General features: G+C 35.9%; 18 protein-coding genes and 2 long non-coding RNA genes across 38 annotated transcripts in view; 11 read left to right on the top strand and 9 right to left on the bottom strand.

Annotated features, from left to right (window-relative positions):
- Positions 1-3,447: 3,447 nt before the first annotated feature.
- On the bottom strand, positions 3,448-11,581 carry LOC127811404 (imidazoleglycerol-phosphate dehydratase 1, chloroplastic). 15 transcript variants are annotated; one of them, XM_052351229.1, is made up of 10 exons: positions 11,292-11,578; positions 11,078-11,199; positions 8,644-8,748; positions 8,194-8,286; positions 7,206-7,280; positions 6,866-6,995; positions 5,819-5,881; positions 4,809-4,877; positions 4,604-4,713; positions 4,101-4,182 (listed from the first exon to the last, which is right to left on the bottom strand). In XM_052351229.1, exons 1-9 carry the CDS (start codon positions 11,515-11,517, stop codon positions 4,682-4,684), a joined length of 915 nt encoding a protein of 304 aa, XP_052207189.1. In that variant the 5' UTR covers positions 11,518-11,578; the 3' UTR covers positions 4,101-4,182; positions 4,604-4,681. The 15 variants fall into 15 exon arrangements, with proteins under 15 accessions (XP_052207199.1, XP_052207200.1, XP_052207189.1 ...); XM_052351233.1 differs by lacking the exon at positions 4,809-4,877 and adding an exon at positions 6,272-6,356 and having other exon boundaries at positions 4,143-4,182; XM_052351231.1 differs by lacking the exon at positions 4,809-4,877 and adding an exon at positions 6,272-6,356 and having other exon boundaries at positions 4,151-4,182; positions 4,604-4,719.
- Positions 11,582-17,681: 6,100 nt separating this feature from the next.
- LOC127812167 (protein CURVATURE THYLAKOID 1B, chloroplastic) lies at positions 17,682-19,531 on the bottom strand. The gene is made up of 6 exons (XM_052352513.1): positions 18,988-19,531; positions 18,786-18,889; positions 18,583-18,669; positions 18,387-18,449; positions 18,088-18,125; positions 17,682-18,000 (listed from the first exon to the last, which is right to left on the bottom strand). The coding sequence occupies exons 1-6, from the start codon at positions 19,166-19,168 to the stop codon at positions 17,943-17,945; spliced, it is 531 nt and encodes a 176-aa protein (XP_052208473.1). The 5' UTR covers positions 19,169-19,531; the 3' UTR covers positions 17,682-17,942.
- Positions 19,532-21,609: 2,078 nt separating this feature from the next.
- LOC127811532 (uncharacterized) lies at positions 21,610-32,387 on the bottom strand. Of its 2 annotated transcripts, none has more exons than XM_052351481.1 (8): positions 29,895-32,387; positions 28,730-28,862; positions 28,530-28,618; positions 25,975-26,213; positions 25,260-25,346; positions 24,540-24,639; positions 23,818-24,028; positions 21,610-23,718 (listed from the first exon to the last, which is right to left on the bottom strand). In XM_052351481.1, exons 1-8 carry the CDS (start codon positions 32,007-32,009, stop codon positions 22,490-22,492), a joined length of 4,203 nt encoding a protein of 1,400 aa, XP_052207441.1. In that variant the 5' UTR covers positions 32,010-32,387; the 3' UTR covers positions 21,610-22,489. The 2 variants fall into 2 exon arrangements, with proteins under 2 accessions (XP_052207441.1, XP_052207442.1); XM_052351482.1 differs by having other exon boundaries at positions 21,610-23,631.
- Positions 32,388-36,608: 4,221 nt separating this feature from the next.
- Positions 36,609-40,318, bottom strand: LOC127811958 (probable serine/threonine-protein kinase WNK9). Of its 2 annotated transcripts, XM_052352179.1 has the most exons (7): positions 39,830-40,318; positions 39,691-39,728; positions 39,351-39,578; positions 38,929-39,149; positions 38,561-38,718; positions 38,036-38,474; positions 36,609-37,949 (listed from the first exon to the last, which is right to left on the bottom strand). In XM_052352179.1, exons 1-7 carry the CDS (start codon positions 39,902-39,904, stop codon positions 36,958-36,960), a joined length of 2,151 nt encoding a protein of 716 aa, XP_052208139.1. In that variant the 5' UTR covers positions 39,905-40,318; the 3' UTR covers positions 36,609-36,957. The 2 variants fall into 2 exon arrangements, with proteins under 2 accessions (XP_052208139.1, XP_052208140.1); XM_052352180.1 differs by lacking the exon at positions 39,691-39,728.
- Positions 40,319-54,170: 13,852 nt separating this feature from the next.
- LOC127811306 (uncharacterized) lies at positions 54,171-55,650 on the top strand. Its single transcript, XR_008025639.1, has 2 exons — positions 54,171-54,311; positions 54,396-55,650. It is a non-coding gene; the product is annotated as an uncharacterized LOC127811306 (long non-coding RNA).
- A 3,826-nt stretch (positions 55,651-59,476) lies between these two features.
- Positions 59,477-62,432, top strand: LOC127811305 (uncharacterized). Its single transcript, XM_052351045.1, has 7 exons — positions 59,477-59,667; positions 59,819-59,936; positions 60,185-60,273; positions 60,380-60,426; positions 60,522-60,610; positions 61,080-61,213; positions 61,792-62,432. Exons 1-7 carry the CDS (start codon positions 59,563-59,565, stop codon positions 62,428-62,430), a joined length of 1,221 nt encoding a protein of 406 aa, XP_052207005.1. The 5' UTR covers positions 59,477-59,562; the 3' UTR covers positions 62,431-62,432.
- Positions 62,433-62,620: 188 nt separating this feature from the next.
- LOC127811304 (heat shock 70 kDa protein 8) lies at positions 62,621-65,728 on the bottom strand. Its single transcript, XM_052351044.1, has 2 exons — positions 65,553-65,728; positions 62,621-64,634 (listed from the first exon to the last, which is right to left on the bottom strand). Exon 2 carries the CDS (start codon positions 64,586-64,588, stop codon positions 62,861-62,863), a length of 1,728 nt encoding a protein of 575 aa, XP_052207004.1. The 5' UTR covers positions 64,589-64,634; positions 65,553-65,728; the 3' UTR covers positions 62,621-62,860.
- A 1,422-nt stretch (positions 65,729-67,150) lies between these two features.
- Positions 67,151-69,922, top strand: LOC127811303 (primary amine oxidase 1-like). Its single transcript, XM_052351043.1, has 3 exons — positions 67,151-68,739; positions 68,839-68,952; positions 69,100-69,922. The coding sequence occupies exons 1-3, from the start codon at positions 67,603-67,605 to the stop codon at positions 69,802-69,804; spliced, it is 1,956 nt and encodes a 651-aa protein (XP_052207003.1). The 5' UTR covers positions 67,151-67,602; the 3' UTR covers positions 69,805-69,922.
- A 1,090-nt stretch (positions 69,923-71,012) lies between these two features.
- On the top strand, positions 71,013-72,185 carry LOC127811302 (uncharacterized). Its single transcript, XR_008025638.1, has 3 exons — positions 71,013-71,140; positions 71,244-71,366; positions 71,643-72,185. It is a non-coding gene; the product is annotated as an uncharacterized LOC127811302 (long non-coding RNA).
- A 1,471-nt stretch (positions 72,186-73,656) lies between these two features.
- LOC127811301 (photosystem I reaction center subunit II, chloroplastic) lies at positions 73,657-74,558 on the bottom strand. The gene has a single exon (XM_052351042.1). It carries the CDS (start codon positions 74,456-74,458, stop codon positions 73,823-73,825), a length of 636 nt encoding a protein of 211 aa, XP_052207002.1. The 5' UTR covers positions 74,459-74,558; the 3' UTR covers positions 73,657-73,822.
- A 7,535-nt stretch (positions 74,559-82,093) lies between these two features.
- LOC127812098 (linoleate 9S-lipoxygenase 5) lies at positions 82,094-87,020 on the bottom strand. The gene is made up of 9 exons (XM_052352424.1): positions 86,559-87,020; positions 85,402-85,691; positions 84,843-85,083; positions 84,323-84,661; positions 84,124-84,209; positions 83,936-84,043; positions 83,525-83,820; positions 83,168-83,431; positions 82,094-83,076 (listed from the first exon to the last, which is right to left on the bottom strand). Exons 1-9 carry the CDS (start codon positions 86,803-86,805, stop codon positions 82,296-82,298), a joined length of 2,652 nt encoding a protein of 883 aa, XP_052208384.1. The 5' UTR covers positions 86,806-87,020; the 3' UTR covers positions 82,094-82,295.
- Positions 87,021-93,929: 6,909 nt separating this feature from the next.
- Positions 93,930-96,360, top strand: LOC127812102 (mavicyanin-like). Its single transcript, XM_052352427.1, has 2 exons — positions 93,930-94,273; positions 95,830-96,360. Exons 1-2 carry the CDS (start codon positions 94,090-94,092, stop codon positions 96,198-96,200), a joined length of 555 nt encoding a protein of 184 aa, XP_052208387.1. The 5' UTR covers positions 93,930-94,089; the 3' UTR covers positions 96,201-96,360.
- A 2,246-nt stretch (positions 96,361-98,606) lies between these two features.
- LOC127812101 (40S ribosomal protein S6-like) lies at positions 98,607-103,434 on the top strand. The gene is made up of 6 exons (XM_052352426.1): positions 98,607-98,773; positions 98,888-98,952; positions 102,013-102,070; positions 102,182-102,290; positions 102,415-102,687; positions 102,875-103,434. The coding sequence occupies exons 1-6, from the start codon at positions 98,768-98,770 to the stop codon at positions 103,111-103,113; spliced, it is 750 nt and encodes a 249-aa protein (XP_052208386.1). The 5' UTR covers positions 98,607-98,767; the 3' UTR covers positions 103,114-103,434.
- A 7,117-nt stretch (positions 103,435-110,551) lies between these two features.
- Positions 110,552-131,634, top strand: LOC127812100 (chloride channel protein CLC-d). The gene is given in 24 exon segments (XM_052352425.1): positions 110,552-111,118; positions 111,237-111,309; positions 115,001-115,017; positions 115,019-115,223; positions 115,326-115,372; positions 115,474-115,572; positions 116,365-116,439; positions 123,949-124,037; positions 124,410-124,550; positions 124,620-124,690; positions 124,796-124,875; positions 124,981-125,130; positions 126,151-126,210; positions 126,304-126,378; positions 127,155-127,306; positions 127,707-127,842; positions 127,913-128,044; positions 129,379-129,456; positions 129,543-129,598; positions 129,718-129,804; positions 129,883-130,039; positions 130,154-130,255; positions 130,367-130,413; positions 131,253-131,634. Coding segments are annotated over 24 exon segments (2,418 nt in total). The 5' UTR covers positions 110,552-110,938; the 3' UTR covers positions 131,362-131,634.
- A 1,877-nt stretch (positions 131,635-133,511) lies between these two features.
- On the bottom strand, positions 133,512-146,130 carry LOC127811307 (cyclin-T1-4-like). 3 transcript variants are annotated; one of them, XR_008025641.1, is made up of 8 exons: positions 145,832-146,130; positions 143,815-144,362; positions 143,602-143,683; positions 142,997-143,131; positions 142,300-142,475; positions 141,795-141,861; positions 141,550-141,712; positions 134,577-134,722 (listed from the first exon to the last, which is right to left on the bottom strand). XR_008025641.1 is itself a non-coding variant. In XM_052351046.1 (7 exons), exons 2-7 carry the CDS (start codon positions 144,342-144,344, stop codon positions 133,817-133,819), a joined length of 1,101 nt encoding a protein of 366 aa, XP_052207006.1. In that variant the 5' UTR covers positions 144,345-144,362; positions 145,832-146,130; the 3' UTR covers positions 133,512-133,816. The 3 variants fall into 3 exon arrangements, 1 of the variants encoding a protein (XP_052207006.1); XM_052351046.1 differs by lacking the exons at positions 141,550-141,712; positions 141,795-141,861 and adding an exon at positions 133,512-133,848; XR_008025640.1 differs by having other exon boundaries at positions 141,550-141,861.
- Positions 146,131-159,654: 13,524 nt separating this feature from the next.
- LOC127812224 (probable membrane-associated kinase regulator 1) lies at positions 159,655-161,082 on the top strand. Its single transcript, XM_052352605.1, has one exon. It carries the CDS (start codon positions 159,772-159,774, stop codon positions 160,672-160,674), a length of 903 nt encoding a protein of 300 aa, XP_052208565.1. The 5' UTR covers positions 159,655-159,771; the 3' UTR covers positions 160,675-161,082.
- A 10,088-nt stretch (positions 161,083-171,170) lies between these two features.
- On the top strand, positions 171,171-172,079 carry LOC127811522 (uncharacterized). Its single transcript, XM_052351453.1, has one exon. The coding sequence runs from the start codon at positions 171,206-171,208 to the stop codon at positions 171,902-171,904; it is 699 nt and encodes a 232-aa protein (XP_052207413.1). The 5' UTR covers positions 171,171-171,205; the 3' UTR covers positions 171,905-172,079.
- Positions 172,080-175,137: 3,058 nt separating this feature from the next.
- LOC127811521 (2-hydroxyisoflavanone dehydratase-like) lies at positions 175,138-176,690 on the top strand. The gene has a single exon (XM_052351452.1). The coding sequence runs from the start codon at positions 175,380-175,382 to the stop codon at positions 176,436-176,438; it is 1,059 nt and encodes a 352-aa protein (XP_052207412.1). The 5' UTR covers positions 175,138-175,379; the 3' UTR covers positions 176,439-176,690.
- Positions 176,691-177,203: 513 nt separating this feature from the next.
- On the bottom strand, positions 177,204-201,140 carry LOC127811520 (probable ATP-dependent DNA helicase CHR12). The gene is made up of 12 exons (XM_052351451.1): positions 200,690-201,140; positions 189,952-190,108; positions 187,298-187,362; positions 186,620-186,808; positions 185,793-185,942; positions 184,271-184,669; positions 183,492-183,751; positions 183,146-183,364; positions 180,314-180,521; positions 180,087-180,240; positions 178,834-179,436; positions 177,204-178,356 (listed from the first exon to the last, which is right to left on the bottom strand). Exons 1-12 carry the CDS (start codon positions 200,924-200,926, stop codon positions 177,710-177,712), a joined length of 3,288 nt encoding a protein of 1,095 aa, XP_052207411.1. The 5' UTR covers positions 200,927-201,140; the 3' UTR covers positions 177,204-177,709.
- An 8,588-nt stretch (positions 201,141-209,728) lies between these two features.
- The window catches only part of LOC127811849 (protein FANTASTIC FOUR 3), a 1,234-nt gene continuing 177 nt past the window's right edge, over positions 209,729-210,785 (top strand). Inside the window, exon 1 of the mRNA XM_052352035.1 lies at positions 209,729-210,785. This exon is cut by the window's right edge and continues 177 nt beyond it. Within this exon, the coding sequence (XP_052207995.1) occupies positions 209,919-210,785 (867 nt within the window). The 5' untranslated portion in view covers positions 209,729-209,918.

Raw genomic sequence — 210,785 nt, 5'->3', positions numbered from 1 at the left:
ATACCATATGATCGTATTTAAAATAATATTATGGAGAATAACACTTGCAACCCTTTTGATAAGGAAAATATCCAAGAAAAAGACATTTGATGGATTTAGAATCAAGTTTTCCTCATAATTGTTGATGAACATGGAGAAAAACAAAACAGCCAAGGACCTTTAGAGGAATGTTTGAGTGAACCTGATTGTGTGGGAAAGATTGGAGGAATATCTGACCTGGCGTTTGATGTTTGAGAATTCGTGAAAGCATTCTATTGATTAGGTAGGTTACTGTAAGTATTATTTATCCCTAGAAGTATTTAGGAATATTTAAGGAGTATAGAAGTGATCTATCAACCTCCAAAAGATGCATTTTGTTCGTTCAACAACCCATTTTGTTGACGATGTAAACACATGAACTTTGATGAATAATGTCATAACTTAAAAGATAGTTAACAAGTATAGACTTAAAATACTCTTTTGCATTATCAGATCTCAATATTTGAATTTTGGTGTGAAATTGATTTTGGAAGATTTGACTTGTCTCTGATTTTTCTTTCATAAGAAAAATCCAAATGAGTATGAAAGAAAAATCCAAGTGAGTCGTGTATGATCATTAATAAAGGATATTAACCACAATAACTAATGACATTTTTTACTCTAGGAGGCCTCCACACATCACTATGGATCATAAAAAATGGATGAAATGTTTTGTAAGGTTGAAATAGAGAACTATTTTGAATATATTTAGAATATTCACAAATTTCACATTGAAATCAATTTGGGTCTTTATTCTTGAATAATGAAGGAAACAGTTTGTTAAGATAAACAAAATTTGAATGACCTATCTTTTAATGCCATAACATATTGAACTATTATTATCAGAAAAAAAAATAGAGAAATAAAGTAAACTTTCATATGTCAAACAGTTGGTGTGATGAACTTTTATGCTCTGGAAGTCATTTTTCTTGAGGAGATATAGTCCAGAGCATACCTCAACATTATCTGTCGTCCTTCCCAAATCTAAGACTTGAAATTCACACAAATTTTTTGAGAACTTAACACCACAATTTTGGTCATGGGTAAGTTTACTAATTAATAATAGATTGCAATATAAATTAAGAACAAAGAGAATAGAGTTTAGAGTGAGATCATTTGAGAGAACCATAGAACTTGTCCCTATTACCCGTGATAGGGAACCATCAACAATTTTGACTATCCAATTCTCATAACAAAGGTCAAACTTCATCAATAACTTAATGTCTCCAATCATGTGATCGAATGCTCTTGAGTTAACAATCAACGCATTTACTTGTTTACGTTTTGCATTGAAAGTACTAATGAAATTACCTTTGTGGGCTATTGATTCAAAGATAACCAGGGGCGGAGCCACCTCAGGCCCAGTGGGGCAATTGCCCCTATTGGGCCAAGATTTTTTTTAAAAAAATTATTGTAAACAATAATTTATTATTAAAATAAAAATATTATATTATATTTTATTACTAGAAATAAAAAAAAAGGTAAGTATATAATGGCCTAGTAGTAACCATCACAACATTTTTTATAATTTGCTCATAATTTTATTTTTTTACAATGATGATGTAAATAAAATTAAGTATTAAAAAAATTGTGAAGCAAAAAAATCAAGTATAGAGGAAATTTATACTAAAGAAAATAAATAAATTAACAAAGCAAGAATTGAACAAATTAATGTTGCACAAATTCTTATAGATACCAGGTTAAGAACTACAATAATGGATTACAATGTTAATTTTTAAAATCAAATTAGAAAAACCTACTTGTAAAAAGGTCTGTGCCAGCCTCAAAATCAAGACGATTCATTCCTGTTTTGTTCAATGAATTTGGTGATTGATTGGAATATAATATAAGCAAAGATATCGCATTTTGTTTATATTGTTATCTTTTTAAAACAAATAATGAGGAACAAGGAGATGACGATTCTTTCATGAAAGAATGGTTCAATAATTTTTTTTTTTAAAAAGAAAGACTTTAAGTTCATGTTGGAGATGTTAATAGTGCACACAATTAAACTTGAAACAATTGTGAAACTTTAATGAATCAAGAGTAAAATATTGAGATAATTATCTTTAAACAGTTATAACAAACACTGTGTGATTATTGAATTCGTTTAAATACATCAAGTGATTGTGTTTGATTTCTTCTAGGGCAAGAACTAGCCTTTCGTGGTCATGATAAGTCTAAAGATTCAAATAATCAATATAATTTTTTTGAACAATTACAATTTATGGTACGAAAAGTTGTAAGGAGTAATTATAAAAAAAAAAATATTATTATTATTATTTTAATTTTTAAATTATATTTTTTGTTTTTAAGTTCGTCCCTACTAAACCAAAATTCTAGCTTGACCCCTGAAGATAACAATAGCAAGTTGAGTTATATGTGACTATCCAAACATTTTTTATAGTAGTTTCAGTTGTTTTTTATCACAGAGACTTGGTTCCAACGCTGTAGAAGTCTTCTATATAAAAGCTACATTACCACGACTTCTTCTCTCATGGACAAGTTCTCAATTAGCTAGCTTACCATATATCTCTCGTTACGTTTCTTTTATACGATTTCTTTTGCAACAATGATCACAAGCGCTCTTTTTTTTGGTTTATTGTTAGAATTGGGTTGTTGATTCTCCCAAGTAGTTAGGACTAAGTTTTCCAAATTTGGAGTTATTGGAGTCTTGTGCATAATTTTTCTCTTGCTCTCTTCTTGATGGATTTCCAATAATGCCTCCCTAATACTCAGTAAAGGTCTTGTGTCCATAATTCTTTCTCGTACTAGGTCTAGATTTTTTTTTTAAAACAAAATATATATTAGAAACTTATAAAGTCTCTTTTTCTCAATGATCTACTTATATTTGGCTGCATCTCTTAAACAATCCCACTTGATTGTATCATACTTATCTAATTGAAGCCAATATTGATTCAGTGCATTCAGTATTGGATAGCATCGAAATCCCTTTGCCTCAAATCATCTAAGATGCTCTCAATTTCAAACAGTTCAAACGTATTATCCACATATCAATAGACTTCCCATATCTCATATGTCTTTTCATAAAACAAGAAACTTTCACCAATTTCATTGGTTTGAAATTTATGAGCCAAAACATGACCATATCGTTCTCGTATTTCCATGTCCAAATCTTTGGGTCCTCCTTCTTTGGTTAACTTGTAACTCCTGTGAGATAGTTGTCTTTTCCTTTTTCGTAGATGAACATCATCATGGATTAGAACCATTGTAGATAATTCTGGTTGTGGCCAATGATGGTGAACACCTGTGTTGTTGGCAGGACATGGATGATCTCCAAAGATAAATTCCTCTTTTCAGCCATGGTGTGGTTCGTGAGAGTTTAAGGTTTTGTTTAGATTGACTCTAATACCATATAGAAAGTTGTAGGGAGAAGAGATAATTTTATTTATCTGTCCAATAGAAATATACATATAAAAGACTAAACCTTCTAAGTTCTTATTATGAGATTTATATACATTTAATTAGAAAGTTACAACTACACTAAATTAAGAAACTTACCCCTAGTTTTGAGAGGGATTTATTCTCCACTCAAACTAGGAAACAAATTACTAGACTCTACGAAATAAGGAAATTAAGAAACAGGTTAATGAGACAGCTAATGCTGAGATTCTCCACAAGATTGGATACGAGAATCGTCCTAATAACACATCAAATCTGTAAATTGAAACACTGAATATTAAATGTGGCACTACTCGGTATTAACTTGCTCGTGCATAGCAACATACATGCATAGTCACGAAGACTTCTTCTTGTCGAATGTGACCGTGCCCATGGCTTACCAAGTACCTGCTGTAGTACATGCATATAATGTAGTTCCAGTTCACTCTACCAAGTTCCGAAATGCCCCTTAAATCAAACTACAAAATCGTTCAGCTTATTCCAACACCTTGAAATGCCCATTGCACCAGTTATTGTTGGCTGTTGGCTTGCTGCTTCAGCATTTAAAACTGGACTGGTGTAATAGAAGATGACAACTGCAAATATAATAGGCAAACGAAACTTAAAAGAGTTGTAAACAGGTGGAAAGGAGAGGAGAGGAGGTGATGATATCATCGTACCTCACTGTAATAATCAGCCATCCAACTTCTACTTCTGCCCTGGTGATCGCAATGTCAGGTTCGTGATAGAATCCCTTTTGAGCTGCATGGCAGGGAGGGGGGTTGGGAAAACGAAGGTAAAAAAAGGTTTCTACATCAAGTTTCCTATCTGTGCGTATTTGCAGGAAAAAGTCAGCCTAAATAATATCAACTGGTCTAAGGAACATAGTAAGTTCTACTGCTGTTTTCACGATCCGGGAAAATCTACAATAGCTCCATGACTTGTAGCATAGCAGAAAGGTTCGTCTTTATGTCAACAATTTCAAAATAATTTCACACTTAAATTCTTTTCAACTTTCAGAAATTATTGTATAGCTTCTGAACCAAATTAAGATAAAAGGGCAGAGAAATAAACCAAGCATTCATAGTAAATCTGTTGCAAAATAAAACAATAAGATTAATGGTCTCTTTTTTGGGACTATGGCGCTTGAAATTCATGCAATTACTCCAAGAAAATATCAAACCTTGGCACAGTCCCAAGACGACGTGGATCATATTCTGTTGCTTGCCTTAATGCTCTTGCAAAAGCCTTAAAAGTTGCCTCAATTATGTGGTGAGAATTTTTTCCAGCTAGCTGTTTCTGGCAAAAATGAATACATTATTACATGGCACAGCCGATAAAAATAAAGAACTGGAAGAAGTAATCACGTCAAAGCAGAAGCAACCCACAAAAAGATCTGTAAGATTTCAGATGATGTGCAGCACTGAAGTTAAAAGATTTCTCCACCACCACCGCATCTTTTACCAGCACCAAAAAAAAAAAAAAAGTGAACCAAATGCACAAGGCTCTCGGAACATAAAGATATATATAATGTCCAGGAAACTGGAAATTTCCGGCCCTTTGTTCAATTTAGAATTTCACAAATTCAGGAAAAATACTGCAACAATTAACTCTCTCCAGACAATTTAGTTACTGTAGTTGTCTCTCTCCCTCAGTGCCTGTCTATAGATTTCCCTTCACATATATGATAAGTATTCTACTTAAATTGAAGGCTCAACTTGTTAGGAAGTAAAATAATTTTTTTCTATTTTTCGGTGTTTCGTTGTAGATAAATATGAAAAATATTTTTCTTATCAAATTTGGAAAGTCCTGATCCCGAATGCTCATGGTCCATGAGTCATGGAGGCTCTTTGGAGGAAATAGAAGGAGAGAGATGACTAAGCAGAAAAACATTGCTTTTCTGGAAATATTTTTTATGCTAATCCGAACACTGAAAAATAAAAATATTTTACATGTAAACAAACACAGCCTTAGTCTTTCACCAACCCAAACAATAGCCACACAGACATGCATATCATACACAAGAAGTGCCCAGACACAACCAAATATATTGTTCATATCTTCTTTCAAGAGATAATCAGGAGGCAATATTAGTACAAATCAGTCCAAAGCATTTAGTTATGTAATAAGAATTTACTTGACCATGTTGACATCCATGACACAGGAAATAGTGGTGTGGCTTCTATTATCTATTTTCCTGGACAAAATTTTCCAAATTCAAAAATTATTTTTTAATCCAAAATTTTTCTCTAAAAAAAGCATTTCTAGGTAAATTTTGTTTCCAAGAAGGCAGGCCTTCATGCCTTCCTCAAAATTCTGCAAATAAAGCCACCAAGGTGGAAAGGTCTCTGAAATATCATCACCCATTGAAATAACAAGAAAGCTTTATCATTGTTACCTGCCGGATGTGGAGTGTCATACCAGAAGTATTGACCAGAGACTGGAAAAAGTGCTCCACCAGCTGGGCATAACAAAAGAGATTTATTAAAAGAAAACAGTAGAAAGCAATCAAATGACAAAGCCATCAAAATGCATGCTGGATTGCCACAAATTCATTTACAACATCATTGAAGCTGTAAATGAATAGTTCTTACTATATAACCAGTTCAACAAAAATCTTTGATATGGACGAACAAAACCAAGACTGTCAAGTTACATAACTACCACATTGGGGGAAAAAAAGTTGCGTAACTACCAAACTTATCACTTGTACATTAGACCCTTAAATGAAAAATAAAAATGGAAAGAAGATCAAAAATTGCATCAAGAAGCACAATTGCTAGTATGGACAAAAGTGTCATCGGTTCAAACCTCTCTGGTGGCAAGACCACACACAGATTTGTGTGCTTACCTGTTGCATGTGGTTTGTGTGCTATTCTGTTTCCCCAATGAGTTTACCCAATGCAAACCTAATAGGCAGTGGCTTGGGTTCTCATCTACCAAAAAAAGAAAGTGCCCAAAGTTATTCTCTCCAGATCAATTAACATGATGTAACTTTAAGTTCTTCATTTGTCATTATTCTGATCAGCTGTTATCTGAGTGAGCTGCACTCTTTCTGCAGCAAGATTTGTATTAGTTAGTGGACTGCAATGCAATTGTGTGGTCAATTTAAGAATTTTAGTCAATCAAGGATGCAAATTTGGATGTGGTATGCCCTTTAAAATTTGTTAGATGTGAAGAGGCTAGAGGCTTATTTAAATAACATGGAAATTGAAAAACAAGATTTTGGTATGGCTTTCCTGACATTTTCTTTAGCATTACAACTCTATGTTGAAGGCATTCCCCCCATTCACAGCTGGCCCCAAGCCAAATAGAGGAGAGTTGCATTAAGTAGCAGACAACAAGCATTAAACATGTTAGATATTTTATTATGAACTCTAGGCAAAATAGTTAGCCATGGATACAGATAATTGCAGAGTGGGAGAATTTATGTAGGCAACTCCACCTAGTGCGATTAACTCCCGTGATTTGATTATGACAGGAAAAAGATTGTAGAACGCAAGGAAACAACTCGAGAGGCAATAATACTCATTTTCACATGCAGCGTTCAAGAATGATGTGCAGCATTTCTTTCCCTGGGCCACGAAAAGGGTTAAGATGACATAAGATAAATAGTAAATCTGAGCTTGGTGGGAAGCCTGGCATATGATTTTGTTAAAAGCAAGTTGCTGGGCATAAATATGATTTTGTTATTACTCATTCAAGTATATTGTATTCAACTCCAAAGAGGCAGAAGCAAATGAAAGAATGAATTGTAGATGAGAAATAAAAAAGAAACAGGCTACCTGTGTATCATATGTTCCAACTCTTTGAGTAGGTATCTGTAAACCATAACTTAAATGTGGCCGTCCAGATAAATCCTAAAACAGAAATACAAATAAACAAGCATATCAAGAAGTTTGCAAAAACTTAGATCACATAATAAACCCTTAGAATAAGGTAATAAAATCTATACAAAATATTTTTTATAAGATTTTCTTTCTCCCAATAATTTTCCTTTCCTTTGGTGTGTGTGGGTTTTTTTTTTTTTTTTTTTTTTTTTTGGGGGGGGGGGGGTGTGGTTATGGAATCCAATGAATTGAAGTACAACTCTAAATTTGTTAGGATAACATCGCAGTGAAGGGCTCCAGCAGATGAGATGAGATATATCTTTGTTATACATATAGAGAAAAAAAATCCTGAAAACTAAAAGAAAATGCCTGAGAAGAACAACATGCAAGGCTGCTGATGTTTTCTGGATAGTAATTAAGTAGTTTTCATTATACGGCTCCTGTATAAAAAAAGACTCTACTCAATCAATCCCAGATTATTGAATGAATGTCAATTGCCAAGCAGATAACAAAAAAAGGAGGAGAGGAGAAAGAAGAAGGTGGCAAGATTAACATTATTGGTTGTCCGAATGAAGTCATTCAATGATGACATATTACTGTAAAGTGAACAAGATTTTCTACAACACAAAGCATAAACCTGTAGTCATAAGTTTTCCCAGTAGAAAAGATTAACCGGATAAATTGTTGATGTCCATTTTTCTGTATCACACAAGCCTGATACATATTTTCAGTGGCAGATATATAAGACTGGTCTTTGGTTTCTGATAAAAGAGATTTTAGCATCCATCCCTTGTCATCTGAAGTGCTTCAAGATTGCAACCAAGCACACATTGAGGCACTATGCAGCCAAGAATTAAATACAAGCCCGCACTGCTCTTAGGGTAATATCTCAAATTATTGAAAAAGTTCCCTTCATTAAGTCCCATATAAACTGGTGGCATACCAGTGAAACATGTATTAGTGCTTCGTCAAGTGGAGCAGAGAAGTCACCAAATCGGTTAATTCCTCTTCTATCACCAAGCGCCTGCAGTAAAGCCTGCATGAACCAGTAAAATCTTAAGATCTAAGCTTATATATGTTCATGTAATATCAGGAGCTACAATAGCATGGTGACATAGTTTAGATCACTATATTAACTTGACACATACATTGAATTCAACAAGTAAAAAGAGAAAGATGTTTAGTTAGCAACAACAACAATATATAAAGCCTTAATCCCACCATGAAGGGTAGGCTACATGAATTCTAGCACACCAATAATTTCCATCTACGGTCTAATCTAAAGGAACATGGTACAAAATAGCATGGGAAAACAGTATTGACTTCGACTTACATCCTAAGATATAGAAGGAATAAGCAGTGCAAGATTGAATGGAAGCCTTTAGGAAATTACCGTTCCAATGGCAAGGGCAACATCTTCGTTTGTGTGATGATCATCAATATGAGTGTCACCAGTAGCCTTCACATGCACGTCGAATAACCCATGTGAAGCAAGTTGCTGACACACCACCAAGAAGGGGGGGGGGGGGGGGGGGGACAAAATATAATAGTAAATTTGAGTATATAAATATCTTATAGTGGCAGTATAAAAAGCAGAAAAAATGGATCCAAGAAAAAAACATCAAACCATCTTTCTTGACCTAAGGAAAAGAAGAGAAATATTTAACAGAATAAGTCTGGGTTTAGATAACAGGAAATAAGATTTGGAACAAAAATCTCATTCTAAGTCTCCTTAATTCTAACATTTGGGTACTCCAGCTGCAAGTGTGGACCATGACTATAGATAGGGTCAGCATGTGATGCTTAAAGTTGTGAGGAGGCATTTTGTGTAGTGAGATGTGCATGCCTTAGAAGTGCTGACAAGCATCCACAAGAAGTGGTTCCAGATATGAAGGATTAAACAGGTATGATATACGCAATTGACATACAACAAAATACGTGTTGGACATAGAGTCCAATGGTGATAACTTGCCACATACATCAAAACATGTGCAATACCCATTAATGATAATTCAATCAAAATTGTGTAGTATGCACTTTGAAATGAGTGTCATATCCACTTTCAACACATGTCGAACACACACTTATTGGACAAGCTAAAAATATATGTGGCACATCTCTCAATGTGTGAAATTCTGATAACTTGTCAAATGCATTAAAATATGTGTCAAACATGGATTCCATAGTGGTGGTTACTGTACAAGGTTCACCCCTTAAGGCACATTTCTTTCTTTATATACATTCACAGTTACCCTTCAAAAAGACAAAAGAAATGTGTCTATTTGAAGTTGTAATGCTTACATTTTGTTCTTTTTTTGGGTATGTTTTTAGGTAATTTGGATGTTGATTGGTATCTTTGGCTTGTATTTTTATCTACTCTTGATGGATAATGAACCTAGGTTTTCCTTGCAGTCAAGGAATCTATCAATTGTGTTACATGCATTTTATGTAAATTGGATAGTAATTGGTATCGGTGATGTGCTCATGATGGATAATTTATTGATTATTGAACCTAAGTATTCTTTGAAGGCAATTGTGGAATATATGAATTGTGTTGCTTTAATATGTTAAATAATGTTTAAATTGAAAATTTGAAATAAATTGCTGTTATATCAAGTACTCCTTGTGATTTGGATATTATTTTTATAGCAATAACAGAAAAATGATAAAAAGAACAACTTCAACCATATTATTGTATATATATTCTTATTTACTCCAAATCATAATATCTCGTGATTCTATGTAAGTCTATATCTGTCTTCACTTTCATATGTGGGGTATTTACATTTAGCTATGTTTGGTGCTCATGTAGAGAGTGGAAGCATCATTTTTGGAAGGAGTTGAAGTGTACACAATGCATAGCTTGAAAGTTTTGAATGGGGGGATCTCCTTTTTCTCAATTGACAAGGCCGTTCCCTAGTAAATTTGCAATCAAATTTTTATAATGTGTTAAGAAGACCTGTGTGTCCTGGTTGACTTACTAGAGCTTCTTTTTCCTTTGGCTTTTCATATTTTCTAGAACAAGGAGCTTCATGCATTGGGAATGCCTTTTATATTTTCTACAGGATCTGCCCAGCATAGAACTTTTTATAACATTACTTAGTAAAAGAATGGAAAACATGAACACACTAAACATCTCGTTTCCTTCCCTTGTTCATTCTAAAAAAAAAAAAGGCATCCTCAATGCATGAGGGCTCCTGCTTTGCGCAAGGGTCTGGGGGAGGACAAAGTTCATACTAAGCTTTCCAATAAAGAATCCCTAACTAAACCCAAAGCTTGAATTGCATTGTCACGTGTCTTACTAACAACAAGAGATTGTTCAGAATGGGGATCTTTATTTGATTCCCAATCCGGCCAAATAAATGCAGCCCAATTTATGTTTTTGGACACGCAAAGTGGAAAAATGATTTTAAAAAAAATCCTTATACACGTCTCAGCTGAGTGGAAGTTCAGCATTACTCAGTTGCTGTACTAAGAATTTCAATCTAGTTAAATTGAATGCTAAATAATTTATAACTTCATCTACACACTTAGTGGGTTGTGCTATTTTGAAGTTCGCTAGAAATTGAATATGCGCTCACCCAATATTGGCACAACACATAAATTTCTACTGAAATAGAGTGAGTTTCAACCATTTTTCCTAAACCTTCTCCTTCGTCCTAACAAACAGAACCACCAATACCAAATCGAAGCATCTACGTGTCTTAAACCAATTTCTCACTGCTCACTGCCTCAAATTACATATTTCCGCATAAATCCAGTGAAGTTGGTCGAAACAAAAGAATCACAGAAGCTGAAAGTTGAAGATATCGAAAAGAGAGACTAACGTCCAACATATGGTCGAGAAATGGAATCCCAGTACTGCTATCAGCTTCACCAGAACCATCCAAGTTTATCCTCACCGACACATCCGTCTCCTTCGTAACCCTCTTCACCTCTCCGACTCGACCTCCAACAAAGGAAAAAGGAAACAACTAAAAAGCAGCCTCAATTTTGAAAATCGGCACAGAATAGAATAGAGAATGAATTTAGAGAGTTTACCAATGTTGGCTGGTGGCGACGTCGTTGGAGAGGCATGACAGGTTGTTCGCTGAGAGTTCATCGGACCGAGGCTGTGGCGGAGATGTCCGAAGGAAAGCGGGGAACGCCGTTGAAAGCGAAGTGCGATGAGAGTCTCCCGTGGAACCGTAGATTTCGGTAGCTGAGAATAAGAAGTAGAGGAAGAAGAAGGAGAGGTCAGAGGATGAGAAGAGATGGAAAGGGCCATGTGCACGGCGACCCAAATTGGGTGTGTTCGGTAGAGAAAATACAGAGACTGTAAAACCCAAATGTTTTTGTGATTTTATTTAATAGTTTTCATTTTAGCAAGAAGGATTTAATTTCTGAAATTAATTATAATCTTAACCCACGCTCTAACTCGAATCCCCGAGATATGCCTTTGCACATGTGGCACATCACGTGTCAATTTTAAATGGGACTCATGCTGACTAAAAAAAAAATAAAAATCATATGAGTTTAGTTAAATTCACGTGGAATCGAAAATTGAAACTCTAGTTTCAAATCAAGAAGAGTTGAAGCGAAAGGCGAAAATGGGAAGAGAATGACATGAAGAGCAATCGAAGGCCAATGACGACATTGAAGACGAAGCAATCGAAGGACGAATAAGACAAAGTATAAGTGATCTATTGTCAATGTTTAAGTTTGAACAAGAACTTATGGGTACATAAATGAATCAGACTCTTTGCCCTACGAGTCTGATCGGACTTATCTGCTTTATTTTTGTATTTTTTTCCTTTGCTTATGATGACATTTTCAACTTTTGTTGAAGTGTTTTTAAACATTTGTGAATGTAACTAATGAAACCCAAAATATGGAAATGAATCATACTCTTCATTGCGATTGGTTTGAGTCCGAAAAAGAGTCCAATTGAACTTGTCGTCAAGTTATTTTTTGTTGGAGTGTTATTAAGAATTTGTGAATGAACATAAAAGCCAAAAATAAAAAAATGAATTGGACTCTTCAACGCGATCGGTCTCTTGAAGATCCAAACAATAACATTTCAATCAAACTCTCGATTGGACTCTTCAATCATTTTGATCTTCAAGAGTCCGATGATAAAATTGTTTGGATCTGAAAGAGTTCGATCGATCTGAAAGAGTCCAATCGGACTCTTTTTAGTATTTTTTTTTTCTCTTCCAATTAGTTTGTTAAATTTTGTATTGTTATTTTTATTTTATTTTATTTTTTTTAAAAGAATCCGAACAAGAGTCCAATCGGACTAATTAAGAGTTCGATCGGACTTTTCGTGAAATTATTTGTTAGTGATTTTTTTTTTTTAAAGTGAGAATTTAACCTTTTGTTTGAGTATTTTTAAGAATTCGTGGATGAGACTCATGTAACACAATACCCTTTTTTAAGAATCGAATCGGACTCTTGATTAGATTTTTCAATCATCTATCATCAAGAGTCCGAATAACAATACTGTTTGAATCTTAAAGAATTCGATGAAAAGGTTGATCAGACTATTGATTAGACTTTTCAATCATCTATCATTAAGAGTTTGAATGACAATACCATTTGAATCTGAAAAGAGTCCGATGAAAAAGGTGATCGAACTCTTTATCAGTCCGATTGGACTCTTGTTCGGACTCTTTCAAATCCAAACAGTATTATCATTTGAAAATCTTATATCGAAATGAACGATCGAGTGGCTGAAATGACTAATCTCATAAATTATCAAAGGGTCCTTCTGTAATTAGTATTGGGAGAATTCTCGTTTAGTTACGATGGAAAGTTTAAATTTGAATTCCCTATTTTTTTTTATGATCAAAAAATAAAAGGATAAAAAGATAAGTAGATAAGGTAATAAAGATAACGCCAACAATTTTAATAATTTAAAATTTTTAATTTAAATTTGTAAATTAGTACCTATAATTTAAGATATATATTCTTATTTTTCATAACATATTTTGTATAATGGTGTGTATATATATCCCAAAACAAATCTTGTCTTGTCTTTCTTCATTTCTCTTTTGTCAATTTTGAAAGTTTTTGTTGTCATTTTATGTCTCAAGTTTTTATATTGGCTCAATATTTTTAACATTGTTCCTGTGATCTTTTTTATTAGTACAAGTATAAAAGAAGAGTTTGTTAAAACTTGAGAGAATAACCGTATAAACACCATTTTCAACTTAAATGGAAATGAGATATATATTCTTTTAAGTCAATGCTTGTTTTAAAGGGTAAAATTAAAAAACTGTCATTGAATTTTAAAGTTATAATTATTTATTCACTGAACTTTACTCAACATCAATCATCCATCACTTGTTATAACTCTGTTAGCTATTACAAACGAAAAATACTAACAGAATCTAATGTGGCTAACGAAATCTGACGTAACAAAAATTAATTTAACATACACTCATTGAACTTTAAAAATGTAACTACTTACTCACTAAATTTTGATCAACGTCAACCATCCATCATCTCGTTACATCACAGTCTAATCTTGAAACATATTAAAAGATTTTTGTATGCATTTGAGATCATTTATTTCTAAAATCAAAAGTCAAAAACTAAACTAATGATTCAAATTAAAAAAACTATTGATGCAAACCAAAAGTAAAAAAAAATATCTATTTAGATTTTTTTTATCTCTATTACAAACAACAAAATTCAACATATTCAATAATGAGACCAAAAGCCAAAAACTAAATGTATGTCAGTCATCGAATATGACCAATTTGGTCATCCACTGAAGGTATGTCGATCATCGGATATGACCAATTTGGTCTCATTATTAAATATATTTTTTGTGAATTTTGTTGTTCGTAATGAAGGTAAAAAATTAAATACATTTTTTATGAATTTCGTTGTTCATAATGGAGGTAAAAAAATCTAAGCAAATTTTTGTTGTTTACTTTTAGTTTGCATCAATAGTTTTTTTAATTTGAATCATTAGTTTAGTTTTTGACTTTTGGTTTGAGAAGTAAGTGATTTCAAATGCATACAAAAATGATGATACTGGACCGATCACCGAATTCTGCCTCAAAACAAGTACCTGCAAGGGCGGAGCCTTTAATCCCCCGGGAAAACTCCGACGCTTAAGTTAGTAGAAAAAAATACCTGAAATGGAAAGTCACACAGTAGTCAAATAATCCATACCTGTAGAAGTTGACTTCTATTTAAAGATGGCGTAGAACATACTCTGAAAAGATAAGATAACTTCTGAACAAGTCGTTGGAGATAATCTCGGTTGATCAAGTCAGTTTCGTTCAAAATCAAATATGAGATGGAGATCTAGATGACACGTGGCGCTTCATGAGACAGGCACGTGGCGGTACCAGGTTAGTAGTCTCCGAGGGTAATATAGTAATTTTGTCATTAGTAAAATATCCCCTCATCACTTGCCCCCAACTCCTTGAGTTGTGAGGGTGAGGAGCTCAGGCAACTGAAGGTGTAGTCTTCTGAGCTTTTCTACTTTCCTGTAAAAAAAAAAAAAATTTGCAAAAAATAAATAAGATTAACGATCTCCATTATTGTCCCATCACCCTTCTCATGGCCCTCCAAGGACTCTATAAAAAGGGATGTGGGTATGATCCCCTCTTCCTAAGAATTATTGGAGTGAGAGCATGCTTGGAGTAGAGTAAAAAGGTAAGAGGTCTCCCATCTTTTCTTTCTTTTTTTTTATTCCATTTTATTTTATTATTATTATTTTTTTGTTTTTTTTATTTTATTTTGGCGTGGCTGAGACCACTAGTCTCGGCCATGCTAGTGGAGGCCTCGGCCTCGGCTGCACGGCCGAGGTCGTGCGGCTCGGCCACGCGTGGGTCCTGCTGCCCCCCCTTTTTTTTTTCAGTATCATCAAAAAATCTTTTAATATGTTTCAAGATCAGACGGTGATGTAACGGATATTTCAAGATTAGATGGAGATGTACTGGGGTGATGGATAGTTGACGTTGAGCAAAGTTCAGTGAGTAAGTAGTTACATTTTTAAAATTCAATGAGTATATGTTAAATTAATTTTTGCCACGTCAGATTCCGTTAACATTTTCTGTTTGTAATAGTTAACGAAGTTATAACAAGTGATGGATGGTTGACGTTGAGTAAAGTTCAATGAATAACTGGTTATAATTTAAAGTTCAATGAGTAAATAATTACAACCTTAAAGTTTAATGACTGTTTATTAAAATTTGAGAGAATAACCGTATAAATACTATTTTCACCTTAAATAGAGAGGAGGTATATATTCTATTAAGTCAATGCTCGCATGTTTTAAACTATCAATTGAACTTTCTATTTTATAACATTTTTAATAATTAAAGTATTAAATTATCATATTGATTTTTTTTTATTTTATATGGTGCAAATCTTAATTTAATGGTGAACAATATGTTACAAAGATTGTTTGTATTATGTAGCCACAATTTAAATTGTATTGCGTTGGCCAAACAAGAGAAAGAAAAAGCATAAAAACAAACTAGAATAGAGACCACAATAGTTAATGGTCACTATGGTGTTAGGAATTACTTGCAAAACATATAGCTGAATGTAGTCTATGATTTATTATTATGTAGGTAAAGACAAAAAAATAGGTATATCCATGGAATGCACGTATGTGGCTGCATTGGCAAAGACATTGAGTTATGCACTAGATTGTACTAAAACGAAATTGGAGAAATAATATTTTAAAAAAATTTAGAAAAAAATATGGGTTAGAAATGTAAGTAAAAAAAAAATATTTTTTATAAATATAATTTTTAATATAAAAAAATAGTTATTCAATCGCATTAAACAACCGAACAATATTGACGACGAGTGGAAATGGAGCAATCACACTCAACAAGCTAGCAAGCGAGTAAAGCATTGACCAGTGATTATTGAGCAATTGAGTCGATGACAACATAAGCACTGAGTACCGAGTAATCAATGGCGAGAGGAAAGCAAGCACTGAGCAATTGATCTGAGCAACCTAGCAGACGAGCAAAGCATCGATCATTGAGCAATCGACGATAAGAAGGAACTGAGCACTAAGCAACTGAGCAGGCAATCGCACGAAGCAACAACTCCATCGATGGTAGCACCGAACAACTAGCTAGCAGGAGAACGACGTCAATGACAAAAGGATGGTCAGAGACGAGAGGAATGATTCACTGATTTAGTGGAACTGGATTTGGACTTCATAGAAAAAGGATTTAGGGTTAGGGCATGCACGAGGATGAGTGATCAGGTGAGAAAGATAATCAAATATATTTGTTGGTTTGAGACGGAAGAAATTTCGTCTATAACCAACCTCTCACATTGAAAACGTATTTTTGAAAGTATATTTTATTATGAATGTTCTTCGAAACGTGTGAAATTATAGAAATTGCCCAGAAAATATTTTTGGTCATTTTTAATGTTTTCGAAAGGGTGAACGTCTCAAAAAAATAGAAATATCGTCTCCAAATCGTTTTTATAGCTTATGCCTTTAATAAGGTAAATGTCCAACTTAGCAACATATACATGTAGTAATTCATAGCTTACATTGTCACGAGTTTTCCAATGGTTTCCAATTACCTTATGCTCTCAATAAAGCAGTTGATCAACCATGCAGTATATACATGGATGGCAATGAGTTTGCCAATGAGTTCTCAATTATCTATTTGAATATTTAAATATTTATTAAAATAAATATATAAATAGATAAATAGACAACTCACCGTCATCCTTACAACACGTTACAATAACGATAAAAGAAATTATCGGGTCTTAGAAAGGATTTGGAGTCACTTCCATTACGGTAACGTTCAAATACACCCATATTCAAAGGTATTAGCTTTAACAATCACATGTTTGATACAAAAATATTATATATAGAATTTTGACATTTTATGTGACTGATTTTAGTGATCAATTAATCATCGATGAGTATCTAATTACAGAGATCAAATATTATAATGGTATATACAGCTACCACTGTAGTAAGCTTGTTGGTACAGGATGGCTTGAAATGGAATTTTTAATTAAAAATAACACCTATTAATTGTACATCTAGGTACAAAATATAGATGCACAACCCAATGCCATCTTCAAGTTGCATAATAAAAATATACATTTCCCTATTGGCACCGCATGATGAGATCATATCATATACTAATCATGTTGTTATATATATAAATTGTAAATATATAATAGGAGTGAAGACTATTCTTTTTATTTTTAAATTTACTAAAAATCACTTCTATCACGATCCATGTGTATAATAAAATATAATTAACTTGTAATATCACGTCAACATGATAACATGTATACAATTACATGGAATAATTTGGTGTATATATATGCATCTTACATATATATGAATTAAAGGCAACCAGAAGAGGAATGGACTGGTATGCATGAGCATGACTGTTGTAACAAAATTTAATTGTTCTCCACAATGGCAAAAGCTTGGATAATTAGCATGGTAAATTAATATATAGTAGATGACTGTAACCAAGGGGGAAATAGTATATATTATACAAAGCAATATATATATATATGTTCAACAAATAGTAGAGAGTAGGGGTTCAGTGTTGCTAGAGGATAATTCGAAGAAGAAGAAGAAGAAGAAGAAGAAGAAGAAGATCCATTATTAATGCTCTAACAGGCATGCTTCAGCATCTGAATGTTCATCTCATCTCAACAACATTCCCTGCAATTGTTGGCCTTTCAGCTGCTCCCGATTATGTCTTTGTACGTATCCTTAATTTTTTGTATCAAAGCTTCCCTACAGTTTCATCAACGCACGACAAAATAAGAAGACGACAATGAGAAAAAATCATTCTCAAGTGTGAAGAAATGGAGAGGGTGCTACCTCTCGGGCTTAAAGATCAGATTTTGATATACAAACCACTGCAAAAGGAACAAGAAACTCTATCAGCATGTATAAACCAACAGTGTAATTGGCTTCCGATAGTAGGACTCCGCTTATCTATATATATTAGAGTTATCGTTGATAGTTAACCAGTCATGTCATAGATAATTAAGTTGAAATCTCAATCTGTCTTGTTGTATGGCTCTGTTAACAAAGTCCAACTGACCAAATTAGTGTAATTGGTTTGATGTTAGGGTGGGAATAAGTAGGCAATTCAGTTTAAGCAGAAGCCAGCTTACTCCAGTGTATCCAATTCCAACAAGCTCAAGAAGACCGGGAACTAGAGGAAGCCTGTCGATTGCCTGTGATATAAGAGAGGTACCCAGAATCAATCTTTTTCTATCTAGTATCAATTCTACTAAAGGTGCACGCTTTTACTTAAGGTTGTAGGATAATAATGTTAAGATGAAGCATTTAGATAGATAGGTTCCTGACCAAGAGCATTCCAGTCGAGCCCCAAAGCGCCAAAACGCCAGCTGCAGCCAGAGAGGACACTGCATACTTATCTTCAACTTTATCCCACTGCTCAATCATCAAAATTAACAACCGTACTTGGGTCAAACTAAAATCAGAGGATACATAATGAGGAAATTGATGACAAAAAAGAAAAGGCGCAGGTTGTAAGGGATTAAGGTTACAGCTTCTTGGGCTGTCTTGACAATATCTGGCAGCTCTGTCCCAGCAACTTCCGCGGGTGCCTCTCCAGTCGCCATGGCAGCCACATTGCGGGCTATCTTTCTACCTGAAATTAAGTAGGAATACCAAGAGGATCAGTAATGGGAATGGAACCGCGAAAACATAATTATGAAAGAGTGTTGAAAGAGAGAGGCGAGTTCATACAATAATAAGCGGTGGTCTTGGGGGCGCGGGTCTGAGAGTGGACAGGAGGGGGAGGGAGGGTGGGGGAGAGGGTCACGCATTGCGAAGATGGGACGGCCGATTGGCGATGGGGAGGAGAAGCTTTGGTGTCAACCACGGCGGTGGAGGAGGAAAGTGGCCGGGCAGATGCGGTTGAGGCCATGACAAACAAGTACTTCTCAACCTCTACCCCCTTCCCTTACTTAATTGGCCTAGTTCCTGAAGCTAGCTGGCTCGCTGTTACTTCTCTTCCCCAGTGAGCAATGGATGAGAAAATGGTTGGTTGTGCTTATTGTGTGTCCTAGCTATAACAAGCTAGCTAATGTTTTCCTCTTTTCTGATCCCTTTATTGTTGTTGTTTTTTCTTGGTGGTGGATTGAATTGGTTTGATTTGTTTCGGTTTGGTTTCTCCTTGGAAGAAGTGAGGCCTATAGCCACTCATTCCTTGGTTCTCAACCCATCTGGATAGTGCTGACAACCCATCTGGATAGTGCTGACATGGCACCTGGATAGGCATTTTATGGTGTTCCATTGGCTAGCATGGATAGCTCCCAAATTAAAACTATGCCTTGTTGGTCGAAAATATTTTACTTACTTCTATTAATAAGTACAAAAACTATCCAACACAATGGAATCTGCACTCTTCCTCTTCCTCTTCCACCTCATAAACAAGTGTGTGTGTGTGTGTGCAAGTACAGTGCCCAACAATCACAAGAAATGAATAATATCTCATGATTGCAAGTCTCAAAATAAAGTTCAATCCATAAAAGAACATCTTCCCTTAATGAACAAGAAGAATAAGAATTAACATGAAGGAACAAAATGAAAACTGAAAATCCAAAATATTGCAAAACCTCTAAATGTGAAACAGGAATGTATTCATGTCAGAGAATTATCTGATTACAGAAATAAGAAACAAAGCAGTATCCTTGATTTTCATATTATTGACAGACAGAATGAGTAAATGACTTAAGAGTGAAAGAAGACGTACCATTTTGCTTCAAGTTTTCTCTTCTGCTCGCAAGATAATTACCAGAATGATGTAAGAACCGTATTTTTGTGATTAAACGCCATCTTGACAAGTGGTTTGCTTGATGAGAAGAAGAAGAAAGGGCGTAATTGCTCAAAGCAACATAAAAAAAGAAGAAAGAAAGCCCTAGCTGATGTCGTTCTCTTCCTCGCTCGTGAGCCGACAAATCCTCCATTCTTGCGAGATCTAAGCACCCAGCCCATGCTAGGTCGCTCTGAGCATACACTTGGTGAATATCTCCTTCCTTGGCGGTGATCTCCTTTGATCTCTCTCACTCTCTGTCTCCGTCGCTGGTGGCCGGCGATCAGTGCCGGCTTAAATAGATATGGCTGTTTTTTTGTTAGAAATTTTATTTATAATATATTTAGTATATAAAGCTTATATTAAAAGAGTCGCTCTACAGGGCCCGACAGATCTACAGAGCGGCTCACAGAAGAGGGCAAAAAAGACGATTTTGCCCCGTCCGCTTTGCAAATTTACAAAGCGGGCCGTTGCACCCCCCTCTCTGTGCGTCCGCCTGCCATGGCCGCTGCGCCTCACGGCTGTCGTCTCGCCTTACCTCGGTCACCTCTCAGCCATGGCCACCTCGCTCTCGTCGATAGTCAATGCAGCGATTGTCGACGAGGGCAAGGCGACGGAGACGGTCGTGAGGCGTGGCAACGAGGCGAGACAGCGGAGACGCACAGAACAGGGGGATCCATGGGAGGGGGAAGAAGAAAGTGGGGGCAAAATCAACTTTTTATCCCCTTTCAGTAAGCTTGTCGATAAAGTCGTCGGGTTTTCTAACATTTCTCATATTAAAATAGTTTCAACTCATATAGATTTTTTTTAATTTTAAAAGATTAGAAAATATATATTTAGTAATTAAAAAATATATGCTTAAGTCTTTACTAATTTAAAAAAAATATATATTCTTGCTGACTCTAGTCAGAGTTTTTACTAGGTACCAAGTATTGGAAAGCGAGAGATGACTTTTATATTAAGAGTAAGATAATTTATAATAATAAAAAAATTAATCTCACTAAAATATAATTAAATTATTTCATAAAAAAATAAAAATTATTTGATCTTGTTTTAGTGGGATTAACTAGGCGATGGCTTAGGTAATCCCAGCTCACATAAAATTTTGAATAAACTATTTTCATATCAGATAATAATATTTTTTATTAAGGTAAGGTTTCTTAAAATAAATAAGATAAAATTATATTAAAATAAAATTTAAAATATTTTTAAATTAAAATCTAAAATAATTAAAATTATTTATTAAAACTTTTAAAATACACTAAAAGACACGCTTCGATCTTTGGTAACTTCTCAAGTCCACCTTAGGCAGAGCTACACAAATTGTTGAGACTATAATAACTTCTTTTGCACCCGAGATTTAACAACCTTTTGGGTAATATACTTGGCGCACATAATTTACAAGCTATCGAGCACCTCCGGGAATCTTACCTAAGTGCGAGTTCCACATATATGGCAATGATCCTGTCATCACAAAGCAGCTAACTAGTAACTACAATCAAGCACACGAAGATACTGGGGAAGCTGCAAATGGTAAAGAGTGGGAATCCTCATTGGATGCATGGTTTAAATCTATTTCATTCACCATTAAGCTGTAAGTGCTGTGGCAGATACACAAAGTAAACTTGTAAAAAGTAAGGAGCAGAATAGGACTTAGAGATGATCCTCTATGCATTGTACAGGGACAAGAACAACTTATTCTTGTTGCAATAAGAAATCTGCAACTACAATGAGTTACAATGAATGGAGGAGGAAGTTACAGGACCTACGATGGAAGGACCTGTACAAGAATGCCCTGCTTGTGTTACCATATTACCATCATATCAATTGGTAACAACAATGCATTGAAACTCAAATCAAAATGATAACTCAAAATCTAAATATGTACACAAGAAAGCTAATTTGGAGTCTTTATCTACCAAACTAAGCATATATCATGAAAAGTTACCAGCCAACCTCCAGGTACACGTTGAGGCAGCCAATTTTATATTTGATTTTATGGTATCCAAAACCTACACCAATAAAGTGCAGCACAGATTCATTTTCTAACCTCTTCAAAACTTCTGAAAACAGAATCTTTGAGCATGATCTTGGACCATAACCCTGGATTTCATCGCTTGGCATTTTCCTCTGAATTATGACAGTTTACAAGTATCGTCCAATGTTGCAAGACATTCATCAATGGAAGGTGTCTACAGAAACATCAACACCCCGTATCAAGACCATGTCAGTTCAAAGTAGAGCCCCAGAATTTATTAACTTTGATGAGTGTTAAATATTTGTTTCATTGCATCAGATTGAACTTCTGAATCCATGTCTAGTTCAGTTTCCACGTCCACTGCACTGGAACCATGAAAAGTTGAAATCGCAGCCTCTTCTTGAATTTCCTCTATTGCATCCTCTGTAGAAGTTTCTTTAATTTCCTCAGATGCATCAGATGTCTTCTGAATCCATATGTAATTCAGCTTCCATCTCAAATGCACTATGATGATCCTGATCAGATTCAAAATGAACAGTTGTTCTGTTAGAACCTTGCAAAGTTGAAATTGCAATGCTTTCTTTAATGTCTTCTCTTGCATTTTCTGTGGCGGTTTCTTTAATTTCCTTAGTAGCGTTCTCTATAGCAGTTTCAACAGAAGAATTGCAAATGGGTCTAACAGGTGCATGCATGACATTTTCCTCATAAGCATCTTTACCCATGTCATCATCTGCAGCAGAACAAATGCTTCTCCCGACCACAGCAACTTCTTCATCAGAAGCAACTACTGGAGCTGCACACGAGTTGCTTTCCACCTCAATAGCACTCTGCTTATTCAAATCACGTATGGTACTCTTATCCAAACCCTTAACTGTAGAACCAGCAATAGGATCTTCATCTTCTTCACAGAAGTCTTCATTCTGAGCAGGAGAAGATACAAAAACTGGATTCTGGTTTTCGTTTATTCCTTCTGTAGCATATTCTGCAGAAGTCTCAACTAAAGTATCATCAATGGGCCCACCAAAAGAACCTTTCATCTTTACACAACGTGCATCATCATCATAACCCTCTGCAGAGCACTGGATATTGACAGCAGGCTCAGTGTTGGCTTCAGGAGCCTCTAAAACCACAGGCAACTTGCATTCCACGCCAAATGCACTTTGAGAACTCAAATCAGGGTTCTCTTGCCTTGTAGTCACACCAGTTTGATTCATAGTGGAAATAGGAAGAGGATTCTTGTCCATCTTGATCTCCTCAATAATATTTACAGTCAAAGTTTCACCTACTGAGTCAAAAACGGGTCCATGAACATCGTCCACAGTCTCTTCTGTGGAAGAACTTTTGACAGAAGGATCTGATACATTTTCCATCTCAAGACAGACCTGATCCTCATCAGAGGAAGAGGGACACTTTGAGTTGGCATAAGCTTCAGTTGACTTTTTTGCCGGTGTAGTTTTCTCCTTACTAAAGACTTTGAGTTTAGGTTCAGAAGGAACATCCAAAGAATAATTCAATCGTGTATTATCACTAGATGTGACTTGTGGACCAGAGTCTAAGGCAACAGATTTGTTAGCCATCCCATCATCATTGTGCAGACCTGCAACGTCACAATTATTGAAATCATGTGCAGCTGAAGAACCCACATCAGACTTTTTCAAGAAATTGGGCATAAGATGATCATCCTCTGTGATAGAATAGACTTTGCACCTTTAGTAAAGAAGATTAACTAATAAAAAATAAACACCCTTCAAGGAATGAAAACATAAATGCAATGAACACCAACCTGAGTTAGCAGATATTCCCTCATTGGTTTTATTTTCCACTAGTAGTTTCTGTAACATATCAATGCCGGGAAACACCAACATATTAATGGACCTCAGTTCCTGCTTGTATGACTCCTCAAGTGGATTGAAACCAAAAACTGTAGTCCATGTTTGCATGTGCTCAGCAATGGCAGGAATAATTAATTTCTCAACTTTGAGAGAGCAGAGTGCCTGAGAATAGGAATATAACAACAAAAATCATCAGCACAAAATCACTGAAGGGAAGAAAAATTATTCAAATACAAGTCAACCATTCCCCACGCTCAACATGTTCAAGAAACAGGAAAAGTTCTCAGGGTATGACTAGAAAACACGGCTAAGATTACACCAACTAACAGAGTTTCCAAATGTCGGCAACTTGAAACGTGCATGTGACTAGCAGAAAGTTACACATATTACCACCGGTGCTACATTCCACCAAGCAATGCCCTTTCCCCAAGGGTGTGGAAAAACAGAAGAAAGAGGAAGTTTGAAGAGGATAATGGAGGTCAACTTCATTAGCATAAAAGTGCTCACACAAAAGAGCATATTTGATAGCACAGGTGATGCCGGAGAGGGAAGTATAGCCGCACTGAGAGTGGCACAGACATCAAGTTGATGACTCTCTTTGAGGAAATTTCTGTATGGTGTGTCATACAACAGTGCAAGGATAACCAATAGAAAAATCTTAACATGGCATTACCGATTCAATGGCGTAAAAGAGCCGTCGGCACATCCCTTGCCGTCTATATATGTGCCTTGTCCCAATGAATGGCATCTCAGCTAGTTGGTTCCCATGGATCCTGTTCAGAAAATAAATAATATAATTCTTAAATTATTTGCAAATATTGGTGAGTGCAGCAAATAAAGCATAAATAACAAAATGTCTTCGGAGGGCCATAAAATCTGTCCTCAGAGAACCATTATACGTAAAAATTGCCAATTTGGATAGTCCAAAGAGAGAGAGAGAGAGAACAATTCAACCGAGATTTGCAAGAAAAATGATCAACGTCCTTTTCTGATAAACAAAAAAGATAACATTGTTTGGAGCATGCTCAAATGTGAAAAAAATAGATGAGTGAGGATACTTGTTTTCATTTTCCTTCCAGAACTGTAGTCCAAATTTAAAAAATCAATGCCCCCCCCCCCCCGGCGCGGCGGGAAAAAAAGCATAGAAAGAGTAAACTGGTTGCCAGGGAAAAAACATGGATGGTAACCTGGATCTCAAATATCCTCATATTGATGTATGACTCCTTCAGACTCAGGAAGTAGCTTACTCAGAAATGTGATTGCCAATACATGTTATCAGTAATTTAGTTTTCCCAAGACAGGAGTGTATCATATAGCATTTAATTTTTACTGTTGAAGACAGCCACATGAAATGGTTATTCACATATGCAGGACAAGCAACAAGGGCATATACCTGATGGATGCTGCAGAAACAATCTCATCACCCCTCTCCAAAATGGCAGTATAGAAGCCACTATAGTTCAGCCTACTGAAGTTTGATCTGCAAAAGAAATAAACAAATCATAGACTAGTCAAAGACAAGAACAATGACAACACAAGCCTTGAATCCCACTTGGTGGATTGGCCAAATGCAAATGGAAGAGAGAGAACTATTTTTCAGGTAAATAAGAAAAAAAAAGGTGTCAACTGTAAAGATCAAAAAGCAGGATAAAAGTGAAGACAATTCATGCTTAAAACATAATATCACGTCTCTAATCTAGAATAACCGGTAAACTAAAGCAAACAAATAACAGAGATGGAAAAGCCTCAACAAAATCATAGATATTAATCCTCAGAACAGCTGTTCAATTAACTGAACATTGTGGCCCAGCAGGTAGTAAGCTGCATGCACTGACTCTAAAATGGTTAGAATAAAAAAGAGGTTTTTTCCTTTATCCATATGCACAACATCCAGAAGTGATTAATAACAAATGCATGCCTCAACTGCTTCAAGGTTAAAAAAAAAAAATGCTTAGCAATGAATACCACATAACCAACAGCAAGGTTGCATGAATAATGGTGCAGTTTTTTTTTTTTTTTTTTTTTTTTGGGGGGGGGGGGGGGAAGCAATGTTGCATGTGGTGCATAAAATCTGAGTTTCCAATCATCTACACTTCTTGTCTGCTTACCCACAATTATAGAGAACATTATGGATCAAATTGATCCCACTCCTCCTGTCAACAATAGGCAAAAAACACTCATCCATAACAGAAAGGGCAACAGCTAGCTTAGAATTGGACTCCACTCTCTGTGGAAAACCACGGTTTGATGCATCTGTCTCCAGATCTGTTCGATGAATGAGAGACCAAGAGAATCCTCCTTCCAGTTCGTGCTTGATGCCAATAAGCTTCTGTAAATGGTCGAAGAGCTGCAGAAGTAGATGGATTCAAATTCAACTCAAGTCCTTATATGGAGATAGAACACAGGCAATAGGAGTAAAACAATATAAAATAGCAACCAAAAAGTTACCAAACAGATTCAGGAACTAAATCAACTCAATGAATTTTTTTTGAATTTGATTAAAAAAGTATACTTGTGTTTCCAGTATTATAACTTGTCTGATAATCAAGCCTGTTTGATATTTTTATAGCAACCTCAAGTGCAAAAGTGCTGGAAGAGTGACCTCGAGTTAAGACAAAGTTGCTACTTCACAAAATTATGCTATGATGATGCCACTAAATCACATGTACATGGATGACAACCCCATATCCTTTCCCTTAGTTGAAAGGTAGGGAAATTATTTTATCCATCAATCAACACCAGCTAAATAACGTCTTCACATTTGTGAAATATGATTTATTTGGAAGCATTTTAATTGCGTCTCACGCATCTTAATGTGAAATATGATTTATCTAGAAGCATCTTAATTGTGTCTCACGCATCAAAGTAAGATGCATGAGACACAATTAGGAAGGTTTGGTCATGGGAGAAGAAGATCAATAGAGGCATTTGTGAGGATGGTGGATGACTGGATGGAATGGAACAAGTCCTTAGCAAAATAGGTAGAGGAAGACCAAGAAAAATTTAGTGGAAGACTTGTGTATGATATGAATTCTAAGAGCCTTACAAAAGATAAGATCTAGGATAGAAATTATTGGCAAGCTAAAATTCATGCAATTTACCCACATCTTGGGATTAAGGCTTGATATGCCTTCTTGTTTTCAAAATAATGAAAATGAAAACTAGAAACTGATAGCAAAAAGCCAGCTAAACAGGGGGTTGCACATTTGGCATCCTAAAAAGCTCTAGGGTTTTCTTATTATATGTTAGATGATGTAACAACTATGTCCAATGGAGCACATGAAGTAAAATAATAGAAATTTCAATGTGTTTAAATTCCAATCCCCTTCCTCTGCTAATCCGTACACCAAATAGTTTTAACTATAACCATATGCTAGAATTGCAACTTACAAATTATGCTACTTATCCACAACATAATTTCCATTATAATCTTAAATAGTAAATGACAAAGTCAATTAAATTTTTTAACAGTAAAAAAATACCTACTTCCCACTATTTTTGCCCTCTCTTTATTTCAATCCTAAATGACAATTCTTTATAATGAATAGAATTATATTTAATAAATATATTTATGCAACAATGATGCTAATAGGCCTCTACTCTAGGATGGATAGAATTATTTAACGGCTAAGGTTCCCTTGTCAATTATTGAAAATACTGCTAAAAAATATATTTTTATATAAATAGAATGGATAGAATTATTTAACGGATATCTACAGATATCTGTTATCCAATGGAGATGGGAATTAACTACATTACTCCATAGGTAATGGTATGGTACACGTATAGGAAGCAAGATGCAGGGACGAGGACAGGGAAGGGGTTACCAGTCAATTGTCGTTCCTATTTAAGTATATACTATATAGGGAAAAGGAGATTTCCATCCCCTATGTGTGTGAGGAGCTCTCCATTTTTCTTCACTATTAAATATTTTCTTCTTCAAACGTCACTAAGAATTAGAAGATCCAAGTGTCCAGTTTGGTTACATCATCAGACTAGTGGACATTGGGAAACGCGCAAAACTATAAAGTTAGTGTACATTGGATTAGGTACAACAAACATTTGATGACCTTTTCCAGTTAAGGAACAAATTCCAGTAGGACCATCACAAAAATGACCAACTCAGATTTCACCATCTGCAAAGAAGACACCCAATTTAATACAATGTACTGCAGGGCTGGTCACACCAGAGATAAAACAGCTACAGCCATGATACTGGATTTTCCTCATCCAAGTTGCGTATGGGTTATTGAATATTTTGCCATCTTTCGACAGACAGAAACTTGGAGTAGAAAGAAAGCGTTCAAAAGGTAAGAATATTGAAAGGCACTGTTGATTTCTGATTTACCATGATTCTGATTGGATAGACATAAGAGCAACAAGTAGAATAAATTTTGCAAGAAAGAAGCTCATGTTCAGACACTTTTCTTCATCACACTTAAGCTCCTACAATTAATCACTTAGTTCCTTACAAATGGATGTAAAAGGAATCATGTTAGCAACCTGTGGAATCATTTAATGTCTATATCCTCAAGCTACTGCAAAAGAAAAAAGTACAGATATTGGTACCAAAATCCTGATTTTTGGATCTCATCAAGTGCAATGAGGCTATATTAGTTGATACAACATTTAACACTTTATGAATAGGACATAGTGCGATTACCACTTGGCACTTCCGCCCACAAAAAGAAGTGGAATCAGGATCTGAGTCAGCAGGTAAAGCATCCATGCCCCTACTGCAGGATTCATGATCTACAAAAAGACAAAAGTTCAGCTTCAGGAGAATTTTGACGTTTTAGAAAGCATGCAAAAGGAACCATCAGAGACAACTAAAAGCTAGTTAAGGGGGAGCAAGATAACTACATTTTTTGTCACACAAGTTGCATGTGAAAAGTGTATTGACCATTGTACAGTTTCTCTGAGCACTATTCCCACCAGCAATCCGACAAAATTTGCATGTGCAGTTTGGGCAGTGCCAATCACCAGGTGGAAGCATCTGAAACAAGCGCAAAGATGTTAAATACCAAATCATAACAAAGGAAGAAATCATAAAGATCTACAAGTCATAACAAAATAAGAAATCATAAAAGATCTAATCATACATGCAGACAAAGAAACAAAGTACAATATGACAGCAAGCTTGTTGCCAGCAACTTTTTTTTTTTGTTTTTGGGAAAAAAACATCTCAACAATTAAATTGTAATGCCAAAAATTGCCCCCGGATACTCTTTCCAGATAAGCCACAAAGCCAGCAAAAATTGAAAATCAACTGAGCAGTATAGGTCAAGTGTCCAACCATGTAATGAAGGCTATTACGTTAAGTGCAACATCCTAATTTAAAACTCAAAGAGTGTTGGTATCAATCAAGAAAACAGTTATAATTTGAATTTCCTTCCGTTTCTTTAGAAGCATGCACATCTGTGAAAACAAGTGATTAACCTCGACCTGTTTCAACGAACAAATAGGATATAAATTCTTCAAAAACTCCTAAGATTCTGCTTATCAGTTGAACATGATCTGCGCATCTGCCCTCAGGAGCCCAGTTATAAGCAAGACCACAATTTAAAGTGAACAATTAAAAGCTAATACAGCATTTTTACAGAAATAACAACCAATCTTTCACTTCTAAATCAACTTCTTTCTTGCTCACTGATATTTTAATCAATACAAATGGTAATTTTCTCTACTTCAGGAAGTTCTTCCTAACTCTCAAATGTTTCATGTGATCTTGTTATTCATAATATACATATATATCTCTACATATATAAAATAAAAATTCGAGTATAATGCATAACAATAATTCTACCACCAAATTGCATAAAATTACTCTACAAGCAGTAGAATACAACAACAGATATGCATGGTAACAAATTTACATGTATAGGAAAACATCACAAGAAGATCCAATGACCCACAATCACAAGATTATAAGAACAGAACCTTACAAATGATTGACTCAACAGTAGCATATATGGCTAATACAAAAGAAAAGAGGTGTGACATTTACACTGTGAGGAAGTTTATATACCTGTATATCCAAGCAACTCAGATGAAAAGTTGAAGGGCAACCGTCACAACAAATCAGATCCCCACCATCGCCACATAGGCCACAAGTATCATCATTAGGATCATCGCCATCAACGTTGACAATGTGAAAACCACAACGCACAAACTCCTCTTGTCTATTCCATGCATCCATTTGACATTGCAAAAGGGAAATCCCAGACTCCAAAAATATATTTTGGAATGGCTGACGCAGTTTGCTACCAGCATGAATCTCAAACTTGGAAACAGTGAGGATTTTGCTACAGCAACCACAATGTATACCATCTCTTGTAATCCAACCCTCTAGCATCACCCGTGTCCGTCTACGGTTCATGTACTGCACTTTTTCACTTAAATGAACCATTCCAGAGTCAATCAGCCATGAAAGCACAGTTCTTTTTCCACTATATGGAACATAACCATCACTTTCTGAATCTAATCCCTTGTCAGTATTGCGAACCAACAATGTACATCTGCCAATTTTTCGAGTTTTTCTTCCCTGAATCATGCGAGAATTCGTGGTGGTCAATGATTTTTCAGCCCTCTCTTTATTGGATGATCCCTTATGCAAGTTGCCAGTTGAATCATCTCCACTGGCATAAGTTGTTTCATGTGATCTCCCTTTTGATGGCCTGCTGTTCTTCATGAAGAAACTCAGTTTCTTGTTGTCCTTACCACCGTCTGTGTCCTCTGCAGACTCTTTGCTGGAACGCTCTTTAACTTTCTTACTCCTACCATGATCTCTTTGCTTCTTCTTCATTTCCTTCTCAATCTTCTTCCGTGTTTGCCTGGTCAACTTACTAAGCATCTCCTCTGGTAATGGAGCAAATTGGGAAGAGTCTCCACTAGGTTTTGCATCAGCATCATCTTCTTCCAACTGCTTTTGAAGTGCATCATAAGCCTTAATAATGGACCAATATGCTGTTCCTGAGGGATTAATGTACACTGCATCTAAGTAGTCTCTGTTCCTTCTAGGCCTATAGTCAATTGTCCATCCGGCACTAACAAGCATATGTCTTATCTTCTCACGCAATAGTTGTTTTTCCGTGCCACTACCACGCTTAACTTTTACTTCATTCTCTCTGGCAGGTGTCATCTTTACAGCTGATAAAGCTTTCCCTTCCCTTTTTACCCTTTTAGGAGAGTTACTAGCTTGAGCACTTCTTGGCCCCGGCCTCAACGATGTATTACTGTTCTCTGTTTCTGAGTCACCAGCATTACCACTTTTAGACGATGGTCTTGGCAGTTTTGGCTCCTTTTTCTCAGCCTTAACAAATGAACTTGGTTTCTCAGGGCGTTTCGAGTCCGGGTAAAACAAAGGACCAGTAGATAAAGTCTTCTTGACAGCGTTTTCAGACTTAGAACCCTTTCTATCCTCAAGTCCCAACTGGTGACCATAGAATTTGGGGGGGACATCCATCTTATTTTTGTTCACCATCACCTTTAAAACGCCATTTTTCCCCTGTAACCTGATTGGCTTGTCAGAAGGCACATGAAACTTGTGTCTCAAAGACGTAAGGGGTAAACCATATTCCTCATCGCCTATCTCAAACCTGCCATTAACAGCACAGTTGAATTTCCTCCCGCCAGAGCCAGACGAATTATTTGTACCATCAAAATAAGAGTTCTTTCTCTTCTCAGCCATGCCATGTCGGCTAGACCCAGTCTCAAATTCCCTTTCCCTGCCACTCTGCCCAGTGAGCTTTAACCTATCGTGCAAATAATCCCTCCTCACCCTCTTTCCATCGACTCCTTCGCGCTCATCAAACTCAAACACATCTAAGCTTCTCTTCCTGTCAATCTCCACATCACCATTCCGACTGGGTCTGCTATCTTCCAAAATGCCCTTACCATACACAACTGAACCATTACGAAATTCATCCCTTCCAGGAACAACCTTCCTTGGAAGCGGCTCGGACGACTCCTCACTCGACCCCGAATCACTGACAACCAAACGCGGCCTCTTCCTCTCCTTGCTCGACTCAAAAGCCTTCCTCGGCCGGGAAGCCCCAACCCCACCAACCCCGTCCGCTCTCTTCTTTATGATCAAACAACCCGAAGAACTCTTCTTCTTCACGAAATTCACCCCCTCCTCCATCTCATGAAAACACCCCCCCCCCCCCCCCTCAAAAAATTCAATCAAATTACCGCGAAATTCACACCCAAACTGAACATCAAAAAACCATTACCCTATATTCCCAGACAAACATTACAGATCTGAACCGGAATTAACAAAAGCCCTAATTTTTCAACAGAAAACAAAAACAGAACCTGTCCAAGCGTTGCAACACCGAACCCTTCCCTCGCCGCCAAAAACGCTCCGCGATCCGTCCACCCTCCGAATCCAAGACCCAACTTTCCGGCCAAAGAATCCAATCACAGGTCGGCGAGAAAGTATAGTCAGAGAGAGAGAGAGAGAATTGGGGTGGGGGGGGGTTTGGATCGCAATGGTCCTCTGTTACGTCTGTGATGTGGCCGTCTGTAGATTTATCTGAGCTGGCCTGCGTTTTATATCTCGCTTCGCTTCGCTTCTTTAGTTCCAATTTCCAAATTAGTATTTGGTTTATTATTTTATTTTTTTTGTACTCATCTACATACATAGATATATATATATATATAATTCTCCATAATTTGGTTTTGTTAATTTTCCCTCCAAATTCTTCTGTGGTGACTATAGGACGCATGGGGATCGCCGATGGGGCCAATCCATGGAATGGAATCAGATATAAGCCTTAGGCTAAAAATGATTAATATAAATTTCAAAGATTTAACAAATTAACAATCACATCATTTTTTTATTACTATTAGTCACTGCTTTTATAAAATGCCAAAAATCACGAGGCCAGCCCAAACTGTTTGGCTTTCAGACAAGACAATTAGGGAGGGATGTACGTGTCAAGATTGGACTCCCAGCGAGCTTCCTTCTATTTGAATTTGCCTAATTTATTATAGCTGTGTTCTGATTCAATTTCTTCCTTCATCTCCCAAATTATGTAAATAGTAGCAGTGTGTAAAGTTTTGTTTGAATTGAAATAATCAAATCGGACTAATTAAAATTATCACTTTGGTTTAATTTTTGCTAAGGATCTGATCGATTTTATTTTCGTGTTGAAAAAAATCAAAATAATCGAACTAACCTAAATTGGGTAATGAAGTCATTTTTTACTTTTATTGAAGAAGAAAATAAGAAAAATAGAATAATTGAACTGATCATTTCATTTTCGACAATTTCTCTGCAATTATGAGACTATAATTCCCAATTTGAGTTTCTCTTCATCATCTTCGACTGATCCCAACCTTTTCTTTTTGCTCTGACCAACGACTTGCGAGTCGCAAATAGAAAAATTGAACCGATTCTTCTACCTTCAACCCTTCATAATTGCAAGACTGCAAACCTCAATTTGAGTCTCTTTTCATCGTCTTTGATCAATCTCAATCCTTCTCTTTGCTCTTATTAACAACCAATAAATTGTGACTTATCCATCATTTTCCTTTTTTGACTGACGACCGCGAGTCACAATTTACCTATTCTTTTCCCTTTCCTCTTTGTCTCGATCAGCAACCCATGACCATCCCTAATCACATAAGTGAGTTTGTTCGGTTTTTTTTCAATTTTTTCGCTCAGTTTGGTACTTTTATATTTGTTCAATTTTTTTAGATTTTCAGTTTGTTCGATTTTTTTGTTTGTTTGATCAATTTTGGTTTGATTTTTTACACAACTTCAATCTATTTGATTTCAACATTACCAAACTAACTAAATGTTCACCCCTAGTAAATAGTATTCACAATTTATTTATTAATTTTTTGTTTAGAGCTTAGTTATTGTTGGTTCATATTATATATTATTGTATAATAATATACATATATCCTTCTTAATTGGACAAAAAACAAAATTTGAATAGAATGTAAATAAGGTGACTCACAAAGATAATGAGTTTTTTCATGGACATAAACAAGGCGAGTCGACTTATGCCTAAGCCCAACTCATTTATTTTCTAAAACGAACTTCAAAAATATATTTATTTTTATTCAATTAAGTACTTAATAAATATAAACAAGACATATCTAAATTTATTTACCAACTATTCATCAAGCCTATTAAAGGGGAAAAACATAAATATCTAACTTGGCAACCAAAATTTAATGAATTTTGTGCATTTTTATCAATATTGTATAATTGCTTTACATTTTAAAAACTCACGCCAGGGATTAGCCTAAAAAAATGATATATATATATATATCTGATTCTATAAATTGGCCTGGGTTTAGGGGTACCATCTGATCCTATAAACTGGTGAAGAAATTTATTTTGATACTAGAATATTAAATTAAAAAATAATAATGTTATTTAAATATTAATTTTTATAGAAAATTAGTGATAAAAACTATACCATCCTTTTATATTTCATTATTCTTTTTGTAATATAAAAGACCTTGTTGCTCAGTTAAATGAAATGGATCAAGTAACTATCTTGAAAGGGTAAAGTAAATTTTGTGATCTAATTTACCCTATGTATCATAATAAAAAACTGATCCAATAAAACCCCAAAAACCCAAAACTAATTAAGGAGTTAAAAATATAAAATTGCCAATAAATTGGAAAACCACTTGAAAGATTGAATACTGACTGGATCACCAAGACGACCTTATAGTCTCCTGGAGATCGGGACATCGACTGAATGTTGTCGCAGGCCCCTACTCGGGGCTAGTGTTGTAATTTTTCCCTTATTTAGGGAGGTCTCGTATAAAACACAAATAAGATAATTTTGACATCCTAAAATTCATCTGAAGATTCTGTAAAAAGAATAAACATTATTCATAAAAATCATTATCCTAGTAGAATTCGAAATATTTGAATGAACATTATCTATAAAAATCATTCATTTAGTGGAACTTGAAAAATTTCACATTCATCTATAAATATAAAAGTCCTAACTCTAAAAAAGGTATCTATATGATACTAATTTTAATACGACCTTCAAATTTTCAGTGTCTTTATTGTCTGACTTAAATATCGAAGTGTTTGCATAAAAAATTTCATCTATCCTCTGATTATTCTATTTCTTGTAGATTTCAAATAACTTGATGACGATATTTTCAGTTAATAAATTTATTATTGTGTTCAAGCAATAACACCCTCTATTTGTGTTAATTAACCCACAATGAGAGGGTGAATTTTCTAATGAACTTTTTTAATTTATTTCATTAAACCCAAGGTATTATCTTAATATAAATTTATTTTATTTTATCAACTCTTTTCGTAGCTTGTCCAATTTGATAGACGGTCCAACATGTACTTGCAAGGCTCAAGTATTGTGAAAATTAAATGGGCGGGCCCGAACTTACTAATTTCTTATTGGGCCATCACTAAAATGAGAAATGAAAAATTGGAAGCAACTGTACATCTCAAACTAGGTCTAATGAAGATTTTGCAGAAACTTCAAACTGATCACAACAGCATAGAATAAGTTAGTTAGGCCCCTTTGATTTTATTTTAAAAATGAAATCAAAATGACTTCTTTGAATTAAAAAAAAAAAAAAAAACCCAAAATGAGATTTTTACGTTTATATATTTATTTCCATTCAACCCACTAATTATCCCTTCGCCAATCTAACTTGGAAAACTAATTCCCTCTTTATATAACAAATGGTATGGGCAATTTTAAACTCTACAATCTTACACTTATAATGAAACATTGATAATGATGATCACTCTGAGTTTTCTTCAAAAACTCTTACATTTGAGTTATCCCTTTAGATTAACTCAAGGGTGAGCAGAGTAATACTCAGTGACTAAGAGATGATTCAATTCCTAAAGTCACAAGGAAACTAGGATTGTCAGTTGTAGGTGGGGATGATGTATCAGTGTGCAGAGAGCAAGCAATGGTTCAAAAAGCAAGAAAGAATTGATGGAAGGTTCAAGGGAAGAGAGGGAGGCGGCCTTTCGGCCATCTGCGTGGAAAGGGAGAGCAATTAAGCAGCGTGCATACGTGTTAGGCCACTTTTGTATGAGCTGAGAAGTTCCATTTCATCACGGAATTTACTACTTTATCTCTGAGCTGAGAATTTGACTGCTTTTACTTCATTTTATCTGTCTGTTTGTATGTAAATCTTACCAGTTAATGTTAAGTATGGTTCTCACATTATTTCATACTTAACATTCAGATATTATCTCACCTACAGCTTTTTATAATGTCTGTAACTCTCGCCCCCAAATATCTCTGTCGAGTAATATATCTTCTTTCCTCAATATGTTCTAAGCCAAGTGTTGCATAAACCAATTAAATCCGACAGGGGCGGATCCAGGCGGGATGGGCTGTGCTGGGCAAAATTGAAGGTGGGCTGGACTAAATTAAGATTAGACTACTACTAAAAATATTAACAAATTTACATTACAAAAATAAATTTTCTTATGAGCAGCTCACTAGTGTATCCACCCCTCAATCCGAGTAATATACTCTGTATTTTCTATGATATGTATGCTTGATTCTCAGTCAAATGTACAACTTTGTAGTGATTTGATTATTTATCCTGAGTTCAGAAAACAAGCAACTCTCAAGAAAATAACTTTATTGATAATCTCTATGGCGAATGGATCCATGCACTCCAACCTGTACAAATGAATACATGTGAGGTCAAATCAAAATTGCCCACCCTAATTGTGGGAGTAGAGATGAGGGGATTCAGAAAACAAGCAACTCTCAAGAAAATAACTTTATTGATAATCTCTATGGCGAATGGATCCATGCACTCCAACCTGTACAAATGAATACATGTGAGGTCAAATCAAAATTGCCCACCCTAATTGTGGGAGTAGAGATGAGGGGATTCAGAGAACTCATTTGTACTATATAGTGTTAGGGGGAGCAATGCAGATACATACATACATATATTTTGCCTCACTAAAAAGGCTATTTTCACCGGACTTTTGAGACTCTACAAGCTGTAAACACTGCACATATATTATATATGAGAGCTTCTACAAGTAATATATAACCATGATCTTCTTCCCATCAAATGCAGAGAGGCAGCTTGCCAGTCAAATCCTAGAAATGTACAGCATCAACAGGAAGAGATGCTGCCCTGTGAAGTGAGCTTGGAAGCAAGGCTCCTGCGTAGAAACCCTTGGCAGTTGCCATTTGCTCCGGGCCAGAAGCAGCCCCAAAATCAGGACTCTTTTGGTGTGAACATTTATTGTCGTCACCGGTGGGAAAATATGAAGTGAAATGCTTCCCGGAAGCAAAAGATATCGGCAAATCTCTGCTGCTCGATTCGTCTAGAGGGGTTGAAACCGATGACATGTCATTATTGTGTTGTCCTTTGCATGAATTGAGAGTTAAGCTCGAAGATTTTGTTGCAACTCCAAATTGGGGGTCTCTAGGCTCTCTCAGCTGTATTTGGTACTTTGCCTTGAGCCACCTCAGTTCTTTCCTTATCTCATTCTCATAATCCTCCTCAAAAGCATGAGCTACTTCATGATTTGAGGGGAGAGACCTGTTCAACTCATTCGATTTACTAGTCTTGTTCATGCTAACTTGCTTGTCCTCCTTTAAGTCAGACTGCTCATCGTGCTCGCTGTCAGAGTCGATATCCCCTGACCCTTCTGAGCTTATTTCAGGTCCTTCATGTTGAGCCCACATGTCAGCGTACTGTATGCCATCAGATTGGCTTGATGCTGCCGGCGCACCTTCTGTAACACACTCTTCTGAACCATCAACCTGGTATGTTATCTCCTCAAAGCGGCCATGCACAGCCGTGCATCCATTTTGAGAACAATGAAGAACTTGCAGGTTCTTCGTGTCAGCGCCATTACAAGCACAATTGTGACAATAGCTCATACCTGTTCCACCAGGAGTTTCTTCTATGCCTAGTCCCCTCTTCCACTCTGGCACCAATGAAGCTATCTCCCTGTCGATCATATCTGCTATCTTGGTCACATCCTGGTCAGTGATATCCAGCTCGGCTACCATTTCAGTCGCGACACTTAATGCCGTGTCAGTTTCAATGTCAAAATGGAAGTAGATGTTTCGAACAGGTCCTGCAACAAGAACAGTGTGTGTTGGTTTCATGCAATACTAATGATTATTTCAGTGCTGAGAGACAGAGAGAGTAATTCCATCAGACCTTCTTTATCCGCAATCCTGAGCCTCAGGAAGACGCCGTCATCTTCTCTCTTCCCCTTGGTGGTAATTTCAACATTTTCCTTCTTTTTATCCTCTACTAGACTCGTGAAGAGATCCATTTCATTTGGTTCAAACTCAACTTGGCAGTAATCCAGATTATTTTGAGGTTCATAACCAGGATAATTCGAGCAAGTATTGATCAATGAGTAGTTGCTATGATGATTTACTAAGAGAGGCTGTCTTAAAAGAGAGCCTACTTCATTGAAATCTCTGCAATAGTCTATTGGCCTCAAATCAGTTCCAAAATTGTCAATTTGTAGAAATGGATCCTTCAGAAGCTCCTCAGCCGAGAGCCTGCAAGACAGCGATGCTAAGCATTTCTCAACAAATTCTCGTACTTCAGGATCCCTAACTTTGTACAAGGCATCCGGTTTTCTCCCCTATGGAAAAATGATGTAAAGGTAATGAATAAGTGGCAAGACAGCTGAACACAAAAAGGTAAAATTAAGAGTTTTTAGGTTCCTACAGAGACAACTTTCTTGTAGATCTGAGCAGGGTGGGTGCATTCACTATAAGGATACTCAAAAGTGATCATTTCCAGTATGCACATCCCAAATGAGTATATGTCGACTAATTCATTGTATTCCTCTGCATAAACCTCCGGTGCCATGAACTCTGGTGTCCCTGAGATCAAACAACCGATACCCAAAACATAAACACTCAACTCAGCAAAACATTCCACAGTCCATTCAAAAGGAATCACCACAAGGCAATCTAAAATCCCTATGCATACACAAAATTTGTAAGCAAATTCGTAACTTTAATAGCTATGCTATGATGATCAGTTGATCATTCCATGAAGAGTATTTGGAATGTGGAGTGGTTCCAACTCACCGACACAGCGAGCAGCGTGTGATTTACGGAGGATTGCAGCGAGGCCGAGGTCCCCAATCTTGACTTCCCCTTGGTTCCCATTGATAAAAATGTTGTCACACTTCAAATCTCTGTGGATTACAGGGGGGTTGTGGCTATGCAGATACAGAAGACCATTCAAGATCTGCCGACACCAGTGCTTTACTGCTCTAATGTTAACTCTCTTGTGTTTTAGCCTATACCTAGCCAAATAATTGAAAATGAGAATTGCCCAAATCAGAACATCACAAATTGCAAATACCCAGATTATCAAAATCATAGAAGTTGAAGAATTAGAATACAAATATATGGAAATGGGAAATACCCAAGTCAGGACGTCAAAAAATTTCAAAAACCCGGATCATCAAAACTATGGAACTTGAAGAGTTAGAAGATTTTCTTACTGTCTGAGAGTGCCAGAGGTGAACATCTCGGTGACAAAATTGATGTTCCTATTTGCAGTATCTACCCAGGAAGTGTAGAACTTCATGATGTTGTTGTGTTTCAAGGTCTTGAGCAAATGAATTTCACAGTACAATCTCTCTAGATCTTCAGGCCTTTGCAGGAAATCATGAAGCTTCACCTGATTCCAGGCTACTTCAATCCCGTCGTACTCATCAAACGCTCTATAACTGCACAGATAGAGAAGGGAAACTACCACTATAACAGAGAAAAGATGAAAGTGCAGGAAAAGCTCATATTCTGCAGAAATTTTTAAAGGGTATTCAGCAAAGAGGGCCATACACTGTCTTTGAAGCTCCTTTGCCAAGAATTTCATTATACTACAAAAGAGAAAAACCCACAAAAAAAAAAAAAAAACATGAAAACCTAAATGAAATGAATTGGGCAAAGAAAGGGGGAAAGAGAACAAGGAATAGAATACCCTTCCATATCTTCCAGTAGGATCAACTTCAACAAACTCAGAGTAACCTGTTTCTTGGCAAGAAACACTATTCATTCCTTGTTTCTACTAATGGTTGGATACTTTTTCCTTGAATTTCCTCACTTTGGAATGCTTCTTGAGAGAGAGAGAGAGAGAGAGAGAGAGAGAGAGAGTATTATGGGTTCATGAAAATCAATCAATTAAGAGAAGAAATGGAGTGAATGTGTGATGTGGTTAAAAAGCTGTTGGCCAGGAGGAGAGGCCTTGGAGAGTCCATCAAAAAGGACAAGGTTTTCCCCAACAACTCAGAGACAACAAGGCAGCAGATTTCTCTGGGCTTTGGACAAGCCTACCCTCCACAGACAAATCAGGACAAAACATCTTTCTCTTTCCTCTTTTTCTACGTCTCCCTCTCTCTTCACGAGCTGTGAGACTCTCTTCTTCTCTTCTCGATCCCCCTTTCTTTTTCCCCTCTTCCTGAACTGAAACAAGCCAGCAAAGCAGGCAGCCACAGCTTGGCATGAGCCTACCTGGCCTCTCTGATTGGACAAATTGTGGGGGTGTGGACCAGGTTTTTAGCAGGATTTTTCCCCATTTTTTTACTAAAAAATCAGGGTTCTTGCTTTTCAGGGAACTTGTTTTTTTAAACAGTGAAGATATTATAGAAAAATTAAAAAGAAAAAGAGATCAAAGTTTTGATTTTTTGCAAGCTCTATCCAAAAGATTTATTGGGTGAATCTCTTGACTGATTATCTTCCCATAAATGCTCAGTGAAAATCTTGGATGCTTAGTACCTAGACTGATTATTGTAGTTACAGTCTCCAAAATCCTAATTTATCTTAAAGCATTTTCAACACTATTGAATTATTTGGAGATTGGAGATAGCAATAAATCTTGCAGTTAATTTGTGTTTCCTTGACTTAAGTGCATGTACTTTCTTGTGAAATATATTTTCTATTTTCAGACAGCTTCAGAAAATATAATTTCTTTCTGTCACATCTGTTCTCAAATTTGTCACTACAAATTTTTTTTTTTTTTTTTGACATGGCTCTCCACATAATATGTGGGTAAATTTTTTAACTAGCTTGAAATTACTATTCCCCTGTTGTGTGTGTATCCATAAGCTCACTTAAAAGGGCTTCCAAATTGCCCTACAGCACGACCAGGGGCAGATGAACTCTGCATGGAGAATAAGTAGACTATTCTTAATAGGGAAGATGACCCCTATCTGCTAAGCAATACTCAATTGCTATGTCCCCTCCATCATCAACAACCCTAAATTTTCAATTTATTTTTTTAATTTCAATCTATGACTATGCTTACTTTTTTTAAAAAAAAATTACTAATGAAAATTAAAATCATTAGTCGCATATAAATAGTCCATAAATCATACAACATTATGACATATATTATTTTTCTAGTAAGTAAAACATTAGAAGTAATGGTTACATATTTTTTAATTATGTATTAATTATACTCATTAAATGCTCACAATATCCATAAATCACGTTCATTAAGTATATGCAAAATTATGCATAAACTTCGTCAAGAAAGACTTGAAACTTGTCCCCAAGGCATAGATCACTTGATAAGAATGAGTGTTATGTTAATGTCAATTTGATAGGATGCAAGTTTAAAATTTTTTTTTATGTAATGAGACAAAGTCTTACGCCTGTAATTTATCTCCTCTGCTTAATTGAGGGTACAAACACGAGGCGTAGCGTAACGACGGCCGGCCATCTCAAAATTCGAAGCTTAATTAATTATAAATAAGATAATATACATTATAATTCACCATTGAAAAGTGGGAAACAGATCAATGAAAAGGGGAAAGCCATTTCTACTGTCTCAACTCAAATGTCTCAACTCAACTCTAATTATTTAATTAATGCCCTCACCAACCCTAAGAAGTTTCCCAGATGGTGAAATGACCATCCGACCCCAACCCTCTCAAGCTCTCTGACTGAGCTTATCAATGGTGGCATTGGCATGAAGCATGCATGTCTCCCCATCCTTATAAAAAGCGTATCAGTAGTATCGACTTCAATGTTAATCCTTTACTAACTCCCATATCCTCCTCACTGACCACTAAAATCTTTGTTAGATTAATATACCCTAATCCACTCCTTATAAGCCTTTTAAATTTTAAAACCAGTCTACTTCAGAAAAGACCATGCTTATCCCCAGTGCAAATCCAGTGGTTTTCTTGTTCAATCATTGAACATTTTTAATTCTGACTAGTAACCCACTTCAAAATTGTGATTTTTTTAAATGTTAGACAATTCGACGGGCGTTTGTCTTATTAAAAGTGTTGGTCTTCACACGTGTTTGGAATATTAAGTATATTTAAGAATAATGTTGCAATTTTATTATACACATAAGCAAAAAAGTAGGGATGGGTGTGTCCAATTCTTCCATCAAGCTCATCAATGCCAAGGGGATATATATATATATATATGTAGCCTTTTTCTAAAATGAATTGGATGCCATTAGACCAAAGTTGCACATGTGAGGGTCCATGCCAACCTCAACTTCATTAGGTGCACCTAACTTCGATTGGCACCAATTTCTGTAGCCCATCTATATATTTATCACGGCCCAATTTTTATGCATTCATATTACGCCACGACACAATTTTAGATCTGTGGTGATGTTGGAGTACTTAGAAAAAAAGACAATTATTAAGTTATTCATAAAGAATAGTAAGCCACAATTAGTCAGTAATCTCTATTATCAAGCAATAGAAAAGTGAATTGTAGACGTTATCTATCTTAAATCAAGATGTGACGTCTTAGTCCCACACCCAAGTGTCACCGTAACCCAATATTATATTAAGAGGTCATTTTCTAGAGGCCAGTTATGTCTTAATAATAGGAAAATAAAATAATGTAGGCACCTTGAGTGGGGTCAAAGTTTTACCATCTTCAACTATCGAGAACTTGAGGTTGAAGAATTATAAGCAGTGGAAGGACACGTGACTCTCGAATCTAACATGTGCCTTATAAACTAATTAATAAATTACAATTTAAATATATTATAATTCACTCACACAAATTATTCATTATTACAAAAAAAAAAAAAGAAAAAACAAGTCTAATTGATAAATACAAACGACGTTTGAGACAACTATTAAATGAAATAATTACAAGCCACTCAACTTGCATTCCCATCATGGATTGCCACTCTCATCCTTCAACTGGTCATCGACATACACCGCATTTTTCTTATCAGATCTCAAGCCATCTGTGTGGTTAGTAGGAATAAATAGGTGAGTCCTGGAATTCAGTAAAGATAATATGCAATGCATTAAATTATTAAGCATGTCATCATAGATAAATATAAAATGTAGCGTGTATGCAAACCCGTCCATTTCACCTATTTCAAGTTCTTTGTGGCCTCTAATAGTTCCTTCAAATACCCTATCTCGAGACTCACGATTAGAAATTCACTGTCTCATGATTAGGCATTATCTCAACATCTTATATAAATCAAGATAAAAGTAATTTACACATAAAACATATTAAATCTTTATCTTTAAATATTCATTGTCTCGTGATTCGCTAGATGTGTCATCAACACATCCAAAATTTTCTTAACAAAATATTTATAACGTTAAGCAACTATTTAGCAAACCTAAAACTAAATCCACTAAATTGGCCAATTTATTAATTAACAAATTCTCTAAATTGACTAATTTAAACATCATCCATTAACTAATTTAGACAAATAATTTCCATACAAGTCACACCCTTGCCTTCAATTCTTTACTGCCGGCCTCCTCCTATTTATATTATTCAATTGTCTTTGGCGGACAAGGCAGTGGGGCTGCCACGTGGCAAGGCCCCCCCCCCCCCGGGGCGGTGCGAATGGGCGCAGCCTGACGCCCTGAAACGGCGCCGTTTGGTGCCCAGATTGGCTGGATTTTTCCTTCAGCAACCCCCCCCCGCACGCCCCCAGGTTCGAACCTGGGGTCTCCCCACCAAGCCTCGCACGCGCGTGCCGCTTGTTTTAACCGCCTCCTTGAGTTAATATTGCACCTATTTTATACTTAAAGTGATTTTACTCCAGTTTACATTATTTCACTTGCTCCAAAACTTTCAAAAACTCCTCCAATACCCCCTCATAATAAAATTATTTTTATCATTATTATTATTTTTTTCACCAACAACTTCACAAATTCACAAGTATATTTAAATATTGAGATTAATTACTATTATTTCAAAATACAAAATATTACATAATATATAAATAATTATTTTAAATCTAACACTTAAATCTTAATCTATAAAAGGACAAAGTCATACCTAATAGATTTATTTAAATTTAAATTCAAATCAAACATCTCGTATTCAACAACAATAAAAATCATGAATATTAACAAATCTCAAAAAAAACTTTAAATATTAGATAATAATCAAAATTAAGAATCTTGAAAAAAAATATCAAAAAATACTAACAAATCCCGTCTTTTTTAGTTTATATAAAGATGATCCTTACAAATAAAATTATTTGATTACAAGTTCATTATTTCTTTTTTACGTGTCATTACTAACTTAAGAATAAGAGATTATACCTAAAAAATAAATCCATCCTAACATTTACCTCAAGATGTAGTTGTTATAATGAATTCCTTATTCTATCATCACATAATATATTAAAAATACTTAAATATATTACTTAATTCTATAAATGAATACTTTAAAGATGTCGTAAATCCTTGCTAAATGTACAATCATAGCTAGCTCACAGGCTCGGACCTATAGCCAATTTCAAGAGCCCATTGTCTCAAGGCCCGTGATTTTGCCATATTTAGGGGCCCATAAATTTGAAATAAAATTACTATTTTACCCTTTTGTCAAAATAACAATTTTGTCCTTGTATAAATCTCTCATCAATCCTCTTTTTCCAAAAAAATCTGTTGAATGCATATACAAAAATCTCTGGCGAACAATTTGATTATGTAAATTTGATTAATATTTTTGCTTTCAAAACTGCAAGGAGAATAATTTTTAATTGATCAGTTATAAAATTTTTAATTTTATTCTGATATGGTATGAATATTTTTTTATATTTTATTATGAAAATTAAAATTTGAATGTACACTATGATTTAGGGTCCCATTTTTTACATTTCGACTCAGGGCTCCGAAATCTCAGGTACGGCACTGCTAGCTCACTAGGGTTGAGTATTATTCAATTAAAATTAAAAATTTGAACTAAACTGCTTAAATTGAGTTTAGATGTGTCGATAACTATAGCCGAATAATGCCTTATCCTACGGGTTGCGAAGCCAGGAGACGGAGACAGATGCACATGGAAGCGTATACCCAAACCAAATTGATTAATAATGATGGAAGCAAAAAAGAAAAGTGGTACTGTGTGTGCACGGACTTTGGTCTTGTTCCCAGGACAAAGCTATGGAGCTACAATACGGACAAGTGGGGATGGAGTTAAGTTATTTATTTATTTACTTGTATATTTAAATAAAATATAATTTTTATTAATATTTTTTAATTTTAAATTTGTAATTAAGACTTATTTAATACATATTTGAATACATTTTTATCTCTTTTTATTTATTTAAATAAATAAAAATTAAAAACGAGCTAAAATAAAAGACTAAAATGTGTGGATTTGATAGATGTGTTTGATTGGGGCCAAGTGTCTCTCTTGCTACTTTTAGTATATGTTAACCACAACATTCAATCATGTCATGCATCCATATGAGCTGTTCATGATTGCACATGCAGGGTCAGTTTAAGAGTTGGTGGGGCTCTAGGCGATAAGATAGTTCCATCTATTTCTCTTGCATAACCACCTAACTAGTGACGGACTGTGTCTGTTATTTGTCGTGATCGATGATTGTTCCTAATCTCTGACAGTGCCATTGCTCTATCCATCATCTTTAAAGACGTCAATTGGATCGTGTGACCGTCTGTTGTGACCAACGACCATGTCTCTCGGTCTCCAATGGTTAGCATCTCTTGACCTTTTCCCGACTCCCATCAATGTCTCATTTCGTTGTCGTCGACGTCTCTTGGTAGTGGTCAGTCTATTTTATTGCCTGCAACGTTTCTCTTTCTCTCTTTTTTTTTAGCTTTTCTTCTCTCATTCTTCAACACTTTTTTTAGCATCTTCTTCGGTGTCTTCCGTTGTTTGAGGGTCCTACGCATAGCCCTTAGTGGCTTATGCCTTGAGCCAACCCTATTTGCATGTGGTGGGGACATGTTCATATATTTTACGGCTGAGCGAGGGTGAACACCAATGACCCAATTGTATGATTTTGTCTTTAAATTTTTAATAAGTTATAATTCATAATATTATTATTTAATTACATGAATGAAGTATTGCCCTTAAATAAAAGTAAACATAGACGTACATAAAAAATATAAGAAAAAATATTACGGAGGTTGATTGGGATGATAGTCTAATTGGGTACTCTCGCTTTAGACTTGTAAAGCAAAGATTAGGGTTATTCATAGTTATTCTTATAAAGATATTCTAATATTTGAATCAAGAAATTAAGGATAGGTTTGGTGAATCAAATGTTTGAAGACACAAGGAATAAAGAGATCCTAGAAGCACGAGAGAAATCATAAGAGATTGAGAAGATAAAGATTAGAAGATGCCTTTATATCTCACGAAAAGTTGATTTTTGTAAGTTTGAAAATTCATGTTCAACTAGGATAATAGATTACGAACCTCAATTATGTAGCAATATCTCTTGATTAGGAAACTTTATTACGATGTTTGAAGAACTATTTGATCCAAACACGTTGAGATCTCAATTGTATGATTTTTTACTTTAGCAAGATAAATGTCTATTATCATTGATTGTAATGTCATAAAACAAAACTATTATATTGCTCCTCAGGCGAGGGGGTTTGGGTGTGTGGGTCCCACCCCATGAGACTTATGTCCCCTTTTAATTTATTCACATCGGATAAATTTTTTACTATTCCCATCTATTTTATGTTACTTAACGCAAAGAACAAAAATTTTTCGTATCACAAAAATCAGTGACACGAGAATATGATTAAGACAAAATTTTGGTCCCATGTCAAACTATAGTGATGTGTCACATAAGTTTGCACTTTATTTATCTAGTTAGCACTGGCTCCCAAGTCAAACCTACAGGTAGCCTTGACTTGGAAACTTAAGACTTAGAATTGGAACCAAGATCTAGGTAAAATACGGTAAAAACCAATGCCCATGGCCTGGAGATAGCATTAAGGTGGCACCCCTAACCCTAAGCATGTATTGTGATTTATGATGTTTTATTTGTATTTTTTATAATAAGAATAATTAATTAAGGAAAACCAATATTTTTATAGCCCAAATTGTATAAGAATTTACTAGAAATTCTTATGTGGGTGGGTGTTAGAATTATAAGCTAATAAATACAATGAGTATTATCATTTAACATCATTTTAATTGCCTTTTTCTTTACAAAATATTTTTATTTGTACAGTAAAAGGTAGTTAAATAAAAAATAAATTCAATTCTACATTTTTTGATATCATTATTAAGGGGGAAAAAAGGGGTAAAAATCAGATGAAAATTGGAAATTCCAAACGGACCTGGTGGTTGTGGGACTGGATATGGCCCAACTCAAGCGGATCTTCAATAATGGGCCTCCTGCGGACTGATCAGCTCTCGGAAAACGGTGAGCGGTGCCATCGCGGAGATGCAGAGCAACGTCTACGCCGGTAATCGGCCGGCGATTGTGGAATCAAACAGGTTTAACAATCCATGGTTTCTTGGTTATAGCGGAATCTGTGAATCAATATTAATGAAAACGAATTTTTTTTTTTTTTGGTTCAGTTTTTTAAAATTTTGACCCAATTTTAACTGGTTTCAGGTCGGTCAGCTTGTCCAAGTAGAAAAAATTCCTATCGGTGCTGTAATTTAGCTTTCTTTTCAATTAATTTTGAGGCATTCTAGCTATCTGTTAGTGATTTATGCTTCATCAGCAACATTTAGGTTAACCAGTGACCGTGAACCTCAAATAATCACATGAAACATCTGAGTATTGCAACTTTAATGGACTAAACCCTAGACCATTGTTAATAGGAAATCTGGGCAAGACATTACTGACCAAACTCTATTTTAGTCTGAGCATATTAAAGCAAAGGGTGTTATTGTGTCATCCCTGTTAGCCATGCTTCAGAAAGACTATGTTGTGGAATTGAACAGGTCTCTCAATCCATGTTTGATTTGTTCTATTGGAATCTGTGGAGCAATATGAACGACAATGACTTCCATTCATTTTTTATCCCTTTTTGACTCGCTTTTGGCAGACTTGCTTGCAGTCAGTCAGTTTGTCTTGTCCAGCAAGAACTTTTCTAGGAGTGTAATTTAGCTTTCTATTCAATTATTTCGAGGTAAACTGTTGATCGTGAGCCCGAGCCTCAAACTAGGCATCAAAGTTATTCGAACTTCTGTTATGAATTATGCCCTAGACTATTCTTGATAGAAAAATCTGGGCAACACACTGTAGAAATATGCTATATAAAAAGCCACTGGTGATAAATTTTTTGACACACAGTGTGGAATAAATTGATGACCCCTGGGGTTTACGTCAAGGAAAGGGGAAGTATGATGTGATAAGTTTTGACTGCAGTGCTCATTTGTGTAACATAGATTAGCCTAGCAATAATATCAGAATTTATATTTCTTGCTAAATCTAGTGGTAATTTTTCATGATTTTGAACTCGGAATTCAGCTTTGGAATGGGGTATGCTTCCAGTTGTATCTTGTACAACTGAAGGAAAATGGTGCTCGGCAAGTTTCTTATTCCAGTATATTCCCATGCTAGTTGAAACCTATCTATTGGTTATGTGACTTCACAATGAAATGCCGGTCACTAGTTGATGTATATACCATGATGAGAGAACTGTCAGCAGTCAGTCAGTTTTCAGTGGAAACAGAAAAAACTCAAATTTGTCCATTTAATTTTCCAATTTACTGAAGCATCCTTGATTGCTATGCTCATGTCTTTCATCTGAACTAATGTTTGGTATGCATTGCCTAATGTTGGTTTTTCACTTGGGAAATTGTTCAAGGCAATAGAAGATGCAGCCAAATAAGAGGGTTGAAGGCCTGCATATTGTGTCTTCTTAAACCTTATTATCTGTAAGTAGACTGTATGCCAATGCTGCACCATTGCCACTTCAGCTAGCTCCTTCTTGAGTACAGATAGGGGTCTAGAGTATCTTCACCTTTGGTGTGGGCCTGATGAGCTGAATGTCTAAAATTCATGTAGGTGTGACACCAGAATGTGGATGGGCTGCTTAATCCGATCTCAGTGAGATTGAAACCCCACTATGAATGAACAATGTTAATGTAGATGAATGGCCAAATCACCATCTTGGTAGGCCACACCAAGGATATAGTTATACTCCAATCCTTAGTGTTGTTGCACGGCTACAACAATAAATTTATGCATGGGAGATTTTCTTATGATGGCAAAAGGATGGCTTGTTCGGATGATGGATGACTCACATGGGGGAGGGTGACACCAATGGGTGACTCACTCGGGGGAGAGTTACAGCGATGGATGACCCCTCCAAGCGATGAGTGACCTGTTTGGAAAGAGAATCGGTTAGGAGCGCGGGTGTAGATCTCCATGCAGACCCTCTGATGCCTAAGTTAGCTTCTCGAAAGTATGGGATAGGATAGTTGAATGCAAGAAGGAAGTGTGAGTGTCAAAGATTCCATACTGAATGGGGGGGGAGGGGGGAGGACTCCCCTATTTATAGCGATGAAAGAGGCAACCTGGTGTTGGTGACTTGATTTCTTTGACGAGTAACTCCGATGTGGTTTTGACCGGGTCTCTCGGGAGTGATGGCCTGCAGATCGTGGGCATGCCCATGGCACCCTTGAGTGGGGGTCACTGGGTGAGGGTCACTTGGGGGTGCATGGCTGCATGGGCTCACGCGCAAGGCTGGGCAATGTTGCGGTGATGTGGGTGTGGGCGCGGGCGTGGGGTTGTTGCAGCGCCTGCATGGTGGGTCACGACCATGCACGTAGGGGCTCCCCACTTGGCCACGTGGCGCTGTCTCCTTCCTCTGATTCTTTCGTTTATTTTCGTTGATCCATTTTGCCCACTTGTTTTGCGGGGCACATCACTTAGGAATCCACCACAAGGAAAAAGAGCAAATAAGAGAATCTTTCTCTAAAAAACACTTATTATTTCATTCAATTTGATTATAAAACTATGACATAGCATCCCTATTTGTAGAAGGTAATCCTAAACTTAAACTAAAGAGGAAAATAGTTATAATAGGAATAGGAATAGGAATAGGAATCCAACTCCAAATAAGAATAAGAATCCAATACCAAAAGGCAATAAGAATCCTAAATCAAAAAGAAAAAATAAAATATATTCTCAAACAATTAGGAGTCCTAAACCGTATCAAGGTGACCTGATGTTGTAAGATTGGGGCTTGTGATTGTTGTTGTTGTAGCGTCAGCCTGATGACAGTTTTAGAGAATATGATGGTTTGGGCCCAGGGATTATAACAGAGATTATTGGAGCTATTAACCGTAGGGGTTACAGGCCCAGAATCCATAGGAGTTGAGTTTTAAATTTTATAAGACCTTATGAAGAGGAACTATGAATTAATAGGGTTATGTCAAACCAGCAGATTCAGCCTTTGGCTACTTCTCAGGACACATGAATTCCACTGAAGCTAAGCTCTACTGTCTAAGCTAAGAGTTTGAAGACATCATGGGATTCACTTATTTTCAAGCTAAGAGTTTGTGGATTAATTTATTTTTGTACTGTCACTGACATATTGCATGTCTTAGGCGGAAACCAAGTGGTGTGGCCTATGATATATGGCGAGTTGAACATTGAGGTATAAATGTATGTTAAGATTGTGAACTTGTGTATGCCCAAATGTTTCCTGCAGCTGTTTTACTGACTGCTACTATCTTTGCCTTAGCATAGCCTTCTACCACATTGAGCCCTTTAGACATAGCTAGTTTAGCCACGTGCACCAATTAGGCTACAAGGTAAAAGGAACAAAATATTTCTTTTATCTTTCTCAAACATTCCCTGAGGAATTTTTCCTAGAATATGCCATGTCAAAGCCATACCTTATGTCTATCACCATTGTGCTATGTCCTAGCATTCAGCAGACATGGGCACATGGGAACAACGCATTTTCTGAAGTGTGTTTTCTAGCAAGGATGAATATGTAGCATTATTTGTTGCCCTAGTGTATAGCCTATTGGCAGATAAACAGTCTTTTATCTCCCACTGTCCTAAGGACAGTTATAGTCTAGTTCCAGCCCTAATCATACATGTTGGATCAATTCTATCTTATGTAAGTAATCATGGTTGATAAATTAAGGGTGTGTTTGATAGCATGGAAAATACATAGAAAATGTCACATCCGAGGAACTGAATTCCATCTTTGGTGTTTGACACACTATATTTTCCATGGTACAACCATTAAAGTATGTTTTTGCCTCTTTTCCATGGAAAATTCCATCTAGGGGGAGATGGTTTTTGTTTTCCATGCAAGTTGGAAAATACTTTCCTTTCTAGCTAAATGCTATCAAACACACCCTAAGATTTTTCGTATCCTTTCACTTCAGTTAATTTTTGGTTCTTTTCTGCAAATTCACTAGTACTTCCTTAGTTGTTAGCAAGCTATCACAGCATTCCTAATTTTCATGCTTACTTTAGTATAATACTGTGAATATCAAAGGTTGCATACAAGAAACTATATTCCCCCCCCCCCCCCCCCCCCCCCCCCCCCCCCCTCTTCTCATTACTCAAATTTCTGATGATCTCAATGTGCTTGGGTAGCTGAAAATGCTATTTTTCTGAGATCTATGCACTGAAGCTGAACATCTTTCCTGATGCTATTTCATCCTCTTGTAAAAGGTGTCAGTGTTACCCTTCATAGATAGTTCTTACTGAATTGTGAGTTTTCATGTTGTTACCCTCATTTTCCTGTAAAGAACACCTAAAAGACATTTACGTTTTACTCCAATTGCTGGAAAACACACATTTTCTGCAATATTTGTGCATTGATTATTTAAACTGAGTGTTTTTGTGTAAATCAATGAATCTGGAGGCAGTTACTTTCAAATCACTCAAATATAAATACTATAAAAAAGTTCCATATATTGTCTATGTTCTTTTGCAAAAGTTGGCAAAGCAGACCAGCTGCTTCAAGGTTCATTTACGTACACGTGTCACAACCCCAAGGATCCCCAAAGATATAATAGTAATTATGTATTATATGTGTTGTAGTAGGTTGTACATTGTTGTTGTACTTTGCTGTTGTAGTGATTGTACTTTGCTGTTGTAGCCTATAAATAGGTTAGAATAGGTAGAGAATGGCATACGGTTGAATGATAATTGATTTCCAGATTTCTCTCTCAAGTCTGATTTTTCTTGTTGCTCTCCAATTTTCTCTCTTGGTTCTATTCTGTCTGCATTCGCCCTCAATTCTGCTGAATATCTCCCTCTGTTCTTCTGATTCTCCCTCTATTTCTGTTTTAATCCCTTGGTTCCTTCCAGATTTCCTATTAAAACCCTAGCTAAACTCTAGGATCCGGACAACACGTTAACTGATGCTAACCCATTCTGCTAGTGTGTCCATTACAGTTGAAAAAGAATTTTTAAGCTGGCAATATAACAATTTGGAAACTCCCAAGAGTGGCAAAATAATTGTGTTGATCTTATTAGTCATAGAGGTTAGCTTAACTCTATCATTTGTACTTCTTTGGTTACAGACAATGACATTTGATTATTTTTGTTATAAATCTTAAGGTCAAGTTTGTTAATTATGCAATACAGATAAAAGAGTTTTAAAATGACCATAAAGGTCAGATGGTTACATTTATAAAACGCTTAAGATGATTGACAATGACATTATGCTAGTCAATATCTTTTTGTCAAATTCTGCAAATAACCTAAACTTACAAGTTACCAATGAAAAGATAATTAATAGAAAAAGATGGAATGGAAATATCAATTGTCTTCCTAGCTGATAATAATAGATGTAAATTATAAATATTTTTTCTAATACATACCTCGTGTTCTGTTATTGTTTTAAAATTGACAATTGATTGATTCTTTTGGAGTCTCTTCTCTTGGCACTCGCTTCTTATAAGTAAAGTTTGTATTTTCAGAGTCTCTTGTCGTTCTAGAATCACTCAGGCAATATCATCATGAAGATTGCATAAAAGTTTTTTTTGTTTCAAGAGCTGACATGAATATCAATCAGGTTGTCCCATCCTTATCTATAATTTTCACATGTCAACCTCAATACATCTCTGCCACCTGAACTTCTGGAAACAGACAAAGCAACAGCAAAGAGGCCAAATAGATTGTAGTTACTTCTTACCTTCTACCAGTTTAGCATTTTTGTCTATCTTTATCTTGAGAAAAATGTAGAACAGAGAAATCATTTGAGCCATTTCTGTTAATTTTCTTAAATTCCTGTCGTTCCTTCATTCTCAAATAATTTCTTCCAAGATAGTCACTAAAATATAAGCATATGGGGCTTTTAATAACTATGCAAAGGGGAAAAAGTAAGTAAATTTCCATGTGCAAAATCCAATTGGCCTGTCATTTGATGCAGGATTATGTGTAAAATTTCAGTACCAGTGGCATTTTCCTTCTGGAATGAGCAGATGATATTTCAATAACTTAGAAATACATAGCCTAAGATGGAGCACACTCGCTGGAAATTGAACAAGTAAAAAGGAAAAGGGAAAACATAAAAACTTATACCGGTACAGAACATTTTGTGGTACTTATGTACATGACTGATCAAAATCTCTCACTCTGTATCATGTCTGCGTTTGGGCTTTCATTTTGTTGATGGCAAAGCAGGTGCATGGGACTCCACTAGAATTGACCACAACACATGCACATCTTCACAGGGGCAGGACTTGACATCCTCATATAGAATGTATATCCCTCTGCCTGGTAATAGTCGGAAAAAATGAAAATACTCTTTAGTCATAAGAAGTGAAGAAATGCGTCCACATGCACACAATGGCAGAAAGAGGGAGAATTATGTATGTGATGTATATAGTCATGGAAAGTTATCAAATGGCGATTCCTAAAAGCCTTGAACCAGGACCTGGTGATTTTAGTAAATTGATTGGATAAAATCTAAGAATTTGTACATGTTTAAGCTCCTTGCATTAGCATAACGAGGAAAGGAATGTTGATATTTTTTGTAGTGTTTTTGAGCAGAGAGACTTTAACAAATTCAAGAACCATCTATGCAATATAGCATGACAGGAAACTGGATTACAGAGTTCGAAGAATATGAGAAAGATTGGAGTTAATGCAATTCATTGAGGTACTTACTCTTCTTGTGAGCTGAGTGCAGGCGAACCCACAGCTTCTTCAATGGAGAGACGAGGGACTGCAGCCACCCCATCTGGAGAAGTAGTGGGTGTGGCTCATGGTAGGTGAAAGATGAAGGGGAAATAAGAAAGGCCGGGTAAGAGAGAGAAGCTGCTAGTTTGCTTAGACAAGGGTGAAGTTTAGGTCACTGTTCTTAAAAACATTTTACATTCCCTTGCAGGCCAATCATGCGTATCACATTTCCTCTTGGTGCATTGTCTCCATCACATCTTTTTCTCTTGTAGAAGAAGAAGCCACCTCACCAATCAGCAGTTCATTTTACACTTTCACAGACTTTCTTTTTTTGTATCCTTTCCCCATAAAACATCCATAATTCCTTGTGATTGAAGCTATATGCACGTTGCGTTCTCCCTGTAGCTCTGAGTTTTGGGATTAGAGTTATTTGTGGGGTTTCCTTGCCATTTTCGGCTCCCTCTTGTGTTCGAAGATAACAAAAACTCCCTTGAAAAGTCTGCCTCAAGCATCCATCTCCTATTCGTCCACTTGTCCCACTGGGTTTTTCTTCTAGTTTATGGACAAAAGTATTATTTTTAAGGTACTCTTTTGGAGAGAAGACCCTTGGGAGTGGGCCTATGGCAAACATAGATGTTACTGGAAGGGAACTAGTTCCCCAGTTTAGTTGGATCACAGAAAAGCTTTTGCTAGGGAAGAAAAAACTCATTTTTCGAATCTAAGTTGAAGGGCGTTCTGAGCTTACGAGATTTTTTTTGTTACCTTCCAATCACCAAAAAAAAAAAAAAAAAAAAACTCTATAACTTTAGCCTTTAATGTGTATGGCACTATGAAGTTTTATTTGTTAATCATAATTTTATACTTATGTCCCTTAACTTATTTCTGAGATAAAAGTACTTTTCAGAAGTCATGTTTTTAGAACTTATTTTATGTTCTTCATTGTGTTGTGTAAGATGAACTCCAAATTAATAAACTTAGAATTTGAATTTATATTAATTTCTGTTGGTGGGTCTGCCAGATTTGACTTGTTGGAAAAGTGATGCATGCTGAACATGCTCAAGCGATGATTATAATATTCCTGTAGGTAACATTACTGAGAAGCCCGTAGAATTTGCAACCAATATCCCTTAAGGTTTCCTTTCCAGTGGAAAAGATGATGAGAACAGACCATTGGATAGGTCATTATTTTGATCGATCAATCATGAAATCCCCGCCTTTCCTCAAATTCTATCAAAAAATGTGCGATTGTTTGGTGGAAGTTTCATGGAGTACTCAATGTTCAAATTCAATCATTTTCATAGGAAAATGTAAGTACTTTGGCAATGGGTATGATTGAAGCCTTGTAAACTTCTGAGTTCATGGGTTTCTGAAAAGGAAAAGAAAATGCGTTTTTTCATATGTATGTAAAGATGCATGTACATTTCTTTTTCTTTCTATTAAAAAATCCTTCGTTTGGAACACAATTTAAGGCCTTTCCCTATTTCTATGAACTTGACACATTGGTTTACTTATTCCAGTACAAGTTACTAGAAGACTCCTTCTCTTGGTATTAAATTAGATGACTAAAAAGTACTTGGTACCTATTTGGGTATTATCTACAGATTATTTTGTTAGTGTATAAAAGAAGAGTATGATGTTTGACCCACTTTACCCATTTTTTATACTTGTTACTGACCATGTTTAATAGCATTATTATTAGTCTTACCCGACTTAAATCCTTAGATAATATAGCGGGACTCGGATTCAAATCTATACCTTCAGCTCGAAAGATAAGGTATGTCCCAACCTCCTTGATCCATTGATTTTGCTTGTTTACAACCTCTCCATGTGATGTTGTTCTTTTGCCTTTTAAATCCCAAGGCATTTTTTTTCTGGCCCAATTGGAATTCAAATTAGGCCGGCCAGCCAGCCGTTGGGGTATACAGCGTATCATTTTTCTATTTAGAAATGTTACTTGAATACTTATGAGTATATTATATGCCTAATCAATGCAAATGTACAAATATATTAATGTAGAAATATTATACTAAATATTACTTCAAAGTGTTTAGGGGTAATATTTTCAAATAAGATGTTAGAAGGAGCAAATTTAATAATTACTGCTTTGTGAGATGGGATGGTGGTATGATGATAAAAGAGAGAGAGAGAGAGAGAGAGAGAGAGAGAGAGAGAGAGAGAGAGAGAGATTTGAATGGGAATGGGGAATTAAATATAGAAGAACTTCTTCAGGAGTCTCTATTTTAATCGTTGAGAAAGGTCATCTCCAACAATTAGAGCACCGTCTTAACTTCAAAATTCAAATGGTTATTAATAAGTGGAATCTAATTCAAAGTTTGGTCAAAAATTCAGGTAACTGTGATTTTCTCAATTGCCTTTAATCATTGTCCCCGACAACTAACGCCAAAGCCACCCAACTTATAGATCATTATTATACATATATATATATATTCCTACCACTGCAACTCAACTTTTCTTTCTCACCGCCTCGTCGCGGAGTCAAAATCTTAATTCAGAGTCATAAATCTAAGTCTGTATATTAATTTTTTTTTTTATATTGCATTAAAGTGATTATAAACACAGAATTCAGTTAAATAGTTGATAAACAGATAAATTCAGGAGAAAATGACAATTCATATGTATATATGTGTATAAAGTGCCCCTGTCTCTTAATTTGTATTATTAAATTATTGAAAATTTTATTTATTTTACTTTTTTTTATCCTATCCGTATGTATAGTTCCGGCCCTGATCTGATTGCCATACTTCCCTAGCAAGCGTTGAGTTTACTAAAATGCTTGTAAACCCGTCACTGGACTGACTGTTCCATATTAGAAAGTGGATATATAATAAGGGTCTTGCTATTTGTACAGAATAAATGTTACAAAACATTTACAAGATAATCAAAATATCTATTTTGCCCTTGTAATTAATGCTCCAAATACAGCATCTCTCTCTTCCTCTGCCCCTCTCTCTCTCTCTCTCTCCCCCTCTCACACCGTCGGCCCCAACGGCGGTGGCTGTGGCAACGACGAGGCGAGGCGCAGCAGCAAGGCAGCCGAGGCGACACGATGAGGCGACAGAGACGACGGGGCGAGGCGGTGGCACGGCGAGGCGACGGCGAGAGCAGGCGGAGGCGAAGTTACAACGGCAAGAGAAGGGGGAGAGGGAGAGGGAGAGGGAGAAGGGGATGAACATGATCAAAATATCGTGAAATATCGCGATATTTTGATATTAATATATCGCGAAATATCGTGATATATCATTTTTGTAAATATTCTGTACAAAAGATTTTGTACAAATAGTATTTTTCATATAATAATAATAATAATTTGTAACAAAAATTGACAGTTTTCTAGAATTAAGTGATTGTTATGCATATTGCACATTCAAAGACCAGTGGGACCCTAAGTAGCAACAAACAAAAAATAATAAATAAATGATTTGACGGTTTTCTTACTCAATCACCATATTCTTTTAAAATAAGACCATGAAATTCATATTGTTAATAATCATTCTTTTTATAACTATAAATTATTTGTTATACAAAGGGTATTTAAAAAGGGTAAATAAATTATTTGATTTAAGTAGTGTTTGTTAATTAGGATATATATCGAAAAAGATAAGATATAAAAAATATTTTAAATTTTTTTTTTTAATGTATTTGTTAAACTTATCTGATGATTCTTAAAAAAAAAAAATTATGTGACTTCTTATTTGATATTTTTCAAATATGTTTATCTCTCATTCCTTCCAATTGACGTTTGTTAAAATGAGCAAGATAAGATAGTATCAAAATAAGATTGTGATGCTTTCTGGATCAAGATATGGAATGGTCAAGATAAAGCCGGGAAGTATTCTAAGATTTTATTAGATTGTTTGTTAAATTTTTTAGAATCTATTGATAACTATATTTTTTCTTTTCATATGTTTGTTAATACATATGATAAGCATCAAGATAAGGTTTTTTAACCAAAATATCCCTATTATCAAATTTATAATTAAAATAGTATTTTAAGATTAATATGAATTGTCAAAAAAATTAAGATTGAAATTAAAAATAATATTTTATTTTCTAAATTCATGTTCAAAAATAAATTTAAAAAGAGTTGAAAAGTATAAATAATAATTGTTAGAATTACAATAATTCCACCTAGATAATTAAAAATAGTCAAAATATTTTTTCATAATAGATAATAAAATATAAAATTAAATAAAATAATTTAAAAATTGATGAAAGGAATTATATTAGTTAATAAAATATATATAGAGAGAGAAATTTAAATTTTAAAAATCAATGAAATGAATAATCTCGTTTAAATTTTAAAAATTGTCAAAATATATAATAATTTTAAAATATATTAAATAATATTAATTATAAGAGTTAAATAAATAAGTTTTTTTAATAAATTTAAATATTTAAAATGCATTAAATGGCATTAACTATCTTACAAGGGACAAATAAGTAATTGAACTTTATCTTGAAATAGTCAAATAAATTTATCTGAGGGGAGAAGTCAGATAAATTTATCTTGAAAATGAGAGATAAAAGGTCACGTGAGACCTTTTCTGAAAATTGCCAAATAAACTTAAGAAATACGTTGGAAAGACCAAACATGCTTTCCATATTTGACCTTTTCTCACTCTTATCTTAATTAACAAACACCGCCCAAATAAATATATCTTGGACGTTACAGATAAAAAAAAAAAAAATGACGCATATATTATCCAGTACATTTTAAAAATTTAACAAACAGTTTGATAAAAATCTTAAAATATTTTTCAGTTTTATCTTGACGATTCCATATTTTATTTTAAAAATATTCTAATTTTATTTTGATATAACATTTTCTTACTTATTTTAACAAACGAGTAAAATAAGATTATATTAAAATAACTTTCAAAATAATTTATCAGAAAGGAATAAGATAAATTTACCTAAAAAGTTTAAAATAAGAAATTATATGACTTTTTTCCAGATAAATTTAACAAATATAATGAAAATTTCTTTTGTCTAGGTGCTTTTTATATTTTATTTTTTTATTTATATTTTAATTAATGATTAAAAGGGACATTATATTATAGATTTATATTAATATATACAAAAATCACGTAAACATTACACAATTTCCGATCCGCTTTGCTGATAGGGGCATTTTCCAGTTTTGCCCCCTCCTTTTTTATGACTAAAGAATCGTTATCCTACAGGGATGGCCATATAACTGCTTGCTCACCCTTATAAATACCGAGATCGTAATCTCTCTTTCGTCTCTTCTCCTTCTTCACAGTTTGTATTTCCCTCGGAAACCCCTCTCTCTCTCTCTCTTCGCTGCTGCACTTACAGACACAGTTTTATTCTCTCTGTTGGAAGCCTTGACAATGGTAAAGAAAGATCAAAACCGGACATATATGGAACAAGAAAGCGAAAGGGTTGAAGCTGTGCTCAATCTCCTCAGACAACAAGCTCCTTTCTCTCTCAAACAGGTACCCTTTCACATCTACGTTCATCTGTTTATGCAATTTCTAAATTTCTCATGATTTTCCTTTGCCTCTCTTCTTAACCTAGCTTATATATATATATAGTCGCTGAACTTACGTACGATTTGATTGCATTGTGGATCCCAACCTCTGGCAGGAGAAGTTCTGTAACAAGGCTTGTGTCGAGAGGTTTCTGAAATCCAAAGGTGATAATGTGAAGAAAGCTGCAAAGCAACTCCGAGCTTGCCTTTCCTGGCGAGACAGTATCGCCATCGGTATTTATTTCACTAGAGTCTCGCTTTTCCTTCTTTCGTTTAATCTTTGGTCTTTATTTCGAATTGCCATCAAAAACCACGAAATTAACCACCAATTAATTAAGGACGAATCTTCAGGAAAGAAGAAAAGCTAAATTAAAGCTCTTATTTAATTTTCAGTATGATTTGACGACAGACCATTCATTTGATGGACGATGAGTACTAAAGCTCTTATTAATTTGGTTTTCACTATGATATATTGAGTGCAGATCATTTGATGGCTGATGAATTCTCATCTGAGCTCGCCGAAGGATCAGCTTACGTCGCCGGCCTCGACGACGAATCCAGGCCCGTCATGGTAATTTTCTCTCTCTTTCCCTCGCTAATTTCTCTCCTGTCTGTTACTTAATTTCCCTGGAAAATCAAACCACGCGCGTGGACACATCATCGTATTTTTCTCCCAGATTCTCCGAATGAAGCGTGATTACCAAAAGTTCCATTCCCAGAAACTGTGAGTACACCATGAAAATCACAATTCATATATGTTCACACAGTTGTATATAATTATAAATTTGTTAACAGTAATTTGGACATATTCATGTGAAGGTTTACTCGTTTACTGGTGTTCACACTGGAGGTTGCCATTCAAACCATGCCCTCGGACGCTGAACAGTTTGTTCTTCTCATCGACGCGAGTATGCCTTCTACGAAATACCTAAATTACCCTTGTTCTTATCAACCTGAAATTTTGAAATGTAAGGTAGACTAGTAATTTCACACACCCACACACTGGTCACTGTGTTTGCCGGGTGTGGCCTTGTGACGTCCTGCTCATGGCTCTGACAGGGGTCTGTTCTGTAGAGTTAAAAGCGGGCATCATCCGTTGTGCTCAGTACCTTTGCAGACAAAAAAGCAGCGAGAGTGAAAATAGAATATGACCAAAATGCTATTTGGACATGAAATATTAACATTTTGTGTGTGATATTTAGTACGTAGTGATGTATTATATATTTTGTGAATATGTAATGTATAAGTATATTACTGCTAAATGTTGTATAAAATGTCACTCAGCAGCAATGTTCAAATAGCACTTAGATGATCAAATTATGCTTCTTTTAATTAGAGCATTCGTTAATTATTAGGGATTTATCGGCAACTCTGCAGGCTTTTACAGATCAGCATCGGCTTTTACTAATATGCTGGTGGGAACACTGAAGACAATAGCCGAGTACTATCCCGGACGGCTTTACAGGGCTTTTGTGATTGATCCACCTTCTCTCTTCCCTTATGTTTGGAAGGTAAAAAGCCTTTCTCAACTCAACCCGAATCAAACTCACCCATTCTGCCCCATAATTACTGAAATACATGCAACTATTGAGTTAAAAAAACTTTTTAATTACTAAGTAGAAAGGAAAAGGAAACTCCAACCACAAAGGACACTAATAAGTCGTTGAGGATTTGGTACCTTAGTCCTTTGTTTGAGTTTTATCTATAGTGTTGCACTCAATGGCTCACTCTACCCACCAATCTGTGCGCATTGAGTAAAATATGTTAGGGATTTTCTTTGTCGCATCATGTACCTTTTTTCCTTGTTGAATCCATGATCCAAATGACTATTAAATTAACTAGGCGACAAAGGATATGGTGAATTCGTTTACAGCAATCGAGTTATTATTTATTTAAAAAATTTTACTTGCTCCAGTATCATGTTAGACTGGTGATAAGGTGGTCTGGATGACAATTTTTATCTGGATATGATTATTTAAATTTGAGAGACGAATATGGGTAATTAATCAGTGTACTTGAGATTTATTTAATTCTCATATACCTGCTGTGATTAATGTATTAAATTGATTTAGATTTTGGTCTCCTGCAGGGCGTACGCCCATTTGTTGAGCTATCGCCCGTGACCACGGTGGTCTCATCACTCGACTTCGAAGACCCGTTGGAGTTCAATCACTTCTCATCCTGTCCACAAGCCTCGTCCCTCCGATTCGACCCATCGACGGCCAGGATTGGCTCCTGCGTCTCCACTCGCTTCTCCGTCACCGTCTCTCACCAATTAAACGACACGTCATCGCCCAAAATCAGCCCAACTGTAGGCCCATCACCTTCTCTTCCCGGCGCGGCCCACATCTCGCCCCTCAACGGCCGGTCCTTCTCGTTCGCATCTCTGGTCGGCAGGACGCCACGTGGAGCTATCAGAGCCGGCCAAAAGGGCTTCTTTCCATCAACGCCGTTGCCCCGTAAATTGGACCCCGTGATGGGAACCCACCCGAGAAGGGCCCTCAGGCCCGCCTTGCTCCGATATCCGGCCCTGATGTTCGCCAAGCAGTGCCACGTCAGCGGGTCGGAAAAGCCTCGCGATTCGTTCCGGCCATTCTTGAAGTTCTACCGCTGGGCGTACGATGAGATGACTTACAGGTCAAAGATGAGGCCACCGTTGGGTGGGCTCATTTCCATCGTCTATCCCCAGCTTGGGCAGCGCAACGTGTCGGCATCTCAGCGGTTCTAATCAAATCAGTATATTTGACGAAGATCCAGCTATTTGTTTACGCTTCACCACTCTCTCCACAGTGAATTTGAAATTAGAATTGAGCCATATAAATATCCACTCTCCCTATATTTATTTATATAGGGTTGCATTAATTGCAGTCCGAGTTTAAAGGAAACATAAGACGACTGACAGCATAGTCGACCAGAGAGAGAGAATTAATCTACGATTACAAGGATAATTACATGCCCAGCATCTTAATTACCATATGATTACGATTACAAGCAGCGTAGAACTGCATATATATGTTCCAACGACACGACGTTACTAATAAAACCACTTTAACTTTTGATGTAGAGTGTAGAGACCTCAATATTATGAAACCAAGTTGTACTAAAATAGCCCAGTAAGAACCAATACAACACATGATGGAAACTCACCCTCCCCATGCTCACTGCTGAGCCGCCTTCTGCACTAGTGTGATCAAGTCCAAAGCTGACCCGTGCTTGCCATGCAGAGCTTCAGCAGACCAGCCATGCCCGTCATCCACAGTCGGCATCCTCACCTCCATGAATGGAGTCGCCGGATCTTTTGTCCCGGGCATCAGCACCCCGGTGAAAACTCTCAGCACATTCGAAGCGTCGATATCCATGCACACACTGATTTCGGGAGCTCCTTTCGGGGCTGGAGGAATCCCGGTGATCTTGAAATAGCCCAGCAGATGGTTCTTCTCCGCGGATTGTTCGTCGCCTTCATAGACTATTATCAGAGCTTCCGACTGGTTGTCATGGACGGTTGTGAAGGTCAATTCCTTCCTCAATGGCACGGTCATATTTCGGCTTATGATTGGAACAAAGGAGTTTCCATCAGCTCGGATGCCAATACTCAGAGGGGTCACTTGGATGGTTAACAGGTCCAAGTTTCCGAAAGGATCATTGATGCCTGAGGCAACAGCACCTTCCAGGGCCGCCCCGCAAACTGCAGCCACTAAAGGATTCAATTCGTTGTAGATCGTATCCCTTCTGCATATATCCATAACGAGATTCCTCACCCTCGGAATGTAAGAACAACCGCCTACAAGTATCACATCGTTCACATTCTCTATCTCAACCTTTGCGTCGTGCAAGCACTGTTTAACGAGGGCCTCGCATTTATCGAACACGTGCTTGTTTACTTCTTCAAATTCCTCTCTGTTGATAACCTTGCATATTTTTAACCCGTTCCCAAGATCAACATCAATTTGAACACTTGCTTGAGAAGAGAGCTTGTAGATTGCATCCTGTGTTGCCACTCTTAGCAAACCCATTGCCTTGATCTCGTTGATTCCACGACTCGAAAAGAGACTGTCCATATTGGGCAGGACATGGTGCATCAAATTTTGGAGTATGTCCTCTCCTCCAAGAGTAGTACCCGATAAAGCCTTTATCTGTGAAACTCCTCCTGCAGTAGCAGATACAGCGACATCACAATAACCTGCTCCCATGTTGAAAATAAGTGCAATCTTCTCATATCCGCTGCCCATAATGTCTTGGACACTCTGTTGCTGCTGCTGTGCATACAACAGAGCAACAGCTGTAGGTTCGGGCATCAGTCTCAGGACATGTAGGCCGGCCATGGCACAAGCTCGCTCAATCCGTGTCAGTTGAAACCGGCTGAACGCAACAGGAACGGTTAAGACAACATTCCTAATGGGGCGCTTCAATCGAACTTCAGCCATGGCCCTTAATTCCACCAAATATATGGCAAGAACTTCTTCTGGAGTTGTGGACCTCCAGGCGTTATTCACCAATGCTGCAATAAAGGGCCGCACGCCAATATCCAGCGTCTGTACCAAAAACGGGAGGCTTTTGCTAGCATGAACCACTGGATCAGTGTCAACTCTACCAATTAGGCGTTTCATGTTAAAGATTGCAGCACCCGATAACATCTCATACTCGTGCGAGAGCTGATTGCTAACACCACCTGCAGGAACTTCATCTTTGAAGGTGACATAAGATTTCATCAGCTTCTGGTTTCTTGTGTTCCTAAGAAGCTCTACTTGGGAGCCGTTCCAGACTGCCACACTGCATTGAGAAGTACCGATGTCGATTCCAATAGCAATCTCTGGAAAAGTGGATGAAGATTTTTCCTCTCCAGTTGTTTCACTATCAGATACCACAGTGTATGCTTGTTCAGCCATTTCTGATATTTGCAGAGCTGTTTATCAAATGCGGGTCAGATATGTCCTGCATTCAATAACCAACACAGATAAAAGAATGGTTTAATGTAATTGAACAAACTTCCGATCACAAGGATACAATCAAGCCAGAAACCGGGCTTTAGGGGTCTTTTAACAAACATCTTGAAGCCATCCATGTTACTCTTCTAAAAACAATATATTACCACATCAGGCCAATGTTCCATAGATCTATATAACTAAATCACGATTGTGGATCAATTGGCCAAGATGAAAATCAGTCAACTCTTTATTTCGGTAAAATTTCCAGCATAAATACCAGATTTTCCACAAGTAAAATAAACTATCAAGTGAGCTTCTCTTCTACACATTCATTCAAGTATATGTGGCTAATGGAGTAATAATGGCAACTCTGCTCACCAAATTTTAACTACCAAAACATTTAACGCACATTTAATAGGCCAAAAACATCATGATAGAAAAAATAACAAAAAGAAGAAAATCCAAAAGAAACAACTGATTTGGATTAATTACTAATAAGATCAACAAAATCTCAAAATGAAATTCTAGACGATAGGTACGAAAAATAACAGCTCAAAACCAAAACTAGCAAAAATCCAAGTGAATCAACTCAGTGGCAAGGGTAGATTGAGAACACAAAATCACGACCAACCCATCACTGTAAATGGCGATCAAATTAGTGGGCAGGAACTGCTGTCACAAGAGCGACTACACATAAACCAAAACGAGCACAATTATTGTAGAACATAACCAAATGACTAGGTACCAATTAAGATCGAACCAACGATCGCACATAAAAGGAAGACCTTCCCAATTTCGTACAATATGACCAAATTAATGGGTACCGGTAAGAGGAGGATTTCGACTGCAGGCAGGGGCGTGCAGCAAAGAGCGCAAATGGAACTCACCGAAACGAAAGAGAATGTGGAAAGGAGAGGGAACTTACAGTTTGAGAGAGAAACGGAGGCCGGGAGCAGATGGGAGGAGAGGGTTCGATTACAGACAAGAAACACCGAGCGAATGGAATGCTTAAGAGCCGGTGGAAGGCGGAGGAGACGGTGGCATTAGAAGGTGCTGGCGACTTGTTCTAGAGCTTCCTAGAGAGAGAAGGAAAGATATGGAGAGCTGAAAAGGATGGGGAAAGTTATTCTTCTTAAATATTATTTAAATATCTAAAATTTTCCCCTATTAGGTAGTGTTTAAGATGAGAAGAATAAAATTATATTAAAATAAAACTAAAATATTTTTTAAGATAAAATTGATTTTTTTAAAATTTTTTATTAAATTATTTTTAATTTTTTTTAAAATAAATTGAGAGACATATCAACCATTTTTTCTTATTTATAAAGTAAATTTACAGATAAAAATTTAATTAATTATTAAATAAATTTAATAAATATAATAAAAAATATTTTTATTTAAAATACTTTTTATACATGACCTTTTTTTTTACTTATATCTAGATTAATGAATATTACCTTAGTTTATAAAATTACAAATTTATGTTAAAAATTACACTTTCACCCTTAATTTGTTTTTCAAGTGAAAAGCAAGAGATAGGATGAAAATGTAATTTCACTCACATAAGTAGTAAATAGGACTCTCACCGTTGGACTGTATATAAATTTTCTTTTCAAAAACAAATGCCTTGTCAATTATAAATTTTTTCTTTAAATATTTTTCAATTATAATTAGGCATTTGTTTTAAAAATTAAAAAAAAATTCAAATACATATTAATTGTAGGCTTCTATTTATTTATATATACAATATATATATATGTTTGAAGAATATATTTATGACCTTTAAGATGTTTTAAAAAGGTTAGAAAGTCATCAAAATAAAAATGATAGTTTAGTTCGATAACATATTCGCAAACTAATGGTTAAACTAAAGTTGTAAATAGAAATTTGAAAATTTTATTTAAAATCTTTATTGACAAAAATATTTGTTGATGGAATTTATTACGGACTCAAATAGAGTTTGTTTACAATCAATCTCTAAGTTAAATTGATGGTCGAAGTTCCTTTAAAATTGTCTATGGATAAAATCTAATCACTCCTATTAAATTTGCACCAAAAATCACTAAACAACAATTCAGTGAAGGTGTTAATGAGAGGGCTAAAGAGATCAAGAAGCTATATGAGTTAGTCAAAGAAAACAATTTGAAGCAAAATGAGTTGTATCAAAAGTAAGTGAACAAGTTTTGCAAGATTGCTACCTCCAAATAAAGGAGATTTGAATTCATCTAAAGATAAAAAGATTTTCTCTATATCCTTACAAGAAGTTTAGTCCTCAAGAATGCCTACAAAGTTGGTGAAGATGAACAAAGACTTGATGACGACTCTTCTCTAGTCAGAAAATTTAATATAATATAAGATTTTTATTTGTTTAAGAATATATATATATATTTTTAATTTTAAATTTTTAGTATAATTATTTTCTTTTCTAGTATACCATTCTCTTTTATAAATAGGAGTGCTGTGTAGTAGTTTTTAGTGAAGTAAAATCAATTAAATAAACAATAATTCTCTTAGAGAAGGATTTTCTCTTATTTTGTCTCTTCTTCCTTGTGGTGAATTCCTAGGAATTAGGCAGCTATATCTTTGGGTGGCCTACCACCTTGAGACAAAGGTCTCTAATTTATTTTACAAGCGAGGCCATGATTCTCATGGAGTACATATGTATGTACCGGAAAGAAGGGTCCAAAACTAAATGGTCATCATTTTTGGCTGAAATGACGGCATTCTTTACTCACACATCAAGAAAGAGTTGAAGGGACATCCAAAATATACGAAATTATTGAGTATTCGTCGTCAAAATGATGGCCTGCGCATCGCCACATTACAAAGGAAGGTTGGCATAATCTTGGGCCATTTTGAATTCCATCATGTGAGATCTCTGCCAAAACAATAAAAGAAACAATTGCTTTTCAGTTTTATGAATTATTGCCTGCACAAACTGTGGATCAAAACTTGCATGCAAGGTGGATGACGAAATGCCTGAGAGAACACAATTCCTAGCCATAGCCATTGTTCTACAATGCTGCTTTTTAGCTGCTCTTCTTCACCCTTTAGACCCTCTTTCAGCTACTGAAATCAACCAAATTAGGCTCATAGTGCAGAGGTCTCGCCTGGGTGCCCTTTCTAACTTGACTTTCCACTATGTTGATCTTGAAGAGCCAGAGAAGGAAGATGTTCTCAACTGGCTATCTTCAAACGAGAACAATGGATCTTTTCCTTATCGCCGAGCCAAGGTGGTGGTTCGGGCCAGGGGCGAGACCCATGAGCTCATTGTGGACTTAGCCACCGGCTCCATTGAATTGGACCATGTTTACTCTGGCCATGGCTTCCCATCGTTCACTCTCAATGAGCTCATCCAAGCTGCCAGGCTGCCAAAGAAGGATCCCCAGTTCAAGGATTCAATTTCCAGGAGGAGCTTGAATCTGTCTGAAGTCACTTGCTTGCCACTCACTACAGGTTGGTTCGGGGAAATTGTTGCGAAAAGAGCTGTTAGAGTTACTTGCTTCTATCGTGAAGGAACGACTAACATCTTTGCCAGGCCTATTGAGGGGATAACCATACTGGTAGACGTTGAGTCCATGCAGATTATCAAATATGTTGACAGGTTTAGAGCCCCTTTGCCTGGAGCTGATGGCACTGATTTCCAATCCTCAAGTCAAGGGCCTGATTCAGTCCCTTGCAACAGAACAGAGAAAACCGGGTTCACCATCACAGGCCATGAGGTTAGATGGGTTAATTGGGCGTTCCATGTCGCGTTCAATGCTCGCGCTGGGTTGGTTATATCGACAGCTTCAGTGCTCGATCCGGGAACAAAAAGGCCTCGGCGTGTGCTCTACAGAGGGCATGTATCGGAAACATTTGTTCCATACATGGATCCCGCTAACGAATGGTACTTCAGGACGTTCATGGACGTGGGTGAATATGGATTCGGCCGTTCGGCTGTCAACCTGGCACCACTCACTGATTGCCCCGGCAATGCTGTGTATTTGAACGGGTACTTGGCCGGAGCAGATGGACAGCCACAGCAACTGCCGAGAGCAATCTGTGTTTTCGAGCAATATTCCGGCGATGTTGCCTGGCGGCACACTGAAACTGGCCTTCCTGGACAAGTGGTAACACGACAACATGGCTAATTTGAAAATGTTGTTTCTTGTATCTCTGTGATCTGTTCTCGGTGAAGATTTTCATATATGGATTGTTTCTCTTTGCAGCTAACCGGTGGGAGGCCAGAGGTGAATTTGGTGGTCAGGATGGTGGCCACTGTCGGGAATTATGACTACATTCTTGACTGGGTATTCAAGCAAAGTGGATCCATTAAAGTTGTGGTAAGATTCCAAAACCCACAATAAACAAGATATATATATATATATATATCTTTATATCACAAGTGATGTTAGTTACATGAATTCTAGCTCGTAGATTATTCTGTATACACTAAAGCTTGATCACTTTTTAAATCTCGTGGACTTTAGGTGAGTCTAACCGGCGTGCTAGAGGTGAAGGCAACATCATACCCACAAAACGAACACATATTCGAGGATGATCATGGCACATTCGTCGCAAACAACACCATTGCCGTCAACCATGATCACTTCATCACTTACTATCTCGACTTGGACATGGACGGCAGAGAAAACTCGTTCATCAGGTCAAAGCTGAAAACGGTTAGAGCCATACCTAACAGACCCGGCACGCCGAGGAAGAGCTACTGGACCACCGTTAGAGAAACCATTGAGAGGGAAGCCGAGGCTAGGACTCGGATCGGACTCGAGCCGGTTGAGTTTTTAGTAGTGAATCCGAACAAGAAGACGAGGCTGGGGAATCAGATCGGCTACCGGCTGATCACGGGACAACCGGCTGTTTCGCTGCTGTCCGACGATGACTATCCACAAATCCGGGCCGCCTACACCAAGTATCAGCTGTGGGTGACGGTTTATAACAAGTCGGAGAGGTGGGCCGGCGGGTTTTACGCGGACGGAAGCCACGGTGACGACGGCTTGGCTGCTTGGACGTGCCGGAATAGGCGGATTGTGAACGAAGATATAGTTGTTTGGTACACGGTAGGGTTTCATCATGTTCCGTGCCAGGAAGATTTCCCGGTGATGCCGACCCTGTCCGGCGGATTCGAGCTCCGGCCGGCGAACTTTTTTGAAATAAATCCATTGTTGAGGCAGTAGAGTTAAAGCTGGAAAAAAAAAAAAAAATCTGTAGCCACTGGCTATTTTTAATTAAATATATTCATCTGCCACGTCATAATTTCGATTTGTTTCCGATTATTTAGAATCAAAAGCTCCATGCGTCGTAATAGTTTAATTTGTTGTTTAGATTTATGGGTGCCTCAAGTAATGAATTATATTTATATAAAGTTATAGATTTTAAATTCTAAATTTTAATATGTAGCACTTTATAGTAAGTTTAAAGTTATAAATCTTAATCTTTTCATTTTTTTTTATATATATAGTTCTTTTTCATATAATAAGAAAAGATTCAAAAAGATTTATTTTTAACCACACAATAAATTTTTTTTTTTGTTAAGAATTACAAATTACCATAACATATTGTTTTGGTGATAAAATTGTGTTGAATAGCTGCCAAACTAACACTTAATCTAACTATACCTCATATAATCATAATAGTTAAAATAAAATTAGAATTATTATTATTAAAATATAATAATTAATTTATAAATGCGAGAATTTGTTCGTATTTTAGCCTTTAATATTTGAGAAACTTATGAAACATAAGACAAGTGAACACTACTCGAACACTACTCGATTCTTATGATGCTTAACTTAGTCTTAGCCAAAAAAAAAACATTCAAATAATTTGTGTAAGATTTCTTGTCTATCTTGATTGAATAGAATACTTCATATTTATAGAATGTCAATAAATGAAAGAATGTCCATATCTTTTGGTATCGTTATTTTCTGATTTTTAGATAAAATTTTTGAAAGTAAGTTGATATATTCTCAATAATTCATGATTTAAAAAATCTCATGAATATTATATCTCTGAAATTTAAGAGAGGTTTCTGGGATACCTAAAAGAGGCCCCCAAAAGAGTCTCCTTAAGATTGTTTTGTCGAGAAGATTTTCTCGAGCCTCCCTGTTTGGGTTTGTTTTTTTTTTAATTTTGTCTTAAATTTTGATTCATTTTTTTTTAAGCATATCAAGAATGTGATATGAAATTATAATGGATTAATTATTATTATTTTTAAAAGAATCGGAATGGTAAAATAAAATTCATTTTACATTTAAGTGGTAGTATGAAAATCCAAATTGATAAGCCATTAACAATTTGTTTTTACATTTAAGGAAAATAGAATTTCTACCACCGAAGAAAATAGGACCGCTCTCTTTTCGCTTGGCCGCGCGCGCGCGCGCGCCTCCGGTTTGCAGAAGCCAATTAGAAATCCTAACTGTACCTGGATACAGTACCTCCAGAATTCTGTAACTCTCCTCGAAAGCCAATTCTTCTTCTGCATCTTCATCCATGGATTTTTGCTGCAATTCGGTTCGAACAACCGGTTCTTCTTTGGATTGCGTCCTCTTCGTCTCTGATTATACTAATTAACTCGTTTGTCATTCTGATTTCCAACTTGTTTTCCATTCTACAGCATCATTGCTCGCATGGAGGCCGCCTCCTCATATTTGAATTTGCCAAAAATGTTATGAATTGATACAGATTTTCTCGCCCACTAGTGTGGCTTCCGGGAGAAGCAAGTTTTGCCGACTCACGAGTGGGGAAATTTCCTCAACTAAATCTCACAAGTATCCATTGACTACTAAGTTATGTTCAATTTTTTCTATTCCCCCCCCCCCCCCCCCCCCCCCCCCCCCCTTTCTGGCAGGCAGTAGGCTAGAATATCACGCTGATTTCTATCAGTTGCAATTATACAAGGTCTGAGTTGCTCGAAATTAATAAGAATTTCATAAATTCTTTTACATATAGATGCGTGTTCAAAGCATTATATTCAGAACGCAGACTCGTACTGTTTATACGTTGCATTTTGCAGATCCTCACCAGTTTGGACAGAAACCATGCTGTGAATGTACTGGATCGATCGGCTTGGTAGCAGAGATCCCTGATTTGAGAACATCGTATCCGTCAATACAATGAATCCAAAGTAATCGAAATCAAGTTGTCCTGATGAACTTCCTGTTGCTACGAAACCCTAATTAGCCATGACAATTGCGATCAACGTGGCAAAGTTTTACCCTCGTTGTACGGTACGCCCGCGAAGCATCTTATATCTGTTAATTAATTCTAGATGTGATAGATAGTGATCATGCTCAACTGACGGTGCACAGGTGTAATCTAAGGATTAGCTTGTGGTTATTCCTAATTTTTCAGTTGCTTGTTGACTAGATTGCCCAGAATGTCGCCGGCGGCGAAGCCTTAGGTCTCGGGCAGTTCATTTATTGTTCGTAATAATTAATTAAAATAATGAGCCAGCACTGTTTCAAGTTACAACAATGACCTTTTGTTGAACGAGTAATCATAGAATTGACGTGTATATAATTGAAGTTTATGCATGGAAGCTAGTAGTAAATTATATAGCATTACTTGTTTAAGGTCTGAATACTAAAACAAATCAAATTAAGAGTGCTCTGGAGTGTGTTCAGTTAATCAATAACATTAGTGCAAATTTGAATCCATATTCAAAGTTAAATACATTTTGAATGCTGAATTTGGAGTGAATTTGAACAAGGGGATGACATGATCGTTGAAGTATATGCTGAACGGATGCATCTATAAGGTTGGCTTAAATGGCCACAAGAAGATATGAATTCAGTGGACATTAGCTAGCTAATTTTAATAGCCCAACTTATAAGCTGCTAACAGTCACAGAAATTCAAGTTGATCATAATACCCCAACTTGTAGTACTGCTTCGTAGGACCTGAACTTGAGCTCGTATTTTCTATACTTCTGCCCTTGTGATTTAGGTATGAAAATTAGGAAAGAAGGAAGAGGCTAATTGTGCACTAGAGACTGAATAGCCTGGCCCAAGCAATTCCAGGAAAATGATTAGGTTGAGAAGCCAAACAGGTACGATTTTCTATAGCCCATATAAAAATGGGGCATCAAATTATGAGGTCTTTATAGGCATAACACACATTTCTGACCTTGAATTTGGGGCTTTAAGCCATTTGTGCCCCTGCCCCCGAACTTTAAGAGGGATCTATCATACCCCTCAAGTTTCATTTTTGGTCTTATCTCACACCTCAAAACCCAAATGCGTGCGCGGGAAATACATGCGCACTGTCAGTGGGCCGTCGGCGAGGGAAGGGGAAGGAAACAACCGTCGGTGGTGAGGGAGGGGATGGATTGGTCAGCCAATGGGTGGGTCGATCGGCCAAGGCGAGAGCAGCGATGGGTGGGTTGCCGACGGCTGCCAGCGACCGGCGAAAGCAGATCAATGATGAGGCGAGGTTGGTTGCAAGAGAGCAAGGAGAGAGGCCGATGGTCGCGATGCAAGGGGAAGCGTCGAGTGCTCGGTCGGCGATAGTGGTCGCAATGCAGGAGCGTCGAGCGGTCGACGATGGCGGTCGGTCGAGCAAGGACCAGAGGCGGTTGGCGACAAGGAAGAATGGGCTGACGGCGGCGGTGGCTGAACGACGAACAGAGACCGCGATAGTGGCTGAATGGCGGTCGCTCCAGAAGCTAAAATCGACAACAGTGAGGAGGAGCCAGGCCGACGGTGGCATACGCGGTAGTGGTCGCTGCTGACGTGGGCGATCGACCAATCGCCTCCCTCACCAGCGACCCACCTCTCCTCGCCAGTGTCAAAATTAGCCGCTCACCCCCCTCAACCCTCAAGCCTCAACCACGCGTGATTTCAGGCGTGGTGCTGACTGGACAATGAGAGGCATGGTGGGTCCAAAATTCAAGACTTGAGGTGTTAATAGGATCCAATTTAGAACTTGAGGGGCACAATAGGTCCCCTCAACGTTCAGGCTCAAATGGTTAAAAGCCAAGTTCAAGGGCACAAATGTGTCTTTTGCCTTATATATGTGGGTCCATGATATAGAATCCAAGGTCCTTTTTTGATGTCATAGCAAATATAGAAGCAGCAGTGTGTTTCACAATTTAGCTTCTTCAAAGAAGAAGAAAATGGAATAGGATTACAGCAACAAACAAAAACTAAAATTATCACATAATCACACATACATATGAGAAATGCATTAAGAACTTCACAAGTCATATACTTGCTTGCCAGTGAACTTGACCTCAATTGGGTTGATATTCTTTCCGATGGACCGCATGTTCTGACCGACTCCCTGGCGACCGGGGTTTACCTTCTCCGGGTATACGCCATCCTTGGGGTGCAAGTACTGGACCTCTCCATTGGGGAACACCCTGTAAAACTGGTACTTAATCTTGTACTTGGACCTCAGCCTTGTGCCAAGTGCCAAGCACTGCTCTTTCCTAGCCAATTTCAGCAAGTTTGGACCTTGCCTCATTATGGCTGCGCCTCCAGTGGGCATCTCAAAGATTTGTTCCTTGGGAGAGTCCCAAGTGATCACGTAGAACTCTTCCACCTGGGCCTTGCGCAGGAGGCCTCCGGTGCTGCCACCAAAAATTGGTGATGGGGTGCTTGGATCCAGTTCCGGTGGAGTGAACCCAACTGGGGCCTCCTTTACCGGCGCCTCGGCGCTTCCTTCCGCCGCGGCAACCTTAATGGTCCGCCGTGCCAAGATGAACTTGGCAGGCTTGGGTGTTGCGACGGACAGAGCTGATGGTTGCTTCCATGGCACGACAACTCGATCCCCGGATTTTGGGGTGGAGAGAGTTGGGGTAAAGAGGGAAGCTTGGGTTGCCATAGCCATGGAGAGAGAGAGGCAGAGATCTGAGGAATGTGTTGGGGGGTGACGGGTTATGGTGTGTTTTTGAACAATTTCATGAAAGAAGGATTATTGTGCAGTGAGGTTTGGGGGATTTTAGACGGGTGGTTGGGAGATGAGTACTGGATAAGGTGATATGGGTCGACCAATTAGAACGTATGATTTTGATACTAAGCCTTAGCCACGCCTCACCTTGGACCTCAGCCTTACCCACGCCTCACCTTTTCCTCTTCTTCTGCCACGCATATCTTTTGGTCCATGGATGTTTATCTCTCTCTCTCTTTCTATCTCTCCCTCAGTTGTTGAACAAATGTAGATGGGCAAACGACCTTTTGGCTTTTGAGACACTTGATTTTCTCACTACATATAATGGTCATCCTGAATTATGATGGTGATATAAAATCCAGGCTTAAGCCAAATTTTACAGCGTCTTGGAGAAAATCTATGTTTACTGTTTAGTTAGGGGTAAGTATTTGGCAAAAACTTGTTCTTCCAAATTATTGGGGTGACGTGTCTAGCCTTTTCCAATTATTTGCTGAAAAAAGAGCGGGATATATTGACGGTACGGTTATATGTTAAACAATAAAAAATATATCAAAAATAGAGGATGAATAAACAAAAACAAAGAAAAAGAAATAAGATCAAGGTGACTCTAGAAACGTGAAGGAGAAAGAAGGATGACAGGGAATGGTTACTTTTTTCGTATTTTAATTTTAAATTTATTTTTATTTTTATATTTTGAATGTTTATTTTAAGATTATTTAAAAGACATTCTTTTTATTTATAGTATTTTTTATATTTTAAAATTTTTGAACGTGATAAAAATAGTTAAAATATTTTTTTATTATTTTAATTTTTTTATTTTTGAAAATATAATTTTAAAAATATAAAATTAAACACATTTTTATTATTTTATAAAATTAAAAATTAAAAATGACAAAAATAATAAGAAGAACGTGGCCTCGTAGAGCTAAACTTTCCACACCAAGCAATCCACCTAAGGGATAAGAGCAAGAATAAGCTTTCAAGAATTCAAGTAGAGTAGGCCAAACGAAATTAGGGATTCTAAGTGAAAAGATTTGTTGAGGTTTTTGAGTATTAATTTTTTTTATAAAAAAATAAATAATATATATTTTTATACAAATATTTCATCATTTGATTAAAAAATTAAAATTCAATCACCTACAAAATATAATAAAATATTTATAATATTTTGTATTTAATTTTTTAATAAAATATTTATTATTAAAAAATAAAAATACATATATATTACAAATTTTAAAAATTTGGGGCCTTCTAATTTTGAGGGTCTTATGTCATGGCATATATGGCTTTATAGTTTGACCGACTCTGAATTCAAGTGATTAAACCACGATAAGTTGAGATTTGTATCAGTAGGTTGTAGATTCGACTCTTTGCTCTGCGTAGTGAGACAAAAGCCTCTACCAGTAATTTATCTCTTCTGTAAAAATCGAGAGTATGAGTGATAGGGGACCGCACAAGAACAATAATCTCAAAAGCAAGAATAAGAAGAAAATCTTTATTTTTTTTTGGCTAAATGATCAAATCCTCATATCTTTCAAATATAAGCATAATGAACGGGGAAAAAGACAAAACAAACGAAGAAACAAATAGCAAACTCACTTAATTCTAGGTTGTATGGAAATAAAAATGAAAATATTTTTGATACAAAATAGAAATAAGAAAATGATATTTTTTTTTAGAAATGTAACAAACGAAGACATGAGATAAACTATAAATTTACAAAATATAAGAGTTTTTTTGTAAATATAATTTTTAATATAAAAAATTATAAAAAAATAGTTCAAACATAATATAAACAAAGATAAACAATAAACATAAGTTTCATAATGGGTTAATTACACCAATAATCACTCAATTTTACATACTGTTACTATTTAGTCATTAAATTTTAAAATGTTATCAATTAGTCACTGATATTTTAAATTTGTTACTATTTAGTTATTGAATTTTAAAATATTATTTATTAATCACTAATATTTTAAAATTATTTTTGATCATTCACTCGTGAACTTAAAGTTTAGTGACTAATTAGTGACATGTGAAAAACGATTTTGAAATATTAATGACTAGTAAGTAACATTTTAAAGTTCAGTGACTAAATAGTAACAGTTTTGAAATATTAGTGACTAATAGGTAATATTTCAAAATTCAGTGACCAAACAATAATAAAATGTAAAGTTGAATAATTATTTGTATAATTAATCCGTTCCATAATATATTCAAACAAATATAAACATAAAATCCACAATACATTCAAACAATTATCAATAATATTCATAAAGTTACATGGCCTAATAATTAAAAATAAATAGTAAAATTAAATAATAAAATCAAACATAATATAATTTATAAAATATTTAAATATATAATTTAGACTTAGAGAACACAAACACATAACTTAGAGAGGAAGGAATACGGAATACTAATGTAAGATTGACAAAATATTTAATATGTATTTATTACTTTATGTCCTAATTATTTAAGTATTTATTTGATTTGGCTAATAAATATCATGATACTGCCTACCCTTGTTACAAAACCAGAAGAGGATTAATCCATTGGTAGTGTCAAAAGAAAACCAGCAGTAACATAATACTGCCTAGAATAACTCTATTAACTCTTAAGACATCTACCCTTTATAAAGTCAACAGATTAAGAAGCTTCAACTATAATTGTCCAAGGATATAGTATAAAGATTATTTATTTCATATATGTTCTAGCTGCAAATACCTAAATACATACATATCTTAGTTGTATTCATATATATATAGATGTGTGCATACACATAAAGAACTCTCTTACATAGCCAAGCCAAACATCAAATCAGCACTTCTGCACAATCTAATTCAAAAATGTTTCTACAATAATCACAAACATAGGAAAGCTAACGTAGCATTTAACAGCGCAAATGTCCAGTGAACACACACACAAGGGTTACTTAAATTGGGAACGACCGGTGACGAGGGAAGTGATAGATATAGCACACACACTAAGAGGGGGTGAATTGGTCTAATTAAAAAAATTCTTTGAAAAATAGAGATGTCGTCGATGAAGACCATAGATTCGTTAAACCTCAAGACCTTGAAATGGCACGATGAGGTGTCAACCGTATAAAAGACATTCTAGTTTTCTGAGGAATGAAATTGAGATATTATCAATGAATGAACACACTGAGTAGGAACAGAAATGCAAACACAAGCAAGTAAAAATTGAAAGCAGAGAAGACACAGATTTATAGTGGTTCAGCTTTCCAAGCTTAGTCCACTACCTTAGTTCCCCACTAAGGATTTTTAGAACCAACTTCACTATCAAACCCCCTACTCAATAAGAGCAGGTCCTCTAGTCCTTGACTAGGTAAAATACAGTCTCCCAATTTAATGGGCCCTCTAGCTACTGTTAGGAAAAATACAGAAAATGAAGTAGAGATTCTAAGAGTACAACTCTTAATTACAAGCTCTTTCTTTAAATGAATGATCGAGACTTAAAAGAATAGAACAGTAAGATATCAAGCCTCTTAAAAGGAAATACAGAGAGAAAAAGTTAAAAGCTTGATGTAATAGTGAAGGCACGGTAGTTCAAGATATTCAATATTTTTCAACAGCCTTCAATGCGTCTTCAACCATCTATTTATAGTTGATGGTGGGTAAGATTGAATTTTGGATCGTTGTGAGTGGTTGGGCAAGCATTTAATGCGTAAAAAATTAGCCGTTATAAGTTTCTGTGAAACACATAGTCAACAGAGAAAATAGATTAGTAGACTATTTTATCAAATAAAATTGACCATAGTCGACAGACACAAAATCATAGTCGACTATTTCTAACACAAATTTTCCATAGTCAATAGATACAAAGGCATAGTAGACAGATGTTAAAATATGAAGAGAATTTTGAATTTAAAGAACAAAAATAGTCGACAGATGAAAAAATAGTCGATAGATCAAACCAGCATAGTCGACTATCCTTATGCATAATCGACTATTCTTAACAGTATAGTCAACAGAATGAACCACATAGTTGACTATCATTTTGAAAACTTAAAAAATTCTCATTTTAATTCTTTTGAAAGTAAGTTGAGATTATCAAATATATATTTTGAAATAAACCATACTCAACCATATTCAAAATTTCTTCTATAAGATTTTTTACTTTACTTCAAAATTCACATATTAAAAAATTTATTTTCTCATTCATATAATCCATATAATAGAGATTGATTTTCATATAGTTATTATCAAAACCATTTTATTACTAAGAGTAAAATATTAGGAAGGGGGAACGACCAACGGCGAAGGAAGAGGGCACGACGACAGTGACTTGATCTTTTGGATTCACAACTGATTGAGAGGCGATCCTCGACCTACGAAATGGAACCGGAAGTGAGGGACTTGGAAGTGAGAGAATGGGAGAATGACAACCGGAACTGGAAAAAGGCAAGACAACGACGACGATGGAGCACCAGAGCAGTAAGAGGAGACTTTGAGTTCGGGAATCAAAGCGCTAGAAGAAGAAGAAGACGGAAAAAGAAGACGATTGTCGGGATTCGCGCGGTAATGGCCAGAAATGTGTTTTTGGTAAATTTATAGATTTTGCGAATCAGTCCAAAACTTTTCACTTATTACAGAAATGGTCCAAAAAAGTTTTGGGCCTTTTTATACGTTTTCATGCTTCGTAGCCTAGATCCTCTGCTTGTTTACTGCCGTTCACCTAAGGATCAAAAACTTACTATGAGTTCCTCAACCCTCCCGGTGACGACTCACCACCGGCAAGCTCACCTATGACAGGCGACCCACCGGTGGCCATCTCTCCTCTAAAAACCAACTTCAGATTGGTTTCTATTTGTGAATGGATTGCATGCATCGTTTGCTGTTAGGTCTTTGGTGTTCTTGATCTTTTTTCTTTTTTTCTTCAGTGGTTTCTTTGTATTGTTACTGTTGTATGTTATTTTGATGCCTTTTACGCTATTCTTTGAGATGGTGTTGCTTTTTACCTAGTTAGGGACTTAAGGTTTTACTTTTCAAACCCACTTTTCAGAAATTTTACTTTTCAAGACTCACTATTACTGCAACTGCACCCCTGTTGTTTTCTTTTCAAGCAACTGCAGCTATTATTTCTTTTCTTTTTTTTTTCTTTAAGTAACTGCAGCTATTATTTCAATTTTCAGAACAGAATTTGTACAGTGTGCTTATTGTTTTCACTTTGCTTTTTTTTTTTTTTTCTCATTTTGATATCAGCCCAGTTTGTTTATGTTTAGGGCAACATTGCTGGAATATTTATATTAATTATAATATAATTTAAATATATATTTTCTAATTAATATAATAAAATTTATATTTTGTGTTTTAATTATATTGTTTGTTAGCTTTGCTATTAGTATTTAACATTATTTATTTTTATATAATATTGAAGATCTGTTATAAAACTTATGTTTTGTTTGTTAATATAATATATTTTATAATGTTTTATATTGTATTGTTATATAGTTTGTTTGAAGAATATTAGAAGAATTTGTATTTGAGAGTATTTTAGATATTTTATTATTGTATGCATTATCTGATTGTCTTTTTTCATATTAAATATGTTTTTTAATTTTTTTTTGGGTTAATTTTGCGCTTCGATTCATCAAGCGAGTGCTTTTCTGGCGCCATTTGTATTTGCTATTAGTGTTTTTTTTTTTTGGGTTAAGTGATTGATATAATTGTAATATTAACTGTCATGAAAAATTAGAGAATAAGCAATATACTTCAAAATCAAATTCAAAGGTTTATTTGTTTTATACGATAGAAGCATGTAAGAATTAATTTCCCCTATATGAGGTTGAGAAGTGGTGCCATTTTTAGAGAAAGTTTGAAATGAATTTTTGTAAAAACGTTCATGAAACTAGGAGGAAGGACAAGACAATAGTAGTGAGGTTTATTTATACGAGCTTTGTGGTATACAGTAAATGAAGATTAAAATGTAATATTTTCTTCTTGTATATATAAACCTATAATAATTGTCTTAATAATACAAATCAAGTGAGGGATTGCTGTAGCTAGTTTGCACTTTATACAACAATAATGGAAAGGGGCTGAAGAAGGGTAGGGTAGTGAGGAAAAGGTCCATAATGAAAAGGAACAGAAGAGGAAGGTGAGTAACCTAAAGGTTGTTGCTTTGCTGCAATAAACCCTTACAATATAGTAATTTTAAATTACAAAAAGTTGAATTTAATTACAATACAGTGTGGCGTATTACCAAGTCATAACCCCTCCCCACAAAGAAAAATCTGAATTTAATATTTGAGACAACTAAATGTATATTTGGCATTTAAGCAAATAAATAAAGTAGATAAATTATAAAAGAGTAGTTATAGAATTTTATTTAGGTTGAGGAGGATAATATTGGATATTTGCCAAAATATTAAGGATAAATGCGTAAAATTAATAGTTAAGATTATTATTAATTCCCTTTCCCTTAAGAGTGGGCAAAAATGAGGCTGGAAGGGGATGTCCCATGCCCTCCCTTCCCCTTCCTTTACAAATTTCTCTCCTAGACAAGTGTAAGCTTTTACCTTAACACCGCCCCCCCAACCTCCAAAATCCAAACATAGAAGAAAATAAAATAAAATAAAATAATTTTGAGAAGAATTTTTTTAAATTACACAAATTTTGGTTTATGAATCTTCAATTTGGTCATCAGTAAAAGGATGTGAATCTTAAACCTGGTCATCATAGAATCTTCAAATTGGTCACCAGTAAAGAATGCAATTTTTTAAATTTAAACTTAAACATCATACTTGTTTTATTTTCCTATTCTTCACATCTGGAAATTTATCTACAGGAATCATTAATATTGTTGGCTGCAAATGTTTGTGATTTGGCTTATTGTGGAGATTGTTTTTCATTAACCCTATAGCAATTGTAGCAGGTAAAAGTAACACCTTAAAGAGGTGATTCATTCTCAATTAAAATCACAGAATGCAGAATATACCGCTCAATAATTTTCCTAACAAAATTTCCATTTGCTTGATTTCTTAGATCTTGAACTTGGTAATATTTTTTGTTTCATGTTCTCTGAACTACTATCCGAAGAGTACAATCTGAGTAGCAAATTTTTAAAACTTAAAATATAAGGGGCATGTTCAGAGTTTGATGATCTGAAAACCTGTTGATGGTTGCAATGTTAAAAAGTGGCCACTAGAGTATGTAAACTACCCTATCTGGGACCCTGTTAGGTGGTGATTCTAACGGTTTTTGTATGCAGTTAGCATTCTCATTTGTTTTGGTTTTTTTGACCTTCTGGTACCAATACTGAACAGCTTTAGCTATTTTTAGGCCCCTATAGTTGCTTGGGCTAAGAATGTCTTTCAGGGGGACACCCCCCAAACCCAGGAGTTACCTCCAAACTCCAGAAACAGCTTTAGCTATTTTAGGCATTTAAGATTTTTGTTTACTTACATTTGAGCCCAAACCATTTTAGTAAAACATTATTTTAATGGATCCATTGCCAAATTGGACTGCGCCAAAACATTCTTTTGGCATAAAATATATAGCAACTTAAAGAAATGTACTCAGTTTTGCACAAGCTTGTCTTGTAAATGCAGAAAATGTATCAAATGCTCTATTCTTAGCATGTAACCGAGAGGTAAAAAATAAAGTGCATCAGAACCAACTTTTAGCAATTTGCTTGAGTTGCAGAACATACTATCAAAATCCGTACCTTCAAAAACACATATTTACTTCTAGCAAAAAAAAAAAAAAATCACACGCAACGCGCGGGCACAAACATTCTTCAGTAAAATTTAGATTGAGACACTGTTCGGAATTCCCAGGCCAGTAAGTCCTGTAGCTTTTTGGGGATTCGAGGTGCTTGGATAGAGCAAGGTGTAAGGCACTTTGACCGGCCCAAACCGGTTCCTGTTTCTCCTATCATTATTCCTGTCCATTATCCTGTTTTCTATTTCTACCAATCTAGCGTTGAACATCTTAAATGCTTCCAGGGGTTGGGTATCTGTAGTCCAGTGAGGTGTGTCTCTGCTTCCCAGATAAATCTCATCAGCAGAATGCCGTGACAAAACCTCTATCAGGGAAACACCAAGTAGGGTTTGGAACTGGGCAGTGATTGTTTTTAGGAAGACCAAGTTACGACGCTCATGGTCTGAGGACTCAAGATCAGCGTACTCTGGAGTCCCTGGCTCAGGCATAAATCTGCGGCTTACTGTTGGACGATTAGGGAGATAGCCAGCATAAGGGTATTGGCCAAAATTGACAGCCGCATGGAGAGCAGAAGCCACCCATATGATAATGGTGCATGTGTGGATGAGCTCTGTTCTTGTCTGCATCTCTGGCCACCACGGCTCATCTTTCTTGTCACCATGGCCTACATGGACAAGCTCTCTCCACCATGATTGGAGCTCGGAATCATCTTGGACCAACTCATCTGTGGAGTAGTAAAAAGAGCAATATTCACCGACCCAAGTTTCAATTGCTGTCCAGATTTCCAGTCCATCAACAGCAAAGGGGTAATCCTCTATCAAAAGCTTGAGTCCATTGTTACTGCTCGAGTCTGGAACTGCTACGCCTCTAAAGCGAATTTAAATGAAACAGGATAGTCAGTTTTATGAAATTTTATCGAACAACTGAGACAACTTTTAGATAAAGTTCAGTGACTGACCTTTTTAGCAGATCAGCTGGAAGTGCCTGCTCTGTGAAATTCCAGTTCTTGTAAATAGCAGAAGACATTTCCATTGCATATTTAGCTGGAAAGACTGTTGTCTCAAGCACCCCACCAGCATTGATGAGGATATGTCGAGCCAAGGCATTTATATTCATTGTATCACGGAAGTGGGGATGCAAGAGCTTATATATTGGATGAAGCACGCTCAATTGCCTATTTGCTGCAATGATGAATGGCTCTATTACTGCATGAGTATTCAGCCTGCATCAGAATCATAAGCTTTCAGGTAAACATTCCACCAGAGAGCTATTGCAGTTGGTACTTGCCAATTATGGGAGTACTAGCGGATCATACCAGTGACTAACGAGGTGATGGTAGCCTGAATCATTTACAGCAACATAAGCTTTAGCTAGCTCCCACAATGAACCTCCAATGCCATCTTCTGCCGGAGTGAAGACTTGGCTGTTGGCACGATGCAGGTCATCTGGTTTGCTTAGCTCAATTGCCAATGGCTTCAATGTTCCATCATCTTGCAGTAAGAGAACTGTTCTGCTGGCATAAGTCTTAGTGGCAGTAGTGTTTATCCTTTTGAGGTATGGCATTAGTGCATCATGATGATCCAATATGAACAGCTTGTTGTTCTCAATTGCCTGTAGTTTAATTGGAAGTATTCAGTGATTAAATTTGATAATATAATCCCATGAACTCGGTTATATACTGGAATATATATTTTTCATAATTGAGTGAGAGAACAAAGGAGGGTACTTGATCTATTGTTAACCCATTCATGTTCTTCTCAACTTGCTCTCTGGTCATTGAGCTGGTTTGATCGCCATATTCTTGAGGGTCTAGCTTGCTAGCAGGTGGAAACTCCTGAGGCAAACATTTAATAATTAGTTTAGCAGATGGTAGAAACATTAAAAGATGATTATTGAATGACAGTTTTGTTATACTTGGAGGCGGCGGATGACAACAGGGTTCACTCCAGCAAGCATTTCCCGTGCAAACTCTTCATCTGTCCTCCAGGCAGATTTATCCTCTGAAACATCCCATGATAGTCTTAGCAACTTTTGAGATTGACAAACAAATCTACCATTAAGGATTTGATGTTATACAGAATTAAGTCAGATGTGGTAAAGATGTAATGTATACCTTTTATTACAGCAGGGATTGGGAGATTGTGGAACCTCTCACCATCAGAATGTGCTAGCTCCTTCAGTATTTGCCATGGGATGCACTCCCTTAGTTTACTATATCGGACCCCGTTTGGAGGCTTAAATCTACCTTCATATAGGTTCATTATGTCTTGGAAAGTGTCAAACTCGTTAATGGTTTTGTCAAACAGAGCTGCGATCTCCGGCAGCAGGATCGGTCCGATAGATTTGGCCGCATGGGCAAGGAAATCTGACATCTTAACTTGGTTGAACCGTTCATCTCTGGGGACGTAAATGCCTATATTTAGGATTTGCAATCTGCTCTCAGTTTTGGGATCTGCATAGCAGCATAGAGTGCTCTAGTCAACCAAAAAGCAGATAAAAGTAATCTCTTACTACCACTAGAATTTGTTCATGTTTAAAACACCCCATCCTCGCGACATATGAACTAAAACAAGCTTAGAACATTAAATTTATCAAGAGATTTATCATTCAAAGAAATTTAGGTTCTAACTAACCAGCTCTTGTTGGTGGCCTGCCAGTTCTTCCTCGGCGTGGATATGGGTAATCCCTTGTTCCACCAAGCACTGGACGTGCATATTTTTGGCCCTTGGCTGGCATTCCCAAATCATTGTAGTATGCATAGTCATATATTCTGTCCCATTTCTTGAGCATGCCCGATCCATTTCCACGAAGATTAATAAGTTCTTGTTCCCGGTAATGTTGTAGTGGCTCTGGTGTATCACATGGAAGGTAGGTCTGATAACAAAATGTGAAGTTTATAAGTCAGTTGATTACTTACTGTCTTACCCTATCTTAAATAAGTTTCTTGACGACTCTTCCTGATTTCCATAGTATTGGTGTATATTTTTTCTGATACTTCTAGTCCGCCTTCCTGTGAATCAAGGTCTGAACTCAACTTGGTTTATCTTTCCATCAAAAGGATGTTAAGGGGAAAGATATATCTAATTGGACATAAAAGCATTTACTAACATGGTCGTTGAATGAATTTATGTGGTTAGTACTGTTGGTGTTACAGTCTCCAATATTCCGTTTGTTGCTTCAGATGAGAAGTACCTTGTTTGCGAAGAAGACGCGATCATACTCGTATCGATGGGCCGGATAAACCCAAGAATTGCAAATAAAGTGGACTTGGCCATGCCCAGGTACATCCTCTAAGGTCACTGTCTTGAGGTAGAACTGGCTGTGGTGGTGATTTTTGATCAGGAAAGCACCAGGGACACCCATGGCTTCCTCCCAGTCAAACGTAATACCGAACGAGACATCTTCAGCTGTCACTGAGGTGAGTCTAGTGATCCATTTTTCGAGGCAAGCTGCTTTTCCAATCTTCCCTCGCTTTTCATTAGCTAAGCATATAGAGAGCACAAAATTTGGTCTCAGTAAATATAAGCAGCATATTACTTGTAGTCATAGTTAGGCGTTTTTATGCATCTGATTCAGTTTATCCAAGAATAGCAAGATTTCCCAACTATGCATCATAATTGGTGAAATATTCCAACTGAGTTCTTGAGAAATACAAAACCTTCTATATTAGATCCATTTGCATCATGTGAACAAAACATTGAGAAATGGAAGCTTTTCGTGACTTAGTCTAGATCTTATAATAGCAACAATAATCAATTACCAGGTGCATGGACAATTTATTTAATGGCAACGACTCTGTTTGCAGGGACCGATCGAGGAGAAAAACAAATAAAAGAAATTGGTTGAAAGTGGATCTCTCTCTCTCTCTCTCTCTCTCTGAAACTTCCTTGAACAAAGAATGAGTGGGGTGAAAACATGGGGGATAGGCAGTCATTTGGGTGTTTGAAGGAGACACAAGAACTTAGAATTGGACATGAATTCTATCTGTATCTCTATATCTTCCTCGCTTGTTTGCTTACTGATTAAAAAAATAAAATCTTTGCTTGGTAATCAAGAAAATAGAACGGCTACTTGGCCTTTAGTTGCTGAAAAATGTAGAAATATGTAGGAAACTCTTTAACACTTAATTTTTTTTTTATGATAAGACATAATTAGAAGTAATTCTGAAACTTTCTTTGGTTGATTTGGAGGTAAGAGAGAAAGATTACATTTGGTTATTTGGAGACAAAAGACAGCTTAATTATAAGCGGAAAAAAAATTCTCTTCATTGACTCTATCCTTTGTTAATCGTGAAAAGATATGAACAGAAGTAGGTGGTAGCCAATACTAAACTTAGCAAAGAGTCTGACCTGGGTCACTATTAACGGCACTGATAAGCTGTAGAGAAACACGTTTGCCCAAAAACTCATGAACTCGATCGAGGAACGAAGCTACCATATCAGTAACGTCCAGGATGTTCTTCTTCATCAAAACCACTGTCCCTTTGATCTTCATGTTTGTGCCTCCGTTGTTGTCAATGGGGTTGTTTATTTTCTTTCCACAAAATATTTCCAGTGCTTCCCCAAGCATCACTGGAGCAGACGAACCATTCCCCATCTGAACAAGCCTTTCCTCAGACTAACAGATGTATGAATGAAACTAAAATCTTGAGAGATGGGTTTTGGGAGAGGTTTGCTGGCCTTAAAAGGAAATGCTATTTCTAATAGCACAGAAGAATATTTCATAGACTTGCGGAGGCCTGGCCTTTACACTGATGTGTTTATATAGCAATTTCCCTATTGGCTCCTTTTAGGGATTTTTTTTCTTTTTTGTCTGATTAGGGAATTTTAGCAATTAGGCACTTTCCTCAAGAACCCGCGTATTGGCTGCTTCTATCTTCAACATAATACAATTTAGAAAATGTCTAACTGATATACTTGAATGATTCTGAGGAGTAATCATAACTGCTAAATCATACAGTTAATCTTGGTTTATCTGAGATATGCATAGAAAATAGCATTAGACTTAGAATACCCCCTTGCTTTCTGAGTAATATTTCTGGTCTCATTTTTCCTAATTGATCTGGAATTTGATATAAATTTGTACCATGAAATGCCTATATACTAAACAACAGGTTAGATTTTATATGCATGTACTTATCATCAAAAAATATTCACAGATCTGAGATCTCTTTCTTTCTTCTTCTTTTTGGCACTGTTTAACATATATATTCAGTTCTTTCATCTCCTTGATCATATATATATGTCATGTCATTTATTTATAATATATGATATTGGGCCATCTTCACCTTAAACTTTCAGCTGTCACGTCGGAGTCAAACATTAACACCTCCTCCCCTTTTTCTTTCTAGGCCATTCCTATCAAGGTGACCCACTCAGATGTAAACGAATTTAATTTGTTCAGTAAGTAACTCGCAAGCGACTTTGATTTGAATTTATTTATATTTATTTATTAAATAAATTAATTAAATAAAAATTCAGAATTCGTTTATAATTCGTTTAAGGTTTATTAAAATCCCATTTGTTTATTTATTTAATAAGCCTATTATATTTAAGATATTTAGAATTTATTTTATTTTTTGTTATGACATTATTGGATTTGCCCTCCACTAATAATTAATATTACAAGAGTGTCACCCTCTTGTCAATTATCCCATAACCGCATACAAAATATTGGACATAATCTTATCATTAACTCGAGACAATTTTCAACAAGAGACCTATATCCAAGAAGTAATTTCATACACATTTTTTCGAAAAAATTCCCATTAAGAAAAGTCTTGTTCAAATCTAATTGTGGGACCACTTATTCATAGTAGGAAGAACCAATAAAATTTTCATGGTGACTATCTTTGTTATAGGAAAAAAAATATCCAAAAAATTCAAGTCTTCTTGTTGGATATATCATTTTGCAACCAAGCGAGTCTTTGTCTCTTTTTATAGATCTATCAGACTTATATTTTATTTTATAAACGCAATTAAATGCCCATCGCCTTTATTCTAGCTTTCTAAAAGTTCCACTCAACTACCAATTTCAGCCCTTAATGTAGAGCAATTATTTCTATGGCCTTTATTTCTAACTTTGTGAAAGTTCTGCCCAACTATCAATTTCAGCTCTTAGGGTGCCTCAGATAATATGCAAATTCTATAAAAAATATGTCACATCCAACAAATTAAATTTCATCTTTATTATTTGATACACTGTAAGAGTGTGTTGATAGTATTAGTTAAAAAAAAATATTTTTCAACTAAAAACAAAAATCACTCCCCACTAGATGGAATTTTTCATAAAAAAATAAGACTAAACATGTTTTAATGGTTATATTATAGAATTCAATTTCATGAAAAATAAAATATATCAAATAATAAAGATAAAATTCAATTTATCAAATATAACATTTTATGAACTAATTTGATTTACATGGTCCACAGTCGATTGATTGAAGTTGATTTGATTCTTAACTTTGCCTGATATCTTTTAAACATATAACATTATTTGGTTCTCTCACCTTATGATGCTCCTCCACTAATGACTAAGAATCAATTTGTTATACACTTTGTATTTGGAGTGTGCCTTTTCTTTTCATCTTGGTGAGCTCTGAGCTGTCCAGTAAGTTGTGCCCATCAATCATTTGTTGTTTAATGTTGTATTCTCGTAGAGCCAAATACGAATTAACCCAATGTGTCAATTAGGGGTGTTCTAAGTGCGATTTGATTAGTTTAAGTTATTTTCAATATGTTAAATTATATGTGTAGTTTTTTTGTTATTCTAAATCGCGCAATTTGATTTGATCTGTGTAAACCACACTACATTTTGCGGTATAGTTCGGTGCGATTTTCGTGGTTTATCTAAAACATGTCATAACTATTCAAACACCAAGCAATGTATAACCGATTAATGTCATGGAGTTCAAAGTAAAATAAGTTACAATTCAACCAAAATGTAAATTTAAAAATTCAAAGTCTACAACATAATCTCATGTCCATAACATAAAAATAACACAAAAGTTCACAACATAAAATTGTGATGCGGTGTGGGTTGGGGCAGTGAGGAATGAAAAGTTAGGATTTTAAGTTTTAATTTTTAGATATTGTAGTGCGGTGTGAACAGTTTGATTAAAAATTAATTTTTTTTATTAAATCACAAATCACACGGTTTGTGGTTTTCTCAAATCATCTCAAACTATTCCCCTAAAGAAACCGTGCGATACGGTGCGATATAGTACAGTGCGATCGATTTTTACAGTTAACAGTTTTTTTGAACACCTTTAGTGTCAACCAATCATTTTTAAGAAAAAGGTTGAAAGAAATAAAATAGTAGGAAGAATTGATTTAGCTTGGCCTCAAAGCTAGATATTGACCTCCACATTTTGAACCTTGCAGTGCATAAGTAAACAATTTCTATGTGTTTTGTCTCCAAAAAGTTGAAAATAAATTCAAATATGTACTTTGTATGCACCAGTTTACAATATTGATTGTCCTTATAGGCATAACATTTAAAAGAAAAAAAAAACAAAAGCTTGAGTCAATATTGGAAATATTATATGAAAACAGAAGCAAGTAATTAACCAATTCTTAATCTTAGTTAACCCAAACTAAAAAAACAAGACACAGCCACGTTTGTCAGGGACAAAGTACCAAGAAAAAGATTGGGGCACCTAAATCCACCCACTAAGTGTAGAAATGTAGACAACTTGCCTTTAAACATTACCACATGGTTGAGGCAAGGACATGGTAGATAGAACCTCCCTCCCTCCCTCCCTGCTTCGGAAGAGATGGTGTTTGACAGGCCAACTAATCTCGTAAACTTAGCTGGTCAATTAATGAAATTAATTTGTCTTCAAGTTGGCCTAGTAAGCAACGGCCAGGTCCCCAATGGCAGCCAGCAGCTGCGAAGAAGACAGAAACTAGAAGGGATAAAGCCTAATTTAGTTTCCTCAACTAATGGATAGGAAAGTGAGGGGATCACATCAACCAATCGTTGTGTGTTAGAGTGAGAGATGTTAACTATTAGACTTGTAATAATAAAATGAATGTCAAAGGGATGAAATTACGTACATGACTAAACAGATCGCATCACATGTAACCCAATTATAAAATCATAATAATTAAGATTATAAAATAGTAAAGCACACCATCTTAACACTTAATTTGTCCACCCTTCAAAAAACACGAGTACAGATTAATGAACTATGCATGTGCCTGAAGTCAACATATGGTTTCATTGACGACAATGTTTAATTTCTTAAAGACTTTTATATTGTATTTAGATTACATATCTATATATTTACAAACTTGGAGAAGGTAAGAGGGGACCAAACGTTATTAATGATTTTGTTCAGCCAGTCTAGCTGCGAGTCTCATTTTAGATTTTAAAAGTGCCCATCATGGCATCATCTTTGTTTGATATCTAGTTGGGTAGTAATTTATAAATTACATGCCCTTTTCATCTTTTTCAGACTATAAGTCTATATTTAAGAGGAGAGGTTATTATTCAATCGTTCACTGATTATCTTATAGTTACTGTTTGTTTTATATTTATATGATATATATAAATATAAAATAAATTATATAGTCTATATAATCTAAGAGTGAATTCGAATCCAAAAATCTATATTGGCCATCACTCTCTAGACCGTTACTTATTTAATGGTGCAGGTAGATGGATAATACTTGTCCTTATGAGCTGGGTCCACATGTTACTCTTTTGGGTAATGCATCCTTTTCTGGTCGTGTTTCACGTGGAGATTTGTGGACCATGGCATTACTGGGTTGGGCCAAGCTAGGTTGTATGATTCTACTTTTGAATGTTAATGTCAGATGGGCTTGTGCTATTCCTGTGGTTAGCCCAGCCCAATTCAATGCTCTCACCATTGCTTTATAGACAGATGCTCTTTGAATCTTCTGTAATTATCACTTGTGACCGAGTAACACCTTGTTTTCACTTTAAAATGTTAGTTGGAGGTGATTTTTAAGTTCAAAAGATCAAATAATGTACCTAAGACCTTACTAATAATCCAAACATGAAATTTGGGTTGTGGGAGATGAACCCTGTTATTTTTTTGTCTTAGTCTTGGAACCAAGTGTGTATCTTCTCTAAGGATTTCATGGTTTGGTTATTGGATTGAACTCTGAGCCAACACTAGCATTTAACGTTCAATTGCTTGCAAATGCTCACTTGAATAGGTAGTCTAGGGAAATTGCATATGATCCCTCGTAGCATGCTACCATTATTTCAGCAAATAGTTAGTCTATTTGCAACCAGAATTGAAACTGCAGCAAAGCCACCATTATTTCGGTGGGTTATATATTGATATTGAATTTAAGCTATGTATACATTAAAAAATACAAAATATTTCTTTCTCTTAATTTGTTATTTTTTAATGAGTGGTATCAATTTGCATATTATTAAATTTGAATTATTTAGCCTTATGGATATCAATATTGATATTAAAGCTACCATACAATGTGTTCAAAGTATGAAAACTTAGTAAGAATAATTGTAATAGTGTACTTTTACATTTAAAATATTAATCTAAGTATAAAGTTTTTTATTTTTATTTTATTTAGTGGTTCAACAGTTATCTCATTTAATATATGATTATCTAATAACAATAATAATTAATTAATGAATGTATGTGACCATTGTTAGGTTTGTGTTTTCAAATAAGTCCCAAGATAGTGATGATTTTTCGGGTGGATTTAATCTTCATAAGTCTCGCCTTGTGATTGAAGTATAACTCAAGTCCATATCATCACTTATTGACAACCCAAATTAGAAATCAGGTCATAAATTCATTAATTATTTTTTTGGAAAAGAAATGGACTTAAACTCATTTACTCAAAAATGAGAAGCCCAGTCCACTTTCTTATTTTGCCCTAGTTGTCCACATATAAAAGGTCTTGGAGACTCTCTCTGTTCTTCCCTCTCTCATATCACGCCATTTCTCCTCCTCCATTCTCGTTTTGCTATTGACCGATGCCTTCTACTCTTTGTCGGTGGCGCCCGACTTACTACTTCGTGTATTATCTCTTTTGTTGTTTTGTGCTGCATGTCTCGGATCTCCTTTATTGTTTTGGTCTATTCAATGGAAGCTTCGTGCTTCACCTATGAGTTTAAATAGTTAAATGGGCCTCACCTGGTCTCCTTGGCCGCAATACAATCCCTTTTCACAATACTCTATTTCTATACACAAATTGGATCCCCAAAATCAAAAGCTGGTTTACAAATTACAAGCATTTCAAAGCTATTTTATTGTTGAAACTTGTGCCCCACACACATTCAAAACGAAAGCAACCTTATTCTATGCTTTTAGCATTGAAAACAACCATTCCATGCCATTTAGTGGAGCATTCTTCTTCTCATTTAAGCCATGTATACATACTATGAGTTTTGAGCAAGTATATATGCAATCTCATGGGAGGCTGATGATGATGACTCTTCCAGGGTTTTGGTTTAGCTTTACTGTATGTTACTTGTGTCCTAAGTAGTTATATAGAAACAAAGTTTATTATCCTCATTTTTTTTTATTGAGTTATAAATTAAACTACTGTCAATGAATTATTGTGTGTAGAATAAATTTTAACTTAATTTCTATCCTACCCATGACACTAGGTTTTATATATATATGGGTTGGTCATGATATTTCAATTCTCATATATAAGGTTGTCTATGCACCATTGCTTCCCTCGATTGATTATTAATAGTATTATCAATTTATTTACTTTTAAACACATATATGATGATCAACGATTACTCAAATTCTATATAAAAACACATCATTTGAATCTAACAACAGTGTAGGCCAATGTAAATAATAATTATTAATGGCACTGCCCAACTCTCCTTCTTGAAGGCATGGCTATATATATATATAAATTGTACATGCCACCAACTACCAACATTCTTTCCTTCCAAGTCTTTCAACAATAGCCCTAAACCTAATTGATGCCATGGCATACAGCTTTGGTTGGTTGACACAAAACTAAACAAACAATAGTATTCTACAATAATTGTAATCACATTTCCTTTACAAAAAAAAAAGTGTTACCAACATGAGAATCATTATTTTTCACCATCTTAGCTAGATTTTGTTTTATGGATAAGAAAGAAATCAGAAACAATACCTAGCTAGGGAGAAGTCTAATGCAAGCATTAAAGCTCTTTTGGTATTTTTGATTGATTTCATTCGAGTGTGATTTCTCTAATTATTATTTTATTTATGAAAGATATGATAATAGATAAAAATAATTGGATCAGTTCTTTTGCCTATAATTAATATAATCAATTTTACTTAATGGCATTCAGTCGTCGTTATTTTTATCAGAGTAAATATGTTCTACTTTAATTCCTTGTAGTTTAGGTATTTTTACAAACATTTCATATAATTTACTTTCAATATTTTAATTTTTTATAATTTGTTTCTTTTTTTTAAAATAATTATTTTTATCAATGTTAAAAAATGAGTTTAATAAAATAAACCATAAGATTGTCATTTATAATTTATTTAAAACAACTCCAAAAATGTTTTTGTTGCCTTTTAGAATCCTTATCATTTGAAAATGCAAACTATATAAAAATAAAGTTGCTTTCGTATTTTTATAATTTATTTAAAACATTGAAAAAACAAACGAAATATAAGAATTAACCCAAAAAGCTTGAGGAATGAGACACAAGATTGTCATGTTACTGTAGAAGCCAGGGATGGTCCTTTAATATATTATAATGCTTTGGTGCGTCCAAGGATATATATATATATATATATAAATATAACAAGAGTCCCAGGGATTTATAAAGGGCCACAAGAACCAGAGTTCCCTCAATTCGCTCTTCCAAACCAAGCCCCCCACAAGTCAGACACAGAGCTTCAGAGTCTCTTCAATGGCGTTAGCTGTGGAAGGCAAAGCCAGTATGCTTGTGTTGCTCGCCGCCATATTTGCTTCATTGCAGGTCTGCATTGCTTCAGTTTACACGGTGGGTGACTCTGCTGGTTGGACATCCATTGCCAATGTTGATTACAAGCAGTGGGCTGCCACCAAGACCTTCCAAGTTGGAGATGTCATCTGTAAGTGCCTACCACCCTCCATTCTTGCTGTATATGCATTATCATTTTCCAGCCGGTTTCTATAGATATGTGTGTTTGGTTGCTTAGAAAATGATAGAAAGCAAAAACCCTGGGGCTGGTACTGCATTTGGGTTCTCTGGTCTTTTTTTTCGGTTAGCTTATTTGGAGGGTTAGCTTAGCTAGACATAAAAATCTCATCAAATCAAAGGATGGAAAGCATGGAGTCTGTCTTTACTTTCCCGCATTTTCTTACCAACCAAACAGCAAGGTAAGCCTTCTCTTTCTCCTGCCTGTAATCCCCTTGAGAATGAGAAGTGCAGATTCAGACATCCCTTGAACAGGAAGCACGCTCCCTGCTTCTCTGTTTGCTGGGTACTCACCAGACACAGCTTGCCTTTTCTGGTTTGGTGTAAGAACGGGGACGGCTGACGCGTAGTCCTAAAGGAATAACCAATTAATCTTTTTGTTGGGATTATCATTTCTTGAGTCATTATCATAATATCTATCACTCTTAAAATTAAGGTTTTTAAGTAAGATTTTAAAGATAATTAAAAATACTTTTAATATATGTAAATATATATTCAGAATGATATTATTTTATAAAAAATAAATTGATATTATTTAATAACATGATTATTATATTTTATAACTGTATTTTTTATAAATAAAATACATATATATATTTTAAAACAATTTTATATATTAATTTTAAAAATACTAAATAATATAAAATTTTTAAATATTAAATTCATTATTTAGCATTATTCATCTATAATTAAATTTTAAATATTAATTTATATATAATATGAATTTAAAATTTATCGAATGTAAAATATTAAATTGTTATTCAACTCCGATTTTATGAAAATATAAATTTATAAGTTAACTCACTTAAAATTACATAACTTGTAAACTCATACAAATTACTCACGAATTTGATAATTAAGAATGATAATATCAACTATTACTGTTGATTAGTGGCTCTCCCCAATTCCACGTCAGTAGGATAAGGATTGGAAAGGCTTTCTTTTTGCCATTAAAGAAGCTGTCTCCTCTTTGTAAATTTTATCCCACAAATTATATATTTTTTCCTCAATTTATATATATATATATTTTGAGAATTTAGTGAAATATTTTGGTGATGTCCGAAAACATAGACTAACTTGGCCGAACCTCGTTATATTCTGATATTTTATTTGTTATTATATTCAATCATTTTTATTAGGTATATTGATAATAGTGCTAATGAAATATTACGTTATTAAGTATATTTTAAAAAAAATTATCTAAAGAGTTTAGATTTTAAGTGTCATCGTTTGTGACTTGGCTAATTTTTTTAATGTAATTTTTTATACAATTATTCACTTATTATTCACCTATATGTTAATATTCATCTATACAATACTATTCACAAAATTGAATTTGGAGAAAATAGTCTGATTTTCCCCAACTGTTAGTTTGATTACAATAGTGTTCTTTCTTTTTAAAATGAATAATCTCCTCTGTTAGACATTTGCTTTGCTTGCTTCTAAAAATTCGGCTGAATGATGAACCAGATTTCCAGTACAATCCTCAGTTTCATAACGTGATGCAAGTGAGCCACGCGGAGTACCGATCCTGCAACTCTTCTTCCCCGATGGCCAGCCACACCACCGGCAACGATTCCATCACCATAACCCGTCACGGCCACCACTTCTTCCTCTGCGGCGTCCCCGGCCACTGCCAGGCCGGCCAGAAGGTCGACATAAGCGTGCCCCGCACCTCTTCGCTGGCTCCCACAGCCACAGCCGCCGCCTCTCCTTCCGCCCACAGTACTGACGCAGCAGCTCCGGCATCGTCGCCTAGCAGCGCCGCCCCGTCCCCCACTTTGATGGGCCGTCTTCAACAGCTCGGTCTTTCCATGGCTCTTCTTGCAGCTTTTGCATGATCATGGGATGGGAGCTCAGTTCTCCAGTTCAGCTTCTGGGTTTTTAAATAGACTACTTCTCTGTCAATTGATCGTCTTCATTTAGGCATAAACAAATGTATGGATCTTGATTTGAAATTATCATGCATGTTGCAGCTTAAGGTTTTGGCTCTTGATTTTCCAATCTCTACTGTCTCACACACGTGTTAGCAAAATTTATTCCCAACCTTCAGAGGACCAATTGGCCTGGCCCCTAGGGTTTAGGGTTTGGAGACCAGATTTGGCGTTCGGAGATTGCGATTTTGCTGGATAGATGTATGTGTATGTAGGTTGGGGTAGCAATCATGCTTTCGAGTCATCTCCAGAACGGGATGGAGACGGCGAAGTTGGTGTGGTCTCGGCTGCCAAACTCGGAGGACGAGGTTGAGATCGACGGGCTTGGCCGCTCGAAGAACAGTGACGGGAGCGAGGTCGAGAGCCTCGACTATGAAGTTATTGAGAATTATTATGCCTACAGGGAAGAACAGGTCATCTCTCTCGATCCATTTTTAACTGCAATATTACCTTAGAACTTGTGAATGTGGAAGTGGTATCGTTTCATACTGCAATTCTATTTATTTCAATATCATATTTATATTTATCCTTATCCCGAAAACAAAATTTAACTTAGAAATGCATTTTTGATAAAAGAAATATAACAAAATAAAGTTCAAGAAAAGATATCATCTTAAGTTCAGGAATGAAATTAACATAAGAAGGAATTTCTAATAAAAAATATTTAAATACAAAATATAATAAAATATATTTTATGCTAGGATTTATATTTATTGAAATGAAAATATTATTTTTATTTATGTTGATACACATTTTTGTAATACCCTGCATCGAACGATAGGAAGGACGAAGACAACTTACTTTGATGGGCTTACGTGAACTTCCAAGGGGGGTCACCCATCCTTGGATTTCTCCAAGTCAAGCATATTTAATTCTGGGATTCTTTGCCTATATTCACCCCAAAAAGTATTCAGCTGATATTGTTTCATTCCTTACTTATTCTCAATATATACTACTCTTCTCTCGGCTCTTGGGGTATTACACATATTGTGTCATCATCATAGGACTCACAGTTACGAGTTAACTCTTAGCTCTCGCCCTTCAACGGTCAGGAGCCTCACTGCACTTATGAGCCCCTCAGTGGTCGCTCTCTGAACGATCGATGTGGGACTAGCCTGGTGCATCCACACCATCCCCCCGCAAGTGTGGTGAGGTTCTATCAACCCCTTCCTTATCGGGGGTTGTAAAAACCATTAGGGGGAATTCCAACAGATGGCGCCAAATATTGACACACATTTTTGTAACACCCCGCATCGAGCGATAGGAAAGACGGGGACAACTTACCTTGATGAGCTTACGCGAACTTCCTAGGGGGGTCACCCATCCTTAGATTTCTCCAAGTCAAGCACGCTTAACCCTAGAGTTCTTTGCCTACATTCAACCCAAAAGATATCTAGCTGGTGTTACTTCATTCTTTACTTATTCTCGATATATACCACAATTCTTTGGGTTTTTAGAGTATTACACATATCGTGTCATCATCGTGGGGCCCACAGCTACGGGTCAACTCTTAGCTCTCACCCTTCAACAGCCAAGAGCCCCATCGCACTTATGAGCCTCTCAGTGGTCGCCCTCTGAGCGATCGATATGGGATGAACCTAATGCATCCACACCATCCCCTCTGCTTGGCCCCTAGGCATGAATCCCACATTGATCGCCCAGAAGGCGACTAAGGGGCTCATAGGTGAGCCGCGGCTCTTGGTCGTTGAAGAATGAGAGTTAAGAGTTAATTCGCAGTTGTGGGCCCTATGATGATGACACGATGTGTGTAATACCTCAAGAGTCTAGATAATGATAGTATATTTCGAGAATAAATAAGAAAGGAAATAACACTAGCTATCCAACCTTTTGAGCTGAATGTAGATAAAGAACTCCCAAGTTAAGCGTGTTTGACTTGAGAAAATTTAAGAATGGGTGATCCCCCTAGGAAGTTTGCATAGATCCATTAAGGTAAGTTGTCTCTGACTTTCCTATCGCTCGATGTAGAATGTTACAAAAATGTGTATTAACAATTTAAAAGTTCAAACAAAATTTCTCTAGATGTTGGTTTAATTTGTTTAAAAATAATCTTTTGAACCAACATGAAGTATTAAGTGGACACTAATTTAATTAAAAAATTAAAGTATTTAAGTTATTGATTGATGTTTAATCCTTTTTCTAATTGGAAAATCCATGACAACTTTATTTTGGTGACAATAACATCGTGGGTTTCGTGGGAAAGCCCAAATTATAACTCAAATGGGCCTAAAGTTGAGGACCTTTTTAGGGTGCTATTTTAAAGCCCAAATCACCACTATAAAAGCAAAAAACCCACTTCGGCTAGGGCATCCAAAGCGGATTCACGGTGCGTGTCTTCATCATCCTGGTTGCGGCCGTTGAAACTAAAAAGCCCACTTCGTCTAGGGCATCCAAAGCGAAATCACAGATTTTGTCTTCATCCTTCTCGTTGCGGCCGCTGCTCCGTCCCGTCCAAGATGAAGGTTCGGTTTCAAAACGAAAACCCTAAATCTCCAATTGTAAACTCCGTGCAGACACTGAAAATATCTATTTGTGCTTCTCTCACATGGCTTCGCTTTGTTTGTTTTGATTTTCAGTTCAACATAGCAAATCCGACCACCGGGTGCCAGAAAAAGCTCGAAATTGACGATGACCAGAAACTGTGAGCTTCTGTTTATGCATTCGCTTATTCAATCCTTCGAATCTAGTAGATGTTTGCTTTCCTTTTTGTCGGTTTAAGTATTTGTTTTACTTCTCGTATTGACTGGTTGTAGATCTGTCGGCATGGGCATTCATGTAGCGTTGTTTGAGCAAATTTAATTCGTGAATCCAATTTTTAGTGAAAATATAGCTTTCATATGTGATCTTTGTGATGCGGGGGCTCATTTTTTGTACATTCTTTTAAGCTTGCGCTGTTGAAGTTAGCGTATGGTGTCTGGGTGTTCCTACTGTTTGTTGAGTGTATTGCAGGTGGTGAGGTTTATGAGATTTTGACTGTTTATTTGCACGAAGTCTTCCCAAATGCTATTATATTCTTCGCCAAATAAAAATTTATGTCTGCCGTTTTAGTCTAGATGTTGCATATATAAGGGGCTTTTTTGGTTGTCAAAAATAGTCCCGGTTTCCTTGAAAATTTCTCCACAGAAGAACAGAAACTTAGGACCCTTTTTCAAATACAAAATTACTAAGCAGAATGGAGGTTTGGAAAATGCTGTTCTCCAAAATTGAACTGATCTTGGAAACCTCCTAAAATGAGTTCTCTAAATTTTCCTTGCTATTTGGGTGATTTGGGAAATATTATTTTGTGCAATTTTTTCCCCTATCATCTTTTTCTTTTTCTCTAACACAAATTACACTTACACAAAAGAAAATGTTGGGTTTTTGCATTGAGGAATCTGTCTTGAAGATTAAGAAGACTGTATATCCCTTAGGCAAATGAATGCGACTGGAAATTCTAAGTTAGAGAGAAGTTAACTTAGATGTTTTATTATAAGGGTTAGTTTAGTCTTTGTGTAGGCTAAATAAAGGACTTTGTAATTAACACCTCCTATGGTCTATAAATAGAAGGCATTGGCAAGGCTGTCGGATAACACAAACAATCATTCATTTTGTCTCTGTATGCAAGTGAGATTGCTGTAAATAGTGGAAAGGCTTTGTGAGAAGGAGAGTCTTTGTAATCTCGGTCTGTGTGGCAGTGTACTCATGTGATAGAGAGTATAGGGTTCTTGTAAACTGTTTTTCACCGGATTTCTAGTGAATTGCTCTCGGGATTTGCAGCTAGATGTAGGACTGATCTTTGATCAGTTCGAACCAGGATACATTGTGCGCCTATTGTGTTGGTTTGGTTGTATCTCTTTTATTTCTTTCATTGTTAAATTCTGTTCTTACATTTTACAGTTTATACTTTCTGTTGTTGATTGATTTCGGGTGAGGAGTGTTGAGAGAATTGGCAATTAGAAGTATTGATCGATTATTTAAAGAGCTCCTAATCTTAACAAAAAACTTCTCTCTTTCTCTCTTTTTTTGAACAAATGTTCTAACTTTCTAGATTGAAATTTATTTTCTACATTTCTAACATTTGATTGTTTTTTTCCAAATGTCTTTGGAAAATGAAAATCTTTGGTTATTAATTCATGCCCCTTGTATTTTTTGAGCAAGCAAGCATGCCAATATATTCTCACTTGATACTTGAGCATGCTGATCTGCACCAATTGGAACAACACTGGACAAGTGACTTATTGGTTCAGATTCTCAGCTGTTTTATTTACCTATGATTTGGTGAGGTATTAATGAGCAAGATATTGTTAAAATGTTGTCTCGAGTATAGGATAAGAATATCAGTGAAAGCAGTCCATTTGAGGGCCAATGAAGAATTAAATAGGAGTTTATATCCCAATCTGTAATTAGTGATAGTTGGTGGGGTTAAACTGTAAATATGTTTATGTTTTCATTGGGATATCCGCCTATCTATAAATAAGATAGATAGGTGGACTGAAATGATCATTCTAATCATTCGATTTCTTCTCTTTTTGAATACGAGAATTGCTGTGAGAGGAAAGACTTGAAAATGGGGAAGTTCTTTGTAATCTCGGGTTGGAGGCAGTGTGTGTTCGTGTGAGAGAAAGAGAGGAGAGGGTTTCTGTGGGCTTCTTGTGTACTGATTCTGGACTGGAATTCTAGTGGATTGCTCTTGGACTGCGGCTGGATGTAGGACTGATTTTGATCAGTTCGAACCAGGATAAACCCTTGTCTGATACCAGATTGTTAAAACTGAAGCCCAATTACTCACTCAATACTCACCGAATCAATCACAATACATGCACAAGAACAGAGAGTAAAAGAATCGACAGAAATAAAATAGAACAGAAAATCAAACCACAAGTCTTTGCACGCTGATTTACCCTGGTTCATGCCATAGAAATGGCACTACATCCAGCAACTCCACCAAGAGCACAATTCACTAATGAATGTAGGAAATATGTACAAGAATTACTCACCTTCTCTTTACACTCGAGTACAATTTTCTAAAAAAGACTCCAAGAACTATATTGATCACAGCTCTCTCTTTTTTCTCACTTCGCTCGAACAAGAGAATGAAATGATAGAATGATTGATGATCATAACAGGTCCCCTTGCCCTCCTATTTATAAACTAAAAGGGCGGACCTTCCTAGGGGACATAACCGACTATTAGAAAGTCTATATTACCCCTAGCATTTACAGTTAATTACAAATTATATCCTGCACTCTAACTGCCATCCGATCATCATCATAGTCTCCTCAGATTTCTTCTAAACTTGCAGCATAATAACTCGAGCAAAACATTAACATATGTAATTTTATTGTTATGTTTATTTTATACTTGAGTAACTCTGCAAGGTTCAAAGATTTTAGTTTACTTGTCAAAAGTATTCTGAAGCCACTTTATGGCATGTAAGGTTTTACCGTCCGCCTTACTCCTTTTCTTTCCCTGTGGATATTGATCATTGCTGGTGTGATAAGCCACTTTATGCATGTTTACTATTCTCCCATAATCTTTGTTGATTATATGTTAATGTTGTTTCTTGTTGGATTGATAACGCTTGTAAAAGAGCAATGTAAAATTGTTGTTCTTCTTTCATTTTCTATGGTAATAAGCCATCAATGAGCAGTGTAATACCAGTGCAATTAACTGTTGTTTTGTACCCAGTTTATTTTGTTCTCATTTGGTTTTTGAAATGTAGCCGAGCTTTCTTTGACAAGAGAATCTCTCAAGAGGTCAGCGGAGATGCTCTGGGAGAGGTATTATCTAGCTATTCTTCTATGAAGTAGTTTCCATCCATTCTTATTTAGTTATTGGAATGTTACGAGTAATAGATTTGACAATGAGTATCGCAATATTTTTTCTTGTAGGAGTTCAAGGGCTATGTATTTAAGATAATGGGAGGTTGTGACAAGCAAGGTTTTCCAATGAAGCAGGGAGTTTTGACTCCAGGCCGTGTTCGGCTTTTGCTTCACCGAGGTTGGTTAAATGTCCTCACTCTGTTGACACTAAAATAAACCTTTCTGCAGTATTGTTCATTCTGACATGTTAGCTAGGACTCTTTTTGGTATGGTAGATATATGAATTAACGTGTGTTAAACAGGCACCCCTTGCTTCAGGGGATATGGCAGGAGAAATGGGGAGCGCAGGAGGAAGTCCGTTCGTGGATGCATTGTCAGCCCTGATCTGTCAGTCCTGAACTTGGTTATTGTGAAGAAGGGTGAGAATGATTTGCCTGGACTGACTGATGTTGAGAAGCCAAGAATGAGAGGTCCAAAAAGGGCATCCAAGATTCGGAAGCTCTTTAATCTTTCCAAGGAGGATGATGTTAGGAAGTACGTCAACACATACCGCCGAACTTTCACAACCAAATCCGGTGAGTTTTAACTTCAGACTATGTATGTGTCAGGGAAATATGTAAGAAACACACTAAAACTCATTTAAGAAGAGCATGGAGGAGGAATATTTAATTGGATATTGAGATGCCTATGGTACATTTTTCTTATTTGCATGTAGAATGTGGCACGATTTGGGTATCTGAAAAAGTTCTGTTTGGTTGACAGGGAAGAAAGTCAGTAAAGCTCCGAAAATACAGAGGCTGGTTACTCCCTTGACCCTTCAAAGGAAGCGAGCGAGGATTGCTGAGAAGAAGAAGAGAGTTGCGAAGGCCAAGGATGAGGCAGCGGAGTATCAGAGACTTCTTGCTACCCGGTTGAAGGAGCAGCGTGAGCGCAGGAGTGAGAGTATGGCAAAGAGGAGGTCCAAACTCTCTGCCGCCTCTAAGCCATCAGTGGCTGCCTAGGGATATAGTTCCCACTTTCTGGAGGCAAGACGGTATTGCTCATTTATATTTGTTGCCCAGTAATTTTGCTATCATTTAGATATTGGGATGGGACCATGGAACAATTTTTTAAGTCTTGCTGCAATTCTACTTAATATGCATTTTGGTGTTTATCCCAAGTGTGTATGGTCATACCTTTTTCCCAGTTTTGCTTATGAAATCTTATATATTAGGCTGGTTCAGTGATAAACCTCTTTTAGGTAGTTATGGCATTTTTAGCACTGCTTGGATTTTTCTTATCGTACGAATAATCAAAACAGCTAGTTGTGGAGTTGATACTTATATCTCTATTGGTCGTGTATCTTTATGCGACTTTTCATGTGAAATTTGCCATTTTATATTCACTCTCAGGCCCCCCCATACTTTTCGTGTGGCTTTGGTGGCGGTTGGTTTTTCTTGAAAATTCAGTTCTTATCAATGAGGGGGAGGGGGGAGGGAGTGGGAGGAGTTTTTTGGTCTGGGTTTCATCCCTGCGTCTTTATTTTTTATCTTTCTTTCACAAAAATCTAAAGAAAAGCATCTAATTATTAAATATGGAGAGATTTTTATTATAACAATTGTTCAAAATAATAGAAGTTCTTGTTTAATTATTGCATATTATTATATCTCGTCTCTGATACTATCATATAATCTGATTTAGGGTGTGCAATCGGTTATAATCGAATCGAATTGATTTAAAATTATGAATCGAACCGAATTATATGTAATAATCGAATCGACTGATTAATCCTAATAAATCAAACTAATCGAAATCTAAATTGTGCTAATTAAGAATTGAATTGAAAATTGAATTGGAAGACAAAATAACCAAGAGATCGGCTTTGTTGTTGTCGATCAACGATTTTGATGATCAGAATCGATTATTAGATTCTCCCAACCACGATGACTTACATACTTAAAAATTAGATAATGGTTGAATTTTAGTAGATCTAGATTTCAAACTTTTAATTTAAAAGAGAAGTAGTTGGAAAACTTGTCGAAAAATCATTGGCGTTGTCTTCGTCTTCATCTTCTTCTTCGCCATTGCGACGGCGATGGATGGTGGAGGGAGAGAGGAGATGAAGACAAAAAGCCTTCGACAAGTGCCTAATCTACGAAGCATCAAAGAGCCTTCGTCTTCGCCATCGCGCCATTGAATCGCTTTCGTCTTTGCCATCACCAGATCTGTGAAGAAGACTCGAACTTGAATCGAAGAGAAGATGAAGTCGAAATGGCAAGACGCGAGAGAGAAAGAGAACGAAGAGAAGTACAGACAGGCCCATGGAGTGTCGCGCCCGCGTGAGTGGGGGGTGGCCGGTTTGGTATTTGCTTTCGATTTTTTGAATATTTTTATCAAAATAATTAAATTGAACCGAATAATCAATTTTTAAAGAAAAATATAATCGAACCGAACCGAACCACTTTTTTTAAAAAATTGAACCGAATTGTCGAATTTATTAATTTGGTTCGATTAATTCGGTTTAGCCAAACTTTTGCTCATCCCTAATCTAATATGAGTGATTGGCTCGTGGGAAAATTTCAGAATTGGCCATAGGATTAGTTCATTCAAGCCCTTGAAATTAGGGTTTTATTTATATGTTTATTATTTGGATGAATTATAAAATAAATTTTATATTTTAAATGCGGTGAACAATTAAAAATCGTGTGTGTATTCTTTTGGCATAGACCCAATTTTATTCACCCCATTAAAGCGTAAAATTGTTATACTAAACATATATATATATATACACACATTAGATTATAGTGATTATATATATTGGTTGGGAGTACATACTATTTGTCCAGATTATATCTTGTACAAGAAAAGTATTTTTTTTAAAAGAAATATTTGTTTACAAGTTTAACTTCTGAAAAACAATACTCTTTGTTCTGTTAATTAACAGAATTGTTATATTATTCAAACCACAATTTGAATCACAAACCAAATAAAACTGTAATTTCTTTCATATCAAATTAGAGTGTGACAAAGATACGAAACAAAGTGTCGTCGATGAAATTCACCCCCTTGAGAGTAAAATTTATTTGTGAACAGAAATATCTTCTCTTCCACCATTGATAATTATTTCCAACACTAATAATATTGACGTAGATATTAGTTTTCACAACTCCAATGTCTTACAATGTAAGTTTTTTTTAGGTATAATTTTATTTTAATTATATATTTATTTTATTTGTATTTAAGTTCATTTAAATTACTAAATATAATAAATTTACTTAATTCCCAATATAATAATTAATTTTATAATCTAATACACACACACACACAAAATGCAGAATAAAAAGATTTGTATATATGTTTTTTTCTCTCTCTCTCTTCCCTATTTGACTATTCGACAATCTTACGTTTAATATCTCTCTCTCTCTCTCTCTCTCTCTCTGTGTTGTTCTTTTAATCTTTGTTTTTTTGTGTTTAATTTTATAATTCTACTTTTAATTTAAAAAATCAAAATTAACATTATTGAGACGAAAAAAGAAGAAATTTTAAATAAAATTTTATTTAACTGGGTAAATTGATAATATATTTTTTAATTTTAATCATTTGGTTCAAATACCACTTAAAATTTAAACTTCATCAAACTAATTATAAAGTTTTCAAAATCAGTTATGATACCCTTAAACTTGTCGAATCTGATCCTAGACATTGTTTGTGGTTTCATATTTGGGATGACCTTTCTTGCGTGACCTTCGATGTTTATATTATCAATTATGTTAGGAGAGGTAAATTATAAGTTGAGCCTTTAGTCCTTGCGCAGGGCGAGAATAGAACTTGCAACCTATCGGATTGATATCGACATATTGTTCATCCAACTGCTCAACCTATGTCTTGGGGTGTTTGTAGTTTCAAACTTTATTACTAGTGATGGTGCGCTTATATTTATTTATGTAATCATAGTAGTATTTTTATGTTTTTCAATTATTCTAATATTAATACTTGTATGAAATTTATGGTGCAATTATATTTATTTAAGTCTAATAGTATATGAGAGTGTAAATAAATTTGTAGTTATTATTCTCAGTTAGATTATCAATAAATGAGTTGCTATAGATAATGCAAAAGTAACTTCTTGTGTTGGTCAAATATTTTCTTGGATATGATGACTAGGGTTGCTGCAGACTTGACTTTGTACCAATAGTGTTGGTCTTTTAGATATGATCATTCAAAAAGAAAGGTAATTTGAGTGTTCTTAAAAATTTTATTTATTTGAATCCAAACAATTACTATGATTATTGATTTCAAGATATCAAACCCATTGCAATAACGAATAAAATAAAGAATAGAACAATGAAGAACACGATGATAAATAGTGGTTCGGTGTCGATACACATACCAACTCCACTCTCCTAAAGTTTTAACTACTCTTGGAGCTCCACTAAGTCAAACACCAAGGTTTCCAAACAAGTTCACCTTAGAAACTAAAACCACGTACACACCTAGATTCAAAATGGTTCCAGGTAACCACTACAATCCACGAAAACGTTTAAGTGTTACAAAGATTTGAACTTATCCACACCTGATGTAATATCCCGCATCGAGCGATAGAAAGGATCGGAACAACTTACCTTGATAGGCCTACGCGAACTTCCAGAGGGTCACCCATCCCTGAGCTTCCCCAACTCAAACATGCTTAATCTCAGAGTTATTTGCTTACATTCAGTCCAAAAAGGTATCCAGCTGATATTATTTCATTCCTTATTTATCCTCAATACATATTACCTTTCTCTAAGCTCTTGGGGTATTACACTTGGACTAAATATAAATAATGAAAGCACAATAACACAAAACAGTAAACAAAATGATATACCCTCAATCTGATGACCGAAAGATGACAGATAAACTATTGTTGCTTTGGCGGCTTGTTGAAGGAGAATCAGTACAATTGAAAGCCGTTCGGTATTTGGATTTTGTGGGAACGCGTTGAGACCTTTGAGTATGTTGTGAGAGCTCGTAATTGCATTAGGGTTCTTCTGGTCGTAGAATGAAAGCTTAAATATGAGAAGAAGATGACCTGCAAAAGATATCCCAAAAATATGTCTGCTGAATCCGTCGAATCGACTTGGCTACACCTCGAGTCGACTCGGTTTGAACTTGAGTCGACTCGACTACACCTCGAGTCAACTCGGTTGGTGCTCAAGTCGACTTGGCTGAAAATTGAGTTGACTTAGTTGATCGAGCATCAAACATGCGGAAAAACACCTTCTCGGCCGAGTCGACTTGGAAGTCAACTCAAAAGGCTATTTTATGCTTTAAAACATAGAAAATTATTTTAAACCTTTTCAAAAAGTATTCAAAAAAAATATTCTAAATAATAATAACATTAACAAAGGCGTTTTTGCTACATAAAACAATTTATAAGATAATTTGGGGGCATTGTTTTATATGAACAATACGAGTTTTTGTTAATCGTTAAAATTTAACAACTATATGAAAAATACGAAGTTGGTTCAACATAGTGAATCTTGTTAATTTATGTCATTTTATTTATTTAAGTTAAATCAACATTTTTATAAACTTTACTTTGCCTTAACATTACAAAAGAAGTGGTTTGGAAGATTGAAAACGAACATAAAATAAGAAAAAAACTTTGAGAAGACGGCTTCAGACTATATGACTAACATCTTGTTTTGTGTAAGAAATGACTTAATGAAAAATCAAGTTGGGCGTGTCTTACAGTATTTGAAGTATTAAAGGAGTATTGGAATACTCCATAATTTAAGAGCAAATTAGAAAAGACAAAGAAAAATAAGACTTCATAAGTTAGAGATACTATGCACATACGTGGCTCCATACCTATGTGCGAGCACAAGGGGAGAATGACAAAATTTTATGTTTTTTTTATTATTTTTATTTTATTTAATTACTGTTTAATAATAAGTATAGTTGCATGAACATATTTTTTCTTCCTCCTCCAGACTATGGAACTTGGTCGCCCACCCACACATTCAGAGTTATTTCTCGCCACACACAAAAGAAAGGATAATTCATGATTCATATACTTATGTAAGTCTACATTAGTTGTGTATAATTATATTTATTATATTTAGTTGGTCAATTGATAATACAAATATTTTATGTATTCATGATGATTGCAAGCTGACTTTGAGACGCACCAACATGATGCATCATCACGAGTATTGACAAATGGGCCATCAGAAGGTAGCGACGCTCGCCAGCACTCACAACCAGCTATTGATGTCATTTTATGATGGTCATTTTTCTGGCGATTCAAAATTCGTTTTAAAATTCGTGTCAAAATGCCCACTTCTTCCTCTGCGGCGTCACCGGCCACTCTCAGGCCGGCCAGAAGGTCGACATAAACGTGCCCCGTACCTCTTCGCTCGCTCCCACAGCCAGAGCCGCCGCCTAGCAGCGCCGCCCCGTCCCCCACTCTGACTGAATGGGCCGTCTTCAACAGCTCGGCCTTTCCATGGCTCCTCTTGCAGCTTTTGCTTGATCATGGGAGCTCAGTTCTCCAGTTCAGCCTCTGGGTTTTTAAATAGACTACTTCTCTGTCAATTGATCGTCTTCATTTTGTCATAAACAAATGTATGGATCTTGATTTGAAATTATCATGCATGTTGCAGCTTAAGGTTTTGGCTCTTGATTTTCCAATCTCTATGGTTCTATTTTGTATATAGAACCTGTCTTTAAAATGGGATATTCAATCAGTTTTTGACTGAATGGACGTTAGATTACAACAGGAAATTAAGCAACAGTGAGTGGGGGTGTGCGTGTGTGTGTATATTTTCAATACCAAGAGTAAAATACATAATTAAAAAGGGTTAAATGAAATATCATATTCAGTAAATCTTTTAACTAAATATACTTTCTCTACTTTTTTGAGCGGTTCTCGCAGCATACATTCCATTGGGGCGGCGAAGAATAATTAAACAATATATTAATTAATCACATGGTCTACTAATTAGTAGTCAAAAAACCAGGAAGAAGAACTGACGTGGCCTACTGTCTCACACGTGTTTTCAAAATTTAGTCCCAACCTTTTAAAAATATTTTTTTTATTTAAAAGCTTTTACTTTTTTAATTAACATTATTTGGTCTACCTACCATCATATTCCAACTCATTAATCTTAATTTGAAATGATGGAATTTGTTTTGGGTGGTGGGCCCGTAAAATAGACAGTGGGAAAGGGGAGACCCATCTTGACTCCAATGCAAAATCAAACCGTGCATCTAAACATTCGAAGGACGGCCTAGGGGTGTTTAAAAAAGTTGCTAGATTGTGATTTTCGGTCGAATGGACCGATTTTTTGAAGTGGTGGTTTGGTTCGATTTGAAAAAATGTTAAACCGTGTAGTTCGTAATTTGACAGACTGACGATTCGATTCAAAATCAAATTGTTCACATATAATATATAATTAAAAATATATATATATTATAAATATAAAAGGGGCAGGCACCAGCAGTTACTCGACCTTTTTTTCTTCGGCTCTTCTTCTCCTCTCTTTCTCCCATTTCCTCCCAAAACCCTAACCTATTTGCAGCACCCACCCACGCCACTCGCCACACCGTCTTTCTCTCCCTTTTCCCTCGAACATTGTCGATCGGCACTAATCCACAGACAGCCCCCACGTCATCGTAGCAGTCAGCACCTATCGCCGGTAGTTGGTATGCTCTCTCTCACTCTCAATTTTTGTTGATTATTTATTTACTTATTTTTAGTCACAAAATTCTTGTGAGGAAAAACTTTCAGCAACGGGCCTTCGTCTTGTATTTCTATATTTTGACTTATTTTTAGTTACAAAATGCTATACATGTATATCTGTATTATGCTTGGATTTTCGATTTACTGTTTTGTTTTGTACATTATATTGTTCTGGTGAGGATGTGTTTTTGCTTCTTTTTTTTTTGCTGCAACCTATTTACTGTATTTAGGTCTTTTTGGTTTGGTTAGCTTGATGCCGAGGCCCCTTCTACTTCACCTTCTTAATTCTTACACTATTCTTTTAAGAGACAAGAAGTGACTTGATTAACCTATGAAACCGCAAAAATCGAAGTGAACCAAATCGAACTGCAAAATACAGTGCAGTTGCGATTTGACACATTAAACCAGATCAAAATCGACTAGACCGAATTGCGAACACTCCCAGGATGGACGGACTAGCAAACTCAAATGGAGCACACCTATAGGGTGGGGACAAGACGAGCACAACTCCATTCATTTTTGAATTATATTATTGATACTTTCTAGAACTATATAATATATTATAAATAATAAAAATATTTCTGACCTTATCGCCTTAAGTAAATAGTATTATAGTATTTTAGTCATATGTCTCACCGTCCGATTATCTTAAATAAAAAATATTTTAAATATTTAAATTATACTATATATACCTCAAAAAAATAAGCCATAATATACCCTCGTCAGGACCGAGACACCTCAACAGACAACCGAGATACCACTTGCAAATCTGAGAGAGTCAATATAACAAAGCGGAAGAAGAAAAACAGAACCGAGACTCCTCAACAGACAGAGAGGCGTAGCAGTGGTCATCTTGCTTTCTCTCTCCTCTCTGAGCAGCAATCTTCTTTCTCAATCTTGTTCAGTTCAATTCAATTCAATTCAATAGGAAACACAATCCGATCTCTGTTCTGTGATCGCTTGAATCTCAGAGGAGTGAACTGGGTGATATTGCACCGACGCGAAGCCTTCAGAGGACCAATTGGCCTGGCCTCTAGGGTTTAGGGTTTGGAGACCAGATTTGGAGTTCGGAGATTGCGATTTTGCTGGATAGATTTATGTGTATGTAGGTTGAGGTAGCAATCATGCTTTCGAGTCATCTCCAGAACGGGATGGAGACGGCGAAGTTGGTGTGGTCTCGGCTGCCAAACTCGGAGGACGAGGTTGAGATCGACGGGCTTGGCCGCTCGAAGAACAGTGACGGGAGCGAGGTCGAGAGCCTCGACTATGAAGTTATTGAGAATTATGCCTACAGGGAAGAACAGGTCGTCTCTCTCGATCCATTTTTAACTGCAATATTACCTTAGAACTTGTGAATGTGGAAGTGGTATCGTTTCATACTGCAATTCTGAGGTTTGATTTTTTGAGATTTGATATCTGCAGTCACAGAGAGGAAAGCTTTACGTCGGGTATTATGTGGTAGTGAAGTGGTTCTTCGCTTTGCTCATCGGGATAGGTGAATAATATAGCTGCTGTCTCTGGTTTATGATTGTAATTTCTTGTCTCTTTTACTTGAATTTAATTTCGTTGAGACTGAAATGTGATCTTGACTCAGATTTAAGATCTGCTTGGATGATATGCTTTTTTCTTCAAGGAAAACAAAATATAGTAAAGAGCCTTAAGAATAATAAAAAAGATTGCAAGTATTTATGCTATTCGTAATATGCGAATGTGGAAGAGTGGAATATATGTATTGAGGCCTTGTGGGCAGTAATAAGGGTCACCAAGCTGCCTTGAGATCATCCAAGTCAGGAAGATGTGAAGATCAAGGTGCCTCCTTGGCCAACAGTGACCTACAAGTTTGTACTTGCCATTCCCACATTGTTGGCTGCCTCTAATGGTTGCTAGGAGTTGCTCTGTCTGATGGGGCCAATCACCTCATAGAGCATCTTCTTTTGTTTATTATATTTGCCTTCTAGTAACTTTTCATTTGTTGATTGGTCAAGGTGTGTCCCCTCTTGCCTTTGCTGCAAGAGGGTTGAGCATCTTTACAAAACCCTTGAATTAGCCGTTGATCCCTTGGGTCTTGGTGATGATAAGATTGGCAAGGTGGCAAAGGTGGCTCAACTTATAGGGCATGGCCTCTAGCCAAGGAATCGGTAAGTGAGCAGTCATCTCTTGATGAGGTGCATTGTGTTTGAGTAGTTCCTGTGCCATAAAAAATGGACAACAATCATCCTTAAGTGAAGGGAGGGAATGCCTCTCTGGTTCTCATTGAGATAAGGCACTGTGTGTGCTCCTCAGTCAAGGCTAGTTAGTCTTTTCGAGGGGCTTGGGAGAGGAGGTGGTTGGCTCATGAGGCTGGCTTGCGGTTTTCCCTTTGGCAAATGAGTTCATTGGCATAGAATGTCACCTGACAAGCTAGATTGATGTGCTCTTGAGAATCTCCTTATGCCATAGGGGCCCTAATTTTGACATGTGGGGTTAAACCATTCATGCATCCATGGTGAAAAATGAAAAAGCATTTTGGGTATGGGAATGTATATTAGAGTATTATGGTATGAAACTTGGAGTTCAAGTTTTTAGCAAAATTACAGTTGTTCAAATAGCCAGGTTCATTGTTTGAACAGCTCTACTCCAATGGATAGTGAACTTTTTTAGAAATGGAATGTCCTTCAGATGTTCTTTCAGCAAATCCTCTGTTCGAATATGGATATGTCTGGATAAATGTCTGGAGTGAAATAATGAAGACTTCACTTTAGCGTCATACTATTGTGTCAGATCTTGAAGGATCTGATAGGAAACTCTAGAGAATTCATGAGAATTCTGGAGAATTAGGGAGGATGATAGAATTCGGAAAAGAGAGTGAAAGAGAGAGAATGGAGAGAATTAAGGAAGAATTTAGAATGAATTTGATTCAAAATTCAGCATAGCCTGAATACAATCAAGCAGGTCCTTTATTTAGAGAGGATCCCTCACTTCAATTCCCGCCAAAGGGAAGTTTTATTTACACTAGTACCCCCTTCTAGAAATAACTATCCTTTTCCTAACCGTTCATATGACAGCCCGCCACTTGCATGTTATATTCCCTGCCGTGACTTATATCATGACATATTGTTTACTTGTGAAAGATAAGTACCAATTGTCTATCTGTCATCTGCTCTTTGCAGATAATATCCTTGTGTTTTATTATGCATCTCAGTGATGTGGAGATATCTCAGTCCTTTTGCCTTTAGATTGTGTTAGTGTTGGGCTTTAATTTAGGTGACAGTGAGATTATTCAGTAGGAGTTCAGGTATGCGTAAAAGCTGTCAAAAATTCACTGTTACCTAGTTGGTCATTTCTTTTCCATCTTCTTTATTGCTCTACCTTTGGGTTCTTCTTGCAGAGCTGATAAAGACTGGGAACATGTTATGGAGAGGTTTGAGAAAAAGGAAATACATGTTGAACGGGTGCATTGATGCTGTCATTTCTTGTATTCCTACTTAATCTGTGTTTTACTTACACTCTCTGGCTCATAGATGGGAGAAACTTGAAGAGGGATATCCTATAGCAGGATATTTTTTGTGGAACATTATATTTTCGTTTTTCTTTAATAATCTTGGAAGACTCTTTGATTTAGACGACTATAAAGAATGGAGACTTTTCTATTTGTTCTTTTACATTTCCTTATGTGGTCATTAGAAGCTTGCGCTCCCATGGAAGGGGTGTAGAGAGCAACCAGCCCCTCCGTTGCTAGGATTGAAGTTTGGGAGTCATTCTCACAGTTAAAATATTTTTAAGTGGGAGATATCATTCTAGATTGGTGATGTATCATTTATATATGAAGCAGGGTCAAGTTTGTTGATTTTCTATAGCCTCATTGTCTTGTGCCAAGGTTTTTGGAGTTCATTTGGTCATTCTGTCCTTTGTGACTGCCCCTTGTGTGGTTGAAGTCATGGTTGTCCAAATCATAGGTTGAGAAGGATTTGGGATTTCACTCCCATTTGTATCACATGGTTTTTTTTCAGGGAGATATGTTATGGAGTTTTGATGAAGAGGAGGTGCGACAAACATTCTAGTTCTCTTTTTCTGGCTGTTTTGAGTCTTCTTGCTCTCTTGGGTTTGTCTAACTCTTTTGACTTTACAAAAACCCAAACCTAAACACAAGATTTAATGGCGACATAAAGTACTTGTTGTTATGGTCATGGAGAACTGGTCCTTATATTACATTAGGTTGGTTGAGAAGGACTCAACCTCAGTGCTTAGTTTAGCTGGGAAACTAGAAGGCAAAAGTTCTGATAATAAATTCTCGAGTGAACAATTCTTTGCAGTTATACCCTTGGTTACCAGTCAACGTTGAGTGTTGATGAATTTAACCAGGGGCAGATATTTGTAAACTATTGCAACTGGAAAATATAGATGGAAACCTAGAAGGCCAAGGTTCCAATAATAAATCCTGTATTCACACGCTAATGTATATCCAAAAATATCTGAGTGAACACTTATTTGCAGTTTATACTATTGATTACCAATCAAAGTTAAGATGCTATTGGTGAGTTTATGTTAATTGTAGAGTTATTTTTGCTTGAATAGTGCTAGACAAATTGAACTAGTAGTTAGAGGACTTAAATGGTCAGTATTGGAGGGTGATTTAGTTGCTAATATTCAACCCTTCTGTTCTTTCACATAGAGATAAGTGATGAAATATAAACTGAAGGTACATGCATAGGGTGGAAAAAGGGGAAGTATGTGAACTAAGGCTTCTTCAATGGAGATATATGTCCCGTGTTTTAGTTCTATTGAATTGTTAACCACCTTCTAATCCAAAAGTTTTTAAGCTGTTAGATGGAGGGTTAATTTTATCTTTTATATTATCATTTTTACTCTCAACACACTCTCTCACATGGGAAAGCCTTCACTGCATAACTGGACAAAACATGTGCAACAACTTAAATATTGAGTTAGCAGTGAGGTTTGGAGTTAGGACCTTTGCTTGCCCTAATATCATGTTGAATTGTGCAACAATTGCTTGCTCTAAAAGCTTAAGCTGTTAGATAGAGGGTTAACTTTATCTTTTTATATTATCATTTTTATCTCAACAAGTTCCTACAGTTTTGTTTCTGCTTCACAGTCCTATTTTTGTGGATGAGGGCCTTAAAATGTCCCCCCCCCCCCCCCCCCCCAAAAAAAAAAAAAAAAAAATGACTTCCCATGCGTTTTTTCAGGCACTGGATTAGCTGCCTGTCTTCATTAACATGTCTGTTGAAAATTTTGCTGGATGGAAGTTCTCGTTGACTTTTGCTATAATTCAGAAGTCATACTTTGCTGGATTTATAGTGTATGTATTGATCAACTTGGTCTTAGTCTTCTCCTCTGTATATATTATCACACAATTTGCCCCAGCAGCAGCAGGATCTGGTATTCCTGAAATTAAAGGGTACTTGAATGGTAAGTGGCAGCTTTCTGGCCTTATCAGTAGTATTATTGTCAATCGGCTACTTAAACTGCTGCATATTTTTGGAGATTGCTGACAATTATTTAAACATGCAGGAGTTGATACCCATGGTATCCTTCTTTTCAGAACCTTGATTGGAAAGGTCTGATGGACCTTTTTTTTGTGTGGCTTTGTTCTGCTTTAGTGTGAACTTTATGGGTATAAGGAAAAACTGATTTTTTTTTTTTAATTTTGATTTTAAAGATATTTGGCAGCATTGGATCTGTAGGAGGCGGTCTGGCCCTTGGCAAGGAAGGCCCTCTTGTTCACACCGGTGCCTGCATTGCTTCACTCCTTGGACAAGTAAGCGCATGATGCATGAACATATTTAGTGGTTTAGGTTTCTTGGCCACTGAGATTCTCTTATCATGTTTTGGATGTTGTGGAAATAATTATTTGACGACGATATGTAGAAGTGATAACTGGATCAAGTTAAGCACTCAGCACAGTATTGAAATCTCTGTCCATTTCTTTTAGATTACATTTCAAATGGTCTTGGTATATTTAGTTATTCACTATTTTTTTTTTTTTTTCTGGCATGCATGACTTTCTGTTGCTATGTCAGTGAAAGCATGTATGACAGATTTCTGTATTACCTTCTTCCAAGGAGCATGCTGAAGTTCAAATTATTGATTGTGTGTGTAACAATATACATATGAATAAAGAAGGTCTATCTGGATCTGGTATTTGTTTCTTAAATATTGGTACTCGTTGATCACTTCGTACTATTTCTGTAAAGCAGGAACTTTTGGATTAGTATATTTCTAAATCAGAGATGCATTACTTCTTTTTTTTAACTTTTTCCACTTCTGGTGTAGATTTCTTTGATTTTTCCTTTACAATTTGAAGTTTGAAATTATTAATTGGATGTTTGGATCAATGAATGTTTTTCTGCACAGAAGCTGGCATTACTTCTGTTTTTGTCTTTGCCACCTTCTGGTGTATGTTTCTTTCACACTTATCCCTTTTGCAATTAGAATTCTGAAGCTATAACTTTAACTTGATGTAATTATTTTGCTATTGAAATGATACTCTCTACCTTATTGTCTCCTATGCTTAATGAACTTCCTTTTTTCTTTCTATGGATAAAATCAGGGTGGATCAACAAAATATCATCTAAGTTCCAAGTGGCTACAGTTTTTCAAAAGTGACCGCGATCGCCGTGATCTTGTGAGTATTTCTGTGCTTCTTAAATTTTGAACTCTGTGTGCTATTGGAAAGTGGCTGATCAAATTCTTTCTATCTGTTCATTTGTTATTTGTCCCTTCTAATAAATAATTGTTTCCCACTTGTTAGTCTTCATGCAATCTTGGAGTATAAGCCTATTTGATTCAACTCATTTTGTGGGAGAGAATTATGTAGAATAATGCTTGTTGTTTTCCTCTGAATTTCTGCATGGGAATCCTTTCTCTTTGTCTTCGTATTGGTCATGTTCTCATCTGCATTGTTAGCGCCAATGTCAAGGATAAAAATTCTTAACATCTAAGTGTCAAGTCTCTAAGATGAGACTCAAACAAGTCAGAATTGTAGAATATTTGAGGGAGAGATGAGAGTTTTGGAGGGAGAATTTGAGAGAGAGAGAATTGAGAGGGAAAGAGAATTAGGAGGGAAAGAATTCTGTTATTACTCACATGAATTCCCACTCATACATCTTAGCCTTATATAGGCTCTTCCCTTTGGCTAACAACCTAACCGAGGGGTACAATGACAATGCAACAACTAACTAATAGAGTTGGCTAATGCCTTATCCACCGCAAATTTCAGAATTGCCCTCGGATCGTGACATTCCCCTCCCCTTAAAAACAATTCTTGTCCTCGAGAATTTAGAGTAGGCCAGTAGCTCTTGGGAATTGCTTCAGCAATTCTGGGAGGTACTCTCAAGTTATATGGTTTGGTTGCATGTGCGACCACTATACCAACACCTAGGTCAAGGAGGTTGCACCGTGGTAGATCACCCTTTTATCTAGAATGGCCCGAGGCTCAAGAGCTTCTTCTAGATCTTCACCCACAACTGGCAAATTTTGGCTAGTAGGGGCATTAGGTTCAATAGACTTCTTCAGCAATGAAACACGGGATGAGTGTTGATCCCAGTTGACAATTGAAACTTATAAGCCACCTTCCCCACTTTTGATTCTATGAGATAGGAGCCAAAGTACTTAGGGCTGAGTTTGGAGGCAGGTGTGGCTGTATAGGCTTGCTGTAGGAATCTTTTCACCTTAAGGTAAACCTTGTCACCCACATTGAAAGACCTCTCACTCCTCCATCTATCCGCTTTCTGCTTCATCCTGTTTTGTGCTATGGCCAATTCCTTCTTCAATATAGTTAGCATCTCTTGCCTCTACTGCAGATATTGTTCCATAATAGCCATGTAGGTTGTGGAATTATATATTGTTGGCAATTGGGGGGCTTGTAACTGAACAATGTTTCGAAAGGGTTTCTTTTAATGGCACTATGGAAACTGGAACTATACTATCACTGTGCTAAAGACAACCATCTATTCCAGCTTTTGGGTTTAGTGAAACACATACTCCTAAAGTAAGCTTCGAGGCATTGATTGACCCTCTCAGTTTGGCCATTTGTTTGCAAATGACAGGCAATCGACATATGCAACCCCACTCCTAATTTCTTAAACAATTTCTGCCAAAAATTGCTAGTAAAGATCTTATCCCTGTTAGACACAATAGATTTAGGCACCCCATGAAGTTTTACCAATGAGACTAAGAATGTCCTTGCCACTTCCTGAGCTAAAAAAGAGTGTGTTGAGGCTGATGAAGTGTGAAAAATTGGTTAGTCGATCCACCACTACCAATATTTTGTCTTTCCCTTCAAATTTGGGTAGCCCCTCAATAAAATCCATGGAAATTTCCTCCCATGCCTGCTCAGGTATAGCTAACGGCTGCAATAGGCCTAGATATGCCACCTGCTCATATTTACAACGTTAGTAAGTTGTACAGGAAAGCACAAACTCCACCACATCTTTTTTTTTTTTGTTTCGGCTAGAAGAACAATTGTCTCACCTTATGATATGTAGCCTGTATTCCTAAATGACCACCCAATGTGGAGCAATGTAGTGTCTTTAGGATCCTATCCTTCAAGGCTTTATCATCTCCAATCACTAGCCTTCCATTGAATCTCACTAAGCCATTGGAGAGTGAGTAACCTAGGCTCCTTGTGGGATGAACAGTCAGTTCGGTCACAAAATCCTTCAACCATTCAGTCTGATCATAACTCCCTACTATCTCCTTAACCCACTCAAGCACCACTGTGGTTATAGCTTGATGACTACCCTTTTCTTCCCTCCGGGATAGAGCATCTGCCACTAAATTCTCCTTTCCCTTCCAATAGAGAACAATATAATCTAGCTCCATTAACTTTGAAACCCCCTTCCTTTGCAAGTGTGTATGTAGCCTTTGTTGAGATAGGAACTGTAGACTCTCGTGATCTGTTTTGATTATGAAAGGGTTCCCTTTAAGGTAGTGTCTCCATTTATCTACCGCCCCCAATACTGCCAATAACTCCTTATCATAGACACTCAGCCCAAGGTGCTTTGGAGCTAAAGCTTGACTAATATAAGCTAGGGGTCTACCTTCCTGCATAAGCACCACTCCTATCCCACTTTCACAAGCATCAGTCTCCACTATGAAAGGTTTGGAAAAGTCTTGCAGTGCCAACACTGGGGCTTGTGTCATAGCCTTTTTTAGTGCCAAAAAAGCTGCCTCAGCCTATGGGTTCCAATGGAAGTTGTCTTTCTTAAGTAGCTCTGTCAAGGGTCTATTGATGATACCATAATGTTGTATAAACTTCTTGTAATACCCTGTTAGCCCCAAGAACCCTCTAAGTTCTTTCACTGTGTCAGGTCTAGGCCACTCCACCATTGTTTTGACCTTACTAGGGTTAGTTTTAACCCCTTCTCCAAAGATTACATGGCCTAAATACTCCACCTCCTTGGCAAAAGTACACTTCGATAGCTTGACATATAGTTGGTTAGATTTTAGGACCTCAAAGGTGGTTCTAAGCTGGATTAAATGTTGTTCAGACTTTGGGCTATAGATAAGGATGTCATCAAATAAAACTAATATGAATTTTCTCAAATAAGGGTTGAAATTCCGTTCATAAGTGTTTGGAAAGTGGTTGGGGCATTGGTTATCCAAAGGGCATTACAACAAACTCATATAGCCCTTGGTGTGTCCAAAAGGCCGTCTTGGGTATGTCAGAGGGTTTCATTCGGATTTGATGATATCTGGACCTTAAATCCAATTTGGAAAAGATTTTGGCTCCAGATAATTCATCTAATAGGTTATCAATGAGGGGTTATAGGGAATTTGTTCTTGATGGTATTGGAGTTGAGTTGACAGTAGTCAACACAAAATCTCCACGTTCCATCATTCTTTTTAACAAGAAGAATCAGGGAAGCAAATGGGCTTTAGCTATGTCGAATGATGGAGTTAGATAACATGTTTGAGAATTGTTTTTCTATCTCTGCTTTCTGTATTGGTGAGTGTTTATAGGCTTTGATGTTTACAGGTGTGGAATGGGGCTTGAGGTGTAAAGAATGGTTTAATGGTCTTTGGGGTGGTAGGCAATTGGGTTCAACAAATAGGTCCTTAAATTTTGTTCAAAGTAAGTGCAAGCTATCAGGAAGTTGTACCTTAGTGGAAAGTTGAATAGTAGCAGGGCTTACAGTTGTTTGAGGCTTCCTCCCTTCCACTTTCACTTCTACTCCTTCCCATTCCATGGTGTGTATTGAATACAATTGTGAGATTTGCCCCACTTTATATTGTATTAGCTTCTGCAGTTTCTTCCCATTGATCATTTTGCACTCTCCATGTTCGAAACTCCCCACCAATGTTAACTTCTTGCCTTTTATCTCCACAGTAACTTCCAACTTATTAAAGTCAAATGTTAAGAGGCTAACTGTATGCATCCAATCAACCCATAGAACAATGTCACAACCCCCTAATTTCAGAATCCTCATATTAGCTCTGAATTCTTGCCCTTCCATCATCCATTTAAAATCTACACATTTATAGTGGTTATACATTTTGTTACCATTAGCCACTGTCATCGATAAGGAAGTGGTGGCTGTCATCCTACATTGCAATTCAATGGCAGTTGCTTCGTTTAAGAAGCTGTGAGTACTACCATTGTCTATCAATACCATGAGTTTCTTCTTACCAACATGTCCCATCACCTTGATGATCTTTCCAGTTGGACCCCCTCTTAATGCATGGAAAGAGATCTCTCCACCCTCATTTCCCTATTCTTCCTATAGTGTGTCCTCTGCAACTTCACTTTTTTCCTCTTCCTCTTCTTCTTCTATGCCATCTGCTCTATCCATGTTCAAGAGTTGCCTCTTACATTGGTGACCAGGGCTATATTTTTCCCCACATCTATAGCACAATCCCATCAACCTCCTCTGCTCCATGGTAGCAGTTTTGTTAGCAAGCTAGTTGGGGTTTACCTCAGGTACACTTGGAGTCAATTCAGCCACTAAGGCTTGGGAATTACCTCTTGTCGGGTGGCTAATAGAAGGAATTGGCCTAGTCCAAGTCTTGTTTCTCTTAAAGATAGCTTCCAGAGTCAACTCTTGCAACCTAGCCCTTTTTGCTGCCTGTCTCACTGTGGTTAGCATCATCATCTTTACCATGAACCTCAATTCATCCTTTAGGCCACTAATAAAATTGGACACGAAATATTGCTTTGTAAGGGAGGGCTGGGAATTCCACATTAGAGCACCTAGTTCTTCAAATTTCTCTTGATAATCTGTGGCCGATCCCTCCTGTTTAAGTTTGTTAAATTCCTCAATCACATCGGCTATATTCCTCTTCCCAAAAGACTTACACAATTCTTTTGCAAAATCAATTCATCTTGTCTCCATTCCTCTAGATCTAGACCATCTTTGAAACCATGAATCAGCCGTGTCATTCAAATGGGTTGTGGCTAGGGTAATCCTTTGATGTTTAGCTACATTATAAAACTAGAAAAAATGCTCACATTGGCAGATCCACCACCTAGGTCTAGATCCGTCAAATAGAGGTATCTCTAACCTTGGCATAGGGGAGGATTAGTATTAGGGGAGCATATTTCTCTTACCTAAACTCTTGGCTCCCCATCAGACAAATTTCCCACCTCTGCCACTCCTGGGGGCCTAGGGAGGTTGCCCTGTCCGGCCATACCTGAATCAACTATTGATCGGGGAGGAAATTTCAGCAGCAACCATAATTAAGGGAGCGAGGACAACATGTTAAACATGCTATTGATCCTTTGTCAGTATTGCTTAATTGTTTCCCTATGCCTCTCTAATTCCTTTTGCATGCTCTCTTGAGAGGCTATCGAATCCTCCTACATTCCTTCCTTAATAGCCTCCACACCTTCCCTACTTTGAGTGATAGCTTCATGAGCCTATGTCATGCCAAACTCTAGTGCCTCCATCCTCGTTCCTTCCGTCATCCAATCTATAACTGCTCTTCGGTCACGATTCACTATGATCTGATCTTCTTCGCCTGTTCGCAACCAATGCCGAGTCTACGCTAGGGATTGCTGGCTTTGATACCAAAATGTCAAGTCTCTGAGATGAGACTCGAACAAGTCGGAATTGTAGAATATCTGAGAGAGAGAAATGAGAGTTTTGGAGGGAGAATTTTAGAGAGAGAATTGAGAGGGAAAGAGAATTAGGAGGGAAAGAATTCTGCTATTACTCACATGAATTCTTATCCTCATACATCTTAGCCTTATATAGGCTCTTCCCTTCAGCTAACAACCTAACCGAGGGGTACAATTGACAATGCAACAACTAACTAATATAGTTGGCTAATGCCTTATCCACCGCAAATTTCAGAATTGCCCTTGGATTGTGGCACTAAGATTGAGTAATTTTTGTTGTTTTACATATTGGAAGTGATAGTCATGCTATGATATCTTTGCCAAACTGAACATAAAGGCTGTAACTAGAACGTGAACAACAAGCTGTTGCCTGTGACTTGAGCCTTAGCCTATATTGTTGATTCATGGGGAAAGTCAAGTGGTGTGGCGTGGTGTGGAAGGTGTCCTATAGGAAGTAATGATAGGCACTATGCTGCTGCGAGATTGTTGGATATAGGGAGAAGAGATTCAAAGGGAGTGAGAAAGAGGAATGTCTTTGAACTATTTTACCTAAAATGTGGATTGTTCTGGTATGTGAAACAGAAAAAGGAATAGGAACATGGTATGACACATTATTCTAGAATATGTTGCGGTGGATAGTTTTGTATTTATTACTATTAAAATCTAAGATACTTTGCCCATGGTCTATTGGGCAATTAGGTATCCAATGAAATAATGCAATCTAATATATTGTTTCTAGAAAGAGCAATTAAAAATGTTTAGTAAGGGGCATATTTGGTACTATGTGCAAAATATGAGTATAAGTTAGATGAGAATATTTGATGGATATGTGCTCCTACAAGAAAAAACAAAATAAAAAACGAGACTATGTGAAATAAACTTAAGAGTGGTACCATTTGCAAATAAGATGCAGGAGATGAGATTAATAAGGTTTGGACATGCGAGAAGAAGACTGTTAGACACACCTGCAAAGTGAGTAGATGAAATGGAAGATCTTTGAAGCAAAAAGAAGTAGAGGATGACCAAAGAAAACATGATGGGTAACCCTTAAACATGACATAGGATACAATAGGCTTATAAAGGATACGGCTGTGAATGGAGATGTCTAGAGATCTAGAATTCATGTAACGGACCCTACCTAGTAAAATTAAAGCTTATGATTGTTGTTGTTGCTGTATTAAAAATTGTTTTCACCAACTGATTGTAGAAAAGCAAAGAGTGATACCAAAATCCAACTGAACACAGACATTTATGTGTGCACTTATGCCCCAAAATATTAGTTCTTATTTGAAGTTTTGTCTATCCAAGATCTGTAATGGATCAGAAAGCAATCTTGCTAGTAAACTCCCCCTCATCAGCAAATGATTTCTGTCCATTAGCTGCATAGAATGTTGTGGGCTAAGTTTGCCAGCATAATACAATTATAAGCTGTACACATGTTGATAATTGTAACATCTGCATTAGTGATGTTGCTCTTCAAAAATAAATAAACAAATGCGTTTGCATTGTGACATTCATGCAATTAATATGCTCATTACTTAATATGTTCAAATTGTCCAGAAACATTCCATTATTTTTCTATTATGTTGATGGATGCTACATGCTATGTTATTAGATTGTTCAGAAACATTCCATTCTTTATTTGCCATCATTCCTCTTTTTTTTTCCCTAACTAAAAAAGAGTATGGAGTAGGTGACTTCCATTGCGCTTATTTGTTAGACGGTTCCCTTATATGAATTTTGTTCCTCTCCAGTTGGTAGGAACTGGAGCTCTCCAAAACATGAAACAGTTGATCAATGGCTGTGAAAGAGCACAACATAAAAGATTTAAAAAGCATAATGGTGATCTTATAACTCAGAAGCTAAAACAAATTGGGATATATTTTGGCAGTTTGTTGACCATGAATTTTGAATTTGATGATGCATTGCAACCTTATGTCATGAATTCAAGATCTTCTCACTTGCCGTAACTGGAGCAGATCCTGATCCTATTGTTAATTCACTGAGTTGCTTTGACAGCAGGGAAGATATTTCCTCTAGATTGTGCTCATTTTATTGGTCTAATGTTTTGAAAAGGTAACATGTGGATGTGCAGCTGGAGTTGCTGCTGCTTTTAGAGCTCCGGTTGGCGGTGTATTATTTGCACTGGAAGAAGTTACATCGTGGTAAGCCTTTGCCTTGTTTTCTTTTGTCTAAATGCTATGAATATTTGTGGACTGCTGGTCTATATATGAGACTTTACAACCCCTATCCCTATGTGTTCAATTATTTATCACTTCGCATGAACATTTTACTACTTTAGTTTATACATTAGATTATGCATGCATGACTGTTCATGCAGACGCTTGCATGTAGAACATCAAATATGTGACACATGCACTTGAATGAGGTGTGTGAACATGCCAGACGCTGCCATTTGTATATATAGTGTGTGCAATATTTGTGTGTAGTTCAGTTTGTGGCTACGTGTATACTTATTTGCAAATATTGGTGTGTATGTACATTACATGTATTGATTTCCTTGATTCACATTGAAGGTGGAGGAGTCAACTTATGTGGCGTGTTTTTTTCACATCTGCCATTGTGGCTGTTGTGGTGCGGACTGCAATGGGATGGTGTAAGAGTGGGAAATGTGGACATTTTGGCGCTGGTGGCTTCATAATATGGGACATCTCAGAGTTAGAATCTGAACTTTATATTTTCTATATAACCTCTGTTTTGAGTTTTCTAACTATGGTTCTTTTTAGTGGTCAAGAGGATTACTCATTTGAGGAGTTATTGCCAATGGCAGTTATTGGTGTTGTAGGGGGACTTCTTGGTATGCTGTTGTTAGACATATTGTTCTACCTGACAAAGAATATAAATTTTGTTGATCTTGATGTTTTTATGATGTTATAAAATGTATAAAATTGCCCCTCTGCAGGAGCCTTATTCAATCAGCTTACTCTTTATATTACTTATTGGCGTCGAAATTATTTGCACAAGAAAGGAAGCCGGGTTAAAGTAAGTTTTGAAGTATGATGGTAGAGAATTCAGTTGGTTGTGCTGACCTTTGTTGTTCCTTTAAATGCTGGGGTATTTTGTCTAACATGTTCCCTAATATTACAGATTATTGAGGCATGTCTTATCTCCTTGATAACATCAGTGATTTCCTTTGGGTTACCCCTTTTTAGAAAATGCAGTCCCTGCCCTGAATCTGATCCTAGTTCTGGTATTGAATGCCCCCGTCCTCCTGGAATGTATGGGAATTATGTAAACGTAAGATCTGCAGTTTGTCTTTTCCTTTCTTTTTGATTATAGTGGCTGTATTTATGTTTTTACCTAAAGTTGCTTTGTATCTAGTATATATTTTTATTATAGCTCTTATATTGGGCCTCTCTGCATGTGCAATTTATTTATTTATTTTTTTGCAAGGGATGGACCTTCTGCTTGATATTATAATTCATCAGATTCTTCCATTTTTTTATGTCACAACTGTTTTGAACCCCTTTTGTCCTATTTTTTGGGTGGTGGTTGGGTGCGTGTGTTTCGTTGTGGTGGGTTTTGCAGCCAAACCCTGCTTGGTTAGTCTAACAGGGGAAGTTTATATCTGATTTCCATGATTGATGTTACTACAGGAAACAAATTATAGATGGCAAGTTATGAGCAATGGTTTTTGAGTCACAACTCCTCAATTCAATTCATTACTATTGCTGTCTCTCTTTGGTGTATGGTATTTGGGATAGTCAAGGTGCAGAGCAATTTTCTATGATATTCTGTTGTTTCTCAAAACCTCTGGGCCACAATTGTAGAAACATTTTAAGTCTGCTTTAATCATAAAATTGTGAATTTGATACCAGCTTTCTAAATTCAGTGGAGTGCATTTTTGCTAAGACGTTGGCCCGTTCACTTCTTTCAGCGTAATCAATTTATTCTAGAGCTATGAAGTTTCTCCATTTGTATCATTATGCACTGACACCCAAGAAACATTGTTAATACAATCCAACCTCTGTTGACTATAAAAGAAAGCGGAAGGCCACCATACCGTTCGATTCATCTGAGACAGCAATATTGAAATTATATTTCTTCTTCAGTTTTGCGCCTCTTGTACAAGCAAATTGGTTATAACTGATTTTTTTTTTTTTTTCCATCTTTAGTGGGATAAAGGCTGGATATGTTGTTGTTGTTGTTGTTCCATCTTTAGGTTTGAAATTCTATCTAGTTGATAGACTAGGTGGATCTCCTCGTCATATCCTTTTCTCTTTCTTATTTTATTATTATTTTTCTTGCCATCTGCAGTTTTTCTGTGCTAAGGACAATGAATACAATGATCTTGCAACTATCTTCTTCAATACTCAGGTCTAGTGAATTTATTTTGGCTTCATCTTCTTTTACCGGTTTCCATGTTGTCCTTATTGTCTTCATTTTCTAATTGTTTGTGTCATTGTGCAGGATGATGCCATACGGAATTTGTTTAGTGCAAAGACAATTCATGAATATAGTGCCCAAAGCCTGCTTACCTTTTTGGTATTGTATCTTTCATTAACTTGCTGTTTTTCTTTTATCTGGCTGAGTGCTCTTTTAATGTGTTGCACATAAGTAATGATGCATGTTTAACTAAGGATTAAAAAAAGTTCAAAAGTTAATTCTTGATATTGTAAATTGCATAGCACCTATATATATATATATATCAGAATTCTATACGTCTATGATTGATAACAGTTGATTTATATGGACAGTGTTGTTGCTTATCCATTATGTGTTTCATTTTGAAATGTTGAGCTTGCCTGCTGTCTTTTATGTTCTTATTTACCAGTCTTTTGATTGCCACAGGAACTGATTCAGATCTGCTACACCTAGAAACTTTAAAAGTAATTGTTTGGCACCTCATCTGTTATATATAAAATAATTAGTAAGAGCTTTAGTTGTGTGTCCTTTTTTATCCCTTGTTTTCTTAGGTCAGTTTTCTAACCACCTCGAAGGTGTAGTTACAGATGTAGACTGCTGCTATTTTGTTTCCTGTGGTGATTTCCTGCTTTCTACCTAATCTATTCACTTTGTAAGGGGTTGCATGTTGCCTTTTGAACCCCAAGACAGTTATGTGTTTTTTGTCTTGTCCAGGAGCAACTGAAAGTTGCCTTTTATTAATTAATGTCTTCTGTTATATTTTATAATTACTATTCATAAAGAGTCAATTATGTAAAAGTAACTTGGAAATGCAATCTTTCATGCTTTCATATTGTGTGAAAATTTTGTTATTATTTTATGTAAGTTCAATTATTAGTTTTTTTTCATTTTGTCAGGTCATGTTCTATACCTTAGCAGTGGTGACATTTGGAACTGCTGTTCCAGCTGGTCAGTTTGTTCCTGGAATTATGATTGGATCAACATATGGGCGTCTTGTTGGCATGTTTGTTGTCAGCTTTTACAAGAAACTTAACATCGAAGAAGGAACGTGAGTTATTATTTCTCTCAAACTTATGAGTTGTTTATTTCATTCATTATGCAAAAACATTTTCAGCTTGAATTGAATGCTTTTTAATGAAGAAAATGTCAATGTTGTTGAGTTCTTAAAACAATTGCTGAAAATTTGGGAACAATTAATGAACTTTAGGAAATTATAGAAGATTCATGGAACAATTTAAAATGAAAGAATAGATAGAATGTGCATGAAACATTTCTGTGATGCTTACTTGTGTAAAGTTGGTGAGGTGTCCTTGCAAAGAACAGGACAAGGCACCCATATGTTTTGACGTCAAATGGTCATGTTCAAACACATAATAGTGCTTCATCCCATTCCAATGTGGCTTATAATCTCCAGAACTTAATCCTTTCACTTATGGTGAAAATTTTAGATATGCTTTGCTAGGAGCGGCTTCCTTCCTTGGAGGTTCGATGCGGATGACGGTCTCACTTTGTGTTATAATGGTTGAAATTACAAATAACTTGAAGCTTTTACCTCTAATCATGCTTGTTCTCCTTATTTCAAAGGTACGCTTTTGAGACTTTTGCATTATACAAATATTTGTGCTTCGAAAAAAACCAAGTCTTTTCTTTGCAGGCTGTTGGTGATGCCTTCAATGAAGGTATATACGAAGAACAGGCTCGTTTGAAGGGCATACCATTACTTGAATCAAGGCCTAAATACAAAATGCGGAAAATGACAGCAAAGGATGCATGTGCAAATCAAAGGGTAAAATTTCTCTAGTTTTCAAATTCCTTGATATGTGGACACCTACACAAGGAACTGAACTGAAACCCCTTAATGGGTACCATTTAAATCAACACAAATATCTCTCTCCCCCTCCCTCCCACCCTCTTCCTCTCTTTTGTTTATTTCAGTCTCTCTCTCTTTCTTTTCTTTGGTTGGGTGGGGAGGGGGAAGTGGGGTTGGGGGTTGGTTTTCTTCCAATTGGGGAAAGAGCAAGTTTGTTGCTGTTATTGACCTTCTTCCTTTAAATACTTGTCAAGGATGTGTACTATTTTGGGAAGGCCAGATTGACCTGAGTAAGTGCGGCTCTGTGGGAGGAATCTTAAGAAACCAATTAACCGTGAGATCAGATGACATAGGTAGGGAGAGAATCTAGACGATCAAAAGAGAGAGAGAAAAGATCATTCTTCTAGTGGTTTTGGTAAAGAGGAGGTCTGGATCATTACAATGGCATCCCACGCCCTTTTTGTAAGTTATTTAGGCCTCAATAGACAAGCTTGGGTGGCTATTTGACCTTGGTCGATAGATTTGTTGGAGAACTAATATAGACTTTCAACCCATGGAGCCATCTTTCTCAACTTTGATCGTGCAACCTCTCTAGGAACTGTAGAGGTATGAGCTCTTTGTCTTTTCATATTGTGTTCCTGAAGTGACTTTTTTCTTCTAGTTCCCTTCTCTTTTGTTAACTGGTCAAGGAGTCAGCCCCCTTTCCTATGTTAAGGCGGGAGAGGATAAATTCCCTGATAAACATTTGAGTTTAAACTCCAGAAAATGTCCTTGAGGATTTGGAGCCTGGTTCTCTGATACTCATCTGTAACCACAGGGCAGATGAATGTAGAGGTTGAGGAAGTACATTCCGTTGGGGGAACAATTTGGAATGTGTAGCCTTTTGGCGAAGTTGTTACTGGTTAAGCAGTCACCTCTTGGCAATGCAAGTGGTGGAGAGGGCTTGCAAGACACCTCATGGGGCTAGCTTGTAGTGTTCCATTAGGCAAGTGATACAATCAATAGTCTATTAGTGCCCTAGGAATGGTAGAAGTGTTACATTGTGAAGAGCTGTAATGTCAAGTGAGGCTTCCAGCTTGCTCAGGTCAGGGTAGTCAATACTTGCATCCACAAAGGAAGAATCTTTTTATATCAGGGGCTAGTACTTGCCAAACCATACTTAAGTTTCAACTGCTATTAGAAAAATATTGATGTTTTCTTGCTTTGTTGCATGGCTGTTCCTAGTTTACATACATATCAATAGCCTTCTTGTTCTATTTGCTCCTGTTCTAATGTGGCATATAATTTATTGAACTAAATTCCTTTTATAGGTTGTCTTCTTCCCTCGTGTCATTAAAGTTGCAGATGTAGTGTCCATTTTAAGAAGCAATAATCACAATGGCTTCCCTGTAAGTTAAGCTTGTCTATTTTTTTCCCTCTTGTTTAATGTTGATTTAATCTCTTCAAATATTTTCAATGCTTTAATGTCATGCAGGTGATAGAGCACACAAGAAGTGGAGAAACACTTGTTATTGGGCTCATGCTTCGCAGGTATAACAGAATGAATCTGAATCTCGGTGGATTCTGTTGACTGCAGTTGCATTGTTTATGTCATATTCTACAGATTTGGTTGAAAATGAAGTAACTCTGACGGTTTATTTCAAATGCAGTCATTTATTGGTACTTCTGCAATCTAAGGTAGATTTTCAGCATAGTCCTTTGCCCAGTGATTCCAGAGGCAGTTCTTTGCCAATCAGGTAAGTGGAGGCCTGATAATAGTTAATGTTGTCTATTTAGTCAAAATCTGAAAATTCTATACTACCACTGAGTTTCAGGCATAATTTCAGCGAATTTGTGAAACCCGCTTCAAGTAAAGGATTGTCCATTAATGATATACATCTCAGTCCCGATGACTTGGAAATGTACATTGATCTTGCAGCTTTTGTTAACCCCTCCCCATACATTGTTCCTGAAGATATGTCTTTAACAAAGGTGATATCCTTTAACGTATTTCGTCATATTTGTATATGGTTTTCATGCATGAATAATCTTGTGCTTTTGAGATGTCACCTGAAGAAATATTGCATACTCTTTGATGGGGTACAGGTTTATAATCTTTTCCGTCAACTCGGACTGAGGCATACATTTGTTGTTCCACGTGCATCTCGTGTAATTGGAATGATTACGAGGAAAGATTTGTTAATTGAGGTATATCAGCTGGACTATTACATTATGATAGTATTAATTTACTGTCACTGGGCTTTGGGGATTAAATCCCACAAAAATAAAATAAAATAAAACTAATTATCCTTACTTCAGGATAACGAGGATTCATTGACAATGGAGCTCCAATCAACTAGTGTAAGGTCTCTATGCTGCTTCACCCATATGTCTGTCATTCTGGTGCTTTAGACGTAATGAATTTTGATGGTGTTGAGAGCTTTTTACTGTTCCTGTGATCATCATAAATGCTACTTCTTTTTGGGTTTAATGTGTGAAAAAGTGTGCAGAAATATTCGTCACGATTAAAAACTTGGTGTTGTGGCCCATTCTTGGCAACAAATTGTAGGAACCCAATTTCAAGAGTCTCTTTTACTTTCTGGGCTTTGATACATAAGAAAGTAAACAAATGATTCCTTTTATTTTATTCGAAGAACTTCCTCTTAATTATACTTGACCATATCAGATTGCAAGCAAATAAGTGGAAATAAGAGCCTTATCTCAGGTCTTTTGGAATAATATTCAGTGTTGGCCTTCCAACGTGAATGTAAGTCATTTAAGTGAACTACCTATACAACACAACATCTGCCCTCATTTAGTTTCTGAAAGATATCCTTGCATAGGGTTTAGTGTTTTTATGAACTGTCTAGCTTTGTGTTTGAACTGCATACTAATATTACACAACTGGAAGTCAAAATTCATTGAATTCATCAAGTTCTGGTCAAGTTCTGTTTTGTATTAGCGTATAGATCGTCAAAATATATTTTTATATTTGCTGCTCTCTCCTCAAATGATCTTCGGGCAGGGCAAGAAGGTGCAGCCTCTGAAACTTGCATAGTTATGCTATACTTTTCACACTATCTAAGAACTAATGAACGCTAAAACACCACTTTATAAGTGCATTTTCTTGCTTGCACCTTATAGTTCATTTTTTTTTTTTCTGATACTCAATATATTTTTATCTTTTCTTCATAAATATTGGCAGAGATCGGCAACGTAGAATGAGACCATCCACAAGGAATAACGATGCAGACCTCCCGTTACTAAATGGTCTTCTGGGTCAAGATAATTCCTCCAGTCGACTTGCCACCTAACGCTACCTTGACGACGCCATTTCTCCAACTGCTTCCACATTTCGTTTTGTTAGTGAAAATCTGATTCTTTATTTGTACCCACCCCACCCCCCCAAAAAAAAAAAAAAATTGTAGTTAGGGTATAGCTGTTCTTAGTTGTTTTAGGGTATAGTTTTTCTTAGGTGTTACGGTGAATTGCAACCTTGAATTTTGTACAAACGCATCAAAGGAAAATGGTTACACTAACTCAGAAAGAGCATGCGAGGGAGGAAAATGATGTCTTTGATTCTGCAAGTCGGAAGGATTCCTCTGCATTACCTCTTATTCTGCTTTTCATCTATCTCTCGTCATTTTTCCTCCATGTTTTTCTTGAAATGATCTTAGATGTGCACACTACTCCATGCCATACCCTATAGCCCCACGTTGTGGAATTTGAATTTGAGCATTCATTGTGACGGAATCTTTTAACTGACGGTTTTAGTATACGGATAATTGTGAAAGTATAATGGTTTCGTGTTGTGAGTGGTGCCTGTACTTTGACCATTGGATATGGGCTGATAGCAACTGACTGTACATCAGTGGGATGTACTTTTTATCTTATCTTGAACCTGTACGTATTGCTTGATCCCATGCCTTTTAGAATACTTGTCAAAGTAAGGTATTGTTGCGCAAAATACAGAAATGCAGAGACACCCGGGTACCAGTGAAGCCTTTAAACTCAATAACAGAGACAAAGATGATACTGAAAATAAGACACAGACAGCATACGCAATCATAAAATGATGGAAAGTATAATAACACGAGAAATTTATCGTGGTTCACTCAAAGAAGAGTTATGTCCATGTTGAGCTTCGACAAATGAGAGTTCACACTGTATTATCAAAGTAAAAATAGGGTTTATAATACTTATAGAGTAAAAATATAATATTTACAGTATATAAATCTCACAATCATTTTATTTACTGAGACTGATTTACTACAAAAAATGTCTCAAAACCATAAGAGTAAGAAGATAATAGGCTTACTTTATTTGAACTAGAGATAAGAACACGAAGAAGACTGAGAATATGAAAAACAATAAAATGAATCAACTCTCAGGTCTAAGTCTCCTTACACTTTCTCTCTCTCAATTTTTGATTAATTACACATCTTGATGCATAGCAAATAAATAAGGGTCGCACGATGCATCTAAATAGCTTGGATTGCAGCAGATAAAAGGCAACATCGACGGTCTATTTTGCACACAAGAACAAGACAATTGGCACGATCGAGAGAAAGACGTCCGAGCGATTGCCAAGTTGCCCTCCGTTGCCACGTGGTAGCGGTTGTTGCTGACCCTCCTGCCCGGCTCCTTTAATGCTAAATGATGTCGTTGAATGCTTCATAATCAGTAGGTATTTAATCTTCATAAAATTGATATATTACTCACATAGGGCAACTTTATATTGCCAGAAACGTACCCCACCCCCCGCTCTGCTACGCGCGTTGTCCCACCCCACTAGGCCCCCTTCCACAACGGATTAGTCCTCTTAATCTTCATTCTTCTACTTGTTAGGCAGTAGATATTCATTGAATACTTGTACTCATTTGACTTAAATTAAAAATTATTTATTTGTTTTCTATCTTAAATTCACAATTAAAATTTAACGTGCAAGATATAGTAAGGAAATAAATAAATATATATATTTAATAAATACAACCTTTTTATTAGATAAAGTTCATACAACATAAAATATTTTTTAGTAAGAATGAAGACATTATTTAAATAACATGCAACACAACATGTCAAACAAAATTAAAGTCATTTTCTAAATTCCTATTTAAGAAATCCATTCCTTCAAGACTAAATTCACAATTTGGTGGGCCTCTTGACAATGGGCAGTGTAATTGGTGACTAAATGAAAATCTGACTTAGTTTAAGCTTTAGTATATATAATAACAAAAAAATAATTACTCAATTTATAATATATACGAGGTGTACCCAACCCGTACCCATGCGATTTTTTCCCATTTCCTAGTCTTAAGTGTTTAAACACATTCTATGAAATCCACAAAAATGATAAAAAAGAGCTGTTAATGTGAATTTATCTTCAACTTCCCCCCAGTGCCATACATGGAAGTTCTCTTGCTAAAACAGTACTACGGTCATGATAACAGAAACCTCTGGAGGCTAAAATTTAATGATTCTTCAATAGAAATCTAAAAACTGTCGACATCATTCAAGTAACAGGCTCCTTTGGTCTTAGTCTCTGAACTTACATCGCCGTTGAATTGTAAAGATAGGACACCAACATTACCTATTCTAGGCCTTCTGATAATTATCAGCCTTAAAAACTCTGGGAATGCATTAATCATCTGTAGACATTAACTCGATGGAACAATGAACTAGTACATATGTGTACATATATATCCGCAACGTTATGCCAAGAAACCGAGATGGATAAATAGCTCAAACAGTCATCTTTTTTCATATTCTCTAAAATAGCTCCTCCAGCTGCCGTGCTACATCTGGCATCAAATAAATGCATCATATTACTATGTGATGGAAATTTACGAGGATAAATCAAAAAGATAAAAGCTCACTTGCAACGGGAAAAAAAAAAAAAATCATAAGGCACTTGTAAGAAGTACTACAAATTGTTATTTGGTAAGCATTAATGCATTCATATGAATACTAAATGATGTAACATAAAAGCAGCTAAAGCTTAATTGAAAACCCACAAGAAACGACCATTTCTATAAAGAACCAACAATTATTGCCCCCAATGAAGAGGGAAAGGAAAATAAAAACCACTGAAGGATGAAAACAAAAACACAATAAGCAGAGAGAGAGAGACCTTGGGACAAAAATAAATCACACCACAAAAAGAGACCTAAAGCATTGTGAATCAAGTTGAGAGTTCGAAGAACACAAAAGAGGATTTGCAACATAAAAAGTGGAGTTTGAACTGTTAGGCAGCCTCAAAATTTGGATGCAACTTGAAATCATTTTCATTTTTGTTCGAAGTTGGATATGACACAAAAAATGGAGATTTGGAAGGTACCATAACTTTCAGTTTTAGTTAATACAAAATCCCAACATCCTTAAACTCCTGCTAGGTATCATTTGAAAACCATAAGAGTTAAGACTCTACAGGAGCGGCTTCAACTAATGTAATGGTTTGTTAAATTGAACAAAATTACGTATAGGTGGAGACAAAGAGGGAGAAACACCAGTAAACGTCTATAATAAATACCTTCAAGAATAGATGGTGGTGTTTCAAACTCCGTCCAGATGTTTTGGAATGAAGCAAGATCCATGTTTAAATATTTGGCAGCTAGATACGCAGCTCCAGCAGCAATTTGATGTGGTTTAAATTGAAGCCATAGGGAGCTCCGAAGCCTACATTCATGCCCAAACTTAGTACAAAACAAACGATAAGACATCAACCACTGATAAAAATTCATTAAGACATAATTGGATAGCTAAACAAACCCATTCATCTGGGACAACTAAATTGAAGAGGCAACATCCCGTACAACATAAAAGATTTGCCACATTATGCAAACAACATCAATTTTCTTAAGAAGTTTAGAAGCATAAACAAACAGCTTGAAATAATAATGCTTTGAGTAATCATAATTTAACCAAAGCTTCAAGAACAAAAGCAAGCTGAGGCAATTTTACCTTACCAACTAAAAGGCAGCAACCCAGGAGAAATACATTCCAACAATCTTCGGCGGAATTGCTGAGAGGGTACCAAAACTACAGCAAACATGTCAATACCCATCTAGGAGTACATCAACTCACATGCCAATTCTGTTGCAGGAGCGATTTTAAAAGGAAAAAGGAAACAGAAGATGCAACCAAATGTTGCAAACAACCAAACCACTCAAATGCGTATATCCTCTGCTTAAAGTCTTCAACTCCACCCCTCACCCCCGGAAAAAAAGCTCAGAATAAAATAAATAAAATGCTACCATAGAAATTGAACTATATACCTAGTTTTGTCAAAGTTTGATCAGATTACACATTGTCCTTTTATGCCTAAAGGGACTCCACATAGAACATGCAAAACCACTACTAAAGTGGAAAGGTGGATTCTACTTTATACTAATAATGAAATGAACATATTTTGCAATTTCTTACAGGTAGCAGAGTACAAAACGTGCATGCATTACGCACATGTAAGTTAAAAGAGTGTTAAAATCTGATGGTCAATTAGTGCTCAATACTCCACACTAAACCATGAATAACCTTATTGGAACGTGGAGATTTCATCATAATGGAGTACCTTATCTTCGAAATTCTGTTTCACAGAAAACAGATCTAAAAATTTGTACATACACACAGAAAACAGCAGCATCACCAGTAACTCTGCAGTCTCTTATAATAGAACCACAACCACACAACACCGATAGCCTAAAGATTAAGCCTATATCCAATTACAACCTGTTTTAAACTTGTCTTTTAACCAATAGCACTACCACCTCCTACAACAGATCCAACAGTGTTAGGCCAATACACAATTGCAACATCACTACCTACAATTCCACCAAAGCTATGTTAGCTGGCAGCCACTACTCTCTCACTGGGGATCAGAAACTTACATCTTGACCTTTTCTCACTATATTTAACAATTCTATAGCCATTTCCTCATTAATAGATATAGAAAAAGGGAGAAAACATAAAATAACTGAAATAAGCCGGAAATAATCTAAAGGCTTGATTAAATTCTATGAAATCAGTGGGAAAATATATACAAGTTATCTCCTAAAAGTTCTCCTATAATTTAGGAGAAGATTAGGATTATCAAACTCCTAAAAACTAGATAATCTATCTCTAAAACTTAGGAAATAACTTTAAACTCTACAACAAACTTTACAACTTAAAAATACAAACTTTTAAATATCAACATTATCAGATTCTTCTCGTGAGCAGCATCCATTGACTTGATCTCTTTCTTTTAATTTTAAATCTCCTTCAGAACTCCTCATCCAACACTCTCCCTCAAGCTGGAGAATAAATAAACATCATTCCCAACTTGCCAATCAATGCTTCAAATACTGGTCTTGTAACAACTTTTGTGAACACATCATCTACTTGATCAGTGGTAGGAACATAGGATAAGTCAATACATCCTTCTTCAATCTCTCTTTTTATGAAGCTCCTATCTATCCTCACATGTTTCATCTGGTCATGCTAAACCAGATTTTTCACAATGCTGATGGTTGATTTGCTATCACTAAATACCTTTGTTTTATGAGATAAAGATATCTCCAAGTCTTCTATCATCCTTTCCAACCATATGACTTCACATATTCCTTGAGCTATGGCTCGGAATACAGCTTCAACACTGCTTCGTGCTACAACCGATTGCTTCTTGCTTCTCCACGTGACAATGTTACCCCATAGCTTGGTGCAATAACCAGAGGTGGACCTGTTATCTTCTCTAGAACCAACCCAATCTGCATTCACATAGCCTTCAATTCCTCTTTCATCTGTTTTTTGAAACATCCATTTTCCAGGTGTACCTTTTGGATATCTAAGAACATGAATCACTGCATTCATATACCTTTGAGTTGGAGAATGCATGTATTGACTGATTATACTCACTAAATAGGCTATGTCTGGCCTTGTTAGTGACAAATAAATTGATTTTCCAACCAACCTTTGGTGCCTTTCCTATACTTTCGTTGAGAGATAAATAGGCTTCCTTTGCTTCTAGCCACCTCCATTCCGAGGAAGTATCTCATACTCCCTAGGTCTTTGACTTGAAATTCTGCCCTCAATTTTTTCTTCAAGTTTTCAATCTCTTGGAAATCATCTCCTGTCACAATAATATCATCAACATAAACTATTAGCATTGCTTTCTTTCCACCTATTGAGGATTTTATGAACAATGTATGGTCGGCATGTCCCTGTTTATATCCCAACTGATTTAGGGTCATGATGAATTTCTTGAAGCAAGCCCTTGGTGATTGCTTCAATCCATATAGAAAATTTTCAATTTGCACACATTTCCACTGCCAATTTTTTCTCAAAACCTGGAGGAATTCTCATATATATCTCTTCATTCAAATCACCATTAAGAAAAACATTTTTAATGTCAAATTGAAGTAAGGGTCAATCTAAATTTACAGCAATAAACAACAATACTCTTATAGAATTCAACTTAGCAACAGGAGCAAATGTCTCCTCATAATCAATTCCATAGGTTTGTGTAAAACCTTGCGCCACTAACCTTGCTTTATACCTTTCAATACTCCTATCTGCCTTATGTTTAATAGTGAAGATCCACCGGCAGCAAACTGTCTTCTTCTTATTTGGTGGAAGTTTCACTATCTCCCAGGTCTGATTTCCAATTAGGGCACCCATTTCTTCCATAACAACCTCCTTCCACTTTAGATCCTCATGGCACTATGAATATTTGTTGGAATTGCAATGCTATCAAGCTTGGCAACAAAACCCTTAAACTGAGAAAACAACTTTGTATAGGTTAGGCGGTTAGAAATTGGGTATTTCACACATGATCTTACCCCTTTACGTAGGGCTATAGGAATAGCCCAATCTAAACCATCTTTCCTACTATCAGTACTGTCTCCCCCTGCTCTGTCTCCCCCTGCTTTTGTGTCACTGGTGTTGCCAACAACCACATCTGGTTCATCCTCCACTGGACCAGCATCTAAGGGTAATGGTAGGCCGGCATTAGGTTCAGGATGGCCTTTGGGTCTTCTGGAGTAGATAAACAAAGGGTTGTTAGCTGCTGGATTTGGGCTGGAGGCTGTTTTCTCATGCCCAGATTTAGTAGGAGAACACTTTTGAGGAAGAGCTGAAGGGACTTGAAGTATGAGAAGGGTCAGAGGTGTGAGAAATAGGAGAAACAGGAGCTGTAGGAACTGCTGCCAGTGTATTATCAATGGCTGATCCTTGAGATGCTCCCCCTTGAGAATACATTGGTAGGTTAGGAGCAAGAGGAGGCAAGGAAGGAATAGGGTCATGGTGAGTGTTAGGTGTTTCTGGAAGAGAATCAAGAGAGGGATAAAATGGTAGATGTTTATAGAATGTGACATCAGTGGAAATATAGAATCTGCAGGTGGTTGGACAGTAGCACTTGTAGCCTTTTTAGGATGGTGAGTACCCAAGAAAGATACATTTGTGTGCTTTGGGATCTAATTTGGAACAAGATGGATTATGGTTATGAACATACACAATGCACTCAAACACCTTAGGATCAAGAGAAGAAAGATAGGGTGTATCCGGATATGAGTCACAAAGAATGCTAAGGAGGGTTTTGAACTTCAAAGGTTTAGATGGAAGCCGATTTATTAAGTATGCAGCTGTAAGGACAACTTCACCCCAATAAAAATGAGGAACATTGATGGTGAACATTATGGCTCAATAAAAATGAGGAACATTGGTGGTGAACATTATGGCTCTAGCCACTTCTAGAAGGTGGCAGTTTTTCCTCTCAACAACCCCATTTTGTTGGGGGTGTGTAAGAACATGAGCATTGGTGAAGGATACCATGCTCGCCCAAGTAGGTGGTGAAGTCACTAGAAAAATACTCTCGGCCATTATTAGTTTGGAGGATATGTATAGAAGTTTGAAACATATTCAAAATGAATGTATGAAATCATTTGAAAATGTTACTTGCTTTTGATTTTTCCTTCATTAAGTACACCCAACAAACCCTAGAATGATTATCAATGAAAGTTATAAACCATCTAAAACCATGGACATTAGAACATTTAGAGGGGCCCCAAATGTCACTATGTATCAAATGAAAGGGTTTAGAGGGTTTATAAGATTGAATAGAATGGTGAGATCTAGGTTGTTTTGCAATAGTGCATTGTTGGCATAAGAAAACTTGATCTTTATTAAAGAAAATTTCTGAATACAATGATTTAAGATAAGGGAAACTAGGGTGCCCTAGACGTTGATGCCATAACAAGACTTTGTCACTGGCAGTCACATTTAGGGAAACTTTATTATGAGAAGAATTTGGGATATCTCCTGCCAAATAGTAAAGACCATCCATCACTCGAGCACTACCAATCATCTTCCCCGATGCTTGGTCCTAAAAAACACAATGAGAGGGGGAAAATGTTACACTACAGCCCTTGTCATTTGTCAACTTACTGACTAATAACAAATTGTATTTTATTCCCGGGACATGTAGTACCGACTGTAGCCTTAGTTTTGACACACAAATCGTGCCAATTCCCAAGGCAAGAGAAGTGGTACCATCAGCCATTTGAAATATTAATCGAGGAATGGCATGGTGTATAATCATTCATTATGTTTTCAGCACTTGACATATGATCAGAAGCCCTCGTCTCAATTATCCAAACATTCGTAGGCAGTCTCTTGGTAATTAGGGAGTAGGATTTAGATTTACATTGCACGGCTATAGATACTAACGATTGAGGATTAGAAGAACCTGACTGATTTGCACCTTGATTTAGTAGCATGTATAAGGCTTGGATTTGCTCCTCGGATAGATTCAAACTTGGGCTGGTTTTGATTTCAGCAGAAACTTCGGTAGCATAGGCAAATCTAGGATTTTCTTTCTTCATTCTTGGCTTCCAGTTGGGTGGTTTTCCGTGGATTTTCCAGCATGTTTCCTTCATGTGGTATGGTTTCTTACAATGATCACACCACAATTTTTCCCTTCCTGGATTCGGCGATAAAGATTCCCCTTGTCTGGTTGTGGCTAGTGCTGAATTTTGATGGTTTAGAATCGGTTCTGATTGTTACAGCATCACCCAACGTCTACTTTCTTCTATTCTGACCTCTGCAAAGACCTCTCTCTTAAGGCTAGTAAGGGTTTTGAACCCAAAATCCTTCCTCTAACTTTATCAAGATCAATGTTAAGCCCATATAAGAAATCAAAAATCCGGTCTTTTTCAACCATCTTACTGTATTTAATACTATCAGCAGGAGATTCCCAACTAATAGTATGAAATAAGTCCATTTCATGCCACAATTCTACCAAAGTATTAAAGTATTCGGTAACACTTAGAGTACCTTGTTTAGTAGATCTTATAGCTGACCAAATTTCAAAGCACCGAGAGGAATTTTCTAGGTCCGAATACATCTCTTGGACCGAATCCCAGATTTCTTTTGTTGTTTTGTAGAAAAAATAAGTCCTACCTATTCTCGGCTCCATTGAGTTGATCAACCATGCTATAATGGTTGAATTTTCTGCCTCCCATACTCCATAGGTTGTTGCAGTTGTAGAAGGAACATGAATAGATCCTCTTAGATAACCAGCTTTACCCTTTCCGTTAATCACCACCATAACCGATTGGAACCACTTTCTAAAATTACTCCTATTTAACTTACGTTGAGTAATTTGCAAAGAGTGATTATCAATGGAAATTATGAGATTGTTTTGTTGAGATGGAGAGGACGGAGAAGGAAGAGGTCTCGAAGAACTGGTTGCTGATGCCTTGATTAGGGTAGGATTAGGTGGGATGTCAGCCATTGTTGAAGGCATGAACTTGGATGAAAAAACGGGCAGAGTCTGATTCAAAATCAAAGAGCAGGCTCTGATACCATGAAATAAGCCGGAAATAATCTAAAGGCTTGATTAAATTCTATGAAATCAGTGGGAAAATATATACAAGTTATCTCCTAAAAGTTCTCCTATAATTTAGGAGAAGATTAGGATTATCAAACTCCTAGAAACTAGATAATCTATCTCCAAAACTTAGGAAATAAATTTAAACTCTACAACAAACTTTACAACTTAAAAATACAAACTTTTAAATATCAACATTATCAGATCCTTCTCATGAGCAGCATCCATTGACTTGGATCTCTTTCTTTTAATTTTAAATCTCCTTCGGAACTCCTCATCCAACAATAACAAAACATGAAATTATTTTCAGGCACACCACCACCACCCATCCTACATATTGGCCAAAACTTTCAGTCCAAAATAGAAAGAAACCGTCAAACAAATTCAACTGAAATCATTTATATTTTTTTTACATAAAACTGAAAATATGATAATGTTAGGGTATATAGGAATTTAAAACTGAAAATATGATAGTATTAGACGCATCAATTTAATGAAGAACCCAAAATGATTTTCAAAACAAGTTAAAATTTAAAACACTACAAACTACTCCGGCAAAGGCAACAATCTTCCGAGACTATCTGAACATGTCCATAAAACTAAGTGGGGTTGTCCATTAAATCCTAATGGACACAAAACTCACCCAAATGCCCTTTTATGCTTCTTTTACCCATTCAGCAGTGTCCTATATGGACACCAAGCGATGGCAGCGGCATTATATGAAACCCACATCACTGATATCACGTGAACACAGAGAACTCAAGTGAGGTGGCAAAACTGGTACTTCAGCATCTATGGCCATCTTCTGTGTCAAGTTAAAGATATAATCACTAAAAGGCATCAACAACACATCGGTGGTTTAACTTCAGATGCAAAACAAAACTTTCCATGAACAGCATATCAATCCGCCAGCTAAGAAAATCATACAGGCGAGCATGCTAATCTTGTATAGACCCTGCAATTATATGCCATCCAAATAAATCAATATCCCGCCAGAATTACTACTCGGAGCAATTAAGGAACAAAACATCAGTACAAAAATAATGAGCACTTCTGAAACAAATATACAACAAAGGGAAGGTGAAATATCGTCCAAATTCACAACCACTTGAAGACCCAACAAGTCTGCAACTGATAACATTCGGAAACCCATAGTCCAAACCACAAAGAGGTAAAAGTCATAGATGGGCAACTCCCAGTTCCAAAACAAGTTCCAAGGTCATCCCTGAATAAACATGCCACAGCAGTATAGTAGCAACAAAGAATGTCTAAAAGGAGTGTCATTCACGATGACATAAGAATAAACAACAATGCAGTTATAGAACTCATGGCATCAATATCATTATTTCGAAACCATCATGAAAAGTGATAACGGTGTAAAAGACAAACTTACCCTTCACTGATGAAATTCAGTGCCACAGTCACCAAAATTGATTTTGAAAAGCCTAATTTGCCAAGAATGGATGTAAGCGGAGCGTATGGATGCTGAACGTTGAGCTCAAAATCTAGAGTTGTCAATATCAATTGCTCAGCTTCAATCACCCGTTCTCGATAATGCTCAGACCAATTCTATTCAACAGGTGACCACATTAGAAAAGCATGATGGGAAAAAAGTATGCTTTCAATGCAATTTACAGCTAAGACACCTAATGTAAAAGAATAATAGCTATTGTCACATAAATTATGGATGATACACTATATACCCTGAATTGGGTATGTTGAGAGTAACTGGCATTTAATATCAAAATTCAAAAGTCATATAATGAAGTCTATAGTTTCTTGGTCATACAAGCAGTTCCTATTCATTTGAAATAAGGGGTTTACCACTTCAAACAGAACAAGAAATAGAACATATATAATATGATTGTCCAAAACCAGAATTTGGATATCATCATAAAACGAATCTTTATGGGTTACAAAAAATATTTTTATATATATATATATATATATATATTTTCCTTCATAAAATCAATTACACGTGTAGACTCCTTGGTCCTCGACAATTAGTCAGTATTTTTCCCTCTCTTTCTCCCCTTTTCTGAGGGAGGGATGAACACAAAAGGAAAGGGTAAAATTGGAAAGATACTCACAACAGATAGCATAAAGGACAGGTAAGTGAGCTCCTGGTTATGGAAAATTTCACATGATGCTCTCAACACGTCGTTTAAAGGCTGCAGTGTCTCCTCAGATTTTGCGGCTAGAAAAAGGGCAGCCGTAGCAATCAACTGCCAGAGAACTGAATTAGTAATAGTAAATTTTTGCATCTTCAATGAAAAAAATAAAATAAAACACACCTCTATAAAACACGTGTCAATGCACAGTTCATAAGGCAGAATTTATGTAAATAGCATCAATATAATGAAAGGAATTCATTCCTTCACATGTTACTGGTAACAAATAGTACAAACCCACAATAAAAAAAAAAAGAAAATTATAACATGTATACAACAACTAATGTTTGCACCTAGTATTGCCTATAGATTTGCATTAAGAATTGTTAAACCACCAATATTCACCATTTTGTAGCAGACAAATGTTATATTTGTAAGAACAAAAGCAGAACGAACAAAGCGCAATACTAGTAGACAGGCTTCTCAAAGAACAACATGACTTTATTCTGCAAGATCCCATTAGAATCCCATTAACAAAGCATACAGAGCTTTTGCAAAATTAATAAGGGGAAACACAAACTTACAAATCTATTGTGGCAAGCATGTGACCTTCGAACAAAAAAGCGGTGGCACAAAACCATTGCAGTGCCAATAGTAGTTTGTGGCCTGCAAAGGAGTCCAAAATCAGACTAAGTTCTTAACACACACACACACCCCTCATAAGATACGGTGGGTAGAAAATAGAAACTAGCTCAAGAAAAATAAGAAAATATGAAATTGCAGGACGAAGGGCTTACAAATTCAATCTCAATCCAAGGTCCTGAAGGAAAGCACAATATGAATACCGCAATTTTGTTTCATGCAACACATCAATGCCATCTTTCCTTGATGGAGAGCATCTCTCAATCTCATCTCTTGACATAAAGATAACATCATCATCTTCAAACTTTGAGCGGTCACGTTTACTGGAACTAGAAATGTAGGCATTGGCATCTGGTCTTGAAGGGTCAAGACAGACTAAATCATTGCCACATGTTGAGGGGCCACTATGAGATGGTTCAGGTTGATAATGTCTCCCACTCTCTTCCCAAGTAGAAGCTGAAAACTTTCTCCTTTTCAAAGAAGGTCCACCATAATGCTTTACATAATTAAGATTATAGTTATACTCAAATTTCCTGGGATTGCGATGGAAATCATTATAGTTGCTGCCATTATAGTTGTTAAAATCACTGGCAGCAGTCACAGTAGAGTGGTTTCTATTGAAATATGACCTACATAAGCCACGGAAAGAACCAGCTTGAGAATGATAAGTCTTGGCACGAGACATGGCTCCTATTTATTTATCCTGAAAAAAAGAAACCAAAAAAATTAAAAATCATTAAGGTATTAGTAATTATGTCTTTACATGAACAAATTGAAATTTCTCTACTGGCCGAAAATACAGCAACAATCTAGAACCATATTGCAACAGCTGCAGACCAAATAATAGGTACTGAATACGAACTCTCCCTCAGATACCATTCTTAAGAAGGGGTACCACTTACCTATTTCAAAAACTTGGGGTAGAACATATAACATCTATATTATTTTATAAAGAGAGAACACCAATTTGGTCTCCCTAAAAATGAAGCTCTATCAATTTTTTTTGTGTTTTTTGGAAAAATTGACCAATAAAAAGTATTTAAATTACAATTTAATTGCATTCGATGTTCAAAAATCAAGGAAACAAAGAAAATGCTTTATTCAAATAAATGCTCCACTACAAAACATATACAAATTGTTCAACTACTTGTACACAGTTTCAGAAAATAAATAGCATCACAAGGGATTTCCTAATGTACTTATACTTCTAAACAATTGTGTAGTTTCTTATTCTCATTCTGCACGAATGCCAGTTAAAGAATCACTTCTTTGTTGTACACTATTGTCTATTCATCAATTTTTCCCTCAATATTCTTAGAACTTTCTTCCTTGTTTCGACGTACTTCATCTCTTTTTTCCCCTCAATACTCTTAGTGTGGTACATTCCAAATCAGAGGCTTAAGCTTTTATATAGTTTTATCCCTGGGTCTTTGAGATTTGGAATCCTTTGATTGTTTTTATTTTGTAATGTTTGATCAATGTTTCTTCTTGCTTATCATTTTTGGTCTGCCAATGGGTGCTTTAGAGTGTGGATGAACTGCCCCTCAACGTGTTACTTTGAGGATGTCACTCTGTGACTTTCTCTTAGGCCATTCAATTCAGTGCATGCTCATATTCTATCTACTTTCACAATGTGTTCTTACATTTTGTTGTTATTTTGTTAATTTACATATTTTATCTTTTCAATCTATATCTTAATTCTCATTATGAACAGCATTGCGTGTGCCACTATCCCTAGTCTATATGTATGTCTTTACCTCTTACATAATTGTGTAAGCGTATCTACATACAAGTATATCCTTTAGTATAAAATCTATGTAGCAACAAATCTAAAATCTGAAACTTTGTTCTCCAGAAATTGATCCAGAATGCCCAGTTCTGCAACTAGAATACAATTAAACCTCCTTTCCTGACCTCCCACAGACATGTACCGCCGATAAGTCACAGTAACTCAATAACTAAACCCTAATAGTCGCAAACGTCTTCCCCGCCAATTTCGGAACTAATATTTCACAGCAGCGCAGGGAATTGCCTAACAATAACCAAACAACTAATTTTCTACCCATCCAATAGTCCCAGCGTAAGCTAGATCGGAACGTAATGATCGCTCAAATTTCGATCAAATATAACAAGCCTTCGATGATGAAAAATGAAATTGAACACACTGCTTACCTTAAAAGGAAGAGTGAAGGAACCTGATGAATCCGTGCTGGATCGTTAAGAACAACGTCACGATCTGTTAGGAAAAGAGAAGAAACTCGATTATCAATATTTGGCACCGAATTGGGGTTCCGTGCCAACGATTTGCCTCTTGAGTTTGGAGAAGTCAAATTCGAACGTCGATATTTGGCAGTTAATTAGGGTTTGGTAAGAGCGATCTGCCTCGTCAATTTGCCAATTTCGAGTCCTGTTTTGACAAATAGAGGAGAAGGCAAGCGAAGAGAAGGCGGATAGGGAAAAGATATGGCTCCCATTTTCTCATACATAACGTGTGTATATATACCCCCCCAAGGATTAGAATCAAAAGAATGGAACCAAAAAAAAAAAATATATTCCTTTTTTTTATATTATTGACGTGTATCACTTTTTTCAGCATGAAAAATGCTATTAAATCTTTTCCAATGACAAAAATATCCTTTGTTCCTTTTTTCACACTTCAGCTTTTTTACTTTCTTTATATTTATGAAAAATAAAAATTACCAATAGTGGTAATCAATTGCCATCACAAGCCATGCTTAGCATGTAAGCCCAACTCCAATGATAGCAATTTCTAATTACCAAGTCAAAAAATGAAGAGTTAAAGATGAAGAAGTTAGCTCTAATAGTGCTCCTTGTACCTAATTTTTTTTTGCTAAAAATTTGGCAAGCTTCAAAAGGCTCACGCAACCCTCGTCACCATCTCTCTCCCACTCTCAATTGATAGGTTTGAAATGTTATGGCATACACCAAGAGGATGGTGAATTGAAAAAAAAAATTATCTTAAAAATCTTTTGATAAACAGAGATATCGTCTATGAAGAACACAACTTCGTTAAACTTCAATACCTTAAAATGGCACGATAAGATATCAACCATATAAAAACAATCTCGTCTTGACAATAAAAAACATAAGAATGAAAAATATGAAATCTTTTTCGATAAGAGGTTAAATATACAAATCAAGTGAGAAATATAGAGATGCAAAAAAAAAAAAAAAACAAATAAATAGAGAACACAATCACAAGAGACGATGATTTATAGTGGTTCGATTTTTCAAACGTAGTCCATTACCTTAGCTTCTCACTAAAGATTTTGAAATAAATCCACTATCAACCCCCTACTCTAGTCTGCGACTAGAAAATTTACAAACCTCCCACTCGAATAGGCCCTCAGCTTACGCTAGGTAAAGTACAAGAAAAATGCATACGAGAATCTAAGAGTACAACTCTTAGTTACAAGTTTTCTCCACAGATAAATAGAGACTTAAAATGAATATAACAGTGTAGATACAAAGTCTCAAAAAAATAATTATAGAGAGAATAAAATTTAAGGCTCGAAGTAAACTTGAATGTTCGGTAGATGAAGATAATAAATGTTCTCAGCAACCTTGAATGATCCTTCAATCACCTATTTATAGTTGATGGTAAATAAATACAAAAATCCGACCGTTGTGATGGTAGGTCAAGCATTTAATGTGGCAAAAACTAGCCGTTATGATTTATGTGAGAAATACTTAGTTGACATAATCAAACAAAGTAACCAGCTTGGTTGACAGAAAAAATAGGTTAGTCAACCAAGTCATAAAAACAATAGAGCACTTAGTCGACCAAGACATAAATAAGCATGACACTTAGTCGACCAATGTTATCATTCTATCGACAAACTTAAAGAATTAGTCGACCAAGTCAATACGTAAGCATTGTTAGTAATCAAAGCTTATAACTTAGTCGATCATGACATAAACAAGCATAGTCGACCAATGTTATCATTCTATCGACAAACTTAAAGAGTTAATTGACCAAGTCAGTACATAAGCATTGTTAGTCGACAAAGCTTATAGCTTAGTCGATCAAGACATAAACAATCATACTGTTGGTTCGACAGAGCCTATAGCTTAGTCGACCAAGTCAAGCTTTAAAAAATAAAAGAACATACTTTTAATCGACCAACTTGCATAATAATCTTGAAACCTTGTTGACTTGCTTTGCTTTAGGATTGAAACAATTTGAGATATTTTAAAAACAACTTAAACTAATTTAATTGGAGTCTATGACTCAAATAAACTAATTTAATTTGATTTTTGAACGCATAGAATACATGAATGAAAATTACATTATTTGTTATTATCAAAACTATTTTGATCACAAGAGCAAGATATCATCAACAGCCATCAACGCAGAGCCAGAGTCAGAGAGAAAACGGTCAGAAAAGAACCAGCGTTATAGATGCTCAACTTCCTGTTGCAAACACCAAATCCAGAGTGGCGACCAATGATGATGGTGAAGAGAGAAGATGGTCGGAGAAGAACAAGCGTTGCAGGCACTCAGCTTCCCGTTGCAAACACTAGATTAGGAGCGACGACGGCGATAAAGTCTTCTTCGATGATTTTGGGAAATTTTTTGGCGTCTTTTTCGAGCATAACAATATGGCAGAAAGTTTTCTTGTGATTTTAAGGAAATTTTTTTATTTATTTTTGTATTAGATGATTGATATTGTGTATTTAATTATTAATTTTTGTGTATGTGTGTATTTGATTATTTTGTATATTTAATTATTAATTTTGTTTATGCATGTATCTAATTATTTTATATATGTGTAAAAATTATAGATAAGGTAAAATAAATAGAATTTAAGTTTATTATAATAAATAGATGAAATAAGAAGTGAAATAAAGAGAATAATAGAAAGTGTGACTAGAGCAATCATACTTTTCAAGACAAAATTAAAATGGTGAATGAATTTTTTATAATATAATAAGCAGTGGAACATCAAGAACCATTGGAGATGGCCTAAGGTGAATGGAAGCCATTTTGCTCACCAAAGCCAATTTTAGGGAGCACAATCCATAAATCCAACTTCAACAAGGGTCATTATAGCCATTTTGTCCTCTCCAAAAATGAGACAAAATTGATTTGGCTCGCTATAGTTGGCAATCATTTTCTTGCCAGCCCTCATCGCCATTTCTCTCCCACCCCCAATGGCCATCAAAGTTGGAATCGGTGACGACGGCGACAAATGCCTTGTAGACACCAAATCCAGAGTGGTGGCAAAGAGACAAGATGGTCGAAGAAGAACAAACATTACAGCCGCGCAACTTCTTATTGTAGACACTAGAGCGGCAACGACAGCGTCTTCTTCGATAATTTTGGGGAATTTTTTGGCATCTTCTTCGAGCATAATGATCTAGCAAACAGTTTTCTTGTGATTTTGGGGATTTTTTTAATTTATTTTTGTATTGAATGATTGATATTATGTATTTAATTATTAATTTTGTGTATATGTGTATTTGATTATTTTATGTATTTGATTATTATTTTGTATATGTGCAAAAATTATAAATAAGGTAAAATAAATAAAATTAAAATTTATTATAATAAATAGATGAAATAGAGAGGTGAATATGGAGTCTAATTGGAGCAATCACACTTTTCAAGACAAATTTAAAGTGGGGAATGAATTATTTATAATTTAAGAATGGAATAGGGAGAACCATTGGAGATGGCCTAAGACAATCTCCAATAGCTAACCATTTTACTCCCCAAAGCCAATTTTAGGGAGCAAAATTTAGAAATCCAGCTCCAACATGGCTCGATATAGCCATTTTTTCTAACCCAAAATTTGGCAAAATTGGTTTGGCTCGCCACAGTTGGCAATTCTTTTCTTACTAGTCCTCCTCACCATCTCTCCCCCCTTTCCCCTTAACGACTATCAATGCTATAACCTGTTGAGCCAACTTGCTCATGTTAATTAAATTTTGATTATTAATTAAAAGAGAATTTTTAATATACAAAATTTAGTATTTTTGGTGATTAACTAAAAGAGTATTTTTTTTAAATATTAATTGTAATATTGAATTATTTTTTATTAATTTATAAAATATTTTTGATAGTATGTGTATTACCAAAAATATTATTTTCTATTAACAAATTTAAATATATTTGTAAGATTAATTTATCATTTTATTAAATTTTTTTATAGCATATGTATTATCAAAAATATTATTTTTTATTAAAAATATTTTTCTAACTATGTATCACGAAAAAGAATTTAACAAACCAGCTGCACCCTCATGTCTTAAACCCAAGACCTCCAGCAAGTCCAAACCTTCCCTTGGTAGCTGATCTATAAGCCCTCTTGGTTATTTGAATACATATATTAATTTTAAGTTGTACTAAGCTTTCTTGTCTATAACGGTCAAATTTTTTACTATTGAAAAAGTGTCCAAAATGTCTATAAATAGTCTCAAAACTCATTTTTTGAGTATCCAAGTATTTTCATTACATATCCAAAGTAGTCAAAAGCTTCCAAACAAAACATCCAAGCAATCTGAGACTCTCGAAATATTATTGCACATCCACCAAATAGCCACAAGGCAAGAGAAGAAAAATGCTTCAAATATTCTATGACAAATCTGAATTTTTCCATTTGAGGTTATAAATTTATTTATTTATTTAAATATTATTGCCTTGTATAATTTGTTCTTAATTGCTTATTTATGTCCAAATGTGGATAAATTATTTGTAAATATTTAAATTATCATTGAGGATTGTATGAATTTCCTAAAACCGTTAAAATCTAAGTGAATCTAGTTTTCAAGATAAGTTAGGGTAGAAACCTTGATGTAGTGGTTATCTAGAATCCGTTATAATTTAAGTGTGTATCTAGTTTTCAATGTGAATTAATGTGGAAACCTTGGTGAAATTAATTTAGTGGAACCCTAAGGGTGGTTAGAATTTGGAAGAGTAGACAAGGTACGTGTGAAGATACCGAACCACTATAAATTGTTTTGTGCCTTATTTTATTTATTTTTGTATTAGATAAGTGATATTGTGTATTTAGTTATTGATTTATGTATTTAATTATTAATTTTGTATATGCGAGTATTTGATTATTTTGTATACTTGATTATTGATTTTGTGTATATGTATCTGATTATTTTATATATTTAATTATTAATTTTGTATATACTTGTATTTAATTATTAATTTTTTATATGTGTATATTTTATTATTTTGTGTATTCGATTATTGATTTGTGAAAGATAAAATAAATAAAATTAATGTTATTTAATAAATAAATAAAATAGGGAGTTAAACAGAGAGAAGAATAAGGAGTGTTGTGAGGAGAAACACTATTTTTAAAGTAAAATTAAAATAAAAAATAAATTATTTATAATATAATAAGTAGCATGGTAGGTTTTGTTGTTAGAGATAGGCTAATATATAGGTTCTTTTAACAAAACAATTGAATATAATCCCTCCATGAAAACCCTCTCAATACAGAAACCTAGTTGGTCTCTTGGTTTTAGTGAAATAGGTGTGCTATTGAGATTAGGGATGTAAAGACTAGTGTTAGGCTTTTTGACGAATTTACTAATTATTCAATAATAGTCAAACCTTTAGCCACCATGTATGATAGGATTTGTGCAAGACTTTTTATAGCATGTACCATGATGTAGTGCTTCGGCTACCATGATGTTTGTGGGGGTGACACTTGTAGTTCATAAAACGTAGTCTTGACTGAATAAGGTCCAAATATTTTATGTTATAAAAAAATAAAAATCAGAAAACGTATGCAAGCAAAAGAAATTTGATATAAAAGTAGCAAATTTTCTAAAATTTTAGGACAAAAATCAAAAAACACTCTCGAGGTTTTAAGAAACTGTAAGGACACCCTTACACTATTGAAAATTTATATTTTTTTCTTTATAAATTAATCAATGTAGTACAAAAGATTTTGTAAATTAACCGATGTTAGTTTTGGAATCTGGTGACTATGAAATGTTCCAAAATACCCCTATGGGACCCACATGAATGACTAAAACAATAAATATTTAGAACAAACAAAATCAATGAAATAAAAAAATAAAATAAAATTAATTAATAAAGTTTCAAAATAATATATACTTAACATCCAAATATCAATGCACATGCAAATTTAGAATGAAAAAACGAGAAATAAAAAAGAAATCAAGTAAATAAATTTATAATTATATACAAATATTTTGATAAAAATAATTAAATTTAGTATACATACTAAATCAAGTAACGAAGAAATAATTCAATGATATATTAGTAATAAGTGTAGTAAAGTAAATATTTTAGAAAGAAAATAAAAATATTTAAACTTAATAAAAAATAAAATAAAATTAATTAATAAAATTTCAGACTAATATATACTTAATATCCAAATATCAATGCACATGCAAATTTAGAATGAAAAAACGAGAAATAAAAAAGAAATCAAGTAAATAAATTTATAATTATATACAAATATTTTGATAAAAATAATTAAATTTAGTATACATACTAAATCAAGTAACGAAGAAATAATTCAATGATATATTAGTAATAAGTGTAGTAAAGTAAATATTTTAGAAAGAAAATAAAAATATTTAAACTTAATAAAAAATAAAATAAAATTAATTAATAAAATTTCAGACTAATATATACTTAATATCCAAATATCAATGCACATGCAAATTTAGAATGAAAAAATGAGAAATAAAAAAGAAATCAAGTAAATAAATTTATAATTATATATAAAAATATTTTGACAGGAAATAATTAAATTTAGTATGCATACTAAATCAAGTAACAAAGAAATAATTCAATGATATATTAGTAACGAGTGTAGTAAAGTAAATATTTTAGAAAGAAAATACAAGTATTTAAACCTAAAACAAAAACTAATTAAATATGCACAATAATTATATATATTTTATCTTATCAATAATTAAATATATAAAATAATCAGATACTCGCATAAATAAAATTAATAATTAAATACGCACAATAATCAAATACATATGATGTGGCACCAACTGAAATTACTAGAATATCCCTACGCGCTGATAGTCTCACCTGTCACGCGGATCACCTGAGAGACCGACATGTGGCAAGTCAACACTCCGGAACGGAGCCCGGGAAATCCGGGCCGAACCGCAAGACTCGTTCCAACTTGACCGGGATTCTCGGGAGTCGTGCTCACTCATCTCGGGTACCCCAAAATGGGTTCGCCTATAAAAGACAAGGACTCTCGTCAAGTACATTCAAGCTCTACAGCTCTCTCATTTACTTCTACTCGCATTTACTCTACTAATTTGAGCGTCGGAGTCCACCCCGGAGGATCCTAGTCCGGCCCTCCATTGTCTTGCAGGTTCTACACCCGAGGTCTGACATCCCCAAGTCTGAGGTTCCATTCCCGAGGTCCAATTGCAGAAGTGGCACGTGGTGGTCGGTCTCAAAAACCATCATCAACACACATACATAAAATTAATAATTAAACTCACAAATTAATAATAAAATACACAATATCAATCATTTAATATAAAAATAAATTAAAAAAATCTCCAAAACTATAAGCAAACTGTGTTCCATTTGTTTCTCCTTCCAAAAAAATAATTTTGCCATCACACCATTACATTTAATGCCAATAGTCTTTCAATAGGGTGAAAAACATAGATTTTCAATAGTGTAAGGGTGTCCTTGCAGTTTCTTAAAACTTCAGGGTGATTTTTGATTTTTGTCCAAGATTTTAAAACGCTCAACACATCATAATCTTTTATTTATAATAAATAAATTATGTCTATGTGTAGAACCCTATTCTGAACGAGTCCCCGACCAAATTTTGCAATATAAACTGTAACAAAATAAAGTTTTGCAATAACCCAAACCTGCCCAGAAAATAATATCTGATAGAAACTGTATATATATAGTTCTATATATAATTAATAAAATATTAATGAACCGTACGTAGATTTGTAAATTGAAACTCGATGACAGTGCAATGCTATGTGCATTAAACCGTGTTTGGGGAGATGGAATTACCTTAAAAATGTCGTCGTTGCGCTTGCACGTGATGCCTTGCCTGCCTAGTTTCCCTTGCACCAAAATGTCTCTCTAATTATTAAAATGCAACGGGATTTGAGAACAAAGTCCACCGTCCAAACAAGGCATTGGCCATCCGAATTGATCACGAGGATATCTAAGCCGTCCGTTGATCAAATTCTTGTGATCATCATCATCAACATCTGTGAAAAATTGCTGGGTGTCCTCAAATTTGAAGCAATGAAAATATTGAGGCTACCTCCAATGCAAGTAATGCTATTTGTACATTTAGATTAATATTAATATTAATATTTTATTAATTAATTATTAATAAACATTTTACTAAAATTATTTAAGTAATGAGTGTATTGATAATTCATTTAAATACCTGCATTTAATACTTAAATGAATTATCAATACACAACTCATTAAATTATTCAAGTGAGGATTGTATTAATAATTAATTAATGAGGTGTCAACATAGATATCAACCTAAATGTGTAACTGTGTAAGTAACATTACTCTTTCAACGATTTTCCATATTATATTACAAACAATTAGGCTACGTTTTTTTTGTTATTTTCAAGTTATTTTTTGTTTTTAATTTTTTAAAATAATGAAAATGCGTTCTCTTTGTTGTTTTTAAAAATGCATTTTTGAAAATAAAAAAAAATTGTAAAGAAAACTCAAAATAACAAAAAGTTATTTTTTATTTTGATTTTATTTCAAAAATTGCATTTGCTTTAACCACACTATATATTTTCTTCTTTATTTGACTCTATATTTTATTTATTTATTAATAAATTTTAATTTTATTTATTTTAACCTACTTATAATTTTCACTATTATAAAAATTTATTATTTATTTTATAATTTAATAATAAATATGACGATGTTAAAATTTTATAATATGTAATATTTTTAAATAAATTTATTAATATTTTTTTAAATACAATTATTTAACAAATTTTTTGAAATATTTTCATAATTCAAAATTTAAAATTTTAATATGTTAAAATTAAAATTCCAACAACGATCATACACAAATACAAATCAATAATTAAATACGAACATACACAAACTCAATAATCAAATATACAAATCAATAACTAAATATACAAATACACAATATCACACATATAATACATAAATAAATAAAAAATTCAAAAAAAAATCACAAACTAATTTGAGATGGACAATGAATAGCAAGCCGCACAAGCATCCACTGTCGGTCATTTTGCTCGTCACCACCAACAACACTTCCACTGGTTGCCACAATCGTTGGATCTGGTGATCGATTTTGTTTTTTGTGGCGCCTACAACTTGTCTTCTTTAGTTGTTTCTCTAGATTTGTTGTCACCACGTTTGCACATTTTTTTCTCTAACCGATGTCGTATTCGTTGCATTTGATCGACCTCTTCCAAAGTTGATGGCCGTTGTGGGGGTAGAGATGGTGAGGATACCTTGGTAGATTTTGATCGCTACACTTGGCAATGTTTTTGAGTTTCACCAAATTTTCGGCAAATTATTTTTGTAACGCCCTGTTTTCCCACAACGAGCGTTAACTCGAGATTTCGGGAATATATATATATTTTTTCAACATCAAACACACAACATAAGTCTCTCGATACATATACTTTCATCATAATCGTTTCCCGTCAATCCCGATCGTACCTTCATAGCATATCAAAATTTAATAATAAATAAACTAAGACAGGTATTAACAATCACATCAGCGGAAGCAAGATCTAAACCTCAATGATATATAACCGACAATTCCTTTACAATAACCAAATCGATGTTTCACATGAAAATATCAAATATTTACATAACCTCTGAACATCGTAATCATAGACAAAACCTACGAAAACTAAACATAGCAGCTACATCTCGATGACATTCTTTCCCTTAGCGCCACTGCTTTCACCTGGAACGTTTGAATATTCTAGAGACATAGTCCAAATTAGATGCTGAATCATCTAAGTGAGAGTTCAAAAACATTTTCATGCAGATATGCAAAATCATATATAAAATCGATAAATCCTGACATGCACCAGCCTAAGAGAATCCCACATAGCACTTAACCCTAACCGGGGAAAATGCAATCTCTCCAAAGGCGACACGACCACTTCGGCCCATTGGCAAAACAATCCTGCTTAAGAGGGACAACCTCAACATATGAACCCGGGAATCACCCCATTGTCATTGTTAGGCTTTACGCTCCTACTCAAAAGCATTCCAAAACCCAACGCAACCCTAGCCCCAAGAGTGTCACATCAGCACTATCCTCAGAATCGACGTCACCTCGGCATTAATGCTATTGCTCAAAGGAACCTGAGGTGGTGTCCACTCGCAGCCTTGCCACTTGAGCCAACAACCGGGGTGGTGTCCACTTTTAGCCCCGCCACTTGGGTCCCGTAGGGTGAAGTCCATCTCAGCCCCGTCCCAAGTGGGTCACCTAGCATTAATCCTAGGTATGCATCCCGAGTGCTGTCACTCTGGGCTACGTCACAGGTTATCAACCCACGTCCCACATGGACGACACAAAACAAGCCAATGCCGAAAAATCATAACATGCATAAAATCAACATCTCAATGTATGCAATTTACTGTACGAAATTCAATGCATGTGTAAATAACTGTTTGGACAACCATAGTAAACCAAGCCATAGAAATGAACATTCACAGTAAACCATTCACATGTCACTCAAGGTCCTTTCGGGTAGAACCACTGACAAGTCAAAACAAAGTTGGGGCGAACACTCACCTTGACATATTCGGACTGCCTCGATCCTCGTGCACAACCTCATTATGCATGCCGAAACGCAAACACTTGAATTTATAGTCAACCTCGAACCACAACACTTCCTAAGTATCATAATTAATAAAGGTAACATTAAAATCCATTTCCCTCAATTATTTCACAATTTTCTCTATTTTCTCATATTTTTTACCTCGATAATTCCAAAATAATTATTTTCTCAACTATTTTTCTAAATATTTCAACACCATAATTCTTAAAATAATTAATTAAAAATACTGGAGTTGAAATTACCAGAATACCCTTGCTCACGCGCCCTCACGCGCTTGGCGAGTGGCTGGACAATTTGGGCTGGCGCGTGGCAGTCACGCTCCACTGTCTTCAACCTCAAGCCGGCCGCCGGAAGTTGCTCCGATGGCCATGAAACCGGTACCCTCCGAAAGCTCTCGCAAAGTCGATCACAACCCCACCAAAATCAGGCCGAAATGCCACCGAAAAATGGCCCAAATGGCCAGTTGCAGGTGGCGGAAAGCGGTCCGCCTCAAATCCTTGGCCAAGCTCGAACAACCACCAAACCCGCTCCAAAATGCCTCAAAACGATCCCAAAATGATCCTTGACTTCTAGAGATCAAAAGCCCTCTATCCAAGCTCCAAGAATCATCCAAGAACGAGGTCGATTTTGTGCTTCATTCTCGGCCGAAACTTTTGGCTATTTATAGCCAAATCCGACCCCCACGTGGCCAATTTCCGGCCAAGGCTTCTTCCCCACGCCTCCTAGACCACCTTAGGCCACTCCCTGACGACCCTAGGATGCCCAAATCGCCAGAATTTCAGGCCAAAATCTCAGCCAGATCTGCCATGTGCGCCTAACTTTCTGAAAATTGTAGTTTAGCCCCTTGGGATTTCTCTTTTACATTTTGGCCCTTATCCTCAAGCCCATGATCTTTCTAACACCATCACTAAGACCCTCAAGCTTTGTACTTCTCATTTCTCCCTTGAAACTTTCAAAAATTTACCGTTTTGACCTCCCTCGAGCAAATTTAAAAAATTGCACTTAGGCCCGATTGATTGTTTTGACCTCAAATCCACTCGATTCAACCCAAAACCACTTAAGGGCTGTTCTATACATCAAATATTAGTCCTAGACACACTCCGTTGATTTTTCGGATATCGTCTATAACAATTCGGTAATACGACCTGATTGGCAGCTGTATTTTTACTGTACCGAAAACTGTTCCCGATCTCATTTCTTTCATCACCAAAAATCATAATTTATTCTACTTGATGATACTATACCATTTTTCTTAATTATCTAGGGTTCGAGGTACTTCCTCTGACTAATTCGGTCGTCCAAATCTGTGTTAGTGTGTCCTATAGTCTTATTTTTCTCATAATTCCATTTATGCCCTTTATCAAATGTCATTTTTGTCCTCAAATTATTCCCGAGTATTACAATTTTGGCAATGACGAGATCTGTTGGAGACATCAATTTGGGGTTGAGTCGTTATATTTGACTTAACAAGTAGAAATAGCAACCCCATTGGGGTGTTTTATTTATTAAAAATATTTTAAATTTAAAGGAAAAAATGCTACCAAACCAATCAATCATATGATCCATGTAATTAGTAGTTAGATTTGGGAGCATGAAGGGTGAAGCCCACAAGCTTTTGAGCTCAAAACAGCTGTCTCGGATCTAAATGCATCAATTAATCGCACTGTTAATAAAGATGAGACATCAAGTGCTCATAGATTGCACCAACTGCCACCTTAGCTAAGCACCCTATCTGTACAAATCACTGCACCTTTTCCTCTGCAAATTCATTTATTAATTTAATCTGCAAAACTCAAGCACAAGAAGACTCACAGCATATTATTATTATTAGCAGGAAAACCATATATATATATATATATATAAGGGCGGTCCACTCTAATCCAATGTGGTTCCCCTACTTTCACGTTTGAAGCACGTGACCGCAAGCATCCTGTAATCTCACAGCATTTATAAATTTATTAATACTATTAGATATAAAATATAATAATTGATGACTGTACTATTCTTCTCAAAGTCCCATGTGGTCCCCTTAGAGGTCCGGATCCAATGGTTGGGATTTGAAGCTGACAAAACTGTGATTCATTAGGCCTCTTTCAATGCTACCACTACCAGTAATATGCTCGACTTTTGGTCCGCCGGCACCGGCCCCGGCCGTCCAGTGATGCCCTTAATGACATCAGTGATGATGATTTATAAGGATTGCGATTTTTAGCCTAAAATTGACCCAATGGGAAGGAGGGTGTCTTTACTTTTGCAAAGTAACTTAATTTTTTTTAAAAAAAAATAATTATATTTTAAAAATACAACAATATTTTACCAAGCATTATTTATTTATAAAAATCAAAAAAAAATTATCGTGCTTTTTAAGCCCAACAATACCAAATAGCCCCTTAAATTCAATACAACACATCTAACACATCAAAATATTTAAATTGAATTTGAATCTTTTAACACATGTACCGTGACTTGAGTTAAATTAAAGTTTGGCAAATATCTTATTTGTTGTGATTTAATTATGAATTCGACTGATTTAATAAAAAAAATTAATTTATATAAATTAAGTTGTCTGTGTATGATTTTGAAATTTAAAAGAATCAAAATTCACGTAATTTATTTATTATTTTAATTTATAACTCTCTTACCTTAATTAAAATTATTTCAAAAATATCAATTATTATATATTGTATTATATATTATATATTTATTTTATTTATTTTTAACAATTTGAATATCGATTTCAATTTTAGTTTTAATTATTAATATTTAAAAACTAAAACTAAGCCGTAAATTTTCGATTCTAATTTCGTTTCTAATTTTGATTTTTAAACCAAAACAAAAAATACAGTTTGGTTGATCAAGCCCATCTAGATTATCAAGTTAAGTGATTCAAATTTTATATATGTATCCAACATAAAAAAAAAAAAAAAAGAGAGAGAGAAGAGAATGCAGTAGGAATATTTATATTTTAATATCTAATTTAAATATTAGTCATGTACGATATATCAATTATTGGTAACTGTTAATTTATACTACAATATTAAATAAAAATACAACTTAAATAAAATTTCAAGCTCCCCGGCCATTTGTAATTTCTCTCCCGGCACTGTATATATATACAGTACAATGTCTCTGTCACACTCTCTCCCTCTCTCCACCCATCCCTTATAACAATGGCGTCTAAAACTCTTCTTTTTCTTCTCCATTTGAATAAGAGCCATCTTCTCTCTCCTAGAACGCCATTGACGGGATGATGATGTAGAGTTGAAGCAAAAATGGGGAGGAGAGCAGATCAGAAGCACTATGCCAAATCTCAAACCCTTCCTTCCTCGCCAACCCATTCATTCTCATCTTCTTCCTCATCAGACTTCGAGTTCACTATCTCCATGTCTCCACGGAAATCCTCCGCAGCGCTCTGCCCGGCCGACGAGCTCTTCTACAAGGGGCAGCTCCTTCCCCTCCACCTCTCCCCACGCCTTTCCATGGTCCAATCCCTCCTCCTCTCCTCCTCCTCCACCTCCTCCTCCTCCGCCCGCCCCTCCTCCGGCTCCTCTGCCGACTCGTTCTCCCCCCGCCCCAGCTCCGCCGCCGCAGCCGACGACCACCACCACGACTTCAACCACCCCCTCACCGCCGCCAAGCCACCCAGGAAACCAAACTTCTTCTCCCTCTCCCGATTCTCCTCCGTCTTCCGCAGGCCCCGAGACGCCGCAGCAGCCGCCGACTCCCCTTCGCCGGCAAAGCGGGTCAGTGCCACCCCGAGAGAGGTGATCCGCAAGTACTTGAAGAAAGTCAAGCCCCTGTACGAAAAGCTCTCGCAGAAAGCGGCACCGTCAGCAACGGCTCCGTCTTCGCCCGTCAAAGCAGACGAATCCGTTAAAACCTCGAGCAAGGACAACAATGGCGGCGGCGTGCTTTCGCACTCGTTTTCGGGGAATTTGAGGTACCGGAGAAAGAGATGCTACGTTTCAAGCTGCCCATCTTCCATGCGTTCATCTCCGAGCCACTCGGGAATTCTGTACCAGAACAAGTTTCCGGCGGACATGAACAGAATCCGGGGCGTGAACCACTCCGATACATCCTCCATGGAAGAGTTGCAAAGCGCCATCCAAGGAGCCATAGCGCATTGCAAGAACTCCATGATTCAGAACAAGGCCATGGTCGGCAATGAGATCTGAGAAAACGGAAAAAAGAAACAAGGAGAAAGACAAAAGCAATTAAAGCGCTTTCTTTCTTCAGTTCTTCTGTCTCATAATTATGTGTCGTTGGCTAGCTTTTGGATCCAAGCAACGTATGTACCTAGTGATGACAGGAAATATTTTAACCCCTGCATGTGAGTCATGGAACACTCATTTGGATTTTCTCTCGATTTCCTTGCCTCGAAAAATCCAAGGCCCAGTGTTTGGAATCTGAGAAAATTTGATGGGTTTTCTCAATTAACATCTGTTCATCATCATCATCATCATCATCATCAACTTTTATCTTCTTCTTCCCCCATCATCTTCATCGGTCGTAGTCTTGAACAGTGTATGTTAGTTACTTTTAAAGTTTTCATGTCTAATGGAAAAACATATATATTCATGGTTTGTCTCGTCTTAATTTGAGTGCTGTACGTAATGTGTGTGGTACCGATGGATCGACCCATGGAGAATCTTTTGTTCCTGTGAGCTGAGCTGAGCTGTTCTGGATTAATTGAACCAGCATCCATGATGGGTCTTTTCTCTGATTTTTGGAAGAGATAAGAGACAGCGATATTTGCTTGAGGGAAGCAACTTCGATGTTTCTCCAATCTGCCAAAATCAATATCTGATTCAGCTCGAAATCAAAGGGCCTGGGTTGGGAAGTGTTAACACCGACCCTGCCCAATCCCATTGCCCGACGTGTGTATACCTCTCCACTTCCGCGTCTCTATATATGCAAAGTCAAATGCTAAGTCATATGATTTTGTCCTAATGGGTTGAAATTTCTCGTTAGCCCCATCCCTTCAACCTATTAATCTGGGTGACACGTCATTATTTTCTTATTTTTATTTTGCAAAATGACTGTTGATTCGACTTTTAATCATACATCTGTGTAACACACAGGGACATGAATAAACGTACACATCAAGCACGTTGATTTGAATCATCCTTGAACACGCAAGCTAGCTAGCTGCCACTTGGCCGCCCCACCGGGCATAAACATCAAATGAGATATTGATGACGATGATATGATTATATTATATTCATGTACAAATTAATATCGCGTTATTAGTAATAAAGGGTTAATTGTTTAAAAAAATTATTATTTTTTTCAATTATGCATTGATTTTTTAATTTTTGTAACATTATCTGATCTTTTAATTTATTTATTTATATTTCATAATAAGCTAACCTTAACTATTGGTTACATTTATTACATGTTTTCGTTTACAAAACACTTTTATTTGTTAGTGACATGTTACAAAACATAATATATTTATCATCAATCAATAAAAATTTATTGTAACTAAATAATAAAATAGTATAAATATCTAGTATATTACTATATTTTAATCATTACTGTTGGAAGAATGATTGACATTAGCCTTCATATTGTTCCCATTGCTATAATATTAAAAATAATATCAACGAGGTAATACTCATTAAAATAGTATCATAATTTAACACAATGGATAATTATAAGAATAGCATACTTGAGATTTATTATAAGATACGTTTATTTAATTGGACCTCACGTTCCCAGAAATTAATAAATGTGTTGGTAAAGTCCTAAGTCTTAATTAAAAAGGCTATTTAAAATAAATTAGCAATATATATTATAGTAAATATAAAAAATATTTCCATAATTTTCCTTATAAGTACCTACTAACTAGCATCGTTATCTATAGTGCCCTAAAAATTCTCACTTGGGTTCAATTGGGATTCATAGTGGTGAAATTCATAGTGTAGTCTCTGTATTTTTATATATTTTTTATAATTATTTATTTTTTTTCTATTTTAATTACACTCTTAAATATATATTTTTAAATTAATTTAATATTACACTTTGATATTTTTTGTGTGACAACTTAATTTTTTTTTATTATTTAAATTACACTTCTATACTTGTATTTGTTAATCAATTTAACCTAGTATTGCGTAAAAAAAAAGGTAAAACCCCCAAGGTACATGTCAAATAGTTGGACTCTGATAAATTGGGATTCGCACTAATAGATCGTGGGTTCGATTCTTTACCTTGCGCAGTGAAAAAAAGCCTTCATTTATAATTTACCTTCTCTACTGAAATCGAGGGCACGAGCGACGGAGGACCACGCAAGAGCGGTAATCCAAAAAAAAAATGTAAACTTTTCGTTAATACTCTTGATCAAAATTTTGAATTAATTTAATTCTTGTACTTTAACAATTTTTTGTGTGACAATATAAATTTTTCGTTATTTCGATTATACTCCTATATATGTATTTGTTAATCAATTTAACTTATGTACTATATAAAAAAAGGTAAAAATAATATAAAGTGAGATAGTCAATTTAACTCTTTTTTTTAATATTAAAGTAAATAGTTTAAATTGACTAAAAAATATAAGTATATGGGTATAATTGAAATAACAAAAAATTTAATTTGTCAGAGGAACAAAAATTAAAATATAAAAATTAAATTAATTCGAAATTGTAGGTGCACTCGTGTAAAAGAAATAATGAAAAATTTAATTATGCCCAAAAAAATCATAAAAATATGAATTTGGCCAATTCAAAGTGTTTTTGCAATATTTGGGCTGCCAAACGCGGAATAGCTGTCTAACTTCTTCTCCAGGCCTCCGCCTTTATCGGAAACCGAACATGGAATAGCAGTTAAAAGTTCTGGAGGAACAGTTACCAAGTAAATGTCGAGCAATAATTCTTTTCTTATTTTAGCAAATTTTAATTTCATATATACTTCTGTTTTGTACTTTTTTTTTTTTTTGTCTTTTATTTTGGTTATCAGCAATTTTCTTCCCCTTATTTTTTTGAAAAAAAAAATTGAAACCAAAGTCAACTACCTTGTTAGGAAACGTTTGTTAAAATGAGCAAGATAAGGAAGTATCGAGATAAGGCCAGAATGATTTTCGAACCAATATATGAAATGGTCAAGATAAAGTTGGGAAATATTTCAAAAATTTTATCAAGGTGTTTGTTAAATTTTTAAAATACACTAGAGAATACAAATATTATTTTTTTCTTATCTATAAAGACTAAAATATACTTATCTTGAGAGGAAGAGATAAGCATATCTTAAAAGATTAAGATAAAAGATTATTAATGATTTTTTCAAAAATAGTCAAATAAACTTAACAAACATATTAGAAATGATAAAAGTCTGGAATGCATCTCATATCTTAACTTTTTCATCTCATATTTTAATTAACAAACGTTCCCTTAGAAAATTTAAATTTTGTATGGTATGTATCATGTTTACTTGAACATCCTATATATAATTTCAGAGGACCCCCCCCCCCCCCCCCCTAGAAAATTGGGTAAATTTTATTTACGTTTATTTTTTATAATTTTTTCACCTTTTACATTAAAAAATAAAACTTACTGGAAGATGTGATTTCAGACAATGTAAGTTTGTGAAGATTTTGACATTAGTTGGAAACTGTGAAAAAATATTTGTGGAAATTATAAAATTTGTGTTATTTTAGTTAATATTTTGTTTTAATTATGATATTTCTAAGGGTTTTAATTACAAAAAAAAAAAAAAGATTCGATTTTTACTACATTTTTAATTATGTATCAAACTTTTAATTTTTTCAATACTAGGTCTAGGTTTTCAATTTGTACCATATATGTATAGTTTATTGTTTAAGGTATCATTTGTTAAAATGAGTAAAATTAAATTATATCAAAATATGGTTGACATATTTTCTTCATCAACATATGGAATGATCAAAATAAGACTAAAAAATATTCTAAAATTTTTATCAAACTGTTTGTTAAATTTCTTAAAATGCACTTGATAATATATACGTTATTTTTTTTATCCGTAAGGTCCAATATTTATTTATCCGGAAGGGGAAGAAACATATTTGAAAGATGTCAAATAAGAAGTTATATGATTTATTTTTCAAATATCGTTAGATAAATTTAACAAACACATTAAAAATAACAAAAATTTAGAATATTTTTAATATCTTGTCTTTTTAAATCTATATATTGATAACAAACACTGCTTAATAGATTATTTATTTATGATGTGTCATTCTTAATTAAATGTCATGGTTTTACAAAGATGAATTGGTCTAATAAGGTGATTTAAAATTCTATATTGCTTCCTTCCAAATATCCTATTTTCCAAACACAAATGACCAAATTAAATTTTTTGGTAATATTAATAAAGAATTTGATATCTTAATCTACGTTGTATGGAAAAAGAAACAAAAATTTAATACAATACGAAACAAAAATAAAAAGTGTCATTTTTTCAAAAAAGTAAAAACAAAAACGAGGAGAAAAAAACATAAATAAGAAAAATATAGGGGTTTCTTTGTAAATATAATTTTTAAAATAAAAAATTATAAAAATTAATTATTCAATCTAAAAATAAACATAAATTCTATAATGTATTCAAATAAATTTTTGAGTTAGAGATGGGAAAAATGTAATCTCCATTCATAGATAAAAATGTGTTTTCAAATTGAAAATACATTTTTGATATTTTTCTAATATTACAAAAGGATCATGAAAAATTTTTAAAATTGTAAAAGTAACCCATAAACATTTTTTGACTTTTCGAAAACGAAACGTTTCTAAATGACCGAAACAATGCCCCCAAAGAGATTTTCGTGCATCATAGATCTTGACTAAGTGTATATATATATATATATATAATAGAATTGGATATTATTAATTTTTAATGAACAATTTTACAAAAGACAAATGGCAGTATAATTTTGAAATAAATTGTAAGTCTAGTGCTACTATTGAGAAAAATTTAAGTTTAGTATAAATTAAAAGTGCGATAAAGGGTGAGTATTTTTTTGGTAATTAATCTATTTTTTAATTATAAAATATCATGATTATAATGCAATGACTATGTAATTTTTTTTTTTGCACTTAATATCTTAATTACATTTATTTTATAAGATATGAGTGTGTAACATGATATCATTTATTTTTGTGTGGAGAACATTAAAAAATTAAATTGATTGTTTAATATTTTATATTAACTTTTATTTGATTGAATTGTTAAAAGATAATATGATGAACTAATTACTTAATTCTATTTTCATCTAGGTTTCAAATATAAAATTAAAATTCAATTTTAACTCACCGTTTTGTTCCAAATGAAAAATGAGAATTTAATTTGTTGGAATCACTAAAATTTGAGGATGAAAAATCTGATTATTTAGGAATTGGGTTTTAACCGACCATAAAACTAAACTAAGACCAATTACATTATTAAGAGATATCAATAGAGTTACAAATGAGGCAAGTCATTAGCTAATGGTATGATGTTTAACTCGAGAGAAGCTTGCTCGAGTTTGTTCATTAAGGTAAAATAGTTGAATTTAAACCTAATTTTAAAATTGTAATTATAAATGAATCAAACTTGAATTTAGTAAAACTCAATTTGTTAAAACTTGTTAACATATTTGATTTAAGACTTGTTAATATTAATAGATTCGATTAAAAACTAGTGAACATGTTCAATTGGAAATTTACAAATAGCTCGTGCACAAAGTCATTTATAAATATATTAATATATTTATTTATAAATTTATAAATAAATTATTTAACATAAAGTTATCAAACTTTAAAGTATTATAATAATATAATTAATTTGAATATATTTAAAACTATTATATATATTAATTTAATTATTTAACATAATATAATATATGTATATAATAAAATAAAATAAAAAATTAGGTTTAAATATAATAATAGATTTTGATAAGCTCAAACATGTTGATAATTCAAGCTCTCCATCAAGCACTCGAACTCTTGTTGAGCTTGAGTTTGAGTTTGGCTCCTCAATCTTTTGATGAGCCGTCGAATCTAAGTTGATCTCAAAGTTATTCAAATTAATCGAGTTTAAGCTCAAAAATTGACTCATAAGTTGAAATTAATTGGCAAGCCAAGATTAAAGTCAGCAAAAATCAACTCAACAATCTTAGACATCAGTTAAGTTGTTTAATCTTACCTAACTTACACCCTCACTTATAAAGGTAGGAGTGATGTGGTCAGCAACCTCATAATTGAATTCTCAAGGCTATTTAACTTTTATACATTATTTTTGAATTTAACTATATTTTCTTTCATCTTTATCCGCAGCGCAATTAACTCCGTCTCATAAATTAAAAAATGCATAACCTAATAACACATAAGACCTAAATAGTATATTTAAGACTCGTAAATTTTAAATATGAGATGTTGAGTTCATCAACACAATTACATGGCATTAAACTATGATCGAATCAAGTTAAGTATAAAGTAGCATCAGACCCGGCTAACGAGGTAGGCTGGTGAGTCAATTGCCTAGGGTTCCAACCCCATTAGCTTAATAAATAATTATTTTAATTTTATTATTTAAATAAAATTAATAAATTTTTATTTTTTCATTAAGGATTGAGACCCCTAAATTAATGATAACTTAGCGTCCCTTAAGTTCTTGAGTCGGTCCTAGGTAGCATAAAATTAAATCTTAAATTTAAAACTCATAGAAGAGATGTTTTAGTATAAACAAGTTAGAATTCAAAATTAAGTTTGAGTGAAGCCCCACCAAACTCAAACCTCAAACCTAGTAAAATTCGAATCCAAATCTTTTTTAAATTTAAGAAGTAAGGGCCGCAGGTTTTAAACAGGACAAGTGGCGTCTGTGAGAGAAGATGGCCGTGAGAAACGGACAAATCATCCACAGAAGGGGGCAGGGGATTGAATTCAACTGTCAATAATGAATGGTGGCAGTGGGACCCGCTAAGAGCCGAGGAGGAGAGTGAGGGCCTCACTCCTCCGCCTCTCGTTCGTCAAATAGATGGATGCATTAACTCACACCTGCATCTGCATCAGCCTCTATGTACGTGCACGTACTTTAGTCTGACCCACCACCTCACTCACATTCCTATCAATGCCAGTGATATTTTTATTACTTATATAATTTATTATTATACTAATATTCATAATAAATAACAATAATAAATAACTAATTCACAATTATAACAACACTTCACATTATTCTTAAAAATAATGAACTCGATCCTATAAAATAGTTTAAATTAATAATTTTATTGCATAAAATATCTAACAAAATATCCTCCCACTAATTTCAATACTTTAATATCATTAAAATCGATATATTCAAAGATATATTAAATAAATTATCTAAAAGGACTATCAATTAGTACTATTTTATAAGATTACATACCAATATTCTTTACCACTGCTCATTCAGAAGTTTCTAACTCGTCTCCTCTGACGCAGAGTCTGAAAATTTAATAGGTTTTTAAATCTATGGTAAAATACATATTTTAGTTTATTTATTTACATATTTTTTATTTAAACACTTAATTTTTTGTTATTCCAATTATAATATTAAATTATATAATTTCGAATCAATTAAACACATTGCGATAGTTGATTTCACGCGTACAATACAATGCGCGCACGTTAAAATACCAAAATTATCTCCCAACCACCATTTCCTCCATGGCTTCTAACTAGTGACAACAGGCAAAGGCAAAGGCGAAGGTAGAAGGCTAAAGGTTGACGACAGGCAAAGGCGAAGACATGAACAATAGGTGTCAACGATCAATAGATAAAGTTGTCGTCAGTCAAAGATGGCAGACACCTTTTCGCCTTCCGCTTTCCCCGATCGATGAAGTCATAGTTAGTCGGAGAATGAGAAAGGTGAAGAGATGAAGTCGTCTCTTTGCCTTTCACTTTTCCTGACTAACGACGACTTCATCTGTTGGTTGTTGACGTCTTTCATTCGTCTACCTTCACTTGTCGTTGGCCTTTTGCCTTTCACCTTCATTTTTGCCTCTCGACGGCCTATACTTGTCTCTTCATTGGTCAGAAGTTGTGACAAAAATGATGGTCGATTTGCATTTGCGTGAGGGGTAATTTTAATATTTCGGTATGCATACATTGCGCATGCTAGATTAACTATAACAAAATGTGTAATGTACATAATTCAAATGTGTAATTAAAATAATAAAAACGTCGATAGCTAAATGAAAAATATATATATATATATAAGTATGGGACTAAAATATCTATTTGACCTAAATCAATTAAGAAAATTCTAAATTAATAAAATATTGAGACATCACGCTTATTTCAAAACCATTTGTCGATGCAAGATAAGAATTGCATGTATATGTAGGGGAGTGCAATTTTGTTCACCCTTATATGACTTTACCCTAGGGGTAAAAAATGTCATTTAGGTCTCCCTACTTATCTACCACTCCATTTTTCTTTCTTTTCTTTTTTCTCCCATTGTCGGCTATTGATTGTTGCCTCACCCTCTCTCTCTTTTTCCACCTGTCGCCAACCCGCTGCATTGCTGCCTCGCCCTCTCTACCCACCTTCTCGTTTCTCTCTCTTACCTCTCGTCATTGTCAACTCATTATCTTGTTGACAATCAACGAGTCAATAAAGAGAAACGGACTCATTATCTAGTCAACGGTCAACATAGAGAAACGAAGGTGTGGGGGTAGGGGTAAGAAAAACCAAAATGACATTTTTATTCTAGGATAAAATCACCCAAGTGAACAAAACCGCACTCCATGCAGGGAGGACAACAGAAAGAACGAGACACGTCACAGCTGGTCACATGCACGGCACACCATCGCTGCCCGACCACGTCATCAAAGTTTTTAAAACACTTATTTATTATCGAATAACATAAACTACTACCGATAGCAAATTGCAAGAATAATCAGCCGCCCAAATTACAAGCACTGACTAAAATTGAGAAACTAGCATTCGTATTTCGGGCGAACAAAAATTCGCGCGCTTGACCATCACTTTAATAATGCGCAATGCTCTCTGCTATCGCTTCGTTTGTCGATGTGGGAACCCTGCAGCGCTTTCAATCAAGTGTCACTCACTTTCGTAAATTATTTTGTGATATTTGGTTAAAATTAAAACATATTTTGAAAATTCTGCATGGGATGGGATGATGGGGTTGCTTGCTTTGTATTATTGCTGTCACGGACATTAATTAGTAACTTCTTATGTAAGATTGGCAATGCTAGCTGCCACAGTGAGAGAGTGCCTGATGAGTCCTCACTGACTACTGACTGGCCGCCCCACCCAGCTTGTGAATCTTTAAAGTTGAGGCTTGTTTTGATGAGTCCTCAGCTGCCGCTGTTGTCCTGCACTGCACTGTGCTGTGTTTTGTTTGGAAGTCCTTTTGGTAGCTCTATGAGCCACATTTCAATTGGCAACTCCACTCCACACACTGTGGGTCAAACCTCCCTCTCTCATTTATTGTAACGGCTAGCTATCCAGGCTCTGAATGAGCCACCATTATATCATAATAGAATGGTCCCCCCGGCCACTTCATTTACAGTTAGTCACCTTGCTCTTATTCACCTTCTAAGTACAGGTCGAGACGGAACCAAAATAAATGGAAGAAAATTCGCTTAGTTTAGGAGAGATATTTATAATGGAATGTGATAAAAAAAAGAAAATATTTTACATTTTATTTTTGTCACGAAATGTCTACCAAACGAACAGTGAGGACAGGCACTGGTAGCTGAAGACAATTAGCTAAATAAACAATTAATGCTCCTGATGAGTAAATCCTTGGGGCAAAGATTCACTCTTTTGTGTTCATTAGCTGTCTGGATTAGGCAAGAATCACCCAAATCTTCGTGAAGCTTTAGCAAGAGCCATAGACATGATACCTGGCACTTGTGAGCTCTTCCCAATTGACAGAAGAACCCTTCTTTGGGTGTCAAAATAACACACGAAACCCACAAACAGACAGGCCCTTGAGATGGGCAGTTTGGTGAATACGAGGTCATGTTGCCATGCATCTCTCTCCTTGATTAGCTAACCCACATGGTGCAGGTCATTAGCCTCATGTGGCCACATGCATTAGCTAAAGTTGGTCAAACTACCAACCCTCCTCTCTCCTTGACTGAACCAATGTTTAACAACAAGGTGTTGTTTTGTTTCACAAATTTTACAGATCACCTAATGGAATTCTTTTCCCTCGTTCCACTTTACAGGACCATTTGTAATTAGGGTTTCGAATTTCACTAAACCAATGTTTAACAATCCATTCTAATTATATATATAAGAGAGGGAGAAGTGTGAATTCCAACCAAATGTTAGGTTTCTCCTGCTAGTCGCTGCACCCATAGAAGAACATCACTGACCTATTTATTTGCAAATTTTGTCCTGTAGTTCCAAAGGAGTAGATGAGGTGTGCTGTTCCCTTATATTCTACAAACAAGAAACAAGCTTGGCTCGCTTGTTCCGGCCTCGCCAGACCACTCCTCTTTAATTTATCTCACCCTCCAAACAGTTTAATCGCCCCCACCATTAACAATTAACAATCCAAAGGCATCCCAATTATTAAAATACCATTTTATAATATTATTAAGTCTGTACATTTTATTATTTATATATATATAATGTCGAAATAATACATTAAATGTGGAAATTATATATATATTTGAATAGGATGAAAAGGTGCAGTGGCCAGTGAGTGAAGCCACGCCTCCACTCGCTTTATAAAATGGCGCACAAATCCCACGCACATGTTGGAGCCTCCAAAATGGCGTCTCTTGGAACCACCGTTCGGGGGGCCTTCGGATCCATGGATCCAGCTCGGATTTCCTTCTCCAGCGAGTTTCCCGACGAGGACAGCTTCATCTCCATAAGCCCCAAGTCCATGCCGGAGGCCCAGGAAATGGTCCAAATGGAGCAGTTCGAGTTTCTCTCCGGCAATCTGAGCTGCCAGAAAATGTTGACAGCCGACGAGCTGTTCTCCGAAGGGAAGCTGCTGCCTTTCTGGGCAATGGAACAGTCGACTGACAAACTGAGTAAGATTAAACTGAAAGAGAAATGTGACAAGGTTGAAGAAACGGAGAGTAAAGTAAGCTGGTTTGTGGACATTGACGGCGACCCGTCTCCCCGGCCGCCGAAATGCACCGTTCTGTGGAAAGAGTTGCTGAGGTTGAAGAAGCAGAGGGCTTCTTCATCTTTGTCGCCATCTTCATCATCATCTTCTTCTTCTTCTTCTTCTTCATCGAGCTCGCTTGGTGTTGGAGATTTGCCCACCATTGATGAAGGGAAAGAAAAGAAGGAGAAGCAGCAGTTCAGGATGATGAGAATAAGGCCTATGGTGAATGTGCCAATTTGCAGGCAAGGGAAGAACCGTGCTGTGCCGCCAGTGCCGTCTTCTTCTCTCAGGAAAGGGAGATTGGAGAGATGATGAGAGAAGAAGCTAGCTAGTTAGCAACCGTTTGTTTCGTTCTGTAACTTGTTTTGATTTAGTTCTATAATCCATTTCCTCCAATTCTATCTCTAGGCGAATGTTTGGTGATCGATTATTGTTGGATCTCGTCAACTACAATGTAAATCCTAACTTTAACTTTGGTTGGATTCTGATAAAGAAGGCTTCAAGGATTTGTATGCTGCTCCGTCAGCATCAGCATCAGCATCAGCATCTTAATTTTGGGTCAAGAATCAACTAACAAACCAAGCAAATACACCTTATTAGCACTGAGATTGGCCTCAATTTAAATCTTGATCTTTCAACTCTAAATATTTTGAGATAAAATTTATACACTAACTCAAAACTTAAATTTACTCTCTCTCTCAAAAGTCCTAATTCAAATGGCGGGTTAAAGTAACCAGTAACCAGTTTCCAATTATATCTAAGCCCGGTCCAAAATGACCAGCCCAGTTTCCAGTTTCCACTTTACAAACACACTCATTTAAAAGTACATACATGGCATGGACCCTATCATGCGATGTGATTGTAAGAGAAAAATCCTTAAACCATACTGGGTCTACAATACAGGTGAGTCTTAAACAGTTTAAGGTTTAATACATATTTTAATCTTGAACTAATCAAAAAAATATCAATTAAATTGTGTTCACTATTCATTTCTAAACAAAATAATTTTATACACTTTTAATCCCTAACTTAACCGACGTTAATTGAGACATTAACTTTGCCTCGTCATGTTGCCACGTCACTCTTCAACACTGTCACGTTACCATAGATTAATACATTTTTTAACCCCTGGACTAATAAAAAAAATAGCTTTAAGGATATCAACTAAATTGTAGTCACTATTCATCCTTGGACAAAATAATTTTATACACTTTTAATTACTAGCTTAATCGACGTTAACTTTACCTCGTCACGTTGTCATGTCACTACCACGTCACTCATAATATCCACGTATATTGTCCTTATTTTTATAAAAAAAAAATAAAACGTCTCCACAGTTGGACTCCCCAACCACAGCCATGGGGAGGCTGAGGGTTACTCGACCCAGCCATGGCTGGGACCAGGAACCTAGCGGTTGGCCGCCATGACTGTCAGTTGTTAGGGGTCAGAGAACCCCAGAACGTTGGTCCCCGACCCCTAGTCGTTCCCCGATCGCTGGGTTTAGAGTCCCCAACCCCCAATCATTCTACGGCGACTGACAATGGCTGAATTGATAACGGTTGCAGAGGCAAAAACGATTCAGAATGAGGAGAGAGGGATAAAGGGGAAAATGAGCTCCCCATGGCCGCCGGCAACCCTGGGTGGGAGTGTGTAGACGCTTTTTTTATTTTTATAAAAATATGAACAGCATACGTGGATATTATGAGTAACATGATAGTGACGTGACAGGGTGACGAAGCAAAATTAACGTCGATTAATCCAGTTACTAAAAATGTATAAAATTATTTTATTCAGGGATGAATAGTGTGCACAATTTAGTTGATATTCTTAAAATTATTTTTTTATTAGTCTAGGGACTAAAAAATGCAATAAGCCGTGGTGACGTACGTGTCAGTGACGTGACAGTGTGACGAGGTAAAGTTAACGTCGGTTAAGGTAGGGACTAAAAGTGTATAAAATTATTTTGTCCAGGGATGAATAGTAAATACAATTTAATTGATGTCCTTAAAACTATTTTTTTGATTAATTCAGGGACTAAAATATGTATTAAGCCTAAACTTAATGGTTAAGACATCACCATAGCCACTCTATCTATCCCTAGCTATGATTAAAAAAACTTGTTAAATAAAATAGAAAGCTACTTAAATAAGATATATATATATATATATTATAGCAATGTTTTTAGAATACTAAATCAGAGTAGAAAAAAAAAGCTAACCATTCAGTGTCGAATCAAGATTGGACAATGCCCTCTGAACATGGCGCAAGTGGTAAGTTAATTCTTGGTACAGGCAGAAATGTCCCATTTAGTAGGGATTGACTGTGTGTCCACTTAAAAGTGTATAAATTTACAACTTCATTCGATTTATCCAAAGACTGAATCAGGGAAAAATGCCAGTCTTTTTTAGGATTAGGCGGGCGAAGCCCAGACACCTTGGTCATAAAAAAAAAAGATTAGATAATTTTTAATTTTTATTAAATGAATAAATATATCATAATTAAATTATGATGTAAAAATAGAAAAATCAAAATCAAAACATTCTTAATTAGAGTTGGTTCATATATTATATTATGATTAATTAATTATATATATATTCGCTTATGTAATCACGAATTAGTATAATTTTATTATAACTCAATTCATACATATATATATATTGTCATTCATACACAATAATAATATAAAAATAAATTTACGAAACATTTTCAATGTAAATACTCTAATACTTAAATCACAAAAAAAAGAAGTATAAAACTCTTAAAATGGTAAAAAGTTAACTTATTAGAAAAAAAAGATCATCCTCTATTTATAGATAAAATTATTAGAAAGTGATAATAATCTCAAATCTATCAAGATTATGATTGTTATAAATAATAATCATTTATTGCGAATTTTAAAAAAAAATGTCGAAGATAATTGTTTACAAGTTTACTATAAGAATACCTTTCAAGTATATCTCAACCGAGAGATCACTCGAGAGTCTCTTTGACGAGTTCTTTTATAGGGACAGACACAGTGACAGAGAAGCTTACTGAATGGGGGTAAAAATACGAAAATACCCTCGCCCACTTTGTAAATTTGTAAAATATGGCACTTCCCTACTCTCTCCTCTCCCTTCCCATGGCCGTCATCTCATCGCTACCATCGTCGCCTCGTCTCACCAATCGTAAGATGCAGCGACGATCGGTGATGCGAGATGAGGTGGCGATGGTAGCGAGACGAAGACAATGACAAGGGCAATAAGGCAAAAGCAACGGTTAGGCAACAGTCATGGGAATGGAGATGAGAGAATAAGGCAATGACCGACTTTATAAATTTATAAAGTGGGCGGGGACATTTTCATATTTTGTCATTTGATAAGTTCTCGGTAAGTTTTTTCTGGCACCGAAGACTTTTCCCTCGACCTCTTTTGCGGAAGGCAGCCGCGGGGGGGGGGGGTTTGCTGTCATTCCTTTATGCTTTTGTGGATTTCACGATCTTTATTAGTCGGCCATAGTCCAAGTACACAACCACTGATAGGTTGAGAATATATTAAATCTGCCTAAAACAAGCAAGATCTGGCTGGAGGATGAAGAAAAATGTTGTCGACGGCTAGAAGAAGAAGAAGACGACGACTTGGCCTGGCGGTTGAACCGATTCGGCCGACTGAAACCGATTCAGTGTTGAACCGGCCAGTTGGATCCAATTTTCAATGTTTATACGTTCAAACAATATTATATGTTTATATGTTAATCATCAAATTGTATGAATATTATATGTTCATACCGTTGAATCTCGATCCAGACGATGATGTTATACCCAAAACATGGGACCTGCTTTCATGGCCGAGAATTCGCATTATATTTTTGTCGAATTCTTCTCCAAAAACTCTCTCTCTCTGAAAACATGGCTTCCACCACCAAAGACGTAGCTTCAGAGCTCGAAACAGTGCTCAGAGTTTACAGAGATGGCACCGTCGAGAGACTTCTTGGTTCGCCCTTCGTCCCACCATCGCCCCAAGACCCTACCACCGGCGTCTCTTCCAAAGACATCGCCATCTCCCCGAAAGTCTCCGCTCGCCTCTATCTGCCACCCCTCACCGCGGCCGCCACCCTCCGGAAGCTCCCCATCTTAGTCTACTTCCACGGCGGCGGCTTCTGCATCGAGTCTCCTTTCTCCGCTCTCTGCCACCGCTACATCACCAACGTCGTCTCTCGCTCCAACGCCCTCGCCGTCTCCGTCGATTACCGCCTCGCGCCAGAGCACCCTCTCCCCGCAGCTTACGACGATTCCTGGGCCGCTCTCCAATGGGTTGCAGCCCATTCCGGCGAAGGCTTCCAAGGCCAGGACCCATGGCTGATCAGTCACGGAGACTTCGAAAGAGTCTATATAGGCGGTGACAGCGCCGGAGCCAATATTGCACACAACATGGCCATGAGAGCCGCCACCGAGAATTTGAAGATGAGAATCTACGGAGCTTTTCTCTGCCACCCATACTTCTGGGGCTCAAAGCCCTTGGGTTCCGAATCGGTTCCACTTCACGAGAAAACCTTGTCCTACAAGACATGGACATTCGTGTATCCAAATTCTCCGGGCGGGATAGACAATCCGATGGTGAATCCGCTCGCCGGAGATGCTCCGAACTTGTCGCGGCTCAAGTGTTGCCGGCTGCTCGTCTGCGTGGCCGCCATGGACGAGCTAAGGGAGAGAGGCGTCGGGTATCACGCGGCAGTGAAGGGAAGCGGGTGGGTTGGGGAATTGGAGCTCTGCGAGGTTAAAGGAGAGGGCCATGGCTTCCATATCCTGTCTCCTGAATCTGATAACGCTGAGAAGATGATCAAACGATTGGCTGCTTTTCTTCTTTGATGATCAAACGGTTGTAATTAAAAACGAAAGATACCTGTCATGGACATGCATATATACAAACTACATGTACGCACGTACGTATGAAAGATGTTTGTATTATTAATTCGCTTTTTAGAAAAGATAAAAATAAAATAAAATAAATCTTACCCAGTTTAGTTAGTTCTTTGTATTTTATTTTTGTAAATATAATCTATGTTTGGTGGTGGTTTGTCCTTGGCTTCTAAATTAAACAAAATATTATGTAGTAGTTCAAGTAAGGTTGAGTTAAGTTTGGTTCAAAAGTTGCCGTCTTTTGTGTAATGGAATCGTGAATAGTTAGCAACGCATGACTGACTTTTGACTCCCTATTAGCAAAATAGCTTTGCATATTAAAGATTTTCTCTTCTAATACGTCCAGCCTTTACAACATAATTGAAACTCGAGACATTAGTTATGTGATGATTGTAGTTATAATCTCATAAGTCCATAACTGTGCCAGGATACTGGAAACTTGCAACGAAGCTTAGGAGCTTTGTGGTTGTCCTTGGGGTTCACATGACCCGTGAACAATTAATTTAGCAATAATGTTTAACTCCCCTCCATCCATGGATACTTATTAGTAATTAATAAATGATACTAAACAACAAGAAAAACCAGGATGACGAGATCTTATTTATTTATTTTTGCTGCATAATGTCAAAGAGAATTTGGTCTGCACGATAAACCTCACCCATTCAATGCCTGCAAATAAACCCCCCCAAGAAGTTACTAGAGACAACACTATCAAACTCTTCCACCTTTAAGCTCTATTATTGAAGCATTAGGCAATCACTTTAAGTTCCATGCAAAGCAGAACAACCAATAGCTAGAGCAATCAAATTGTTGCCATCAACCAAATCCCACAATCAAGGTGTTGTGTGAGTATGGCACAGCCCATGCAAATTAGGTAAAACAAATTCTATATGATTATTTTATGTTAGCTCTAGCAAATCATGAATTTGGAGGCAAATACAGCTCCATTTCATAAATGTAACAGCTTTACATTCCAACTATCATGCAAAGACATATAACAACTGCTGAGGGCAGCCAATCAATGGACAAGTGTAGGAAGAACATGGAATAGCTGCAACCAGGAGCACTGAAGAAGCAAAGCGCCGGAGAATGAGTTTGAGTTGCTCAAGTTATAACAAGCCAGGCTATACATCAGTGTTTTCACCACGCTACTTCAAACACACTTCTATCCAAGTCCCGTGTTGTTAGCAATTCATCTCTAGCCCTAGATTCAGCACTTTTCAGGATGCTAAGCTTGATCTTTTCCGTTTATAAGGCTTCCAGTTCAACATATAGCCACTGCCCTCAATGCCCTGATATTGTGTTTTCTGGGGATATTCCATCTCACTTCTGGACCTCCTCAAGTTCAAACTGGCAGTATCTTCGCTGGTTCCCTCGCTTGCCATGGACATGTTTTCGCTCTTCACTTCTGATACTTTCCTCTCCTCCCCTGCACTATAACTCACAATGTCACTGCCTGTGGTAGGAAGATGCTCCCTCCTTTTTCCTCTGGAAGAATGCTTTGCTACGTCCTCACCGTTCTCCACGGCCTTCATCCACTGTAAATCACTAAGTGTATCCACATAAACCACCTCTTTTCTTCTTCTCTTTCCAGTGAGCTTGCTGATCTCATGATCAAACCCTTTGCCTTTGCCTTCCTTATTTTCTGGTGCAGTATATGCCCAATCTGGTACCTCATGTTCTTCCATAAGACGAGATCTGTAATTCTCCTGCCGCCTTCTCTCCTCGTCCATTTTCTCAAACAGCCAGAACTCCTCATCAGAACGTGCTCCAAGACGGTTAATTTCCCTTTCACTTGGTACATCAGTCCCAAGTGAGCTTGTACCTCTTCGCATGATCTCCTCCAGCATCTCTCTTCGGTCCTGGGCTGCATAATAAACAAATTTGAAAGACCTCAATCCTCTTCAATTATTAGTACGACAAGAAGTGATTTGCATTCTGGGGCAAAGAGAGGGTTTTCTTCCCTTCTTTTTTCCTTTTTCTGGGTGGTCTGTGCATCTGGCACCAGAGCATGTGAGAGAGAAAAGAAATTTCTATAGAACAAGAAGCAAAATGACTCTCACAGGCCAAGAACCACAAGATCTAAGACCTAAAAAAATTACCTTGAAAAATATGTCAAAAGAAAAAGAAAGAAGAAGAAAAAAAAATAAACAAAAAGTAAAAAGACAAGATGCAATTTGGTATCTATCCATCAAGACTTACCAGCAAGTTCCAGAAGCAGAATATCATATTTCACACAACATTCTTTCTACTTCGTCAACTATAAAATACAGTCTGAAGCAGAAAATAACAAGGAAATAAACATAGCAAAATCATAGCAGGAACATCATCTATAATGACAAACCTGTGGAGGTTGTGTTGAACAGCCCTGCCTGGATGACCTTAGCATCAATACCCATCTTCTGTTTTGCACGCTCCAAAATTACCTCCTCAATTGATCCAACACTAACCAAAACAAAAACTCTAACTTCCTTCTTTTGTCCAATACGATGTGCCCTATCTTCTGCCTGTTGATCCATTTGGGGGTTCCAGTCACTGTCAAAAATGATCACGGTATCTGCTGTTTGTAAATTCAGACCAAGTCCCCCAGCACGAGTGCTCAAAAGGAACATGAAGTAAGGAGAATCAGGAGCATTGAATTGCTTTAGTAGAGTTCCTCTTTCCTCAGTTTTTGTTGAGCCATCAAGTCTAAGATATTTGAAATCATGAAGCTGCAAATAAATTTCAAGAATGTCCATCAGACGGGTCATTTGTGAAAAAAGGAGGACTCTGTGTCCTGCTCTGCGGAGTTTTGGTAGCAAACGATCAAGTAGCTCAAATTTCCCCGATGCTCTAATAATCTCTTCCTTGCGCCACATATTATATTCTCCCACAAATAGGTAAGGGTGATTACAACACTTCCTGAGCTGCATTGACAGGTTTTGTAGACTCTTGGACTTCCCAGATCCTGCAAATTACTCATATTAATCAAGAGATGGCAACTTCGCCTCTTTCAGAAAATCAATTAATAAACTTATAGAAGTGGTCGTAAAGCATGAGTATAATCACAACATAAAAAAAGGGCTCCCCAGCACACAAGGCCCCCTGCTTTGCAAGGGTTAGGGAGGGTCTTATTTGTATACAACCTTCCCCCTGCATTTTGGCAAGAAGGCTATTTCTGCACCATGAACCCATGATTCTGATCACAAGAAGCAACCTTACCATAACATGAATCCATGACTGTAATCACAAAGAAGCAATCTTACCAGTGTTACCAAGGCTCACCCTCATAATCTCAAAACTAAGAAAAAAAGGAGAAAAAAAAAAAAGAAGAAAATTTGAAGATTGCAGAAAAAATCAAGCAGTTGAAAGTTACTCTCACTGATAGCACATCAGACAGACAAACATGCACAGAGAGCTAGAGAGGGAAACAGCCCAATGCAGAAACTAGATCCAAAGAAAGTTCAACAATGAGGCCATACATGACTACAGACATGCAATGGGAAACTTAATGGTGACTACAAATGGCCTACAAGTTATATGATAAGCCCTTCAGGAGACGACACAGAAGGCATAAGCAACAGAAGGCACAAGCATGGAGGAAGGGAAGCAACGCACCAGTTCCCAGTCCAACCCTCCCTAGATCTGTGACTTGCTGATAGTATACTTTCTGCCATGCGGACATATCACATTTTAATATGACCTGTGTTTTCCCAGGAAGGTACTTCTCCACCTCATCTTTCTTCCTCCTCAATATAAATGGCCTTATAACCTGGGAATTTAGATAATACATTAAAAAGAAGATCAGAAAAGAATCAGAAAAGACAACTGAAGCCAAAAGTTACTTGGTGCAGACGACGAATGATCAATAGTTCTTCTTCATCTGTCAGGGAAACATCACATCGATCGGCAAAGGGTGCATTAAACCAATCCTCGAAATTCTCGACAGAGTTAAAAATGGTAGGAAGGAGAAAATTGAGTAAGGACCATAACTCCTGCAAACTATTCTGTATAGGAGTGCCAGTTAATAGAAGCCTGCGGCGTATCCGGTAGCTGCATGCAAAATGAGTTCCATTAGACAGCCCAATCTAACTCAATATTCAAAACTTACATGATGCGTTGAAAGAACATGCAGGAACAGAAACACACCCTACTCATACAAGAGACAGTGAGCAAGACAAGAAATTTCAAGAACACAAAAGAGAATAAGAAAAAAGAATAATCCATATAAATGAATAAGAAAAATAAACATAGAGTAGGAAGAAGAAAAAGGCATTTCTATTCCTTTTCCCAGGTTACCTTTGCACCAATTCCTATTAAAAACACTGCCATAAAAGAGATCAAATGAAAATAAAAAATAATAGACTAATCCATATAAATGACGTGAGCTTTACTCAAAGACAATTGTTTACATGACTTTACCACCTTGTTTCCTTCGGGAACAGTTAACAGTTGCTTCATCAATGAGCACACTACAGTTGGATTTGGTCTGTTAAAACAATATATTTGAGGATGAAGGAAAATTTTGCACATTAAATAGGTTGTGAAATTCAAGCCTATCAATTAAAGTGGAAAGGTCCCACGAGAAGAAAAGACTACTAGGAGGACCAGGTCAAAGACGGAGAGAAGCACAGCGGCAGTGTTTGAAATGCATGTCAACTGCAACACGGTCCCTTTTACTGAAACCTCTCTCCAGTGACACATATTGAAAGCAAGATTATAATTTCACTATCTGATACAATTTTCCACCTAATATTACAATATATGTCATAAATATGTTTTATTGCTGTGAACAACCTATCTGATTGAACCAGCAATTATACACAAATTCAACAGTGGACAATATCAAATCACAATTTTTTCCCAATAAACATCAATTTAGATATCTTAGATCGATCATTCAAAAAGACTTGAGAGATGAATGAGAATGTTAGCCATATAACTAAGTCTGGATAGTGATAGTTAAAATAGAAAAGTGTGTTTGGCACTTTATGCGATAATAAAATTCCACTAAAACTAGAAGGAACATTTTATTTTATTGGACTGCTATACAACTAGACTAGTTATATGGTACAAAATGTTGGGCAATAAAGCACAAATTAATTCAAAATATGAGTGTAATGGAAATGAAGATGTTACGATGGATGTGCATCCATACAAGAAATGACAATTAAAAATGAAGTTATCCCTAAAAAGATTGGAATGGCTTTTATTGAAGATAAGATGCGTGAAATATGACTAAGATAGTTCGGAAATGAGGTTATCCCTAATAATATGACTAAGATGTGTGAAATGAGGTTATCCCTAATAAGATTGGAATGGAATAAGTCATTAGATAAAGAGGAACAAAAAGACAAAGAAAAAACTTGGTTGAAAACTAGAAACTATGATATGAGTTATGAGGGCCTCACAAAAGATAGGACCATAAATAATTAGTGGGCTAGAATTCATATAACCAATCTCACTTAATGGGACTAAAGCTTGATACGATGTTGAAAATTTAACTCAACATTCACACGATATTGATTTCCATATGTGAAATATAAATATAGATTTGGCAAAAGGTTGAATGAATCTCATTAGTCCCTTACAATATTCAAAATTTTCAAGTAATTCAAAAATGTTGGGCAGCAAAGAGACAAGATGTGCAAAATACAAATGTACCTGAGAGGTAATTGTTATGACAGGAATGTGATCGTACAAAAAAGACAAAATAAGAAATGAGATTATATGTAAGAAGGTTGGAGTGGTAGCTACTGGAGATAAGATGTAGGAGACAAGATTCAAATGGTTTGGCCATGTAAGAAGGCGGCTATAGACATACCTGCCAAGTGAGAGGATGAAATAGAGGAAGTTTGTAACGAAAGAGAAAGAGGACTAAACAAAACTTAGTGGAAAATGCTTAAACATGGTTGGAACCTAGGAGGTCTAGAAATTCAGCTGACTCCAACTGGTGGGATTAAGGCTTGTGATTGTTGTTGCTGTTGGTCAGTGCTTAAAGTAAAAGCCTGATGGAAATAATTGATTCTATATATGACAGTCAGCCCTCAAGTACGCAAATAGTTAACGACAAAGGAAGGAGCAACTTAAAAGGAGAGGACAAGAGAAACCAGTTATGGTTTTCTTGATAGAGGTCACAATAAATTGTATGATTTTCATGTAGTTGTATGATGAACTGTACAGGGCTCAATATGAACTGGATTATGCCAGATTGAACACTACTTGTCTACACATAGGCTGGACAACAGATCAGTAGCAATATTCAGTTTTCTAATGCACTCTAAGTTAACAACCGTCTCTTGAATGCCAAGACAACATGCAAAACTATCTGTTATGCATTAATAAGCATCTTGCAAGTTAGCCAAACTGGGACTATAGCCACTATACAAAGTCCTTCCTGTGACATAAAATCACTTTTTAGTTGTACAAGAAACAAAAGACCAAAATTTTCTTCAGAAGTCAAAAACGGAGGAAAACAAGTAGTTCATAGAGGAGAGAATCAAAAAGATAAGAATGCCTTTTGAAAAAGACACATGGCCATAAAAAGATGCCATAAGCATGCAGGAGATTCACCTAGACAGAAAGAACAAGTATAAGTTGCTTAACTACAAGAGTGAATGATCCTAGAAACTAAGCATTCCATACAAATTGGTGAAATAAGGAGCTTTGTAGCATACCCTGAAACAATAGTCCTTGCAAGAGCACATTCATGATTCTTTAACCTGTGTCCTTCATCAACAATCATGTAGTACCAATGTATTTTCTTCAAAAATGCCTTGTCTCTCATAATAAGATCATAGTGTGTGATGAGGACATTGAATTTTCCCTCTCCTGAATATTCTTCCCTTATTACCTTTCTTTCATCTAGACGCCCATCATAGAGCACTGCAACAATACTGTTACAAGAATATCCATATATACCAAAATGAGCATTTTGTTCTGGTGGGTACCTTACACATATAACACACATGCAATGCTGAGAAAGATAAGGTAAGGAAGTCTCCAGAACATCTTTGTGCATACCTAGGAGCCCAGGTTGAGAACTCATTAACCCAATTTGGTAGTACAGCCTTTGGGGCTATAATCAAGTGAGGCCCAGTGACACCCTTGTTTTCCACGAGATAAGCAATCAAGGAAATCGTTTGGATTGTCTTGCCTAACCCCATTTCATCTGCCAAGATTCCATTCAGATTGTTATTGAATAAAGACAGCATCCACTGTAGCCCTTCCAACTGGTAGGGCCTCAGTTCTCCACCTTGAAGCATGGAAGGTTGCTCTATTACCTATAAAGTATATTTCATTAGATTCTATACTTCTAAAATCAAATAGTTTTTGCAACAATATAAAAAGTTGCATAAAACTTGAAAGGGATGTTCATCACAACACCAAATGTTAGAATGTGTATGAATGCAACTGCTAAGCTCATCCTTGAATTAAGGGATGTGGACCCACATTGATTATAGCACCTCCCTCAGACTGCGTGGTACTTTATGCAGAAAATAATAATTAACCAGGACCACAGTATATATGAAACATCCTTCTATGGACAGAAATAAGAAATTTTCTTCAAATAATTTCAACCAGGTTGGATCAACTTATTAGGCCAATGTCACAAGAGATCTAGCAAAGCAAGATTTCTATCCTTCTTCAGCAATCTTTTATCGAACTTCTTAAGCAGAGCAATGAGGTACATAAAACTTGGAGTGCCTATTATAAATAACTATGAATTTCAAATGCAAAAGAAACATAGCAGGCATAAATAACATAATGCAGGCAATTGAAATTAAGACTTCCTTCTTCACCTTTTCCTGAATTGAATGAATAACTGAGTTATACTGTCGCTGGCCTTCAAGTAGATCCCCTGTCTTAACACGGAGGCTGGATTCAGTGTCAACCAAGTCAGCATCTTCCTCAGGAAGGGAATCCCCAGGAGTTCCACTCTTTGAAGCAGACAAATCAGGCAAGTCAGCATCTGAGTCTTTCAAGGGTCCGATTCCATCATGTTCAGCATCTTTTTGACGTTGGACAGCAGCTCCCAGGCGAACTAGGAGATCATTAGTTTTCCCTAGGAGCATGGTCAACCGTTCATTCTTACTCTCCTCCACCATTTTCATGTAAGCTTCCTGATCATCAGCTTTCAGGGCTTGAAACCTCAACTTCTCAGCCCGTGTAGCACGTTGCCTTTGTCTTCCATGCCACGCCTGCAAAAAGTGTGAAAGATTGGAGTGAATTCTGGCAGCACAAATTATGGAACTACCTGGTTTAATCAATAAAATTACAAATGAACCAACTACAACAAACACGGAGCTCTTCCAAAGTGTTTTTGATAAGATCTCTTTTGAAATAAGTTACAACCATCAGAGGAAATGCGCAAAATCCAAATACTATTAAGATTCTCACACGTACAAATAAATACCAAACACAGAATTGAGATTAAAAGTCTAGCAAATACAAATTAAGACAAAAAGCAGAGAAACTTGTCATGTTTTCCTAAAACAAGGGTTAAAATCAAACTGTAGTTTCTGATTAATTTGTACTTATACTTCAATATAATGTATCAAAAAAGGCTAGGCTTTAGCAAATTTCATCCTTACAAGTAATATACTAAAAAGAATAAAGAAAAACAATATATGAATTTCTGTTCACATTTTTTAAGAAAAGAAACAGTCTTGACAAAGTCAAACAAACTGATTCACAGGATACACCTTTTTGCAATGGAGGACACACTTTCACTGGGTTTCACTTAAAATGTAGGAAATAGTGCTATGTGCTCCTCATCTTTTAAATAAAAATCTAGGGATAAGCTTCTCCAAAGCTCACTCGAATAATGTTTCTCATAAATTTCAGTCTTTTTTATTGCTTGAGCACTTTTCCTTTCTTCATACTAAAAATTGTATTCCTGTTTCTGTTGCATCCTTTGGGTTTCAAGTTTCCATTGCCAACCAAGTTTGCATCCCAAACACCACAAAAAAATAAAATAATAATAACTATATCAAAGGTTATACAAAAGTATTTACTGCTTTTTGCAAATTTCCAAATGATCTCATGTTATTTTAAAATGAAGCAAATGATCTCATGTTATTTTAAAATTATCTACTGCTTTTTACAAATTTCCCATGTTCTATACATAATTGAAGTGTAATTCCTACCACAAGCTCCCATGTCATTTTAAAAACTTCCAAATCTATTCCCTGCATCTATATCCCATATAATATTGAATTGCAATTCCTATCTCACCTCCCTTGTTATTTTCAATTTTATCTATGCATGACAAATTTAAAGAAAGCAGAACAGAAAAAAAAAAAAAAAAAAGAAGCAGCTTGCCTGAACAGCATCATTCCTTTGTTTCCGGCGTTTCTGAGCTGCTTGTACTTGCAATTGGAGTTCACGTGCTGCATTAAGCAAGTCTGCAAAAAATTTCCTCTTCCTAGTCTCAACAAGATTCTTTTCCTCCTCTTCTAACCTTGATAGTCTCTGCAATAAAGGCACTTCATGAGATCAGTACTGTACTTGAACGAATATATGCTTCTCACAAATGAATAGAGAAACTGTTGGATAAGATGGTCCATAACCTATTTCTTTAAATTTCAGATACCATCTTTAAGCTTACAAACAGTTGAACCTCAAAGGAAAAGTTTACAGGTAGAACTCTCGTTTGTAATCATCCTTTTTTTTTTTTTTTTTCAATCAATGAAATTATATTTGTCAAGAAGATGAAGAAATCCAATCATACTTTCATTCAAAGGTACAAGAAAAAATATATACACAGCCTATTCACTTGCATAGGCAGTTTCCTAAAGTCTAATTACTAGATAGTTTCCTAATCTAGCTTAGGAAATATTTACAAGAAAAGAAACAAATACAAATACAATCAAATCACTATAAAATGATACATATCAATCAAATAATATATGCAGTAATCAGTAATCTTCTCGGGTTTCTAACAATATTTCAGATATTAAATTGGATAAATTTATCTTCTATCAAAGTTAAGAGATTGTCAATAAACCAAAGAGTGCATCTCACGCTGTTGAACAAGTGAAGCTCCACTTTTGCAGATGGCACATTCACAAACTAAAGTTTCATACTGTGTAGATTAGATCCCCTAAAATAATGTAAAATTCTGAAGATCAAGATAAACCAAAAATAACCTCAGCATCACGCTTTTTCTTCAGGTTATCATCAGCTTCCATCGCAAAAGCATCTCCAACACCATATAGAGGACGACGCAACCGCATCATGCCCCAATCAAACAATTGCTTGTCAGGATATGCACAGTGTAGACGGAGCCAGTACTCTGAACTCACATCATAGCGAACCTTTCTCTGCAACTCTGCAAGCTGACAGGACAAAAGAAAATACATCAATAAGGACATGAGTTGTGTTATCCTAGGTAACATGAAATATAGAATCAACATATCAGGAAAAACAAATTATATAAAAGATACAAACCAAAGGTGCATACTTGGATTCATATAAGAAACATACACATGGTGGTATCTTGCATTTCAAATTTATTCGACAAAAGGAAAATTTTACAGTAAATCAGAATCAGTACAACCAAATATAACTTGTTAATTAAAATAAATCAGATTCTCTCATGTGCATGTGTAGAAAAGTAACAGTAAAAAAAAAAAAAAATCATAAGGTAGGTATGTAATAGAAATCAAACTGGTTTGGCAGGGGGGGAACAATTGCTTTAACCAACCACCCAGGGAAAAGTACAAATCTATCTTTCATTGATTCAGATAATTGCTGACGTGTATGATAAAGTCATGTGCAAGAAATCCATAAACAAAATACTGATTTAAGTACAAAATCAAATCTACCTTCAGTCCATAGAGTTCAAGCAAGCACTTTGACTGCATGTCCTCGCCTCTGCTTGAAGGCAATTCTACATGAAACACCTCAAATAAGATAAATTATAAAATGATTATGGTAGACACCACATGCAAATACTTATTTACTGATTAGCTGGTTTCTAGATAAGTAAATTCCACATGGGGCTAGAAAAATTAAGTTGAAGGCAAAGAAGACTTGAATAAGCCAGAATCCAGGCAAACATTTGAAACCAAACATAAATATCTAGAGTAGCAACATTGTTTTAGAAAAGAATGAAAAGAACCACAAACATAAATATCTAGAGTGGCTACTGATATGGCCCAGGGAAAATGAACTACCAATGAGATCAAAGAAAGCAGATTAATACCTATTTGCATTCAGGCACTCAAATACACAGTATTCCAGGAGATATAGGGGACAACATAAAATATCAATATGAAAAGTTTCCCCTCCAAGAAAATGAAGAGTTCCGAAATTTTGGAAATGCTCTTAAAACTGACAGTGAAAATATACATGCTAGCGTATGCAATGTGTAAACCATGAAGCTGCTAGACAAAATGATGTATGATGTATAAGATCTCAAGCATAGACAATGTTGTACCATATCCAGGGGATATCTGGCAGCATACCCAACATATGACATGCTCACCAGTGTATAGCATATGAAAATACATATAATACACAGCATCTGATGGGAAAGCCTTGTTTGAAATTGAGTCTACTTAAAAGATGAAGGTAAAGAATCATATTCTTTTTGTGAGGTCTTCAGATATTGGGTATTTATTTATATTTTTAGTAATTATGTATTGAAGTATGATCTTTTTGACTTGTGAATTTATCTATTTTTCAGAGGAAAAATATTATTGTTTACAACAACAACATATCCAGCCTTTATCCCACTATGTGGGGTCGGCTACGTGAATTCTAGACTTTCATGTATTTCTATCTTTTGTCATATCTTTATTGAGATCCATATACTTCATATCAAACTTTAATGTCTCCCTCAAAGTCTTCTTAGGTCTGCCTCTACCTCTTTTTTTGATTAATTGTTCCATTTCATCAACTCTCCTCCCAGGAGCGTCTCTTTAATATGATAAAAATGAACTCAAATGGTTCTTTCATGTTGAAGTAGTATTTTTAACTTGGCAGTTTATTACTTTTACAAATTCAGCTAGCAACAATATATACATATATAATTCCTTTGCCATATTTGTGTAGTTTCTGAATTTTCATTTTCTGCACATCACTAAGCCTCATTTCCAAATTTGATTCCATGTATCGGTATCCATATGCATATTGTTGAAAAAACTGAAGATTTGACAGTAAAGAACAACCCACTCAAATATTCTGCCAGCTCATTCCAATAGCTGGCAGATTTACTCGATTAGGTTGATTGGATGTAGGAAATTCTGCAGCATCTCCTTGATTCCAATTTCCTATTGCAGAAATATTCTTTGTATAGATATTGTTTCCTTTTCTGTCAGTTTCCTTTCCTTTCCTTTTTTGTACAGTTTCCTTAGAAGCTTGTTGACTTTGTAGTTAATTTCCTTATAGAGGTTCTGGGATCAACCTTAAAATCCCCTTGTAAAGTTATTCTGAATATGAAAAAGTGAGAATCAGAAATTTCCTACACATACCCATATCCCTACTAATACTTCTTAGTGTGTAAGATACAAAAATGCACACTTGCTACAATACCTTTCAAACTATAACAATAATCTCCAAATATGATGATAACTAAAAGTACAAACATAAAATTGTTCTGCTATGCAAATAGCTCGGTAAAAGAATTTCACAGCTGCCTCATCCTTATAAAAGTGAATGAGGACCAGGATTAATACAAAAATATGTAATTATGATGTATTATGGTATAAAATAAACCATTAAGCATAGGTGTTAGGCGGGGTCAGCTACATGGATTCTAGCTTGCCAATCATCTCCTTATAATAATACAGTGACATAAATGCTTCTAAATATCTACTTCATTATCCTCCCAGAAATCAACTTCAAAGAAATCATTATTATGATGATAATAAAAAGAAAATCTTGCATGCAATCAACAAGTTAAATTTTTACTTATCTAAAAGATTTCACAAAGTAAATGACAACATTATAAAACTGAACTTTATTGGTTCAACATGAAAGTAGGTAAACTGATTACAGAATAGTCAGCTTCTGTCTACACATGTGACCTGTTAAGATTGAAGAGACAAAACCATGCTATTAAATATGCAGCAACAATAGAAATGGGAAGGGGGAAATAGTTTCGAGGAAGGGATACAATTGTCAGTCCATGGTAAATTGGCCCCACCAAGGGGAAAAATTTGGGGGCTAGCATTATGCCCCAAAAAGAAAGAAATCAAAATCAAATACAATAAAGGGGGTACTAGTTACTGACCATAGACAAGCAAAATAAGATAAGATAATAAAAATAACAGGGACATGCGGCAGAGATGCAATCAAACCATTATGGTCTCTAATGCTGTAATCCATAGATAAAAGTGAGATACATATAAGTGTACAAATAGACAATTGTAAGTAGAAACAGGATAGATAATGAGTGGCCACTGAAGAAACTAATCCATGCATTTGGAAAACAATATTGAGTACAGGAAAATATTTTTCCACATGAAGCAGTAACCTTCAAGTTCTGTCACACGCTGCTGGATGTGGCTCTGCAAACGAGTGTCTCTTAATTCTGCCAATCGAGAACCAGACATACAATTTGGTCGGTGCTTGTTTAGGGCATCCCCAAGGTTCATCATCAAGTCTCCTTGTTTTGCAATGCCACAACCAACCTTCATCAAAAACATAAACCTCAAATTCCAGAAGCCAAATTAGAAGGAAAGACATATAGAATACATATGTGAATGAGGCATAATTAACTCAGCATGAACATATCACAACCATATCCATATGCAACAGTAAACATTATAGATGGTGAGCTCTAATTTGGTATGTACATATGTCAAGGAGAAGCTCTGGTTATTGATATCAGTTACCCCTTGTTCGCATGGTGGGTTCAGATGGGGAGGATAAGGGAGGGAGGTTTTTTCTCTTGTTTGAGAGAAAGTCTCACAATGAAATGGAAGGGGAATGTACCTTCTCTTCCCTTCTCTACACCAATTTTCCTTACACCCCAACTTGTGGCATCGGGTGGGTAAAACAAACTGTCACAGGACCATTATGTAAATAAAGATCATTCTATAGTAGAAGGGCAAGGGGTATAGCTGTAATAAGTAATAGATGAGCAGTTATAGCACATGGCTGTTTTAATTCAAATGTAACCCAAATTGTGGCGCCAAGGCTGGAAGTATATAACCAACCTTCGCCACTAGGAGAAGTATCTTTTTGGCAATATAATTGAATCGCTCTTTCCCTCCAAACTTCTCTAATTCTCTCTCTCTTTCTCTCTCTCGTCCTCGCCCTCTTATTCTTTCTGTTATTCTATCTTACCAATTCCCACACAATTCAATCAAAATTGCGAGAGGATTCAGTTTTTCAGAACTATATCCTGACAATTTGGTATTAGAGCATCATCTTGGACAATCAAGTAAGGAATGGCTGACGGAACCAGAATGAAACAGATGGAGTCGCAGTTTCATCAGGTTTCAACAACGATTGGCGAGATCCAGAGTAGGATGGAGTCGTTGGAGAAATCAGTGGATCGACGAATTGATGGCGCAGGGAATGTGTGGCACGAAGAGAGCAGATCGCAGGAAGCCAGATTGGAAGAACAAATGAGGGAGCAAGGACATGCCCTCAGAGATCAGATGCAACAGTTTGTTCTGATGCTCACTCGACAAACTCAGGCTCGTATTTCACCTGAGTTTCCTACGAGAGACAGATCAGAGCCAATCCTGCATGGATGGACCAAGCGGTATTGGCCGATCGGAGGGATTGGCGAAATTGGAGGTGGACCACAGGCGATGGAGGAGAATTTAGAAGTTCAGCGGCAAGGCCATGGATTTGGATCACACCAGAATGGTCCTCATTTGCCTAAGATGGAGATAACATTGTTTGATGGTCATAATCCGAGGTGGTGGACAAGGCGCTATGCGAGGGTGTTCAGTTTGCACAATGTGACCGAAGCTTAGAGAGTTATGCGAGCGGCAGCCTACCTGAACGATGAAGGAGATGCCTGGTTTCAAGGTTGGAGTGGAGTAAGGGAAATCTATTCGTGGGAAGAATTTGTGGAAGGATTGTGCGAACGGTTTGGAGAGAAGGGAATGTTGGATATGGTCGAAGAATTCAACAAATTAAGGCAAGGCGGATCAGTGCAGGCCTATCAACAGAGATTTGAAGAGTTGAAGGCTCTGATGTTGCTCACCAATCCCACCTTAATTGAGGGATACTTCGTATCAAGCTTCATAAGCGGCTTGAACGAAGAGGTCTGTCCAACAGTCAAAATGTTTCGACCCAAGACTGTTCAGCTAGCTGCGGAGTGTGCCAAACTTCAAGAGTTGATGGTGGAGGCTTTGGTCAAGAAACAGAGGGATACATAAATAGAGGATGGCGGGCGACACCCTTGCAAGCAAGTAACAAAGGATGGGGAAGGAATGGAGGAACCGTGGGATCTGGAAGCAAGGGATTACCAGCCTTATTACCAACCTTACCCACGCCTCCCCAACAGATACAAGGAAATTTGACAAAACAGAGGCGATTGGCAGGCCTCTGTTTCAGGTGTGGAGACAAGTACACACCTGGGCACCAATGTAAAAGGCAGTTGTTGCTTCTAGAAGGGGCAGAAGAAGTGGAAGAAGAAGAGGATGGGGACGTTGTGGAAGAAGAAGGGGAAGATGGGAAGGTGGAGATATCCCTGCATGCCTTAAGGGGAGTGGTGACTAACAAAATCATTAAGGTGGAAGGGAAGGCGAGAGATAACTGTCTGATGATTTTGATTGACAGTGGAAGCACTCATAGCTTCCTGGACGAAGGGTTAGCAAGGAGATTGAAATGCAACCTCACGGGGACACAGCCCTTGGCGGTGACAGTAGCTAGTGGCCAAAAAGTTCTATGTAAATCTGCTTGCGTGGGGTTTTGTTGGAAGATGCAGGGTGAAGACTTTGAGGCTGATTTGCGCCTATTTAAGTTGGGTGGATGTGACATGGTCTTAGGGGTTAATTGGATGTGGGAAGTCAACCCCATTTGTTTTGACTTTAACAATATGGAGATAACATTTGAGAAAGGGGGTAAGAGGATGACCCTAACTGACAGTATAGAAGCAGGGACTTGTAAAATGATTTCAGGCAAAAAGTTACACAAATTACTCAAGAGAAAGTGGACGCAAATAGCCCAGCTTTTTTCGGTATAGGCTATAGAAAGGGAAAGAATACACAGCAGATGAAGGAGTTATGCTGCATTCAATGGAAACCACAACAGCTCCTTGGGAGGTAACTCAACTCGACTCTCTTAATCTACTCTTAGATGAATTTGAGGACTTGTTTGAGAAGTCTAAGTCTCTACCACCCCCACGACCCATAAACTACACTATCAATCTCAAAACCAACGCAGAACCAATCAATATCTGTTCATACAGATATCCCCCAAAACAGAAGGCTGAAATTGAACGCATGATCAAAGATATGCTCAGTACTTCTATTATACAACCAAGCACCAGCCCTTATGCCTCTCCTTTGTTATTGGTAAAAAAGAAAGATGGTAGTCGGTGGTTTTGCATCGATTACCGCCAACTCAACTCTCTCACCATCAAAAATAAATTCCTAATACCCATCATCAAAGACCTATTAGATGAACTGCATGGAGCCAAGGTTTTCTCTAAACTTGACCTCCAATTCGGGTACCACCAAATTAGAATGCACCCCAATGATATCTACAAAACTACATTTAGAACCCACCAAGGGCATTATGAATTCTTGGTACTGCCCTTCGATTTGACTAACGCTCCAACCACCTTCCAAGCCCTTATGAATCAAGTATTTGAGCCTTACTTACGTCAATTTATTCTGGTTTTCTTTGACGACATTCTAACATACAACCCCATTTTTGCCACACCTAGAGCACTTAAGAGCTACTCTACGAGTCCTCCGATTCAATAAGTTGTATATTAAGAAGTCTAAATGTGCGTTTGCACAATCACATGTGAAGTATCTCGACCATATCATTTCTGAGGCAGGTGTCAGTACAGATCTGCAGAAGATAGCCACCATGACTGCTTGGCCTAGGCCCCTTAATGTGAAAGCTCTCTGTGGATTCTTGGGTCTCACTGGCTACTACCGCCGATTTGTCAAGGACTGTGGCACCCTCAGTAGACCACTAACTGAGCTGCTAAAGAAAGAAGGATTCCATTGGAATGAGAAGGCGGAGGAGGCATTTGAACATTTGAAAGTTGCTATGAGTAAGGTACCGACTCCGAGCCTACCTGATTTTAACCAGCCCTTTGTCTTAGAAACTGAAGCTAGTGACAGCAGAGTGGGGGCAGTCTTAACGCAAGGCAGCAGGCCATTGGCCTTCATTAGCTAGGCCTTAGCCGCTAAACATTTAAGCCTCAATGTGTATGATAAAGAGCTCCTAGTGGTGCTAATAGCTATAGAGAAGTGGCGACACTACCTGGAAGGAGGGCAGTTCATCATAAAAACCGACCATGAAAGTCTTAAGACTTAAGTTTTTGTTACAACAAAAGCTTCACACTCACCTCCAGAGAAAGGGAATGTCCAAGTTGATGGGACTCGACTATGTGATTCAATATTGGTGAGGTCAGGAGAATAAAGCAGCTGATGCTCTATCTCGGTGTGTGGAGGAAAGAGCTTCAACGGCCATCACTGCAATTACTCCGGATTGGTTCCAGGAAGTAACGACCAGCTACACACTGGGAGATTGGATTAAGGACTTGATGGAACAAATGGTCCTAAATCCTGACAACAAACTAGGTTAGTCCTTGCAGAATGGAGTGCTGAGATATAAGGATAGAATCATAATTGGAGACAATGAAACGCTCAAGCAAAGGATCTTAGAAGCATTACATGACTCTCCTATGGGAGGTCATTCCAGAATACACAACACTCACAGCAAGGTCAGACAACTATTCTTTTGGCCAGGCTTAAGGAGAAAAGTAATGGAGTATGTGAAGGGCTGTGACACGTGTAATCGTTGTAAGCATGAAAACATTCACCCCCCAGGCTTACTACAACCCTTACCAATGCCTGACCAAGCATGGACTCATATCAGTATGGATTTTATCGAAGGGATGCCAAAATCTGAAGGAAAGGATTGTGTGTTAGTAGTGGTGGACCGCATGACCAAATATGCCCACTTCTTGGGTTTATCTCACCCCTTTACAACACAGGAGATGGCTAGGGTTTTTTTGGATCATGTGGGCAAGTTACATGGGTTGCCTCAGGTGATAGTGTCAGACAGAGATAAAGTATTTACTAGCATTTTGTGGAAAGAACTAATGAAGTCTCTCGGAACACAACTACACATGTCCTCTTCTTATCATCCAGAAACAAACGATCAAACCGAAAGGACAAACCAGTGTCACGAGACATACTTAAGGTGTGTGTGCCTAACAAATCCTATCGGGTGGCACAAATGGTTTTCATTAGCTCAATGGTGGTACAATACTACCTATCACTCCTCACTCAAGATGACCCCGTTTGAAGCTTTATATGGATACCAACCCTCGTTCTGGGTGGAAAATGCAACCATGTAGCTATGGTGGACGACTATTTAGCTCAGCGACAACAGATATTACACTCTGAGAGAAGAGCTCGCCAATGCCCAGAACAAAATGAAACAATATGCGGACAGAAAGAGGAGTGAAAGAGTTTTTGCAGTCGGAGACCTAGTATACTTGAAACTACGGCAAGCCCAGCTGAAGACTATGTCCCCCAGATCAATCACTAAGCTGAGCCCCAAATTCTATGGACCCTACGAAGTGTTAGCCAAGGTCGGCCAAGTGGCTTGTAGGCTCAAACTGCCTGAGGGGTCTCTCATCCATCCTGTGTTCCATGTATCACTCCTCAAACCCTCACTCGGCACAAATATAGTTAGTTCCGTCCTACCATCCGTAACCCAACCCGCTCCACAAGAACCAGAGCCCATCGCTATAGTGGACAAGAGAATAATCTACAAGCACCAAGCCCCTATAACCGAGGTCCCGATACGCTGGTCCACTCTCCATCCTGAAAACAACACTTGGGAATACCTTCCCGACCTCCTAAAACAGTTTCCGAAGGCAGCAGGACTTCTACAAATTACTTAAGGACAAGTAATGCTTCTAGCGGGGGGGAATTGTCTCGGGACCATTATGTAAATAAAGAACATTCTATAGTAGAAGGGCAAGGGGTATAGCTATAATAAGTAATAGATGGGTAGTTATAGCACATGGCTGTTTTAATTTAAATGTAACCCAAATAGTGGCGCCAAGGCTGGAAGTATATAACCAACCTTCGCCACTAGGAGAAGTATCTTTTTGGCAATATAATTGAATCGCTCTTTCCCTCCAAACTTCTCTAATTCTCCCTCTCTTTCTCTCTCTCGTCCTCGCCCTCTTATTCTTTCTGTTCTTCTATCTTACCAATTCCCACACAATTCAATCAGAATTGCGAGAGAATTCGCCTTATTAGAAGAACTACATCCTGATAGAAACATGTTAATAAATATTTGTATTGTTTTACTATTTAACCCTTATTATTACTATTACACGTAATTTATTTTGAAAGCGAAGGGTACAAGTGTAAATTTGTCTTCATTACTTTACCATTCCATCCCCTTTCATACTCGATCCAAACAAAGTAATGTACTATTACACTCATTTATGTTTCATTCTTCCCAAACAAGAGGACAATAACAACATTTACATCATATCCCTTATCCTTCCATTATGTTCCATTCCATCCCCCACCCCACCGGTCAACCCTCTCCCAATCAAAGCCGATATATCTCTTTGGATGGAGGATATGACGGGGCAGGGGAAGGGAGACTTTCTGCTGTTAGGGGCAGACTTTACTAATGGAATGGAGGGGGAGAGGAGGGTACATACTACCTCCCTTCCCCTCCGATGCCCTATTTTTCTTACACCCCAATTTGGGGTGTAAAGAGGGCGAACAAAAGAAACTTAAAAATTCTTATTGTTTTCACTATGTTACCCTTATTATTTTATGTAAAAACCCAATATTATCCTTGATTTTTAAATAACTCTTATAATTATTTGTAAGTTGCTTTGGGATAGGGGAATTTCAAATGATGTCATTTGAATTTGTAATTTGAGATGCTTATGTTTCAAATTCTTCTATTTTTTGGGTCCAAATTCAAATGTTTTCAACAAAAGTGCATCGAAACAATGAGTTTGGAATTTCAAATTATTCCAAATGATAGTGTGAAATGACCATATCCAAACCCAACCTTACATTAATTTAATGTTGCTCTAGGAGAATTAATGTCTATTAACAGGTTTGCACAGACAATTGTAACAAATTTTGTATATTTCATTCACACGTATATATTATCACTTTAATTTATATATATATATAATTTTAATGAATTGACATGTGGTAACAACATTTAAATTTATTTCCTTGTCCTTTCATTTTGCTTCATTATGTACCATTTCGTCCCCCACCCCACTGGCCTGACCTCTCCCAATCAAAGCCAATATGTCTCCTTGGGAGGGAGACACTGTTACTTGTGAGAGTGTTTCATAACCAAATGGAAGAGGAAAAGAAGGGTACATACTACCCTACCTTCCTCTCCCATGCCCTTATTTTCTTACACCCTGATTTGAGATGTAAGCAAGGGAGAAGGAAAAAAATTAAAAATTCTTATTATTTTTACAATACGACCCTTATTAATATACCAAATATTATTTATAATTTAAAGAATCTTCTAATTACTTTTAGATTTATCTAACGTTGCTCTTGGAGACTGAATGTTAAGTAACAGGTTGCACACAGACATTTATAACAATTGGATATTCATTCTCGTGTATATATATATATATATATATATTAATTTTTTTAATATATTATTTCAATGATTTGGCATCTATAACATTTTTTGTATATTTATTTGAAACTGGGGTATAGATGTAACTTTATTTTTCTCTCTTTTACCATTTCATCTCCATCCACTCTCCATACAAACAAAATATAATTATATTATGCTCACTTAAATTTCATTCTTCCCAAACAATGGGAGGGTAATAAATTTTACATAACTTCCCTTACACTTATATTCCGTTTTATTATGTACTGCCGCGTCCTCTACCCCACCCTTCTCCCAAACAAAGGCTTCATCTAACTTATAATCAATAAAGAAAACAAAGAAACCTCTATCAACAGCCTCAACATTATGAACATCAAATAAAACCAAAAAAAGGTGACCATGAAAACCAAGGTCCAATAACTACAAACACAGGATGCAACCACCAACAAAACCAAATAACCAACTCATCATTTAAATTCAGCAAGTACAAACAGGACATCACATCCACTCACAAACAATGCTTCAAGCTAAGGTTTATAAACTCATACTACAAAGACAACTATGTAAAATGTGTAGATCATGAGGTAATATGAAAAAGAAGAAAAAAGAACAATTAAGCAGATAAATGCAAAGATGTCACGACCTAGGGTTTTCCTAGGGTTTGGATGGTAAATTAAAAAAGAGTATGGGAAAGAATTAGACAGAAATGGCGGGAGACAACAATAATCAAAGGAGAACGAGAGAGAGATAACAGAACAATTGAGAGGGAAAATTAGAATTCAATTCATTCAACAACATCCTAATTCTCTAGGTTGCAGCCCATTTATAGGCTTTCTAGGTAAAGGTACAACCAACAAAGCAATAAGGTACAACCACTAACTAATACATGTAATATCCTATGCCTAATCTACCCTTGGGGTCGTGACAATCCCCTCTCCTTGAAAGGTTTCTTATCCCCAATAAATTTATTACAATCAAACCGTTGTTTTCTTCATCCAATACCCATCTTCTCAGTTCAAATCCTTAGATTCATTAGTTTCGAAATTCTACCTCTTAAAATGATTAGCCTCAAAAATCAATCCAATCTTCCAGAAATCGTTGTTCTGTACAATCTTCCTTAATCTTCGATTCGGAAACAGCCTCCAATAATCGCCTAACCCAAAATGCAGCAGCCGAGTATCAATTGGCTCCCTAAGTCTCCTTTAAGATCGGATTGTACAACTGCTAGTAACCACCTAAATCGCCACCGAGACCAATCTTCAAGTCCGATTCTTCTTCGTTGAACTTCTTGAATTCAACGGAATTACTCAAATAACTACCCGATCAAGTTCGCCGAGGGTCATTGGAATTCACCTGGCCTTACGTTGCTGCCAAGATTGCCGGACTCACAGCCAAGGAACATTGGCTCTGCTTCTGATTGCACCTTCATTCTCTCCTCAGTCACATGTAGTGACCTAGAGCAATTCTGAGAGTCACTCGCCCTGTGTTGCATTCAATTCTGAACCTCAATTATCATCCGAGATTCACTAGCTCTTCCTCGCCTTCCAATTTTGAACACAATTTATCGAAATTCACAGTCAGAATCAACCCCTTGGTTCGCATTCAAGATCCGACCCGCGAGTCAGTGCTCTGGCCAATGTCGATCCACTTCCAAGAAACGGGTGGCTTCCAATTTGCAAGAGACTATCGCCTCTATTGTAGCTTCTTGAAATTGCCTTCAATCAGTTTTCAAGGAAAGCCTCGCTCTGATACCAAATGTCACAACCTTGGGTTTGGGTGGTAAATTGAAAAGGAGTATGGGGAAGAATTAGACAAAAATGAGGGGAGACAACAAGAATAGAGGAGGACAGAGGAGAACAAGAGGGAGAACAAAACAATTGAGAGGGAAAATTAGAATTCAATTCATTCAACATCCGAGTTCTCTAGATTGCAGCCCATTTATAGGCTTTCTAGGTAAAGGTACAACCAACAAAGCAGCAAGGTACAACCACTAACTAACAAATGTAATATCCTATGCCTAATCTACCATTGGGGTTGTGACAGATGCATATTCTCCATCGTGTAAGCACATAAAACCACATAAAATTGCTTCACTTTTTACCAATTCAATTTATTGTTATGCGGGGATGGCATCTAAAGTAGCCACTATTCAGGCTCATTTTCAACAAGTATTATAAGATGTTTAATCATCTTATCAAGGCAAACATGAATAGAATTTTAATCATAGCATTCATAAAATCAACATGCAATTGATTGAGAACTGCTACCGTCCATCATTGATATTCCCCTTCACAAGATACAGAACCATTGTGCTGTCATTATCATCTATGTTTCACATGTTCTCCAACCTTCAAGCATTACCTAAACCCAACATTGCGTCAATTCATTCCCTAACAATTGTTTTCTATTATTTCCATCCGTACCTACAGTATTTATTTACTCTAGTTGAAACAAAATTCTTCAAGTTAAGCTCTATCGTTCTCTACCCTAATGTTTGTTAACCAAGATATGGGTAGGAAAAAGTGGGATATGGAAAACATTCTAGACAAAAGTATACTTTTTATTGTATTTGTTAAATTTATCTGATGACCTTAAAAAATAAATCACGTGACTTTTTATTTGGGATTGTTCAAATAAATTTATCTCTTCCTCCCCCATGATAAATTTATCTCGAACCTTACAAATAAGAAAAAATAACTCATATATCCCCCAATGCACTCTAACACTCTAAAAAATTTAACAAACAATTTGATAAAAAAAAAAAAAATTAAATGCTTCCCAGCCTTATCTTAACCATTTTACATCTTGATCAATAACATATTTCAACCTTATCTTGATACAATTTTATCTTGTTTATTTTAACAAACGTTAGGCAAATAAACAATTCAACAGAAAAGTATGTACACAAGTAGCAAGTCTTACAAGATTAAACACAGAGAATTATAATTTCTCTTCAAGAGTTCAGCTGGGAGCAACCATCTATAGGACTACAGCCTGCAGATGGGAAGGAGCTTGGCTAAAATAATAGAAAACCATGATTTAAAGAAAATTTCACGCTCCTACGAATTTCATGCCTTCTAGTCAACATGAAAATCATATTGGATTGATCATAAAGAAAATATGATGCATTGTTGTTTACACGAAATTACAGTCTCGACAGAGCAGAATGAAGGGGAAAATAACCGGCCCAAGAAATTGAAAAAATATTTAACTATGAGTAGTCGAGTCTAATCTTCGGATAGAAACAAAACAAAAATAGAATCTTTATGGGTTCAATTTTCTTTCTCAAAAGAAAAGAAATCCAAACCACAGCAGAACGAAGTAGTGCAAGCTAAAACGCATCAAACACAACGAAACACATCCGAAAACAAACCAAAACCCTAAGCTCCCGACAACCAGAACGAAAATTAAAATTGAAAGATCAGTATTCGCACCGAAACATTCTCGACGGCATTGCCACCAGATTCCCCAACGCCGCCGCCGTTAACGGCGTCGGCCCCGCAGTCAGCATCGTCGCCCCGGTAGATAGAGACTACGGCGTCGTAGACGTCTCGGGGAAGAGGGAGGTCACGCGAGATGATATTGAGAGCGCCGATCAAGGTCTTGGTCTTCTCCAAGCAGTCGCCGGCGTCGAGGTCGTCACTGGAGGGTCTCTCCACCTGAGCCACCATGGCGCGAAACGTCTCTCCCTCTCGGAGAAGAAGATCGGAGGATTGTAGTGATTGGATAATTTGAAAGACTTTGTAACCTTCAAGTATATATGTGTGTGTATACGTATATCTACAGATACATCTGTGAATATGTCTGTTCCATGCTGAGATTGAAAACTGAGCTCTCTCTCTCTCGCTCGCTTGCGGCCCCGCCCGCTCGACGCTCGTTGGTTGAACTTTTTATCTTCCCCACTTTGAATGCCCGAGAGGAGAATTGCAGAATTACATAGAAGTCCCTGGTCTACTGATCTGACGGTGGGTTCCTCTGTTGTTAAATGTCGGAACTACCCCTGCCATGCCTCGATTATCGTGCTCGTTCTCTGTTAGACGAATTATTATGCTTTCATATTAACTTTATATTTTTAAATTTACTTTTTAATTTTTATATTGTATACTCTTATACTCATACTTCCATATTAAAAGACATAAATGTATTTTATATTTTATGCATTAAATATATAAATTAAAATATTTATTTATTTTTAAGTATTAAATACAGTTTTAGGTATATAATATAATTTATATGGGCATTTTTTGTTTTTCGTCATTCAAAAGTATATTTTAAGAAAATTTTGGTGATAAAAATATACTTTTTGCAATTAAAATATTTTATTTATTAAATTTGTATTTTTTTATAAATAAAAATTTCATTAGAAAAACCAAAAACGTCTACACCTGTATGTTATGGCATATCTCAAGCAATACAACTAAAATGAAAAAATAAAAAGATTAAAATGGCCAATAAGATCATTCCTCCAAATATGACAAAATAAGGTTCAAAAGACTAACATTGGAAAAACGAACTTCCAATCTTTATCTCCTTTAAGTACTTAAATGTATTTTATATAAATATTAATATTTATGATATCAATACCTAATTATTCACTTGAAAATACTCAAAAAGGACACAAACATGTTTAAAATCGTTAAATCATTGATATCCCTAAACATTTAAAGCTACATTCGCACGAATGTTAATATTTGTAATGAAAATATTTGACTACTTTCCAAATAATAGGTTAGAGTGCATAAATTATACTCATGAATTAAACTATCATTTTACAAGAATGTTGACATTTGGGATGTCAACCCCTAGTTATAAAACGATGCAATACAACAAAGTAGTAGCGTGGCTAACTGGAAGTTGCCAAACACGCTGCAATGCTTGACTCTGAAATGTCTGGGGGAAATAAATGATGGACAATTGTGCCTAAGCAACACATTGAATTTGATACACCAATTGGGAGACGAAACGCTCATGCTCCCATAAGCAACAATTGTTGTGTTCTCTTCATATAAAATACACCATTGTTTGCAAAACAAGACGGTTAGCAACCAACTAGGGGCTTTTTTCACTATCTTGTTGTAATTCGTAATACACCCTTGCTTCATCTATAACAAGCCATCAAAACTTCTTTAAACACTGAAAATAGGATATCACTTGACAATAATATGAGTAGTCAAAGAAAATATGGATGTGCCTCTTCACTGCCTTCTTACAAAGAAAATATCTATACAAAAATAAGTTAATACAATCAAAAGTAAAAAGACCAATTCTAATTGCTAGCCAAAAAATAAAGATGTGCGAATGAATACCTAAACCATGCCATAGGACACAAAGGCATTGCTTCAATAACCCCATCCAAAGCTTGCAACCATCTTAGTTGATCACTATGCCAAACCCTATGAGGACCAAGCATGTGGTATTGGATAAGGGCCAAATATGGGTATGATGTCGTTGCAGGCCATACCTAATAACCATTAGCAATGATAAATGAGACATAAGTAGTGATAGAGATTCCAGTTGTCGACGTAGTTGATGGGAAAATCTATCAACAAGCACTCCAAGAGGATCATTAATCATGCCACAAAAAGGTTGTCCTAGTGTCTCTTATCTACCATATAAAATGAATCCTCACTGCATTGTGGATTGATAATAGTTTCCTCTAATATCAATGACACAAATACGTTATTAAAAGCAATCAAAAACACATATATTTTACCCAATAAGTGTGAACCTATTAATCCATAAAGACTCACTGTCACTCGAGCAGTCGCTGCCAAATTATTTTTGCAACAAGATATTGGTTCCAAATGTATAATAGTTTGATACGTGTTGACACACATTTTTGTAACACCCCGCATCGAGCGATATGAAGGTCCAGGACAACTTATTTTGAAGAGTCTAGGCGAATTTTCCAAGGGGGTCACCCATTCTTAGATTTCCTCAAGTCAAGCACTTGGCTACATTCAGCCCAAAATGTATACAGTTTGTGTTATTTCCTTCATTACTTATATTCAATGAATATTATTCTTTTTCTGGGCTCTTGGAGTATTACATATCGTGTCATCATCATGGGACCCATAGCTGCGGGTCAACTCTTAGCCAAGCCCTTCAATGGCTAGGAGCCCAACCGCACTTATGAGCCCCCTAAAAAATTCGCGTAAATCCATTAAGATAAGTTATCCCGAACATTCTTATTATTCAATTTGGGTGTTACAAAAATGTGTGTCAATAATACCCTAGCCCCTTTGCTTTTTTAGGCAACACGCATTTCTCCAGCGACCTTTACTTTATGCTAATCACACTTATTTCCACTCCATAGAAAAGTTTTTGCTAACTAATCGAGTTCCTTAGTCACTCCCTTAGACAATATGAACACATAAACCTAATATAAATAAATAGTAGTAAAAATATAATATCCAAGTTGGAGACACCAAATAATGGCATTCAACTATGCCACAAAGACACTTTATTCCTCACCTTACTTATTACGAGCTTACAGTCTCCATACAGTAACTTGGTATATAACAACGAAACCCTCAAATATCTCATAAGTAATGAACCCTTCTTATATCCTGAAGCGAGATATATTATTTCATTAAAGTTTCATCCTTATATGATATAAAATAATCACTCTTATAGATGTTAGCATTATAACTCAATAATGAAGAGAATGTCTCCAAACAAAACTTCAAAATGCTAATAATTATTTTTTGATACTCATTTATAGTAAAATTATACCACGTTAAATTTTAAAATTCAAATAAAAATTTATTTTAAATTTAAAATTATCCCATGTTCAAAAAACAAATTAATAAAAAAATTGAATATGGATAACTTTACTTTTAAATAAATGTTCAAAAATGTTCTCTTTGATATTTGTACTCATGAGTTTTTTTTTTCTATTTTATTATGTAATTATATATTATTATTATTATTAGATACTATAATATATTTAAAATACAAAAAAAATTACAATTAATACCATTTGAAATTTCGTGACAAGTAAAAGAGATTACAATTATGATACTTCTCAACATCTATTAATAGTATTAAAAAAAAAATTAATAAATTTAACATTATATTGTCATTATCTATATCCCATTCTAACTACAACTACTAAATAAGTGACTTTAGAATTGAATCGAAGGGTTTTCATCTAACTTATTGTTATCACTTTATATATTTATTTTTTCAAGTTATACCCGTTGGGATCTATCAAGAAACTAAGACTTAGTTCTATCATACCTATTATATTTATGGTAATTAGATATTTTTCAAATATATTAAGATTAAGTAAACTTTATAACTTTTATTTTTATTTAATTATTACTATCCAATAAAATAGTAGATAGGTTGAGGTTGATACAGTTAATTCCCCTAATATTTCATTTTCTATTCTATTTTCATTGGAATCATTCAATAGATTTTTATTTATTTTATTACATTTATACTATTTTTCTTTAAATTAATTAATTATTTAATGGTAAATTTATATTTTTTTATGTATTTATATATATATTTTGTGATCACCTAATTTTTTTATTATTTCGATTACATATCTAATTTGTATTTTTTTAATCAATTTAACTCATGTACCTTTATACAAACAAAGTACAACTTGTATTTTGTTATTATATTTTTTTTTACATAGTAAAATATATGATTTAAATTAACTTGAAAATACAAATATAAGGATGTAATTGAAATAATAAAAATTAAAAAGGTCAATAAGGAATAAATTGATTTAAAAATTAAAATTAAATATATAATTAAAATAATAATAAAAAAATAATCACATAAAAAATAAAAATATAAAAACAAAAATATAGATTCGATAATTTTTTAATTGCATCTTCATGTCACACGTTGATTATGATTTAAAATATATTTTATTAACAATCATTAATATTTATTTGATTTTAAATACTAATTTTTAAATTTTGATTTAATGAAGACAACATCATCCTTGAAAACTGTTTACTCATATATTTTCATCAACAACAAATAATGCACCACAACATTTTATTTTTCTTTCTAAAATTGCGGCTGTAAATAAGGCTGCGGTTGAACCGTTGACTGTAGGCCCGATAGCTTGGGCTTGGCCCATGGGCCCATACATCTGGGCTCAAATCCTTTTTTGTTAAATGGCAGTTGGAAAATGGTGTTAAATTCGTATATAAATTAAAGTATATCATTAATGCCTCGTTTTCTTTTATTTTTATTTTCCCAAATAAAATTCAAGAAGCGTCATTTTATTGCATGCATATGCATGAATCTCTGTTTGTGCACTCACGCTGTTAATTAAGCAAAGAATGATTATTCTAAGCACTATATGCAATTTTTTTTATTAAAAATTATTTTACGATAAAGTTTAGAAAGACGATCACCGCTTTATCCATAATATATTCATACGCTTTTAGGGTTGTTTGCGCTTCTAAAATTGTCTTAGCAATTCTCAGGTTCGAGTGTATTTTGAATTGACAATTCTTGCAAGAAAAAATAGCGAGATCTAATCTCCATTAGATCTTCTAACGCTCAAGTCAATTATCATGTTCTAAAATGACACAGTAATAACGTAATGAATAAATAATAAATATTATACTTAAATCTTTTAACACTATGCTTTTATATAGATGGTTTGTGAGATAATTATGATCATGATAAGATTACATGAACTGAAATCTGATCCTTAGGATGAACTGAGTGACTGATTATTGGCCCAAGCTTGGGCCTTGACTCACCTACTACGAGTTTAGACTATATGTTGTTAGGTCTTTAAAGAAAGCCTAACTTTTTGAGATTCTTAAATTTAGAATATTCTAAACATTTCAATATTACTGTGCTACTTATTTAAATGCACCCATGCTTTTTTTGTCTGTTAACAAAACAACAAAAAGGACAAGTGAATGCCTTATCAATAACGTGACATTGAATTGAAAAGTTAATTAGAGAATTTAATTAATGTGCTAATTGTCCATATCATCGATCCCAACCTAAGGGTCCTTCCTTATGTAATGCCTTTTGGTAAAGTCATTATATAAAACTAATTAATCCACGAAGAAAAGTAAAGCCGATTTCGTGTCGTACATGAAACCTCTAGTCATTAGTCCAATTACTTTCTTTAATCTGAGCTGTTGATTACGAACATCTACTCATACATTAAAAGGGAATCATCTGTAATTATAAAATTATTATTATTATTATATTAATAGATATTTATAAGAATTTTGTTAAGATGTACTTTAAAGCAAAGCTCATTCAAAGAGAACACTAACTTACTTTACTGGCTTAGAATTAATTAAACTTTTTTTTGTCAGTATATATAGTTAATATTTAAGGATAATATAATTTTTGTGTTTAATATTATTTATAAATAATTAAAAAATTAATTAATGGGATATATATTGACATTTAAAAGACACTGGTAAGGAAAAAATTATTTGTAAAATATGAAAATTTCAATGTTGTCCACCTCAGCTGCAGTTGGAAGTCAACCTTGGATTTTTGGGCCAATCAGGTGGCCCAATTAGGATGTGTTTAATTAAAGTGGGTGGGGATTAAATTAATTAATTAGAATTCTCCAAATCAATGCTCAGCTTTTGGTGAGATGGTCATGGGTTGACACCTTGCCAACAAACCAAAGAGGCCTCTTCGGCCTCAGGCCATTGTATAAGTAGTAAAATTTTTAATATTTTTTGAGAATAATAGAGAATTAACTTTTGACGAGATAAAAATATCTTATTTAATATAGATTGATTGTGTGTCCGTTTAAGAGTATATAAATTTCTGACTGTATCCGATTTATCAGAAACCCTAAATTAGGGAGACGACCGATCTCCTCCAAAATTAGATAGGCGAAACTCGAATAGTTGGATCATGAAAAAAAAATAAAAAAGAGGTCTCTTAGTGCAGAATCACATCATTTTCTAGCTTAATTTTTAAATAATTATTGTGTAATGTGTTACTATTTTGGTACAAACAGTCAACTTAGCTCTATCAGGAATAAAATAAAAAAAAAATTAATTCCGAATGATGATTCAATCTGAGTTAGATTGCGTCACTTTGAAATAATTCACAATGGAAGATTTTTGGGTCCAAGATGAGGTTTTTTTTTTTTGGTTCCCATTTAAAGATAGTGACAATATTAAACCTCACTATTTTTGTTTTGAAAAAAAAAATCTTTTTTGATGTCTCATGTTTATAAGTCAAAATTAAACGTCGAAGAAATTAAATATTGTTGAGGTAATTTTGACCAAAGTTTTGGAACTGATAGTTTTAATTTCAATAGAAAGTGAAATTAGAATGAATTATCTATAGATGATTTGGTTCTAGTTTCCTGACGGCTCTGATTTCGGTTTGAATTAAAATTATAATATATTATATATCTAATTTTGTATTTTTTTAATAAGAAAAAAAAACTTGGACTTAATTTATATAAATCAAGCATAAATTAAATTGTCTATGTAACATTTTTGGGGTTTAAAGGAATTAAAGTTCACATACTACATTTACTATTTAAATTTGTAACTCCTTACCTTACTTAAAATTATTTTTGAAATTAATTTTTTAACTCTCATACATTTATTATTTTTTTTTATGATTTTGATTTAGATTTCGAGTATTCATTTTTAGGACTCAAAACCGAGCCATAAGTCTTCAATTTCAATATGATATTTAGAGAAATGATTCAAGTTTGATTTGCAATTCAAAGCAAATCGTGATCAATATTATTTTGAGATACAAAGTATTGGCCGTTTTAATTTAATGCGTGTCAAGAAGAAATAATATCAAATCTCATGATTATCTTGAAAATGACTCTCGTAAAAAAAAAAAAAAAAAAAAGTAAGCGACTCATTGTTTTATAAACTGCGGCTTATTTTGACCGGCATTTAATGTAAAATTCTTGTCTTAACCAAAACACGTTGAGATTTTAGATCTGAAATGTTAAGATGCTACACTGACCCTTAAAAATGAAAAACATATGGTGAGTTGATGGAGTGATTGAAGCAGTTGGAAGGACAACAAAAGTCTAATATGAGACCGAACCCCCCAAAATCACGACAGAGAGTAGTGAAGCTCATGGTGATGGCGCGCCGGACATGTTTTTCACCACAACATCATCATCCATGCCTAGCTGCTTTTCTAAAAAGATCCTCCTAACAGCATTGTGAACATGTTGCCTGCCCTAATTTGCCCTTCTGGCTAGCCAGCTTAATAATCACGTAAATATACAATTCTAAAAGCAAATCATATAAATCATGTGAATTTGGGTTGAATTTCTCCTTACAAGAACACACATCTCCTTTAGTTTATTATATTTGTTATAATAATATTTATAGAAGTAGCACTATGATCACCACTACCACTAGAATGAGGAAGATGGGTAGTTTGGTAAATGCAGATAAGGGGAGATCTAGAGAATCAATATTGAACAAAAATGGATCTTGGGATAATTTCACTTTGAATCAAATTTCAAATTATGTGGGCTGGGGGGGGCAGCCATGCGACATCTTGATTTCACTTTGAACGCAATCAGCTCAGGCCTTGACTCTCAAGGGAGAACTTGTGAACCATGCACGAAAGAATTCTTCTTTTTTTTTTTTTTTTTCTTCTTTTCAACCTTCTATCCTGTATTATAGTCAAGAAAATGAAGAGAGGGGGAATCAGTGCCAAGAAAATGGCCTGGAAAATTGTTGGCTTTTCTGGGCCTTGATTGGCTAGAGAGAAAATTAGGAGGAATATATGGTTGGTCACTTCGGCCTGAGGGTCGGCAAGAGAACTTTGTGTCCCCTTTTCCACTGCCTTCATGACAATTGAGGACATCTCCATCAGCTCCATTTTTCTTCACACATTGTGGCATTGACAAGGACTCTCTGCGGGCACTTCGATCTCCTGCAAGGAAAAGTACTTTCCTTCCCCTTTTCCAATATGTACCTAAATTTTCTGGGTAAATTACATTCTTTTAAGAAGTTGTAAATTTCACCTAGATTTTCTCAATTTCTGTCATTTTCATAGTCATTTTATGTCGTCGTAAAATATCAAAAAGTATCGAAAAGTAAAACTATATAAAAGATGTGTTGATAACTCTTTAATTTGGAAAATTGGCTAAAAAAGAAACAAACTATAGAAAGTATTTATAAAAATGACCCAACAAATAGAGTCTATAATAATAATTATAAATTTTAAGATGACTTTATTTTTAGTATAATAATAATAATTAATAAAACTTGATGATAATATATAGTCCATTCCATTCGTCCCTTAAAACATGAAAGCAGAATCACATGATCAGGATGGACCATATCAGAACCTAGAAGGAGCCATTGAGTATAATATTCTCTTTTTATTAAAGACTTTATTATTCTACTCTTATCTACTCCACTAATTACCTAATAAAAGAAATTTGTGTAAAAATATCGTCTCGGGGTTGTATATATATATATGCCTGCGCCCTTCTTTTGTAGTGCGTGGCGGTTTAGGAATTGTATAATTCAAGTGGTCTCAAAAGACCTCCCCTCTGTCTCTCTCTCTCTCTCAGAGTAAACCTTCAATGGCACTTCTGAGAGATACAAATTCAAACCCTCCTCCCCACTTATCCACCATGTTCAATCTCTTATAGCTCTCTCTCTCGCTCTCTCTCTCTCTCTCTCGCTCTCTCACAGAGCCATGTCTACAGTTGTCTTCCAAGGCTTCCAATCTTATCTGGATCCCCAGCTTATAGAGACCAGAACTCTCAGGCTAAAGCTCGCCATGCCAATTAGCTCCGGCAACGAGCTCCTGCCGGACAGCCGCAGCTTAACGCCAGATTCCGGCGGCTGGGCTTTCCTCCAGACTCTCTCCACCACAGCCAATTCCCAAGAAAGCTCGTACGTTCATCCAATGACCAAGCAATCTTCGTCCCCTCTCAGCGGCAAGAGCCTGGAGCTCTGGACGGAGAATCTTGGCAGCGAAACCGGCTCAGAAATCGGCGAAAGCTCCAGCCTTTGGCTGTCTTCTTCGCCGGACAATAATTCAAAGGTTGAAGGGGCTGAACCTGTGAAGGAGCTGCAACATTCGAAGTCCGCGCAATGCGGGAAAAAAGCGAGTCCCACTCCAGCTTTTCCTCCGCCATTGACGACCATAACCGGCACCGGCGGTTCCATTCAGTTCATGCCCCACCGGGAAGGTGGCAGATTGGTAATCAAAGCATTGCAGGCCCCGTCGCCGCAGCCTTATTTTCAGACCGAGAGGAGTCATGGCCGCCTCAGGCTAAGCTTTTGGAGAGATTACTGCAGTAGTACTAGTGCTTTGGACTTGGAAGAAGAAGATAGTACCAATATTGACGAAGATGGTGACATGGAAGAAGAGGGAGAAGAAGAAGCAGAAGAAGAAGGAGGAGAAGAAGAAGAAGAAGAAGGAGAAGAAGAAGAAGAAGAAGAAGAAGAAAGTGAATGGAAGGTGGGAATGGAGAAGATTCAAAGGGGAAAGAGGTGCATAGAAGGTGGGAATGGCAATAAGAACCTATGCAATTGGGAGGCTTTCTGGGTAGCTACT

The sequence above is a fragment of the Diospyros lotus genome, chromosome 10 (assembly GCF_014633365.1).
Source record: "Diospyros lotus cultivar Yz01 chromosome 10, ASM1463336v1, whole genome shotgun sequence".
In the NCBI taxonomy this organism is placed as follows: Eukaryota; Viridiplantae; Streptophyta; class Magnoliopsida; order Ericales; family Ebenaceae; genus Diospyros; species Diospyros lotus.
This window is presented reverse-complemented; position numbering and strand designations above follow the sequence as displayed.

Bases quoted from the DNA above. Each gene is read 5' to 3' on its own strand.
- LOC127811522 (XM_052351453.1), top strand. From the start codon at position 171,206: ATGGCGCACAAATCCCACGCACATGTTGGAGCCTCCAAAATGGCGTCT.
- LOC127811520 (XM_052351451.1), bottom strand. From the start codon at position 200,926: ATGGTGGCTCAGGTGGAGAGACCCTCCAGTGACGACCTCGACGCCGGC. The intron at 184,670-185,792 runs GCAAGCTGCTTC...CACTTTTTGCAG, and splicing joins AAAGGAATGATGCTGTTCAG to GCGTGGCATGGAAGACAAAG. The intron at 183,365-183,491 runs GTATGCACAAAG...TTCTTGTAACAG, and splicing joins TTCTCAACCTGGGCTCCTAG to TATTGTTGCAGTGCTCTATG.
- LOC127812101 (XM_052352426.1), top strand. The intron at 98,953-102,012 runs GTGAGCTTCTGT...TTTGAAATGTAG, and splicing joins ATTGACGATGACCAGAAACT to CCGAGCTTTCTTTGACAAGA. The intron at 102,291-102,414 runs GTTGGTTAAATG...TGTGTTAAACAG, and splicing joins TCGGCTTTTGCTTCACCGAG to GCACCCCTTGCTTCAGGGGA.
- LOC127812098 (XM_052352424.1), bottom strand. From the start codon at position 86,805: ATGGGGAATGGTTCGTCTGCTCCAGTGATGCTTGGGGAAGCACTGGAA. The intron at 84,210-84,322 runs GTATACATTACA...GGGATGTTTCAG, and splicing joins AATCCCTGCTGTAATAAAAG to AGGATAAATCTGCCTGGAGG. The intron at 83,821-83,935 runs GTACCCTCCTTT...ATTAAACTACAG, and splicing joins ATGGGTTAACAATAGATCAA to GCAATTGAGAACAACAAGCT.
- LOC127811307 (XM_052351046.1), bottom strand. From the start codon at position 144,344: ATGTCTCGTGCCAAGACTTATCATTCTCAAGCTGGTTCTTTCCGTGGC. The intron at 143,684-143,814 runs GTAAGCCCTTCG...ACTCCTTTGCAG, and splicing joins CTTGGATTGAGATTGAATTT to GCCACAAACTACTATTGGCA. The intron at 133,849-134,576 runs GTATTTATTATA...ATTTGATGCCAG, and splicing joins ACCACCATCTATTCTTGAAG to ATGTAGCACGGCAGCTGGAG.
- LOC127811521 (XM_052351452.1), top strand. From the start codon at position 175,380: ATGATGTTATACCCAAAACATGGGACCTGCTTTCATGGCCGAGAATTC.
- LOC127811958 (XM_052352179.1), bottom strand. From the start codon at position 39,904: ATGAATAGTGTTTCTTGCCAAGAAACAGGTTACTCTGAGTTTGTTGAA. The intron at 39,150-39,350 runs GTAAGAAAATCT...TTATTTGGCTAG, and splicing joins ACCTCTGGCACTCTCAGACA to GTATAGGCTAAAACACAAGA. The intron at 38,719-38,928 runs GTGAGTTGGAAC...GTTTGATCTCAG, and splicing joins ACACGCTGCTCGCTGTGTCG to GGACACCAGAGTTCATGGCA.
- LOC127811305 (XM_052351045.1), top strand. From the start codon at position 59,563: ATGGTAAAGAAAGATCAAAACCGGACATATATGGAACAAGAAAGCGAA. The intron at 59,668-59,818 runs GTACCCTTTCAC...AACCTCTGGCAG, and splicing joins CTCCTTTCTCTCTCAAACAG to GAGAAGTTCTGTAACAAGGC. The intron at 60,274-60,379 runs GTAATTTTCTCT...TTTTTCTCCCAG, and splicing joins ACGAATCCAGGCCCGTCATG to ATTCTCCGAATGAAGCGTGA.
- LOC127811304 (XM_052351044.1), bottom strand. From the start codon at position 64,588: ATGGCTGAACAAGCATACACTGTGGTATCTGATAGTGAAACAACTGGA.
- LOC127811532 (XM_052351481.1), bottom strand. From the start codon at position 32,009: ATGGAGGAGGGGGTGAATTTCGTGAAGAAGAAGAGTTCTTCGGGTTGT. The intron at 28,863-29,894 runs GTATATAAACTT...CGCTTGTTTCAG, and splicing joins TGAGTTGCTTGGATATACAG to ATGCTTCCACCTGGTGATTG. The intron at 24,640-25,259 runs GTATATGCCCTT...TTTTCTGAACAG, and splicing joins GTTTCTGCAGCATCCATCAG to GATCCATGGGAACCAACTAG.
- LOC127812224 (XM_052352605.1), top strand. From the start codon at position 159,772: ATGGGGAGGAGAGCAGATCAGAAGCACTATGCCAAATCTCAAACCCTT.
- LOC127812167 (XM_052352513.1), bottom strand. From the start codon at position 19,168: ATGGCCTCAACCGCATCTGCCCGGCCACTTTCCTCCTCCACCGCCGTG. The intron at 18,890-18,987 runs GTATGAACTCGC...ACTTAATTTCAG, and splicing joins CAAGACCACCGCTTATTATT to GTAGAAAGATAGCCCGCAAT. The intron at 18,001-18,087 runs GTAGCACCCTCT...ATGAAACTGTAG, and splicing joins CTGATCTTTAAGCCCGAGAG to GGAAGCTTTGATACAAAAAA.
- LOC127811301 (XM_052351042.1), bottom strand. From the start codon at position 74,458: ATGGCTATGGCAACCCAAGCTTCCCTCTTTACCCCAACTCTCTCCACC.
- LOC127811303 (XM_052351043.1), top strand. From the start codon at position 67,603: ATGCCTGAGAGAACACAATTCCTAGCCATAGCCATTGTTCTACAATGC. The intron at 68,740-68,838 runs GTAACACGACAA...TTCTCTTTGCAG, and splicing joins CTGGCCTTCCTGGACAAGTG to CTAACCGGTGGGAGGCCAGA. The intron at 68,953-69,099 runs GTAAGATTCCAA...CGTGGACTTTAG, and splicing joins GTGGATCCATTAAAGTTGTG to GTGAGTCTAACCGGCGTGCT.
- LOC127812102 (XM_052352427.1), top strand. From the start codon at position 94,090: ATGGCGTTAGCTGTGGAAGGCAAAGCCAGTATGCTTGTGTTGCTCGCC. The intron at 94,274-95,829 runs GTAAGTGCCTAC...ATGATGAACCAG, and splicing joins CCAAGTTGGAGATGTCATCT to ATTTCCAGTACAATCCTCAG.
- LOC127811404 (XM_052351229.1), bottom strand. From the start codon at position 11,517: ATGGCCCTTTCCATCTCTTCTCATCCTCTGACCTCTCCTTCTTCTTCC. The intron at 6,996-7,205 runs GTAGCCTGTTTC...TTCGTGGCCCAG, and splicing joins TTGGAACATATGATACACAG to GGAAAGAAATGCTGCACATC. The intron at 5,882-6,865 runs GTGGAGTTGCCT...TGTTATGCCCAG, and splicing joins ACGGGAGTTAATCGCACTAG to CTGGTGGAGCACTTTTTCCA.